Below are 264,696 nucleotides of genomic sequence, written 5' to 3'. Positions count from 1 at the left end.
TAAAGTCTTCTTAAAAGACCTTATAGGTATTACCACTTCTGCTCCCCTGCACCTTTCATGGCAACTAAAATGTCTGGTGGCCACTAGAAGTTGTTTCTTAGCCACAGAAAGAAGTAGTAGACCTATAACCAACTGTATAATAACCAGTAGGCCTCAGCAAAGCATGGGAACATCATCTTTAGACTCTGATTTTACTCTTCCATGGAATGCCAACAAGTTGTAAATTTAAAGAAACCATGTACATCCTGTTAAAAATATTTTCCTAACCTAACTTTTAGTTACTATCAAATTACTTACCAGAATTAAAAATCAGGAATTCCAGTTTATAAATCATAGCTTTGCCAAAAACTACCTTTGTGACCACTTGGGCAAGTTACTTATTTCTTAGTTTCCCCTGTTACTGCCCTGTCTGCCACACTGAGACTTGTTTGAAAAGTGCTATTGTAGTAGGTGGCATTATTTTCATATCTGGTTTCAGATATTTCCTCTTATTCTCTTGGAGTACATGCATGTAATTCCATTATTGGGTCTAATTAAATTTAGAAAGAACATATTAAGGTGATGTTTCCAACTGCTATGCATTTAATTTTTTGTTCCTGATGAGAATAGGACCTTTTTCATATCTCCAGAAGTTCAGGTGAATATTTCACAACATTAGAATTCAAAAAATGCTTTTAATAGATGTTAGGCTAAGTTGTTGTGTGTATCCGTGTGAAATTTTTAAAAAATTTGTTTGAACCAATTAAACTATGTTCTTACCGAAGTGGCATCCTAATGAAATTATTCCTTTCCAAGAGAAAGAATTTGCCGAGCTACCACAGTAATGGAGAGGATTAGCCAGTGTCCAGGCTTAGCAAGGCCTTGCCCTTCATGAACTCCTGTCAACTGCAGACTGTAATGGGGCATGCTCTGGTACATAGGATATATCTAATGGGACTTTGCTCTGTTCCTGGGAGTAATGATCATCAGAGATAGTAAGAAGTTTTTGGAGCAGTAACCAGCCAATGTGAACTGTGACAGTTTTAAAATACTCTCTCTGATTTACAAATGAATGTTTCTTTTATTTATTTTGCGTTTCTTATTAATAACTTCCTGGCTTGGCTTGTTTGGATTTCCATCTTGAAAACACCACCTTGGTCTCATTTAGGATGGACCTGCAATTCACATTAATCTTTGAGCCACCATTCAATACTACTATTATATGGCAAGACTACTTTAGTGGTACTGTTAAGTCTCCAAAGACAGCAGAACTATCTCTACTGGTAATCAGTGAGCCATACGTCACTGCTATTGCTTCCAACTTAAATAAGAAATTTGGTTCCAGAAGGCTCTGACCTTGAGTTGACTCTTTCAAGGTCTGAATTCTTATAAAAGTACTGGAGAAAACCATGAGAGATTTCAGAGTGAGAAGGCCTTCCTAACTATGACATAAAAACCAGAAGCCATGAAAAAAGAAAACATTGATACATTCAATACAGAAAAGTATCTACATGACAAAATACCATAATCAAACTCAAAATAATAGGGGAAAAAAGTATTTGTAACTCCTGTAACAAACAGAATTTCATTTACATATAAAGAGCTCCCACAAATCAATAAGAACATAAGCCCAAAAGTAAAATTGTGACAGAAACTGACAATTGCCTCCATTATAATATTCATTTTCCTATTCTCCCTTACGAACTGATATCTGGGCAATGTCCTCAGTTAACTGCATCCAGTTTTTCTTGGGTGCATCTCTGTTACTAAGCTGTTGTTGAGAAAACAGCTTAAGTGTTAAAAGAGACTTCTGGTAAGTTTTCTTAAAAAGGCACACTTCCTTTGACCATTTTGCTTTTCCTTCTTCCAGCCTGCAATGTAGACTTGATGGCTGATACTCTAGTAACTGTTGAACCATAAGATAACTCAAGAGAGAAGCCACATTTTAATGTGATAGAGAAGAAAAAAAGAGCCTGAGATGTTGATACACTTATGGCCTTCAAGTCAGCTTGCACTACTCAGCCTTAGAGATGATTTATGTGAGAGTAAGTCCCTTGATTTTAAGCCACTGGAGTCTAATCTCTTACCCTTAACTGCCCTGCCTGATACCAATGTAAATCGACAGTTCAGGGATGCCTGGCTGGCTCAGGCAATGGAGTATGTGGCTTTTGATCTCAGGTCTCCCACTGGGCATAGAACTCACTTAAAAAATAAATAAGGGGCTCCTTGGTGGCTCAGTCAGTTAAACGTCTGACTCTTGATTTTGGCTCAGGTGAGGTCATATCTCAGGGTTATGAAATCAAGCCCCACGTCATACTCCATACTTGTCTGCTGGAGATTCTCTCCCTATGCCCCTCTCCTTACTCTCTTTCTCTAAAAAATAATTAAATTGATGGTTCATCAAACGAAATTCAAACATATTAAAAGATGTTCTACTTTGTCCCCAATATAAATGGCACATTAACAACAGTGAAATACTTTTCATCTGTAACATTGGAAACTAAAAAATTAGAAATCACTGTGTTGGCAAAATGAGGAACACTTAATACTTTGCTAATGAGAATGGAATTTGATAAAATATCTAGGGAGAGCAATCTAGAAAATACCAAAATTGCAGATGTACTTACCCATTCTACTTTTAAGAATTTGTCCTCCAAGTATATTTATTTATCAAGTGTAAAATGACAGTTGCCATATTTGTTGCAGCATTTATACATTGATTTTTTGCTGTGTGGGGCACCAGTGCCCCAACCCCTATGTTGTCCAAGGGTCAAGTGTATTTAGAAGAGAGAATGAGAGAGGAGACAAACATTAAAAATTTTTTAGGAAAGTGAGATCTTTCAAATTAAGTAGAAAGCAAGGGATTTCTCACTTTAGTGAGAATGATTCATCATTTTACTATTGAGTTCAAGAACAGATAGAAAAATGATATCATTTAGAGAGGGTGATCCCACACTTCCACTTCTTTGTTCAGAGCACATTATCTACAAGAGCGCAGGAGAGCCCAGAGGTTGACTTTCCACAAAGGATTGACTTTTATTCCTCTGCCATTACTTTGGGAAATTGAGAGACTTGTTTTAGAGTACAATGGATCCCACAAATAAGACCTTACGAAATAAATTGGATACACAACAAGGTCAATAATGAGATTCTACTGGGGCCTCTGCAGGTAGTCCCAAGATGCAGAACTCCTAGATTTGCCATGGTACAAAATGAAGGAAAAGTATCAACAAAAGATGAATGTTAGGGTGCAGGCTTCCAGCCTTGGATCTTGTCTAAGGACAAGTCTGAAACAAGGCAGGACTTCTATCCGTGGTCGTCCCTCCCATAAACACTGCTACAGGAGTACTACCTAAATACCCACAGAAAGGGATTCGGATATTCACCACTCGGCTCACAACCAGGTAGTCGAAAGTGAGACAGCAAGAGCAATGGTGATCTGCTTGGCAAACGTGAACTCACAGGCCTCACCCAGTCCTGTTGATTTGTGCAGAACCACGAGGCCTTCAGCCTTAATCCTCTCGGAGGAGCTGCTGGAGGCAAGAGGATGAGCAGCAAAAAACAAACAAACCCCACCAAGGCCTCCCTCCCAGAGCAGAAAGATTTGATCAAGTAAGATGTAAAATTCAGAGTCCTATCTGGCACTATCACTATCCTCTCTTTCTCCAGGTCTTTCTGCAGCTTTTCAAGCTGACCTTCCAAGGCATTCAATTTCGGAAGCTGGAGCTTCCAAAAGACCCATCATTGAAAGAGATCAGTGTGCCACACCCTGCTAGCCATTACATGGCAAAACCTAATTGGCGGTTGAGGCGGTCTAATGGCAGCTTATGAAAATTACATTTGAGCTGCTAATTAAGTGTTTGGCTATTTGGCTATTCTGAATATACGTATATATATATGTGTGTGTATGTGTGTGTGTGTGTGTGTGTGTGTATACATGTATATATGCATAGGTGAGAAATAAACTTCATCACTATTTATTTTCTAGATCAGCACTGTCTCATAGAACTTGTGCTCCAAGAAGTGGTGGAAAGCTTTACAGTTGTTTATCTGTGCTGCCCAGTATGGTAGCTACTAGCCACGTGTGGCTCTTGAACCCTTCAAATGTGGCTCCTGTGAAGTGAATCTCTAATCTGATTTAATTTTCATGAGTTAAATTTTAAAGTAGCCCCATGTGGCTAATGGCTACCATAGTAGGCAGTGCAGTTTTAGAAAATAGCTATTTTCAAATGATCAGACCAAAAAAAAATGTAAATACCAAAATGTGGCCTTATCCAAAACATACCATATGCAGCTTCTCATTTGGAGGCACCTACTTAGCAGTTAAGGATCACAGAACTGGATTCTAACAAAGAACCCCCTCAAGATAGGTGAAAACATCTTAACTGGGCAATGGAGATTCTTTCATTTTGAGTGGTTTTTCCCTCCCACTGCCCACCAAAAACTAGACAAAGCAAGAAGTTAAAGAAGAGAATTTGGGGATCCTACTGAAGCTTTTTGGTGTGGCTGAGAGGACCAGGACCCTTCCATGAAAGCAGAGATCCCAGCATCCTTCAAAGGGCAGGCCTCTTCTCGTTCCTTGATTCTAGCATTTACCTTGATCTTCAGCCAACTAAGGATCGCCAGACTGAGCACATGACTCTCAAAGCCATTAAGATGACGATCAGATGATCTACCCACTGGGAACTTAATGAACATTTTCTCCACAAACTGAGGTTGGGGTTTACAGAGGGAAAGAAATGGAACCGTAGCCCTCTAATTAAGCATGAAGTGACACCTGTGGAAGAACGGCCATGCTTCTTATTCCCCAAGCCCTGGAGCAAGGTCAGCTCAAGCGAAGGCTGGTACCTTATCTTTCCAATCACATCTAGTTCATTTATTTTGCCAGAGAAAATTGAAAGCTTAATGGAATTACCTTTTCCCTTTAAGCACTCAAGGGTACTACATGGCATAAAGCAAAAACGTCCTTTTGAGTAAAACCAATTTCCTTATAAATTATATCACAAAAGCACATTCAATAAACTCCCTAAAGGCAGAAACAAAGTGAAGACTGAGGCCTCACTGCCAGCTCACTCCTGAACACAAGCCAGTTCAGCCCTTGAGGGCCTCCTCATCGGTAGCCCCTCTTCCTTTTTCCCTTTCTTACAAAAGCTTAGTAGGAGACTCTGTTAGGAACTGATTAGGGTCAAGAACCTTAGCTTTGCAGAGGAGGGAAGATTCTGTGGGTAAAAACCTTTATGTTTTAGAGGACACCAGATGACAGGGCACCTGGGTGGCTCAGCGGTTGAGCGGCTGCCTTCGGCCCAGGGCATGATCCTGGAGTCCGGGGATCGAGTCCCTCATCGGGCTCCCTGCATGGAGCCTGCTTCTCCCTCTGCCTGTGTCTCTGCCTCTATGTGTGTGTGTGTGTGTGTGTGTGTCTCATGAATGAATAAATAAAATCTTTGAAAAAACAAAAAAGACACCAGATGACAGCACCACCACGTCTCCTGGGTCCTATGTGTGGAACAACTGCCGGCTGTAAACTCTTCCATATTCAGTGAGACCACCTTGGTTGTTGAAACCCTCTGTGCGTCAGCGAGCCCTCTTCCTCCCTATAAGCCACAATGGTTAAAACCAGAAGCAGACAAGACCGCTGACCCCATGCGCTGTGACCCATTGTGCTTATTTCTCACCGCACTTTCTTGAGGCATCGATGAAGGTGTTTTGTAATGACCAGAACATTCTAACTGCCAGGCTAGAAAAGCCCTCCATTAACAACAGAAGGCCTGTAAGACCACAGCCCCGCATCCCCAACCCTGCCCAGGATCGCGCTGAGCACGTGCCGACCCTGCCCCTGAGCTCCAGCCCTGCGCCTGCTGCGCTGCAGGTTCCCCTCACCCCCAGGCTCTCCTCCTAAAACTCTAGGTTTCCCATCTTGTGAGCAGAGAGGTGGCTTGTTCAGGCTTGAGCCTGCCCCCGCCCCCGGCTGCTGGAGCCCGAGATAATTGTCTCCCTTTCTCTTTTCCAAAGACTCCATTCTCGAGTCCTTGACTTCTCTTGTGATGGATTTCTCGGAGCTGGTTGGGCAGAGTGTGGGCAGATCCAACCGGGAGCCGCGCTCTGCGTCCGCCCAAGCCCCGGGATGCCCGGGAGGGAACAGGCGGCCCCAGCAGCACACCAGGGCTCCCCGGGCTTCCTGAGGTAAGGGCTGTGACACAGCCGCACATGTGGACAGCAACCATGGACACAGAGGACAGTTCAAGCGACACGGCGCTCCAAGGAGGCCCTATACTGGCCCCGAGGTGCTCAAGCAGCCAAGTCTACACAAACAGCCACCTGCAAGGACCCAAGCCTCAGGTGAGGAGTAAGGCATCCTGCCTCTATTCCTGACTGCAAAGGAAGAGCTGGGCTCATGAAGATCGGAGGAAGTATGACAAGCTGCCCGCCCCCAGTCCTGCCCCGGCCACCGCAGCAGTAGGGCAGCCTCCGTGTAGGGCCGGCACTGCTCGTTCCGCTGGGGTAGCAATTGTGGGATTGCTCTGATGTGGTGACGGCGGCAGAAATCAAAGCTGAGCTTGAATTTCTACCCCTTATGCTAAACTGTTCTTTCCTGTGATTTCTTTGCCCACTGAGACAGATGTGTGGGATTGGCATGTTCTCAGTCAGCCCCTGTAATAAAACTGAAATGGGTGAAGCTTTCAGGAGGGTATCTCAAAAGAAATGCTTCACATACGCAAAGCTGCAATAATCTCCTCCACCATCTAAATTCACCCAGTGGCTTAGGCCTGAAGAACACAGACTCAAAACTTTAAAAATCAAAATCTTACCCTTTGATCCTGAACCATGCCTTATGACAGAGAATACATTTTTTTCTTTTCTTAAAAAAAAGTCCTACAGTTTGAATGATTCCTCTCTTATCTCACTGTCTCCATCTCTGCCTCTCTCTCTCCCTCTGCCTCTAGCTCCCACTCTCACCCTCTGTTTAGTATAGGTGTTGGGTGATGGAGTTGGTGTCCGCTGGAACGTTCCATAAACGAGTGTCCTCATCTAAAAATGCTTTTATCATTAACTACTCCTGTTACATTTGCATCTGAAAATCCATTGAGGGTTTTTGTTGTTTTGTTTTCCCTTCTCTCTCTCAGTTTTATTTTTTTTTTAATTTTTTTTAATTTTTATTTATTTATGATAGTCACACAGAGAGAGAGAGAGGCAGAGACACAGGCAGAAGGAGAAGCAGGCTCCATGCACCGGGAGCCTGATGTGGGATTCGATCCCGCGTCTCCAGGATCGTGCCCTGGGCCAAAGGCAGGCGCCAAACCGCTGCGCCACCCAGGGATCCCACTCTCTCAGTTTTAATTGTATTAAGTTATTTTCAAGGTACTAGAATATAATAAAAGACAACACAGCTGAATCAGAGGAGGAAGAAGACTTAAATGATTCCATTTAAATTCCAACTTTTAAAGAACTGATATGTATTTTCTGTTTGCCTGAAATTCATACACATATGCCTCACTATATTTCAAAACCAATTATATTATTTTATTGAGTGGGTTCCCACGCTCCACTGTGTCTTTAGCTAGCATAATCACAGTTACTGTGACAGAAACAGAAGAAATACTTTCTTATACTGCAAATGTTTGGAGGTAGCTTATGAAATCATATAAAATAAAAAAGACAAAGGTAAAAATAGGTATAATGTATGATCAGGGCAAACAGGAGATGGAGAGGAAGGGATAATCAGAAGAAATAAAAGACACTGTCCTTGTCCTCAAGGAGATTACAGTCTGGGGAGAAAACACCACCCAAAAACTGTACGAAATAGAAGACATGGCATCATCATAATAATTCTGAGGTAAGATGACAAATACAATGTAAGCTCAGAGAAGAGAGAGGCCACAGAAGGCAGGAGCAAGGGTTAGATAAAAGGGTGATAGGACTTGGACAAAGAAGAATGGAGAGATTTTGAATAGATATCAGGGAAAGAAAGGACGTGCAGGGGACCAGACTCGAAGCAGAATAGCTCAGCAGCAGACATCAGGCAGGCATGTTTGTGTGGAGATGGAAAACCCACAATGAATACAGAAAATGTATAGTCTGTAGTCTGCTTATGGCCAAATGCTGACAAGTCATGAAAGCAAAGCAGAAGTGTTACCTTGATGCTGCTGAAGGTTTCCCAATTCAGGAGATGTGGCCTGCAACTGTCTGTCAGGCCAGGGTAATGGAGATAAGCAGGGGGGCAGGGAGTCAGGGAGAACATGGGGAGTCAGGAAGCTCGATCTCTACCTCGACGGGGGACGGCGGACAGCAGGAAGAGGAAGGAAAACCAGGAGAGACATTTTGAAAAAAAATAGCCAAACACCAAAGATTTGTATCACAGTGACTGTAGTGGTGGCCTTCGGAAGGGACGCAGAGGTTGGAAAGGAAGAGCATTTCCAAGTAAAAAATGTTAAGAAATGTTAAGTTTTGTTTGGGGGAATGTTGAGTTGAAGTAATGTCAAGAGTTTAAACTGTAGGGATCCCTGGGTGGTGCAGCGGTTTAGCGCCTGCCTTTGGCCCAGGGCGCGATCCTGGAGACCCGGGATCGAATCCCACGTCGGGCTCCGGTGCATGGAGCCTGCTTCTCCCTCTGCCTGTGTCTCTGCCTCTCTCTCTCTCTCCCTCCCTCTCTGTCGATCATGAATAAATAAATAAAAATAAAAAAAAATAAAAAATAAAGAGTTTAAACTGTAAATGTCATGTAGGCCTCTAAAAACATGAAATTTAAGTTCATATGAGGTGAGAGTGAGAAAAATGCCAATGGAGTGATTTCAAACTCCTTCAGGGAAAAGCAGTGTGAGCCATGGACAAGCCCAGGACCAAGGGTGGCCGTTTGGAAAGGCACACAGGGAGGTAACTGCATGAAGAAGAACATTGCACAGTGTTTCCTTCTGGTAGCAAGGTCAGGATAAGTCCCGCATCACAGAAGCCAGGAGAGTAGTTTCCAGAAGTAGAGGTCAACAGGGTCTCTTGCAGCAGAGACAGGAGTGAGAAAGAACTTTCTATTTCCCAGTCTCTTCTCACGTCACTGACAATCCAACTGAATCCCTGAATGGGATGTGACATTTGACATTCTGAGGGATTTTGCCCAGAATGCTTTGGAACCAACCCAAGAAGCTCTTGGCAGCTGTCCTGACCCTTTTCCCTCCTCTGTTAAAAAACAAAACAAAACAAAACAATACAAAAGAACAAAACTTTTTTTTCAAAGCTATTGCTCTTAAGGAAAAGAATGCAAAGATCTTGTAGACCCAATCAGAGTTGAAATACCATCTCGGTGTTCTCGCTATAATGTAATTGTGCAATGATGTATAAATCCTGCTGGCAGATCATATAAGGATTGACATACAAAATGGACGTCTTTAAAACCATATAAAAGTCTCATTGTACACAGCATGATATTTGATGTATAAATATGACCGTGTTTTCCTTACATTGATTTTTCTTATATAAAATAAGAACAGATCATTTATGAGAAGTCACATATCCCCCTGGCCTACTGCGCTATTCGTGTAATAGTGTGCAGAGAACCCACTTGCCTGGTATGAGTAACAACTTTGGCAAGTGCTCGCTGCTGAGAACACTTACAAGCTTTCCCATTTGCTATTTGGATTCACATCTTGACTGGTCGTTCCCTTTATGTGATTTTTTTCCCCATCTCTAATCATTTTCTCTGCTTCTTATGTTACACTGCTCGCTCCGGGCGTTCGGCCACAGAGAGGGAAGAAACACACGTCGTTGTTGGTTCTGCGGTGCTTGTGATGTCTGTTAAGTCTGCTGGTGATTTCTCAAGATCAAGAGCATGGGGCGACTTTAAAAACTGTTCCCTTCGTGATAGGACAAAATGGAGAAGTCTCCAGAACTGTTTGTTCCCTCCTGGCAGAAAGGAACCGTCGTGGGAGCCGGACGACTCTTGGCTGATCCTCAAAGACAGCTCGTCCAGACCGTGGATTCCGGTTCCTCAAATTGCAAAGTGCGTTCTCCCCACTGCAGCTGTGGGACCCAGGCTGCCCCCCCGGGACCGGCTTGGGCTCGGGTGGGAGACCTGGAGCAGGTGTCATCTGCTAGGACTCCGGATCCCACCAGCGCCCCGTGCCGGTACCTGCTCGCCTCGATCCTTCTGTCTGCATCGGCAGGTTGACACACAACCCTGAAGGACAAAGGGCCTGGCGGGTGTCCCGGGTTCCAGCCGCTGGGGTCCCAGGCAGCTCGGGAGTAGGGCCCTTCCGGGCTCGGCTCTGGGCTCGGCCCCGCCGTAACCCGCTGCCCTGTCGGTGTGGAGCAGCCGAGGGAGGCCTGACGTCCTGATTTACAATCGCACGTATATATTTGGTGTTCATCCCGGTTCTGGCACAGAGCTCTTAAAACACTTGGAATTTCCTGAGGTGTCTGTTATGTTAATGAAGTAACTTCTGACAGCACTGGAGGTTGGGAGCCCCCGGGTCAGGGGAGCCAGGTTGGAACTTCCAACCTCTTCAGAGAGAGGAGGGGGCCCAGAGGTCGAATCGTCACTAACGGCCAAGGAGTTAATTAATCTTGTAATGAAGGCTCCATAAAAACCCAAAAGGACAGGGTCAGGAGAACTTCTGGATGCCTGGGTGGTTCAGAGGTTGAGCATCTGCCTTTGGCTCAGGTTGTAATCCCAGAGTCCTGGGATCGAGTCCCACATTGGGCTCCCTGCATGGAGCCTTTTTCTCTTCCCTCTGCCTGTGTCTCTGCCTCTCTCTCTGTCTCTCACGAATAATTAAATAAAATCTTTAAAAGAAAAATAAAAAAATTAAAAATACAAGTTAAATATTCTCTAAGCATTTCTCCTGTTTCTTGCAATATTCTTTGAGAGGGGCTATTTGGTTTGGTATCAGGTTGGTCTCCTCTGCAGTGTGCAATCTTTTCATATGTCCGGTGATTTTTTTTTTTTTCAGTTGCGGTTTTGTTGATCCTTAAGGAGAGGAGTCTCCATGTATCTGGTAATGGAAATTAAGATGTGTTCTTTTAGGATAGTGTGGATTCACTGCAAATCTTTGGGAGGGAGAAATGTTTAGATTTATTGTAGTTTTTCTTTATCTTACAGATAAGGGTGGGTGAGAGGTTGTGGGTACCAAAGGCAATATTTTTTGGTCCTAAAGATTTCTTGGAGAAATAACATGACCCATTCTATCCCAAGAGAGCAAGCATTCAAGAGCTTCTGTAATGGCAAAGAATCTAGATGCCAGTCTTCCTGAAATGCACCAACCCCTTCCTTCATATCTGTGTATGAGTTTTCTGGTAGTAGCTTGGATGTGGAGGTCGGTCCAAATGGGCTGGACCTCATGTCGGTAAGTGATTAGGATGGAGGGGAACCGATGGCTGAATAGAGCCTCATGTTGGCAGGTTATAGCCAGAGCCCAGAGCTGGACAAAGCCCTGAACTCACCTAGTGGCCAAGGGTATTTAGTATCTCCTATAGAAATTGATTCTCGGGGATCCCTGGGTGGCTCAGCGGTTTGGCCCCTGCCTTTGGCCCAGGGCGCGATCCTGAAGTCCCGGGATCGAGTTCCGCGTCGGGCTCCCTGCATAGAGCCTGCTTCTCCCTCTGCCTGTGTCTCTGCCTCTCTCTCTCTCTCTCTCTCTCTCTCTCTATCGTGAATAAATAAATAAAATCTTAAAAAAAATAAAAATAAAAACTTGTTAAAAAAAAAAAAGAAAAGAAATTGATTCTCAACTTTGTACCCTATCTCTTCCTTTCCTGGCCAAGTATCTTCAGGTTAAAGATATTCTACTTTACCTTCATCACCATATAGGAGGATCTGAGTCAAACCCCTTTAATTCCTCATCAGCTCGTGAATATAGGGTGGCAGAAGGTAGTGGTGGACAGAGCAGCTAAGGAGTTGGGAATGGTTGGCTTTACTCATTTGAAGGGGGTGGAGTAGGGATTGAATCTGTTCCTGAATTTTGTGTCCTGTGCCCCTGCCATTCCATCTGGGCTGCAGCAAAACCCTTTTGTAGCAGTTCTGGAAACTAACTCCTTAGAACTGGGCTTGGTTGTAAGGAACTCATTCCCTCCTAGGCCAAAGGCCAAAGTGTTACAGCCCTTAACGACCAACTCTTTCCTCATAAGCACATTCAGCCCGGGAACATAAACCCACCCCCAGGAGGTGGGCCCCAGCTTTGCACAACTGCAGAGAGCACCATTGTTGTGTCCTGTGTGAATGATGCCTTCTGGAGCAATGCAGTAGTTCTGCTGGAAGCCCTGGGTTGGGTGATTTCTAGCTCACCATTCTGTGGCCCCAGATGTTCTTCAGGCATCTGCTCTCCAAGAGATGGTACAGATTTCAACTGAAAACCTCAAAGCACAAAGTATCTTGTGAGTTTGACTCTTTCTTCCAGGTAATGCGGGTCCTTGATGCATTCTTACTGTCCTGAAGGTTGGTCTCCTCTTTCTCTCTCACCAAATAAGGGAAATAACACAAAGTTAATTTCTGGCAAGGCATTGCTTTAAACTGGCACCAACCACACATGTGTCTCATGGCTATCTGAAGTTATCCAGGGTGGTGACCTTCTTCAAATACACATCATATCTGCCCTCTTAGGAACCATGGTTGAGAGGGACCTGACTGGTTCATCATCCTATTTGTGCTAAATATAAGTGCCAAGCACTACAGGAAGATGTCCCTGGTGTGGAATCCAGCATCTGATAACTTCTAAAAGACATCCATGGAACAAGTTGGTCCTGTCCCAACTGCCCAGTGGCTTCACTTCAGGCCTTACTCTATCCTCATCCAAACCAGAGAGGTTGGTGGCTTCCCAGTGGCAATGTCTTTCCTTCTCTCAGGCAGGACTTTTCCCTTCAATGCAATGGTGTTTGGTTGATCGTCCTTTTTCTCTTGTCTTGTAACCACAATCCATGATAAAAAAAAATTTCTCTTAAGTTTTTGGCATGTGATGGTACTGTCCTTACCTACCAGGAGTTGTGTCGCTGTATTACTGTCCTGTTTTCTTGAAGAATAGGAGGCATTTCAGGTAGAATGCATCGAGAATTCTTCTGGAATGCTCTATGGAACCCAGCTTCTACCGCAGAAGAAACATCTCCATTTGTCCAAGGAGCCCCGGTTGCTGCATGCTGCTTTGAATTCCTTAAAACAGTCTGCCCATATTTGAAGCATATACCATTTCCAGGACACATTTACCATTTTTAGAACATTTCCAGAGCTGTCGCCTGACAACCCTGATGACTTAATTCTCAGAAAGCCTTTATGTGAGGGTGCTGCTCCTCTGAGAGGGAAGTGGATTGAGTGAGGACATGCCCTCTAGCAAGTGGTAAGCATAGAGAAATGGGTTTGAGGACACAAAAAAACAAAACACAGAGTTAAAGCAATCAAGTGAACATACACATATTTTTAAAGATTTATTTATTTTAGAGAAAGAGAATGAGCAGGGGGAGGGGCAGAGGGAGAGGGAGAATTTCCAGCAGACTCCCTGATGAGTGTAGAGTGGGATGCGGGGCTCAATCTCACCACCACGACCTGAGCCAAAAACCAAGCGCCTGACACTCAACCAACTGAGCCACCCAGGTGCCCCCTGAGTGTCTATGTTTTATTATTTATTTATTTATTTATTTATTTATTTATTTATAGATTTTATTTATTTATGAGAGACACAGAGAGAGAAAGAGAGAGAGAGAGAGGCAGAGAGAGAAGCAGGCTCCATGCAGGGAGCCCGACGTGGGACTCGATTCCGGGTCCCCAGGATCAGGCCCCAGGCCAAAGGTGGTGCTAAACCGCTGAGCCACCCGGGCTGCCCCTGTGTTTTAAAACTAAAAAAAAGAAACTATTTTCTATCATAGGGTGTCAGGAGGAGGCCAGGAGATGGGTGGCGGATTGTGGGTTTCTCTCCTGCATCTTTTCTCCCCTCCCCCTGCCCTTCCTCTCCTGGCTCCGCCTCCTCCTTTTTCCTGTCTCTCTCTCTCTTCCATCTCCTGCCCGTTTCTCCGCCACCTCTCTACTAATATTCTTTCAGCTTACTTTCCTCAATCCGTCTGGGAGTTTTATTCTTTAGGAATTAAATAGGAGCCTGGAAGTTTTGCGTTCAAATTGCTAGTTTGCAGCTTAAACATATTTTGCAGGAATTACAGAGGATATAGAAAAATTTAGAGAAATTTGAGGTATAGAATCATATTACCCTGGATATAATCATTCTCCTTGAGAACCATTTCTCTCCCAACTCTTATCTAACCCTACTTATTGTCCTCTTCCTTTTCTGGAACTTTTGCTTTCTCACTTCCCACCCCATTTCTAATGGTCTGAATATCTCATTAACCAAATAGTGGATATTTGCACTCAAATTCACTGAACTTAATATGATGATTTTAAGACCCATAATTCTAAGAACCAATTTGAAATAATCTTGCATTGCTTTTGTTGGCCAAAACAACATTAAGTGAGCCTGAAAGGCGACATTTAATGAGGTTAATTAAGGCCTGGTTAATATAAACTTTTACATGATCATTTATATTTTTCTGTGGTAGACTCTTTATACAATGATAGCTGTGAAGTTCAAAGGGCAAGAAGGTATGCCCGGGAGATGTTGCAGGTCATTTGTTAGCTTTGTTCCTCTACCAACTGTAAGGCACTTACTATGTATGAAGATGATGTATACAGACTTGAGTTCTGACACTTGACATGGCAGACAGACAGACAGACAGACACCTTGCCTTGGTCTTCAGTGATATAGAAACGCTTTGAGGAAGTTCTGTAGTCAAAACTAGATGGTATGGTATTTAAAAAATAACAGAATTTTCCTAGTAAGGAAAATAGGATCCCAGGGTGTTGAGAGAATTTGGAGATGTGACTGAGAAATCTTTTGAAGAATCTTTGAGGAATCACAAAAAAAAACAAAACAAAACAAAAAAAAGAAAACAGAGCCACAAGAGATGGGGTTGTGGAATTATAATTCTCAGAAAGAGAAAGAAGGCAAATATAAACTATAGATGAGTGAGCTCGATATTGATTCTTGGTAAGAATCTTAAAGAGAATACTATAAAATGGTTTCTGAGCTCTTAGAAAGGGAATGAGTAGGGATCCCTGGGTGGCTCAGCGGTTTGGCGCCTGCCTTTGTCCCAGGGCGCGATCCTGGAGTCCCGGGATCGAGTCCCACGTCGGGCTCCCGGCATGGAGCCTGCTTCTCCCTCCTCCTGTGTCTCTGCCTCTCTCTCTCCCTATGTCTATTATGAATAAATAAATAAATCTAAAAAAAAAAAAAAAGAAAGAGAATGAGTAATGAGTAAGAGAAAGAGAATCAGTGAGTATGAAAAAACAGCACAGGGTCACTAAAAACACGTTGTGTCTGAATGTTTTCATCTCCTTTTCTGACAGGCTTATCTGACTGGCAAGCTTATAAATGAGATTGATACAAAGAATTGTACATTCCAGGAAGGAATCTGACATGGTCACTCCAGTTCTCTTGGCCTAAGGGCTAAAGCCGGGTGTCATTTCCTGTTTTTAGGTCATAAACAACGGAAACAAATTCTAACTAGTTTAAGGGAAAAAGAAATTTTATTTGAGGATATGGAGCAGCTCTCCTGAAGGGCTAGACAATCAGGTTTGGATGTCACAAATCAGAACCATATCCAAAAATCACAGAGGTGGTCTTGTGAGCATGTGACAGCTTGTCAACACTGGCATGAACACCACCATTTACACTGCTGACACCGCTGACCCTGGTGTCCCAAAAAAGGGTGTAAAGCTGTCCTTACCCTCTGCCAGAATAGAATCCTTCAAGTCCCAAATTATTTGCACCTCCAACTCCTAGGTCTACCGCTCAGCACGATGCCTCTGATTGTAGAGTGTAGATCATGTGGTGAACCCCAGGTGCAAAGGAAGCTGAGCCAGCCGGGAGCCAACATGTTTCTTCTTTCATCCAGAAAGGCAGTCTCTGGTTTCTGAAAGACGCATAAGGTAGGTAATTGCCCCAAACAGAAAAGTTTCAGATGATGGCTACCATGAAGATCGGTTAATGTCCTCCTCATAGGGGCTGAGGGATAGGGTAATTGGGTGTTTATAAATAGCAGAAGGACCCTAGCTAAAGCTTGTTCATTAATCATTCCTTTTTAATCTTAAAGTTTTTATTGGCGTACCACAGAACTCTGCATTTTTGTGCTAGACAAGATATTTTTTAATGAGTGGCTGGGCTGAAGACAGAAAAGAAGCTTATTTTATTTGCAGGTGACACACAGCTAGACTGGAATGCTAATGCATGCAAGGGCAAAATCAGAATTGCAAAAGATCTCTAAAAGTGTGAACCAATCAGCCTGTGTTACAAGACAAAGTCTATCAGTAGTAAATGGCAGGCTTTGTTTTAGGGTTTTAAAAATCCAGCTACTCAAATATGTAGTGGCTGCTAAGAAACAGGACATAGTTTAATTGGTTGCCAAGAAAGCTAATTAAACCTTAGGCTGCATGAATAGATGCATAGTACTTAGAACAAAGCCTTCCTCACTCTGCGCTAAATGGACCATAGCTGAGCACTGTGCCAAGTTATGAGCACCGTAGTTTACCAGGAACCAACAAGTTGGAGGATGGTCAGGGAGGAGCACCGGTATGGTGAGCAATCTCAGACTGTTCGGATAGGAAGGATGGCAACTACAGAAACGGAAGGAGCTTGGTCTGTGAAGAGAGGCCTTGAAGAAAGTGGCCACCAATTACTCAGAGCTGGCACGTGGAAGCAGGGCCAGGTTTATCCTAAAGGGTGTGAAGAGGTGAAAGTAGGGCCAAACTGCAAATTGTAGACAGTCTTTTATGGAAGGAAGACAGACTTTCCACCTGAGTAATCCAAAGGTGAAGAGCCTTGTGCTGGAAGGTATAAATTACCTGGAGATACTGGATGAGAGATTGGTTGCCAGCATTTAGAGGTGCTGTTGAGGGGCCTCAAGCTATGTTTAGATCAAGTCAACTTTCAACTTTTATTTTTAGTTTCAACATTTAAGAAATTGATTAAAATAGAATAGACATAACATCATACTAGTTTTATTTTTTTATTTTTTAAAATATTTTATTTATTTATTCATGAGAGACACACACAGAGAGAGGCAGAGACACAGGCAGAGGGAGAAGCAGGCTCCATGCAGGGAGCCCGACGCGGGACTCGATCCCAGGACTCCAGGATCATGCCCTGGGTTGAAGGCAGGCGCTAAACCGCTGAGCCACCCAGAGATCCCATCATACTAGTTTTAGCTGTACAACATAATGATTTGATATATATATATACACACAAATATCAAGTCATTATGTTGACATATATATGTATATATATATATATAGTGAGATGATCACCATAATAAATATAGTTAACATCTCTCACCCTACATGATTACAAAATTTTTTTCTTGTGATGAGAACTTTCAAGATCTACTCTTTCAGCAGTTTTCTTTATCTATGAGCTCATTTGTGTGTGTGTGTGTGTGTGTGAGTGTGTGCACACACATGTGTAAGATTCTACATATAAGTGAGATCATCAGTATTTGTCTTTCTGTTTGGCCTTTTACTTAGCAGAATGCCCTCAAGCCCTATTTATACTATCTCAAATGGCAGGACTTACTTCCTTCTTTTTTAAAGCTCAATAATATTCCACTATACATACAACAGTTTCCTTATTGATTCATCCATCAGTGGACACTTAGGTTGTTTCCATCCCTTGGCTACCGTAAATAGTGCTACAATGAACATGGAGGTCACATAGCTTTCAGGTTAGCATTTTTTGGTTTTTAAAGTAAATACCTAAAAGTGGAATTGCTAGATCATATGGTAGTTCTACTTTATAAATTGTTTGAGGAAACTCCATACTGTTTTCCATAGTGGCCACACCAATTTACAATGCCACCAACAGTGCACAAGGGTTTCCTTTTTTCCACATTTATGCCAGCATTTGTTATATGCCTTTTTGATAATAACCACTCTAACAGGTATGACATGATAAATCATTATTTTGATTCATTTGCATTTCCCTGATGATCAGTGATGTTGAGTATATTTTCATGTACCTATTGGCAATCTGTATATCTTCTTTGGAAAAATGTGTTCCAATCTTCTGTCCTTTTTGTTTTTAATTGAAGGATAGTTGACACAATGTTACATTAATTTCGGGTGTACAACATAGTGATTCCACAACTCTGTACATTATGCTGTGTTCACCATAAGTGTAGCCATCATCTGTCACCAGGCGATGCTATTACCATACTGTTGACTGTATTCCCTTTGCTGTACCTTTCATCCCTGTTGCTTACTCTTTTCAAAACTGAAAGCTTGTACCTCCCATGCCCCTCACTCCTTTTTGCCCATCTCTCCACCTCCTCCCCTCTGGCAACCATCCATTTGTTCTCTGCACTTGTGGGTCTATTTCAGCTTTTTTTTTGTTTGCTCGTTTGTTTAGTTTCTTAGGTTCCACATATAAGTGAAATTATACAGCATTTATCTTTCTCTAACTTATTTCACTTTAGCATAATACCCTCTAAGTGCATCCATGTTGTCACCAATGACAAGACTCCATGGGTTTTTATGGCTTAGTAATATTCCAGTGCATATATAATATCATATCTTCTTTATCCTTTCATTTATTTTTTTAGAGGGGGGAGAGGCAGAGAGAGAGGGAGGTAGAGAATCTTAAGTAGGCTCCATGCGCAGCGTGGGGCTTGATCTCACCACCCTGGGATCATGACGAGCCAAAATCAAGAGCTGGAGGCTTTTCATTTTGTTGATAGTTTCCTTTGCTGTGCAGTCTGATGTACTCCCATTTGTTTAATTTTGTTCAGACTTCAAGATTCTATTGTTTATGAAAATGTAAGGCATTACAAAGGTAATATAACAAGTTCTAATGTACATGTGAGCATTTTATAAGATTTTTCAATATAAAAATGCACAAAGATGTTTTGTGGATGACCTGAGGCTGATGGAGTTTGCTTAAGAAGCCCCAAGGACAGAGAGGAGAAATGCTGCATGGTAGGGCTCGTTAATGTCCAATGGCAAAAATCTTCCTGGGCTTGCTTGGTTTGGGCTTTGTGCATGTGAACCACACTAGCAGAAATAAATCGCCAGGAATTCAATTCAATCAATTCAATCCAATCAATTCAATTCAATCGCTTGAGGAAGGTTTCAGAACAGTGCCAAGACTGCAATCCCAGGGAGCTCCCCATGTTCAGGCAACAAGCTGTTCCCTTAGGACAACCAAAGCAGACGACCAGTAATCTCTGATTTTTGTCTCCATTGAATGCTTGGGCTTCACCCCATTTAGAGTGGAACTTAGAGAATGTCCTTATTTTTTCTATAGGGCGTGTAATGCTTCTATTTCAATTACTCATGAATCCTTACAGGCACATAGGCCTGTGAGCCACAGCTTCCTTGTACAGAGGGGAGCGGGGATTGAGTGAAATTACTCCAGAGAAAGCAAACAAGGACCTTTAGCTCTAGGGTACTTGGAGAACTACAGCCTGAGCCTTTCACCCACATATAAGGAGAGAAATCATTCAGAGGCCTAACAAAGGGAAATGTAGTCATACTGGTTGAACAACTGGTAGATTGCACCCAGCTAGACAGGAGTGCTGTCTTCAAGGTATTCCTAATCATTGTGGATACCACTTAGAGAGAAAAGTTGTAGCAAATGTTTTACATTATAATTCTCTGCTTCCAAGATAATAGGTTAAAGGGGGGTAGAAATAGTAGACACTATGTTTCTTATATTATCTTAGATTAGGATGTCGTGATAGTAATTAATGATTGTTAGGATGACACTGGGGCTACCCATGTTCATGTCTTTGCGACCTATGTGAGATGGAACCAGTTGTTTCTGTCTCTCAAATACTTTCCCAAATTAGATTTATTTTATTTAATTTTATTTATTTTATTTTATTTTATTTTATTTTATTTTATTTATTCATGAGAGACACACAGAGAGAGGCAGAAACACAGGCAGAAGGAGAAGCAGGCTCCATGCAGGGAGCCTGATGTGGGACTCGATCCCCGGTCTCCAGGATCAGGCCCTGGGCTGAAGGCGGCGCTAAACCGCTGAGCCACCTGGGCTGCCCCCAAATTAGATTTCTGAAAACTCATAGAAGTGCTTTGATAGTAGTAGATTTCTGGAAGTTCAAAGTATCCCTGGATGTCTGGTTCAGGTCCTGTTAATCACACCACAAAACATAGGCAAATTCTCACCATACAAGGCTGCCTTTGTGATTGGAATATTTTGGGGCATAGAGAGGGAAGGCAGGGATTTCAAATGCATGTAGAGGGCTTCAAATTTATAGTGACATCTCAGACGTGCAAAAATGAAACTTTATTTCTCTATAACTGCACTCAATTTGCTTATGAGGTAGTGGAAAACTCAATCTTGCCACTTTAGGATAATTGACCCCATTCTGGCTTAAAAGCCTCTTTTGGGTAATTCCTCTGTCAATTCAGGATTTCAGCTCCAGCCAGGCAAGATGTTTTCCCTCATCTTCTCCTCCTGAATAAGTCCTGGGTCTAAGTTCCTCACTTTCTGTTCTCTGTTCCTAGTTGGCCTCCTTGGACACACCTTGCTACCTTGGTCATGGGTGTCTACCTTGGTCCCTATTGACTTTACCATTGACCCTCCTTGTCAAGTCTGTCAGGCGGCACGTGGAGGCTGCTCCGTGCTCTACAGGGGCTGATGCTGCTCTCACCAACTCTCCATTCTCTTCTGCCTTCCTTACCCCTCCTAAGGAGCTATGGGATCCTTTCTTACTCTCCACACACAGGAAGAAGTGAGGGAGACTCAAGGAGGGTGGGTGGTTGAGGTCCACCATCAGTCCAAGTCTGCCCTGCTGACCTTCTTCCCCTCTCCTGCCCCCCTCCACAGTATGCACTCTCATAACTTTCTCTCTCCTCCCCCGATCTGCCCAGGCTCTGCCCCCACCCCTCTGTTCTCAGTCAGGAAATACTTTCATTGCTTGTGTGCATGTGTGTGTGATGGAGAAATGACCTTGTACCATTACCTGCATCCTTTAGAGGGTAACACCTGTAAACTCTATGCTCTGGTCCTCCAAGCCTTTACTGTTATCTTCAAGTTGAGCCCTTTTGGAATTCAAAATAAGACCACTTCTCCCTCACACAGGACTAGCTCTTTCAAGTGTCTTCAACTTCAGATATTGTGAATTATGAATCCACTCAGCACCTCCATTGACTGCTTTATTCTGGCTGTTGCCACTTTCTCCTTAAGTAGTGAATGCCATTGAACCAATGGGTAGAGGACCAATAACTTTGAGAAGGAAAAGAACCTCAATTAAAAAAAATTTTTTTTAAGATTTTATTTATTTATTTATTTGAGAGAGGGAAAGAGAGCAGGAGCAGAGGGAGAAGTAGACTCCCCACTGAGCAGGGAGCCCAGGACCCTGGGAGCAGGACCTGAGCCAAATGCAGACACTTAACTGACTGAGCCAACCAGGCATCCCTTCATTTAAATTTTAATAGTGTTGTTTTAATCTTTGTTAACCTACATGCCTCCATTTCAAATCAATGAAGATTAAATATGTGAATAAAAGTCGAGATGACATCTAGTTTTCTTCCACTCCTGGTGCAGCTTGAGGAAAGAAAGGCTCGTCTCCCCTAGTATTATTAGCTCAAAGCAACTCGCCAAGTTTGTCAGGATTTCTGTTTTCAAACCATCCCCCCTCCACATACACGAATCACACGTAAGTCACACTACCTTTACTAGTGGAGGCTTATACCATCTGGATTCCTGTTTTCATCTATAAAAAACTGATTTTTAAATAAGCACTGTGGTGATGATTTGTTCTGTAGCTTATTGTCATAAAGACTTTTAGAGGAAAACTACATTTTTGTTTTTTACATCTGCCTTGGGCCAGTTCTTTGTTGCCTCTGATGTATTTTTTGTAAATGTCTCTTGTGGAAAATATGGTGCTGTGCAGGGCCACAAGTGGTGATTACCAGAGTAGCTGCTCAGTCTCCCGAGGCCTTTCATGGAAGTGTTGCTGCCAATGCAAGCATCACCAGCACTCCCCTCACGTCCAGAGATCATCCTCTCCTCCACTATGTCCAGTCCATCTGCAGTTTCCTGGATCTTGTAAGTGTTGGTGTGCATCTCAGCAGAGTTGTTGAGCTTTTGATGGATGATCTTGATGGCAGGTGGAGAAAGTGGTCAAGAGGCAGCTCTCAGGGACCCAGAGAGATGTGTGAGCTTGATGTAGCTGAGGCTGGGCTTGCTGGCTATGCAGGGGGAGAACTTAAAAAGCAGAGGAAATGATTTAACATTAGCATTTAACACAGTGAACATTTAGAGTATACTTCTTCCAACATTTTACCCAACAGTTTTCTACATGCTGTGAAGAATCCTGGCTATGTGAAAATGATCTATACAAAATTCGTTATGACATAATGAGTAAAGAAATCACAACAAATTACATATTTTAAAAAGTTAACAAATAGTACAAAACACAAAATCCAGAAAAATAATACAATATTTTTATTAATTGATTGCCTGCTATACTTCTATAATACTTTTCCTCTCTATATTTTTTAGTTACCTTTTTAAAGAAAACGATTATATAATTTAATTTCCTCTAGAGAGCATAGAATCATTCAATCTTTGCTCTGGCATGGTTGATTGAAATTTGTTTATTGATAATTTAAAAATAAAGATTATTGGTAATGTCATTTAAAAGTCTAGGGTTAGGGGCACCTGGTGGCTCAGTATTTGAGCATCTGCCTTCAGCTCAGGTCATGATCGGGGGTCTTGGGATCGAGTCCCACATCAGGCTCCCCGCTGGAAGCCTGCTTCTCCCTCTGCCTACGTTTCTGCCTCTCTGTATCTCTCATGAATAAATAAATAAAATATTTTTTAAAACTTCTAGGGCTATGTTAAATTTGGGATAACGTCTATCAAGTTCCCTTTATATAGAGGCTGTGAAATCTGGAAGAGTTTTCCCAGACTGGCTTCTGGCTCCATGTGTTTCAAGCTATGTTTTAGGTTCACAATCCACAGACTAGTGGGTGCCAGAAGCCACAAAACACATCTAGACTGTGATGCAAGCTCTGGCCCCCCCATGTTCTTGTCATGATGCTGGGTGAGTTGACACAATGGGTGGCAGTTTTCCTGGAAGCCATGCCTACATCAGGATGACTATAATTGTAACTATACACAGATACGTCTATGAACCAGATGAATGTATCCCACCAAGTCCAACTGACTGTCCAACTAAATGTATTTCTCTAACTCAACTTCTCCTTAGCTGGATTCCCAAACACTCCTGCCCACTTCTGTGCCATCTAAAACAAGGGGGCGTAGGGTGGAATGCGAATGGTCTTAACCATCTGAGGCTCAGATATTTCACATCTGTACATTTATTAAAAAGCTGACAAACACACTGTGAGGGGTCCCTCCAAGGACATCGGAGAGAGGCAGTGCAGGTGAGGGATTTGAAGGCTTCCATTTCATTTGTTTCACAGAAGAGCCATAGCTGATGAGGTGGAGAATGCTGGACAAGGACAGAACTCAGATTCTTGCTGAGAAGATCAGTACAAAAGACCATGAAACCACACTGCCCAGTTCAGTGACTTGCTGACCATGTCATTTTGAAGGAGAGGTGGAGGGTGGGGGATAAATAAAGCATCAAGTGGCCCCTCAGAGTGAAGGCGGATGTCCTGTGGGCTCCTGAGCATTTGCTCACCCCGTGTCCCCTAGCAGGGTCCAACCACCTGCTCCCCGACCTGGACAGCCCTCCTGTGATGAGTTTCAGGAAGGACTTAAGCCATGCCTTTGCTACCTTAACTTTGTAGACATTCAAGTGATGCGACTTTTGCCATCACTGTTTCTCTTCCGTGCTGTGTTAGTGCTGCAAATGGCTGGTGGAACTTGGGGTTTGGTGACAGAGCTGGGAACAAAGGGCATGTTTCGATCCATCTGGAAGGCAGTGACTCTTCCACTGTAGTGTGCTGGGGTTTGGTGGTGGAGGGCATGGACATAGAGGCCCCAAAGGCAGCATTTAGCCAAGGAATCACCGTTGTTACCCACTGGGGTATATTTTGCTCTGCCTGGAAAAGTTCCCATGTTTCCTGGCTGCTACCAGGGAAGGATGGAAGTCCTGGGAGATCTTGGTTCAACAGTGGCTGCCTGTGTAACAGGTCATTCACTTTATGACCACCTTAGGAACCACTAGTGAACATAATAAATACACAGAACTGGTTGTGGGTCTGCCTTTTCTGCCTTTGATTCAGGAGGGAAAAGATAAAGCTACATGGCCGTGGGGACCTCTTCCTTCAGAAATGTCTTTGTTTAATCACTGATGACAACAGAGTCAGTATTGAACAGTGAACATATGCAGTATCCTACAGGATGGTTACACTCCCTGTTTTATTTATTCATCCTTCCTTCTCCCATAGATAGTTGGGTCATTTACTAAAATAAAAAACCTTCAAGAAGAATCCCCTCTGTGAATATTAAAAAAGAAAACCATAGCTGGGGGCATCACAATGCCAGATTTCAGGTTGTACTACAAAGCTGTGGTCATCAAGACAGTGTGGTACTGGCACAAAAACAGACACATAAATCAATGGAACAGAACAGAGAATCCAGAAGTGGACCCTCAACTTTGTGGTCAACTAATATTCAACAAAGGAGGAAAGACTACCCATTGGAAGAAAGACAGTCTCTTCAATAAATGGTGCTGGGAAAATTGGACATCCACATGCAGAAGAATGAAATTAGACCACTCTCTTGCACCATACACAAAGATAAACTCAAAATGGATGAAAGATCTAAATGTGAGACAAGATTCCATCAAAATCCTAGAGGAGAACACAGGCAACACCCTTTTTTAACTCAGCCACAGTAACTTCTTGTAAGATACATCCACGAAGGCAAGAGAAACAAAAGCAAAATTGAACTATTGGGACTTCATCAAGATAAGAAGCTGTTTCACAGCAAAGGATACAGTCAACAAAACTAAAAGACAACCTACAGAATGGGAGAAGATAGTTGCAAATGACATATCAGATAAAGGGCTAGTTTCCAAGATCTATAAAGAACTTATTAAACTCAACAGCAAAGAAACAAACAATCCAATCATGAAATGGGCAGAAGACATGAAGAGAAATCTCACAGAGGAAGACACAGACATGGCCAACAAGCACATGAGAAAATGCTCCGCATCACTGGCCATCAGGGAAATACAAATCAAAACCACAATGAGATACCACCTCACACCAGTGAGAATGGGGAAAATTAACAAGGCAGGAAACCACAAATGCTGGAGAAGATGTGGAGAAAGGGGAACTCTTTTGCCCTGTTGGTGGGAATGTGAACTGGTGCAGCCACTCTGGAAAATTGTGTGGAGGTTCCTCAAAGAGTTAACAATAGACCTGCCCTACGACCCAGCAATTGCACTGCTGGGGATTTACTCTGAAGATACAGATTCAGTGAAATGCCGGGACACCTGCACCCCGATGTTTATAGCAGCAATGTCCACAATAGCCAAACTGTGGAAGGAGCCTTGGTATCCATTGAAAGATGAATGGATGAAGAAGATGTGGTCTATGTATACAATGGAATATTCCTCAGCCATCAGAAACGACAAATACCCACCATTTGCTTGGACGTGGATGGAACTGGAGGGTATTATGCTGAGTGAAATAAGTCATTTGGAGAAGGACAACCATTATATGGTCTCATTCATTTGGGGAATATAAAAAATAGTGAAAGGGAATAAAGGGGAAAGGAGAAAAAATGAGTGGGAAATATCAGAAAGGGAGACAGAACATGAGAGACTCCTAACTCTGGGAAACGAACTAGGGGTGGTAGAAAGGGAGGTGGGCTGGGGGGTGGGGGTGACTGGGTGATGGGCACTGAGGGGGGCACTTGATGGAATGAGCACTGGGTGTTATTCTGTATGTTGGCAAATTGAACACCAATAAAAAATAAATTTATAAAAAAAATAAAGATATTTTTCTACAAACTAACGATAAATTACCTACACAAAATTTTTTTTAAAAAAAGAATCCCCTCTGTGATATCTGTACCATAGTCTTTTCATGCATTTAAAAAAATATTTTATTTATTTATTCATGAGAGAGAGAGAGAGACAGAGAGAGAGGCAGAGACATAGGCAGAGGGAAAAGCAAGCTCCCTGCAGGGAGCCCGATGCGGGACTCTATCCCAAGACCCTGGGATCACGACCTGAGCCAAAGGCAGACACTCAACCACTGAGCCACCCAAGTGTCCCTCATGCATTTTTTAATAAAAGTTTTTTTTTTTTTTAAGACCTGTCCTTTTCTCAACCTTGTTCCACAAAAAATAACTTTCGCTTTCTTATTTATTACCAGTTAGAGGGCTACCTTGATTTTTCCCAAGAACATTTTAAAAAAATTAATCAACTTGATTTTTGAAAGTAGATTCAGATTTATAGAAAAATTCTGTCAAATGTAGAAAAATTCTCATATATTCTTTCTCCGCACTTCCCACAATTTCCCCTACATACTTCGCACTGGTGTGGTACATTTGTTACAGTTCAGTAACCAATGCCAATACATTATTATGAAATTAAATCTGTAGTTTACATTAGGGCTCACTCTTTGTGTCACACATGACATTATGCATTTGCAAATGCATAATGTCATGTATCCACCATTATAGTACAGATGTCCCAGAGGATATCTTTTTGCAGATTTTTCATCTTAGTAAATGGCTCAATTGTCTGGTTGTACAAACTAGACAACTAAAGGTCATTTTGACAGCAACACAGAGCCCCCTCTTGGTTGATGACCAAGTCCCTAGGTGTCTTAGTCCATTCAGGCTGCTATAAAAAAAGAGACTGAGTCACCTGAACCACAGACATTTATTTGTCACAGTTCGAGAGGCAGGAAGGTCTAAGACCAAGCCCCAGCAGATTCGGTGTCTGTTGAAGACCTGCTTCCTGTTCACAGATGGCATATTCTCACTGTGTCTTCACATGGTAGAAAGGGTGCAGGAACTCTCTGGTGTTCCTACTGGGCACAGTTCCCATTCTTGAGGGCTCCACCTTCATGACCTCCCAAGGACCACACCTCCTTATACCATTGCATATGAATTTTGGGGAGGGTGGGCACAAAGTCTCTATCACCATCCAGGACTGAAGTATGGCAGTGTTGGCAGTGTACCGCCCAGCACCAGGAGACATGGCTGACAGACCACAATCTCGGGGGACTTGTCTTTTGCCATGACACCACTGTACAACAAGTTGTCATCACATGTGGCCTCTTAATTGGTCTTCTGCCCAGCCCATTCTTGGCTCTTTTCTCTCTGTCACTGCCTGGATCCAGAGCAATCTTTCAAAAGCACAAATCTGATTGATTCTCTCTTTTGAAACTCTTCATAGCTTGCTTATTGTCTGTCATCTGTCTCCAGATGATTAGACTCCAGGCAGCCTCTGCAGGCTCAGCCATACTCGTTTCCCACTAATCTTTTAGTTCCACAAGAGCATCATGCCTTCTCCCATCCAAGGCCTTTGGCAGTGCTGGGAATGCTTTTTCTTTCTGCTTTGCTCACCCTTTGGATCTCTGTTTAAAAATAACTTCTTTAGAGAAGTCATACCTGACCTCTTGACTAGACTAAGTCCTGCTGCCATTAAACTCTTTCTTAGTCCCTTATATTTTTATAATTCTATGTGACTGATGACTGCTTCATGCCCAGCAGACTATGAGCTCTTAGGGAGCAGGGCCTGTGTCTCTTTCATGTGGCATTTCCCCTTCAGTGCCCATCACAATGCTTAGTCCATAGTAGGCATGTATTAAATACCTGTTGAATGAATGGATAAATGATCTGGAAAAAAAAAAACTGGACTTACATTGGGCAGTGTGGGTGATATTGAAAGCACCAATAACCAATGTGTGACATTGAACAGAGTAAAGAATCTTTATTGACTTCAGTTTCTTCCATTGAAGATGAAGAGATTGAAGATTATCTTTACTTTCTCCTTTAATTATGAAGCTCTTTGATTATATGGATGGCCATCTGTTTCCTGATTTTTTCAAGAAGTATGTATTAGGTTGTAGTATACTCCGATAAATTCTTTGTACCTGTAAAATGCCACATTGCAATGTATAGTATTGCTTAGCACGGGATATATATATTAAGGATATATATATTTAAAGGTAGTTTAGAAAATCTTAAAATGTGGGACTGAAAATTCAGTGGAAAACATCATAAAAGAAACTTCAGTTTAAGCTGAAGCATCAGCAATAACTGGCCAGGACAGTGTTCTTAGGAGATATATCCAAGGTAGGCTTGAGCCCAGCAAACTTGGCAAGGTGTAAATCTCAGCTTGATACATGCCTAATGCACAGTTTTTAAAAGAGTGTTTTTTAAAATAAATTATTTTTTCTGTGTGGTGAAATCTGATAGTTTCATAAAGCAAAAAAAAAAATCTCTTTCACGGTCCCCCCTTCTTTTAAACAGTGTCTGTATATTTTATACTTCAGGGGCCATTAAGATTTAAGATATTTCCTAGGCAGTCAGTATGTGTCCTCTAGATGGCAGAACAGGATTTCATTTTGCGCTGTTGAATCCTTTTGGTCATTTAATTGAAGATTTCCTATTGCAGAAAGTTCTTAGTGATCTTGCAACCGAAAGACTCAATATATGTCTAAGAATTTCTTTTGTACAGATATCACTTGACCAATCCAAAGTCACAGACAGAAGAAGCAAGGTGCATTAGGAGAAAATCTGAACAATGAATTAAAAAAAATCCAAAATTTTTGATGTTCTTAAGCTACTGAATTATTTTGAGTCAATTGCTTATTATTTTGCCAAAATGTAGATCCTGCTAGACTGGCTTTAATGGGGCAGCCACGGTGGCCCAGTGGTTTGGTGGCGCCTTCAGCCCAGGGTGTGATCCTTTTGAACTGGGATGGAGCCCCACATTGGGCTCCCTGCATGGTGCCTGCTTCTCCCTCTGCCTGTGTCTCTGCCTCTCTCTCTCCTCTGTGTCTCTCAGGAATAAATAAATAAAATCTTAAAAAAAAAAAAAAGACTGGCTTTAATGGACAGATAAGACTTGTTGTCAAGTTGTTGACCTTTATTGTCGCTACTTAACAAATGTTGCTGGAGTCCCTGGAAATTATTCTCTTACCTAGATTAAAACTGCTGTTACATTTGCCCGTATATTGCAAATTTGCTGAGTAACATATTTTCTTCTCAAAGAAATTTCAAGAATAAATTTTAGAATAGATTTACCTGTTATTAGGAATTTTGGATTGGTCACGTAAGCAATCCTAAGAGTTTATGATATTATGAAATGTCATCTCTGAATACAGTTGCCATGGAGGATCTATTAGCTTTTTTCCATCTGTTAATAACCAATTCCTACCAGGGAATACATTTTCCAGAGAGCAGAGATGCAGTAAATATTTATGAATTTGAATGGACTTGAATACAGGTCACATTCAAAGCTTGGATGTGAAACATCTCGAGAGATACACTCAAGAGCTGAAGTTTAATCTTTCTGAGAGAGATCAGGTTTCCTCCACAGAAAACTTGGATCTCATGTTTCCAAAATGAAGGTCACTCTATCCACTAATATAGATAAAGTAATGAATACTAATATGTGGGTTTTAGGTTTGTTTACATTGAGGTCCAAGTTCTCTATTCCTTCTTTTAGGTAGCAGACAAAAGTAACAAAATCTGTGCTTTCTCAGTCTCTGATAATTTTGCCTACAACTGATGAATGCACGCAACAGTGAGAAATAAACATTGTCTGGAGTATATGCAGTTATGGCCTGTAAGAGAGCCTTGCTGGGCATTCTTTTTTTTAAATTTTTTTTTACTTATTTATGATAGTCACAGAGAGAGAGAGAGAGAGAGAGAGAGAGAGAGAGAGAGAGATTGAGGCAGAGACACAGGCAGAGGGAGAAGCAGGCTCCATGCTGGGAGCCTGACACGGGACTCATCCCGGGTCTCCAGGATCGCGCCCTGGGCCAAAGGCAGGCGCCAAACCGCTGCGCCACCAGGGATCCCCCTTGCTGGGCATTCTGAGGCAAGTCTGCATTCAGAAGGAAAGATGAGGTGATCCATGAGCCTTTGCTGTCAGGGGTACCCGCCGCCTCGGCCGCCCGGCGGGCCCGCGCCGCAGGTGGCATCCGGGGCGGGGCCTGCGCGCCGGCGGGGGCCTGGCCCCTCCCCAGGTGCCTCGGCGCGCAGGCCGCCCCCCGCGCGCCGGGCCTCCGGGTCGCCCAGTGCGCAGGCGCCGGCCGGGAGCTCCGAGCGAGCGGCGGCGGCCCCGCGGACGGACTGACGGTCGGGCGGGCGGACCGACGGGCCGCGCGCCATGCCGCCCTGCGCCTGTGAACTCCGAGCGCCCGAGGATGTCTGCGCTGAGGAAGGTGCGCGTCGCGGGGGCCGCGGGCGGGGCGCGGGCAGGGACCCCGAGCCGCCGGGGCGCACGGTCTTGGGCTGCGCGCGGCGGCCTCGTCCCTCGCCGGGGCTGTGCGCCTCGCGGGCGGGGCCTCCCGGACCCTGCGCTCCCGGGACGTGGGTGCGGCGCGGGCGGGCTGCGGGAGCCGCGGGGACCGAGGAGGGGGCGGGTCCGGCTCCCGCGGGGCGGCCGCGAGGGGACAGGGGCGCAGGCGGAGGCGGCTCGGGTTCAGCGCAGCGCCGGCGCCGGGACGGACGGTCCCGGGACGGCTCGGGAGCCTCCGGCCACGCCGCCCGCCGCAGCTGGTGCCGGGTCGGTCCTCCGGGTGCGGGGCGCCGCCCCCGGGCGCTGAGGCACGTGGGGAGCCGCGCGCTAACTTCGCGGCGCCCTGGCACCGGCCGCGCGGGCGGCGTGCGGCACGCGCCCCGGGGTACCCGCCGCCTCGGGCGCCCGGCGGGCTCGCGCCGCAGGTGGCATCCGGGGCGGGCGTGCGGGCTTGGGGAGCTGCGGGGACGGAGGAGGGCGCGGCGTCCGGCTGCGGCGCGGGGCAGTCGCGAGTGGACAGGGGCGCAGGCGGGCCGAGGGCCGGGAGGGAGGGCGGGGCGGGGCGGCGGGGCCACTGGTGCGTTATTTCTTATACCCCACTGATGAGTGATACCGTACGTTAATTGTCTTTCTTTGATTGAGTTATTTTACTCAGCATAATACCCTGCACTCCCATCCATGTCGATGTAAATGGTGGGTATTCATCCTTTCTGGTGGCTGAGTAATATTCCATTGTATGTGGACCACATCTTCTTCATTCATCTGTCCATGGACATCGTGGCTCCTCCCACAGTTTGGCTACTGGGGACACTGCTGCTATAAACATTGAGGTGTAGGTGTCCTGGCGTTTCACTGCATCTGTGTCTTTGGGGTAAATAACCAGTAATGCAATTGCTGGGTCATAAGGTAGCTCTATTTTTAACTTCTTGAAGAACTTCTTTACTGTTTTCCAGAGTGGCTGCACCTGCCGTGTTCCCACCAACAGTGCCAGAAGATTCCCCCTTCTCCACATCCTTGCCAACATCTGTTGTTTCCTGTCTTGTTCATTTTCCCCATTCTCACTGGCGTGAGGTGGTATCTCATTGTGGTTTTGATTTGTATTTCTCTGATGGCCAGTGATGTAGCAGGTGAAGAACCATTTATCATGCAGATGGACCTCAAAAGAAAGCAAGGTAGCAATCCTCATATCAGATAAATTAGATTTTATTTTTATTTTTTCCAGTTTTTTTTTATCGGAGTTCAATTTGCCAACATATAGCATGACACCCAGTGCTCATCCCATCAAGTGCCCCTCTCAGTGCCCATCACCCAGTCATCCCCACCCCCCGCCCACCTCCCCTTCCACCACCCCTTGTTCCTTTCCCAGAGTTAGGAGTCTCTCATGTTCTGTCTCCCTCTCTGATATTTCCCACTCAGATAAATTAGATTTTAAACCAAAGACTATGTAGTAAGAGATGAAGAGAGACACTATATCACACTTAGAGTCTATCCATTAAGAAGTTCTAACAATTATAAATATTTATACTCCTAATTTGGGAGCAGCCAATTATATCATTTATTATTTCTAACAGTTGTAATCTTTAGGACTTTCTAAATATAGTATCATGTCATCTGCAAATAGTAACTTTTCCTTACCAATTTGGATGCCTTTTATGTCTTTTTCTTGTCTGAATGCTGTGACTGGAACTTCAGTACAGTGTTGAATAAAAGTGATGAGAATAGGAATTCTTTTCCTGTTCCTGATCTTAGAGGAAAAGCTTTCATGTTTCACCACTGAGATGTTGTTGGCTCTGGGTTTGTCATATATGGCCTTTATTACGTTCTGGATGTTTTCTCTAAACCAACTGGAAGAGGTTTTTTTTTTTTTTTTTATCATAGATGTTGAATTTTGACAATTTTTTTTTCTGCATCTATTGAGGTGATCATGTGATTTTTATCCTTTATTAATGTGTTCTATCATACTGATCGATTCAAGGATATTGAACCATTCTTGCAGCCCCAGAATAACCTCACTTGATTGTGGTGAATGATCCTTTTAATGTATTGTTGGATTTGAGTCTCAGGGTTTTTTAGTGTTTTTTCTGGGTGAGTATGACCACAATTTATTTATATTGAAGCTTTGTATGGGGGGCACTCAAATCAGTAGGAAGAATCAAGTTTATTTAAATCATAAGTTTACTCAGTAAACATTTCCTTCTAGGAAAAAGAACTGAAAGAATCTCTGTGAGATAGGAGGCATCACTGAAAGTCTTCAGAAATTATGGGCAGATCCGTGAGGAGTTGAGGCCACCCCAGAGGGATTGGGGGGGGTGGGTGACTGCGAGATTGCAGAGAGTTACAGAGAGAGAACAGAAGAAATAACCAGGAGGTGCAAGTCAGTATTTAAGCCCTGAAGCTTCTTTGAATTCTTTATTCATCTTTTCAAATCTCATAGGCATAAAGAATTTATCAATGCACCAGATGGAGATTTACCAATTTTTAAACAAAACGCGTGTCTTCTAAGATGATCCAACATAATAAAATGAGATAAATAATAATTATTTTCCTTGAGGTATTTAAAAATAAATGTACAGAGAAAGCACGGTTACGTTTTACAGTCTGCCAAAACTTAGGGATAATGGCCCTCTCTGTCTCTGTAATTGCAACAGGATGGGCATTTCAAGGCCCCTGAGAGTCAGAGCTGTGGAAACGGTGCAGTATAGATTTCGGTTCCCTCTAAAGCGATGCCTTGGTAACACCGTCATTGCTTCCAGCCCCTTTTCTGAGGGGAGGGCTTCTTGAGCCTATGAGCTGCTCATTAGTTTCTCCTGCCGAGTGGAAATGGTCCAGCAGGTGGGCTGTTCCCACAGGAATTCCTGAGCCAGCTCTTGGCCCCTGCAGCTGTGTCTGCACGACACATCTGACCTTCCCTAGGCGGCCGGGTTGCCGGGTCCCCGATGGGTGTCTGGCACATCCAGTTGCCAGCTCCATCTACAAACACTTCTGGGGTTTACCAAGTTGTAGCTCCACTGGACTTTGACAACTTCCACTGTATCTTAAACAGTGGGACAGATCTCTCCTTAAATAGCAGGAAATCACAGGTTCAGTAGGATGGTGCTCGCACACCAGAAAAACTTCAAGTGTGGATTTCTGTGTGTCTCATCTTTTTTTCTGTGTGTGAAGCCTTTCAAGGAAGGCCGAGTGAACGCAGGTTAGAAACAAGGGCTGCAGGATTAGCATCCTCTGTTCCCATAGAAAGGCATGTTCGACACTTGGATGTCTGGCCACGAGTGGAAAATCAGAGAGGGGTAGATGCCTTTGTCACCAGGATATGTATTTTTAATCCATCTGGTAAATCTTCCTAGCAATTTGTTCTTAAAGACTTTTATTTATGAGAGATGGAGAGAGTACAGAGGGAGAAGTGAAGGGAGAGGGACAAGCAGACTCTATGTGGACTGTGTAGCCAATGCAGGGCTCCATCCCAGGACCCTGAGATCATGACTTGGGCCAAAACCAAGAGTCAGACACTTTTCCAACTGAGCCGCCCAGGTGCCCCCTTCCTAGCATTTGTAATAATCTGGATAACTTTGGCTGAATTTCTAGATACGTGGTGATTATATGATTCTTTAGAAGATACTTTTCTGTGCGTGTCTGGTGGATACAAGAGAGAAGATTCCCGTGTTTTCACTCATTTAATGTTTCCCAATGGGCCAAGCTCTGTGCTCAGCATTCCATGTATTTTTAGTAAACAAGAAGGCCCTTGCTGGAGTCTGTGGAGGGAGATAAATATTAAGTAACTACATAACAATTTCTAGAAGTGTCTTCACGATTATAATTACGAGTCTGCTGTGGGGGCCACCCTGAAGGAGGGGCATTAGTCGTATGATGAGAGGCAGCCTGGAGCGTGGGGGCAGGCGTGGCATCTCAGGTGAGTTCTGAAGGCTTCCATCAGGAGTCGGGAGCAATGTGGGGGGTGGTGAAGGGAATCGTCTTCAGGCCCAAGGAAAGGGTGTTCAGGGGAGCCTCAGGGACCCTCCAGGGCTCTTGCCTGGGCCAGTGGAGGATGGTGCCATCCTGGGCAGTGTCAAGGGTCTGGTAAGGTTGGAACCACTAACCCACTACTTGGGGATATTCTTTAATCTGCTTCTAGGTGGTATGGACACAATTGCATATTTAGGAGGATTTTAGGAGAATACTAAGTGCTGGAACTATAGTTTGCAAAGCCCGGTCTCCTTGTTTAGGTGTGGTTTGGGATTTGCTTTTCCTTCTCCAGATCTCCAATCTCTATTTGTATCCAGCCCACCTGGAGATCTTATCCATCGTCTTTTGGATCATCTAGAATCTGTTAGATCCCAAAGTCCTCAAGGCGAAGTGTCTGGTCAAGCCTCGCATTTCACAGATGAGGAAACTGAGGATGGCTTGCAGCTGCTCCTTCCCATAGGAGTGCTCTTTCTCTCCACCAGGCTGTGTACCCCGACCACACCCTCCCCCCGCTGTGCTTGAATTAGTAGAATATTCTCTTAGCAGGTCTCTGCCTCCAGTCTCCCTGGGCTTGAAACCATCCTACACACAGCTGCTGGGATAATCTTTCTAAGGCCATTTTTATCATGTCACTTCTCTGCATGCTGTTTTCTGTTGCCTTTTGTCAAATCCAGATTTCTCCTTTCTGGCTTTCAAAGCTTGCTGCAAAATATCCTCTTTCCTGGGGTACTCCACATGAAGCTTTGTGGAGCAAACACTGCTCCTGTGGGATTGCTGTTCATGGTTTCCTGTTGCCTGCCACTGGGCCTTTGCACAAGCCATATCACCCACCTGGGAAATTCTCTATCAACCTGTTTCTTTGTTCCATTTCTCCCTCAATCTGTGTCCATTTCTCTTTCCTATCTAACTCTGAAGCCCTTTTTATCCTGGAACGTCTATGCTTCCTCCAACTCTGGCCGTTCCTTTACTCTGTGGTTCCTTTTAGCAGTTGTTTGTTCAGCGTAGATGATTCAGAAGATGTCCTATGCAAGTGATCTTAAAGTGCAAATGAGTCATCCTGGTGTGGCTACAGAGAGACTTACAAATAAATACTGGAAGTACCCCACGCTGAGCTTTCTTGAAAAGAAGGTTCCCCAATATGTGTTGACAGTGATGCAGTTACATGAGGTTGGCGTATTTCACACTAGGTTTTAAGCGATGTGACCCCCATGCCTGACTGGCAGACAGGATGCCACAGCATGCTTCTCAGAATGAGGCCGTGGCTCCCACGGGCCCAGGAGGTTCTTCAGTGTCCTGTGCCTGCCCGTGGGGCAGAGGGTGCTGGCTGCCGGGCTGTGTGCTCCCCGGGCCTGGGTGTGGAGTTAGAATCCGACTCTGAATCTAGGATCATATGTCTTCGATTTGGAGACTGTGTATCTTTGATTTTCCCATTTTAGAGTCCTGTTTTAGCAGAACCCAGATCCTGTTGAAAGTGGTAGAAGCTGAATGCTCTTCCCTAGAAAACTCGGTGTCAGATTTGCTGTGGAATCAGAGGCTGAGCCTGTTCTCCTTGTGGATTGAAAAGCCAGCAGAGCGTTTATACCGGATGTATGCCCCTCGGCTGCGGGATGCGCGATCTTGGGGTGACCCTGGGGCACGATAGCGAACGAGTGGGTGAGGGCTGGGTGGCTCTGCCCCTCCTGACCTCCAGGCTGTGTGCACTTGGCTGTGACAGCGTCTGTGAGCATCAGTCCTCTTCTCCGTGGAATGGGGGTAGTGATGGTGCCGTCCCCTCTGCACCCGTGCAAGGAGGCTGTGTGAAACTGAGGATCCCAAGATGTAGGGAGCCCGTGGGACCAGCCAGAGGTGAGGCCTGGACTGATGTTTGGGTTCCCTTCCTAGGGCCGTGCGCTTCCCTGAACTCTGCTGTGTCGCTAAGCAGATGGCATCCTGGCGAGAGCTCCGTGTGCACACATGTAGTGAATGTGCTTTGACCATAGAAAGGACTATACTCAGAAGGTAAGATTGCATCTCCCATATTTATGAGAAAGCACTTTTAAATTACTTCTCAGCTGTTTTTTACAATCCAGCAATCATTAGGAGAGACTGTGTCTTTTATTTTCACTGATTAAAACTTTGAATATTTTTATGGAATTAGAAGTGGCCCAACAACTCGTCATGGGACACATTCGAAGTATGACTACACAGGTGTTTCTGGAAACTCTTCAAAAGTACGCACTTCCATGGTCTGTTCCGCTTTCTGATCTTGATGGCTTGGCCTCAAGTTGGTCACCCCCAGTGCTGTGTGTCTGGTATAACCTCGTCCTCTGCATGCCGGGAGCCCTTGGACAGAGTGGGGCTGGCTTAGCTTTTCCACACTAACCTCCCATCATGTCTGCTGCTTTCTGCAGACCTGTTGTCATGGGGTCTTCTTTTCCAGATGCATCCCCAGCCATACCTCATCACAGGTCTGCATCTTTCTCCCATGTCCATTGCGCAGAGCATCCACACTCTTCCCCCAGAGTCTCTCTGAGTCATAGTGGGGTCCTGGGGGTGTCCTCTGAGACCTGAGTACTCAGTGTTTGTCCCTGATGGTCATGGCTCTTTTTCACTGATAGGTTATCTAACTATAATGCATCCGTTGGTTCATCCATTGGCTGAGAGCTGACTTGGGCAGCAGATCGCCGTTTCCTTTGCTATTGCCCCTTCCCCCAAACAGCTGTGATTTTGTGCACCTCACCCTTAGCTCTGGGGCCCCATCTCTAAGGGCATGGAACCAGATTAGATAATTTCTACAGTTATTATGAGTTGTAAACACCAGTTTCTCTACTTTTGTATTTTTGGGGGGGGGTTTACCTGTTCGGCAAGATCTAATTTGCATATTTACCTTTGCACAATATAGGTTCGAGCTGCGTTTTATTTTATTTTTTTACAAAACCAAATGTATTTTCGAGATCCCCAGGTGGCTCAGTGGTTTAGCACCTGCCTTCGGCCCGGGGGATATGATCCTGGGGTCCTGGGATCAAGTCCCACGTCGGGCTCCCTGCAGGGAGCCTGCTTCTTCTCCCTCTGACTCTGTCTCTCATAAATAAAGAAATAAAATATTTAAAAAAAAACTTTCTCATGTGCTTGTTGGCCATGTCTGTGTCTTCCTCTGTGTGATTTCTGTTCATGTCTTTTGCCCATTTCATGATTGGATTGTTTGTTTCTTTGCTGTTGAATTTAATAAGTTCTTTATAGATCTTGGATACTAGCTAGCCCTTTATCTGATACGTCATTTGCAAATATCTTCTCCCATTCTGTAGGTTGTCCTTTAGTTTTGTTGACTGTATCTTTTGCTGTGCAAAAGCTTCTTATCTTGATGAAGTCCCAATGGTTCATTTTTGCTTTTGTTTCTCTTGCCTTCATGGATGCATCTTGCAAGAAGTTACTGTGGCCAAGTTCAAAAAGGGTGTTGCCTGTGTTCTCCTCTAGGATTTTGATGGAATCTTGTCCCACATTTAGATCTTTCATCCATTTTGAGTTTATCTTTGTGTATGGTGAAAGAGAGTGGTCTAGTTTCATTCTTCTGCATGTGGATGTCCAATTTTCCCAGCACCATTTATTGCAGAGACTGTCTTTCTTCCAGTGGATAGTCTTTCCTGCTTTGTTGAATATTAGTTGACCATAAAGTTGTGGGTCCACTTCTGGATTCTCTATTCTGTTCCATTGATCTATGTGTCTGTTTTTGTGCTAGTACCACACTGTCTTGATGATCACAGCTTTGTAGTACAACCTGAAATCTGGCATTGTAATGCCCCCAGCTCTGGTTTTCTTTTTTAAAATTCCCCTGGCTATTCGGGGTCTTTTCTGATTCCACACAAATCTTAAAATAATTTGTTCCAACTCTCTGAAAAAAGTCCATGGTATTTTGATAGGGATTGCATTAAACGTGTAAATTGCCCTGGGTAACATCGACATTTTCACAGTATTAATTTTTCCAATCCATGAGCATGGAGTATTTTTGCATCTCTTTGTGTCTTCCTCAATTTCTTTCAGAAGTGTTCTGTAGCTTTTAGGGTATAGATCCTTTACCTCTTTGGTGAGGTTTATTCCTAGGTATCTTATGCTTTTGGGTGCAATTGTCAATGGGATTGACGCCTTAATTTCTCTTTCTTCAGTCTCATTGTTAGTGTATAGAAATGCCATTGCCATCAGAGAAATACAAATCAAAACGACAATGAGATGCCACCTCACACCAGTGAGAATGGGGAAAATTAACGAGGCAGGAAACCACAAATGTTGGAGAAGATGTGGAGAAAGGGGGAACCCTCCTGCACTGTTGGTGGGAATGTGAATTGGTGCAGCCACTCTGGAAAACTGTGTGGAGGTTCCTCAAAGAGTTAAAAATAGATCTGCCCTACATACGACCCAGCAATTGCACTGCTGGGGATTTACCCCAAAGATACAGATGCAATGAAATGCCAGGACCCCTGCACCCCGATGTTTATAGCAGCAATGTCCACAATGGCCAAACTGTGGAAGGAGCCTCGGTGTCCATCGAAAGATGAATGGATAAAGAAGATGTGGTCTATGTATACAATGGAATATTACTCAGCCTTTAGAAACGACAAATACCTACCATTTGCTTCGACGTGGATGAAACTGGAGGATATTATGCTGAGTGAAATAAGCCAATCGGAGAAGGACAAACATTATATGGTCTCAGTCATTTGCGGAATATAAAAATTAGTGAAAGGGAATAAAGGGGAAAGGAGAAAAAACGAGTGGGAGATATCAGAAAGGGAGACAGACCATGAGAGACTCCAAACTCTGGGAAACAAACAAGGGGTGGTGGAAGGGGAGGTGGGTGGGGGGTGGGGGTGACTGGGTGACGGGCACTGAGGGGGGCACTTGATGGGATGAGCACTGGGTGTTATTGTATATGTTGGCAAACTGAACACCACTAAAAAATAAATTTATTGAAAAAATGAAAAAAAAATGTTCGGCCAACCTTCACATTGTTTATACCATAGGCTCTAAGAAAGGCTTTAAGGAATCTAGTTAACCTTTATTTCCAACATCAAAAGCATGAAGTTCCATTCTTAAAGCCATAGATTCGAATGAAGAAAGGTTTTGACTGTGTCACTGCAATATGCCACTTGCAGAAGCCCTTTGAAGTAACCAGAATGGACTTTATTGGCCTTGCCGATGTCCTACAAATGTTTTGTTCTCATCTTTCATTTAAAACATGAATTATTTTTCCCTTTTGATTATCGAGTATATTTCATCATGGAAAATCAGGGTCTTCAACTTGGTGCTCTTTTTTCTTCAAATTGCTTCCAAAATGAGGTATACTCTGGAGTTTTGAATGGATCATGTTTTTATTTTTACAGTTCTCTTCCATAGCAAATCAAGCTCATTAGGCATGTGGCTGACCGCAAGCTGTTCTGTGTGAACAGGAAGCAGCGTGTGAATTGGCATTTGGATACAACTTTTGTTGGGGGGGATCAGTACATAGAGCTTCCATTCCTTAAATTAAACCAGGCCACGTGTTCTTGTCCTTGTTACTGCTCTTCAGGTACTTATGAATGAAGCAAAAAGTCTTCTTCATGTAATAATGGGTTTTAATTTTTGTTTAATTTTTAATATTTTATTTATTAATTCATGAGAGAGACACGGACAGAGAGAGGCAGAGACACAGGCAGAGGGAGAAGCAGGCTCCAAGCAGGGAGCCAGGTGTCGGACTTGATCCCTGGTCCCCAGGATCAGGCCCTGGACCGAAGGTGGCGCTAAACTGCTGAGCCACCCGGGCTGCCCTGGATTTTTCATTTTTAAACAGGAAAATCACTTAGTGGCATTTCTCACAGTAGCTCTTACAGGTGGGGTTTCACTTCTGTTCTATTAATAGTTTTCTTATAAGGTAAATATCTGCTAGCATACTACATGTTAGCAATGACTCTGCTACATTGCGTGCTCTTGCTATTACAAAAAGCCCAACAGTCATTTCTCCTTTTGTTGAGTTTTTCAAATGAATGGCTTTATTTATTACAGTGGGTAATAGCAGTAGACTTTCCTGCAGTACAGTCACCTTTAATAAATACTGTTAATTGGTGACAGTTAAAAGTTTATACACAAAAGAAGCAGGTGAATCAGACTAGACCAGATCTAGAGGGAGATACAGAAGCAAATTCTCTACTTGTTACACTGTGGTCTGTTAGATTTAATATATTATTCTGAGTGAAATAAGTCAGTCGGAGAGGGACAAACATCATATGGTCTCATTCATTCGGGGAATATAAAAACTAGTGAAAGGGATTCAAGGGGAAAGGAAAGAAAATGAGTGGGAAATATCAGTGAGGGTGGCAGCACGTAAGAGACACCTAACTCTGGGAAACGAACAAGGGGTGGTGGAAGGGCAGGTGGGTGGGGGTTGATGTTGATTGGGTGACGGGCACTTGACGGGATGAGCACTGAGTGTTGTATATGTTCACAAATCGAACTCCAATAAAAAAAATACCAAAAAAAAGGGGAAAGAGAATAGATAAAAATAAACTTCATTTGAAAAGATTTAATATATCATCTTACTGTGATTATATCTTAGTCTTTACACAAATGCTGTGTCAACAAGTTGCTGAATATGTTGTGTCTCATGGCATTGTACAGAACTTTGTGCAATAGTCATTTCATACAGGAATTCTGCCAATAATTTTCTTTCATTATGTAGTTTTTGTCTTTCATTTTGAGACTCATAATAATGGCAGTAGTGTGATTTCCCTTTTAGCTGTAAGGAGTACAATGTTTCATAATGTACGTGTAGTTGGCTTTTATTTTTCAGTTTTTCTTTAAGGTAAGATACATGTATAAAATTTGCCATTTTTACCATGTTAATGTACAATGTGGTGGCATTAGGTATATTCAGAATGTTGCGCAAACATCACCACTCTCTATTTCCAAAACCTTCTCATCACTCTACACAGAAACTCTGTGGCTGTTAAGCGCTAACTTCCCTTGTTGCCCACCCCCAGCTCCCGGCAACCACCATTCTACCCTTTGTCTCTAGATTTTAACTGTTTTACATAGTTCACATAAGTGGAACTATACAGTACTTCCCCTTTTGTAACTATACCATTTCATGCAATGCTTTCAAGGTTCGTCCATGTTGTAGCATGTATCAGAATCTCCTTCTCTTTCATGGTTGAATAACATTGCACTATGTGTGTCCACTGCATGTTGTTTGTCCATTTATCTGTTGATGGACACTTGCGTGTGTCCACCTTTTGGCTATTGTGAATGGTGCTGCAATGGACATTGCTGTGCAACTATCTGTTTTGAGTCCCGGCTGCAGTTCTTTTGGGTAGACACTTAGCGGCTGAAATGCCTGCTTATATAGTAATTCTGTTTAGGTTTGTGAGGAGGAACCATCAAAGTGTTTTCCGTGGAGTCTGCACCATTTTACATTCCTACCAGCATTATATGAAGGTTCCAATTTCTCCATATCCTCATCACTACCTGTTACACTCTGTAATTTTTGATTATAGCCATTCTAGTGGGCATGAAGTGGTAGTTCATTGTGGTTTTGATTTGCATTTCCCTAATGACTAATGATGTTGAGCATGTTTTCAGGTAGTCTGGCGATCTGATTGCCTTTTTGTTGTTGAGTTTGGCATTTTTTTATATATTTTAGATATTAAACCCTTATCATGTTTTCACCTTGCAAATATTTTTCCCATTGTGTAGGCTATCATTTCACTTGTCTTATAGTATCCTTTGTACAAAAGTTCTAATTTCTATAAAGATCAGTATCCATTTTATCTTGTGCTGCTTATGCTCTTGGTAACATATTTAAGAATCTATTTGCAAACCCAAGGTTATGAGGATTTACCCCTTGATTTAAAATTTGAGCTAATTTTTCTGTATGGTGTGAGATAGGGATCTAAGTTAATTCTTGTGCATGTAGGAATCCAGTTGTCCTGTATAGTCTATTTTGTTTTCATCTCTATTTTTTTTAAATTTTTATTTATTTATGATAGTCACAGAGAGAGAGAGAGAGAGAGAGAGAGAGAGGCAGAGACACAGGCAGAGGGAGAAGCAGGCTCCATGCACCGGGAGCCCGACGTGGGATTCGATCCCGGGTCTCCGGGATCGCGCCCTGGGCCAAAGGCAGGCGCCAAACCGCTGCGCCACCCAGGGATCCCTCATCTCTATTTTTAGTGGCTATCAGTTTTTATCTGAGAAAGCATTAATTTGTGCTTTCTCTGGAAACAATTTATTGGCAAAAGGTCAATATCCTTAGTTTAAAAATTATTGGAAAAATTTGGTGGCTTCATGACATTGTATAACAGAATTTCTTAAACGACAAAGCCCTGGCGGTGGGGGAAATTAGCTCTCAGGATAAAGAAAACCTAATTCTTATTATTGTGCTTTGTATTCTGACTCTGTTTTGGCGGCTTATATTTTTGGTTGTTTTTGTGAAATAAATGCATTTTCAGTTCCACTTCTAGCATAGCTAGATTCACTATCAGTTAAGGTTGGAACCCTGTTAACTTTCTTTGTTGATGTTATTAGTCTGTGGTCCATTTATCTAGTAATAATACATAGTAGGAAAAGGCCAGTTGCAATTAATCCACATTAAACAGGGTATGAAAAGAGCAAGAAAATGGTGGGGGAAGTGAACAGAACTTTATCTAGGAACAGGAAATCTAAAATGTGACCACATTTGAAATGTAATTAAGAACATTGTAGGTTACAGTTGTAACTGCTAATTCTTAGCATGGATGCAATGCATCCTGCTGAATTTTCCTTTGTTGGCATAATATTGCTACCAACATTTTATAAGAGCACTTTGACTTTTCCAGTTAAAAGGGCATTTTAACAAAAATATTTGAAGGCTTTAGTTTCTGCAGTAGTATTTGGTTTTTGTTCATTTTTGAAGTTCAGATTGTTCCCTTTCGAAGTGGGGAGTATTGTCAGATATGTTACATTTTTCTCAGTTGTTGACTAGCAGACCTCTTTCAGAGGCTTGTTTACCACCAGCATCACTTCATCATCATTTTCGTCAGCCCTGTGAAGTCCTGTATTTTTGCAGTCATGTTTATGGTGTCCAAGATAAAAACCAATGACAGTGTAGAGGGCATGTGTTAGGTGGGAAGAAGTGTTTAAATGAGGGCTGGTATGAACATTGTCAGTTTATTGGTGAATATCATAATGTCTATATTCCTGTAATATAGACGTTAATTCCTTGTTTGGGAATTAGATCCTAAATATTCAGAAGATAGGAACCTCTATGTTTGTATCAGTATTTTCTTTATTTTCCCAACATTTGTTTTAGAGAGAGAGAGAGAGAGAGAGAGAGAGGAGAGGGGCAGAAGAAGGAGAGAGAATCTCAAGCAGATTCCACAGTGAGTCCAGAGCCCAACATGGGGCTCAATCTCATGACCCAGAGACCATGACCTGAGCCAAGATCAAGAGTTGGATGCTTAATCAACTCAGCCACCCAGGCACCTCTGTATTACTATATTCAATGACTAGGCTTCTATGAACTAATTTTAAGTCTTTTACCTATCTTAGTTAATTGAATATATGACTTGAGATAATTATAGTTGTGTAGTAGAAATTTTCCAAACATGATGGCGATAAGCAAATGCTGCGAAGGTTAATAGCAAAGCTCTGACAAGCTCTGCAGCCCTGGCACAGCCTTATGAAAACAATTATGCGAAAATAATAATCCTGTCGCAGATTCAAATCCAGGCGCATAAAAATCTTAATTGATTTTTTTTCTTTCAGTAGTGCTAAGTTGCCAGTGGAAACTGCCCATGGGCCACATGAGAGACCACGGATCCTGCAATGCTCGGGATGCATAAAGCTGGCACAGAAGTGCTGCAGAGAGGCTGTCACCAGTTAGAGGGAAGGAGCTAGAGAAGCAAGAAGTGCGGCAACAGCCAACGGTCTTCAAAGGTAGATGGGCTGTGCACCCCCTTCCTGAATGGGAGACCAGCACAGAGACCTGGAGGGGGTGTGTGTGTGTGTCACGCCCCGCCCCGCCCCGGCTCCGCCCCAGGCCACGGCCTTCCGCTGGCTCACGTGACCACGCAGCAGGCATGCAGAGAGGCTGGCTGAGCTCTGCCAGGCCAGCAGGGTCTGTGCCAGGCCTGGGAGACTGCGAGGACAAGCAGCAGGTGACGGCCTTTCTGGAGAACATGGAGGTGGAGAGCAAGTACCAGTGCTACTGTGAGAAGGACCCGGACGGTGAGTGCTGGCAGAGCAGCATGTGGGAACACGGGGAGACGCATGGGGATGGCCGGGGGCTGCAGGGGTCACGAGCCACCTCTGAGGAGATCCAGAAGGGGTCTCTGGTCTAGGTAAGTTGGTGGGGCCAGGTGCTTGAGGACCCCTAATCCTCTGCCATCTGCCCCATTCCCCAACTGAGTCAGATTCATTTAATCTTTTATTATTTTTTTTAATTTTTATTTATTTATGATAGTCACACAGAGAGAGAGAGAGTGAGAGGCAGAGACACAGGCAGAGGGAGAAGCAGGCTCCATGCACCGGGAGCCCGACGTGGGATTCGATCCCGGGTCTCCAGGATCGCCCCTGGGCCAAAGGCAGGCGCCAAACCGCTGCGCCACCCAGGGATCCCCATTTAATTTTTTAAGGCCAGAGAAAAATGAATAATTTTGCAGGACATGGTGTTTACTGTAACTGACAAAGGAAGAGATAGAAAACCTAAATGGAGAAATTTCCAGACACCACCCACAAGAAATAAAGTTGGGGGATGAAGCTGCCCTCCATAATGTATCCGATCCACCTGGTTTCCCATGGGAACGCCATAAAACACTTAAAGAAGAGATTACTTTAGTGGCGTTGAGATGATTTGAGAGCATATAAAAAGATTGAAACTTTCCACAGTGTAAAAAAGAGCGGAAGGAGTGTAACACTGATACTATGACCCAATAAAGACAGGACCAGGAGAAAAAAAAACAACTTCAGAGAACTAATGAGGAAAGTCTCAGTAAGATATCATCAGTGGATTCCACGGCACATTGAGTGACCAAAATATCTAGCCAAGTGAGGCCCCTTTTGGGAAAGCCACGATGAGATGGGTAGTATTTGGAAATTTATAAATAAATTCTGTGACTAGAATTCCCATATTACCTAGTCACACCAGGAAAACACTATTGGTATATATGGTAGAAAATATTTTGTGAGATTGAACATTAATTACTTGCAGTAATTTTCACTTTCATATGAACTTAATATTTAAAATTATGTCCTGGAGTAAAACACATATCATCATAGGGTTACCAGCATTTGGAAATTCTGGGAGAGCATTTAAAAATTCCTGATACAATACAAAGTCCCAGGGTGGACAGGGTAGGGGTACGCACTCAACTCACTTGGGTGAAGAGGGAAAGATGATGTGGAAAGAGGGGCTCCTTGTTTATAAAAGCCCCTCAGAAGAAGGAAATGAAGTGGAGAAAGAATGTATTTATTTGGGGCATATAATGTTTAAGTTGTAGTTATGGTACAGTATCAATACAAATTTAATCTGGAAAAATTAAGAATTGTCGGAAAGAAGAAAGACAGGGAGGGGTGAAGAGAAGCCATCCCTAATCCTGTAGTCCCTGGAAACAGCCGGTATTAGTTGTCACATATCCGCGAGCCTCTCTCTATCTGTTCATCCAGCCATGATAGAGCTCCGTGAAAAAGGCAGACAAGATGTTAGTCTGAGAGGCAGGCATGTGGAGTGACGACAAGCTCTGATACTGAGCCAGGTGGCCTGAGTTTTAAGTCCCAACTCATTTGTTTCTATGTGTGGGACCATTGCAAGTTATTATTTAAAGAGTAGATGAGGGGATCCCTGGGTGGCTCAGCGGTTTGGCGCCTGCCTTTGGCCCAGGGCGCGATCCTGGAGTCCCGGGTTCGAGTCCCACGTCGGGCTCCCGGCATGGAGCCTGCTTCTCCCTCCTCCTGTGTCTCTGCCTCTTTCTCTCTCTCTCAGTGTCTATCATAAATAAAAATAAATAAATAAATCTTTAAAAAAAATAAAGAGTAGATGACCTGATCCCTACGAGTGTATTACTTGATACCTATTAAAAACTGGAAATTCTGCGGTGCAACTGTTTTATATATATAGTGCAGGGGGGTAATTTCTTCAACTGTAAATAAGAAGAGGCTCAAGTAAGTTTTCAAGTATAACATTTTAAAGGCACCTGTGTAAGAGCTGAAGTAGATAAAACGTAAAAGCCAACAGTTTTGCATTTGTTAAAGCAGATTTTTTAAGGAACTCCATGTGTCTTCTAGTGCACTAAAATACAATCTCACCTTTGTTGTTTCTTGGGTAATGTTGGGAAAAAAAGGACCCAATTTTTCCCTGATAGTATAATTTTCCTTGTTATACAGGATAGAAAGTTATCTAAGCTCAATGGTTCTGAGAAATGTCTTCATCTAGGAGCAGTCCTTCTGTTTCTTAGAAGTTTGAATTTGGGAGGAAGGTTGACAATCTGGGGGAAAAAAAGACTAAGTGAAAGGAACCGCATGCTCAGGAGGGCACACACCACGCCAGCTCCCTTGCCTCTAGTGGTTATCGTGTACCAACCCAAGTGGCTGCTGCCTTATCACTTGGCTTTAATCATCATGTGTATTTTTAGCAGAGATATGAACTACAACTGATACTTCAAGTACTGAAGCAATATGTTTTAGGAGTTACAGATTTTAGAAAACTATCATAATTATTCAAGGGAAAAAGGTTTAGCTTTTATGTGGGCTCTATTTGATAACGATTTTTACCCCCATTTGACATCATATGTAACAATGTATGGTGATAGTAACTAAATTTACTGTGGTAATCATTTTGCAATATATAGATACAGCAAATCATTATGGTGTACATATAAAAGTATTACAATGGTACATGTCAATGATGTCACAATTAGAAAAACTTTGATTAAAAAAATAAACATTCACATGAGAATCTTAAAAAAAAAAAGACAGACTAAACCATAGAAATAAGCCCACTTATTTATTCTCTATAGATTTATAGAAACGTTTAATTTTTTTTTGAGGTTTAGTGGATCCGTTTCTATTTGCAGTGCTGAAAACCCTTCAACTATCTCACCATTCACTAGCAGATGAACTTGTTGTATACTCTTGTTTTTCTTCTAGATTCATGAAAAGCTCCACTACTATGAGAAGCAGAACCCCGTGCCCATCCTCCATGGCACAGCAGTCTTGGCCGATGATGTAAGTGTGCCTTTCGGAGCTCCCTGCCACCCAGCTTCCTCGGGCCCGGTCCTGAGCAGAGCTCTTCTTGGCACAGACACAAGTGTGAGATCCTAGGGGTGAAAACCAGAAAAAGCTGCAAATGTTTCCAAAAGTCCTGTCACCGAGGACCTTATGTGGATACTGTGCTGATTTGCATTCACTCTCCTCAAAAAATTGTGTGTGGGGATGCCCTCTGTTCTACCTGGGTAGCTACGGTAGCAGAAGTTTGAGGCTAGAACTGTCTGGGCAGAGAGAAACTGTCAGCTACTAGTGTTCTGAGAAAGTCACAGGCAGGAGGAATGCTTTGGAGAAATAAAGACAAATGAGCTAGGTCTGTTGCTGACAGTGCTAAAAAATTGACAGGTACGCTAGTGTCAGAACGAGGCCTGATGAAATACATAAAAAGACAGGATTGTTTTCAAAATGGAGTATAAAGCATCGTAATGATTTATGGATATTAGACCTTTCCAGATTACCTTCATAACCAAAGAATAAGTTTAAGAAGCAGTTGGCATTGATGGAGTAATTTCCTGTAGCTATCATTTTATTTTCCGTCTGGGGGAGGGAATTACCTTGCTGTTTCTTGTCATTCACTTTCAAACTCGGATGAATTGAAAGCACACCTGGATAAACTGTAAAGGACACTAAGCCAGACGCGAAATAGGTCTCGTGTGAAGGCTGGTTTTCATGATCTCCTAGGGCTTATCTGTTGCTTTTTAAACCTTTTCCTTGTTTATGATTTTAAAAAGCCATAGTTTAAATATCGGGGCCATATGATTAAAAAAAAAATCGATCATCTTCAGAAGTTGATTTTCTTATATGTGTTTTCTATTTTATTTGTAAAAGATTTTACTTATTGATTTGTGAGAGACACAGAGAGAGGCAGAGACACAGGCAGAGGGAGAAGCAGGCTCCCCATAGGAAGCCCAACGTGGTACTGGATCCTGGGCCGGAATCACGTCCTGAGCCAAAGTTAGATGCTCAGCTTCTCAATCACCCAGGTGTCCCTGTGTTTTCTATTTTAATTTAGATAATAAGGCATATGTCATCAATGTCTAAGTGATTTGCTATTTGGTTAATCCCCCAGACTCCTTTCAGGTTTTATCCACAGATTAGAAATTATAGGGATCTTTCACTTGATGTGTTTTATGCAGACGCTTATTCCTCTGCTCCTCTTGGTTCTTCATTAGAGAACCAAACTTTTTGAAGTGAAGTTGAGTAAAGGTATAGACATAATTCTAGTAAGGGGCAGTTGCCACTTGAGGAAGTCTAAAGTAATCACTTTATTTTTTTTTAAACTTTTTTTTTTTTAAAGATTTTATTTATTCATAAGAGACACACACAGAGAGAGAGAGAGAGAGAGAGAGAGTCAGAGACCCAGGCAGAGGGAGAAGCAGGCTCCATGCAGGGAGCCCACAGTGGGACTTGATCCTGGGTCTCCAGGATCAAGCCCTGGCCCAAAGGCAGTGCTAAACTGCTGAGCCACCAGGCTGCCCAATTTTTAAAAACTTTTTATCAGGGACGCCTGTGTGGCTCAGTGCTTAAGTGTCAGCCTTCAGCCCAGGGTGTGATCCTGGAGTCCCGGGATCGAGTCCCACATTGGGCTGCCTGCATGGAGCCTGCTTCTCCTTCTGCCTATGTCTCTGCCTCTCTCTCTCTCTCTCTGTCTGTCTCGTGAATAAATAAAATCTTTAAAAAATTCATCAAATGCCTCTTTTGTGCCAACCACAGGACTACGTGCCTTGTTCCCTTGCATTCTTATAACAATCATATTTACCACCACTTCTTCTCTTGCTTTAACTGTACTTTGAGATAACTGTGGATTCATGTGTTGGAAGACATAATACAGATCCCACGTACCCTTGACCCTGCTTCCTCCAGTGGTGACATCTCGCATAGTTATGGTGACCACAGTGGGTACATCATCACTGATGTAGTCCCTTAGGCTTTTTCAGATTTTACCTGTATTATATGCACACACTTGTGTATGTGCATACGTTTGTGAATTTTTTCCTGTCCAGTTTATTATATGTGTAGATTACTGTTTCTTTTGAACATATGATGGAAAGAAGGCTGAGGTAAATTATGGGAGATAAATGAAGTATAGACCTGGTTTGAATCTAGGTCTGTTTGACTCAGAGTTTTGATTTTTCAATAGCAGTAGTGATGGGCATTCCTGGGTGGTGCAGTGGGTTGAGTGTCTGACTCTTGGTCTCAGCTCCGGCCATGATCAGGGTCATGATTTGGAGCTTCGTGTCAAGATCCATGCTGAACGTGGAGTTTGCTTACGATTCTATCTCCCTCTGCCCCTGTCCCCTGCCTCTCTGTAAAATAAATTAATCTTAAAAAAAATAATAGTCATGAATAACAGTAATAATAATAACAATAGCTGAAGCTCCCTGAGTTACATATGAAACAGACTATTTAGCATGTGCCGGGGCTGTTCTAATATATTACCTCATTTAACCTCCCCCCACCCCCAAGAACTATACCTCATTGAACTAGTATCATTAATTAAACTAATCATATTTCCAAGGAACAAGGAATTCCTTTTACTGCTCCTGAAATCAATAATAAAATAGTGAAATTCTACCTCCTTTTTATATAATTTTCAATTTGAACCTCTGACCTTAACCTGATCTGATCTTGGCAATTGTCATGTTTTTAAAGGTGTGTATATCTGTGTATGTGTAAAGTGAGACCTGTATTATTATCCATCGAATTATGTTGGGACACCTTACATATATTGTCATGAAATCATAAAGAAGAGCTAGCTTAGGCATGAAGCCAGGTTTTTAAGGGAATAAGTGTAAATCATCAAGAATACTTAAGAGTGTAATAGGGAGACATTTTTTTCCCCCTAAAGTAGGATAGATCTTTTTGGCCACATGCAGTCCCAGGAATGTTTGAGTTTAACGTCTCAAGTTACAGATCCAGCTTTCCAAGGGAAAGTGAATACATTTGGTGAATGATCACTGATTATCAAAATATGATAATACTTTAGGAAGATAATAGATATACTAATCAGCAGGCCATAATTTATGATTCTTTGCTAGTTACATATCTCGTGAAGCTCTCCCTGTGATAAACAGCAGCACTTCTTCAGAGCAGGAATAACAACACGTTCCTGTGTTGTAGATCCCAGGAGGTTTCGGTGCTCCTGTAGACAGCAGACAGAAATAAAAGGAAGTTTCTCCTTTTTACCTCGTATAATCCCACTGGAAAGTGAAACGTGTGCTGAGAGTTGATACTGACTTCTTCTAGGTCACCTCCCTGAAGAGGCCCCGGGGCAGGCACTGTCGTAACAGTTCTTGGACAGGAGTCTGACGGCCCCCAAAGGAGGTGGAGGGTTTCTGCAACAGGCTACTGGTGGAACAGGGCGCTACTGTCTAGCCCCAGGAGACTAGTGAGGAGGGCCCCGAGGAACCTGCATCCTTTTCCTTAACTCTTTCAGAGGGTACGGCATACACCCAGATTGGAGTTAAAGGTAAACTCAGTGCTGTGTAGCTTGTGGTTGTTTTTGAAAAATGATCAGCTACAAGAAAGCAACACCACGTATGGCTTAATAGGCCTTAGCTTTTTGGAACTTGAATTTGGATGTAGATAACGTGAATGGTTTTGAAGCTGTATATCATTAGGAACTCTTTGGAAACCGCAAAACCTTTTTAATGGTCCACTCTATCAATTTTCTGCTCTTCTAAGGAAGTTTTTCTTATTCATGACTCATTTTGCTCTTTGGCTAACACTGAGGCAAATGTAGTGACAATTTAGTTTTCTTCTTCCTCTGAAAACTTGTACATGTTTTCTGCCTCGGGTTGTGTCCACTTGGATGCCTGGAGAATGTTGACAAATGAAAGGTTAGGCTAGCCTGTTGATGCATATTTGCTTGGGCTTTAAAAATCAAAAAGGTTCCTTGGCTTCCTCGGAGAAGCGTTCTGCTTGATGGCCCAGAATTCTGATCCAGTAAAAACGACATGTTCCAGCCATCCTTCACACAGACCTTAAGTGAAATTAATGAGATCACTCTACAATTACGCTTTGTGTTTTATTTTCACTTTCTAGGTCTGTATGAGCTGTGGGCTGTTGTGCGAGGCCAGCTGGGGCCACATGTGGACAGCCAGGAAGACCTGACCTTTCTCTGGGATATGTTTGGTGAGAAAAGCCTGCATTCACTGGTAAAGGTAAAACCATGCTGATGTCAGATTCTCTTGGTGGGAAAACATACAGAAAAATATTTTGAGCGCCGTCTCATAAACCAGAGATCAAATTGTTGCCTTCTGCAAGGCAGAACAAAACAGCCTTGTTCCACTTCCCTGACGGGCATGGAAGTTGTTAAAGATTCTACCAAAAATACCTAGATGATTTCCTTTCATGGTAGTGATCTGGCTGTGTGCACTAATGAAGCCAACGTGTGCCTGCCCTTGTTTAGAAGAAGAATATGAAATAATAGCAGGAAGGTTTAGGCTCCTTATGGACAACATTCATGAGCTGGAATTTAACTTGAGTAAATGAATGGCCACAAAAAAATTAGAAAGAATATATTTTCTGAGGTTAAGGATGGCAGCAGTTCGTAGCCACATTAATTTAAAATAATTGCCTTTCCACACAAATCTTAAGATAATTTGCTCCAACTCTCTGAAGAAAGTCCATGGTATTTTGATAGGGATTGCATTAAATGTGTAAATTGCCCTAGGTAGCATTGATATTTTCACTATATTAATTCTTCCAATCCATGACCATGGAGTATTTTTCCATCTCTTTGTGTCTTCCTCAATTTCTTTCAGAAGTGTTCTGTAGTTTTCAGGGTATAGATCCTTCAACTCTTTGGTTAGGTTTATTCCTAGGTATCTTATGCTTTTGGGTGCAATTGTCAATGGGATTGACTCCTTAATTTCTCTTTCTTCAGTCTCATTGTTAGTGTATAGAAATGCCACTGACTTCTGGGCATTGATTTTGTATCCTGCCACACTGCCAAATTGCTGTATGAGTTCCAGCAATCTTGGGGTGGAGTCTTTTGGGTTTTCTATGTAGAGTATCATGTCATCTGCGAAGAGGGAGAGTTTGACTTCTTCTTTGCCAATGTGAATGCCTTTTATTTCTTTTTGTTGCTTGATTGCTGAGGCTGGGACTTCTAGTACTATGTTGAATAGCAGTGGTGAGAGCGGACATCCCTGTCTTGTTCTTGATCTTAGGGGAAAGGCTCCCAGTGTTTCCCCATTGAGAATGATATTTGCTGTGGACTTTTCGTAGGTGGCTTTTAAAATGCTGAGGCATGTTCTCTCTATCCCTACACTCTGAAGAGTTTTGATCAGGAATGGATGCTGTATTTTGTCAAATGCTTTCTCTGCATGTATTGAGAGGATCATATGGTTCTTGGTTTTTCCTTGCTGATATGATCAATCACATTGATTGCTTTACGAGTGTTGAACCAGCCTTACATCCAGGGGATGAATCCCACTTGGTCATGGTGAATCATCTTCTTAATGTATTGTTGGATCCTAGTGGCTAATATCTTGTTGAGAATTTTTGCATCTGTGTTCATCAGGGATATTGGTCTATAATTCTCCTTTTTGGTGGGGTCTTTGTCTGGTTTTGGAATTAAGGTGATGCAGGCCTCATAGAACGAGTTTGGAAGTACTGCATCTCTTTCTATCTTTCCGAACAGCTTTAGTAGAATAGGTGTGGTTTCTTCTTTAAACATTTGATAGAATTCCCCTGGGAAGCCATCTGGCCCTGGACTTTTGTGTCTTGGGAGGTTTTTGATGACTGCTTCAATTTACTCCCTGGTTATTGGCCTGTTCAGGAAACAACAAATGCTGAAGAGGATGTGGAGAAAGGGGAACCCTCTTGCACTATTGGTGGGAATGTCAATTGGGGCAGCCACTCTGGAAAACTGTGTGGAGGTTTCTCAAATAGTTAAAAATAGATCTGCCCTACATACGACCCAGCAATTGCACTGCTGGGGATTTACTCTGAAGATACAGATTCAGTGAAATGCAGGACACCTGCACCCCGATGTTTATAGCAGCAATGTCCACAATAGCCAAACTGTGGAAGGAGCCTCGGTGTCCATCGAAAGATGAATGGATAAAGAAGATGTGGTCTATGTATACAATGGAATATTACTCAGCCATTAGAAATGACAAGTACCCACCATTTGCTTCTATGTGGATGAAATTGGAGGGTATTATGCTGAGTGAAATAAGTCAGTCGGAGAAGGACAACCATTATGTGGTCTCATTCATTTGGGGAATGTAAAAAATAGTGAAAGGGAATAAAGGGGAAAGGAGAAAAAATGAGTGGGAAATATCAGAAAGGGAGACAGACCATCAGAGACTCCTAACTCTGGGAAACGAACAAGGGGTGGGTGTGACTGGGTGATGGGCACTGAGAGGGGCACCTGATGGGATGAGCATTGGGTGTTATGCTATATGGTGGCAAATTGAACTCCAATAAAAAATAATAAAGAAAAAAAAGAAAACAAAATTACCGTTGACAAGGTCAACTGAAATTTGACAAGTTCCCTTTTTTTTTTTTGCACACAATGCCATTGAAATGATATTTTGTGTATAAATACATGCAAGCTCAAAACGAAGAAAAAGAGTCTGGAGCTGGTTCTTGGTAAATGGTCGGCCACCAGAGATGAGATCTTGCCACACAGCAATGCTGGGAGTGATCAGAACTCTTAAAATAGTAAAATGAGATCAAGAAGCTTAGTTTTGCTTCTGGAAATATGAATTGCATTTTTTTTTCATTTAACTCAAGCTGAAAAAAAAATTGTGAGTCTTACTTGAGTCTGTAGGAAATTGATACCTGTGGTGCCTTAGCCCTATCTGCACCAAAACCAAACTCAGGTGAATAGGTTATGGTTGTCTTGTCATGAGAGAAGGATGTTACTGATGTATATATAGTATTTGAAAATCAGCCACTTCCGATGTGCTTTTGCTTCACAGGATAGAAGAAATCTTAGTCCATTTTTTTTCCCGTCAAATTTGCTGAAATTTGCCTGCCTCAAGCAGTAGCAACTCTCAAGAAATGAAAAAGTTGAGATGTGGCATTTTCCTAACAATACATGTAAAGAGTAGAGTGCTTGCTTTAGTTTTTATGGAATTGCCACAATATCTTTGTGTATCGTTGTGTTCATCAGCACCCCCTTAATCATTAAACAGACATGCCCAAAACAGTGCATGCACGTGTGTCTCTATTTAGTTGTAATGTGGCCACTGTCTGTTTCCTTCCTATAAAATGGAAATTATAATGTTTGTTAACAAGGTGGTTTTGAGTTTCAAATACAATAGTGAAGAACTCCTTTCTTTGATAGTTACATAGGTTAGGCAAATACAGGCAGGCATTTAGTATTAAATTATAGCACGTGAAAGGCCAAAAAGTAGTGACAGGTGGTTGTTATTTCTACTGAAAAAAAAAAAAAAAACACACCAATTTTTTTTTTTTTTAAAGTCTTAGTTACACTAGCTCATGAGTTTTAAGCTTGGTGATTTTTCAAAGTAAATGTGACTAGTAAGTGGTGATGAAGCAAAGTTACTAATAACCTGGTTTTAGAAAAACAGTGAATAAACAAATTGATGTTGCTAGCATTTAAGTGGCACAGTAGCATGTGTACTATTACAAGGATCTTTCTGTAATTGCTATAAAATGTTCTTTTAAAGTAAAGTTTACTGTGCCCCTCTAGTCCATTCTCTGTTTCTTACTAGCTGCCCCCACTCCCAGCCTCTATCACACGCAAACCTCAAGTGTGTCTTTGGACCCATTGTGTTCATTTTCAAGTATGTCAACAAGAGAGAGAAAGAGAGCCACACGTGAGCATACGCGAGAATGTGCACAAGTGCTAGAAGGGGCAGAGGGAGATGGAGAGAGAAACTTTAGCAGACTCCCCACAGAGTGGGAGTCCCCACTGACTCTGAGATCAGGACCTGAGCCCAAACCAGGAGTCAGAGCGTAACCAACTGAGCCACCCAGGGGCCCAGGCAGAGCCCTCTTCTTGATTGGCTTTGACTTTATTTGAACATGGTAGGAGCCACTATATTGAAAGGGTTAAAGCAGCAGAATGACGACATCAGACTGTTTTTTGTTGTTGTTGTTTTAGAAGTAAAATTTAGTTGCTACGGAGATGGGATGGGCCTGGAGATTTCCAGGTCAAGACGATGGCAATGAAGCCGTGGTGAGGGAAGGAAGGTGATTTTTGTTTTGAGAAAGGGAGTTGGATGCTCAGCCTACCCTCACCAGCAGGGTGATGTTTCTCAACTTCTTGAAACTCCTCCCCCGTGTTGGTTAAACCTCAGCTCCTAGAACCACACCCACTAATCCAACCACCAGATTGTTGATGCCAGGCCATCCGGGGTTGAGAGAGGGCTCCAGAGACCTGCACAAGCCCTGACATAACACTTCTTACATATTTGAATATCTTCTCATAAGAAAGGTGATTTTAGTTTTATGTTCATTTGCTATTTGGCAGTTAACCAAGTAGAACTTGCTACTGTGTAGTTGGATGCCTGGATCTTGAATTGAGGATAATTAGTAAGTTGTAGGGTGGAGGTAATAGACTTGGGAGTCAGGTTGCCAGATAAAATACAAGGCATCCAGTTTTTTTTGTTTTTGTTTTTGTTTTTTTCAAGGCATCCAGTTTAATTTGAACTTAAGAGAAACTAATTTATTCATTTTTTAGTGGACGTATGAACTGTGCTGTTTTTTTTATATTTCCTTTTGTGAAGTCTTGCAACTCTGATTGGGGTGTCATCAACATTTAGATAGTAAGACTCTTTGTAACACTTTATTGAGACATATATCAGACAGTTTACCCATTTCAAGTATATATGCAAGGATGTGAAGTATATGCACAAAGTGATGCAGCCACCTCCACGATTCTAGAATAATTTCATCTCCTCCCCCAAAACCCCTGTCTCCCTGTCTCATGTAGCTGTCTACCCCTAACCCTTCATCCTCTGACCCTTCCTCACTCCATCCAGCCCTATGCAACCACTAATCTACTTTCTGTTTCTATTTACCTGTTCTGGACAATTCATGTAAATGGAATCATATGGTGGGTAGATTTGTTTGCGATCGGCTCCTGTCACTTAGCTTAACCCACACGATAACACGTAGCAATACTTCATACCTTTTTATGGCCCAGTAGTATTTATGGATATACCAGCTTTGTTAATCTCTTTATCTAGCTTTGGACATTTGGGTCGTTTCTACCTATTGCCTATGATGAATAATGCTGCTAAGAATCTTCACATAGAGGGGCTGCACCTGGCCTTATGGGCTGAGAAGAAAAGCCAAGGTGATCACAGTAATGAATGCTGTGGAAGAAAACCAGGGGTCTCAGAAGGTGGAGGAGGCCAGCCCTCCTGCAGTGCAGCAGCCCACCAAACCTGCATCCCCCACTGTGGCCACCACACCTGAGCCCGTGGGGTCAGATGCTGGGGACAAGAGCACCACCAAAGCAGCCAACGATGAGCCGGAGTAGGAGGACGGCCAGGGCTTTGGCATTGGGGAGCTGGTGTCTGGTGTGGGGGAAACTTCAGGGCTTCTCCTGGTGGCCAGGCCGCATTGTGTATTGGTGGATGATGGGCCGGAGCCGAGCAGCTGAAGGCACCCGCTGGGTCATGTGGTTTGGAGATGGCAAGTTCTTGGTGGTGTGTGTTGAGAAGTTGATGTCGCTGAGCTCCTTCTGCAGTGCTTTCCACCAGGCCACCTACAACAAGCAGCCCATGTACCGCAAAGCCATCTGTGAAGTCCTGCAGGTGGCCAGTAGCCGCCCGGGGAAGTTGTTCCCGGTGTGCCACGACAGTGATGAGAGTGACACTGCCAAGGCCATGCAGGTGCAGAACAAACAGATGATCTAGTGGGCTCTCGGAGGGTTCCAGCCTTCTGGTCCCAAGGGCCTGGAGCCACCCGAAGAAGAGAAGGACCCCTACAAAGAAGTTTACACAGACATGTGGGTCAAACCTGAGGCAGCTGCCTATGCACCACCCCCACCAGCCAAAAAGCCCCGAAAGAGCACAACTGCGAAGCTTAAGGTCAAGGAGATCGTTGATGAACACACAAGAGAGCAGCTGGTGTACGAAGTGCGGCTGAAGTGCCGGAACATCGAGGACATTTGCATCTCTTGAGGGAGCCTCAACGTTACCCTGGAACACCCTCTCTTTGTTGGAGAAATGTGCCAAAACTGTAAGAACTGCTTCCTGGAGTGTGCACACCAGCACGGTGATGACAGCTACCAGTCCTACCACACCATTTGCTGTGGCGGGGGGCGGGAGGCGGGTGCGAGGTGCTCACGTGTGTGGGAACAATAACTGCTGCAGGTGCTTTTGTGTGGAGTGTGTGGATCTCTTAGTGGGCCCCGGGGGCTGCCCAGGCAGCCATCAAAGAGGACCCCTGGAACTGCTACATGTGTGGGCACAAGGGCACCTACGGGCTACTGCGGCGGCGGGACGACTGCCCCTCACGGCTCCAGATGTTCTTCGCCAATAACCATGACCAGGAATTTGACCCTCCGAAGGTTTACCTACCTGTCCCAGCTGAGAAGAGGAAGCCCATCCGGGTGCTGTCTCTATTTGATGGAATTGCTACAGGGCTCCTGGTGCTGAAGGACTTGGGGATTCAGGTGGACTGCTACATCGCCTCCTAGGTGTGCGAGGACTTCACCACGGTGGGCATGGTATGGCACCAGGGGAAGATCATGTATTTCGGGGATGTCTGCAGCGTCACGCAGAAGCATATCCAGGAGAGGGGCCCGTTCGGTCTGGTGATTGGGGGCAGTCCTTGCAACGATCTCTCCATTGTCAATCCTGCCTGTAAAGGACTCTACGAGGGCACTGGCTGGCTCTTCTTTGAGTTCTACGTCCTGTTGCATGACGCGCAGCCCAAGGAGGGAGATGACCGCCCCTTCTTCCGGCTCTTTGAGAATGTGGTGGCCATGGGTATTAGTGACAAGAGGGACATCTCGTGATTTCTCGAGTCCAACCCTGTGATGATTAATGCCAAAGAAGTGTCAGCTGCACACAGGGCCCACTACTTCTGGAGGAACCTTCCTGATATGAACAGGAGGCCATTGGCATCCACTGTGAATGATAAGCTGGAGCTGCAGGAGTGTCTGGAGCACGGCAGGATAGCCAAGTTCAGCAAAGTGAGGACCATTACTACTAGGTCGAACTCCATAAAGCAGGGCAAAGACCAGCATTTCCCCGTCTTCATGAATGAGAAAGAGGACATCTTATGGTGCACTGAAATGGAAAGGGTGTTTGGCTTCCCTGTCCACTATACCGATGTCTCCAAAATGAGCCGCTTGGCGACACGGAGACTGCTGGGCTGGTCGTGGAGCGTGCCGGTCATCCGCCACCTCTTCGCTCCGCTGAAGGAATATTTTGCTTGTGTGTAAGGGACATGAGGGCAGACTGAGGTAGTGACACAAAGTTAAACAAACAAACAAAAAAACCACAAAACACAACAACATAAGGATGGAGAGAAGTATCCGCACCCAGAAGAGAAAAAGGGAATTTAAAATAAAAACCAGAGGCGGCAGAAGTACCAGAGGGCTTTGCCTTGCACAAAGGGTTGGACGTCATCTCCTGATTTTTCAGTGTTAATTTTCAGTCCTATTTAAAACCGAATCCAAGCTCCCTCCCATCTCCCCCCCTCCCTTTTTTTGGTCAAACCTTTTGTTTTCTACCCTTTTCAGAGGGGTTTTCTCTTCGTTTGGGTTTTTGTTTCTTACTGTGATTGAAATAAGAGGGTTTATTGCAGCAAAAACCAGTAACAGGAAATAATAATACTTTGCAGAGGAAGGACAGGAGGAAAAAAAAAAAAGGAAATTCTACAGAAATCTATATATTGGAGGTTTTTTTTCTAACTATATATCTTTTTTTGTTGTCTTTAGCCTGATCAGATAGGAGCACAAGCAGGGGGCGGAAAATAGTGAATCTCAGTGGCAGAATTTCCTTCCAGCTGCTGAGCTGTCTTGCCAGCACTATTCCTGGTCATGCAGAACAGAGCCCAAAGAGCAGCAGGGAGACAGATCACACAAGACCCTTTTATACAGTATTTCAGGTGCCTACCACACAGGAAACCTTGAAGAAGATCAGTTTCTAGAAGCCACTGTTACCTCTACCAGTTTACATATATATGACAGATATGATGTATATATATAGTACTGTTAACTACTGTACAACCTGACTCCATAATGGTGCTTTAAAACAGTGAGATGAGTAAAAACATCAGCTTCCACGTTGCCTTATGTGCAAAGGGTTTTAACTTGGATGGGGAAGGGAGGCAGCTTGAAGGTGAATCGTTGCCATGGCAGGCTTTCCCCCTGGTGTTTAACAAGGTGAAGGAGGAGAATTTGGGACCCACGTACTCCCACTTCTCCCTGCCAAAAACGGGTGAGAGGTGAGACGGGGTGGGTCGGACCGTGGAGGGCTGAGAGTGAGATTCATCCAGGCTCATGCAATAACCTTTCGATTTTTTTTTTTTTTCCAATAAAAGGAGACTCCCTCGGCAAGATGGCAGGATAAAGGGGTCTTCATTCCCAATTTCTCACATTAGCCGATTCAAGGGCTCCTTGTGGTGGGATCAGAAATTATCCAGAGTGTGGGAAAGTGACCGTTAAAAACCCAACCTGGAGGGATCCCTGGGTGGCGCAGCAGTTTGGCGCCTGCCTTTGGCCCAGGGCGCGATCCTGGAGACCCGGGATCGAATCCCACGTCGGGTTCCCGGGGCATGGAGCCTGCTTCTCCCTCTGCCTATGTCTCTGCCTCTCTCTCTCTCTCTGTGACTATCATAAATAAATAAAAATTAAAAAAAAAAAAAACAAAACCCAACCTGGAGCAAAAAAAAAAAAAAAAAAAAAAAAAAGAATCTTCACATACAGGTATTTATGTGGGCATATTTTCATTTTTCGGGGCTATGTATGTAGGAGTGGAATTGCTGGGTTAAATGCTAAGTCTGAAAAAAAAAATGCTAAGTCTGTGTTTAACATTTAAAAGAACCAGCAGTTTCCCAAGGTGGCTCCACTATTTTGTATTCTCACCAGCAGTGTGTGAGGCTTCTGATTTCTGTATGCTTGCCAACCCTATTTTTTTTAAAAAAGATTTTATTTATTTGAGAGAGCAAGAGAGCAAGCAGGGAGGTGGGCAGTGGTGAGGGAGAGGGGCAGAGAGGAAATCTCAGGCCGACTCCTTGTGAACACAGACCCTGATTTGGGGCTCAGTCTTACACGATACCATGACTTGAGTCAAAATCAAGAGTCGGCTGTTTAACCAACTGAGCCACTGAAGTGCCCCACCAACACTTGTTTTAGCTAACACTTGCTTTTATTTGACTTGTTGATTCTCACCTTTCTAGAAGGTGGGATATGATACCTCCTTGTTGCTGTGGTTTGCATTTCCCTGATGACTGATGAAGTTCAATATCTTTTTGTGTGTTTATTGGCTATTTTTGTATCATCTTTGCAGAAATGTCTATTTGGATTCTTTGCACAGTTTTTTTTTTTCTCATTAGATACCTTTGAAATAGTAGACTTCTTTTTAGAACAGTCTTAGATTTACAGAAGTGTCTTTCCCATTTTTTGCCTATTTTTAACGGAGTTGTGTTTTTCCCTCATCACTGAGTATTAACAGTTGTCTTTTTTGGATACGCGTCTTTTATTAGATACGTGTTCTGCAAATGTTTTTTTTTTCCAGTCTGTGGCTTGTTTCTTCATTCTCTGAATGGTTTCTTTCACAAAACAGAAGTTTTTAATTTTAATAATGTCCAACCTCACAATTTCTCTTTCATACATTGGGCTTTTGGAATTGCATGGAAAAACTCATTGCCATGCTCAAAGTCACCCAGATTTTCTCCTCCATTGTCTTCTAGGAATTGTACAGATTTGTCTTTATATTTAGTTCTGTGATCTAATTTGAGTTCATTTTTGTGAAAAGGGTTAAGTTCTATGCCTAGATTCAAAGATTTCTGCATGTGAATATCCAGTTGTCTAGCATCAGTATTTGAAAAGACTGGCCTTTCTTCACTGAATCGTCTTTGCTCCTCTGCCAAAGACCAGTTGACTGTATTTGTGTGGGTTTTATTCTGGGCTCTGTTAAGTTCTACAGATCTGTTTATCTGTTCTTTGACCAATACTGCTGTGTCTTTATTACTGAAGCTTTATAGGAAATCTTGAAATTGGTTGGTGTCAGTCCTTTGACTTTGTTTTTCTCAATATTGTGTCAGCTATTCTGGGTTTTTTGCCTACTCATATAAAATTGAGAATGAGTTTGTCATATGTACGTGATAACTTGCTAGGATTTGGGTTGGGGTTGTGTTGTATATATAAATCAAGTTGGGAAGAACTGACATCTTAATCATATTATGTATTCTTGTCCATAAACATTGAATTTATTTATAGAGATCACCTTTGATTTCTTTCAACTGAGTTTTTAAAAATATTTATTCATGAGAGAGACAGCACAGAGAGAGAGAGAGAGAGAGAGAGAGAGGCAGAGACACAGGCAGAAGGAGAAGCAGGGAGCCTGATGTGCGACTTGATCCCGGGTCTCGAGTATCAGACCCTGGGCTGAAGGCAGCGCTAAACCACTGAGCCACCCGGGCTCCTTATCATCTGAGTTTTATAGAATTGAGATTCTGTACACTTTTTGTTAGGTTTATACCTGGGTTTTGTTTTGGGCACTAATGTAAATGGTATTTTGTTTTGATTTCAAATTCCCATTGTTCAATGGCAGTGTGAACAATGCTGTCTTGGGCAGACCCACCATGCTGATAGCTCTCTGTGGCCTGAAGCCTTCTGGAGCACAGGTCCCTCTCATATTCTTTCTTTTTGCCTGGTCACACCCTTAAGTACACCCATGAATGTCCCTCATCTGCTCTAGAGATAGGATTATGATTTTCAAGCATTTCCTCCTGGGTGGGCTCCCAGCAGTTACCCGCCAGCTTCTTGGGCCCCAAAACAGGTCTTACTGGAGGTGGGGTTGTGGAGATCTACCAATCTTTCAGCCTCCCAAGACATACTTCTGTCCATAAGTCCCCTTAAGGAGCCATTTCTCATCAAGCTGGTCTTGTCAGCCTTTCTCTCCTCTCTTTCATAGAACACAGGTATATAGGAAAGTAATTGATGTTTGTACATGAAGTTTGCATCCTGAATCATTGCTATAATCACTTACTAGTTCCCAGAGTTTTTTTGTTGTTTCTTTAGGATTTTCTACATACATAGTCTTGTTGTCTGTGAACAAAGGCAGTTTTACCTCTTCCTTCCCCATATGTAAAGCTTTTCTTTTTCCGTCTTAGGCGATTAGCTAGGATTTCTTCTTAAATACTGAATATTTACTAGTGGTAAGAGGGGAACATCCTTGCCTTGTTAACTGATCTTGGAAAGGATCTAGTTTTTCACCATTAAGTAGGTTTGCTCTAGGTATTTTATACATATTGCTTATCAAGTTGAAGTCCCCTCTATTCCCAGTTTGGTGATAACTTTTATCATGAATACATGTTGGATTTTTCTTAATAATTGTTTTGCATCTGTTGATATCAAATAGATATTTTTTATCTTGTTGGAGTGATGGTTTACACTAATACTTCTGCATATTATACCAGGCTGTGCATTCCTGGAAAAAAAAAATGGTTTTGGTATAGCATCCATATTAAGAAGTACAGCCTCTGTTTTATTTTCTCTGAAAGAGTTTGAGAATTGGTATAATTTTTTTTCTTATTTTTGCCAGTGAAGCCGTCAGGGCTCAGTGCTTACTGTTTAGGAAGGTTACTAATTATTGATTTAATTTCTCTTTTAGGTATAGGCCTATTTAGATCACCTGTCTCTCTTTGTGTAGGAGTTTTTGTTACTTGTGTCTTTTATGGAATTGGTGCATGTCATGTTAAGTCCTCAAATTTGAGGGCATAGGATTATTGTTACCTTTAATTTTTAATCTCCATGGGATCCATAGCGACAACTCTTCTTTCATTTCTGATATTAGTAATTTGTCTCTTTTCTCATTTTTTCTTGGCTAGCCTGGCTGTAGGTTTACCAATTTTATGAATCATTTTAAAGAACCAGCTTTTGGTTTCGTTGTTTTTTCCCAATTGTTTTCCTCTCTCTCTCTCCTTCCTTCCTTCCTTCCTTCCTTCCTTCCTTCCTTCCTTCCTTCCTTCCTTCCTTCCTTCCTTCCTTCCTTTTCTTCCTTTTCTTCCTTTTCTTCCTTTTCTTCCTTCCTTTTCTTCCTTCCCTCTTGATTTTATGTATTTATTCATGAGAGACACAGAGAGTGAGAGGCAGAGACATAGGCAGAGAGAGAAGCAGGCTCCATGCAGGGAGCTGGATGTGGGACTGGATTCCAGGAATCCAAGATATCGTGCACCCAACTGCTGAGCCATCTGGGTGTCTTGGTGTGTGTTTGTTTGTTTGTTTGTTTGTTTGTTTGTTTCTTTCTTCTTTCTTTTTCTTTCTCTCTCTCTCTTTTTCTCTTTCTTTCTCTCTCTCTTTCTCTTTCTTTCTCTCTCTCTCCTTTCTCTTTCTCTCTTTCTCTTCTTTTCTCCCCTTCCCTTCCCTCCCCTTTCCCCTTCCCTTCCCTCCCCTTCCCCCTTCCCTTCCCCCTTCCCTCTCAGAAAGAGAGAGAGAATGAGCAGAGGAGGAGGAGAGGAAGAGAGAGAGAGAGAGAGAGAATCTCAAGCAGACTCACCTGCTGAGTGTAGAGCCTGACTCAGGGCTCAATCTTTGACCCTGAGATTATGACCTGAGCCAAATCCAAGAGTCAGATGCTTATCCGATTGAGCCACCTAGGTGCCATGTTTGCCTGTTTCAATTCCACAGATTTCTATTTTATTCTTCCTTTTCTTCTCCTGGCTCTTCTTGCTCTTGTTTCCTAAGGTAGAAGCTTAAGTTACTGATTTTAGTTCTCTCTCTCTCTCTCTTTTTAACATATGCCTTCAATGCTGAAATTTTCCTCTAACCACTCCTTTGCAGCATTCCACAGATTTGGATAAGTTGTATTTTCATTTAGTTCAGAATATTTAAAAATTTCTCTCAATACCTCCGCTTGAACTCATTTATTTAATTTCCAAATGTATAGAGATTCTCCTGCTGTATTTCTCTTGCTGACTTAACTCCATGTGGTCTAAGCTAATGGTGTGTGATTTCCATTCTTTTAGATAGTTACGGTGTGTTTTATGGCCCAGAATGTGGTCTGTCTGGTTCTGTGTGAGTTTGCGAAGACTGTGTGTACTGCTATGTTAGATGAAGTGTTAGAACAGTTGGTGCTGTTGTGTTCAACTGTATCCGCACTGATTTTCTGCCTAGTGGTCTGTCAATTATTGCGTAGAAGGCTATAGAAGTTTCTAAGGGTGCTAGTGTGTTTCTCCATGACTCCTTGGACGTTATCAGTTCTGCCTCACGTATTTTGACCCTCTCCTGTTAGGCACATACATACACAGTAAGGAGTGTTCTGTGTTCTCAGAGAATTGATCCCTTTTTCACTATGTAATACTTTCTTTTATCCCTGAGTATTTTCCTCATTCTGCCATTGCCTTGTCTGAAATTGATAATGGGTTCTTCAGCTTTCTTTGGGGGTGGTGTAGGCCTGGTTTCTTTCTCCCTTCCTTTACTTCTCTTCTACCTGTGTGCTTATATTTAAAGTAGGTATCTTGTAGACAGCATATAGTTGGATCTTCTTTTTATCTGCTCTCGCAGTCTCTGGTTTGATTGCTTGCTTGATTTTATTTATTTGGTCATGAAAGACACAGAAGGAGAGACAGAGACCTAGGCAGAGGGGAACCAAGCTCCCACTGAGCAGGGGGCCTGATGCGGGATTCGATCCCAAAACCCCAGGATTACGACCTGAGTGGAAGGCAGATGTTCAACCACTGAGACATCCAGGCACTTCCAGTCTCTAGTTTTAATTGGCATATTTAGACCATCCACATTTTAGGTAATTGTTGATGTAGTTGGGTTAATATTCACCATGTTTGCAACTGATTTCCACTCATTACAGTTGTTCTTTTTTATATTTTTTTATCACCTCTTTCTCTTCCGTCTCTGCTTTTAGTTTAACATTTTATGGGATTCCATTCTTTCTTAGCATATCCGTATACTTTTTTCTTTTTAAAGATTTTAGTTTTGAGAGAGAAAGAGAGAGAAGGAGCAGGGGGAGGGGCAGAGAGAGAAGGAGAATCAGACTTCCCACTGAGCCCAATGCAGGGCTCTATTGCAGGATGTAGGGGTCGTGACGTGAGCTGAAGGTAGACGCTTGAACCAACCAAAGCCCCAGACAACCCTGTCCATATTCTTCTTTAAAAGAATTTTTTTTTGTGCTTGCCCTACAGTTTGTTATATTCATTTATAACTAATCCAGGTCCACTCTGAAATAACAGTACACTTTGTAATGCAGGTAGTGCAGGTGCTTTATAGGAGAATATATTCAATTCAATGCACCTGCAGGTAATGCAGATGCCTTATAAGAGAATATATTCAATTCCTTTTTTCCCCATCCTTTATAACATTGCTTTAATTGATTTCACTTCCTCATATTCCTTGAGAACTCAGCACACTTCTTTTAATACTTTTGGCCAGACAAGTCTGCTGAGCGGTAAATTCCTTGGTTTTTTTTTTTTAGTGTTTTGTTTTTATTTCTTTTCACTTTTGAAGTACAATTTCACCAGCTACAGAATTCTTAGGTGGTGGGTTTTTCTTTTTAACCTTTTTTACCCGCACCCTCTCTGTTCTTGCTTGCATGATCTCTGATGAGGTGTCTGATGTATTTCTTATCCTTGTCCTCTGTAGATAAGGTGCTTTTTTTCTCCCGTCTGGCCCTTTTCAGTATCTTCATCCTTGGTTTTTGCTGTTTGAGTATTAGTGCAAGATGTAGATCTTTTTGGCATTTATTCTGTTTGGTGTTCTCTGAGCTTCCTGGGTATGTGGTCTGGTGTTTTATCATTAATATTGGAGAATTTTCAGCTATTATTACTTTGAATATTTCTTCTCCTTCCTCTCTTTGTTCTCCTTCTGGTGTTTTAAAACATCATGTGTTTACAACAATACTTTTTGTATTGTTCCACAGTTATTGGATATTTTGTTCCTTTTTGCATGTCACTTTTGGGAATTTCCATGAACATATTTTTGATCTTACTGATTTTTCCCTTGGCCACGTCCAATCCACTGATGAGCACATCAAAGGCAGCCTTCATTTCTGTTACACTGTTCTTGGTTTCTCTCATTTCACCTTCATTCTCTCTGAGTTTCCATCTCTCGTTAGCATATTAATCCACTAAGGCATTAGCGTATTCATCATACTTATTTTAATCTCCGTATTTCTCCTGCTTCCATAAATCTGTGTCATATCTGAGTCTGATTCTTATGATTGCTTTATCTCTTCAAACTGTGCTTCTTTCTTATCATGTCTTGTAATTATTTTTGTTGAAAGTTGGATATAGTTATTGGGTAATAGGAACTGATATAATCTGGCTTTTAGTGTGAGCTTTTATGTTAAGCCAGCTAGAGGTTAGGTTGTGTTGAATGTTTGCTATAGCTGTCAATTGTCAGAGGCTTCAGAAATCTTCACGTCTCTCCCGTTCCCTGCCTCCTTCTCTGGCTCTTTAAGGAACTCTCTTGAGGTCTTTGATGTGCATCTCTCAGCTATGACCACTGTGGTTTCACTGGTGCCCCGCCCCGTTGGTGGGGAGTTGTTCTGTAATCTTGATGGTTAAGTGTCCGTTATTTAGTGGGCCTGAGTCTTAGGCTCTGCTGACTCCTATAAGCATTTCTTAGCCTCCTTTTTCCCCCTTCCTTCCTTAGTTGGTCAGGAAGACTAGCAGGGGCTGGAGTTAACCTCACTGCTCTTTCCCCAGGTCCAATAGGGCTCTATTTAAAGCTGCTTCTCTCAGAGGGCAGGCCTCGGTTTTGGAAAAAGCTCATGTATTTCAAAATGGTTGTTTCTCTATTCTCCTATTGCAAACCCAAGGGGATTTTTCTCCCGTCTTCACTATGAGAATTTGGTGCGAGGAACGTGCAGGGGCCTCCTCTAGGACTGGGGCTCAGGAGGTTTTTGACTCTCAGACTTCCACATTCAGTCACCATCAATTCATCAGAGTTACCATTTTTGTTTTCCTACAAGCTTCTGGCTTCACCGGCTTCTGCTTTCCTAAGCTGATCTTGGCCATGCATCTCTCTATTCCTCTGTTTTTTCTGATTTCCAAGTGGCAGTTTGCTCTGTGACTTTCATTCTCCCTAATGATCTGAGCTGAAACCAAAAGTCTCCCTTTACCTAGTTTTATCTTTTGGTTCTTTTTTTTTTTTTAAGATTTATTTATTTATTTATTTATTTATTTATTTATTTATTTATTTATTTATTTATTTATGATAGACACAGAGAGTGTGAGAGAGAGAGAGAGAGAGAGGCAGAGACACAGGAGGAGGGAGAAGCAGGCTCCATGGCGGGAGCCCAGTGTGGGACTCGATCCTGGGACTCCCGGATCGCTCCCTGGGCCAAAAGCAGGCACCGAACCGCTGAACCACCCAGGCATCCCCTTATCATTTGGTTCTTATTTTTATTGCTGATTCATAAAGAGTTCGTTGTGTATTTTGAATACCAACTCCCTGCCAAATTATATTTGTAATTGGAAATACTCAGTTTCTCCTTTGGAAAAGATAGCCTGGAATCTTGTTTTTAATGAAACACACGAAGCTGTGGACAGGGTAGTTGACCAGTGGGAGGAAGATACGATGGATAATTAGTTTATTTTAAATCTCGATATTCATGTGAATTTGTGAAGATTTTAATACTTGTGATTTAGGTAGAATTTTAAAAGTGGAAGTCTTCTTTGTCTGAGTCTACAAGTAAGTCTTGAACAGATGCTCAGAAGGTAACTTATTAACAAGAATATATTTATATTTATATTTCCAAGCTGGAAACATTAGAAAATGAAAGACCAATTTGAAGTTTATGTGTGATCTTCATCTTTCAGTAATTCCAATTTTCTTAGTAATTAGCACCATGAGTCTTGCTTGGAAAGGAGTTATTTCCAAGATAATTGATACAGTCAAGCTATTAAAGAGTGAGAGAGAGAGAGAGAGAGAGAGGGAGAGAGAAAGAGAGATCATGTTTTGAGCAGTGGTTTTATAAACTTATTTTCTGCGCAAGCCTTTGGTTTCCTCTTTTATTTGAATCTAGAAGCAACAAGAAGCAAAGTAGTGGTGGAGGGAAGGTGAGATTTACATTAGTGGTAAGTCAGATTCAAAGCTGAAAGAATATTTTATGATTCTTGGGGGGGTACAGGGCTTGTTAGGAACAAATTGTACTGTTCGAGAGGAGAGAGGTGGTGTTAGGTTCAGAGAGTAACCCCGTGCGGGTGGTTATGTTACTTGCCTCTGCAGTCCTGTTTGCCTTGGTGAGAGGAAAGGGAAAAGATAGCCAGATGTTGCGAATGATCCATGGCCACCTGGTCTGACAGAGTGGAGACCTGGGCATCAGCAGCTGGTAATGCTCCTTGGCCAATCCAGGGTAATTGTTGAGCCAGCTCTGTTGTAGGAAGTAGACAACGTTATTTCTTACATTATAGTTGACATTTTTTTCCGGCACAGAAACAGGTAAAGTCTGCCGAAGATAGGAATTCCTGAGACCCTGAGTGAACAGTTGCCTTTGTAATTCACACTCTCAAGACAGAGGCCATATGTAGCCCTTCTTAAAGATCTGCGTGGGACTGGGGCTGAGTGATTAGGAGCCAGGTTGTCATTGAAAATGCTTAGTTTCTCTTCTTACAGATGTCCCGAAATGGTTGCTTGATGGGGCTGTCTCCTACCGAGGTAGTCTGTGTTCAGCGTAACGCATCAGCTACCTTCTGAAAGTTAGTGTGAGATTTAAGTGGTTATTCAACTATGCTTCGTTGTAGAACAGTCACCTTACATTTGGATTGATTCCTAATTTAATAACAGGGAGTCTATTTGCTCTACAAAAATGCACGTGGGATGTTTCCTCCCGAGCATCACATAAGAGCAGGTAGTTGATTGCCTGGAATGAGTGGAGGCAGGAAGGCAGTTCTCACTTCCCTTGCGGAGGTGATTCCTGTTCTTCTCCATCTCCAGAGACTAGGAATTCTAGTAGGGAAATATCCAGCTCCTGAGCTATTCTACCTAACAGTGGGTTTGTTGGGGCACGAAGATGTGTGTCTCCCACTGTATTCGGCTTTGCCAAATCATCCTACAGGTGATTGTACGTGACCGGAAGTGACTGGCTTGCCGAGCCATGTGTTGGCATTAGCAGTACCCCACTTCATCTCCCCTTATCACCTCAGTCTCTGGACTGTGTGGTTTTCGGAACCCTTTATTGCCAGGGCAGGCGGTAGTTCATGTCCTGTTGCCGGGAAGGTGTTTGGCCATGAGCGTGGGCCTGACATTCTGAATTGGTTCTCGGAGTACATTGACCATAATTCATTGTGGACCCAGATGGGAAAAGGGAATGGCCTATTCCTCAGGGCCGAGATGGAACGGGATGTGGCGGTTGTGCAGAGGCTAGGTCCACGCTTCTCTGAGTTGTGTGAAAAGGGCTAGAGAAACACAAGTTCTGTTGGAAGAAAAGTCAAGGTTGGGGTAGAATCTCACAGGGTAGATTTTTTTCTTAAAACAGTTTATTTATTTATGAGAGAGAGAAAGAGATAGAATGAGCAGGTAAGAAGTGGCAGAGGGAGAGAGAGAAGGCGACTCCCTGCTGAGCACCTAATGGGGGGGTCCTTCCCGGGGCTCTGAGATCATGACTTGAGCTGAAGGCAGATGCTTAACTCCCTGAGTCCCCCAGACGCCCCTCATAGGATGGATTGAAACCTGCTTTTATGGGCTGACTTGGAGACATCACCACCATATTCACAGTATCTCAGGAATATGTGTCCCAAAACCTAGGATAGAATTACAAGTGAACTTTTGGCACCAACTCCATTTGATTTGGGTGGAGGAAGGACTGATTAGTACTCCTTGAAGTTTCGTTTGGTACCTTAGGCACTCAGCTACCACTCATTGAATGAGTGAAGGCACCTCTAGAAGGAGAGACTCTAGGGATCCCTGGGTGGCGCAGCAGTTTAGCGCCTGCCTTTGGCCCGGGGCGCGATCCTGGAGACCCGGGATTGAATCCCACGTCGGGCTCCCGGTGCATGGAGCCTGCTTCTCCCTCTGCCTATGTCTCTGCCTCTCTCTCTCTCTCTCTCTCTCTCTGTGACTATCATAAATAAATAAAAAACAAAAAAAAAACAAAAAAAAAAAACAAAAAAAAATACAAGGAGAGACTCTAGTGTGTGGCTCAAGGCACTAAAGGTAATTTCTAGAGGGAGGGATCCTGTAACCTCCAGGACACCTTTCATTATTCATCCAGGTCAAGTTGGGACCTTTCGCTACCTCTTTTCTCTTTCCTTTTGTTCCTTTTTCTTTCATTCTTGAGGTCATTTCATGGTCATTGTGTTTGTCTAGTCACCTCTCTTGGAGTGCCTTAGCTATGGTCGATTGGGTGTAGTAAGGAGTATTGCGTGTGTGCAGACCCCCGGGCTCCATTCTGGTGCACACACATCTGCGGTGGTAGTTCAGGGCTGGGGCTATGGAGCTACATTGCTTGGACTTGGATTCTGGCTGTGCCAAGAATATCATGCCAACAGTGTGATGATAATACCTCATTGCCTGACCTAGTGGCACCTCTTGTTCCTTATATGTGAATGATGATAATAGTGGTAGCTACCTTGCATGCTAGAAGTGAAATCATAGGCTTTTGTGTGTATAACCTAAAATTTCTTTCAGACGATTCACTTGGAATCAAAAAAGAATTTTGTATATTGTAAGCATCCATCCGTCCTGCCATATACTGTCTGATATTTGCTGTTCACAGGCACATATATGGTTATGTTACTTATGGTCATGTGACTTGTTAGTCAATGAAATGTGAACAGAAGTGAAGTGTGTCACTGCAAGGGAGATGTGTTTGAGGGCTAGCGCACTGTTTGCTACATTTATCCACCTGTGCACTCCCCGTTGGTCACAGGTGCTGTTCCAAATGGTAGAAGCTCTCACACGGGGGCCCAGGAGTGCAGAAATGGGGAGCAGAGTTCCCAGAGGACATGTGTCCACAGAGTAGGAGTGAGGTAATCAATCTTCAGTGTCACATGCCACTAACATTTGCGAGTTGTTTATGACCATTGTTCCCCTATTTAATTCTGATGAGTGCCTTCACCATCTTATATTTTAAATCTGTTTTTCTGACAGTATAGCTTAGTGATGTAGAGGGTAAAGCAGATGTAATTAACTTTCCATGTAGTTCCTTTTTTTTTTTATTTTTTTTATTTTTTTATTTTTTTCATGTAGTTCTTTTTAAGTGGCTGCTATTGGTCTGGGAGTTGCACTGTAAAAAGTTAATATTTATATTCTTGTCAAAACTATGTATCTTTTATTAGGTCTTTCCTGATAGACATGTACTCCTCTCCTAACTGCTGGGGTGAGGCCTGAGAAAGGCTGGCATGAACTAAAAGATCTCACTGGTTTTTAATTTTTTTTTTTTAAGATTTTACTTATTTCTTTTTTATTTATTTATTTATTTTTTTTATTTATTATTTTTTATTTTTTTATTTTACTTATTTCTTTATGAGAGAGATAGATAGATAGAGGCAGAAACACAAGCAGAGGGAGAAGCAGGCTCCACGCAGGGAGCCCGATGTGGGGACTCGATCCCGGGACTCCCAAGATCACGCCCTGGGCCAAAGGCAGGCACCAAATCGCTGAGCCACCCAGGGATCCCCAGATCTCACGGTTTGATGTGATTTTTCTGGAGTAATATAATAGCAGGATAGTGTGCCATCTTGGGTCAGACCTTGTCCATTTCGTGTTCTTTCTCAGCACTAATAAGACAGAAGGCCAGTATCTCTATGTTACTTTCCGATTCCTTTGTTTTCTTAATGAATTTCATGAGCTTATTTTTACTTAACAAGCAAGGGCTTTCAGTATCAAAGTATAACATGTATGTCACCCCCTCCCCGCCATATCTTCTGATTCATAGCTTTTTTTAGCCAAAAGAAGTGGCCTGTCATGTATCAAACAGTGTATTCCATATGCAGTTAGCATTTCATTTTTTTTGCAATGAGCATTTCAATTGTGACTTCAGTTTCTTTTGCACATTGCAGGATTTCTTTTCTTTTGTAGTATTGCAGCCACAATTGCTTTTTTTCTCCTTGTCATTTCTGTGTTTAGTTCAGCCAAATGCTAATAAATTAAATGGTCTTCACTGACAACCTTAAGAATAAATTTTAGTTATAAATTTCATTTAAATTGGTATGTTCCAAATTATACAGAAGACAACAATTTGAGTGTCACTAGTTAACAAAATTGATAATGCATCTTTGGTTTCTAATTTGAATAAATATTTGATAAGTCACTAGCACACTATTGTGTGCTTAGTGAATTTAGAGAATTGACTTTTAAATCTTGTATTCTTCCACTAGATGGTGCGCATTCCTTTAGGAAATCTGAGACTTCCTTCAAGGAACTTGTCAGTTATTCCACTGATGGCTTAAAAATAAAAAAGAAACAAATTCAGGTTGGAGCAATATAAAAAACTTGCGAAATATCCTTATGTCATGTAAAGAGCCACAGAACTTTGTGGCAGAGGCACCCCATAAGTGTGAAAATGCACTGTATTTCCAAGGAATCAGTGATTTTATTATAAAGCCCATTTGTATAAAAAGTACTTAACTGCATATCGTACTATGTATTCAGTGAAGGGCAAACGATGGCAAAAAGCAGGCATGGTGGTCCTCAGCCATGCAACTCTTGAAATCAATACTCAGATAATACTTAAATAAGTGTTAAATTACAACCGAGATAAAAATCAGGTTATTGCTTCTTAGAGCGTATTATAGGGGGTGTGGGTTGGAAGCCTTTGCTTACATTCTAGGGATGGCTCATTTAAGAAGTGATTACACAGCTAGTTCAATGAGATATGAAGGTTGTTTAAGGAAATCAGTCAGGCAAACATGGGTTGAGGCAGGAATTGCACAGTAAGTGTCAGTGTTGGGGGTGGTCTATACACATCTGTTATTGTTGTGTTCATTGCGGTGCGTAGATGCCCTGGGCCTTTTCCATTTGGACACTTGTGTTCTTCAGTTCTTATTTCCTCAGTGATTTTATTCCCTCTGCTCTTTCTGGAAGTTCTTTTAGGTGCAAGTTGATCATTCTAGTTTAGTAGGCCTTATTTTTTTGTTCTTTTCTCAGATTTTGCTTTCTGAGATGGATCCTCAACTTTTATTTTTATTTCTCTATTTAATTTTTAAAGAATTTCCTGCCATAATTTTAATTCAATTATTATTATTTTTTTGTGTGTGTGCGGTATGTGGGCTAGAGTGTATCTGTTCCTTTTCCGTAGCATCCCAGTGTTACTTCATGGATACAGTACCAAATGTTTTTAAGAATAATTAAAACAAACCAAAGAAATCCCTTATTTATTGATTCTTCACTATGGTTCCATGTGCTTGTCAAAGTCCTAAATCCCTTGTTTAATTCTTCCAGCAGCCCTAAGAGTTACATACTAATCTTCATCGCTTCAAAATGGGGATGAAGATTAGAAGAATAAGGCACGGATTTGACTCCAGTTACACAGCTGGTTAGGTGGTGGAGCTTGCCTTGAACCCCTGTGGTCTGACTCTGGTGGATTCTGTGCTGTTAACCTGAAGCTATTTCTGCTGGTTGATGGCTTCTCAGTAGAGTGGTTTTGTTCTTACTTTAAATCTTGTTTCATTCACAATGTGTATTTACTCTGGAACTTTGTTTCTGTTTGCTTGGTGTTGATTTTGTCCGAGGTCTGTTAACTCTTGGTTATCTGCCTGTATCTGATAGTGAGGTGTTAAAAGGCTGATTGAAAGCTCTTTGTGTCTGGACAGGGCTTGGTGACTGCTGAGCTTCTCTATAGAACATGGTTTTCAGATGTTGTGGAAGAGGGGGTGTTGGGGGAAAAGTGATTTTGCAGCACTTGGGGTCCTCAGGGGCACTGTTACACATCCTATAATGGACAGGACAGGCCCCCCCATAACAAATCATCCAGCCTAAAGTGTCAGTAATGTCAACCAAGATTGAGAAAAAACTCCGCTTTTGAGTGAAGGGGTTGAAAAAGCAGTTACTCTTGGTCATGGGAGCAGAGGTTGTGGATTACAGAGTACAGTGGCTTTCTTTCCTGGGGGCTCCTTGGGGTCTGCTGTCCCAGGGGATAAAGGAAAAGAGCCCCTCTCAGTGTTGAGGTGTTCGGCATCCTCCTGCCTGGCATCTCTGAGCCCGGAGCATCACAGTGTTCTCCCCGCCAAATCACCCAGGAGACTTTCCTACACAGTCTTCCAGCATCTTCTAATAACTTTTTCTAGAAATTCATTCTAGAAATTACTTTTCTGCTTGTCTTCTTTCCACAATTATGATTTTTGATGAAGTTATCATGATACATCTTAGGATGGAGAAAAGATTCATATTTGATATTAATCATTAAACTATTGAAGCCTGTTTTTTAGTGGGATTAGTGTAATTCATCAGCTGCTTATAGTCTCATTTTTAATCACTTCTTATAGTTAGAATTATTCCTTCTCAATTCTTTGAAGTTCCTTTGAGATACATTTTTTTTCAAGATTATATTTATTTTCAAATGAGAGATACAGAGAGAGGCAGAGACATAGACAGAGGGAGAAGCAGGCTCCCTGTGGGGTGTGCGATGCAAGACTTGATCCCAGGACCCCCCGGATCATGACCGAAGCCAAAGGCAGACAGACGCTCAACCACTGAGCCACTCAGGGGCCCGGAAGACTACTTTTCCACACCCCAGAGGCTTTTGCAAATGTCCCCAAACGCTCAGCCTTCCCACCAACGTCTGAAGGGAAGCCAGCCCAGCTCACAGGGGATCGCAGAGATTTGAGAGGCTTGGGCCTCCTCGCGCATATGGTTTGGGCACCCTTGGCCAGTGACCTCTGTGCGCATGCGCAGGAATGCCTCTTCTGAGGTGCGCAGGCGCATTGGCGGTTAGCGTTGCTAGGTTACGGTGGTTCTGCGTAGGAAGATTCTAAGTCGTTGGGCTTAGTCCCTGGGACGTTGAGGCGAGGCCCACTTGCCTTATTGCTGGCGCGGGAGTGTATCGCACTAGAGGCGGTGAAACCTGTGTCACTGAAGCCTGTTGGCTTCGTTCTGCAAAAGAGATTTACAATGTGGTTGGGGGGGGGCACGGTGCCCTTCGGCATCAGGCCTCGGAAGGCCAGTTTGCCACCTGTGACTCATTCCGGCCCCAGGTACCACATCGAGAGTCAAGATCTTAGAAAAATCCACAAAGCTGCGATCACGGGGAATGTAAAAAAAGTGGAGCGGGTACTGTATTTTGGTTTAAACGGCTCAAATGAAAGGGACAAGAGGAACAGGTAACAGGGCTTTTGAGGCAGGCGGGCGGGAGGAGGCGGGGCGGGCGGCAGAGGGGCTCATGACATTAAAAGCAAAAATTCTGGAGGTTGATTCAGCCACATAAAAAAACCCCTCTGTATCAGAAAGTAATACTAACAAAGTAAAAGAGAATGTACTTGCAAAATATTTACAACATAGGTTTATCAGAAAAAGAACATATATCTTCGTTTTACAGGGAAGTTATTAAAGGAATGAGATAGGGGCCCCTGGATGGCTGAGTCAGTTGGCCTCTTCTGACCTCCTCTCAGGGTCATGATCTCTGGGTCGTGGGACTTAGCCCCTGGTGAGGCTCCCTGCTCAGTGGGGAGTCTGCTTTTTCTCTTTCCCCCTCCCTCTGCTGGTGTTCTTAATTTCAAATAAATGAAATAAAATATAAAGAAAAAGGAATAAAATCCCATTTTCCATCTCAAGCTTTGTGAAGATAAGGAATGATGTTACCTATACTACTGCTTAAAATTTAAGTTGTTTTGGACTTTTCGGATAGTTTGGTGGTTAAGCACCACACCACATTGAAAAATAAGCTTTAGCCATGAAGTTTATTGATGTAAAATATCTTTAGGAAATAATTAGAAATAAATAATATACAATATGCTATTCTCAGCACTATTTACAATAGCAGTGTATTAAGAAGTCACTTAATGGCCACTTACTGGCCATAAATAAATGGCAGTGTATCCATAGGCTGGACTACTATGTGACCACTGAATGTGGCAAAGATAATTGATACACATTAACATGCAAAGCTGTACTTTAGTGGATCATTAAATGAGAGAAAAATTGTTTTGATGATGCAAACACAAAAGCAGACAATGGTTTTGTGTTAGCCAAAAAGATGAGCAAAATATGAAATTAGTTATCTTCGAACATTTGGATTCTAAGTGAATTTTTTCATTTTCTTAAATCTGTGATTTCTATAGGAAAGATACATAAAAATTCCAACAAAGATTTATTATCAATGAAGTAATCCAGGAGAACAGTAAGAATATGAATCTTGTGTAGACAAAAAATAGTTTCTACTTATTTACTTTTAAGAGATTTTATTGATTCATTTGAGAGAGAGACCAGGCACACAAGCAGCAGTGAGGGGCAGGGGAACAAGCAGAAACCCCGTGGAACAGGGAGCCTGATGATGTAGGGCTCGATCCCAGGACTCCAGGTCCATGACTTGAGCCGAAGGCATATGCCTAACTGATTGAATCACATAGGTGCCCCTCTTTCTATTTAAAAAAATTTGATGGCCGAGGATTGGTATTTTCTGACAACTTTTAGCCTTTTCAGAAGTAAGGGGAATATTTTTATCTGTATTGTTAACTTTTATTATGCATACATTAAATATATACATATGGTATTATGTGCAGCTTTATAACATGTAATAAGTAAATGATTAACAATAATTTCGTTTTAGTTAAATCCTTATGAAAATAAAAAATATAAATGATATTGTGAAAGCGTATAGAATTTTTGTTGTATCCCTCTTCTGAAAAAAAATTTAAAAATAGCAAACATAAATTTTTATTGTTATTTCAAAAGTATTAGTTTACTTTACAAAAGTTTTCTTTAAAAGTACTGAACTCTCCTGGTGCCTTGGTGGCTGTTTGTTGAGCATCAGACTCTTGATTTTGGCTCTGGTCATGATCTTAGGATTGTGGGGTTGAGCCCCCTGTCGGGATCCATGTTCAATGGGGAGACTGCTTGAGATTGTCTCCCTCTCCCTCTGCCCTTCACCACACTCATGCATTCTCTCTTTCTCAAAGAAATAGATAAATCTTTAAAAACTATTGAGCTCTCCAAATGTATTTATGTATTCTTTCAGTCCATTTATTTCTCAAACAGAACCTGAACACAGGATATGTAGCAGACATAGTCTACTCAGGATCTTTTCAATCTTAAGAAGACTTCATGTTGTCCTGTATGAGCAAGATGAGAAATTTTATGTATTTAGGTTTTAAAGCTTTGATTCTTTTTTGTTTTAATTTATTTTTTATTGGTGTTCAATTTACTAACATACAGAATAACCCCCAGTGCCCGTCACCCATTCACTCCCACCCCCCGCCCTACTCCCCTTCTACCACCCCTAGTTCGTTTCCCAGAGTTAGCAGTCTTTACGTTCTGTCTCCCTTTCTGATATTTCCCACACATTTCTTCTCCCTTCCCTTATATTCCCTTTCACTATTATTTATATTCCCCAAATGAATGAGAACATATAATGTTTGTCTTTCTCCGACTGACTTACTTCACTCAGCATAATACCCTCCAGTTCCATCCACGTTGAAGCAAATGGTGGGTATTTGTCATTTCTAATGGCTGAGTAATATTCCATTGTATACATAAACCACATCTTCTTTATCCATTCATCTTTCGTTGGACACCGAGGCTCCTTCCACAGTTTGGCTATCGTGGCCATTGCTGCTAGAAACATCGGGGTGCAGGTGTCCCGGCGTTTCATTGCATTTGTATCTTTGGGGTAAATCCCCAACAGTGCAATTGCTGGGTCGTAGGGCAGGTCTATTTTTAACTCTTTGAGGAACCTCCGCACAGTTTTCCAGAGTGGCTGCACCAGTTCACATTCCCACCAACAGTATAAGAGGGTTCCCTTTTCTCCGCATCCTCTCCAACATTTGTTGTTTCCTGCCTTGTTAATTTTCCCCATTCTCACTGGTGGGAGGTGGTATCTCATTGTGGTTTTGATTTGTATTTCCCTGATGGCAAGTGACGCAAAGCATTTTCTCATATGCATGTTGGCCATGTCTATGTCTTCCTCTGTGAGATTTCTGTTCATGTCTTTTGCCCATTTCATGATTGGATTGTTTGTTTCTTTGGTGTTGAGTTTAATAAGTTCTTTTTTTTTTTTTTTTTTACCATTTTAAAAAATCAATTTAATGCTATCAAAAGGTGATGTTCAACTTAATCCTGTTTGCCTTCACGCCACTGTCGTGAGCCTTCATTCCAGGCCACATAAACAAAGAGGGCCAACACCACGTAGACGGCGACCACCGCAACAATAGCAGCATAAAAATAGCTGTCCCTATTGGACATCCCAAAGGCGCCTTCAAAAACATAAGACTTAGTCGTGAAATATAACCCAATAGGTACAGTGATCATTAAAGCTGTGAAGAACAGGAGCGTCTTCAGGGTAGATGCTAATGAACTTTCATTTCTGAAGTCGGGCGGCTGCAGCGCATTCAGCGCCGCTTTATCGAGGCGTTCCATGGTGCAGCCGCGCCCACAGCAGGGGCTGGGAGGCGGGCTGGGTTCGGGACCGCACTCCGTCCGCTCGGCAGGCGACCGGTAGAGGCGTGCCACGCCGGAAGTGCCAATAAGTTCTTTATAGATCTTGGAAACTAGCCCTTTATCTGATATGTCATTTGCAAATATCTTCTCCCATTCTGTAGGTTGTCTTTTAGTTTTGTTGACTGTATCCTTTGCTGTGCAAAAGCTTCTTATCTTGATGAAGTCCCAATAGTTCATTTTTGTTTTTGTTTCTTTTGCCTTCGTGGATGTATCTTGCAAGAAGTTACTGTGGCCGAGTTCAAAAAGGGTGTTGCCTGTGTTCTCCTCTAGGATTTTGATGGAATCTTGTCTCACATTTAGATCTTTCATCCATTTTGAGTTTATCTTTGTGTATGGTGCAAGAGAGTGGTCTAGTTTCATTCTTCTGCATGTGGCTGTCCAATTTTCCCAGCACCATTTATTGAAGAGGCTGTCTTTCTTCCAGTGGATAGTCTTTCCTCCTTTATCGAATATTAGTTGACCATAAAGTTCAGGGTCCACTTCTGGATTCTCTATTCTGTTCCACTGATCTATGTGTCTGTTTTTGTGCCAGTACCACATTGTCTTGATGACCACAGCTTTGTAGTACAACCTGAAATCTGGCATTGTGATGCCCCCAGATATGGTTTTCTTTTTTAAAATTCCCCTGGCTATTCAGGGTCTTTTCTGATTCCACACAAATCTTAAAATAATTTGTTCTAACTGTCTGAAGAAAGTCCATGGTATTTTGATAGGGATTGCATTAAATGTGTATGTTGCCCTGGGTAACATTGACATTTTCATAATATTAATTCTGCCAATCCACGAACATGGAATATTTTTCCATCTCTTTGTGTCTTCCTCAATTTCTTTCAGAAGTGTTCTATAGTTTTGAGGGTATAGATCCTTTACATCTTTGGTTAGGTTTATTCCTAGGTATCTTATGCTTTTGGGTGCAATTGTCAATGGGATTGACTCCTTAATTTCTCTTTCTTCAGTCTCATTGTTAGTGTAGAGAAATGCCACTGATTTCTGGGCATTGATTTTGTATCCTGCCACGCTACGGAATTGCTGTATGAGTTCTAGCAATCTTGGGGTGGAGACTTTTGGGTTTTCTATGTAGAGTATCATGTCATCGGCGAAGAGGGAGAGTTTGACTTCTTCTTTGCCGATTTGAATGCCTTTAATGTCTTTTTGTTGTCTGATTCCTGAGGCTAGGACTTCCAGTACTATGTTGAATAGCAGTGGTGAGAGTGGACATCCCTGTCATGTTCCTGATCTTAGGGGAAAGCCTCCCAGTGCTTTCCCATTGAGAATGATATTTGCTGTGGGCTTTTCATAGATGGCTTTTAAGATGTCGAGGAATGTTCCCTCTATCCCTACACTCTGAAGAGTTTTGATCAGGAATGGATGCTGTATTTTGTCAAATGCTTTCTCTGCATGTATTGAGAGGATCATATGGTTCTTGGTTTTTCTCTTGCTGATATGATGAATCACATTGATTGTTTTACGGGTGTTGAACCAGCCTTGTGTCCCAGGGATAAATCCTACTTTGGTCATGGTGAATAATTTTCTTAATGTACTGTTGGATCCTATTGGCCAGTATCTTGTTGAGAATTTTTGCATCCGTGTTCATCAGGGATATTGGTCTGTAATTCTCCTTTTTGGTGGGGTCTTTGTCTGGTTTTGGAATTAAGGTGATGCTGGCCTCATAGAACGAATTTGGAAGTACTCCATCTCTTTCTATCTTTCCAAACAGCTTTAGGAGAATAGGTATGGTTTCTTCTTTAAACGTTTGATAAAATTCCCCTGGGAAGCCATCTGGCCGTGGACTCTTGTGTCTTGGGAGGTTTTTGATGACTGCTTCAATTTCCTCCCTGCTTATTGGCCTGTTAAGGTTTTCTATTTCTTCCTGTTCCAGTTTTGGTAGTTTGTGGCTTTCCAGGAATGCGTCCATTTCTCCTAGATTGCCTAATTTATTGGCGTATAGCTGTTCATAATATGTTTTTAAAATCGTTTGTATTTCCTTGGTGTTGGTAGTGATCTCTCCTTTCTCATTCATGATTTTATTAATTTGAGTCTTCTGTCTCTTCTTTTTAGTAAGGCTGGCTAATGGTTTATCTATCTTATTAATTCTTTCAAAGAACCAACTCCTGGTTCTGTTGATCTGTTCCACAGTTCTTCTGGTCTCGATTTCGTTGAGTTCTGCTCGAATCTTTATTAACTCCCTTCTTCTCTTGGGTGTAGGATCTATTTGCTGTATTTTCTCTAGCTCCTTTATGTGTAAGGTTAGCTTTTGTATTTGAGTTCTTTCCAGTTTTTGAATGGATGCTTGTATTGCGATGTATTTCCCCATTAGGACTGCTTTTGCTGCATCCCAAAGATTTTGGATGGTTGTATCTTCATTCTCATTTGTTTCCATGAATCTTTTTAATTCTTCCTTAATTTCCTGGTTTACCCTTTCATCTTTTAGCAGGATGGTCCTTAACCTCCACGTGTTTGAGGTCCTTCCAAACTTCTTGTTGTGATTTAGTTCTAATTTCAAGGCATTATGATCTGAGAATATGCAGGGGACGATCCCAATCTTTTGCTATCGGTTCAGACCCGATTTGTGACCCAATATGTGGTCTATTATGGAGAAAGTTCCATGTGCACTTTAGAAGAATGTGTTTTCAGTTGAGTTCGGATGTAAAGTTCTGTAGATATCTGTGAAATCCATCTGGTCCAGTGTATCATTTAAAGCTCTCGTTTCTTTGGAGATGTTGTGCTTAGAAGACCTATCGAGTATAGAAAGAGCTAGATTGAAGTCACCAAGTATAAGTGTATTATTATCTAAGTATTTCTTCACTTTGGTTAATAATTGATTTATATATTTGGCAGCTCCCACATTCGAGGCATATATATTGAGGATTGTTAAGTCCTCTTGTTGAATAGATCCTTTAAGTATGATATAGTGTCCCTCTTCATCTCTCACTACAGTCTTTGGGGTAAATTTTAGTTTATCTGATATAAGGATGGCTACCCCTGCTTTCTTTTGAGGACCATTCGAATGGTAAATGGTTCTCCAACCTTTTATTTTCAGGCTGTAGGTGTCCTTCTGTCTAAAATGAGTCTCTTGTAGACAGCAAATAGATGGGTCCTGCTTTTTTATCCAGTCTGAAACCCTGCGCCTTTTGATGGGGTCATTAAGCCCGTTCACATTCAGAGTTACTATTGAGAGATATGAGTTGTCATCATGATAACTATTCAGTCCTTGTTTTTGTGGAATGTTCCACTGAACTTCTTCTTAAAGGGGAATTTTAAGAGTCCCCCTTAAAATTTCTTGCAGAGCTGGTTTGGAGGTCACATATTCTTTCAGTTGCTGCCTGTCTTGGAAGCTCTTTATCTCTCCTTCCATTTTGAATGAGAGCCTTGCTGGATAAAGTATTCTTAGTTGCATGTTCTTCTCATTTAGGACCCTGAATATATCCTGCCAGCCCTTTCTGGCCTGCCAGGTCTCTGTAGAGAGGTCTGCTGTTACCCTAATACTCCTCCCCATAAAAGTCAGGGATTTCTTGTCTCTTGCTGCTTTAAGGATCTTCTCTTTATCTTTGGAATTTGCAAGCTTCACTATTAAATGTCGAGGTGTTGAACGGTTTTTATTGATTTTAGGGGGGGGATCTCTCTATTTCCTGGATCTGAATGCCTGTTTCCCTTCCCAGATTAGGAAAGTTTTCAGCTAGAATTTGTTCAAATACATATTCTGGCCCTCTGTCCCTTTCGGCACCCTCGGGAACCCCAATTAAACGTAGGTTTTTCTTCCTCAGGCTGTCGTTTATTTCCCTTAATCTATCTTCATGGTCTTTTAATTGTTTGTCTCTTTTTTCCTCAGTTTCCCTCTTTGCTATCAACTTGTCTTCTATGTTATTCACTCGTTCTTCCACCTCATTAACCCTCGTCGTTAGGACTTCTAGTTTGGATTGCATCTCATTCAATTGATTTTTAATTTCTGCCTGATTAGCTCTAAATTCTGCAGTCATGAAGTCTCTTGAGTCCTTATGCTTTTTTCTAGAGCCACCAGTAGCTGTATAATAGTGCTTCTGAATTGGCTTTCTGACATTGAATTGTAATCCAGATTTTGTAACTCTGTGGGAGAGAGGACTGTTTCTGATTCTTTCTTTTGAGGTGAGGTTTTCCTTCTAGTCATTTTGCTCAGTGCAGAGTGGCCAAAAGCAAGTTGTATTGGGAAAAGGAGAAAAAGAGAGGAGAGAAAGAAGGAAAGAAAAGAGAAAGAAAAAAAAGGAAGAAAAAAAACGAAAAAAAAAGAAGAAAAAGAGAAAGAAAAAGAAAGGAGAAAAAAAGGGGGTGGGGGAAGGAAACAAATCAAAAAGCAAAACAAAAAAAAAAACAAAAAAAAAAAACAAAAAAAAAAAAAAGAAAAGAACCACGGGGGAGTATCTTCTGATTCTGTGTACTTTAAGTCCCTTGGCTTCCTCTGGAAGTTGTCAATCAGTCCAGCTGGTCTTCTGGGGGAGGGGCCTGTTGTGCTGATTTTCAGGTGTTAGCAGTTGGGGGAGCTGCTGTGCCCCTGCCTGGTGCAGGGCTCAGTGGGGGTTGTTTACCCCGTGAGGCCGCAGGAGGAACAGCCCCAGTGGCGGGGCAGCTCTGGAAACCTGGATTCAGCCCCCGCAGGAACTCCGGAGCTCTCCGTCTGCAGGGCCTGGAGGCACGGGGCGGGGCCGCTGATCTGCTTAGCTCCGGGCAGGAGCGTCCTCGCTGTCCTGGGCCCTCCCGGCCTCTGCCTGTCCCGGGGGAGGCGGGATCCTGGGCTGTGTCCCGGCGCCCTGTGCTCCGGGGCCTGCGCTGGTGGATTCACGCTCCCGGGCCGCGCAACCCCCTCCGCGGAGCCGCCGCCCGAGCCCCCCGGAGCTGCTCCTGGAACCGCGCAGCCCCCTCCGCACGGAGCCTCTTCCTCTGCCCGAGCCCCTCCGAGCTGCTCCGGGTCCCGCGGGTCCCGCCGTGCGCGCTGCAGCCCTTAGGGAGCTCGGCGCACTCTCCTGGGCGCGCAGTTCCTCTGTTACTGTCCCCGGGAGCCCGAGGGCATCCCCGCCCTCCTGGGTCCTGCTCCAACTCCCTGCGAGCCCCTTTCCGCCCGGGAAGGTCGGTGCAGCTCCTGCGTCTCCGGGACGGGGCTCTCCTGTCCTGGGGACACTCGCCCCGGCCTCAGCCCGGCTCCTCCTGGGCCCCTCCCCCTTGGAGGCCTTTGTTTATTTCTTTTTTCCCGTCTTCCTACCTTGATAGAAGCGCAAACTCTTCTCACTGTAGCATTCCAGGTGTTCTCTCTTTAATTCTCAGGCTGAATATATAGATTTTCAGGATAATTTGAAGGTTTTCTAGGTAATTTGGTGGAGACAGGTGATTTGGGGACCCTCCTCTTCCGCCCTCTTGCCCCTCCTCTACTCAACATGGGCTCGATATTTAAGGACATATGCTCTACTGACTGAGCCAGCCAGGCAATCTTAAGATGAGAAATTTTATTTTATTTTGTAAATATTAAAAGATGTGTTTATTTTAAAAGGAGAGAGAAGGTCATGGGAGAGGGAAGGGACAGAGGGAGAGAGAGGAACCCAAGCAAACTCCACCCTGAGCATGGAGCCTAATGTGGGGCTCCATCTTACGACCTTGAGATCATCCTGAGCCAAAACCAAAAGTTGGGCACTCAATCAACTGAGCCACTCGGGTGCCCCTAAGGTGAGAAATTTTAAATGGAAGTATTAGGACTTAATCTCACATGAAGCTTTTCCTTGGAACTTCCTGTCAAAGGAAAACATTTCTGAAATTGTAAAAGATTTCCCGCCCTTTTGACATTTCAGTAATATTAAATACTAATATTGGTAATTGGAAATACTTGATTTCTATGAATCTAAACATTTTCTATTAATTAAAATGAGCTTCCCCACCCCCCCCAAATGTAATGAGCTGTTCCCATTTCTTTGAATCCTGAGTTCTTTTGGCTTAAAATTCCTTGAAAATCAAAGTAAGGGTTACTTTAAATAAATTCTTGTGTTCTTTTAGTCCTCTATTCCCGTAATGCTTTCAACTAAAAATTATTTTAGTTCTTGAACAATATAATTCCAAGCATATGACTAGAAGTGTAACAGACCTGCTGTATATGTCATTATTTCATTTAAGGCACACCGTAGATTGTATGATGCCCCACTATTTATGTGCCAAGAAGAAATGTGTGTGTGTGTGTGTGTGTGTGTGTGTGTTTCTTGATACAAAGGTACTTTTATTGACAGAAGAAATTTAAGAAAATGTTAACATTCATTTGGGGAAGAGGGACTCTGAGGAAGGGAATTCCTTAGGAAAAGCCTGTGGGTTTTTTTTAATGTAAATTTATTTTTTATTGGTGTTCAATTTGCGAACATACAGAATAACAGTGCTCATCACATCAAGTGCCCCCCTCATGCCCGTCACCCAGTCACACCCCCCCCGCCCACCTCCCCTTCCACACCCCGTAGTTCATTTCCAAGAATTAGGAGTCTCTTATGTTTTGTCTCCCTTTCTGATATTTCCCACTCATTTTTTCTCTTTTCCTTTTATTCCCTTTCCCTATTTTTATATTCCCCAAATGAATGAGACCATATAATGTTTGTCCTTCTCCGATTGACTTATTTTACTCAGCATAATACCCTCCAGTTCCATCCACGTCTACGCAAATAAATGGTGGGTATTTCTTGTGCCTAATGGCTGAGCAATATTCCATTGTATACATAAACCACATCTTCTTTATCCATTCATCTTTCGATGGGCACTGAGGCTCCTTCCTCAGTTTGGCTATTGTGGACATAACTATAAACATCGGGGTGCAAGTGTCCCTGCATTTCATTGCATCTGTATCTTTGAGGTAAATCCCCAGCAGTGCAATTGCTGGGTCATAGGGCAGATCTATTTTTAACTCCAAGAAGAAATTTTTAAAAATCATTCCAGTTATAGTTTTAAGACATTTTGAATTAGAAATTGGATTCCAATGTCAGAATATTAAAAGGTGACAAAATGAGCATCTTGGAATCATTGAAATAGAGTATTCTTGCTCATCCTTAAACGTAGCTGCAAAGTAGGCATAATTGGATCATTTTACCTAATTGTAGTGGGTCTTTGTAAGTTGTAGTAATAGTTATAATAGGAACTAGTATTCTAAACACTTTGCATGGATCCTCGCTTAAGGATCACGACAAGAGGTCTTGTGAGATAACTACCTTTTATTTTATTTATTATTACTATTGTTTGGTAACCTCTATAACCAACAGTGTCCTCGAAGCCCTGGCTCCTGAGATCGAGTCCCATGCTCTTCAGAGTGAGTCAGACAGGTGACCCGAGATGACTATTTTTATGCTCATTTTGTGGATGAGGAAATTGCGATAAGGCTAAGTGGTCACTGTTAAGTGACAGAGTAAAAGTAGGAATCAAACCCAGGTTGAGCTGCCTCCTGAGATCATGCTCTTCCTAAACAGATAGGCTGTTCTTTTAATAGAGTGGTGAATAATCACTAATAAATATTGTACTTTCTTCCAAAGAAAACTAAATCTTTGTTTTGGAGTCATGAGAATAACATACTATTTAACATTTACAATTATATGAATTAATTTGCATGTTTTGAGAAGGTACACTGTAATTTCCTGACAAGTCCTTTCACAATCATAGGACTGCTCTCCACTTGGCCTGTTCCTGTGGCCATGTAGGTGTGGTGTCTCTCCTGGTAGACCGGAAATGCCAGCTCAACCTCCGTGATGATGAAAACAGGACACCTCTAATGAAGGTGCGTGGTCACAGCTATATCTGCCTGAGATGGATTGGATTGAAGTACTTGGAATGAACATTTGTTGCATTTAAACATAACTCATTGGTGAAACTTGTGGCATGTTTCCTTTAAATTCCCAGAATTTACATTCTGTTTCTTGGTGTAATGCTGACAGGCTGTACAATGCCAAGAAGAGGAATGTGCAACTATTCTGCTCAAACACGGTAGTGATACAAGTATTACGGACAACGAGGGCAACACCGCTCTCCATTATGCGGTCTCTGAAGAGAACGTCTCCATAGCAAAGAAGCTGGTTTTACACAAAGCAGATATAGAGGCCAAAAACAAGGTACACATCAACTTTTTTTTTTTACAATGTATTTGACTTTATATATATATATATATATATATATATATATATATAGCTTCAAAAGGTTTTTTTTATATATATGTATATGTACATGTATATGTAGATAGGCACATATATATGAACACATGGACACGGAATTTTATACATCAGGTCCTGTCATCATGGAAACAACTCCAAAACCAAGCCAGGGGGAGGGAAAGAGAAAAGTAATACATATAGAAAGGCAACTTTCTGTCTGCTAGCCACCCTTCCACCCCAGAAAGAAAATCTTCCCATTAGTGCCTGAGAGTAGATGGTGCTCTCAGAGCCCAGAAAGGATTGAAGGCCTAGAGGGGAGTGTGGTGATGATGGAGGCCGAATGCTGTGCGGGGGCTTAGGAGATGAATGCTTCTGGGGATAAGTAGGAGACCATGACCCAGAGAGTAGCTTGGGTGAGTGTAAACGAGAGGAGAAAGCAGCAAGTTGTAATAGGCCGTGGGCGCTCTAGGCCCTAAGGTTCAGAAGATGAGAGCAAGGGGATCAGGTCATGACATCCTACAGGGGGTATCTACTTGTGCTGGTAGCCACTCTGCCAGCCATGTGCCACGGTGAGGTCTCCCATTCTGGAGAGTAGCTCCTGCTCAGCCTGTGTAGTTCCTCAGTGGGGTGGTAGGTGTCTATGGGGAGCTGGTGATGACCACACTCGCCAGTCTCCCTGTGCTTTCTTTGACGTGCATTACCTTCAGTGGCTGCCCTTGCAGAAACACTGTTGCGTGCCATAGATAGAGTCGATTTTTCATATTTGGAAGTTCAAGCATTTCCTGAATGAAAATATTTTGAAATAATTGTCTAAGCTTCTGCTTTAAATAACAATACTTTTTATTTTTGAAGATTTTATTTATTTGAGAGAAAGAGAGCATGAGAGAGAGCACACATGAGTAGGGAGGAAAGGCAGAGGTAGGGGAAGAAGAGGCCTTCCCACTGAGCCAGGTAGCCTGATGCATGGGGCTTGATGTCAGGAGTGGGATCATGACCATAACCAGAGGGAGATGCTTGACCCACTGAGCCACCCAGGCTCACCATAATATTCCTTCCTTCCTTCCTTCCTTCCTTCCTTCCTTCCTTCCTTCCTTCCTTCCTTCCTTCCTTCCTTCCTTTTTTAAAAATATTTTTCTTTTCTTTTCTTTTCTTTTCTTTTCTTTTCTTTTCTTTTCTTCTTTTCTTTTCTTTTCTTTTCTTTTCTTTTCTTTTCTTTTCTTTTCTTTTCTTTTCTTTTCTTTTTTTCTTTCCAGCTCACATTCCAGGGTTTATTTATTTATTTTATTTTTTTTTTCTTTTAAAAATTTTTTTTAGTTGGAGTTCAGTTTGCCAACGTACAGCACAGCACTCAGTGCTTGTCCCGTCAAGTGCCCCACCCCTTGGTGCCCGTCACCCATTCACCACAACCCCCCACCCACCTCCCTTTCCACCACCCCTTGTTTGGTTCCCAGAGTTAGGAGTCTCTCATGTTCTGTCGCCCTCACTGATATTTCCCACTCGTTTTCTCTGCTTTCTCCTTTATTTCCCTTTCACTTTTTTATATTCCCCAAATGAATGAGACCATATAATGTGTGTCCTTCTCTGATTGACTTACTTCACTCAGCATAATACCCTCCAGTTCCATCCATGTTGAAGCAGATGGTGGGTATTTTTTGTTTCTAATTGCTGAGTAATCCATGGTATATGTACGCAATGGAATATTATTCAGCCATGAGATTTTATTTATTTTAGAGGAAGTGAGCGAACATGTGCAAGCAGGGGGTGGTATGGGTGCAGAGGGAAAGAAAGAGGGTGAGAATCTGAAGTAGACTTTGCGCTGAGCCTGGCTGAGGGCTGGATCTTATGACTCTGATCATCACCTGAGTTTAGACCAAGAGTCAGATGCTGAACGGACTGAGCCACTCAGTTGCCCCTAAAGAATGGTACCTCTGAAGAAGCATTAGAGAATGCAGCTTTCTTTTATGTATTTATGGCAAATATTTATGAGAACACAGAATGTGTTCTGAAGCTTTATTTTCAAAAGTTTTTTCTGACCCAGTTTGTTTTATTATTTAGTGTCAACAGAGGAAAGCAAAATTTGCGTTGGAAACACGCTTTGTCTTAAAACACAAAACAAATGTGTTTTACAGTATCAAATCTTGCTGCCGTTGAGAAGTTCCTTTTTGATCAAAAAGCGATTTATTAACAGGGTCGGAGTTATCTTTTATCAGCCTTGACTTAAGAGGGACAAAAGAGGGGAAAAGGAGAAAGGAGTCAGAAATATGCCGAGCAATTTGGAAAATCGGCAAATGAGGGGAAATCACTAGAAGAGGTTTTTTTTTTCATTGTGTTTGTCTTTCTTCAGTTTTTATGTTTAGGTAAGGTTTCTTCAATTTGCAGGGATAATAATTTTTACTTTAGGAACCAGTGAGTGTGTTGTAAACTTGTCTAGAGATGGATTCTAGGAGGACTCTGAGGAAATCAGATTGGCAGTGAACAGATGGTTGATTATGTGGGCAAGAAGAGGGTCACCTGGGCGGCTCAGCGATTGAGCATATGCCTTCAGCTCAGGGCATGATCCCGTGGTCCCAGGATCGAGTCCCACATCAGGCTACTGGAGTGGAGCCCGCTTTTCCCTCTGCCTGTGTCTCTGCCTCTCTCTCTCTCTCTCTTTCTCTCTCTCTCTCGGTCTCTCATGAAGGAGTAAATAAAAATATTTATTAAAAAAGTGGCCAAGAAGAGGAAAGAACAAATAATCAACTGACATAGTATCGTATTTGGCAGCAATAGCCACTTTGACAAAACTCTAAACTCTGCTTGCAAATCTAGAATGTCTTGATGGGAAGTGAGGAGTGTGTAAATAATGGAATCAAGTTGCATTTTTGAGTTTACTGTTCCTTGTTATAACCTCTAGCCATGGAAATTGAATGCAGGTTTGATAAATGACTCATTTCTGTTTTTGGCGGAATCCTCAAGTGATAGGGAGAATTGGCCACATAGGTGAAAGAGGAGACTGACATGGTTGTATACTGCACTGGTTCTCAGCTAGAATTGTGCTGGTGAATCACAGTCAACTAGGGAACTTTAAAAGAATATACAAGCCAAAACTGTCCCGTGAAGCTTTCGACGGAGTAAATCCAATAACATGTGTACACAGAGATTTGGAAATAGTTTTTTGAGATTCTGATACAACTCTTGGCTAAGAACTACTGAATGGGTAAGTATACATATACAAATTTAGAGATGTAAAAATATTAAATCTTTGCAAGAGCTGACGTTTGATACTGGCTACTTCCTTCCACTCTTTCATCTGTCTGTATCTCTATGAGAATTAGAGATGAAATTATTGGGCATCTGTGTTGGCTTGAAAAATAGTTACCTTTTCTCCAACTATCATTCCCTGGCACCCAGATGGGAAGTCTTTATGAGTAGTCTTTTAATAAGTAGCATCTGACCCTTTAAAGATTTTACATGTTTTGCTACCATTCTGATTAGTACAAGCAGGGTTTTTCCAATAGCAGCAGTAGAAATCCATGAACCTTCCTTTTTAGTTGAAGCTGTGCAAAAGACTATCTTAGGATGTCTTTCAAATTCACAGGGCCCTGGCATAATCAGGGCAGTAGTGTTTAACATTCAGCATGTAGTTAGTGACAATACAGATGGTAATTGTTTTAATAACTTTGCTTCAGCATTCCTCTGAACTCATTGTCTGTTCGGTTAGCAATCTGAGGGAAGTAAATACAAATAGATTGTAGTTGAAACAAGCATTGGAAAATTCTGACAGTAGGTGTTATGAGTCTTCATAGCAATTTTCATTAGAAGGTGGGGCCTAATTTGTTGGTAAAACGTGATCCTGATGCTTTAGGAAAGGATTGATGTCCAAGTATTTGTTTTATGCACAGCCGTTGGAAACAGTCACAGCGAATAGAAAAACACAAGTAGGCTATAGACTAAATGTGGCTCCCAGATATATTTAGTTTCCACTGTCAGTTGAGCTAAGATTTAAAATTATGACACACATGTAGAACTCTGGATTTTGAGCTTTTCTTACAGATGACTTCTCGTACCTTGAGTCCATGCTGCTGTTTGGTATGCTGTGCAGAGGCTGTCCCTTTATATGAGGCATGTGTCTCTAGTTTGCTCGTGTCCCCGACTAGGTTCTTCACTGACTCGTGTCACCTGCTTTGCCTCCATAAGCATTGAGATTACAATTACTGTTTTATGGTGTATGTTGATAAAGATTTCAAGATTTTCAAGACAATCCCTGTTAATTGATAATATATTTTTTGTATTTTATGTTAATTTCCTAGGATTCAGATTGACTTTTCAGTTTGTCTCCTAATTTTTTTTCATTTCTTTATTCAGTAATCATGGGAGACCCAGAGACAGAGAGGCAGAGAGCTAGGCACAGGGGGAAGCAGACTCTTATGGGGATCCTGATGTGGGCTCGATCCCAGGACCCTGGGATAATGATGTTCAACCTCTGAGTCACCCAGGTGCCTCGGAATGAATTTTCTAAGTTAGGAATTGAAAGTCGGTTTTTTCACAAACATTTTTTCTTTATATGTACAGTAATCATGTTCCTTTTGGAATATCTGCAAGCCATATGAGGTTAATCCTGGTTCTACTTGGATAGATTATGCATATTTCAGACAATATTATCTTTCTCCTTGGTATTATTCCCTAAATATGCAATTAATTTAGTAGCTTATATTATACTAAAAAAATCCGTATAAAGCAGTATTAGAATTTTTGAATAATATTTTTTACTTAAACTCAGTTTCCCAACATGTAAACACCCAGTGCTCATCTAGTATTAGAATTTTTATTGATAAGTCATGACATTTTTATTTCTGATTTACACTTTGTCTAAATTATAAAATAATCATAAATAGCAATGATAGTAGAAACTAGAATACAAACAGGTTTCTTTAGAAGTAGATGTGCATTAGGTTCCCAGAATTAGTATAATTGAGAATAAAATGTCATATTGACTTAATTCACTTAGCGTAATACCCTAAGTCAGTCAGAGAAAGACAATTCTCATATGATCTCATTCATATGTGGAATATAAGAAACAAGACAGAGGATCATAGGGGAAGAAGAGAAAAACTTAAACCAGAGAGACTGAGGGAGACAAAGCATAAGAGACTCTTAATCATAGGAGCCAAACTGAAGGTCACTGGAGGGGTGGAGTGGGAGGATGGGATAACTGGGTGGTGGACGTTAAGGAGGGCACATGATGGAATGAGTCCTGGCTGTTACATAAGACTGAGGAATCACTGACTTCTACCTCTGAAACTAATAATACACTATATGGTAATGAATTAAATAAACGGGTAAAAATGAAAAAAAAATCTCATACTGCGCTTTCTAACAGTTAAGATAAAACTTTATCATGGTATAATAGGGGAAAGTCCAAGGACTATTTATGTAGTTACTTATTTTTAATATTTTATTGTTTTTATTTTTTAAAATTTTTTAAAGCTTTATTTTTTTAAAATTTTTATTTATTTATTTATGATAGAGAGAGAGAGAGAGAGAGAGAGAGAGGCAAAGACACAGGCAGAGGGAGAAGCAGGCTCCATGCACTGGGAGCCCGACATGGGATTTGATCCTGGGTCTCCAGGATCGCGCCCTGGGCCAAAGGCAGGCGCTAAACCGCTGCGCCACCCAGGGATCCCTATTTTATTAATTAAAAAAAAATTTTTTTTTATTGGAGTTCAATTGGCCCACATAAAGAATAACACCAAGTGCTCATCTCATTGTGTGCCCTCCTTAACCAAAGATTAGTATTAAGCCGTCAAAATTCATTTGAAGCTTGTTTCTTTTATTTTTATTTATTTTTCTTTTTAATTTTTAAAAGAATTTATGTGTTTTAGAGAGACAGCACATATGCACAGGCTTGTGGGGGTAGGGGAGGTGGAGAGGGAGAGGGAGAGAGAGAGTGTCTTAAACAGACTTGGTGCTGAGTGCCAGGGGAGCCCCGAATCCAACGTGGGGCTGGATCCCACGACCCTGAGATCACACCTGAGACAAAATCAAGAGTCACTCAACTGTCTACGCAGCCAGCTGCCCTGAAACCTAGCTCTTTTCATTCAGAGTCCATCTCCTTAGTGACTCATTTGGAGCAGGAGTGTTTTATGTTGACATCTGGGATCCCCATACCATTGATAGAAGAGAATCAAGCAAGTTTGTACAACCTGGAGGAAACCTTTACCTTTTTATTGGAAAGTTCTTAAAACTATATCCCTGGGAACTCTTATTTCTCAAGTATTAATGTTTGCTACAAAAAAAGGAATTGTCAAATGGGGATAAGCAAATGTAAATGGAGTTCATTTGTGCAAGATGTATAGTGCGGTTTTGTCATATTTCACAAACATAGATGATCATTGAATCTTTCTTTTGGGGCACAGTATCTCTTGGAAATTATGTGTTCTTTGGACTGTAAGAGAAGAAACAGTACTCCAGAGATATCCATTAAAATCAATAACAATACTTTAAATATTTACTACTATGGTTTAGAGAGTGGAGATACAGAGATAAAAAATAACCCTCCCCTCTAGAAGCTGTTGGTTTAGATGGTGTGGAATAAAATAACTAGAGTATATCATAATCTATATTGTGAGAGCAGCAAAGATCCTTGGAGCCAGGCAATGTTTAAAGCGAGTTTGTGGAATGACTGCAGGTAATCTGTTGAAGAGGAAGAGGAGGTCTATTTTATTATTTTTATTTTACGTTTTAAAAAGATTTTATGTTTTTGAGAGAGACAGCGAGCGAGCGAGCAGGAGAGCGAGCACGAGTGGAGGGGAGGGGCAGAGAAAGAGGGAGAAGCTGACTCCTTGCTGCAGAGGGAGCAAAGAGGGACTCCATCCTGAGACCCTGGGATCATGACCTGAGCTCATGAGCTGAAGGCAGATGCTTGGGCAACTGAGCCACCCACACTCCCTGAGAAAGCAGAATTTTAAAAAGAAGGAACAGCTGGTGAAACCATGGAGGGTTGAGAACGAAGGGGCTAATTTTATTTAAGGTCTCTGTTACATGTTTAAGTTACAGGATGGTTTAGAATTTTTACGATTCATTATCCAAATATGTAATTTTGTAAATTACAAATTTTGTTTGCACTTTTACAGGATGGCTTCACACCGCTTTTACTTGCTGTAAAAAACGACAAAAGGAAAATGGTGGCATTTTTAGTGGAAGAAGGAGCAAATGTCAATGCAGTTGACAATGCTAAAAGGTAAAGTTTTTTTTTGTATGTGTGAATCTTAGTATTTGGTCAAGAGTGGTAACAATTTCTGAAGGCAGAAAGTTTAACTTAATAAGAAGAGTATTAACTTACAGGTATAGTGAAAAATGTCAGCATGTGATCGATTCGGTAGAAGACAATTATTCTGACAGGACAACGTGAAGAACATTGTATCGTATAATTCAGGATCCTTTGTAATATAGATTGATGTCATTTGCAATAGTTTTTTTGCTGTATGATTTTACAGTAGCTAAAAGTGTTTCTTGTCAAAATTGTTAGTTTTTTAGCTCAGAGCATGATGCCAGAGTCCGGGAATTGAGCCCCACATCGGGCTCCCAGCAGGGAGCCTGCTTCTCCCTCTGCCTATGTCTCTGCCTTTCTTTCTGTGTCTCTCCTGAATAAGGAAATATAATTGATAAAAAAAAAAATTTAAAGAGTCCAAGCAGAAACCTCTGAAATGGTCTCCAAGCCTTCATTTGGTAGGGTAAACCAAAAACAACCCTGCATCCTCTCCTAGGAGAGATGCAGAGGGATAGTGCTAGGAGAGCTAGGCAGTGGGATAGTGCTAAAGGATGAAAAGCTGGTGAGCTCTATCACATTTCTGCTTGATTCACTAGTCTGGCCCATTCAGAGACTGGATAGATTGTGGCAAATATCTGTAGTTACTGTCACCTTAAACAAAGAGTCGTTCCGCAGTTATTGTGCGCCTCTTATTGCTTCCAGAACAGATTAATAAGACGTCAGGTACATGGTATGTCACCACTGATACGGCAAATGCATTCTTTTCTATTCCGCTAGTGAATCAGAAATAGTTCATATTCATAGAGTATAGACAAAGTGTCCATTCATTTCATTTGCCTCGGTGTTTTATTAACTCATGAAGCTAGGCCATTTGAACATCCCCAGAATATCTCATTGGGCCTATCATACTGACACCATGCTAATTTGACATGAGGAGCAGTAAGAGGCTATAACGCTTTGGGCCCTTGGTAAGACCACATGAATTGACATATCCGTGAAGTTTTGAGGCATCTAGTGGGCATGCCAGGATATTCTCGCAGGAGTGAAATAAAAACTGCCACATTTTGAATACCTTTTCACAAAGACAGAAACTGGGAGACCTCTTTGGGTTCTGGAGGTAGCATATTTTACACCACTAATTCTCAATGTGTTGGGGGTGGGGTGGTGGGAGAATAATTCTCCTCGGGGAGCATTTGGCAGTGTCTGGAGACCTGTTTTTTGACATGTCAAAAGCTGTACATACTTATGTATCGAATTCGGTGAGTTTGTGCATAAGTGTAGACCTCTGTGAAATCATCACTGCCTTAAAGCCATAGTCCTACCCATCACCTCCCAAAGTTTCTTCCTGCTCTTATTAATTAGTTAATTAATTAATTGGTAAGAACACTTGACACAAGATCTACCCTCTTAGCAAATTTTAAGTATGCAATGCAGTATTATTAGCTATAGACACTGCTAACAATAGATTTGTCCGGAGACATTTTCGAGCCTCACAACTGAGGACGTTGCTGGCATCTAGTGGGTCGATGTCAGGAGTGCTGGTAAACATACCCAAGAGAGGCCTCCACAACAACCCACCATGTCCATGGTACAAGGTTGGGAAACCTTGTCCTACATTGAGTACTCCTTTCATCCATACACCTTGGTGAAACTAAAGAATGCAAGACTTCAGTGGTCTCAGAGCAGATGAATTGTGCAGCAGGTGCAGGCTGTGCTTAGGAGTCCCCACTGCTTTGGTCACAGGATCCAGTAGACCCTATGCTATTCATGGTGTCAGTGGTTGGGAAAAGTTGTACCGTGGATCTTAGGGCAAGCCCCTGTTGGAGAATCAGAGCGCAGGCCCTTGGGGTTTTCTGATCTTGAGTCCCCATCAGAAGCTTGCCTGTAGAGGAGTCCTATGGGAGACAGAAATGACTTGGTTTTAGTATTCCTTCTGTGCTAAGTCATTGGCTGGACAGCCTAGCAGAGACCCAAGGCCCTGGTGTGAGTGCTACGATGGATATGAAAATGTAGCAGCTGTGTCTACATTTTGAGCTACAGTTCAACTGTGCTCTCTATGGTAGATCCTCTAGAAGACTAATCCGAAGAGTGCAACTCCCTGGCCTCTATATTAGTCTGGGTCCAATCAGAAGATGGATATGACATAGTATTTTAAACCGTGGAAGTAAATATAAAGAATTACTAAATGATGATGAGATAGTAATGAAAAGATGGGACAGAGAAGTCTGAAGACAGTACCACAGAAGAGCTAACTTGGGAGGGGGGTCCAAAGTTGCTAAAGAAGGTGTGATTGCAGCACGATGGATGGCAGAGAAGTTTGAGTCCTGTATGTCTGACTTCCTCTGTGCATCCAATTACCAGCCTCAACTCATTTGTGTCCCAGAGGGTTGTTCCTGTTTGCCTGGAGATTGAGCAACTGGCCCTGGCCCATGTTCTGGTTTGCTTCCCTTCTTCTTCTTCATCTTCTTTCATCTTCATCTTCGTCTTCTTTGTGTTCTCCTTCTCCTCCTCCTTTCCTTCTTCTTCTCTTCTTCCTATCCCCTACTTTATTCTCCCTTGTCCCCCCCCAACCCCCCTTGACCAGCATCAGAAGTACTCTTTCCAGCTGTGCACTCCAGAGCATGCAGTGACCTGCCTATAATGGATACCATGCACCCAGCAAATGCTCTTGACACCCTACTCACTCTGTGCATCCAGTCCTTAGTCTTAACTCTGCTGTATCCCTAAGGGGTTTGTTGCATCCTTCTGCATGTGCATATGATACACTGGAGGCCTTGCACTGCTCTGCTGGTCCGTGGGCTCATTGTGCCCTGACACTCTCTATACATCCATTTATCAGACAGGACTCCCTGCACTCCTGAAGGATAGTTCCTGTTCGCATGATGAGTAGCATGGACTAGCTTTGGCCAGGCAACTCTGACTGTAGTTCAGACATCTCCTTCAATGAGATCTGAATCCCAGCCTTGGGATTTACCCATTCGGGTAATCTTTCTTGGGTAATCTTGCACCTTAGTATTTGGATTTCTTTTCTCATCTTTATAGTTGATCTACTGTTACAGTTCATCATTTTTTTATATTAAACGTTCCCTGTTCAAATTACTAAGTGGTTTGTCTCCTGTTTGGACCCTCACTGATACACTATCCCTTCTTTTTGGAATGTGCTTCTCTCCCTCTCACTGGCTAACCCCTTTTCATTCTTTAATTTTAGCTTTGATACTGCTTCTTCCTGTGCATCCATCCCTGACTCACTACCCTTATTTTTACATGACTCCATAGGCCCTTTGAGCTCACCTGAGATGTGGCATTAAACTCGCCTCTACTCCGTGAACACCGCAATGTCATGTTTGTTGTTCCCTCACTGACTCCCACAATGCCAGAATACAGGTTTTCAGTACACGTTTCTGATTTAACTTTGGGTCCCTTTGAGGTGGTTCTCCCAGGTCAGGGATCTCCAGTAGACTATGGCCCAGGTCATCCTCAACACACTGGAGCCCTCAAATTCTCATCATGGTTTAATTACGACATAGTTTCAGTTTTCCTCAGTAGATAGAGTGGACTGCAAGGGGAGAGATGTCCAAAAGAATAAATAACCAGTTATGAAAAACTGTTGGTTGTTTTTTTTTAAATTTTTATTTATTTATGATAGTCACACACACACACACACAGAGAGAGAGAGAGAGAGAGAGAGAGAGGCAGAGACATAGGCAGAGGAAGAAGCAGGCTCCATGCACCGGGAGCCCAACGTGGGATTTGATCCCAGGTCTCCAGGATCGCACCCTGGGCCAAAGGCAGGCGCTAAACCGCTGCGCCACCCAGGGATCCCCGTTGGTTGTTTTTTAAAGATTTTTATATTTTTGAGTGTGAGAGGACACAAATGGGGGTGGAGACAGAGGAAGGGGGAGAAGTAGACTCCCTGCTGAGCAGAGAACTCGAGGCAGGGCAACCCCAAGGCCCCTGAGTCCTGACCTGAGCTAAAGAAGCCTTATTTAAAAAAAAAAAAAAAAAAAAAAAACTTATTTTTTTTATTTTTTATTTTATTTATGATAGTCACAGAGAGAGAGAGGGAGGCAGAGACATAGGCAGAGGGAGAAGCAGGCTCCATGCACCGGGAGCCCGATGTGGGATTCGATCCCGGGTCTCCAGGATCACGCCCTGGGCCAAAGGCAGGCGCCAAACCGCTGCGCCACCCAGGGATCCCAGAAGCCTTATTTTTTTTAAGATTTTATTTATTCATTCATGAAAGACACAGAGGAGAGAGAGAGGCAGAGACACAGGCAGAGAGAGAAGCAGGCTCCATGCAGGGAGCCTGATGTGGAACTCGATCCCAGGACTCCAGGATCTCGCCCTGTGCCAAAGGCAGGCACTAAACCACTGAGCCACCGAGGGATTCCCTTAACGAAGCCTTTTAATGGACTGAGCCACCCAGGTGCCCCAATGGAAAGTGTGTGGTGAATTTCTTGGCAACTCTTAAAAGGAGAAGACATTCATGACAGCCCTGAAGTAGAATTGGAAAACCTGAGCTAAGGGATTTGGTAAAGCATTTATATCTCAGTTGTTTTTCGTCATAAAACCTATATTACCCTAACACTTTGTTATTTTCATTAGTATAACTACCAGATGAGTATGCGGCAATGTTGAACCAGGACATATATGAGACTCAGATGGGGATGGGAGTTCTAATCAGGAACTTTCTAGAGGATGTCTGTTCTAGATCCAAAATTGTTTTCCACAGAAGTCTGGGAATTGGAAATCTTAGGTTTCAGGTGATTGTGAGAAAGTCTTTGGGGGATCCACATAGCATTTGACCAAGGAACAAAGAAGCTCAGAGTTGGACTACCATATACTCTTTGAGTATCTCTGATCTATAGAAAAACACTACAGTCAACCAAATTCTTTAACGTACCTGGAGTCCTGGTGTGGAGTTCCTATCTCCTTATAGCCTGGTAATGCCGTTGCCTCTCATCGCAGGTTGCATTAGGAAATGTCAGTCTTCTCTTCAGTTGTCACTACAGAGAGCCTCTACTGGTCTCATAAGTCACCCTGGGGGATTCTAAGGGGACAAAAGATAATTTTCTAGCTGGCACCTGTAAGAGACAAATGCTTGATGCTCATAGTTGCAATCATTCACACGCACCAAAACCATTTGGTCTAGCTAAGCTGAATAGGGCCAAGAAATGGTTTCTTGTTGTTGTTACCCCTTTGTTTTTGTTCATTGCTCTTCCACCAATGAACATATCTGCCCTGGAACTAGCCACTCTCTCAGAAGGGACCCTAGTGGTCTCCAGAGTTCTGTAGGTCATTCCAGCAGCAATTTCTGAAGACGCAGACCCCCTTAGTTTCTAGGTTGCTCATTCCAAACAACTTCTTGTCAAATCATGCAACCTACACACACAAAATGGCATTAAATGGCCTCTGAAATAAGTGCCTACACTTCTATCTATGCATTTGTCTTGCTGTAAAAATAGACAACAAACTTCCCAATTTTGCTGGTGCATCTTGTGCAACAGTAGTTTCTGTTAGGTTTTGTTGGTCAATTTCTTTTCTCTTTTCTTTTCTTTTCTTTTCTTTTCTTTTCTTTTCTTTTCTTTTCTTTTCTTTTCTTTTCTTTTCTTTTCTTTTTTGTTTTCCTTTCCTTTCCTTTCCTTTCCTTTCCTTTCCTTTCCTTTCCTTTCCTTTCCTTTCCTTTCCTTTCCTTTCTCTTCTCTTCTCTTCTTTTCCTTTTCTTCCTTCCTTTCTTTCTCTTTTCTTTTCTTTTCTTTTCTTTTCTTTTCTTTTCTTTTCTTTTCTTTTCTTTTCTTTCTTTTTTGTTGTTCTATTTGACAGAGAAAAAACAAGGATAAGGAGCAACAAAGGGAGAGGGAGAGGCAGGTTCCCCACCGACCAGGTAGCCTGATATGGGGCTTGATCCCAGGACCCTCAGATCGTGATCTGAGCTTCTGAAGGCAGATGCCTGACTAAGCCCCCACTCCTCCCCTTTTCTAAGCAGGCTATAGTCCCAATATGAGGCTTAAACTCACAACCCCAAGACCAAGAGTTGCATATTCTATCAACTAAGCCAGTCAGGGGCTCCTACTTTGCTTAATCCTTAAAATCATTAACAAATGTAATAGGAATCTGGTGAGTGAGTTTGGGGGTAGCTAGTTTTGTATTAGCTGTTGTCATGGGTTTGCTCCTGCTTTTTTCTATCTGCCTCACCCACAATATCGCGTGTAGTCCAGTTGTAATTAATTAATGGATCAATTACCACCACATTAAAGAAGTTTCTGTAGACATTCGTATACAGCCTCGGGGTGTGTGTGTGTGTATCACATACACATAAATATGAACAGACTATCCTGTTTGTATTTTACTTGATTTTTTTTTTTCAACCGCATCATACCATTCTTCATATAGATCTTTCTGGTGAAATCTTTCCCATCCAATCCGTGCCTTCCCTGAGTACCTACGAGAAACTGCCAACTTTTGTTAACAAACATGCAGTTTAAAAAGTGCTTTACTTTCATTACCAAATAAATACACAGATATCAAAAGAGTGACCACTTACAAGTTATAATGGGAAAATATTTCATTAGAAAAAAGAAAAAGCCAGGATATAAACACATCACGAGGTGTATGCAGGATTTACATAAGGGGAAAAAACCTCCTGGAAGCTAAGGAGGGATGTCAAATTAGACTTAAGCGCAAAGGCATAACGTGCATCTAAATACACTGATTCAAGTTGATTGATTCTGTTACCATTAATTCTCTTAACCTAATTAGAAATTCTCTCCATGAATTCTTTAAATTTGGCATAGTGATTAAAAATTCATCTCAAGTAACGTAGAGGTAAATATTGCCAAGAGAATATTAAAAAAGAGAAGATTAAGAAGGGGAACTATGGACCTGTATTGGATACTAAAACATATGTATAAAGAAGTTAAAATACTAGAGTACTGATTCAAGGTCAGTTGAATCCAGTGTAAAACCCAGAAACAGAAAAACATAACAGAATGTATGATAAAGTGGCATTTTAAGCTAGGTGAGAAAAGATGGATCATTTTTTAAAAATTTTTATTTATTTATGATAGTCACAGAGACAGAGAGAGAGAGAGAGAGAGAGAGAGAGGCAGAGAGACAGGCAGAGGGAGAAGCAGGCTCCATGCACCGGGAGCCCGACGTGGGACTCGATCCCGGGTCTCCAGCATCGCGCCCTGGGCCAAAGGCAGGCGCCAAACCGCTGCGCCACCCAGGGATCCTGAGATGGATTATTTAGAAGAAGCAAATAACTATTTTTAAAAACAGTTCTTAAGTGTTGGGGCGCCTGTGTGTGGCTCGGTTGGTTAAGCCTCTGTTTATTTTTATTTTTTGTGTTTGTTGATTTCAGCTCATATTCCTCCGTGTCTCTCTCTCTCTCTCTCTCTCTCTCTCTCAGAAAAAAAAAATTCTTTAATGTTGTACCACACTGCAAACTAAATCTTGGATTGATTAAAGATTAAATTGGGGAATAACAGCAAAAAATAAAAATAAAGAAAATGTAAACGTAAGGCTGGGCCAAATCGGAGGATTATGAGGCATGCAGAATTGCGTTTTCATTTCATCTAGGGAATATGAATTGTTCTCCCCTTGTGAGCTTGCACTTGATGATACACATTGCCAAGTCTGACCATGAGAACAGTTTTCTGTTGGCTGCATCTGCTCCATTCCATGGAGACTGACAGGGGTCCCTAGGGATGTGGAAGAGGAATCAACTGAGGGAGAGCATTCGTTAGGGAAGTATTCTGGGGGAACATGCTTTCATGCACTCTAGCCCTAGTCATATATAAATACTACTTTTTTTATCTTAAGATTTCATTTATTTATTCACGAGAAACTCAGGAAGAGGGAGAAGCAGGCTCCCTGCGGGGAGTCTCGTGCGGGACTCGATCCCAAAATCCAGGATCAGGACTTGATGAAAGCAGATGCTCAACCACTGAGCCACTCAGGGGCCCGGAAGACTACTTTTCCTCACCCCAGAGTCTTTTGCAAATGTCCCGTAATGCTCAGCCGTCCCGGCAACATTTGAGGGGAAGCCAGCCCAGGTCAAGGGGATCGCGGAGATTTGAGAGGCTTGGGCCTCCTGGGCCATGCGCTTTGGGCACCCTTGGCCATGGGCTCCTTGTGAGCAGGCGAGGGACGCCAGTTTCTGAGGTGCACAGGCGCATTTGTGTTTAGCTGCATTGCTGGGTTACATTTGTTCTGCAGAGAGAGATTTTGAACCCCGGCGCTTGGTCGCTGGGACGTTGCTGCGAGGCCGGCTTGGCTTATCTCCAGCACTAAGTGTTGAGCTCTAGAGGCGGCGAAAAGCTGTGTCTGTGAAGCCTGAAAGCTTTGCGATGAAGACCGTGTTTAGCTTCGGGGGTAACGGGCGAGCTGCCCTTGGGCTTCAAGATCAGCCCGCGGAGGGCCGGCTCTGGCGGCGTCTGAATGGTACCAAACTCGCCAGCCGGGCCCTGGGTACCACATCCCAGACAGAGGTCTCAGAAAGATCCACAAAGCTGCCAGCGGGGGCAATGCAGCGAAAGTGCAGCAGATTCTGTTGCTGGGGATAAATGACTTGAATGATAGAGACCACATGAACAGGTGATAGGGACTTTGCAGCGGCGGGGAGGAGGCAGGGTGGACGGGGAGAGGCGCTCACCTTGCCGGCCTGAGTCTGGAGAGCTGAGCCCTGGCTGACCACCAGGGCGCTTGGCCATCTTTCTTCTGGTGGCCCCGCAGCAGTAGTTGGTGGAAGCTTACCTGGGGTCCACTCCGGCCCACTGAGCAACAAAATGTCTTCAGCTGCCTTTGGGCCCGTTCATAATTCTCCGTAGGGAGCACTTTACAGACAGTTTTGACGTGATTTAATGGATTTTCAATAGTAGTAGAAACGAAATTAAGGGGACGCCTGGGTGGCTGAGTGGGTGAGCATCTGCCTTTGGTTCAGGTCGTGATCCTGGGTCCTGGGAGCCCCAGTCGGGTTCCTAGCAGGGAGCCTGCATGTCCCTCTGCCTATGTCTCTGCCTCTCTCTCTGTCTGTCTCTCATGAATAAATAAAATCTTAAAAGAAAAACAAATGAAATTAAGTATATATGGTATTTTATTTTTAATGGACATCTTATACGAGTGTTATTAAAGAGTGCATGCTGAGAGAAGTAATTCCCAGAATTACTTTGGATACAGGGCAGTATCTGACTTCTGTGTACAGTTTGTACCTATGTCATTTACTGAGGGACCTTGGAAGGAGATTTGGAATTGGGAAGATGGTTCTGTCTGTGAATAGGAAGTCTCATTTTTCTGAAAATGTGTACTCTTCCCATGTTTATCAGTATTCCACAACGCAATAGAAACGTTGTGGTTTTAGAAATTTTGAGCTTTTATGTACGGTCTCTGTTCTTTTCATTGTGATAAAATTAAGAAAAATTTTGCAATCACTCCCTATATTGTACACCTGCACCTAATATAATACAATGCTGTATGTTAACAAACTGGAACTAGAATAAAAACTTAAAAAAATTTTTTTTATAGAATACCTTCTAGTTATTAAAATGTACCTCAAATTTCTGCAAATTATTCCTTGACTAACAGCTGAAAAGACGGATAAATGAATGGAACACGTAAGAAAATGCCAAACACCTAAGTGTATGTTAAGACTTTATAACTTGATGCTGGTGACATTTCATATTAGTAGGAAAAGGTGAATCATTCATAATGTTGATGACATATCTGCTATTTGGAGAAAACTAGCTAGAATTGTATCTCATAAACATAAGTTCCAGATGGAATACAGATTAAAAATGTTAAATCTGCAAAATACAGTACAAAAGAAGAAAACACGAATGCTTCTGTGCCCGTTTTTTTATGTTGACAAAGACCATTCTAAGAATGACTTTAAAAGCAAGAGTTCGGGCAGCCCAGGTAGCTCAGGGGTATAGCGCCGCCTTCAGCCCAGGGCCTGATCCTGGAGAACCCAGGATTGAGTCCCACGTTGGGCTCCCTACATGGAACCTGCTTCTCCCTCTGCCTGTGTCTCTGCCTCCCTCTCTCCCCCTGTGTCTCTCACAAATAAAGAAAATCTTTAAAAAAATAAATAAATAAAAGCAAGAGTTCTGGAGGTTGATTCAGCCACATAAAAAATTAAAACTCTCTGTATATCAGAAAATAATATAAGAAAAGAATGTCCTTGCAAAATATTTACAACATATGTGTATCAGATAAAAAAAAATGTCTTTGTTTTACAGGGAAGGTATTAAAGGAATGAAATAGGGGGGCCTCTGGGTGGCTCAGTCAGTTGGCTGCTTCCGACTTCCTCTCAGGGTCATGATCTCTGGGTCCTGGGATTCAGCCCCTGGTGAGGCTCCCTAGTCAGTGGGGAGTCTGCTTTTCCCTCGGCCCCTCCCCTCTGCTGGTGCTCTCTCTCTGTCAAATAAATTAAAAAAAAAATCTAAAATATAAAAGGAATAAAATCCCATTTTCCATGTGTAAGCTTTGTGAAGATAAAGAATGATGGTACTTATACTCCTGGTTAAAGTTGTTTTTGACTTTTCGGATAGTTCGTTGGTTAAGTCCCAATTGAAAAATATGTATTCCTTTTACCCATGAATTTTATTGATGTAAAGTACGCTTAGTAAATAATTAAAGATAAACAATATGCAATATGCTTTTCTCAGCACTATTTACAATAGCAATGTATTAAGAACTCATCTAATGGCCTGTATAAATTATAGGCAGTGTATCCATAGGCTGGACTACTATGTGACCACTGAATGTGGCAAAGATAATTGATACACATTAACATGCAAAGCTGTACTTTAGTAGATCATTAAATGAGGGGAAAAAATTGTTTTGATGATACAAACACATAAGCAGACAGACAATGGTTTTGTTATAGCCAAAAAGATGTGCAAAATATAAAACTAGTTTTCTTGTTTCTTAAAAAAGAAGTCTCTGATTTCTACAGGAAAAGGTATATAAAAATTCCAACAAAGGTTTATTATCAATGAAGTAATCCAGGAGAACAGCAAGAATATGAATCTTGTTGTAGAGACAAAAAGAATTTCTATTTACTTTTAAGAGGCTTCATTGATTTATTTGAGAGGGAGAAATCAGGCACACAAGCGGCAGGGAGGGGCAGGGGGACAAGCAGAAACCCCGTGGAGCAGGGAGCCTGATGACGTAGGACTTGATCGCAGGACCCCCGAGGTTCATGACTTGAGCCAAAGGCAGATGCCTAACTGAGTCACCCAGGTGCCCCTCTTTCTATTTAAAAAAATTTGATGGGCCAGGATTGGTATTTTCTGACAACCTTTATTTAGCCTCTTCAGAAGTAAGGGGAATATTTTTATGTGTATTGTAGATTTTATTATGCATACATTAAATATATACATACGATTTTGTTATGTATGGCTTTATAACGTGTAATAAGTAAATGATTAATAATTTGTTTTAGTTATTAAATCCTTATGAAAATAAAAAATACAAATGATACTGCCATAGCTTATAGAATTTTTGTTTCCCTCTTCTGAAAAAAAAGTAGCAAATATAAATTTTCATTGCTATTTCAAAAGTATTAGTTTACTTTACAAAAGTTTTCTTTAAAAGTACTGAACTTTCCTGTTGTCTTGGTGGCTGTTTGTTGAGCATCAGACTCTTGATTTTGGCTCTGGTCATGATCTTAGGATTGTGGGGTTGAGCCCCCTGTCGGGCTCCATGTTCAATGGGGAGGCTGCTTGAGATTGTCTCCCTCTCCGTCTGCCCTTCACCACATTCATGCATTCTCTCTTTCTCAAAGAAATAGATAAATCTAATATATCTTTAAATAGATATATTAAATATAGTATATATATTAATAGATAAAAAATCTAATATATCTTTAAGTAGATATATTAAATATAGTATACATATTAATAGATAAAAAAAACTATTGAACTCTCCAAATGTATTTATTCTTCAGTCCATGTATTTCCCAAACAGAACCTGAACACAGGATATGTAGCAGACATAGTCTACTCAGGATCTTTTTCATTCTTAAAAAGACTTCATGTTGCCCCGTATGAGCAAGATGAGAAATCTTATGCATTTAGTTTTTAATGCTTTCATTTTTAAGTAATCTCTTTACCAACGTGGGGCTCGACGTTTAAGGACACATGCTCTACTGACTGAGCCAGCCAGGCAATCTTAAGATGAGAGATTTTATTTTATTTTGTAAATGTTAAAAGATGTATTTATTTTAAAAGGAGAGAGAAGGTCATGGGAGAGGGAAGGGACAGAGGGAGAGAGAGGAACCCAAGCAAACTCCACCCTGAGCATGGAGCCTAATGTGGGGCTCCATCTTACGACCTTGAGATCATCCTGAGCCAAAACCAAAAGTTGGACACTCAATCAACTGAGCCACCCGGGTGCCCCTAAAGTGAGAAATTTTAAATGGAAGTATTAGGACTTAATCTCACGTGAAGCTTTTCCTTGGAACTTCCTGTCAAAGGAAAACATTTCTGAAGATCGGAAATTGTAAAAGATTACCTTTACCTGCCCTTTTGACATTTCGATAATATTAAATACTAATATTGGTAATTGGAAATACTTGATTTCTATGAATCTAAACATTTTCTATTAATTAAAATGCTTAATAAAATGAGCTTCCCCACCGCCCCCCCCGCCCCCGAAAAATAAAATGAGCTGTCCCCGTTTATTTGAATCCTGAGTTTCTTTTGGCTTAAACTTCCTTGTAAACCGAAGTAAGAATTACTTAAAAATATCCCTTTGTTATTTTAGTCTCTTTTACCCATAATGCTTTCAACTACTGAAAATTATTTTAGTTCTTGAACAGTGTAATTCCAAGTATATGACTAGAAGTGTAACAGACCTGTTGAATATGTCATTATTTCATTTAAGGCACCGTAGAGTGTATGATGCCCCACTAGTTATGTACCAAGAAGAAATTTTTAAAAATCATGCCAGCTATAGTTTTAAGACATGTTGAATTAGAAATTGGATTCCAGTGTCAGAGATATTAAAAGGTGACAAAAATGAGCACCTTAGAATCATTGAAATAGAGTATTCTTGCTCATCCTTAAACGTAGCTGCAAAGTAGGCATAATTGGATAATTTTACCTAATTGTAGTGGGTCTTTGTAAGTTGTATTAATAGTTATAATAATACTTGTGCTAGGAACTAGTATTCTAAACACTTTGCATGGATCCTCGCTTAAGGATCACGACAAGAGGTCTTGTGAGATAACTACCTTTTATTTTATTTATTATTACTATTATTTGGTAACCTCTATAACCAACAGGGGGCTCGAACCCCTGGCTCCCGGGATCGAGTCACATGCTCTTCAGAGTGAGCCAGACAGGTGACCCGAGATAACTATTTTTATGCTCCTTTTGTGGATGAGGAAATTGCGATAATTATAAGTGATAACAATTATGTGACAGAGTGCAAATAGGAATCATACTCAGCTTGAGCTGCCTCCTGAGGTCATGCTCTTCCTAAACAGATAGGCTGCTCTTTCAATAGAGTGGTGAATAATCACTAATAAATACTGTACTTTCTTTAAACGAATAATAATTCTTTGTTTTGGAGTCATGAGAAAAACATGGCTCCTTAAATTATGTGAATTAATTTCGTGTTTTGAAATAGTACAGTGTAATTTCCTGACAATTCCTTTCACTTTCATAGGTCTGCTCTCCACTTGGCCTGTGTCCATGGTTATGTAAATATGGTGAATCTCCTGGTAGACCAGAAATGCCAGGTCAACCTCTGTGATGAAGAAAACAGGACAGCTCTAATGAAGGTGCGTGGTCACAGCTATGTCTGCCTGAGATGGATTGGATTGAAGTAGTTGGAATGAACATTTTTTTTTTTCTTTTACCTAGAGTATCGAGAGTAACCACTACTTTTCAGAAACTAGGATCACTGAAATGTGTAACACAGGCTCATTCTATGAGGTTTTTCTACCTAGGAAAAAAAACAAATAGATATCCTAATGTTCCATTTTAGGTATTAAGCCTGAATCATTTATAAGAGAAGGAGAAATCTGCTGTAACTACATATTAAATAACAATCAAATGTTTCCAATGCTATGTTAATACTTAACACTCATCTTAAAAATTGACTTTTGTGACAAGACTTTTGCATTTAAACATAACTCATTGGTGAAACTTGTGGCATGTTTCGTTCAAATTCCCAGAATTTACATTCTGTTTCTTGGTGTAATGCTTACAGGCTATAGAGTACGATGAAGTGGAATGTGCAAGATTTTTGCTGGAACATGGTGCTGATCCAAATATTATGGACAACGAGGGCAACACTGCTCTCCATTATGCGACCTTAATGGAAAACCTCCCAATGGCAGAGAAGCTGCTGTTACACAAAGCAGATATAGAGGCCAAAAACAAGGTACACATCAACTTTTTTTTTTTTTTTTTTACAAAGTATTTGACGTTCTAAATATATATATATATTCAAAAAGTTTTTTAATATATATGTATATGTATATATATATGTACATAGGCACATATATATGAACACATGGACACGGAATTTTATACATCAGGTCCTGTCATCATGGAAACAACTCCAAAACCAAGCCAGGGGGAGGGAAAGAGAAAAGTAATGCATATAGAAAGGCAACTTTCTGTCTGCTAGCCACCCTTCCACCCCAGAAAGAAAATCTTCCCATTAGTGCCTGAGAGTAGATGGTGCTCTCAGAGCCCAGAAAGGATTGAAGGCCTAGAGGGGAGTGTGGTGATGATGGAGGCCGAATGCTGTGCGGGGGCTTAGGAGATGAATGCTTCTGGGGATAAGTAGGAGACCATGACCCAGAGAGTAGCTTGGGTGAGTGTAAATGAGAGGAGAAAGCAGCAAGTTGTAATAGGCCGTGGGCGCTCTAGGCCCTAAGGTTCAGAAGATGAGAGTAAGGGGATCAGGTCATGACATCCTACAGGGGGTATCTACTTGTGCTGGTAGCCACTCTGCCAGCCATGTGCCACGGTGAGGTCTCCCATTCTGGAGAGTAGCTCCTGCTCAGCCTGTGTAGTTCCTCAGTGGGGTGGTAGGTGTCTATGGGGAGCTGGTGATGACCACACTCGCCAGTCTCCCTGTGCTTTCTTTGACGTGCATTACCTTCAGTGGCTGCCCTTGCAGAAACACTGTTGCGTGCCATAGATAGAGTCGATTTTTCATATTTGGAAGTTCAAGCATTTCCTGAATGAAAATATTTTGAAATAATTGTCTAAGCTTCTGCTTTAAATAACAATACTTTTTATTTTTGAAGATTTTATTTATTTGAGAGAAAGAGAGCATGAGAGAGAGCACACATGAGTAGGGAGGAAAGGCAGAGGTAGGGGAAGAAGAGGCCTTCCCACTGAGCCAGGTAGCCTGATGCATGGGGCTTGATGTCAGGAGTGGGATCATGACCATAACCAGAGGGAGATGCTTGACCCACTGAGCCACCCAGGCTCACCATAATAATCCATTCTCCCTCCCTCCCTCCCTCCCTTCCTTCCTTCCTTCCTTCCTTCCTTTTTTTAAAAATATTTTTCTTTTCTTTTCTTTTCTTTTCTTTTCTCTTCTCTTCTCTTCTCTTCTCTTCTCTTCTCTTCTCTTCTCTTCTCTTTCCTTTTCTTTTCTTTTCTCTTTTCTCTTCTTTTCTTTTTTTTCTTTTCTTTTCTTTTCTTTTCTTTTCTTTTCTTTTCTTTTCTTTCTTTCTTTTCTTTTCTTTTCTTTCTTTTTTTCTTTCCAGCTCACATTCCAGGGTTTATTTATTTATTTTATCCTTTTTTTCTTTTTAAAATTTTTTTTAGTTGGAGTTCAGTTTGCCAACGTACAGCACAGCACTCAGTGCTTGTCCTGTCAAGTGCCCCACCCCTTGGTGCCCGTCACCCGTTCACCACAACCCCCCACCCACCTCCCTTTCCACCACCCCTTGTTTGGTTCCCAGAGTTAGGAGTCTCTCATGTTCTGTCGCCCTCACTGATATTTCCCACTCGTTTTCTCTGCTTTCCCCTTTATTTCCCTTTCACTTTTTTATATTCCCCAAATGAATGAGACCATATAATGTGTGTCCTTCTCTGATTGACTTACTTCACTCAGCATAATACCCTCCAGTTCCATCCATGTTGAAGCAGATGGTGGGTATTTTTTGTTTCTAATTGCTGAGTAATCCATGGTATATGTACGCAATGGAATATTATTCAGCCATGAGATTTTATTTATCATAGAGGAAGTGAGCAAGCATGTGCAAGCAGGGGGTGGTGTGGGTGCAGAGGGAAAGAAAGAGGGTGAGAATCTGAAGTAGACTTTGCGCTGAGCCTGGCTGAGGGCTGGATCTTATGACTCTGATCATCACCTGAGTTTAGACCAAGAGTCAGATGCTGAACGGACTGAGCCACTCAGTTGCCCCTAAAGAATGGTACCTCTGAAGAAGCATTAGAGAATGCAGCTTTCTTTTATGTATTTATGGCAAATATTTATGAGAACACAGAATGTGTTCTGAAGCTTTATTTTCAAAAGTTTTTTCTGACCCAGTTTGTTTTATTATTTAGTGTCAACAGAGGAAAGCAAAATTTGCGTTGGAAACACGCTTTGTCTTAAAACACAAAACAAATGTGTTTTACAGTATCAAATCTTGCTGCCGTTGAGAAGTTCCTTTTTGATCAAAAAGCGATTTATTAACAGGGTCGGAGTTATCTTTTATCAGCCTTGACTTAAGAGGGACAAAAGAGGGGAAAAGGAGAAAGGAGTCAGAAATATGCCGAGCAATTTGGAAAATCGGCAAATGAGGGGAAATCACTAGAAGAGGTTTTTTTTTTTTATTGTGTTTGTCTTTCTTCAGTTTTTATGTTTAGGCAAGGTGTCTTCAATTTGCAGGGATAATAATTTTTACTTTAGGAACCAGTGAGTATGTTGTAAACTTATCTAGAGATGAATCCTAGGAGGGCTCTGAGGAAATCAGATTGGCAGTGAACAGATGGTTGATTATGTGGGCAAGAAGAGGGTCACCTGGGCGGCTCAGCGATTGAGCATATGCCTTCAGCTCAGGGCATAATCCCGTGGTCCCAGGATCGAGTCCCACATCAGGCTACTGGAGTGGAGCCCGCTTTTCCCTCTGCCTGTGTCTCTGCCTCTCTCTCTCTCTCTCTCTCTCTCAGTCTCTCATGAATGAGTAAATAAAAATATTTATTAAAAAAGTGGCCAAGAAGAGGAAAGAACAAATAATCAACTGACATAGTATCGTATTTGGCAGCAATAGCCACTTAGACAAAACTCTAAACTCTGCTTGCAAATCTAGAATGTCTTGATGGGAAGTGAGGAGTGTGTAAATAATGGAATCAAGTTGCATTTTTGAGTTTACTGTTCCTTGTTATAACCTCTAGCCATGGAAATTGAATGCAGGTTTGATAAATGACTCATTTCTGTTTTTGGCGGAATCCTCAAGTGATAGGGAGAATTGGCCACATAGGTGAAAGAGGAGACTGACATGGTTGTATACTGCACTGGTTCTCAGCTAGAATTGTGCTGGTGAATCACAGTCAACTAGGGAACTTTAAAAGAATATACAAGCCAAAACTGTCCCGTGAAGCTTTCGACGGAGTAAATCCAATAACATGTGTACACAGAGATTTGGAAATAGTTTTTTGAGATTCTGATACAACTCTTGGCTAAGAACTACTGAAGAACTACATATACAAATTTAGAGATGTAAAAATATTAAATCTCTGCTAGAGCTGACGTTTGATATTGGCTACTTCCTTCCATCCTGAGACCGTGGGATCATGACCTGAGCTCATGAGCTGAAGGCAGATGCTTGACCAACTGAGCCACCCACACTCCCTGAGAAAGCAGTATTTTAAAAAGAAGGAGCAGCTGGTGAAACCATGGAGGGTTGAGAACAATGGGGCTAATTTTATTTACTTTCTATGTTACATGTTTAAGTTACAGGATGGTTTAGAATTTTTACGATTCATTATCCAAATATGTAATTTTGTAAATTATAAATTTGTTTGCACTTTCACAGGATGGCTTCACACCGCTTTTACTTGCTGCAAATGAGAACAAAGAGGACATGGCGACAATTTTAATGGAAGAAGGAGCAAATGTCAATGCAGTTGACAACGCTAAAAGGTAAAGTTTTTTTTTGTGTGTGTGAATCTTAGTATTTGGTCAAGAGTGGTAACAATTTCTGAAGGCAGAAAGTTTAACTTAATAAGAAGAGTATTAACTTACAGGTATAGTGAAAAATGTCAGCATGTGATCGATTCGGTAGAAGACAATTATTCTGACAGGACAACGTGAAGAACATTGTATCGTATAATTCAGGATCCTTTGTAATATAGATTGATGTCATTTGCAATAGTTTTTTTGCTGTATGATTTTACAGTAGCTAAAAGTGTTTCTTGTCAAAATTGTTAGTTTTTTAGCTCAGAGCATGATGCCAGAGTCCGGGAATTGAGCCCCACATCGGGCTCCCAGCAGGGAGCCTGCTTCTCCCTCTGCCTATGTCTCTGCCTTTCTTTCTGTGTCTCTCCTGAATAAGGAAATATAATTGATAAAAAAAAAAATTTAAAGAGTCCAAGCAGAAACCTCTGAAATGGTCTCCAAGCCTTCATTTGGTAGGGTAAACCAAAAACAACCCTGCATCCTCTCCTAGGAGAGATGCAGAGGGATAGTGCTAGGAGAGCTAGGCAGTGGGATAGTGCTAAAGGATGAAAAGCTGGTGAGCTCTATCACATTTCTGCTTGATTCACTAGTCTGGCCCATTCAGAGACTGGATAGATTGTGGCAAATATCTGTAGTTACTGTCACCTTAAACAAAGAGTCGTTCCGCAGTTATTGTGCGCCTCTTATTGCTTCCAGAACAGATTAATAAGACGTCAGGTACATGGTATGTCACCACTGATACGGCAAATGCATTCTTTTCTATTCCGCTAGTGAATCAGAAATAGTTCATATTCATAGAGTATAGACAAAGTGTCCATTCATTTCATTTGCCTCGGTGTTTTATTAACTCATGAAGCTAGGCCATTTGAACATCCCCAGAATATCTCATTGGGCCTATCATACTGACACCATGCTAATTTGACATGAGGAGCAGTAAGAGGCTATAACGCTTTGGGCCCTTGGTAAGACCACATGAATTGACATATCCGTGAAGTTTTGAGGCATCTAGTGGGCATGCCAGGATATTCTCGCAGGAGTGAAATAAAAACTGCCACATTTTGAATACCTTTTCACAAAGACAGAAACTGGGAGACCTCTTTGGGTTCTGGAGGTAGCATATTTTACACCACTAATTCTCAATGTGTTGGGGGTGGGGTGGTGGGAGAATAATTCTCCTCGGGGAGCATTTGGCAGTGTCTGGAGACCTGTTTTTTGACATGTCAAAAGCTGTACATACTTATGTATCGAATTCGGTGAGTTTGTGCATAAGTGTAGACCTCTGTGAAATCATCACTGCCTTAAAGCCATAGTCCTACCCATCACCTCCCAAAGTTTCTTCCTGCTCTTATTAATTAGTTAATTAATTAATTGGTAAGAACACTTGACACAAGATCTACCCTCTTAGCAAATTTTAAGTATGCAATGCAGTATTATTAGCTATAGACACTGCTAACAATAGATTTGTCCGGAGACATTTTCGAGCCTCACAACTGAGGACGTTGCTGGCATCTAGTGGGTCGATGTCAGGAGTGCTGGTAAACATACCCAAGAGAGGCCTCCACAACAACCCACCATGTCCATGGTACAAGGTTGGGAAACCTTGTCCTACATTGAGTACTCCTTTCATCCATACACCTTGGTGAAACTAAAGAATGCAAGACTTCAGTGGTCTCAGAGCAGATGAATTGTGCAGCAGGTGCAGGCTGTGCTTAGGAGTCCCCACTGCTTTGGTCACAGGATCCAGTAGACCCTATGCTATTCATGGTGTCAGTGGTTGGGAAAAGTTGTACCGTGGATCTTAGGGCAAGCCCCTGTTGGAGAATCAGAGCGCAGGCCCTTGGGGTTTTCTGATCTTGAGTCCCCATCAGAAGCTTGCCTGTAGAGGAGTCCTATGGGAGACAGAAATGACTTGGTTTTAGTATTCCTTCTGTGCTAAGTCATTGGCTGGACAGCCTAGCAGAGACCCAAGGCCCTGGTGTGAGTGCTACGATGGATATGAAAATGTAGCAGCTGTGTCTACATTTTGAGCTACAGTTCAACTGTGCTCTCTATGGTAGATCCTCTAGAAGACTAATCCGAAGAGTGCAACTCCCTGGCCTCTATATTAGTCTGGGTCCAATCAGAAGATGGATATGACATAGTATTTTAAACCGTGGAAGTAAATATAAAGAATTACTAAATGATGATGAGATAGTAATGAAAAGATGGGACAGAGAAGTCTGAAGACAGTACCACAGAAGAGCTAACTTGGGAGGGGGGTCCAAAGTTGCTAAAGAAGGTGTGATTGCAGCACGATGGATGGCAGAGAAGTTTGAGTCCTGTATGTCTGACTTCCTCTGTGCATCCAATTACCAGCCTCAACTCATTTGTGTCCCAGAGGGTTGTTCCTGTTTGCCTGGAGATTGAGCAACTGGCCCTGGCCCATGTTCTGGTTTGCTTCCCTTCTTCTTCTTCATCTTCTTTCATCTTCATCTTCGTCTTCTTTGTGTTCTCCTTCTCCTCCTCCTTTCCTTCTTCTTCTCTTCTTCCTATCCCCTACTTTATTCTCCCTTGTCCCCCCCCAACCCCCCTTGACCAGCATCAGAAGTACTCTTTCCAGCTGTGCACTCCAGAGCATGCAGTGACCTGCCTATAATGGATACCATGCACCCAGCAAATGCTCTTGACACCCTACTCACTCTGTGCATCCAGTCCTTAGTCTTAACTCTGCTGTATCCCTAAGGGGTTTGTTGCATCCTTCTGCATGTGCATATGATACACTGGAGGCCTTGCACTGCTCTGCTGGTCCGTGGGCTCATTGTGCCCTGACACTCTCTATACATCCATTTATCAGACAGGACTCCCTGCACTCCTGAAGGATAGTTCCTGTTCGCATGATGAGTAGCATGGACTAGCTTTGGCCAGGCAACTCTGACTGTAGTTCAGACATCTCCTTCAATGAGATCTGAATCCCAGCCTTGGGATTTACCCATTCGGGTAATCTTTCTTGGGTAATCTTGCACCTTAGTATTTGGATTTCTTTTCTCATCTTTATAGTTGATCTACTGTTACAGTTCATCATTTTTTTATATTAAACGTTCCCTGTTCAAATTACTAAGTGGTTTGTCTCCTGTTTGGACCCTCACTGATACACTATCCCTTCTTTTTGGAATGTGCTTCTCTCCCTCTCACTGGCTAACCCCTTTTCATTCTTTAATTTTAGCTTTGATACTGCTTCTTCCTGTGCATCCATCCCTGACTCACTACCCTTATTTTTACATGACTCCATAGGCCCTTTGAGCTCACCTGAGATGTGGCATTAAACTCGCCTCTACTCCGTGAACACCGCAATGTCATGTTTGTTGTTCCCTCACTGACTCCCACAATGCCAGAATACAGGTTTTCAGTACACGTTTCTGATTTAACTTTGGGTCCCTTTGAGGTGGTTCTCCCAGGTCAGGGATCTCCAGTAGACTATGGCCCAGGTCATCCTCAACACACTGGAGCCCTCAAATTCTCATCATGGTTTAATTACGACATAGTTTCAGTTTTCCTCAGTAGATAGAGTGGACTGCAAGGGGAGAGATGTCCAAAAGAATAAATAACCAGTTATGAAAAACTGTTGGTTGTTTTTTTTAAATTTTTATTTATTTATGATAGTCACACACACACACACACAGAGAGAGAGAGAGAGAGAGAGAGAGAGAGGCAGAGACATAGGCAGAGGAAGAAGCAGGCTCCATGCACCGGGAGCCCAACGTGGGATTTGATCCCAGGTCTCCAGGATCGCACCCTGGGCCAAAGGCAGGCGCTAAACCGCTGCGCCACCCAGGGATCCCCGTTGGTTGTTTTTTAAAGATTTTTATATTTTTGAGTGTGAGAGGACACAAATGGGGGTGGAGACAGAGGAAGGGGGAGAAGTAGACTCCCTGCTGAGCAGAGAACTCGAGGCAGGGCAACCCCAAGGCCCCTGAGTCCTGACCTGAGCTAAAGAAGCCTTATTTAAAAAAAAAAAAAAAAAAAAAAACTTATTTTTTTTATTTTTTATTTTATTTATGATAGTCACAGAGAGAGAGAGGGAGGCAGAGACATAGGCAGAGGGAGAAGCAGGCTCCATGCACCGGGAGCCCGATGTGGGATTCGATCCCGGGTCTCCAGGATCACGCCCTGGGCCAAAGGCAGGCGCCAAACCGCTGCGCCACCCAGGGATCCCAGAAGCCTTATTTTTTTTAAGATTTTATTTATTCATTCATGAAAGACACAGAGGAGAGAGAGAGGCAGAGACACAGGCAGAGAGAGAAGCAGGCTCCATGCAGGGAGCCTGATGTGGAACTCGATCCCAGGACTCCAGGATCTCGCCCTGTGCCAAAGGCAGGCACTAAACCACTAAGCCACCGAGGGATTCCCTTAACGAAGCCTTTTAATGGACTGAGCCACCCAGGTGCCCCAATGGAAAGTGTGTGGTGAATTTCTTGGCAACTCTTAAAAGGAGAAGACATTCATGACAGCCCTGAAGTAGAATTGGAAAACCTGAGCTAAGGGATTTGGTAAAGCATTTATATCTCAGTTGTTTTTCGTCATAAAACCTATATTACCCTAACACTTTGTTATTTTCATTAGTATAACTACCAGATGAGTATGCGGCAATGTTGAACCAGGACATATATGAGACTCAGATGGGGATGGGAGTTCTAATCAGGAACTTTCTAGAGGATGTCTGTTCTAGATCCAAAATTGTTTTCCACAGAAGTCTGGGAATTGGAAATCTTAGGTTTCAGGTGATTGTGAGAAAGTCTTTGGGGGATCCACATAGCATTTGACCAAGGAACAAAGAAGCTCAGAGTTGGACTACCATATACTCTTTGAGTATCTCTGATCTATAGAAAAACACTACAGTCAACCAAATTCTTTAACGTACCTGGAGTCCTGGTGTGGAGTTCCTATCTCCTTATAGCCTGGTAATGCCGTTGCCTCTCATCGCAGGTTGCATTAGGAAATGTCAGTCTTCTCTTCAGTTGTCACTACAGAGAGCCTCTACTGGTCTCATAAGTCACCCTGGGGGATTCTAAGGGGACAAAAGATAATTTTCTAGCTGGCACCTGTAAGAGACAAATGCTTGATGCTCATAGTTGCAATCATTCACACGCACCAAAACCATTTGGTCTAGCTAAGCTGAATAGGGCCAAGAAATGGTTTCTTGTTGTTGTTACCCCTTTGTTTTTGTTCATTGCTCTTCCACCAATGAACATATCTGCCCTGGAACTAGCCACTCTCTCAGAAGGGACCCTAGTGGTCTCCAGAGTTCTGTAGGTCATTCCAGCAGCAATTTCTGAAGACGCAGACCCCCTTAGTTTCTAGGTTGCTCATTCCAAACAAACTTCTTGTCAAATCATGCAACCTACACACACAAAATGGCATTAAATGGCCTCTGAAATAAGTGCCTACACTTCTATCTATGCATTTGTCTTGCTGTAAAAATAGACAACAAACTTCCCAATTTTGCTGGTGCATCTTGTGCAACAGTAGTTTCTGTTAGGTTTGTTGGTCAATTTCTTTTATCTTTTCTTTTCTTTTCTTTCTTTTCTTTTCTTTTCTTTTCTTTTATTTTCTTTCTTTTATTTTTGTTTTCACTTTCCTTTCCTTTCCTTTCCTTTTCCTTTCCTTTCCTTTCCTTTCCCTTCCTTTCCTTTCTCTTCTCTTCTCTTCTTTTCCTTTTCTTCCTTCCTTTCTTTCTCTTTTCTTTTCTTTTCTTTTCTTTTCTTTTCTTTTCTTTTCTTTCCTTTTTTGTTGTTCTATTTGACAGAGAAAAAACAAGGATAAGGAGCAACAAAGGGAGAGGGAGAGGCAGGTTCCCCACCGACCAGGTAGCCTGATATGGGGCTTGATCCCAGGACCCTCAGATCGTGATCTGAGCTTCTGAAGGCAGATGCCTGACTAAGCCCCCACTCCTCCCCTTTTCTAAGCAGGCTATAGTCCCAATATGAGGCTTAAACTCACAACCCCAAGACCAAGAGTTGCATATTCTATCAACTAAGCCAGTCAGGGGCTCCTACTTTGCTTAATCCTTAAAATCATTAACAAATGTAATAGGAATCTGGTGAGTGAGTTTGGGGGTAGCTAGTTTTGTATTAGCTGTTGTCATGGGTTTGCTCCTGCTTTTTTCTATCTGCCTCACCCACAATATCGCGTGTAGTCCAGTTGTAATTAATTAATGGATCAATTACCACCACATTAAAAGAAGTTTCTGTAGACATTCGTATACAGCCTCGGGGTGTGTGTGTGTGTATCACATACACATAAATATGAACAGACTATCCTGTTTGTATTTTACTTGATTTTTTTTTTTTCAACCGCATCATACCATTCTTCATATAGATCTTTCTGGTGAAATCTTTCCCATCCAATCCGTGCCTTCCCTGAGTACCTACGAGAAACTGCCAACTTTTGTTAACAAACATGCAGTTTAAAAAGTGCTTTACTTTCATTACCAAATAAATACACAGATATCAAAAGAGTGACCACTTACAAGTTATAATGGGAAAATATTTCATTAGAAAAAAGAAAAAGCCAGGATATAAACACATCACGAGGTGTATGCAGGATTTACATAAGGGGAAAAAACCTCCTGGAAGCTAAGGAGGGATGTCAAATTAGACTTAAGCGCAAAGGCATAACGTGCATCTAAATACACTGATTCAAGTTGATTGATTCTGTTACCATTAATTCTCTTAACCTAATTAGAAATTCTCTCCATGAATTCTTTAAATTTGGCCATAGTGATTAAAAATTCATCTCAAGTAACGTAGAGGTAAATATTGCCAAGAGAATATTAAAAAAGAGAAGATTAAGAAGGGGAACTATGGACCTGTATTGGATACTAAAACATATGTATAAAGAAGTTAAAATACTAGAGTACTGATTCAAGGTCAGTTGAATCCAGTGTAAAACCCAGAAACAGAAAAACATAACAGAATGTATGATAAAGTGGCATTTTAAGCTAGGTGAGAAAAGATGGATCATTTTTTAAAAATTTTTATTTATTTATGATAGTCACAGAGACAGAGAGAGAGAGAGAGAGAGAGAGAGAGGCAGAGAGACAGGCAGAGGAGAAGAAGCAGGCTCCATGCACCGGGAGCCCGACGTGGGACTCGATCCCGGGTCTCCAGCATCGCGCCCTGGGCCAAAGGCAGGCGCCAAACCGCTGCGCCACCCAGGGATCCTGAGATGGATTATTTAGAAGAAGCAAATAACTATTTTTAAAAACAGTTCTTAAGTGTTGGGGCGCCTGTGTGTGGCTCGGTTGGTTAAGCCTCTGTTTATTTTTATTTTTTGTGTTTGTTGATTTCAGCTCATATTCCTCCGTGTCTCTCTCTCTCTCTCTCTCTCTCTCTCTCTCAGAAAAAAAAAATTCTTTAATGTTGTACCACACTGCAAACTAAATCTTGGATTGATTAAAGATTAAATTGGGGAATAACAGCAAAAAATAAAAATAAAGAAAATGTAAACGTAAGGCTGGGCCAAATCGGAGGATTATGAGGCATGCAGAATTGCGTTTTCATTTCATCTAGGGAATATGAATTGTTCTCCCCTTGTGAGCTTGCACTTGATGATACACATTGCCAAGTCTGACCATGAGAACAGTTTTCTGTTGGCTGCATCTGCTCCATTCCATGGAGACTGACAGGGGTCCCTAGGGATGTGGAAGAGGAATCAACTGAGGGAGAGCATTCGTTAGGGAAGTATTCTGGGGGAACATGCTTTCATGCACTCTAGCCCTAGTCATATATAAATACTACTTTTTTTTTTCTTAAGATTTCATTTATTTATTCACGAGAAACTCAGGAAGAGGGAGAAGCAGGCTCCCTGCGGGGAGTCTCGTGCGGGACTCGATCCCAAAATCCAGGATCAGGACTTGATGAAAGCAGATGCTCAACCACTGAGCCACTCAGGGGCCCGGAAGACTACTTTTCCTCACCCCAGAGTCTTTTGCAAATGTCCCGTAATGCTCAGCCGTCCCGGCAACATTTGAGGGGAAGCCAGCCCAGGTCAAGGGGATCGCGGAGATTTGAGAGGCTTGGGCCTCCTGGGCCATGCGCTTTGGGCACCCTTGGCCATGGGCTCCTTGTGAGCAGGCGAGGGACGCCAGTTTCTGAGGTGCACAGGCGCATTTGTGTTTAGCTGCATTGCTGGGTTACATTTGTTCTGCAGAGAGAGATTTTGAACCCCGGCGCTTGGTCGCTGGGACGTTGCTGCGAGGCCGGCTTGGCTTATCTCCAGCACTAAGTGTTGAGCTCTAGAGGCGGCGAAAAGCTGTGTCTGTGAAGCCTGAAAGCTTTGCGATGAAGACCGTGTTTAGCTTCGGGGGGTAACGGGCGAGCTGCCCTTGGGCTTCAAGATCAGCCCGCGGAGGGCCGGCTCTGGCGGCGTCTGAATGGTACCAAACTCGCCAGCCGGGCCCTGGGTACCACATCCCAGACAGAGGTCTCAGAAAGATCCACAAAGCTGCCAGCGGGGGCAATGCAGCGAAAGTGCAGCAGATTCTGTTGCTGGGGATAAATGACTTGAATGATAGAGACCACATGAACAGGTGATAGGGACTTTGCAGCGGCGGGGAGGAGGCAGGGTGGACGGGGAGAGGCGCTCACCTTGCCGGCCTGAGTCTGGAGAGCTGAGCCCTGGCTGACCACCAGGGCGCTTGGCCATCTTTCTTCTGGTGGCCCCGCAGCAGTAGTTGGTGGAAGCTTACCTGGGGTCCACTCCGGCCCACTGAGCAACAAAATGTCTTCAGCTGCCTTTGGGCCCGTTCATAATTCTCCGTAGGGAGCACTTTACAGACAGTTTTGACGTGATTTAATGGATTTTCAATAGTAGTAGAAACGAAATTAAGGGGACGCCTGGGTGGCTGAGTGGGTGAGCATCTGCCTTTGGTTCAGGTCGTGATCCTGGGTCCTGGGAGCCCCAGTCGGGTTCCTAGCAGGGAGCCTGCATGTCCCTCTGCCTATGTCTCTGCCTCTCTCTCTGTCTGTCTCTCATGAATAAATAAAATCTTAAAAGAAAAACAAATGAAATTAAGTATATATGGTATTTTATTTTTAATGGACATCTTATACGAGTGTTATTAAAGAGTGCATGCTGAGAGAAGTAATTCCCAGAATTACTTTGGATACAGGGCAGTATCTGACTTCTGTGTACAGTTTGTACCTATGTCATTTACTGAGGGACCTTGGAAGGAGATTTGGAATTGGGAAGATGGTTCTGTCTGTGAATAGGAAGTCTCATTTTTCTGAAAATGTGTACTCTTCCCGTGTTTATCAGTATTCCACAACGCAATAGAAACGTTGTGGTTTTAGAAATTTTGAGCTTTTATGTACGGTCTCTGTTCTTTTCATTGTGATAAAATTAAGAAAAATTTTGCAATCACTCCCTATATTGTACACCTGCACCTAATATAATACAATGCTGTATGTTAACAAACTGGAACTAGAATAAAAACTTAAAAAAATTTTTTTATAGAATACCTTCTAGTTATTAAAATGTACCTCAAATTTCTGCAAATTATTCCTTGACTAACAGCTGAAAAGACGGATAAATGAATGGAACACGTAAGAAAATGCCAAACACCTAAGTGTATGTTAAGACTTTATAACTTGATGCTGGTGACATTTCATATTAGTAGGAAAAGGTGAATCATTCATAATGTTGATGACATATCTGCTATTTGGAGAAAACTAGCTAGAATTGTATCTCATAAACATAAGTTCCAGATGGAATACAGATTAAAAATGTTAAATCTGCAAAATACAGTACAAAAGAAGAAAACACGAATGCTTCTGTGCCCGTTTTTTTATGTTGACAAAGACCATTCTAAGAATGACTTTAAAAGCAAGAGTTCGGGCAGCCCAGGTAGCTCAGGGGTATAGCGCCGCCTTCAGCCCAGGGCCTGATCCTGGAGAACCCAGGATTGAGTCCCACGTTGGGCTCCCTACATGGAACCTGCTTCTCCCTCTGCCTGTGTCTCTGCCTCCCTCTCTCCCCCTGTGTCTCTCACAAATAAAGAAAATCTTTAAAAAAATAAATAAATAAAAGCAAGAGTTCTGGAGGTTGATTCAGCCACATAAAAAATTAAAACTCTCTGTATATCAGAAAATAATATAAGAAAAGAATGTCCTTGCAAAATATTTACAACATATGTGTATCAGATAAAAAAAAATGTCTTTGTTTTACAGGGAAGGTATTAAAGGAATGAAATAGGGGGGCCTCTGGGTGGCTCAGTCAGTTGGCTGCTTCCGACTTCCTCTCAGGGTCATGATCTCTGGGTCCTGGGATTCAGCCCCTGGTGAGGCTCCCTAGTCAGTGGGGAGTCTGCTTTTCCCTCGGCCCCTCCCCTCTGCTGGTGCTCTCTCTCTCTGTCAAATAAATTAAAAAAAAAATCTAAAATATAAAAGGAATAAAATCCCATTTTCCATGTGTAAGCTTTGTGAAGATAAAGAATGATGGTACTTATACTCCTGGTTAAAGTTGTTTTTGACTTTTCGGATAGTTCGTTGGTTAAGTCCCAATTGAAAAATATGTATTCCTTTTACCCATGAATTTTATTGATGTAAAGTACGCTTAGTAAATAATTAAAGATAAACAATATGCAATATGCTTTTCTCAGCACTATTTACAATAGCAATGTATTAAGAACTCATCTAATGGCCTGTATAAATTATAGGCAGTGTATCCATAGGCTGGACTACTATGTGACCACTGAATGTGGCAAAGATAATTGATACACATTAACATGCAAAGCTGTACTTTAGTAGATCATTAAATGAGGGGAAAAAATTGTTTTGATGATACAAACACATAAGCAGACAGACAATGGTTTTGTTATAGCCAAAAAGATGTGCAAAATATAAAACTAGTTTTCTTGTTTCTTAAAAAAGAAGTCTCTGATTTCTACAGGAAAAGGTATATAAAAATTCCAACAAAGGTTTATTATCAATGAAGTAATCCAGGAGAACAGCAAGAATATGAATCTTGTTGTAGAGACAAAAAGAATTTCTATTTACTTTTAAGAGGCTTCATTGATTTATTTGAGAGGGAGAAATCAGGCACACAAGCGGCAGGGAGGGGCAGGGGGACAAGCAGAAACCCCGTGGAGCAGGGAGCCTGATGACGTAGGACTTGATCGCAGGACCCCCGAGGTTCATGACTTGAGCCAAAGGCAGATGCCTAACTGAGTCACCCAGGTGCCCCTCTTTCTATTTAAAAAAATTTGATGGGCCAGGATTGGTATTTTCTGACAACCTTTATTTAGCCTCTTCAGAAGTAAGGGGAATATTTTTATGTGTATTGTAGATTTTATTATGCATACATTAAATATATACATACGATTTTGTTATGTATGGCTTTATAACGTGTAATAAGTAAATGATTAATAATTTGTTTTAGTTATTAAATCCTTATGAAAATAAAAAATACAAATGATACTGCCATAGCTTATAGAATTTTTGTTTCCCTCTTCTGAAAAAAAAGTAGCAAATATAAATTTTCATTGCTATTTCAAAAGTATTAGTTTACTTTACAAAAGTTTTCTTTAAAAGTACTGAACTTTCCTGTTGTCTTGGTGGCTGTTTGTTGAGCATCAGACTCTTGATTTTGGCTCTGGTCATGATCTTAGGATTGTGGGGTTGAGCCCCCTGTCGGGCTCCATGTTCAATGGGGAGGCTGCTTGAGATTGTCTCCCTCTCCGTCTGCCCTTCACCACATTCATGCATTCTCTCTTTCTCAAAGAAATAGATAAATCTAATATATCTTTAAATAGATATATTAAATATAGTATATATATTAATAGATAAAAAATCTAATATATCTTTAAGTAGATATATTAAATATAGTATACATATTAATAGATAAAAAAAACTATTGAACTCTCCAAATGTATTTATTCTTCAGTCCATGTATTTCCCAAACAGAACCTGAACACAGGATATGTAGCAGACATAGTCTACTCAGGATCTTTTTCATTCTTAAAAAGACTTCATGTTGCCCCGTATGAGCAAGATGAGAAATCTTATGCATTTAGTTTTTAATGCTTTCATTTTTAAGTAATCTCTTTACCAACGTGGGGCTCGACGTTTAAGGACACATGCTCTACTGACTGAGCCAGCCAGGCAATCTTAAGATGAGAGATTTTATTTTATTTTGTAAATGTTAAAAGATGTATTTATTTTAAAAGGAGAGAGAAGGTCATGGGAGAGGGAAGGGACAGAGGGAGAGAGAGGAACCCAAGCAAACTCCACCCTGAGCATGGAGCCTAATGTGGGGCTCCATCTTACGACCTTGAGATCATCCTGAGCCAAAACCAAAAGTTGGACACTCAATCAACTGAGCCACCCGGGTGCCCCTAAGGTGAGAAATTTTAAATGGAAGTATTAGGACTTAATCTCACGTGAAGCTTTTCCTTGGAACGTCCTGTCAAAGGAAAACATTTCTGAAGATCGGAAATTGTAAAAGATTACCTTTACCTGCCCTTTTGACATTTCGATAATATTAAATACTAATATTGGTAATTGGAAATACTTGATTTCTATGAATCTAAACATTTTCTGTTAATTAAAATGCTTAATAAAATGAGCTTCCCCACCGCCCCCCCCCGCCCCTGAAAAATAAAATGAGCTGTCCCCGTTTATTTGAATCCTGAGTTTCTTTTGGCTTAAACTTCCTTGTAAACTGAAGTAAGAATTACTTAAAAATATCCTTTTGTTATTTTAGTCTCTTTTACCCGTAATGCTTTCAACTACTGAAAATTATTTTAGTTCTTGAACAGTGTAATTCCAAGCATATGACTAGAAGTGCAACAGACCTGTTGAATATGTCATTATTTCATTTAAGGCACCGTAGAGTGTATGATGCCCCACTAGTTATGTACCAAGAAGAAATTTTTAAAAATCATGCCAGCTATAGTTTTAAGACATGTTGAATTAGAAATTGGATTCCAGTGTCAGAGATATTAAAAGGTGACAAAAATGAGCATCTTAGAATCATTGAAATAGAGTATTCTTGCTCATCCTTAAACGTAGCTGCAAAGTAGGCATAATTGGATAATTTTACCTAATTGTAGTGGGTCTTTGTAAGTTGTATTAATAGTTATAATAATACTTGTGCTAGGAACTAGTATTCTAAACACTTTGCATGGATCCTCGCTTAAGGATCACGACAAGAGGTCTTGTGAGATAACTACCTTTTATTTTATTTATTATTACTATTGTTTGGTAACCTCTATAACCAACAGGGGGCTCGAACCCCTGGCTCCCGAGATCGAGTCACATGCTCTTCAGAGTGAGCCAGACAGGTGACCCGAGATAACTATTTTTATGCTCCTTTTGTGGATGAGGAAATTGCGATAATTATAAGTGATAACAATTATGTGACAGAGTGCAAATAGGAATCATACTCAGCTTGAGCTGCCTCCTGAGGTCATGCTCTTCCTAAACAGATAGGCTGCTCTTTCAATAGAGTGGTGAATAATCACTAATAAATACTGTACTTTCTTTAAACGAATAATAATTCTTTGTTTTGGAGTCATGAGAAAAACATGGCTCCTTAAATTATGTGAATTAATTTCGTGTTTTGAAATAGTACAGTGTAATTTCCTGACAATTCCTTTCACTTTCATAGGTCTGCTCTCCACTTGGCCTGTGCCAAAGGCCATGTATATATTGTGCATATCCTGATGTATTTGGAATGTGAGCTCAACCTCCGTGATGAAGAAAACAGGACAGCTCTAATGAAGGTGCGTGGTCACAGCTAAGTCTGCCTGAGATGGATTGGATTGAAGTACTTGGAATGAACATTTGTTGCATTTAAACATAACTCTTTGGTGAAGCCTGTGGCATGTTTACTTCAAATTCCCAGAAATTACATTCTGTTTCTTGGTGTAATGCTTACAGGCTGCACAATTCCAACATGTAGAATGTGCAACTATTGTGCTGGGACAGGGTGCTGATCCAAATATTAAGGACGACGAGGGCAACACCGCTCTCCATTATTCGGTGTTCGAGGAGAACATCTCAATAGCCAAGCAGCTGCTTTTACACAAAGCAGACATAGAGGTCAAAAACAAGGTACAGATCAACTTTTTTTTACAATGTATTTGACATTAGATATGTATCTGTATTTGCAAAAGATTTTATTACGTATTTTCATATATACATACACACACAGAGACCCTGAATTTTATACCTCAGGTCCTGTCATCATGGAAATAACTCCAAAACCAAGGCAGGGGGAGGGCTAGAGAAAATAAGGAGTATGTAAAATCTAAGATCCATCTCCCAGGCCCCCTTCCTCCCCAGTAATAATATTGTCGTATGAGTGCCTGGAAGTAGATGGTGCGCTCAGAGCCCACAAAGGATTGAAGGCCTAAAGGGGAGTGTGGTGATGATGGAGGGTGAGTGCTGTGCAGGGTCTTAGGAAATGGATGCTTCTGGGAATGAATAGGAGACTGTGACCCAGAGGAGTAGCTTGGGTGAGTGTAAATGGGAGGAGAAAGCAGCAGGTTGTAATAGGCCATGGGCGTTCTAGGCCCTAAGGTTCAGAAGCAAGGGATCAGGTCATGACATCCTACAGGGGCATCTACTTGTGCTGGTAGCCAATCTGCCAGCCATGTACCATGGTGAGGTCTCCCATTCCAGAGAGTAGCTCCTGCTCAGCCTATGTAGTTCCTCAGTGGGGTGGTGGGTGTCCATGGGGAGCTGGTGATGACCACATTTGCCAGTCTCCCTGCTCTTTCTTTGATGTGCATTACCTTCAGTGGCTGCTCTTGCAGAAACACTGTTGTGTGCCATAGTTAGGGTTGATTTTTCATATTTGGAAGCTCAAGCATTTCCTGAATGAAAATATTTTGATTTAATTGTCTAAGTTTTCACTTTAAATAATGATACTTTGTATTTTTGAGTATTTCATTTATTTGAGAAAAAGAGAGGATGAGAGAGAGCAAACGCAATTTGGGCTTAAAGGCAGAGGGATGGGAAGAACAGGCCTTCCCACTGAGCCAGGTAGCCTGATGTATGGGTCTTAGATGGTGTGGAATAGTGTATACCATGGTATATATTGTGAGAGAAGCAAAGATTCTTGGTGCCAGACAATGTTTGAAGCGAGTTTGTAGAATGACTGCAGGTAATCTGTTGAAGAGGTAGCGGAGGTCTATTTTTTAATTTTATTTTACTTTTTAAAGAGATTTTATGTTTTTGAGAGAGGCAGCGAGCAAGCAGGAGAGAGAGCACCAGTGGAGGGGAGGGGCAGAGGGAGAGGGAGAAGCTGACTTCTTGCTGCAGAGGGAGCTCAAGGTAGGGCTCCATCCTGAGACCCTGGGATCATGACCTGAGCTCATGAGCTGAAGGCAGATGCTTGACCAACTGAGCCACCCACACTCCCTGAGAAAGCAGTCTTTTAAAAAGAAGGAGCAGGTGGTAAAAACACAGAGGTATGAGAAGGAAGGGGCTAATTTTATTTACTTTCTACAGTATATGTTTTAAGTTTTGAGGAATGTATAGTAATTTTAAAATTTAGCATGCAAATATGTAAATTTATAAATTATAAGTTTTTTTTGCACTTTTACAGGATGGCCTCACACCAGTTTTAATTGCTCTAAAAGCAAACAAAGAGCAAATGGTGAATTTTTTAGTAGGAAAAGGAGCAAGTCTACCTGCAGGGGATAAGGTTAAAAGGTACAATATTTTTTTGTTTTGTTTTATTTTTTAAACCTTAGTATTTTGTCTCGAGTGATAACAATTTCTCATGTCATAAACTTTATCTTAATAAGAGAATTAAGTTATAGTCATATAGTGAAAAATGTCAGGATGTCATCTCTTAGGTAGAAAGCAATTATTCTGACAGGCCAACATGAACAGTGTATAGCAGAATTCATATTTCTTTGTAATACTGATTGATGTCATTTGCAATAGTTTTTTTTGCCATAGGATTTTATATTAGCCAAAAGGGTTTCATATTAATATTATTAGTTTTATAACGGGGACTTCTAACTTGTAGTTTACTTTAAGACACAATTCTGGATATCTGAACTCTTTTATTAATATTTTTTAAGATTCTATTTCATACTTTTCTTTAAAAGATGCATAATAAGCATAAGTAGGAGTTGTTTTTTTTTTGGATGACTCTTTGCTTTATTACTTTTTGTTGAAGAATACTGATGTTGTTAGATGATCCCGAAGTGGTTAATTACCATTACCAGATACTCTGGGTTCATCAGTTTTTATTCTTTTTTATCATTTTCATTTTTAATTGGAATGGATTGAAGGATGAAAGAGAAACATAGGTAAATAGACTCTTCCTTTAATGAGGAGAAATCATAGGTGAGTGATAAAGAGAAAAGATATGGACTTTAGCTTCACAGAAGACTAGGTTTAATTCTTAGCTTGCCTCCTTGCAGGGTATGTGACCTTGGAAACATTACTTACCATCACCAGATACCTTTCCTGATATGAAAAGGAGGATAATAATATATCCTTCAAGAGTGGTTGTGTGTAAATAATATTTTTATATATATATGTGTGTGTATATACGTATATATATATGTGTATATATATATATATATAAAATGTGTGTGTGTATATATATAATGTAATTTAGTGCCTACCACATGCTTAACTTAGCATCATTAATTGCAACTATGACTGTTTTCTTTTCATTAGTGTGAATATTATTACTGTTTTAAGCCTATAGATAGCTTTTATACCGACCTGGCCTCCAGGTGGCTTGGAGGTACAGTGTACCAGTTTAAGGAAAAAATGGGGAATTTTTAAAATGATTTTATTTATTTATTCATGAGAGACACACAGAGAGAGGCAGAGACACAGGCAGAGGGAGAAGCAGGATCTGGAGCTCCAGGATCACGCCCTGAGCCAAAGGCAGACGCTCAACCACTCTGCCACCCAGATGTCGCAGACTGGGGAATTTTTAAAAAAAATCCTTCACCTATTCAGATCAGTGACCTCAGCATAGTTTCTTGCTCATCAAAGGGTTTTACAATAGCAACTTCTACTATAATACCCAAGTGGAACCAGAGGCTTCTTTTTTTGTCCCTTCATTTTAGCCGTGGGGTTAATTTACAAAGATGAACACTTGGACATGTTAGTGGTCAATTCTGTAGCATCATGTGAGATATTACCTTGATGAAGTATATCAGATTAGGTGCTTAAATACTCTTGAGTTCTTAAGGATGAAGTTATCTCTCTGTTATTTTAGAATAGCCCTTATGCTTGCTGTAAAATATGCTGTAAAAGATGAACCATGAAATATAGTCAGTCTTCTCTTTAGGGAGGTTTTCCTAAGATGTATATGGATGGACTGCAGAAGAATATGCTATTATTAATAGTATTAATATGTACGTGTTTACATTAAAATGCTAGTTATTACTGGGATACCTGGGTGGCTCAGCGGTTGAGCATCTGCCTTGGGCACAGGGCATGATCCCGGGGTCTGGGGATCGAGTCCCACATCTGGCTCCCTGTGAGGAGTCTGGTTCTCCCTCTGCTGATGTCTTTGCCTCCTCTCTCTCTCTGTGTGTGTCTCTCATGAATAAATAAATAAAATCTTTTTTAAAAAGTGAAAATAAAACATGCTAGTTATTTCTCAACTGAGGTTTAAAATGTAGTAAAATAGTGTTACTTCCTATGTAACAGCTGAGAAGGTATAATTTGATTCAGGCACTTTAGGATGGCAGTGAGTTAGGGCCTATCATCACCCAGAAATCAAGCAAAAGGCTAGACTAGTTAGAAGTAGCAATGGGTGCAGGATTCTTTATGTCAGTTCTCTTGAGACCTTTATCCTTAGGGATCCTCACTGTATCTGTTTCATTCCAACTATAACCCTTCTGCATGGGGTTCACATAATGTTATAGCTGGGTGCTTCTTTAAAGATATTTATTTATTTATTTATTTATTTATTTATTTATTTATTGAGAGAGAGTGAGCATAAGTGAGGAGGAGGGGTGGAGGGAGAAGGAGAATCCAACACTCTGCTGAGCTGGGAGCCCAACACAGGGCTGGATCCTGAGACCATGACCTGAGCCAAAGGCAGATGCTTAACTGACTGAACTACCCAGGCACCTCAACGTCTGTTTTTACTAACTAGTTACTTGTGTCCTAAGATGTTCAGTTTCACAGAAAACTCTATACTCTTCCTTGTGGGTTATCACCTATACTTTCCCCCTTGAATTTTCCAAGAACCTAAGGATTTCCCTAAGACCAGAGAGGCAGTCCTCTTTTATAAGCCATTTGGATGGAAAAAGGGACATGCTCATCATTCTGTGGTTTCCTTTGATTCTGTTCCTGCAGCATTGCTATTGAAACTGGTTCTGCAGTCCAGTCATGATTGACTTTTGCTAATAGGATGCCCTTACTGATCCTCATTCCTCAGTCCTCATGGTGATCCACACTTAGAATTCAAACGTAAACTTTTTTTTGTTTATTACGTATGCTTATATGCTCAGCTGCTCTTCCAAAGCCACTGGCGTGCTGTTCCGACAGCTGGACCTCCTGGCTTTAGCCCCATACACCCTTCCCTTCACATTCAAAAACTTTACGTGGAAACCATATATTAGCCCAGACCTTCATGATGAATTAACCTTCAAGGATTTTGTTTGTCTTTTCTGCTAGCAGATTTTAGTTGGGACCATTCTAAACTATTAAAGAAGTTCAAATACTACAGGAAGAGACTGGACTTTCCTTTCCCCTTTGTTCCTACATCTGTACTCGAAGCCTGCTTTATTTTTTTTTTAATTTTTTTAAAAGATTTTATTTTTATTTATTCATGGGAATACACAGAGAGGAGGGAGAGAGAGAGAGGCAGAGAAGCAGGCTCCATGCAGGGAGCCTGACGTGGGACTCGATCCTGGGTCTCCAGGATCACATCCTGGGCTGAAGGCAGCGCTAAACCACTGAGCAACCCGGGCTGCCCCCCAAGCCTGCTTTAAATCCTGTGGAATACCTTTTCTTATTAGGTCATGGAAGGTCTCATATTGCCCTTCCCAGAGTTGTGGGCATCACCTTGCCTGAGAGGCCACGTTTTGGGTATAATACCTCATTAAATCCTCCTAACGGCCTTGTAATATAAGATGGTAAGATTCCTGTTTTATAGAGGAAGACTTTGAGTGGAAGAGAAGTGGCTGGTCCAAGAACAAAAAGCTGCTGGTTTTAGAGCTAGGACTTTGGGATTTGAGACACTTTCCATTATGGCAAGCTAACTCTTAGTTTACTGAGCTATAATGCCCTCAATTCATGACTGGTTCACCTTACTTTTGTTTCTCCTTTAATTATAATTAGATACTTAATAAAAAAAGTTTTTAGAACTAACAAATTTGAAGTACCTATGGGGTAATTTAAGTTTTGATGTTAACCCTGATATTGTTTGAAAAATCTTAAGAATTTGATATATCTGGTAAATGTTTTTCATATCAGTATTAAAAAAGTCACATTGTCACTCTTTCTTACACGTAGCAATGACCAACTAATTTCTGAACATGAAGAAGAAATGAAACCTGAAAATTCTTCAGAGAATCATGATCTAGGTACGATTTTTTAGAGTGAATTACTTATGGTGGTCCTAACATAGATGAAGTCAGAGTGAGGCAGTTTTGATAATGAAAGAGCAATGAAAAAACAAAACAAATCCAATGTGTAAATTGCATGGGTATTTGTTTTGTTTCTTAATTTCTTTCTTAATAGTCTAGGATTCAGAATTTGAGAAGTTCTTTTTGGTAATTTAAAATGTGAGGCAGTATTGTCTGAAAAGAAATTCGTTATCTTAGTATTTTTTAGATTTTGTTTCTTTATTCCTAAGAGAGACAGAGAGAGAGGCAGAGGGAGAAGCAGGCTCCATGAGGAAGCCTGATGTGGGACTCAATCCCAGAACCCTGGGATCACAACCTCAACCAGTGAGCCATCCAGGTGCCCTCATTATTAGTTATGATACTTAAAATATCATGTGATATCTTTGTGTAAATAAGAAAAAAAAATATTTAAGTTGGTATGTTTTATGTTTCCTTTATCAACATGTTATAAAAGTTATACTGGTTATACAAATGGATATTTTAACTTTTACAAGTGGATTTCATTTAGTAAATATTATTATAGCGTGATTTGTCTCATTATCCTTAAAACTGGAACTCTGCAATACCTTGCTGGTACTTTACACAAATGGCAAACAATAAGAACTGCAAAACTTAGCTAGTGTGCAGCAATACCAATGAGATTGCTTGATTTTTAAGGTGATTACCTATCCTACAGAAGCCTGTTGAGGAGCACAGGTTATTTTAGATGCTGTTGCATCAACGCAGTCTCACTATTTGTGACTTCACTTCTCTTAAGTCAGAATGTGATATGTTGACTTCATTAGGACAATGTTCTCTCCTGTTCGTTGCATAATACTGTAGTTTTTTGGAAATAAGACACTCTGTTACCATTAGTCAAAAGATGATCATAATAAATATTCGAAAAGGGCAACTTGGGCTCAACAAATTATAAAAGCACAAAAATATTTTTTTTATTAAAAATTTTATTAAAAGCAGTAACAAAGATGTTACCGTTGCTCCCCAGAGGTGGCACCTAGTGCACTGCATGGTCTGAAATGTAGGAAGAAACCTTTAACTTAGTGGATCTCTATCACAGAAATCTTTAGGTTGGCTTTGGTTTTGCAAGTTATAGGAAGCAAAGATGAAATAGAGTTTTGGTCTTTCAAGGTGCTCATAATAGAGCTGTCTTTGTGTTGTGTTTTTTTTAAGATTTTAATTTATTTATTCATGAGAGACAGAGAGAGGCAGAGATACAGGCAGAGGGAGAAGCAGGCTCCATGCAGGGAGCCTGACATGGGACTCAATCCAGAAAGTCGGGGATGAGGGCCTCAGCCAAAGGCAGACACTCAACCGCTGAGTCACCCAGGGGTCCCTGTCTCCTTTCCTGCTTGGCTAATTAGCAACAGCTTCAGGCATATTTTCACATGCCAATATCCACTGACCAGAAGAACTGTGTTTGTCTCTGTGTTTCTTTTATATAGGAAGAAAACTCAGAGGCTTGCAGTAAACTTCCCCTAACATTTTATAGGCTAGGTAACATGACTTGCTTGTTCCTAAACCAGTCACTGGTAAATCATGTACTATGATTAGCTTAGAATAATCATTTCTCCTTTTGCAGGTGGGGTGAGACCACATTCTTTGTATATTGGGACAATAAATATCCAAATAAAGCTGTGGTTCTCCAGCAAGAATAAAGAATATGGAATGGCTGTTGGGGAGGGAGCCAGCAGGGATTGATTGGAGAATTTGAAACAGAAGAGTTATCAGATTAGATTTGAATTAGGGCCCTTTGGCTATGGCATAAAATGGGGCTCACCAAGCTTTTCTTAAAAGGGCCAGATAGTGAATATTTTAGGCCCTGGGGTCTCACACTCTACCATTGTAGTGTGAAAGTAGCCATAGCAATATGTATTGAGATAGATGTGACTGTGCTCCATTAAAACTTTATTTACAGAAACAGATGGCAGGTTGGATTTGGCCTGTGGCCATAGTTTGCAGGCGTCTCGTGTGGAGGATAGATTGAAGAATACCAAGTTAAAGATACTGGAAGACAAAGGAAGCTTTTATTTCCTTAGCCAAGTATCAGTCCATTTTGAAATTTTCGGCCCTCTCTACTGAACAAGTCAGGAGGCTCAATTCATTCCATTTAAAATGTTCTTTTTTTCTAGGCCTTATGTCTTTCTCTAGAAAAGATTTTAAGAAGAGTTTATTTATTTGAGAGACAGACAGCACAAGCGAGGTGGAAGGGCAGAGGGAGAGAGAAAAGCAGACTCCCTGAGGGTCTCCACCCAGGACCCCGAGATTGTGACCGGAGCCGAGCCAAACTTTGTGATGAGGTGTTTCATCCTGAACTTAGCAGTCTCTACTGAGGAGCTGAAGAAGTTCCGTTGTGCTACAGCCAAATATGTGTAGTCTGTTTTAACTGCTCCTACTAGTGGAAGTCCAGGAAAATCATGCTATTTAAGTTTGCCATTGTCACTTTATGATAATGATTCTGCTAATGATACCATTTCCTGTCAGTCTCATAGGGTTTGGTTACAATAATGGTAACCATTAGAAACATCCACTTGTATGTACCACATTCTGATAACTAGAATTCTTTTCTTGCATTTGGTAAATAAAGAGAAAATGAGATTTCTTAATGCATTAACTGCCTACCAATAGTACAGTTAATATCCACTGTAGTGTGGTTTCTAGGTGTGGTCCCAAAGGAATACTTTTTAACCAATCATCATCGGTCTTACACTTTTAATATTCTGTATTTTTCTATTGTTGACTTAAAATGTATTTTGCTGCTTTCTTTACTAGTGGCTGAGAAGTCTGAAGAAGACTCCATAAGCAGGTAGGACTTTTATGGATTTTTAAAAACGATGTGGTAACTAAGGGAGTGAAGAGGAAAGGATTTGTTGAGTGTTGTCTTCTGGGCTAGACACTATATTATGTGCTTAATACGTATTACTTACATAGTCATTGCAATAGTTTCACCAAGGAGCTGTGCTGTTATAGCCTACTTTTTATTAACTAGTCAGCTGTAGTTCAGGGAGGTGGATTAATTGACCCAGGATTCCATAGTTAATGAGTAGCAGACCCATGATTTGAATGGTAGCTCTGTGTGGCTCCCACATACATTTTTTGCCCCTCAGCAGCACTGGAATTAAGATACAGATCTTAGATCATCCCAGAATGTCAAATTTCATGTTAACTCTGAAATAGAGTTTTCTTAAGAACCAGGCAAGTCCAAGAATTCTCCTAATACATTTGACACAACTAGTGATAGCTAGAGGTAATTATTGCGGTGGGAACTAGTTTCTGGTTTTTACTGTCAAAGATTTTGAAGTGGATCTCAGTTACCTATGGCCACAGTACCATAGCTTTTTACATAAGCAAGCCCTAATCTGGTAAGCTCTTACATATAGTGACATCTGCTCTCCTTGAGATGAATGATTTTTCTGAAAGTGAAGGATATGTAATCTAGGTATAGACCATGTTACGTTAATTAAATTTATCATCTATTTAGAGGATATTTCTAACAATTGTCTATTTACTGACTTCTCAGTCTAATTTTCCCTTTAGGCTGGCACCCTTGATAAGTTCTGTGAAGCTTTTTCTATTTTTGTAGACTTTTTTGCTTTTCTCCATGTCCTTTCTATACTCTTTTCTTGATTTTTTTTTAACTTCTCCAATTTTTCTTGCTGTTTCTTTTATTCCATTACTTTTTTTATCATTTCTGCCAGCTAAGGATTCTCCATTTTTCTACAAAATGAAAAGCAGATAGAATTTCAGGGTTTTAAAGAATCTTAGAGATGTGTTAATCAAAATACTCTCTGATGCTGTAACCCATGTTTAACATCCTTACCAAGTGGTGGTTGAAGTGGAGAATCTGAAACTCAAAAGGGATTAAAGTGACTTAAAGAACCACACTGGGTTGAATAGGAAAGAGTTTTTGAAATGATGTCAGAATATTTGGGTTTATGACAAGATAGACAAAGATCAATTACAAAAAGAAAGAACACAAGATATTGGGTGTTGTTTAGAAAAGCGTATTAAAATAGAGCGTTCTGTGGTCATCAAGACAGTGTGGTACTGGCACAAAAACAGACACATAGATCAATGGAACAGAATAGAGAACCGAGAAGTGGACCCTCAACTTTATGGTCAACTAATATTCGATAAAGGAGGAAAGACTACCCATTGGAAGAAAGACAGTCTCTTCAATAAATGGTGCTGGGAAAATTGGACAGCCACATGCAGAAGAATGAAACTAGACCACTCTCTTTCACCATACACAAAGATAAACTCAAAATGGATGAAAGATCTAAATGTGAGACAAGATTCCATCAAAATCCTAGCGGAGAACACAGGCAACACCCTTTTTGAACTCGGCCACAGTAACTTCTTGCAAGATACATCCACGAAGGCAAAAGAAACAAAAGCAAAAATGAACTATTGGGACTTCATCAAGATAAGAAGCTTTTGCACAGCAAAGGATACAGTCAACAAAACTAAAAGACAACCTACAGAATGGGAGAAGATATTTGCAAATGACGTATCAGATAAAGGGCTAGTTTCCAAGATCTATAAAGAACTTATTAAACTCAACACCAAAGAAACAAACAATCCAATCATGAAATGGGCAAAAGACATGAACAGAAATCTCACAGAGGAAGACATAGACATGGCCAACATGAACACGAGAAAATGCTCTGCGTCACTTGCCATCAGGAAAATACAAATCAAAACCACAATGAGATACCACCTCCCACCAGTGAGAATGGGGCAAATTAACAAGGCAGGAAACCACAAATGTTGGAAAGAATGCGGAGAAAAGGGAACCCTCTTACACTGTTGGTGGGAATGTGAAATGGTGCAGCCACTCTGGAGAACTGTGTGGAGGTTCCTCAAAGAGTTAAAAATAGACCTGCCCTACGACCCAGCAATTGCACTGTCGGGGATTTACCCCAAAGATACAGATGCGCTGAAACGCCGGGACACCTGCACCCCGATGTTTATAGCAGCAATGGCCACAATAGCCAAACTGTGGAAGGAGCCTTCGTGTCCATCGATAGATGAATGGATAAAGAAGATGTGGTTTATGTATACAATGGAATATTACTCAGCCATTAGAAACGACAAATACCCACCATTTGCTTCAATGTGGATGGAACTGGAGGGTATTATGCTGAGTGAAATAAGTCAATCGGAGAAGGACAAACATTATATGTTCTCATTCATTTGGGGAATATAAATAATAGTGAAAGGGAATATAAGGGAAGGGAGAAGAAATGTGTGGGAAATATCAGAAAGGGAGACAGAACATAAAGACTCCTAACTCTGGGAAACGAACTAGGGTTGGTGGAAGGGGAGGAGGGCAGGAGGTGGGGGTGAATGGGGAGGGCACTTGGGGAGGGCACTTGACAGGATGAGCACTGGGTGTTATTCTGTATGTTGGTAAATTGAACACCAATAAAAAATAAATTTATTTAAAAAATAAAAAAAATAATAAAATAAAGCATTCAAGAGAGTCCGGAGCAGCATTTCTTTTTGTTGGTTTAATTGAAGGAACTAGCATACTTCAGGGTTTCTTTCCTTTTTTAAGATTTTATTTATTTATTCATGAGAGACGGGGGGGGGGGGGGGGCGGGGGAGGCAGAGATACAGGCAGAGGGAGAAGCAGGCTCCATGCAGGGAGCCTGACTTGGGACTTGAACCTGGGTCTCCAGGATCATGCCCTGGGCTGAAGGTGGCACTAAACCGCCGGGCTACCCGGCTGCCCTACTTCAGGGTTTCTGTTTAGAAACACTAAAATCAGTTGAGCCACTGGCAAGAGTGTTTACAGCAAATTAGGAATGGGGATATCATCGACTTCTACCCCACCTTACAGAAGGTGGCTTAGATCCTCTCAAATAATGGGGGGAATGGAGATTCTGAACTATATAGATGTATGGCCCAAGGTAGTGGTCTTGTGATCTCTCCACCTCCTTTCGTAATTCTCTGATGCCCTTCCCGTGTATGCGTAGGGTTTGGTGGGGTAGGACTAGCTGTCAGATCAATAACGAAGCTTCATCTGGGTAGTTGGTAACATGCCTACATTGAGATGACTGCGTGGATGACTCAGACTCCATTTAGCTGGTTCTCCAGGAGCAGGAAATGGCTCCTATTCTTGGTCATTTGAGCCTTTCCTTGTTTTGGGAATCTGTGCCTTGGCAGCCTAAAGACTTAAACGTTGGAGAGTGCCACTGAGCCCTGCAGAGGAGTAATCCAGGAGTGGGAGCTCACAAAAAGAAAATATTAGGCAGTGTGTGGGGAAATAGAGGTACAGATATCGGGACTATTTTTATAGCAGTCCCTCTTCTTGGGTATCTGAGTGCACTTGATGATTTTTAAGGTCTTGCTAATTTATGTGGATGTAAATAAGGCAGGACTTGTGAAACTTGTATTTTATAATTTTTAATCTTTTAATGTCTTCGGGAATAATATTCCCACTAATAACATATAAATTTGTTCTTTAACATTTGTAGATCTTTTTAAAAATTTAAGTGTAGTTGACACAATGTTATGTTGGTTTCATGTGTACAACATAGTGATTCAGCAGGTCTATATTGTTACCCCATGCTTACCACAAGTGTAGCTACCATGTTTTACTGCATAATGCTATTATAATACTATTGACTATATTCCCTATACTGTACTTTTATCCCTGTGACTTACTATAACTGGAATGCTGAACCTCCCACTTCCCTTCACCCATTTTGTCTGCCCCCCACCCACTTCCCTTCTGGCAGTACAGAATTCTCTGTACTTATGAGTCTGGTTCTGCTTTTTGGTTGTTTGTTCATTTGTTCTGCTTTTTCTTTCTTTTTTTTTTTTAATTTTTATTTATTTATGATAGTCACACAGAGAGAGAGAGAGAGAGAGAGAGAGGCAGAGACACAGGCAGAGGGAGAGAAGCAGGCTCCATGCACCGGGAGCCCAATGTGGGATTCGGTCCCGGGTCTCCAGGATCGCGCCCTGGGCCAAAGGCAGGCGCCTAACCGCTGCGCCACCCAGGGATCCCTGTTCTGCTTTTTCGATTCTACATATAATTGAAATCGTACAGTATTTGTCTATTTAGCTCTGACTTATTTCACTTAGCTTAATACCCTCCAGGTAATCCACATTGTTGCAAATGGTAAGGTTTCATTCTTTTTTGTGGCTGAGTAATATTGCTCTGTGTGTGTGTGTGTGTGTGTGTGTGTGTGTGTGTGTGTTATGCATCTTTTGATGGACACGGGTTGCTTTCGTATCTTGGCTGTTGTAAATAATGCTGCAATAAACATTGGGGTACATATGTCTTTTCAAATTAGTGTTTTCTTTTTCCTTGGGTAAGTAAGTACCCAGTAGTGGATTACTGGATCATGTGGTATTTCTCTTTGTACTTCTTCAAGGAAACTCCATTTTGTTTTTTTACAGTGGCTGCACCAATTTCTGTCCCCATCACCAGCGCACGGGTGTTCCTTTTCCTCTGCATCCTCACCAATATTTATTTTTTTGGGTGTGGTTTTGATTCTAGCCATTCTGACAGGTGGAAGGTGATAATTGTGGTTAACTTTTGTCCAGTTAGCTGTCAAACATTTCAGAGAATTCCTTACCTGTCACACTTAGTTATGGGAACTAAAACTGGGGCTTTACTGGGTATTTCACAGGTTAGGAGAGGTGAAAGCAAAATAGATAACTAAACCCTTTTTAAAAACAGAGGCCAAGAGGCACCTGGCTGGCTCAGTCGGTTAAGCGTCTGCCTTTGGCTTGGGTCATGATCTCAGGGTTCTGGGATAGAGGCAAGTATGGGGCTCTCTGCTCAGCGGGGGGCCTGCTTCTTTCCCTCCCTCTGCCTGCCTCTCTGCCTACTTGTGCACTCTTTCTCTTTCTCTCTCTCTCAAATAAATAAATAAACAACATCTTAAAAAAATAACACAGAGCCCAAATTTTGAAAGACCTGTACTCTGAAAACATTGGTGAAAGCAATTGAGGATGACACAAAGACATGGAAAGAATTCCATCTCATAGATTGGAAGAACACCTATTGTTAAAATGTGTATAGGACCCAAAGGAATCTACAAATTTAGTGCAAAGCCTATTAAAATCCATTGACATGTTTCACAGAACTAGAGCAAACAACCCTAAATTTATATGGAACCACTGAAGACCTCAAATAGCCAAAGCAATATTGGAAAAAGAAAAACATAACTGGAGATATCTCTATGCTAGATTTCAAGTTATATTACAAAGCTGTAGTAATCAAAACAGCATAGTATTGGCATTAAATAGATACAAAAAATCAGTAGAATAGTATAGAAAATCCAGAAATAAACCTATAGTGATATGGTTAATTAATCTTTGACAAAGCAAGAAAGAATATCCAGTGGTTTGAAAAGGCAGTCTCTTCAATAAATGATGCTGGGAAAACTGAATGGGTATATAAAAGATTGAAACAGGACCACTTTCTTTCGCCATTTACAAAAATAAATTCAAAATGGTTTAAAGATATAAATATATCACATGAAACCATTTTATCCTTGAAGAGAGCACAGACAATGATCTCTCTGGTATTAGCTGTAGCCACATTTTTTTGGTTATGTCTCCTGAGGCAAGAGCAATAAAAGCAAAATAAACTGTTGGGGCTACATCAAAATCAAAAGCTTTTGCAGTGAAGGAATCAATCCACAAAACTAAAAGGCAACCTACGGAATGGGAGAAGACATTTGCATATGACATATCTGATAAAGGGTTAGTATAAGAATATAAAGAACTGATACATCTCAACACCCGAAACACAACCCCGGTCAAGAATGACCAGAAGACATCAGACATTTTCCCAAAGAAGATGTCCAGATGGCCAACAGACATATAAAAAGATGATCAGCATCACACGTCATCAGGGAAATGCAAATCAAAGCTACAATGAGATAGCACTGCACGCCTGTCAGAATGGCTAAAATCAAAACCACAAGAAACAAGTGTAGGTGAGGATGTGGAGAAAAAGGAACCCTGTTGCACTTTTGGTGGAAGTGCAAACTGGGACAGCCACTGTGGGAAACCGTATGGAGGTTCCTCAAAAAGTTAAAAACAGAACTACTGACAATCCAGTAATTGCACTCCTGTGTATTTACCCAGAAACGACAAACACACCAATTCAAAGGGATACATGCACCTCATGTTTTTACTACAGCATTATTTGCAATCATCAGCCTAAGTGTGCATGCTGATGGATTAGTGAATAAAGAAGTGTGTGTGTGTATATATATATACATATATGTATATATATACATGGAATATGGAATATTGTTCAGCCATCGAAAAGAATGACATCTTGTCATTTGCAATGACATGGTGAAGCTAGAGCATATTATGCTAAGCAATGTAAGTCAGAGAAAGACAAATATCATATGATTTCACGCCTAAGTAAAATGTAAGAAACAAAATAAAAATAAGTGAAGGAGACAGAAAAGAGATTAACCAAGAAGAAGACTACTATAGAGAACAAACTGATGGTTACCAGGGGGGAGGTTGGTAGGGGAGTGGGTGAAATAGGAGATGGGAATTAAGGAATGCACTTGTCACCATGAGCACTGGGTGATGTATGGAATTACCAAATCATTATATTGTATGTATGAAACTAATGTAACACTGTGTGTTAAGGGTACTGGAATTTAAAAAAAAAAAAAGCTTAACAAGAATGAGGCTAAATTTTCGTATTTCAAGAAACTTCATTTAATAAACAGCTGACCTTTTACTCGATTTTTCTTTTAAAAGAAATGAACTTGTCTTTGTTTTATATTTTTGCTCTAAAGTCTTTCTGATAAAGCTGATATTGATAATTCATGGCCTTCATCAATTGAAGACTTAGGTCCTCCTACCAAGGTAAAGTACTCTCTTGTAAAATTAATTTTGCTGCTCTGAATTTAGTGTTACGTATTATGGCTTGCTTCTTGTCATTTTATGTTTTTTTTTTTTAATTTTCTTTATTGGAGTTCAATTTGCCAACATTCAGCATAACACCCAGTGCTCACTCCCCCAAATGCCCCCCTCAGTGCCCATCACCCAGTCACCTCAACCCCCCGCCCACCTCCCTTTCCACTACCCCTTGTTCGTTTCCCAGAGTTAGATGTCTCTCATGCTTCTGTGTTAGTGTCTGTTCTTTCAGTCCATCTCTATGTTCATTGTCAATATTTTTGGTTATGGCTTTTTGTTGTCTGTGTCTGTGGTTTTCATTCCTGAATCATTACCCCACAAGGCTTGTTATTTCTCTCACTTTCCTGGAAGGAGCTGATGTTAAACAATCATTTGTCCTTAGCATTTTGACAAACAAAAGCAACTTAAACTGTTTGTAATGCCAACTTGCCTAAATAAATACTACTATAAACTAAATTTTAATATTTTCTCTTATAAGAGATAGTCATGCAATTATAAATCATGCAAACACATTTAAAAATTTTTAAAGCTAATAAAATAATTAATTTTTTAAAATATTGTATTCATTTATTCATGAGAGAGGCAGAGACAGAGGCAGAGGGAGGAGAAGCAGGCTCCGTGCAGGGAGCCTGATATGGGACTCCGGGATCACACCCTGAGCCGAAGGCAGATGCTCAACCACTGAGCCACACAGGCATCCCAATAATGATATTTCTTATTGTTAGTTTTTTGAATTTAAATTACTTAGGGATAAATTTTTATTTTAAGTTATTTTGGTAAATAAAGTATTTAAATTTTTTTTTAATTCAAATTAATTAACATATAGCGTATTATTAGTTTCAGAGGTAGAATTTAGTGATCCATCAGTTGCCTACAATACCCAGTGCTTATTACTTCAAGGGCCGTCCTTAATGCCAATCACCCAATTACCCCATTGCCCCAACCCTCTCCCCTCCAACAACCCTCAGTTTATTTCCTATGATTAAGAATCGCTTATGGTTTGTCTCTCTCTCTCTGATTTTTATCGTATTTTTCCCTCCCTCCCCTATGCACCTCTGTTTTGTTTCTTAAATTCCACATAGGATTGAAATCATATGCTATTTGTCTTTCTCTAACTAACTTATTTCACTTAGTATAATACTCTTTAGTCCCATCCATGTTGTTGCAAATGGCAAGATTTCGTTCTTTTTGATTCCATTGTATTTATACACACCGTATCTTCTTTATCCATTCATCTGTCAATGGGCACCTGGGCTTTTTCCGTAGTTTGGCTATTGTGGTCATTGCTGCTTTAAACATTGGGGTGCTGGTGGGCTTTCAGATCACTATGTTTGTATCCTTTGGATAAATACTGAGTACTGCAATTGCTGGGTGATAGGATAGCTCTATTTTTAACTTTTTGAGGAAGACTTTGTATAATAATCAGTTAGGGGTAGGAAAAGTAACATTTTGGGACTATTAAATCTCTTATAATCTTCACTCCATGAGAAAATGTAGGTTAGTAAATGGCAGAACTGAGTTTTCAATCTCTATTTGAATGACCTCCAAAACCTGTGTTCTTTTTGTAATGGTGTTCATCTGGTAATGGTGAATATTACAATTATTTTTACGAAATGTGATGCTTGTAATCCTGAAAACTACCAATTTTTTTCTAGACTGTCCCGGAGCTAAACTTAAGAGAGCTAATGGCTGCTTTTCTGCAAGCCAGGGGTAAGCTATTTGAAGATTTGTGTTATTCACTGAGTTTTGTCCATTTTTGTGTTATTTAGTAATTTGAAGTTACAGATATCTTCATGTACTCTTTACTTTTTCACTAAATAGGAGCAGACTATGGCATTTTGAGCAAAGAATGTAGACTTATATTTGCTGACAATTTTGCAAGTGAAGATAAGACTGAAACTCTTTTGAAACCATCAGTCAATTTCTCTGACTATTCTCCTCTTGCTTTTGTATCACCTGAAACTCCTCAAACATCTTTAGCAATGCGTGATGTTACAAAGGTAAGTTGTTTTGAACTTTTCCCCCCATGTTTTTTCACCTACCATCCTCTTGATATCCTTATAATGAAAAGAATCTTAGGGAGAAATGGAAGCCCTCAAGAATATAAGAGAAAACAGTGTAATAACAACAGAGAAGTACTGGGTTGAGATTTATAACTGTTGGTGGGAATAAACAAACCTTAGGTATGCCATCATGGAAAGAAAGAATTAGAAAGCAACTGGAAAGAATAGCTAGATGGATGTGAAGATGAGGGAGGGGTTGTGGGGTAAGAATTCATTTAAGAAGGATGAGATGAATGTAAAGGTAGAGTTTAGAGAGATTATTATTAAAAAGACAGCGGTAGTGAGGCTAAGGGAAAACAGATGCTGTATATTATAAAATATGGTAGAAATTATTTTAAATGCAAATTAATAAAGTCTGGCAAAACAAAAAATGCTCAGATTCTTCTGAATAACAGCTGGTTTTTATGAAGAACTGGAAGGAAATTTTATCCTTTTAAGTTTAATAAAGTATGATAGCCTATATTGAATTTAGCAAAAATTGTGTTTATACATAGTACAAAGTAAAGTCTGTTTTAAGCCGTGATCAGATTTATTATGAATTTTGAATTTTGGCCGTTGTCTTTCTTGTGGTTTCTAATTAAACTTACTGTGTGGTATAATCTTGGTTGATTTTAGATCTTTTGAGAATAAAGAGAGGACATAAATAAACATTTTAGTTAGTCTTTTCATTAATTAAACTTGAAATTTTTTCTTAGGTAAGTGAGGTTCTCAATCTCTATCCATTAAATGAAAAAAAATTTTTTTTAAGCTACAGGACTCTTAAAAAATATAAAAACTTTTTTCTGGATTCTGATGCATTTTTTTAAAAAAGTATAAGCATAGACTAGAGACACATGCCAAATGAATAGACTCATAATTTGTCATTTTTTTTGTAAGATGATTTGTCATTAGAGAATCATAAGGAAGGAAAAGTTGCCCGTAGAGTATACAAAGTTATTTCCAGAAGGATGATCTTTACTTTTTCAAATACTTCCAACAGTGGATACATTTTATGTTATCTCAGGAAACTTTAGTGTTCATAGTTGTTATATTTTGTATTTTGTATTTTTTTATTTCGTATTTATTTTATTTTATTTGTAATTTTTTTTATTGGAGTTCAATTTGCCAACATTAGCATAACACCCAGTGCTCATCCCGCCAAGTGTCCCCCTCAGTGCCCATCATCCAGTCACCCCAACCCCCTGCCCACTTCCCCTTCCACTACCCCTTGGTCATTTCTCAGGGTTAAGTGTCATGTTTTGTCACCCTCACTGATATTTTCACTCATTTTCTCTCCTTTCCCTTTATTCCCTTTCACTAATTTTTATATTCCCCAAATGAATGAGACCATATAATGTTTGTCCTTCTCTGATAGACACGTTTCACTCAGCATAATACCCTCCAGGTCCCTCCACGTCGAAGCAAATGGTGGGTATTTGTCGTTTCTAATGGCTGAGTAATATTCCATTGTATACGGGGACCACATCTTCTTTATCCATTCATCTATCGATGGACACCAAGGCTCCTTCCAGTTTGGCTATTGTGGACATTGCTGCAATAAACATTGGGGGGCAGGTGTCCCGGCGTTTCGCTGGATCTGTATCTTTGGGGTAAATCCCCAGCAGTGCAATTGCTGGGTGGTAGGGCAGATCTATTGTTAACTCTTTGAGGAACCTCCAAACAGTTCTCCAGAGCGGCTGTACCAGTTCACATTCCCAGCAACAGTGCAAGAGGGTTCCCCTTTCTCCACATCCTCTCCAACATTTGTTGTTTCCTGTCTTGTTAATTTTCCCCATTCTCACTGGTGTGAGGTGGTATCTCATTGTGGTTTTGATTTGTATTTCCCTGATGGCCAGTGATGCGGAGCATTTTCTCATGTGCTTGTTGGCCATGTCTATGTCTTCCTCTGTGAAATTTCTGTTCCTCTCTTTTGCCCAATTCATGATTGGATTGTTTCTTTGCTGTTGAGTTTACTAAGTTCTTTATAGATCTTGGATACTAGCCCTTAATCTGATAGGTCTTTTGCAAATATCTTCTCCCATTGTGTAGGTTGCCTTTTAGTTTTGTTGACTGTTTCTTTTGCTGTGCAGAAGCTTCTTATCTTGATGAAGTCCCAATAATTCATTTTTGCTTTGGTTTCTCTTGCCTTATGGATGTATGTTGCAAGAAGTTGCTGTGGCCAAGTTCAAAAAGAGTATTGCCTGTGTTCTCCGCTAGGATGCTCATGGATTCCTGTCTCACATTTAGATCTTTCATCCATTTTGAGTTTTTCTTTGTGTATGGTGTTAAAAAGTGGTCCAGTTTCATTCCTCTGCATGTGGCTGTCCAATTTTCCCAGCACCATTTATTGAAGAGACTGTCTTTCTTCCAGTGGATAGTCTTTCCTGCTTTGTCGAATATTAGTTGACCATAGAGTTGAAGGTCCACTTCTTGATTCACCATTCTGTTCCATTGATCTATGTGTCTGTTTTTGTGCCAGTACCACACTGTCCTGATGACCACAGCTTTGTAGTACAACCTGAAATCTGGCATTGTGATGCCCCCAGCTCTGGTTTTCTTTTTTAATATTCCCCTGGCTATTTGGGGTCTTTTCTGAATCCACACAAGTCTTAAGATGATTTGTTCCTACTCTCTGAAGAAAGTCCATAGTATGTTGATAGGGATTGGATTAAATGTGTAAATTGCCCTGGGTAGCATTGACATTTTCCCAATATTCATTCTTCCAATCCATGAGCATAGAATATTTTTCTATCTCTTTGTGTCCTCCTCAATTTCCTTCAGAAGTGTTCTGTAGTTTTGAGGGTAGAAACCCTTTACCTCCTAGGTTAGGTGTATTCCCAGGTATCTCATGCTTTTGGGTGCAATTGTCAGTGGGATTGACTCCTTAATTTCTCTTTCTTCAGTCTCATTGTTAATGTATAGAAATGCCACTGATTTCTGGGCATTGATTTTGTATCCTGCCACACTGCTGAATTGCTGTATGAGTTTTAGCAATCTTGGGGTGGAGTCTTTTGGGTTTTCTAGGTACAGTATCATGTCAGCTGCAAAGAGGGAGAGTTTGACTCTTCTTCTTTGCCTGTTTGAATGCCTTTTATTTCTTTTTGTTGCCTGATTGCCGAGGCTTGGATTTCTAGTACTGTGGTGAATAGCGGTGGTGAGAGTGGACATCCCTGTCTTGTTCCTGATCTTAGGGGAAAGGCTCCCAGTGTTTCCCCATTGAGAGTCATATTTGCTGTGGGCTTTTGTAGGTGGCTCTTAAAATGCTGAGGCATGTTCTCTCTATCCCTACACTCTGAAGAGTTTTGATCAGGAATGGATGCTGTAGTTTGTCAAATGCTTTCTCTGCATCTATTGACAGGATCATGTGACTCTTGTTTTTTTTCTCTTGCTGATATGATCAATCACATTGATTGCTTTACGAGTGTTGAACCAGTCTTGCATTCCGGGGATAAATCCCACTGGGTCATGGTCAATCATCTTAATGTATTGTTGGATCCTATTGGCTAGTATCTTGTTGAGAATTTTTGCGTCCGTGTTCATCGGGGATATTGGTCTATAGTTCTCCTTTTTGATGGGGTCTTTGTCTGGTTTTGCAATTAAGGTGATGCTGGCCCCATATAACGAGTTTGGAAGTACTCCATCCCTTTCTATCTTTCAGAACAGCTTTAGTAGAATAGGTATGATTTCTTTAAAGGTTTGATAGAATTCCCCTGGGAAGCTATCTGGCCCTGGACTTTTGTGTCTTGAGAGGTTTTTGATGACTGCTTCAATTTCCTCCCTGGTTATTGGCCTGTCCAGATTTTCTGTTTCTTCCAGTTCCAGTTTTGGTAGTTTGTGGTTTTCCAGACATGCACCCATTTCTTCTCGATTGCCTAATTTATTGGCGTAAAGCTGCTCATACTAGGTTTTTAAAATCGTTTGTATTTCCTTGGTATTGGTGGTGATCTCTCCTCTCTCGTTTATGATTTTATTAATTTGAGTCTTTTCTCTCTTCTTTTAATAAGGCTGGTTAATGGTTTTATCTATCTTATTAATTCTTTCAAAGAACCAACTCCTGGTTTTGTTGATCTGCTCCACAGTTCTTTGGTTTCTATCTCATTGAGTTCCGCTCGAATCTTTATTAGTTGTCTTCTTCTGCTGGGTGAAGGTTTCGTTTGCTGTTCCTTCTCCAGCTCCTTTAGGTGCAAGGTTAGCTTTTGTACTTGAGTTCTTTCCAGTTTTGGGACGGATGCTTGTATTACGATGTATTTCCCCCTCAGGACTGCTTTTGCTGTATCCCAAAGATTTTGAACGGTTGTATCTTCATTCTTATTAGTTTCCTTGAATCTTTTTAATTCTTCTCTAATTTCCTGGTTGACCCTTTCATCGTTTAGCAGGATGGTCATTTGAAATCCTTCCAAACTTCTTCTTGTGATTTAGCTCTAATTTCAAGGCATTACGATCTGAGAATATGCAGGGGAGGATCCCAATCTTTTGGTATCGATTAAGACCTGATTTGTGACCCAGTATGTGACCTATTCTGGAGAAAGTTCCATGTGCACTTGAGAAGAACGTGTATTCAGTTGCGTCTGGATGTAAAGTTCTGTAAATATCTGTGAAATCCATTTGGTCCAGTGTATCATTTAAAGCGCTTGTTTCTTTGGAGATGCTGTGCTGAGAAGATCTGTCGATTGCAGAAAGCGCTATAGTCAAGTCTCCACATATAAGTGTATTATTATCTAAGTATGTCTGAACTTTGGTTATTAATTGAGTGATATACTTGGCAGCTCCCGCATTCGGGGCATAAATATTCATGATTGTTAGGTCCTCTTGTTGGAGAGATCCTTTAGTGTGATATAGTGTCCCTCTTCATCTCTTACTACAGTCTTTGGGATAAACTTTAATTTAGCTTATATAAGGATAGCTACCCCTGCTTTCTTTTGAGGACCATTTGAATGGTAAATGGTTCTTCAACCTTTTATTTTCAGTCTGTAGCTGTCCTTAGGTCTAAAATTAGTCTCTTGTAGACAGCAAACAGATGGGTCTTGCTCTTTTATCCAGTCTGAAACCCTGCGCCTTTTGATGGGGTCATTAAGCCCATTCACGTTCAGAGTTACTATTGAAAGATAGGAGTTTAGTGTCATCATGACACCTGTTCAGTCTCTGCTTTTGTGGATTGTTTCTTTAGACTTCCTCTTTCTTTTACAGAGTCCCCCTTCATATTTTTTGCAGAGCTGCTTTCGTGGTCACATATTCTTTCAGTTTCTGCCTATCTTGGAAGCTCTTTATCTCTCCTTCTATTGTGAACGGGAGCCTTGATGGATAGAGTATTCTTGGCTGCATGTTCTTCTCATTTAGGACCATGACTATCCTGCCAGCCCTTTCTAGCCTGCTAGGTCTCTGTGGAGAGGTCGCTGTTATCCTAATACTTCTCCCCATAAAAGTTAGGGATCTCTTGTCTCTTGCTGCTTTTAGGATCTTCTATTTATCTTTGGAATGCAAGTTTCACTATTAAATGTCGAGGTGTTGAGCGGTTTTTATTGATTTTACGTGGGGATCTCTCTTATCTCCTGGATCCGGATGCCTGTTTCCCTCCCCAAGTTAGGGAACTTCTCAGCTATGTTTTGTTCAAATACAGTGTCTGGACCTCTGTCCCTTTTGGCACCGTCTGGAACCCCAACTAAACATAGATTTTTCCTTCTGAGGCTGTCCTTTATTTTCCTTAACCTATGCTCATGATCTTTTAATTGTTTTTCTTTTTTCCTTAGTTTCCTTCCTTGGCATCAACTTGTCTTCTATGTCACTCACTCATTCTTCTACCTCATTAACCCTTGTCATTAGGACCTCCAGTTTGGATTGCATCTCATTTAGTTGATTTTTAATTTTGGCCTGATGAGATGGAAATTCTGCAGTCATGAAGTCTCTTGAATCCTTTATGCTTTTTTTCTAGAGCCACCAGTAGCTTTATAATTGTGCTTCTTTATTGGCTTTCTGACATTGAATTGTAATCCAAATTTTGTAACTCTATGGGAGAGAGGACTGTCTCTGATTCTTTCTTTTGTGGTGCGTTTTTTTGTCTAGTCATTCTGTTCAGTGCACAGTGGCCAAAACCAAGTTGTACTTGATAGAAGCGCAGAGTTTTCTCACTGTGTCACTTCAGCAGTTCTCTCTTCAAATCTGAGACCGAATTTTGGTAGGTTTTCAGGATGATTTGAAAGTTATCTCTTCTGGGGTGATAACACGGGTTTCTTTAAATTTCATTCCTTGAGGACCTGGGTCAGGTACTCAACCACTTCCAGTGCCTTTCCCTTCACTGTGTTCATCACATTCTGCGTCCTGGGGCCGGGGTGGCAGCCGGCCCCCAGACAGGGCAGGAGGGGCACCCGGGGAAGGGGAGTCACAAGAGATCCCTGCCGCCGCTGCTGCCACTGCCGCCGCACGTGGGCCCCGGCCGGGACGAGGGGGAGGGCGCGCGCTCCTGCCAGGCCCCCAGGCAGGTGCGCAGCGGACGGGGCCCAGGTGTCACCGGCCGCGAGGGAGGGCGGCGGGGAGAGGCGGGCGCACGCACACCCCTCGCCTTCTCGGGAGCTGTCGGCTCCCCTCGGCTTCACTCGCCGTTTTGCGTTTTCTAGATTAAAAACTTTTAAGTAATCTCTATACCCAGTGCTGGGCTTAAACTCAGATGCTGAGATTTCGAATCACACACTCTTGTGAGTGAGCCAGCCAGGTGCCGCCGAAAGTTGTTAAATTTAACTTGTGAATTCTTTCATATCTGAAACTCAGAAATACAGGTGATTTGATTGTTTTAGGCCTTTTCTTCTCTCTTGTGAATATGGAATATTGTTTCCTGCTTGATAATCATACATGACTTTGGAGACTTTAAATTTTAATTTGGATGATCATGATTATAATATTTTAATACTAGATTGTTTCTCCAGCCTTTAAGTACCATCCTATATGTGTAGATAGGAAATTAAAGCTATTAGTATGCTATTCACAGTGGAATAAAAAACCATGTGAATTTTAAAATGGGGTTTTAAATTTTTCTCATAAAGTGCCTTAAAATTCTGTAATCCCTAAAATATTTCTCTTCTACAACTTAAATCTTAGCTTTAAGATTCATTTTTAAAAAGGAATATTGTGGCAGCCTGGGTGGCTCAGTGGTTTAGCGCCGCCTTCAGCCCAGGACCTGATCCTGGAGACCTGGGATCGATTCCCACGTCGGGTTCCCTGCAGGAGCTTGCTTCTCCCTCTGCCTGTGTCTCTGCCTCTCTCTCTCTCTCTGCGTCTCTCATGAATAAGTAAACAAAATCTTTAAAAACGATAAAATAAAAAGGAATATTCTCACAAAATCTTCAATTGGTGTTTTGCAATTAAATCTTTCTATTTATCTTAAAAATGCTATTCGTTACAGAAATGAATACATGCCCACATATATATGCATTTTTCTAAGGATTTATTTATTTCAGAAGTGGGGGGAGAGGGGCAGAGAGAAGGAGAGAAGCAGAATCCCTGCTGAGCATGGAGTCTGATGTAAAGTTCAATGTCACAATCCTGACATCATGACCTGAGCCGAAATCAAGAGTTGGATGCTTAGCCAACTGAGCCATCCAGGTGTTCATTACTTGCCTATATTAATAAAAGCATATTTTCTGTTCTAGAAAGTAATGTTGAAATATATAAGTGAAGTACTGAATCCCATGGTTTTTCCCCCCTTCTTTTATTTTTATTTTGAAAATTTCAGAGGTTTGTGCAGGCTGACATTAATTATATCAGGTTAGTATGTTTTATGGATGACTTTTGAACATCATGTGGTTTTCCTGAGTATTGTCATTTTTTTTCCTACTCCAAATGTATTTATCTAAAACTTTCTTAATAAGTCCCCTGGGTGCTTCAGATTTGATGAAGTCCCAGACTGAAGACATTATTTCTGACTCTGCTCTTCCTGACTTTGTAATCTGCTTTGTCATTTGTTTTCCCCACCCTAGTATAAAGCACCATTGGAACACTGAAGCAGAAAAAAATCCTGGACTCTAAACTTCCCTAAAATTAGGTGACATCACATCCAGGTGATTGGGGTGGCTCCCTTGGTTAAGCATCTGACTCTTAATGTTGGCTCAGGTCATGATCTCATGGTCCCAGTATTGAGCCCTGTGTTGGGCTCTGTGCAGAGTGGAGAGGCTGCTTGAGGATTCTCTTCCTCTTCCTCTGTCCCTCCCTCTGCATAGACACACACTCTCTCATTCTCTCCAAAAGTAAATAAATAAATCTTTTAAAAAACCAAAAAAACAAAACAACAACAACAAAAAACATATCCAGTCACTCCACCACATGCAGTATCTTTACCTGTTTACAGTTTTTCACATCTTATTACTGTAATTCACTTTCTCATCTATAATTTTGAAATACTCTTCTATTTTGGTTCCTTTATGTTCATCTTTACATTGATCCTAGAGTAACGTTTCTAAAATATATTTGTGATGATGCTTATTTAGTGGATTCCCCAATACCTGAAGGAGGAAGTTCATATCCTAGCATGACCCCTGCCTTTCTCAGTTCAGTCCTGATTTTCCAATTATATCTCTTTTTCCCATTCCCAATAATTGTGTCCTAGTTTTGCCACATTCTGAGCTATTGTCACTTACTATGCTATTTCCTACTTCATCCTTTTGATCATTCTACCTTTGCTAGAATGCCCTTCACACACTCCTTGTGTACTTTGTCTTTCAAGATACAGCCTTACCGTTGCAGCATTTCCTGAGCTTCCCATATACAACTTTTTTCTCCTTGTGCCTTCACTGAACTTTATTCACTTCACTTGTAGAACTAGAGAATGATCCTCTTCTGTTCTTATTTGTTTTTGTCCATCTGTCCCCCTAGTAGCATATAGGGCAGACTCCCTCTTTTATTTCTATTTCCAGCTTCTCCCAGGATAGTGCCTATGACTTGACAGATATGGTATGTATTTGTCTTTCTGAGGAGTGTGAGAGTAAGTGAATTAATGTGATGTTTTCTGAAGCCTTTTTTTTTTTTTTTTTTTTGTGGTGGTGTTCTTATAGGAAGGAGCAATGAAGCCGGCAATTGGAAAAAAGGACAATGGTATTGATATTATTGAAAGTGCTTCACAAGAGCAAGCAGTTAATGACAATTTGACTTCTGCTGATAGAGCACACAAAAATAATACGAGTGGTAAGTTAGTGAACCTCTATGAGTTGTTTTTCTATGCTTACAGGCTAGTATAAAACAATATGAAAGTATGTAGATCCAAATTTGTTATCCATTTCATTTCACGAAGTTATTTTTCTTTTGCTTTCTTTCTATGTATCGCTACTACTGTGAACTTTTTCTTCCTGAAAATGCTTCATCCCTCTGAAAATCTTATCTCCTATTACTTTTATTGAAATATTTGTGAATGTGGATAAGCTTGTATATGTGTTTAGAATTCATAGTAATACATGTTCTCATTAATGTATTTGTGACTATATTTTACAGATAGGATGTCAGCTTTAGGAGAAGAAGATAGTTCACCTTGGGATTCTGAGGTATTGTCTTCTTATTATGTTAAAATATAAGCAATGAGTGATATTGTAACATAAAAGCGATGCTTAGACTTCATGCTCTTATGTCTGTATTTGCCCATAAAAACAAATTCCTTATACTTTTTACGTGTAATTGATAATTATGTGCTAAATATGTTAATAGAGTTCTGCTCATTTGCAAGCTTAACTTAGTGAAAAGTGTGTGGTAGTATGGCAGAAAACTGAGCTTAGAAGTGTTAAGGAATCAGGACGCCTGGGTGGCTCAGTGGTTGAGCATCTGCTTTCTGCTCCGGGCACGGTCCCAGGCTCCAGGGATTGAGTCCCACATTGGGGTCCCTGTGGGGAGCCTGCTTCTACCTCTGCCTGTGTCTCTGCCTCTCTCTCTCTGTCTCTGTCTCTGTCTCTCTCTCTGTGTTTCTCATGAATAAATAAAATCTTTTAAAAAAATGTGTTGAGTCTTTTTTTTTTCTATATTTCATCCATTTACTCATGAGAGACACACACACAGAGAGGCAGAGATATCCCGAGTTTGGATTTTAAAGTTATCTAAAAATCTAAAGAATAACTCTAGGTCAACCTATGGTGAAATGTATGATTCTGTGGTGTGTATGGATGTGGAAAACTTCTAATGTGATCTAGACAGAGTTTGGATTATAGTTTTTTAGAAGTATAAATCATATGCATTATGTTTATATATATTAAATTTATTAACATGTGTATCATATAATTTCCATATTCTATTTTTATATATAAAGCATATATAGTTTGTGTATTATGCATAATGTATATTATATCATAATTTATATATTAACTATATATTTAAAGATTTATTAAAAGATTTTATGTATTTATTTATTGAGAGAGTGAGTGGGAGGGAGAAGGAGACAGAAGGAGACACAATCTGAAGCAGACTCCATTCTGAGCGCAGAGCCCATCACAGGGCTTAATTCCATGACCACGAGATCATGACCTGAGCTGATACCAAGTATTGGATGCTCAACCAACGGAGACATCCAGGCTGCCTAAAAGTGTTATATTTGGATTGTCAGGTAGATCTACAAGGAGCATTGGGAGTATAATTAACAATGTGGTTTAGTGGTACTTTATTCATTTATTTTTGTAAAGATTAATTAATTAATTAATTAATTTATTTATTTATTTATGAGAGCGAGCGTGTGCATGAGCGGGGGAAGGGGCAAAGGGAGAGGAAGAAGCAGGCTCCCCACTGAGCAGGGAGGCTGATGACTTGGGGCTTGATCTCAGAACTGACTCAGCCATCAAGGCCCCCATGATTTAGTGGTACTTTAAAAGGTAAAAACATTTTGGATAGTTAAAATAGCATGCATTGAGTACCTTTGTGGCAGCCCTACTTATAGTAACATAAGTATAAATAATGATGACTTATTCTAAGGTGACAACTATGGAAGAAGGTAAAAAGGGCCCATGTCTTAATAGAGGCAGCTGCTCTACAATGCTGTGAGCACTGTATTTGAAGTCAAAAGATGTGCTGCCATCCTGATTCTGTCACTTACTTGCTGTGGGATCTCAGAAAAACTTGCTTAACCATTTTTTGTTTGAATGTCAGTGACCTCATTCATAAAAATGATACTAATACGTACCTCTTAGGTATGTGTCATGACCAAATGTGGTAACAAAGGTGAAAGCACTTTGTAAGGAGTAAAGAATGCTTTAGAAATAGACAAAAATGATCACAGCAGTATTTTAGTGATTTACTAAATATAGAGGGCATGGTTTTTAAATGTGAAGATTTCTGAAGGACAGTAAAATGGCAAGTGTTAAGAAAAGAATGGGAAAGTTAGAGTAGACAGGTGGATTTCTAATTTGGGGTATGTTAAGTTTCAGTAGCCTGTGATTAGAGACATTGTGTAGGTGTACAGTTGGCCCTTGAGCAAGATGGGCTTGAATTGCGTGTCTATTTACAGATGCTTTTCGATACAGTATTTTCTTAATGTAGTTTCCCTTCCTTATGATTTTCTTGATAACCTTTTCTTTATATTTTAAGGATATAGTGTATAGTACATATAATATACAAAGTTTTTTCATTGCCTTTATGTCATTGGTAAGGTCAACATCAGGTTATAATTTACTTGACCTTCCATGCTCAGTTTACAGTCAGTGGCCAAATGAGGGTTAAGATCTAGCTTAGATCTAGAGAGCATATATGTGAGTCTTTTATTGAAATGTTTTGGTTTTTCATATACATTTCCTATTTTTAAGTCTAATTGCTCTTAAAGTAGGAAATTCAATAAGAGATGAGTAGTTAAGTTTTGGGGGCATCAAAAGTCATTTGTGGATATTTGACTGTAGTTAGGTTTTGGGGGCATCAAAAGTCATTTGTGGATATTTGACTTGCATTCTTCAGGGGCTGACAGTATAGTGATTTGGTACTTAGACCCTCTCAGTGAGATGAGGATGATGATTATGTTTTAGAGAGAGAGAGAGCACGCACGTTGTGAGCAGGCGGGGAGGAGCAGAGGGAGAGAGAGAATCCTAACTTTGCTTCATGCTCAACACAGAGCCCATTGTGAGGTTCGATCTCACGACCCTGAGACCATGACCTGAGTTGAAATCAAGATTTGGATGCTCAACTGACTGAGCCACCCAGGCACCCCCTCAGTGAGATGATTTTCAGTGTTTCGACCTTAAATACATTTCTGTTACTGAATACTGACTGTGACCAGGCTGTACAGGTTGTAGTGGTAGGAGCAGAAAAATAAGGAAACTGATCCATTATAAATCACTGTAAGTGTTTCATGTAAAAAGAAAAAATGGAAACGTTAATTTAGGGAATATTGGAGGTGTTTGTAGTTAGGGTGGAGATGAGAACGGGAGTGGAATTTTGGTAGTGAGAAAAGATCTCTCTGAGTGTGGCCAGAGCTGCCAAGTGAAGGGTGGGAAGGACCAGTCGCAAGAATATCTTGGAGAAGGACATTCTGGACAGAGAGACCATGGAGCACATCTGTTCATTTTACTCCAATATCTTAGAATGACCAGGAAGCAGGAAGTCCCACTCCATTGTTATAATCATTGTTATTTTTGTGTGTAGAAAAGAAGCTGAGCGTACTAAAACAAATGCCTGGTACCTTTTAGGTGATTAATCAATAATCATGCTGTTTTTGCATGAGTGAGTAAAATGAAAGAAGTTTATTCAGTAAAGATACAGAGAAAGCTCTTTGAAGTGAGAGGGGTCCCGACAGGGTTGCCCTCAATAAATGTTCTTATTCTTCCCTTCTGAAAGCTTACTATACTTTTTGAAGCATTTCATACCTGTATCTAAAATATTTTGCTATTATTTAAACATAATTTCAGGAAAAGTTTTTCTTCCTGCTTTGCCATTTCATTCAACCATTTTTTCCTACCAATAAAAATTCCAAGCTTTTGTTTAAGTGAAGCAGCAGCTACCACAGTGTTCTGTTTATACTCAACATGATGTACTCCAAGGTTTCTTATCATGCCAAGTATCTTATTTTAAGACTAAAAAACTTTCTGGCATTAGGAACAGTTTAAATTTATAGCAAATATACTTATTAAAGAATTTTTTTCAATACATAGTTTTACTGTCCTTTTATCCTGGTGGAAAATACAAAGTAGAGTCAGGTGTTTTGTTATTTCCTTGATGAAATGTACGTATAAGTCAGTCTTCTTGTCTGTGAAAATATTTACTCTGGCCTTCCATGTTCAGTGTAGAGTTAATGACCAAATGAAGATAAAAAGGTGCACTTAATTGAGAGAGCATAGATGAGGTTTTTAAATGTGTTGGTTTTCAATACATGCTTTTCTTATTTGTATGTCTGATTGTGATTAAAGTAGAACATTCTAATATTTTCTTAGAAAAGGATTTGGAAATCTTTATGCAACTCACTATTGATGTTAATTTTAACAGAGTATTTCTGTAAGACTTCCAAAGAAATCTGTTGATTGTTTACCTGGAGCTGCAGATCAACAAGGGCAAAGTATATTCAATGAACAAGTAGAAGGTAAGAATTGTATTTTATAAAAAGTCATTTGACAGAATGTTGATTTAAAACACATTCTCACGTATCCTAATTTCCAAAGAAAATCACCTATTAAATGCATAGAAAGAAAGATGTGAAAAGGAGGTAAGTTCTATATTTTATCAGGTGTCAGCTGCAGATTAAATTGGGAGTACCACTAAAGGAGCTAAATTACTGGTTCCATTTCCAGGTATTCCAAGGCCTAAGGAATGCCTGGAAATAGTTGGAAAAGAGCAAAGAGGGAATGATGAGAACGGCTGAGAGTACAGGGAGTAAATGGAGGAAAATTAAGCAATGCTTTATAGTGGAAGGTGGTAAAATAAAAGAATTCTTTTAAAAGGAAGAGCAGGGTAGCTCCCTGGGTAGCTCAGTGGTTTGGTGCCTACCTTCAGCCCAGGGCATGATCCTGGAGTTCCGAGATCAAGTCCCACATCAGGTTCCGTGCATGGAGCCTGCTTCTCCCTCTGCCTGTGTCTCTGCCTCTCTCTGTCTCTTCTCTCTGTCTCTCTCTGTGTCTCTCATGAATAAATAAATAAAATCTTTAAAAAAAAAAATAAAAGGAGGAGCAAATTACTTGAAATGTGGGGATAATATCAGGTGAGCTTCCAGTACCAAAACTTGTCGGAGTAGTATACCAAAATTTTCCCACTCTTAAGAGTTTTTCTCACTGTTGGGAAGACATTATGGATTGACCTAGCTGATTATGCAGAGCTATGTCCTAGTCAGCTATAAATGTATATATGTTAGGGGTGCCTGGGTGGCTCAGTCAATTGAAGGTCTGCTTTTGGCTTGGGCCATGATCCCCGGGACCTGGGATGGAGCCGTGCTGAGCTGGGAGCCTGCTTTTCCCTCTCCCTTTGTCTGCTGCTCTGCCTGCTTGTGCATGCTCTCTCTGTGTCAAATAAATGAAAACATCTTTTAAATAAATAAATATGTATACCTCAATGTCATATAACATGGTGGTACTTTGTAAGTATCATTTCGTGCAAAAAAGAGAATTGGAAGGAAAAAGAGAGCAGGGTCAATTAGGGGGAGATCAAGGAAGCTTTAGCCCTGATAAAAATTCCATTAGAACATTTATGACTTTTAATACGTCTTCACATTCAGAATTGATAGTGATGAACTTGAGGCTTGATCATAGAAGGTTAAGGTAAAGGAATTTGGCGGCAGGGTTCAGTATGACCCAGGATTTCTCAAATTATAGTCAATCGCCCGAGACCTTGTTTAAAATGCACACTGTGAACAGCAGGTCTGGAATTCTGCATTTTGACCTCTCAGGTGATGCCAGTGGCGGTGGTCCTTGGGTCATGTGCTCAATAGCATGGGTATAGACTTCCCTGTAGAGAAATCTGGAAGAGCTGTTGGATAGTTCAAGACATAACCGCGTCAAGAAAAAGCATTATTTTGTTTTTATTTCTGAACATGTTTATAACCAGAAGGGAGCAAGGAGATACAGAAATAGAAGGTATAGATGTAAGATACTATTGCTAAACAAAGAGGAAAGAAGTGGTGGAAAAAATCCATAAAAAGGTTGTAAAAGCAAAAAAAAAAAAAAAAATATCAAGACCATAGATCACAAATTAGTTTTTAAAAAGATTTATTTATTTATGTTAGAGAGAGAGTGAGCGAGCAGGGAGGGGGGCAAAGGGAGAGGAAGAGAGAGAGAGTCCTTAAGCAGACTCCCTGCCGATTGAGGAACCCACCATGGGACTTAATCCCAGGACCCCGACTTCATGACCTGAGCTGAAATCAAGAGCTAAGACCCCCCACTGACTGGACCACCCAGGTGCCCCCAGAAATTACTTTTGAAGACAGGGGATAGTGAAGGGAAAGAGGGAAAAATGAAAGACGTCTTAGCTAGGAAATTTTGGAGTTGGTGAGGAAACTCTAGAGAATTCACTTTTTTTTTTTATGACAGACCTAGAGAGAGGCAGAGACACAGGCAGAGGGAGAAGCAGGCTCCACGCAGGGATCCTGGCATGGGACCGGATCCTGGGTCTCCAGCATCACACCCTGGGCTGATGGTGGCACCAATCCTTTGTCCACCGGGGCTGCCCGAGAGCTCACTTTTTAGATTTTTAGATAGCTTGAGTTTATTTGTACTGGAACAGATTAGATCACAGCAGCTCCACAAAGAATACTGAGAGCAAATGGAGTGCTAGACTTGGGATAAAACATAGCCACCATTCATCTTCGTCAAATCTATTGGACCTCAAAGATATATGTTGCTTTGATATTCGTTATTCAAATGAGATTAATTTGAATATGGAAGCATGGGGTGTCTGTTTTTCAGATAGCTCATTTTGAGGGATGATAGCTGTTTCAAACAAACCTTTTCAAGACTGACATAGTTTACCAAATCAAACTAATTTTGGAAACAAAAGAAATCATAGGGTCCATTCCTTAAATGCTAAAATTGTTACTATCGATAAATATGACACTGATTTTGAAATACAAAAGATTTTTAGTATCTAAAAATTCGGTGGCAATTAAATTGATTTTTTTCATTTTGGTAGTCATAGTTCCATATTGAAAGCTTATTATACGTTATTTCTTAGATGTGTTTTATATACCTTCCTGCATGCGTGGGCCAAGAAACTTTAACATGGCTAAACTAGAGGATACAAGAAATGTAGGCATACCAGTGGCCCACATGGGTATAGACAAAAATGAATACTTTTATTGACTATTATCCTACAAGTATATCCAGGCTGATCAATTCATAACACTGTTTTCGGTGAAAAATAAATTACGCATTCAATAAATTATGCATTCATCATAACTGCGTACTGCCTAAATTACGGGACAAATTGAAGAACATGGCAAATACTTGTAGTAGAATGGTATCAATGATTCTGCTGTACTGCAATCAGGATGTGCTGTTGCATTCTACCATCAGCTTTCACATTTATCTTCTCAGAGTCATCATTTGTTCCTCTGATTAAAGATTGCTTTTCTCCCCCATCAATCAGCATGTTCATGTTGGTATATGTGCAACATTTAATGATTTCTGTTTTAGTTATTTCATTTGAAACATCATCTTACTTTTGGAATCCTAACTGCATGTTAATGTTGAACATATATTTCTATTTTTTTCTAGTATTTATAATGGGTTCCTATTTCTGTCTTGTTGCTGTCTTTTTTTTTTTTTATGATAGTCACAGAGAGAGAGAGAGAGAGAGAGAGAGAGAGGCAGAGACATAGGCAGAGGGAGAAGCAGGCTCCATGCACCGGGAGCCTGACGTGGGATTCGATCCCAGGTCTCCAGGATCACGCCCTGGGCCAAAGGCAGGCGCTAAACTGCTGCGCCACCCAGGGATCCCTTGTCGCTGTCTTAATCCACCTTCCTGTTTGGAGAATCAAGACCAAAACCTAATGTAATCACTTTCAAAGCCAAGCATGAGGATTCAGCTTAATCCTAACTGCATGAATGTATAGTTGGCTTTCATATTTATGTATGATTAACTACATGTCCCTTTTGTGTTTTAGATTCTCCTGGAAAAGATCTTCACTGGGAGGTAAAGCTTTTGTATTTTTATTTTGAATTTTTAACTACAGATTGTATGAAATGTACATGGTCTTAATCATATTGTTTCAATACCCATCCAGTCGACCACTAAAGTGAAAGATTCTGTTCCTAATGAAGGAGTAGCAACGAGTGATAAGCAAACATCCATATCAGGTAAATTTTACAGTACAAATATACCTGTGGAAAGGTGTACACTAAAATATTGAAATGCCCATCGTCTTCTTCTACCAAATTCTTCTTTGTGTGTGTGTATGTGAGACAAATTTAATTGAAGGATTTGACATAAATAAGGTAGATTTATTTCATTGCTGACATCCATGTTTGAACAAAAGATATTTACAAGCATAAGAAAAAGAGATTTTAAAAATGTAAGCTTTAGTTCAAGTTTCTACTTTTAAGTTTTGAAATCCTAATGTTCCCGGTTTGGAATTCCTTTACTTCTAAGGGATTCCCAGAAGTTAATTATTAGACTCTAAGATTTTTCCGGTGTTCACCATACTTATTTGAATTCTGACTTTTACCTAGAGTAAAGCTTCCCTTGCTAACATATCAGTTGTGTTTTAACTTCATTTCATCTTTGTATTGTTATATTGATCATTTTAAGCCAAACACTTGTTCTGATTGTATGTGTGTGTATGGTGACTTTGATGATTAGAAATGTGGGAAAGAATTAGTTGTATCTTAATATGTGGTAGACACAATCTTTTAAAAAAGTAATTCTGAACCTTTTCGGCCTAGGGTCCTTTTCTACTATTTAAAAATTATTGAGAATTCCAAAGGACGTCTGCTTAAGTGGGTTATATCTGTTGATATTTACAATCTTAGAAATTAAAACAAACATTTAAAACACAAAGATATAAAAAAAAACCCACAAGGATACACAATCTCATGTTGCTAGCCATTAGAGCTGTGATCCACTAATCATGTGAGTTGTGATGCTATCACACATTTTATCTTTAGAAAACTTTATTGTACACTTAATAAGAGAATGAGAGTGAAAATGTCAAATAACATTTAGTACGATTGTGAAGATAGTTTTCACCTCTTGGATTTTGTGAATCAATGGATCTTGGGACTCTGGGGATTCTCAGATGACAAGGGAGAACTGATTTAAACCATGTACAGGGTTCATGGATACAAAATGATAAAGGGGCCCTTGTGATGAAATGGGCATTAAAGTTCCATTTCTGCATTTCTTGCTTTTTTCTTTCCCTTGACTTAAGAGGTTTAAATCAGACCTATCTTGTTTATAAAGGGACAATAGTTTTGTTATATATTCATTTTCTGTTTCATGGCGCTGTAGTTTTTGGATCTCAGTGTGGACTGAGACTTTGTTTTTACACGGAAAGGATTATATTACCCAAGTCTTTCATTTCTCATATAAATATGATATTTGTCTAAAAATTAAATTCTGAGGATGTTGGTGCATTGAGGAAAGACCCATCTCATTATTATTAAAGTAGTACCATTCATTACAAGTTTTTAAAACCTCCCGTCTTTAGAACACAAAATGCATATTTAAACATAAAATAAATGATTAGACATCAGTTTTGTTACTAAAAACATTCAGACCTTGAAGACTCGTAATTATCAATGAACAGAGCTTTTATGGAGTATAGAATATGTAATAGAGCTTGGTGAGTGAATTAAACTATATAATACTAGAGAATAAAAAAGAGAAAATGAGAGAGAGTTAAATACATCTGTGTGAATGCCAAGTATAGGACATGTAAAATATAATTAGCTACGAATGAGTAGTAAGTAGTGTGTCTGGGAGAAGAGCAGGACTTGTGGCTGTTTCTCTAACAAAAGAATTTGTACAAATTCATTAAGTTTGTATTGTTTACATTCTAATAAAGGAAACTTTGTTTTCAGATTCTTCTGATTGGGATTCTAGTGTGTCCCTCAGTAATGAGACTTGTCAAAGAACTGGGGATTTGAAAGTTGATAATAAATGCCCATTTGTATCACAACCAATGATCAAAAATGAGTCAACATCCACAGAATTTGGACAGACAACCTTAATAGATAAAATATTAATATTGGAGCTGTGTTTCAGTTAGAGAATTCTACGCTCCATGGCCTGTGTGAATCACTGCTACCAGAAAACAGAGAGAGAGAGAAAAAAAAAAAAAAAAAAGAATCAGAGAGAGTTCTGCATCCTCATGATTTCACCATAGTTCTGATTTTTCAGAAATAATTTTGTGGTAAAATTTGTGGTTACTCCTTTCATACAACCTACCACCAAACAGAGCATCTTTTAGCAAGACATTTTTGCATTCTTCCTCTAACCAAAGCCACATATAAATAAAGAGAATTAGGAGAAAATAATTTCTTTTAGGCTCGTATTCATCATTCACTTGAGAGTGGGTAGCAGGATTAGATTTAGAATTTGGGGACCAGTTGGGAAAACTAGGTAGAGATGTAAAGATTGTTAACTCACAACATCGTTTCTTAGCTTTATTTTTATAGCTCTAAATTCATAAGTATTGGTCATACTATATTTACTGTAACAAAAAAAAAGCACCTTCCCAAACAGAATATTAAAATATTTCGTATATTCTCTATGACTTTATTTTGGAGTTGACTTTCCCAGCAGTAATGGTAATCATTGAGAATTTACTACATAGTATCCTCTTCTCAGCTATGTAGGCATAGTCCATCTCCTTGTTTGATTATTTTTATTTTACTTTTTTAGAGAGTGTCAGAAAGTAAGGAGGGAGGGATGGGCAGAAGGAGAAAGAGAATCCCAAGCAGGCTCCACACTCAGCATGGAGCCCAATGTGGGACTCAGTCTCACAACCCTGAGATCATGACCTGAGCTGAAATCAAGAGTTGGATACTTAACTGGCTGAACAACCCAGGTGCTGTTTTATTATTTTAAATGAGTAAAGAGTTCCCAAGGAATATTGGTTTTAAGTATTGAATATCATTTAAAAATAATATATGGAAAGTCAGTTCTATTTCTACTAAGATTTTCAGTTGATTAAGCACATCTAACGTGTGTTCTACTTAATGTATCAGTTAATCCAGTGTCCTTTATCAGTCATATGATCACGTGTGTACTAACATATCGTATAATATTTTTTCACTCCTGTAGTTTTATGTTATTTTCTTTTCTTCTTCTTTAATGAGAATGAACTCATTTTCTAAAGATTTCCAGTTATCTCCAGGAGTAGTGAGTATAGACTGTAAATCCAAATTTATTGATCTATACAAGTGACTTGTTTGCTGTTACTTCTTCATGAGCTTGGTAGAGCCAAGAAGCAAGACTTTAAAAAGAAAACACCTTGTAGGCTCCTGTACCACAGGAAAATGTGAAACAAAAAAATTACAAAGTACATGCAAGCAACATAAAACAGTTGATGTAAATTATATCTCTTTTCCCTTGATGCCAGGATTATTGTTGATTCACTTAGTACATATTTATTCTGTACTGAGCCCTGATAATTTTATATTCTGAATATTTCTGGAACCATTCTGTCAGTTCAGGTGTGTATCATCTTTGTTTTGCATTACTACCTTCTAATTCATCTCCTATCTTTGATCACAGTGCCCCTCACACTCATCCTCCCCACAGTATTTAGAGTGATCTGTCTCAAATACATATACGATCGTGACCAACTGTTGAAAACATATTTATGTCCAGGCATCTTAAAATTACATACAAAGCTTTCATAATCTTGACTTGACTTCTTGACTTCTGCCTAAGTCTTCCATCTTTAGCCCTTTATACCGTCTGCCCTTATCTCTGGTATCCTGAACTGCTAGTGATGTCTTCCTCTTTGATCCCTCTATTTTAGACAAATATTTACCCTGTTGTGTGCTTCTCTCCCGTCTTACTACAGCCTTGCATGCTCTCCCCATTTTCTGCCCTCTGATCCCTTTGAATCTGTCTGACGTCACTGTTGCAGTCTCAGTTTAGGCATTATGTCTAAGGAAAGCTATTCCTGACACCTTATATCCACATGCTTCTTTAAACCCGGTCCCCTATCTATCACTTAGTGGGAACTCAGTAAGTAAGTACTAAGTAACATAAAGACTGTTTACACAAAGATGATTTAAGAGATTGTCCCCTACAGGGATGCCTGGGCGGTTCATTCGGTTGAGTGTCCAGCTCTTGATTTCAGTTCAGGTCATATCTCAGACTTGTGAGATGGAGCCCCAGGTGGGGCTCAGCACTAGGGGTGGAGCCCGCTCAAGATTTTCTCTCTCCCTCTGCTCCTCCCTCCTCCCCCCCACCCCCAGATTGTCAAGATTGTCCCCTACAGTGTAGGAGCAAAAGAACTAGATATATAAGGAAGTAGTTTACAGTTCAGGTGGTGAAGGTACACTAGAAAACCTGTAAGGTATTAAGGTAACCCCAAAGAAAGAGATACATCTTTATCTGGGAAAGGATAGCTATAATCAAGGATGACTTTACACAGCAGTCTGAGTCCTAAAGGATGCAAGGAAATTTGTCAAGTAGTAGAGGAAAATAATTTCAGAAACGTTTACTCATCGGGGACATACACCCATAGGGAGGATATACACTGATAAAGACATGAAAAGTACTAATGATTTTGGAAATGATGAATAACGTTGTGGTTGAAGCTTAGGGTGTTGTTTAAGAGGTACTGTTACAAAGTAGAGAATAATCTCGTGATTTTATATGTTTCTACTGTATTTTAAACTTTTGTTTCTTATTGTTTTGTTCATGGATATTAAGTCGATGAATTTGTGAATGAATCTTGGAGATGTTTGTGTGCCTTTAACCTGGTGACATTTAGTATTTCTCAAATTTTAGATAATTAAAAGTATTTCTTAAATATTCAGCTAAAGATGAATTTAAACTCTTAAGTGATAAATGATATTTTCTATTTTTATAGAGGTAATAGCTTTTATCTAACCATTCTAAGTAGTCCATTTTAACTAAATATATAGATTTGTCATCAGAACCAGACTTAGAAGTGGCATCAGAGCAAGAGCAAGAGCAAGAAAGGCCTGATGAAAGTGAAAATAACCACCCCCAGGTATGTAAAATTTTAAATTTAAATTTCTGATTTTATATTGTTTTCCCTGCTTTTCTAATATTACATGGTTCAAGTGAAATTATCTTTGAGTGGCTATATTGAAGTCAATAGAGTATAATTTCATATTTAGTTTTTATAAAAGTTTACGAGTTACAAAACTCAAAATGTTGTAATTTTTAGTAACTAAGTTTAGCTAAACTTCATCCTTGGAATTTAGGCAAAAAAAAATTTCTTTTGAGGCAAAAATAATTCTAAATATTCTTTGCTTCTTCCATTTTTGTAACTTCTTTACATGATAAAGAAGGTAGCATCAAATATTGAGTCATGTATAAGCAGTTGAAATTATGAGCAGTATAACAATGATGACTACTGACTTAGACTCATGTACAAGGAGTGATTATTCTCAGTGGTTCAAAGTGCCTAGTTCTCTATTTCCAGTTACAAATGCCAAGATTAAAGATTTATTCTGCTTTGTGATCTCTGTGTAGTTGACTTCAGAGAATGGGGTCATGAAATCAGTACGATCATCGCCTGTTGTAGAATCGCACCTTCCAGGATGGGAGCTTTGTAATTGGATTATAAACAATAACTCTTTCAGTTATTTTATTTCAGCACAGGAAATCCATATTATTAATATTTTTCTTATCCACTCTCAGTGGACATTACAATATATTAGAGCTGGATACAAGCAGATAATCTATAGCAGTGTCTAACACTATCATAGTATATAATTATTTTTTCATAGTATATAAATTAAAATATAGGAATTTGTTTTTCTTTGATTGATGTTAATTGATATTTGCCCCCCAAAAAATGTAGTTTGCCTATTATCTAGGTTTTAAACTTGTAAAAACTCCTGAAATGCATTGTAGGAGCTCACTGTTTAAGATACAAGGGGATAAAATGTTTTTAAGTTTGTAACATTAAAAATCATCTGATTCATTTTTTGGTAGATGTAAGTGTATTGAATTGTTTAGTGAAGAGAAACCTGACAAAATATAAGTGAATGGATTTATGCTTTTCTTCTGTCCTCACTTCTTAGTTATAATCAGTGTCTTAGGAGCAGCTAATAACTAAATTTTAATTATTTTCTAATTTTTCTTTGTCCGCATTTGATTACCTAAGGATAAAGTTATTTCACAAACATGTATGCTGGCTGAAAAGACATCTGAAAGCCAAACCAAGCAAATTAACGTTCCACTTGTGCAACTGCAAGATATGGCTCGAGAACCAGAAATGCATATGGAATGTGATAGACAGGATGGTAGATCTGTACATTCAGAACATCTTCGTGCACACAAGAAGTATGAGGAGATATGGATGAAACAAGGCAAATTAGATTGGAAAAATAATGTAAAGCTCATGAGCAGAGAGTTAACTCAGGAGATTGGTAAAACTTGTGAAAAGTACCAAATTATTACTCATCCTAAGGTAGAGCCACTACATGGTAATTCTAAAGAAGCAGACTTAAAGGAAATACCTCCAAAATTGACAAAAGTTACACTTGATTATGAGGAAAAAGATGAATTTGGAGTGTCTGTCTCTGTAGTACCTCAGGCCTTTCCTGAACGAAAAGAGCCTAGTCTCGAAAATGCTGTTCTCTCTCATTCATACTCTGGGTCTCCAGACTATGCTTGCCAGTCATCTTCTAAGCTTTCTTTCCATGAAAATGATAACCAACCAGGTGAGCATGTTTTTAACAAAAATGAGAGTCTTGATAACGATACAGAAGATAAAAAAGTAAGGAACCCACTTGTTACATTTGAAGTGAAAGAAGACCAAGAGTTTGACCTGCAGATGGCCAAAAGTTTGAACCAAAATACCACTAATAGTAAATTAGACACTGGATATATCCCTCCATATAGTGACCCAGAAAGCCTTTTTGATTTGCAGCTTGCCCACTCCAATGTGGTGAAACAAATGATTCAGAAGAAAAGGCATGATACTTCTGCTATTACAAACACTTACAAGAAAACAAAACCAATACGAGACTCTTTCCAGAAGCCATTATATGCAGATAATGACAGTACTAATAACTATAAAAGTACGGAACCTGCATTAGAAGTTGTGAGTTCTTCACCACGTCCTTTCAGAACATCAGAAGTACATCAAAAAGAAGAATTACAGCAAGATAAGCAAGATCTGCAAAGGTTTAGGAATGAGAAAGGCATGTTACAAGTAGAACTCCTGGCTTCGGAAAAAGAGAAAGTTGAACTTCAAAAAGAGGTAGATTCACTTTGCTGTTGCTCTTTTGTTTTTTGTCTTTGTCAATTATGTGAGCCATTTTGATTTTCCACTTATGAAAAAAGCTCGTGTATAAAATGGGGTTGTCTCAATATATAATTGTGTTCGGAAATAGATTATTTCTGCAATCTAAATGATAGGAATGCAGGAAAACATATGATTTGTGTTCCTTAAGTTTCTTTCAGTTTCCCAAGTGGCGTGTGAACTGGGAAGCTCTTTTCACTATGCACCCTGTGACCTCATGAAGCAGAATAACTGTAGAGAAAATTGCTTTAAAAATGCGATTATCTTGGGGTGCCTGGGGGGCACGGCCAGTTGAGAATCCTAGTCTTGTTTCTGGCTTGGGTTGTGTTGTCAGGGTTGTGAAGAGGAGCCCCACGTCGGGAATCTGTGCTCAGCATGGAGTCTGCTTGAGTTTCTCTCTCCCGCTGTGCCTCTCTCATGCTATCAGTCTTGTTCTCTAAAATACATAGATCTTTAAAATATATATCATGATATCTAGGGTTTTTATCTATTGGCTTAAATATAAGTTGCACTTCCAAACAATAAAATGGAAAAGAAGTTGGGATGCCTGGGTGGCTCACCTGTTGAGCGTCTGCCTTTGGCTCAGGGTATGATCCCGGGATCTGGGATTAATTAAGTCCCACATCAGGTTCCCTGCATGGAGCCTGCTTCTCCCTCTGCCTGTGTCTCTGCTTCTCTCTGTGTGTGTCCCTGATGAATAAATAAATAAAATCTTTAAAATAAATAAATACATAAAATGGAAAAGAAGCAATAACTAAGAGAAGGGATATAAACAAATATTTCATCTAAACCAATCTATTTATTGCTACAGTATGTGTAGTCTTCTCTGCTTTCCTCAAACTCTTGGAACTTCAAATTCCAACACGACCACTTTGAGATATTTTTAATAACAAATATTTGCATCATCACCAGTTTTTTTGTCCCATGTTTTTAAAAACAGACTCTTTTTTTCTTTTAGGATTTATTTATTTTATTTATTTATTTATTTATTTAGAGGGTGTGAGCAGGGTGAAGGGTAGAGGGAGAGAGAGAAAGGGAGAGAAGCAAACTCCCCAGTGAGCATGTAGCCTGAGGCGGGGCTCGATCCCATGACCTTGAGATCATGACCTGAACTGCAATCAAGAGCTGGAGGCCCAACTAACTGTGCCACTCAGGCATCTCCTCCACATTATTTAAAAAAAAAAAAAAAAAAAAAAAAATTTTAAGATTTTATTTGACAGAGAGAGAGAGAAAGAGAGAGAAAACACAAACCGAGGAGCAGATGTCGGAGGGAAAGGGAGAAGCACGCTTTCGGCGGAGCAGGAAGCCTGATACACGGGTCTTGATCCCAGAACCCGTGGATCAAGACCTGAGCCAAAGGCAGATGCTTAGCTTACTGAGCCACCCAGGTGCCCACGTGTGTGTGTGTATGTGTGTGTGTGTGTGTGTATACACACATGTGTTTGTTTAATCACCATTCTCAGGTGTTTCTGTTGAGTCAAACCTTTACATTATGTTTAATAAAGTATGATATATTTTGACACATACGACTTTTATCATGTAGGTAGCATAGATTTTCAGCAAACCTTCAGTATTTGACTCTAAGGGAGAAAACTGATGTTTGAGGTGAAAAATAAACAAAATCTAGAGATATCCTCCTTTAAAATAAAAATTAGCTAAGCGCCTCATCCCCAATTAAGGTATTAAATTACTGTGCCAAAGTCACACTTTTAGCATAGCTGATAAATAAACTTGTTGGGTCATTTATTTGATTCAGCATTAAGGAATTGTATCATCTCTTTTGATGCTAGGTAATGCCACTTTAGGAACTTTGGACAAATCATGTAACCTTTTTTGGTTTTATTCCCATTATCAATAGAAAATGGGATTAAAGTTGATAATTACTTTTATACCCTCTAGCTATAAAATTTTATGGTTATGGAATGTGAAATTTGGGGAGCATTATTCATTTCCCCAAATTCTACACTAATGCCAGTTTTGCTCTGCTCCTTTTACGTTGTGGTGAACTTTGGTTCCCATATTTTAATGAACACTGTGACTTTTTTGATAGCCCTGGGATCCAAATGAAAAAAGAGTTATAAAAGGCAGTTGGGGAAAGAATAGCTCAGTGCAGAAATGGAAAGCTTCCTATTTGTTCCTGGAGCATCACAACGTCACATCCTTTAAATCTGTCTGTGTAAGCAAAATCCAGATGGTAAAGACAGAAGAGGACAGATTTTTGTGTCTCTTTATTTCTTTGGACCTGCTGGTCAGATGGGGTGAAGTTGGGAATGTTAGGTGGCAAAGTGTAGATATGAACACAAAATTAAAGTCATTTTTGAAATTCTGGAAAATTATGTTGTTCTATTCAAACAGAAATGAAGCAGAATTTCCAAAAATTGCAATTACATGCAATGATAAAGTTAAGCGCAAGATAGTTTTATTGATTAAAATTATGACAAACTGATGTCATATGTATGTCAAATGATACAATTAATGAAAAAGTTCTTTTTAATGAATAAAGTTGTAAGAGTTCTTCTCAGTATCAAATTTCCATTCAAGAGTGGAAAAGAAAGGAAGAAGCACAAGAGTAGTAAAATGGAAGGAGCAGAAAAGATATATGCTGCTGCTGCTGCTCCTGCTCCTGCTGCTGCTCCTGCTGCTGCTCCTGCTGCTGCTGCTTCTCCTCCTGTTGCTCCTGCTGCTCCTCCTGCTGCTCCTCCTGCTGCTGCTGCTTCTCCTCCTGTTGCTCCTGCTGCTCCTCCTGCTGCTCCTCCTGCTGCTGCTCCTGCTGCTGCTGCTCCTCCTGTTGCTCCTCCTGCTCCTGCTGCTCCTCCTGTGGCTCCTCCTGCTGCTCTTGCTGCTCCTCGTGCTCCTGCTGCTCCTCGTGCTGCTCCTGCTCCTCATGCTGCTCCTGCTCCTGCTGCTGCTCCTCCTCCTGCTGCTCCTCGTGCTGCTGCTGCTCCTCCTGCTGCTCCTGCTGCTGCTCCTGCTGCTCGTCCTCCTGCTGCACCTCGTGCTGCTGCTGCTCCTCCTGCTGCTGCTCTTGCTCCTGCTGCTGCTCCTCCTGCTGCTCCTCGTGCTGTTGCTGCTTCTCGTGCTGCTCCAGCTGCTCCTCGTGCTACTCCTGCTGCTCCTCCTGCTGTTCCTTGTGCTGCTGCTGCTCCTCCTGCTGCTCCTGCTGCTGCTGCTCCTCCTGCTGCTGCTCCTGCTGCTCCTTGTGCTGCTGCTGCTCCTCGTGCTGCTCCTGCTGCTGCTCCTCTTGCTGCTGCTCATCCTGCTGCTGTTGCTCCTCCTGCTGCTGCTGCTTCTCCTGCTGCTCCTGCTGCTCTTGCTACTGCTGCTGCTGCTGCTCCTCCGGCTGCTCCTCCTCCTCCTCCTGTTGCTGCTCCTGCAGCTGGACTAATTCAACAAAGAAAGAGTGGAAAAACTGATAACCACCTGTTTCCTACTATGCAGAATGAAGATTCTGATAGGTAAGCCTATAGCAATATTTAAACAGTAGATAATTATTATTTTTCCATAAAACAAATTCTATTTGGAGCTAATGTTCATGATTAACACATTTTATTTTTTTAGTAGAGGTATTCCACCCAGGGTGCTAAACAGAAAAAGGCAAAGACCGGTATGGTATCAATTTTTTTTGCAGGCATAGAGATAAATATTTAATTAAAGAAAAATAATGTAGGTTAGCAAATGTGAGGAAGAAGTCATTCTTACACACTGTTGTTAGGTGAAAATTGTCAAATCCGTTGCACCTGAGTGGCTCAGTGGTTGAACGTCTGCCTTTGGCTCAGATTGTGATCTCGGGGTCGTGGGATCGAGTCCTGCATCAGGCTTCCCATGAGGAGCCTGCTTCTCCATCTGCCCATGTCTCTGCCTCACTCTGTGTCTCTCATGAATAAATAAATAAATAAAAATCTTTAAAAGAGAGAGAGAGGGATCCCTGGGTGGCGCAGCGGTTTAGTGCCTGCCTTTGGCCCAGGGCGCGATCCTGGAGACCCGGGATCGAATCCCACGTCCGGCTCCTGGTGCATGGAGCCTGCTTCTCCCTCTGCCTATGTCTCTGCCTCTCTCTCTCTCTGTGTGTAACTATCATAAATAAATTTAAAAAATTAAAAGAGAGAGAGAGAAAGAAAATTGACAAATCATTTCTGAAGGGTGATGTAGTAGTGCATTTGAAATTTCACATATGCTGTCCCTATATCCCAACGGCTTCATTGCCAGGAGTAGATTCTATAGGAGAACATGACTTGGGTCAACACTTAGACACACATATTCTAAGAACATTTATTATGTATTATTATACATATAAAATATGACAGATATATTAAGAGTACTTACATAAACATGTTACCTATGTAAGTTAAGATTATTTATTACAGCATTCCCTTATCAAAAACTTGGAGGGAGTCTAACCATCCATAAGGAAGTAAGTTTTCACACCTATAAAATAATGCAGCGTGTGACTATTTGAGAAAATGAATTTAGGTCTGCAGGGTTTTGATTGTTTAACAAAGTATATATATATTTTTTAAATTTTATTTTTATTTATTCATGAGAGACACAGAAAGAGAGAGAGAGAGAGAGAGGCAGATACACAGGCAGAGGGAGAAGCAGGCTCCATGCAGGGGACTGATGTCCCACTGATGTGGGACTTGATCCTGGGACTCCAGGATCACACCCTGGGCTGGAGGCAGGCACTAAACTGCTGAGCCACCCAGGGATCCCCCAAAGTATATTTAAAGTGTTTGGTTTGATGTCTTACAGAAACTTTAGAATACTTTTAATATCTGCTGAGTTGCAAAAGGAAGTTACCTGCTACACTGGCACTCTATTACCAACAAAACTGCTCATTATTAGGTTTTTGGTTTTGGTTCCCAATGCACGAGTGCTCAAATGTTGGACTCTCAAATTGATCTGAATATTATTACAAAGAGATTTCACATGGCAACTTGTCCCATATTCTGTATAAACATTTGATCCCTATGCTATAAACCAAGAGGTTGTTAATGTAAGGAATCTTCTTTTTCAGGCACTTTGCATACATGCTATTATTTTTTCTTTAAAAATGTTTTTAAGATTATTTATTTGAGAGAGATAGAGTGTGAGTGCAGGGAGCGGCAGAGGCAGAGGGGGAAGCGGGGAGCCTGAAGCGGGGCTTGATCCCGGGACTCCAGGATCATGACCTAAGCCGAAGGCAGACGCTTTAACCGACTGAGCCAACCAGATGCCCCTTATTCTTCCTTTTTAAAGACCATATATTTCAACATGCACCACACCAAATTTTTCAATAGTGACTTCATATTGTATAATCTACGAAAATTCACTTTCCATTAATTCTAAACACAGTGGATCTATTAAAACATAAGTCAGATTATGTCCTCCTCTGCTCAAAACCTGATGGCCTCCCATTCACTCAGAGTACATGCTCAAGTTCTTTCTAATACCTACAAGGCCTTATGTGACTTGTTCATCTCAGGTCCCTCCCTATCCTTTCTTCCCTCGGTCTCTCTGATTTGAACTACTTTCTATCCCTTTCCTTCTGTTCAGCCACACTTGAATTTCTCACTATTCTTACCCCCACCCTCATTATAAACATTTCAGGCATACCTCTGTACTTGCTATAAACTCTCTGTGGAGTGTTTCTCTCAGGTATCCTCGTGGCTTACTCCTTGCTCCCTCTTTTTCTCCCTGGTTTTTGCTTCAAGGTCACTTTCTCAGCAAGGCCCTTCTTGGTTTATCCTGACTAGTATTTCGACCACCCCTTTCGCTACGACACATCGAAATTTGATTTCTCTGCTTTAGTTTTTCTCCTCTCATACTGTGTAGTTTGCCTAGGTACTTTATTGTTACTATGTTTACTTTCCTCGTGAGTAGGATTTTTTCTGTTCATGGCCATGTCCTCAGTGCTTAGAGAACATTCTAGCATATATAGTGCTATTCAATAAATGTTGGTTGAGTGAACGGAGTTTAACCCGTGTGTATTGTTTTTAACATAATACCAATTCTCACTTAAACAGAAAGAAAGGTTGGCATGGGTCCATTCTGACCATTTAACCTGTCAGTTATCTGCATTTTGTGGATTATTTGGGCCTAATATTGTGGTTACTTGCTACTTATTCTTTTACTGGTATTTATGTTAGTTTTAATTATAGTAGAATGGAACAAAGGAAGAGCAAACTTCATTTAGGTTTCATTAAGGAAAATGAAATGTGGTAAATTATTATAGGACTTTAAACATTTTTGCCAAAGGATATGAGCCCTCAATATCTGAAATACAAAGGTGAAGTTGGAATTTACTGCTTACTAATAAGAGGGAGCTATGCTGGCCACTTACAGTCTTTTCTGACAGAGTAGTCTTCACTTTCTATATACAGTTTCAGGAAAAGTGGAGTTTAAGACTTGGGAGACTTTCAGAGAATTAAATGGTTTGTCATCATCTGAAGCACCATGGTAATTTGGGTAAGACTGTTGTTGATTGGTTGGCACTCGAGGCATGCGTATTGGAGTGATTTTGTCCCACATTGGCTATACTTCAGGAGGGAGAAGCTGACATTGGTTGGCTGGTGAGTGGGGACAGATGGCATTGATCATTACAAACATTTAAAACTGGTTCTAATGGCTTCTCGTTACCATGGCTGCGTGTTAGCATTCCCCCGCCAGCATCACTTTGAGGTATCTTTAACCAGTTGTTTTCTATTTAAAAGTTGCTTCTATTAACTGTGTTCAAAATGAAAGCTATTTCATATCCATAATTACAGATTTACGTCTGAAATTTGGGTCGAGAAGAATTGTTTAATAATTGCTTTCAGGAAGATCCATCTTTTTTGGATGTTTAATTTAACTAGAAGAGTTATCTGTATGGCAATTTTAAAACAGTAATTGCTGGTTTTGTTTTTGTTTTCAGTGCCCTAAAGTTACTCAGTTAATCTCCTGTGGGAAAATTCAGTCTTTTTGTAAATTTACATAGCTGTATGCTCATAATATTTTCTTGCATGCATTTAGTCCATGAAAATATATATATAATTTTCTGTTGGTAAATCTAGCTTTTGTATTAGAATTAGATACTAGGCTAAAAGTATGCACAAGTTACCAAAACATTTTCTTTTTCTTTGTCCCTTTAAAATTATTTTTAAAAATTTATTTATTTGAGAGAGAAAGAAAGAAAGAGAAAGAGAAAGAAAGAAAGAAAGAAAGAAAGAAAGAAAGAAAGAAAGAAAGAGAAAAGAAAAGAAAAGAAAAGAAAAGAAAAGAAAGAAAGGAGAGAGAGATGGAGAGAGGATCTCAAGCAGACCTGAGGGTGATTCCACAACCTTGAGATCATGACCTGAGCCAAAGCCAAGCCAGACACTTAACTGACTAAGCCCTTCCAGCTGTTCATTAAACTTCTCATTTTGTTTATGTAGTATATTCCTCATTTTATTGAATTAACTGTTTTTTAAAGCTTTTATGCATTTATTTTAGCGAGAGAAAGAGTGTGTGAGTTGGGGGGGGAGTAGCAGAGGGAGAGCGACACTGTGCTGAGTGTAAGCCTGATGCAGGGCTCAATCTCATGACCCTGAGATCATAGCCTGAGATGAAATCAAGCGTCAGACACTTAATTGCCTGACCCACCCAGGCACCCCTGAATTGGCTTTTTGTGTTTCCTGGCAGCTCCTTGAATTTCTTTAAGACTGAGATTTTGAAATCTTTCTTGGATAAATTACAGATCTCCACGTGTCTGAGATGGATTACTGGAAGATTATTGTAATCCTTTGTTGGTGTCATATTTCCTTGATTTTGTCATATCCTTTTGCATTGCTGTCTTTGCGTTTGAAGTAGCAGTCACCTCCTCCAGTCTATAATGACTACTGCTCCCATGTGTCCAAACCTGATTGTTTTGCTCTGGTGGTGTGCTAGAACTTCTCTGCAGGAAAGCTGGTTTTCCACGAAGACTCTCTACCCCCATGGGTGATTATCTAAGTGTTTTCCAGGGGCTCCCAGATGGAGGCTGTGAGGGTGAGGGTGGCGCCAATTTATGGGCTTTTGCCGGGTCCATAGCTGGGAGTGTAGTGCATATCCCTGTTACCTGATGCACGGGCAGATGAGACTTTTCCTCGGTCCCTTGGTGAATGGCCAATGGTCCCCTTGATTCCACAGGTCCTACATAGGCAGTTTTGTCCCCACAAATGACATTGTATCATAATTGTATATGTGTATTTCCTTGCATATGGTTGTACTTCATAACTGTTCTGTGAATTAATAAATGAATTCAGATGGGTAACAGATGTTTACAAAAAAAATTTTTTTAATTCCTTACCAGTAAAATTATTAGAAAATATTGGCTTTCTAATGCATATTTTAACTGGATTTTTTTTTTTTTTTTAAGTAATGATCCTGGTTTGTCTATCATGGAAATAAAGAAAGATAAAAATGTAAAGTGGACATCAAAAGCTTCTATGATTACACCAGGCTTTGAGAAGGCCGATTTCCTAACTGGTAGTCTACTACGAGTGAGTAATGACAACAATCTAAGTGAAATGGATCAGGATGAAAGAAGGTAAAATCTACAAATTCTTTATTTCCTCTGAGGGAATGTTACTAGCTATGATTATTGTTATGTAAGTAAAACACTGTAATATAGTGTCGTACAGGCTGAGGGAAGAAATACTCAAGTATATCAAAAACACCACTTGAAAGGTTAGGATGAGGAGGAGTGACCTTTTTTTTAAGATTTCATTTATTTACTCATGAGAGACACAGAGAGAGAGGCAGAGACATAGGCAGAGGGAGAAGCAGGTTCTCTGTGGGGAGCCCAAAGCAGAACTCGATCCCAGGACCCCCAGATCAGAATATGAGTTTCGTGGTAAGAGGTTGTTAATTTAGAATTGGTTCCACCATGCAGTATTCATTCTCATATAATTGAATATGCAGATACTATCCTTCATTGATTGAAAATATATATATATAATAGTAAATATACAGACACATAGGCGATTGTGATTAGAACCAATCATTCCCTGATAGGTTAAGGTATTCAGTACCTTTGACAGTATCATGAATAGCTATGATTTTGTGAGGGGCTTTGGAGTATCTGATTATATTAACTTAATATTTGTTTAAGTTCTGGGGAAAGGGGAATGGTTTTGTTTATTTACAATATGTTTATTTACAATTGAAAAACTATTCATCTATCGTAGATTATTACTTTTGGATTATAAAGTTCTAAGTTACAAGAGCCACGGTTACTGTACTAGCAGCGTCATTGACACATATTGTGTGCTTAATGAGTAATTGTTGAATCCATGAATAAACATTTGAATGAGTAAAGGAATGCCCATTAATGAACTTCTTTAGAAGAATTAAATCTTTAGTTTATTGAAAGTAGATTTTCAATACTGCCTAGGTATGAAGTATTTTAATTAAAAAAAAAAAGTGTGTGGGATGCCAGGGTGGCACAGCAGTTGAGTGTCTTGCCTTGGGCTCAGGGTGTGATCCTGGGGTCCCGCATCAGGCTCCTTGTGGGGGAGCCTGTTTCTCTCTCTGCATGTGTCTCTGCCTGTCTCTCTCTGTGTGTCTCTCTAGTGAATAAATAAATAAAATCTTTTTTAAAAATAAAAAATTAAAAATGTATGTAAGATTCAGAAATTATTTCTAGAATAATTATAGCTAGAAATGGAATAATACTATAGATTCAATTGCTATCACATTACTTAGAAAACTTACTTTTACCACATATTGTAAAACACATGTTGGGAAGGGACATTTCCTGGACTTGAGTTCTGGGTGGTCTGCTCCTGCCAGCTGTATGGGCTTGGGGAAGTTCCTTAGAATTTCTGTGCCTCATTTGCTTCCTGTGCAATATACGCAGTATAATTGCCTACTTCATATGGTTTGTGTAAGGCCTAAAAACCCTTTAGGATATGTAAACTGGGATCCCTGGGTGGCGCAGCGGTTTGGCGCCTGCCTTTGGCCCAGGGCGCGATCCCGGAGACCCGGGATCGAGTCCCACATCGGGTTCCCGGTGCATGGAGCCTGCTTCTCCCTCTGCCTGTGTCTCTGCTTCTCTCTCTGTCTCTGTGACTATCATAAATAAATAAAAATTAAAAAAAAAAATTAAAAAAAAAAAAGGATATGTAAACTGTCCCAATTAATGCAGTAGTTGCACAGTAAAACCTCAAAACACTAATATCATGATTATTTAAAAAGGGCTTGTGTCATAAAAAAAACTTAGTTTGCACTTTCCAAATTGATTTAGTGAAAACTTGTTTTTATTGAAAATGACAACAAAAAATGTATATTTACCCCTATCAAATAATGTGAGTAACATTATGATTTTCCTTTACTTTTGCAATTTTGATCTAAATTTAATACTTTGTTAATATTACTATTAATATTGCTTAGATATGCTTTAAATATTCTTTGTATTCTTAAAATACATATTATATTTATTATATTTATTATATTTAATATTTTCCTGAAAAGAATCCTTTCTCTTTTTAGACCTGCAAAGAAAACATCTAAGGAAAAGAACAAGGTAGACAAACAAACAAAATATATAATTCTATTTCATTTATGATATATTTTTATTATATTATTTTGATATTTCATATTTATCAGAAATGTTATTCCATGGAAAAAAATTACTTTATGAAACGCATAGTGAAAAAATGAAAATTTTCCTTTGTTGTGTAGACATCTGCTGTGAAAAAATTATTCAGAAACACTAATTATTGATAAAGGTTTTTTTTTTTAATTTTTATTTATTTATGATAGTCACACAGAGAGAGAGAGAGGCAGAGACATAGGCAGAGGGAGAAGCAGGCTCCATGCACCGGGAGCCCGACGTGGGATTCGATCCCGGGTCTCCAGGATCGCGCCCTGGGCCAAAGGCAGGTGCCAAACCACTGCGCCACCCAGGGATCCCTGATAAAGGTATTTTTGATAAAAATCAGTTCTTTTAAAAAGTACCTATGTTTTTGCTTTTATAAAAAGATGGATATTTATCATCTCTCTACACTTAGTATATTTTATAAATATTTGGATGACATTTTGAAATAGTATTATTTATTTGTAGGTCAAAAAGCAAGTGAATTCTGTGGAACACCTTGATGACTTAACTCAGTCATCTGAAGCAGCTTCAGAGCATTGCAAGTTGCAATACTCCGATTATAAGAGTTCCCTGTTGCCCATTGGACAACTTGGCATGGATTGTAAAGGTAGGGCCGTTGTATAAATATAAAGCCTTTTTCTGTATGTATGATTGTAGTAATATGTGCACATCTCGTCTAGCGGGGCGCCACACAACACTGATGTGTTATAGAGCTACTCATCTCAGAAATATGTTTTATATTAAAATAGAGAACTATTGAATACTCTCAGCCAAAGAACTATAATTTCCATTGTGGTTGTCTACGTGGGAATGGCACACTTGATGTGTTTGTGAACTCTGCTTCTCTTCTGTGCTTTCACCCAAGGTCAGGTTACCATTATTTTTCTCCTAGATTACTGAACTAACCTCAGGACCGTTTTCCCTGCCATTCCACCTCTTGGGATCTTGGTCTACACTGCAACCATAATTACTATACATTTTTAAAAGTTTACATTTCATCACATTACCCCCTTGCTTAAAGCTTAGCTATTACTTCTTCATGCTATGAGGTAAAAGACCATAGTCCACAGGCCTCATCTTGTATGGTTTCATATCCATCCTTCCATCCATGTCTCAGCCACTGTCTTAGATGTTTTTTCATATAATAGAGGCTTTCTTTCTCCAACAGCTTTAGTTAGGTAAACTGCACATGTATGAAGTGTATAATTTGATAGTTTTGTCATATATATACACATATGAAACCATAACTGTAATTTAGACAGTTAACATATCCATCACTCTTAAGTTTCCTGTCTCTTCATATTGCCTTATTATGAAACTGCCAAATTGTTTTCTAAAATAATTGTACTATTTTCTAAACCCACCAGTAGTGTATGAGGGTTTCTAACTCCTCCATATATATCTGTGAGTACTTAGTATTATCAGTTTTTTAATCGTAGCCATTGATGGGTATTTAATATAAACACACACACACACGCATATATGTGTATAAATATATACATTTATGGTTGTAATACACATTTCCCTAATAACTGATAATGTTGAGCTTATTTAACATCTGTATATCTTCATTGAGCTGCCAAAATGTTTGTCATTTAAAAAATTAGGTTTATTATTTGTCGAGTGTTGATAAGTCTTTGTTTTTGTTTTTGATATCTTCTTATTATTTTTTAAATTGGAGTTCAATTTGCCAACAGATAGCATAACACCCAGTGCTCATCCCATCAAGTGCCCCCCTCAGTGCCCATCACCCAGTCACCCCAACCCCTCGCCAACCTCCCTTTCCACCACCCCTTGTTCGTTTCCCAGAGTTAGGAGTCTCTCATGTTCTGTCACCCTCCCTGATATTTTCATTCATTTTTTCTCCTTTCCACTTTATTCCCTTTCACTATTTTTTATATTCCCCAATGAATGAGACCATATAATGTTTGTCCTTCTCCGATTGACTTACTTCACTCAGCATAATACACCGCAGTTCCATCCATGTTGAAGTAAATGGTCGGTATTTCTCGTTTCTTTTTGTAATTTTTATTTATTATTTATGATAGTCACACACACAGAGAGAGAGAGAGAGAGAGAGAGAGAGAGAGGCAGAGACACAGGCAGAGGGAGAAGCAGGCTCCATGCACCGGGAGCCCGATGTGGGATTCGATCCCGGGTCTCCAGGATCGCGCCCTGGGCCAAAGGCAGGCGCCAAACCGCTGCGCCACCCAGGGATCCCGTATTTCTCGTTTCTAATGGCTGAGTAATATTCCATTGTATACATAGACCACATCTTCTTTATCCTTTCGTCTCTTGAAGGACACCGAGGCTCCTTCCACAGTTTGGCTACTGTAGACATTGCTGCTATAAACATCGGGGTGCAGGTGGCCCGGTGTTTCACTGCATCTGTATCTTTGGCTAAATCCCCTGGAGTGCAATTGCTGGGTCATAGGGCAGTTCTATTGTTAACTCTTTGAGGAATCTTCACACGGTTCTCCAGAGTGGCTGTGCCAGTTCACATTGCCACCAACAGTGCAAGAAGGTTCCCCTTTCTCTGCATCCACTCCAACATTTGTTGTTTCCTGTCTTGTTAATTTTCCCCATTCTCACTGGTGGGAGGTGGTATCTCATTGTGGTTTTGATTTGTATTTCCCTGATGGCCAGTGATGCAGAGCATTTTCTCATGTGCTTGTTGCCATGTCTATGTCTTCCTCTGTGAGATTTCTGTTCATGTCTTTTGCCCATTTCATGATTGGATTGTTTGTTTCTTTGCTGTTGATTTTAAAGAGTTCTTTATAGATCTTGGATACTAGCCCTTTATCTGATAGGTCATTTGCCAATGTCTTCTCCATTCTGGAAGCTGTCTTTTAGTGTTGTTGACTGTTTCTTTTGCTGTGCAGAAGCTTTTTATCTCAATGAAGTCCCAATAATTCATTTTTGCTTTGGTTTCTCTTGCCTTATGGATGTATCTTGCAAGAAGTTGCTGTGGCCAAGTTCAAAAAGGCTGTTGCCTGTGTTCTCCTCTAGGATTCTGATGGACTCCTGTATCACATTTAGATCTTTCATCCATTTTGAGTTTTTCTTTGTGTATAGTTTAAGAGAATGGTGTAGTTTCATTCTTCTGCACGTGACTGTCCAGTTTTCCCAGCACCATTTATTGAAGAGACTGTCTTTCTTCCAGTGGATAGTCTTTCCTGCTTTGTCTAATATTACTTGACTATAGAGTTGTCAAATATAACTTGACCATAGAGTCGAGGGCCCATTTCTGGATTCTCTCTTCTTTTTCATTGACCTTATGTGTCTGTTTTTGTGCCAGTACCACACTGTCCTGATGATCACAGCTTTGGTAGTACAACCTGAAATCTGGCACTTTGATGCCCCCAGCTCTGGTTTTCTTTTTTAAAATTCCCCTGGCTATTTGGCGTCTTTTCTGATTCCACACAACTCTTCCGATGATTTGTTTCAACTCTCTGAAGAAAGTCCATGGTATTTTGATAGGGATTGCATTAAATGTATAAATTGCCCTGGGTACCATTGACATTTTCCCAAAATTCATTCTTCCAATCCATGAGCATGGAATATTTTTCCATCTCTTTGCATCTTCCTCAATTTCTTTCAGAAGTGTTCTGTACTTTTGAGCGTATAGATCCTTTACCTCTTTGGTTAGGTTTATTCCTAGGTATCTCATGGTTTCGTGTGTAATTGTCGATTGGATTGACTCCTTAATTTCTTTTTCTTCAGTCTCATTGTTAGTGTATAGAAATGCCCCTGATTTCTGGGCATTGATTTTGTATCCTGCCACACTGCCGAATTGCTGTATGAGTTCTAGCAATCTTGGGGTGGAGTCTTTTGGGTTTTCTATGTACACTGTCATGTGAACCGCAAAGAGGGAGTGTTTGACTTCTTCTTTGCCAGTGTGAATGCCTTTTATTTCTTTTTGTTGTCTGATTGCTGAGGCTAGGACTTCTAGTACTATGTTAAGAGCAGTGGTGAGAGTGGACATCCCTGTCTTGTTCCTGATCTTAGGGGAAAGGCTCCCAGTGTTTCCCCATTGAGAATCATATTTGCTGTGGGATTTTCATAGATGGCTTTTAAGATGCTAAGGAATGTTCCCTCTATCCCTACACCCTGAAGAGGTTTGATCAGGAATGGATGCTGTAGTTTGTCAAATGCTTTCTCTGGCTCTATTGAGAGGGTCATATGGTTCTTGTTTTTTCTCTTCTTGATATGATCTATAACATTGATTGCTTTACGAGTGTTAAACCAGCCTTGCATCCCGGGAATAAATTCCACTGGGTCATGCATGGTGAATCATCTTCTTAATGTATTGTTGGATCCTATTGGCTGCTATCTTGTTGAGCATTTTTGCATCTGTGTTCATCAGGGTTATTCTCTCTACCTCTCGTTTTTGGCGGGGTCTTGGGTTTTGGAATTAAGGGGATGCTGGCCTCATAGAATGAGTTTGGCAGTACTCCATCTCTTTCTATCTTTTGGAGCAGCTTTAGTAGAGTAGGTGTTGTTTCTTCTACAAACGTTTGATAGAATTCCCCTGGGAAGCCATCTGGCCCTGGACTTTTGTGTCTTGGGAGGTTTTTGATGATATCTTCAATTTCCTCCCTGGTGGTTGGCCTTTTTGGACTTTCTATTTCTTCCTGTTCCAGTTTTGCTAGTTTGTCGTTTTCCAGAAATGAGTCCATTTCTTCTAGATTGCCTAATTTATTGGCGTATAGCTGCTCATACTAAGTTTTTAAAATCGTTTGTATTTCCTTGGTATTGGTGGTGATCTCTCCATTTTCATTTGTGACTAATTTGAGTCTTTTTTGTTTTTAATAAGGCTGGCTAATGGTTCATCTATCTTATTGATTCCTTCAAAGAACCAACTCCTGGTTTTGTTGATCTGTTTCACAGTTCTTCTACTCTCTATTTCATTGAGTTCTGCTCGAATCTTTATTAATTGTCTTTTTCTGCTGGGTGTAGATTTTATTTGCTGTTCTTTCTCCAGCAACTTTAGGCGCAAGATTAGCTTTTACATATGAGTTTTTTCCAGTTTTTTGAGGGATGCTTATATTGCGATATATTTCCCCCTCAGGACTCCTATTGCTGTATCCCAAGATTTTGAACAACCGTATCTTCATTCTCATTAGTTTCCGTGACTCTGTTTAATTCTTCTCTAATTTCCTGGTTGACCCTTTCATCTTTTACCAGGATGGTATTTAACCTCCACATGTTTCAATTTCTTCCAATATTATTCTTGTGATTTAGTCCTGTTTCACAGCATTATGGTCTGAAAATATGCTGGGGACAATCTCAAATTTTTGTTATCGGTTGAGACCTGATTTGTGACCCAGTATGTGTTCTATTCTGGAGAAAGTTCCTTGTGCACTTGAGAAGAATGTGTATTCAGTTGCATTTGGCTGTAAAGTTCTATAAATATCCGTGAAATCCATCTGGTGCAGTGCATCATTTAAAGCTCTTGTTTCTTTGGAGATATTGGGCTTAGAAGATGTGTCATTTACAGAAAGTGACGTGTTAAAAGCTCCCAGTTTTAGTGTACTATTATCTAAGTATGTCTTAATTTTGGTTATTAATTGATTGTTATACCTTGCAGCTCCCGCATTCGGGGCATAAATATTCATGATTGTTAGGTCCTCTCGTTGGAGAGATCCTTTAAGTATGATATAGTGTCCCTCTTCATCTCTTACTATAGTCTTGGGGATAAACTTTAATTTAGCTGATATAAGGATGGCTACCCCTGCTTTCTTTTGAGGACCATTTGAATGGTACATGGTTCTCCAACCTTTAATTTTCAGGCTGTAGGTGTCCTTATGTCTAAAATGAGTCTCTTGTAGACAGTAAATAGATGGGTCTTGCTCTTTTTATCCAATCTGAAACCCTGCACCCTTTGATGGGGTCATTAAGCCCATTCACGTTCAGATTTACTCTTGAAAGATAGGAATTTAGTGCCATCATGATACCTATTCAGTCCCTGTTTTTGTGGATTGTTGCCTTGGACTTCCTCTTTGTTTTACAGAGTCCCCCTTCATATTTCTTGCAGAGCTGGTTTGGTGGTCACATGTTCTTTCAGTTTCTGCCTATCTTGGAAGCTCTTTATCTCTCCTTCTATTGTGAATGAGAACCTTGCTGGACAAAGTATTCTTGGCTGCAGGTTCTTCTCATTTAGGACCCTGACTATATCCTGCAAGCCCTTTCTAGCCTGCTAGGTCTCTGTGGAGAGGTCTGCTGTTATCCTAATACTTCTCCCCATAAAGGTTAGAAATCTCTTGTCTCTTGCTGCTTTAAGGATCTTTTCTTTACCTTTGGAATTTGCAAGTTTCACTATTAAATGTCGAGATGTTGAGTGGTTTTTATTGATTTCAGGGGGCGATCTCTCTATCTCCTGGATCTGAATGACTGTTTCCCTTCCCATGTTAGAGAAGTTCTCAGCTATGATTTGTTCACATACGCTTTCTGGCCCTCTGTCTCTTTCGGCGCCCTCTGGAACCCCAATTAAACGTAGATTTTTCCTTCTGAGGCTGTCATTTGTTTCCCTTAACCTTTCCTCATGATCTTTTAATTGTTTTTCTCTTTTTTCCTCAGCTTCCTTCCTTGCCATCAACTTGTCTTGTATGTCATACACTAGTTATATGTCACTCTTCTACCTTGTTAACCCTCATCATTAGGACCTCCAGTTTGCATTGCATCTCATTTAATTGATTTTTAATTTCTGCCTGATGAGATCTAAATTCTGCAGTCATGAAGTCTCTTGAATCCTTTATGCTTTTTTTTCTAGAGCCACCAGTAGCTTTATAATTGTGTTTCTGAATTGGCTTTCTGACATTGAATTGTAATCCAAATTCTGTAACTCTGTGGAGAGAGGACTGTTTCTGATTCTTTCTTTTGAGGTGAGTTTTTCCTTCTAGTCATTTTGCTCAATGCAGAGTGGCCAAAAACAAGTTGTACTGGAAAAAGGAGAAAAAGAGAGAAAAAGGGAGGGGGGACAAACAGAAAACAAGAAACAAGAGGGGGTATCCTCTGATTCTATATACTGTAAATCCCTCGACTTCCCCTGGAACTTTCCAGTGCTGCTTGGTCAGTGACTTGCTTTTCCCCTGTCCTTCCAGCTGGTCTTCTGGGGGAGGGGCCTGCTGTGTTGATTCGCAGGTATGTGCGCCTGGAGGAGCTGCCAGCCCCTTGCCAGGTGCAGGGCTCAGTGCAAGCTGTTTATCCAGTGAAGCTCCTGCTCATTCCCAGGTACAAGGTGACAGCAGGAGGAACAACAGTGGCGGCAGCCAGCTCTCCATCTCTGGAGTCTGCTCCCGCAGTAACTACAGCAGCTCCTAGTCCCCAGGGGCCTGAATGGTCCGGGGGCAGGGGGTGTTGATCTGCACAGCTCAGGTCCGCCTGGCAGCAGGAGCGTCCTTGCTGCCCTGTGTCCTCCCAGCCTCCACCTGTCCCGGGGGGAGTGCCGGATCCTGGGCTGTGTCCCTGGCACCCTGGGCTCTGGGGCCTGCACCGCTGGAATCACACTCCCGGGGCTGCACAGTGGCTGCCACCTGAGCTGCTCCCGGGGCCCCGCTGGGCGCAGCATCCAGCCCTTTAGGGAGCTCGGCCTGCAGTGTGTGGAGGGCTCTCCCCCAGAGTGCAGTTGCTCTTTTAGTGCCCCTGGGAGCCTGAGGGCATCCGTACCCCTCCTGCGATCCTGCCCGAGCTCCCTGCGAGCGAGCGCCTTTCCTTCCAGGAAGATTGGTAAAGTTTCTGCTTCTCCAGGACTGGGCTTTCCTGTCCTGGGGGCACTAGCTGCGTGGCCTTTGCCTGGCTCCTCGCGGGGACTCCTCCCCCTTGGATGCTTTTTTATTTCTTTATGTTTTTCCGTCTTCCTACCTTGATAGAAGCATGAACTCTTCTCACTGTAGCGTTCCAGCTGTTCTCTCTTTAAATCTCAGGCCGAATTCATAGGTTTTCAGGATGATTTGAAAGTTATCTAGGTAAGTTGGTGGGGACTGGTGACTTGGGGACCCTACTCTTCTGCCATCTTGCCCCACCTCCTTCTCTTTTTAATATATACCTCAGTGCTATAAATGGTGAGATGAGTGCTACTCTAGGAGGATTCCAGAAATTTTTAACATACTATGTTTTTATTTTCATTCAGTACGTGATACTTTGTAATTTCTTTTTTCTTGACTTCTTTATTCCAAGGGTTGTTTAAAGATTTTATGTATTTGAGAGAGAGAGAAAGCATAGGCGAGGGGAGGTCCAGAGGGGTAAGCGTCCTTCCCTCTGAGTGGGAAGCCCAACGTGGGGCTCAATCCCAGGACCCTGAGATCATGACCTGAGCTAAAGGCAGACACTTAATCAATTGAGCCACCTAGGTCCCCCGACCCAGGGGTTCTTTAGATGTGCATTATTAATTAGTTTGCAAGTATTTGAGTATTTTCCAGAGGTAGGTTTGTTCTTCATTTCTAATTTGATCACTTTATGGTCACAGAACACACTTTCATGACTTCAATCCTTTTGACTTAACTCCTTTTATTAAGGTTTATTTTATGACCCAGAATATAATCTCTTTTGGTAAATGCTCCATGGATACTTGAGACAGGTGGTGGCGGTCAAGTCTTCTATATCCTTGATGATTTTCTGCCTATTGAAATCTCAGACTAAAATTGTGAATTTGCCTGTCTCTTTGCAGTTGTGTTGATTTTTTGCCTTATGTATTTTGATCTTATTAATAGATTCATAAGCATTTAGGTTTGTTATGCTTATTTATCGACCCTTTCATCATTAACAAATGACCTTATACATTACTGAGAATATATATTGCTTTGAAATCTATTTTGCCTGGTATTAATATTGCTACTACTCAAGCTCAGCCTTCTTTTAATTGAGGCTTTTAGACCATTTTCTTTCTTTCTTTCTTTTATTTTTTGATAATTTTCATTTACTGATTATTGATATAGTTGATATAAATCTCTCATCCTGTTTGCTTTCCATTTGACCTGCTTTGTTCCCATTTTCTTTGCTTTCTGCTTTCTTTTAGATTAATCAACTAATTTTTATAAGTTAGTTTAATTTATATATATATAAACATACACATATAGTGTATGTATGTGCTTTGCTTATTACTATAACTCTTAAGTTTTGCTATTTTAGTGATTGCTTTAGGGTTTAAAGCATATGACTCAAACATCACAGTCCACCTTCTTGTAGTGATATACCACATCATATGTAGTTAAAGAAAATTACAGTAGGGAACACGTGAGTAGCTTAGTGGTTGAGAGTCTACCTTTGGCTCAGGGTGTGATCCCAGGGTCCCTGTATCGAGTCCCGCATCAGGGTATCTCAGGGAACCTGCTTCTCCCTCTGCCTCTCTCTCTCCGTGTGTCTCATGAATGAATGAATGAATGAATGAATGAATAAATAAATAAATAAGTAAATAAATAAATAAATAAATAAATAAATAAAATCTTTTTTTTTAATTACAATAGTTTACTTTCATTTCTTCTCTCCTAGCCAGATCCTCTGTGGGTCTGTGGGATTATAGTTTTCATTAAGTTTAGAAAGGTTTTGGTCATGTTTTCTTTTCTTTTTAAAAGATTTTAAAGTTCTATTGATAATAAGATTTTATTCATTTATTTGAGAGAGAGAGCATGAGCAGGGAGAGAGGCAGAGGGAGAGGGAGAAGCAGACTCCCTACTAAGCAGGGATCCCACCATGTGGCTTGATCCCAGGACGCCAAGATCATGACCTGAGCCAAAGGCAGACACCCACTGACTGAGCCACCCAGGCGCCTGGTATAATATCTTTACGTTGAAGTTACTCAATATTTATTTAATGTATGAATGAGTGAATGTGAACATGCTCGGTCCTTTATATGCAAAAAGTACTCATGTTATTTTATTTTGCCTTTTTAAAGAACAAATTTGTGAGAGAGCAGGAGCAGGAGATGGGGAGAGGAACAGAGAGGGAGGGAACAAAGGGGTAAAGAAACTTAAGCAGACTCTGCTGAGTGCAGCACCCAATGCCAGGTTCAATCCCACAACTGTGAGATCATGACCTCAGCCAAAACCAATAGTTGGATGCTTTACCAAATGACTCACCCTGATGCCTCCTGTATTTTATTTCTGTTTTTGTTTTTCCTCTGGTGTAGATTCTGTTAGTGTATTGACAACCCAGGATGCAATTTTTAAATACAAAAGATTAATAGAATTAAAAACTAAGGACTGTGAACAACTTACAAGAAAAATTTTAAAAATGGAATATAAGGTCAATGTACTACAAGAGGAACTATCAGAAGCAAAAGAAATGAAATCTCAGGTAGAGCGTCAAAAAGTGGAATTGGAACGAGAACTCTACAGTTTAAGGTATGACATCTTGGTTTTAAGGAAATATTTCAACTATTTCCTTTTTTTTTTTTTTTTTTTTTTTTTAATAGACTCCACACACAGCATGGGGCTTGAACTCACAGCTGTGAGATCAAGAGTCACATGCTCTATCAACTGAGCCGGCCAGGAACCCCTTGAAATACTTACTTTTATACTACAGATGTGTAGGAGAAGTTTTGTAATTGCTAATTTGCCTTCTGGGATTTTATAGGGAAGAAAACTCTTTTAGAAATGTGAAGTATCAAAAGACGAATGGGTAAAGAAGCAGTGGTCTATGTATACAATGGAATATTGCTCAGCCATTAGAAATGACAAATATCCACCGTTTGCTTCCACATGGGTGGAACTGGAGGGTATTATGCTGAGTGAAATAAGTCCATCGGAGAAGGACAAACATTATATGGTCTCATTCATTTGGGGAATATAAAAATTAATGAAAGGGAATAAAGGGGAAAGGAGAGAAAATGAGAGGGAAATATCAGTGAGGGTGACAGAACATGAGAGACACCTAACTCTGGGAAACGAACAAGGTGTGGTGGAAAGGGAGGTGAGTGGAGGGTTGGGGTGACTGGGTGATGGGCCCTGAGGGGGGCACTTGACGGGGTGAGCACTGGGTGATATGCTGTATGTTGGCAAATTGAACTCCAATAATAAAAAAAAAAAATGTGAAGTGTGAGATTCTTTGAAATAATACAGCAAGTTTTTAACAGTGAATACTTCTAATAATTTAATGTATATTCTAAAGCATAATTTTAATGACCATGTAGAAGTCCATCATATGTAAACCTCATTATTTAACAAATTGAATTTTGGTTGTTTTCCATTTTCCTATATTTTAATTAATACTATAAGGAATGTCTTTTATTTAATTCTGTTTCTGCATTCTTGGTTAATTGGAATAAATTCTTTAATGTTAGCATTGTGTTAACGTATAAAAATATTTAGTGGAGGTCTCTGATCCATATTTTTAAATTGTTCTCAGGAAATTTTATATTATATGCCCACCAACAGAGTGTGAAATGGCCAATTTTTCTCAAGACAGAAAAATTTTTACACTTTTGTTTATTCTTAACATATGCAGGGGTTAAAAAGTCAAATGGAAAAATGATTCATGGTTAAGTTTTTTCAACATTTCTTGCATATGTAAAGAAAATTAATTCAAAAGTCTATGCTGAAAGCACATCTTACTCTTTATTCTTTACTTAATTAATATGGAGCCTGTGGTGTTTTCAAAGGAGTTTTCAAGTGATTTATAAAATACATAATAATCAAGATTGAGAATAATACAGAATAAGAAACATAAAAAGCATGGGCAATAGATATTAGACTCCCTAGTCTAGTACTGGATCACAGTCATCTGCAGGTGTATGTTGTGTAAACGACATCTGCTGATGCTGTCTTACACTGAAGATCATTTTTAGAGGTACCTGTGAGGTTGTGTGAAATAAAAATTTATTTCTAGTGAATTTATAAAGTTGATAAACAGCAACTTCTCTTTTTAATTAGTAATGAAATGATTTGTCCTAATTGAAGTGTAATTATCACTCTGTGGGGAAAAATGATAATTTTCAACTCTAACTTTCCTGAATAATTTCAGAATTCCTTTCCTTATAACATCTACCAGAGTTATTACTGAGTAAAACTTACTAAGTTGCAAAATGCTTTCTCATTGCTTCTTTTAAACTATGTCTCTTTTTGAAGAGATTGAAGTGATAAATTAAAAACATGAGCCCTAGAAAGGAAAAAAATTGAGAACAGAAAAATTTCATTTGGGTAATGTACCAGCATATGTGGAACCAGATCATAAAATAAAATTTTTATTGCTGACAAAACAAATTTTAAAATGAACACATGCATTTGCAGATTGACCTTAAAGCAAAAGAAAAAAGTGCTGATATGTTCTATATAATTATTAGGGAGCAATTAAGAAGTAAAGAAGAGCAACATAGTAAAGAAGTTGAAATGAAACAACAACTTAATCTTAGAAGAGGAAACTTGGAATTGAAGAGTGTAAAAAGTAATTTGAGTCAGGTAAATTTTTGGCAGTAATTGTATATTTCCATCAATATTATTTCTAGTATCCCTTTGATATAATACATATTATTAGGCTTCAAATAGATTAAACATTTCATTTTAACCTAATAGCAACCATGATATTTATAGCCACAATTACTACCTTATTGGAATTCTTGGCCTCTCACATATGCTCTATGTATATATTTTGAATGAAGGGATGGAAGGTAAAATGAGATAAATGTGATATTGATTTATTGATTTATGGACTTGTATTTATTCTTACACAGAGCATGGGCTGGGGGGAAAGTAGTAGAGGGAGAGGGAGGGAAATGAATCTCCAGCAGACTCTGGTCTGAGCACAGAGCCTCACCTGGGGCTGAATCTCGTGATCATGAGATCATGACCTGAGCTGTAAAAAGAGTCAGACACTTAACCCACTGAGCCCCCAGGTGTCCCAGTTTTGGATTTTTTAATGTTGAAATATGAGCTAGATTTCCTTGAGATGCTGATGAAACTAGTTAAATGTTTTATACAGAAATTTTATTTCACAATACTATGTCTACTTGTATTTTTACTCTATGGCACATTTTGCTGTCATTTAATTTAAAATTTGAGTTACTCGTTGAGGATGAAAAGCCTTGTTATAAAAAAGACTACTTTGAACATTTTTTTAAGTTCTCTTAAGCCTTTTGACTTTTTTTTAACGATAGGATCCAAAATCCTAATGAAAATGTGTCTCTAGGTTATAGAAGAGCAAAATGATGTTCAGAGGCAACTTTCTCGAGAACAGAATGCCCAGAGTATTACATGATGGAATACTTTTTTTTTTTCGTATATTTTTTATTGGAGTTCCATTTGCCAACATATAGCATAACACCCAGTGCTCACCTGTCAAATGCCCCCTCAGTGCCTGTCACCCAGTCTCCCCGCCCACCTCCCCTTCCACTATCCCTTGTTCGTTTCTCAGAGTTAGGAGTCTGTCATGTGTTGTCACCCTCTCTAATTTTTCCCACTGATTTTCTTTCCTTTCCTCTATAATCCTTTTCAGTATTTTTATATTCCCCATAGAGTGAAACCATATGATGTTTGTCCATCTATGATTGACTTACTTCACTCAGCATAGTACCCTCAGTTCCATGCACATTGAAGCAAATGCTGGTTATTTGTCATTTCTAGGGGCTGAGTAATATTCCATTATATATATAGACCACATCTTCTATATCCATTCATCATTTGATGGCTACTCAGGCTGCATCCACAGTCTGGCTATTCTGAAAAATGCTGCTGTAAACATTGGGGTGCAGGTGTCTCGGTTTTTCACTGCATCTCTATCTTTGGGGTAAATCCTGAGTAGTGCTATTGCTGGGTCGTAGGGTAGTTCTATTTTTAACTCTCTGAGGAACCTCCACACAGTTTTCCAGAGTGGCTGTACCAGTTCACATTCCCACGAATAGTGCAAGAGTGTTCCCCTTTCTCCACCTCCTCTCCAACATTTGTTGTTTCCTGTCTTGTTAATTTTCCCCATTCTCACTGGTGTGAGCTGGTATCTCATTGTGGTTTTGATTTGTATTTCCCTGATGGCCAGTGATGTGGAGGAGCGTTTTCTCATGTGCTCGTTGGCTATTTGTATGTCTTTTTTGGTGAAATGTCTGCTCGTGTCTTTTGCCCGTTTCATGATTGGATTGTTTCTTTGCTGTTGAGTTTACTAAGTTCTTTATAGATCTTGGATACTAGCCCTTTATCTGATATGTCATTTGCAAATAACTTTTCCCATTCTGTAGGTTATCTTTTAGTTTTGTTGACTGTTTGTTTTGCTGTGCAGAAGGTTTTTATCTTGATGAGGTCCCAGTGGTTTATTATTGCTATTGTTTCCCTTGCCTTCATAGATGTATCTTGCAAGGAGTTGCAGTGGCCGAGTTCACAAAGGCTGTTGCCTGTGTTCTCCTCTAGGATTCTGATGGATTCCTGTCTCACATTTAGATCTTTCATCCATTTTGAGTTTATCTTTGTGTATGGTGCAAGAGAATGGTCTAGTCTCATTCTTCTGCACGTGGCTGTCCAATTTTCCCAGCACCATTTATTGAAGAGAGTGTCCTTTTTGCAGTGGATAGTCTTTCCTGCTTTGTCGAATATAACTTGACTATAGAGTTGAGGGCCCACTTATTGATTCTCTATTCTGTTCTATTGATCTGTGTGTCTGTTTTTGTGCCAGTACCACACTGTCTTGATGATCACAGCTTTGAATACAACTTGAAATCCAGCATTGTGATGCCCCCAGCTCTGGTTTTCTTTTTCAATATTCCCCTGTTTTGGGTTTTTTTCTGATTCCACACAAATCTTAAGGTTATTTATTCCAGCTCTCTGAAGAAAGTGAAGAAAGTCCATGGTATGTGGATAGGAATGCATTGAATGTGTAAATCGCCCTGGGTTAGCATAGACATTTTGACAATATTAATTCTTCCAATCCATGAGCATGGAATATTTTTCCATCTCTTTGTGTCTTCCTGGATTTCTTTCAGAAGTGTTTTGTAGTTGTTAGGGTATAAATCCTTTATTTCTTTGGTTAGGTTTTCCTTGGTATTGGTGGTGATCTCTCCTTTTTCATTCGTGATTTTATTAATTAGAGTCTTTTCTCCTTTGTTTTTTATAAGGCTGGCTAATGGTTTCTGTATCTTATTCTTTCTTTCAAAGAACCCACTCCTGGTTTTGTTGATCTGTTCCACAGTTCTTCTGGTCTTTATTTCATTGAGTTCTGCTCAAATCTTCACTCTCTCTGTTCTTCTGCTTGGTGTAGGTTTTATTTACTGTTCTTTCTCCAATTCCTTTAGGTGCAAGGTTAGCTTGTGTCTTTGAGGTTTTATCCCAATCTTTTGAGGGATGCTTGTATTGCGATGTATTTCCCGCTTAGGATTGCTTTGGCTGTATCCCAAGGATTTTGAATGGTTGTATCTTCATTTTCATTAGTTTCCATGAATCTTTTTATTTCTTCTCTAATTTTCTGGTTGACCCATTCATCTTTCAGCAGGATGCTCTTTCTCCTCCACCTGTCTGAGTTTCTTCCAAATTTCTTCTTGTGATTGAGTTCTAGTTTCAAAGCATCGTGGTCTGAAAATATGCAGGGGACAATCCCAGTGTTTTGGTATCGGGTGGTCTATTCTGAGAGAGTTCCGTGTGTACTTGAGAAGACTGTGTATTCAGGTGCGTTTGGATGTAAAGTTCTGTAAATATCTGTGAAATCCATGTGGTGCAGTGTATCGTTTAAAGCTCTTGTTTCTTTGGAGGTGTTGTGCTTAGAAGATCTGTCATTTGCAGAACGTGCCATGTTTAAGTCTCCTACTACTAGTGTATTATTATCTAAGTATGCCTCTACTTTGGTTATTAATTCACTGATATACTTGGCAGCTCCCACATTAGAAGCACAAATATTCGTGATTGTTAGATCTCCTTGTTGGATAGACCCTTCAAGTATGATATAGTGTCCCTCTTCATCTCTTACTATAGTCTTTGGGATAATCTTTAATTTATCTGATATAAGGATGGCTACCCCTGCTTTCTTTTGAAGACCATTTGAATGGTAAGTGGTTCTCCAACCTTTTATTTTCAGGCTGTAGGTGTCCTTCTGTCTAAAATGAGTCTCTTGTAGACAGCAAATAGATGGGTCTTGATTTTTTTATCCAGTCTGAAACCCTGCGTCTTTTGATGGGATCATTTAGCCCATTCACATTCAGAGCACCTATTGAAAGATATTAATTTACTATCATTGTAATGCCTATTCAGTCCCTGTTTTTGTGGATTATTTCTTTGGGCTTCCTCTTTCTTTTACAGGGTCCTCATTAATATTACTTGCAGAGCTGGTTTGGTGGTCACATATTCTTTCAGCTTCTGCCTATCTTAGAAGCTCTTTATCCTATTCTGAATGAAAGGCTCGCTGGATAGAGTATTCTTGGCTACATGTTCTTCTCATGTAGAACCCTGAATATTTCCTGCCAGCTGTGTCTGGCCTGCCAGATATCTGTGGAGAGGTCTGCTGTTAATCTAATATTTCTCCCCATATAAGTGAGAAATCTCTTGTCTCTCGCTGTTTTAAGGACTTTCTTCCCCCCCCCTCCCCTTGGTGGGGGACCTCTCTATCTTCTGGACCTGAATGCCTTTTTCCCTCCCCAAATTAGGGAAGTTCACAGGTATGATTTGTTCAAATATCCTTTCTGGCCCTCTGGCCCTCTCGACCTCCTGTGGAACCGCAATCATGCGTTTTTTCCTTCTGAGGCTCTCAGTTATTTCCCTTAACCTTTCCTCATGGTCTTTTAATTGTTTTTCTGTTTTCTCTTCAGCTTTCCTCTTTGCCATCAACTTGTCTTCTGTGGCACTCACTCTTTCTCCTAACTCATTAACCCTCATTGTTAGGACCTACCTTCAGTTTGGAATTGCATCGCATTTAATTAATTTTTAATTTTGGACAAATTAGATCAAAATTCTGCAGTCATGAAGTTTCTTTAATACTCTATGCCTTTTTACAGAGCCACCACTAGCTTTATAATTGTGCTTCTGAATTGGCTCTCTGACATCAAATTGTAATTCAAATTCTGTAACTCTGTGGAAGAGAGTACTGTTTCTGATCTTTCTTTTGTGGTGAGATCTTCCTTCTAGTCATTTTGCTCCCTGCAGAGTAGCTGTATGAACGGGCTGAGTCTAGAATATCAACCACAATCTAAGTAAATTTCACCTTAGGTGATTATTTTTTTAAACATTTCGTTTATTTATTCAGGAGAGACCCAGAGAGAGGGGCAGAGACACAGGCAGAGGGAGAAGCAGGCTCCATGCAGGGAGCCTGATGTGGGACTTGATCCTGGGACTCCAGGATCATGCCCTGAGCTGAAGGCAGGCAGGCACTAAACCACTGAGCCACCCAAGGTTTCTTATCCTTAGATGATTCTGACGAGGTCCATGACATGAAATTGAAAACGAAGGGAAGAACAAAATAACACAAAACGACCACTAAAGTGAAAAACAAATTTTAAAACAAAGTAGTAGAAAATAGAATGCCAAGAATGCCAAGGAAGAAAAAAAAAGAAAAGAGGGGGAAAAAAGGAAAGGTAAAGAGGGGAAAAAGAAAAAAAGAAGAAGAAAAATAAAATGTCGGGGGGACTGGGACATGGTGGTGAGGAAGTTGTAGTGGAGGGAGAATGTAGTCTACCTGAGGGGTCCCTGGGGGGTGATCCTCTTGTTCCTGAGTGTATTAAGTTCTGTATGTTAGAAGATACTGAGTCCCAAATTTCTACAAACCAGAAATACTTGTAGAGAGCCCCAACATTGTTCCCCAAAACATAAATGAGATAAAACGGGGGGCAGAATGGGAATGAAGAGAGAATATAGTCTCACAGAATGAACCAGCAGGGTATACCACTTGGTTCTGGGTGCATGCTGGTCCTGTTTTAGAAGGTATTGTGCCATTGTAGAACAAAAGGAGGTAGAGAAAACAAAAAAGCACACACACACACAAAAACCTATCTCGCCTAGCTCCCAAAATTAAGTTGAGTATGTTGAAGGGAATCTAGAAGTGGAAAATATATCTAAGACGTGTAATTGTAAAAATATGAGAGTCAAAAAGGAAGAAACTTAAAAACGAAGAGGTGTCAAAATATTGTAGTTAAGGTGGGAAAAGAGAAAGAAAATTGGAAACTTACAGTCTGAAATAAAAATGAATTGTACTGGAAAAAAGGGGGGTAAAAGAGGGGTACCCTCTAGTTCTAGATATTGTAGATCCCTCGACTTCCCCTGGAGCTTTCCAGCACTGCTGGGTCAGGAACTTGCTCTTCCCCTGTCCTTCCAGCTGGTCTTCTGGGGGAGGGGCGGGCTGTGCCGATTCTCAGGTGTGTGCACCTGGGGGAGCTGCCCCGCCCCCTGCTGGGTGCAGGGTCAGGGGGAGCCGACTTCCCGTGAGGCCCGTGTCCTCTGGCACCCCGGCTCTCCCAGGCACAGGGTGACACCAGGAGGGACAACAACACCGGTGGCAGCCAGGTCTCCCTGGCCCTGGAGGGCGGCCCCTCGCAGTGACTCCCACCATCTCCCAATCCGCCGGGGCCTGGATGCTCCCGGGGCGGGGGGCACCGATCTGCACAGGTCGGGGTGCCGGGGCAGGAGCGTCCTCGCTGTCCTGGGTCCTGCCCGGCCTCGGCCTGTCCCCGGGGGGGAGCGCAGGATCCTGGCTCTGTCAGTGACCCTGGGACCTGGAGGTTCCCCCCACCCCCCAATCCTGCCTGACTTCCCTGCTGAGCGCCTTTCCATTTAAAGCTCCTGCTTCTCCAGGGCTGGGCTTTCCCGCCCGGGAGGCTTTCCCCGCAGGCCTTAGCCGGCTCTTCCGGTGCCCCTCCCCACTTGATTCTTTTTTAGTTTTTAGTTCTTTTCCGCCTTCCTACCTCGTTAGAAGCAAAAACCCTTCTTTCTGTAGCGTTCTGACTGTTCTCTCTTTAAATCTCAGGTCGGGCACTTGGTGGGGAGGGGGGCACTTGACGGGATGAGCACTGGGTGGTGTTATACCATATGTTGGGAAATCGAACTCCAGTAAAAAAATAAATAAAAATCAATCATCAATCAATCAATCTCAGGTCAAATTCATAGGTGTTCTGGATGATTTGAAAGTTATCTAGGTAAGTTGGTGGGGCCAGGTGCTTGAGGATCCCTACTCCTCCAGGTGTTTGAGGATCCCTACTCCTCCCTCACCTTGCCTCCGTCCCGCCCAAGATGGAATTCTAAACAATCACCTTTGCAAATGAAATGAGATAGAAATGTCTCATTCTAAAATGAATTCTGAGGTATTTTCTTTAATTATTTTGAAGTACATGTGTGTATGTATTTGTACGTATGTATATTTTATTTTTTGGAATTATTATTTTTCTCCATGTATGTGTATATTTCTAAAAAACCAGCCCTGTACATTATGGAAAGTACAGAGGATTTTAAAAGAATACATATCTATGTGTGAGTGTGTATATATATACACATACATACATACATACACATATGGGTCTGTGTAGGGGGGAGTGTCGTTTTTAGTTTATTCGTTAATTTAAATGCATTTGTCTGCAGGGGTCAAATAGTGACATTCATAATGTCCTTATCTGAAGGAGAAGTTTTTATTATTTTGGAAAATAGTATGGAATTTCTGAGCTTTCCATAAGCACAAAACTCTTGATACTAACAACATATGTTTTAGTTTTTGGCAATTCCTTCACCACCTCTATATTCATAGAGAGGTTAGTTTCACACTTCCACTGATGAACAGGAGGAAAAGCGTAGTCTGTTCAAAGACCTTACTTAGATGTTAGTCTCCTACTTTAGAGAAGAGTAACAATTTGCTCCAAGTAGTATCCGATTTCATTACAAGGAGCTTTTGAAATAATCATATGCTGTAGTATATACTTACTCATAATTTATTGATAAGCTTTTTGTTCTTAATAAAATAGCTCAGTGTATTTTCCCCTTTTTTGCATTTATTGCCATTTTAATCATCTGAAGAGGAAATAAAATTAGTTGCAGCCACAGATAATCTCATGATTTTTCTAGGAGCTACATAAATTTTACCTTAGTTAGTATTGGTATTTTGAAATAGAAGGCTTTATTTTTTCTTTTTAAAAGACTTTATGGATTCATTTGACAGAGAGAACACAAGCAGGGCGGGTGGAGGCAGAGGGAGAGGGAAAAGCAGGCTTTCTGCGGAGCAGGCAGCCCGACACGGGACTTGCTCCCAGGACCCGGGGACCATGACCCTAGCCGAAGGCGGAGGCTTAACTGACTGAGCCACCCCAGCCACTCCTGAAATACAAGGCTTCTTTTGTATTTAAGATTCACACTAGAGAAGTAGCTGCAGTTTGGTGCCAGAACAGTGGTAGTGGGTACAAAGACCTGGGGAATGTCCTGCAGCTCACTTAGTATTTTTAATCTCTCCATTCTGGAATTGTGATAACTGAAAGAGATAATTAATGTATGCAGACATGTTTGTAGTACAATGCCTAGATTTATTAGTTATCAGTAGATACAATTCTTATAACTGAGTATAGAAATGTTAGAAAAGTAGAATGTGTATGGAATATTCTCAGGACAAAGTAAGGTTAGGAAATTGAATCTGTCCAAATGTATGCAGAGCTAAGGGTTTTCCTGTGGACTGTATTAGATATGAGACTGTAAACTGCATTTTAGTGTAGTCGGATGTATTAGTCTTTTCTTTCAGGCCTTCTGCGTTTGTTGTAAACCGAGAAAGACCTTTCCAATTCTGAGATTCTTAGGATTTTGTCATGATTTCTTTTTCCTTTCATGCATTCATTGTTTTCAATTAAATTTTTGAACTTTGGGGAATTTATGCTTGTATAAAAGATTTGGGCTTGGATCCAACTTTGTGTTTTTCCAGTTGGATATCCACTTAACTGCAACCTCTTCTTTGTATAAACATAGGATATTCTTTGATTTCAGAGAAAATCATGATAATGTCATTTTATTGAGTTCCAGCTAAAAGACTCTTGTTTTACTTAGGTTTCTCCTCCTCATGAAAAAGAAAAAGGTCTGTTACATGAAAACCGCAGATTGCAAGATGAAATTGCCACGCTAAGACTGGAAATAGACACAATAAGGAATCAGAAGCAGGAAAAGGAAAAGAAATATTGTGAAGACACTGAAATTGAAAAAGAAAAGAATGACAGTCTTCAAATCGTCATAAAATTGAATGGGGTAACATTAACAAATACAGTATTCCAATCTAGTGGGCAGCTGAATGTTGTGACAACTGAGAATACCATGCTGAACTCTAAACTGCAGAATGAAAAGCTAAACAGAGAAAGACCGGAAGCAAAACTTCAATCATACCGAGCTAGACTCACTACAGCTGTACAGGATCATGATCAAAGTCAGGCATCAAAAAGAGACCTAGAACTTGCTTTCCAGAGAACAAAAGATGAGTGGTGTCATTTACAGGGCAAAATGAACTTTGAGATGTCTAACCTAAAAGATAACAATGAGGTGCTTTCTCAGCAATTTTCTGAAGCCAAAAGTAAATTCAATACCCTAGAAATTGAGCTCCAGTATAAAAGAGATGCTCTCAGAGAAAAGACTTTGGCTTTAGAACATGTACAAAGAAACCTAAAACAAACACAGGACCAGAAGATGGAAATTGAGCAGAAATCTCAAAATGAACAAGATAAAGTGAATAAATACATGGGAAAGCATGAATCCTTAGAAGAGAGATTATCTCAACCACAAAGTGAAAATACGTTGCTCCGAGAGCAACTAGATGATGGCTACAGCAGAGTGGAGTGTAAAGAAAAGACTAGAATTGATCTCGAAGACCAGGTTCATGTTACTGTAAGAAATCTTCAAGCTGAACTTGAAAACCAAGGTCTTATCCAGCAAGGAGATACGGAGTTCATCGATGAGTGGGAACATTTAATAGAAAGAAGATATACGTATAAAAAAGAGAAAGAGGGAAGAGAAGTAAGTATTCAGAAAGACAAATATTTTTCAAGCTTCCTGCTAGAAAATTCAAAGTAATGTTTGGTTATGGCTTATTAGTACTGTTTTTTGTTTTGGTTTGGTTTTTTTTTTTTTTTTTTTTTTTTTTTTGAAGAGAAAGAGTGCACCTGCAACTAAGTGGGAGTGGGGCAGATGCAGATGGAGAGGGAGAAAGAATCCAAAGTGGGCTCTATGCCCAGTGCAGAGCTCCACTTCATGACCCCGAGATCACGACCTGAATGATTATGGGTCAATTTTGAATCTAGTTGAATATAAAAAAAAAAATAGACACTATCAGCATAACTTTTATCCAGCAAATAAAAATTAGACCTGAGAGGTGCTTTAATTTGAATGAAAATGCTGCGTCATCTATGAGAAACCTCAAGAGATTAAGTTATACATTGTTAAAGGAGTCTGATATTAATAATTTATTGTTAATACTACTAAAATAATTTTAATTCTTGTCATGACATTTTAATACCATGATGAACAGATAAGTGGAAATGCTCATACCTGAGTGTTTTGACATTGAGGTTCAAATAAGTGGATTAACTTGACAACTAACTCCAGATTTGTCACATGAACTGAAGTGTAGGTGCTGTATCTCAGTACTTTTTTTTTTTTTGATCGCTTTTTAAACATTTTCAGTTAGCATACTTTTATTTTTATTTATGCAAATTTAAATGTTTAGTCTCAAATCATCTATTCTTGTGACCTTTTAACTCTTTGAAGGCATCTACTTTTCACTAAATCATAATTTGGGATAACTGGTGACTTAGCAAAACTGTGTTTGATTTCATCTTCCCACTACAGTTTATAATTTAAGCATTTTTCAAATAATTTGCTCATTTCAAAACTCAAGTAACTACCATTTGGGATTAAAATTTTCCAATAGAATTGTACCTTTGTGATTTATTAATTTGGCACTGGATCTCCATTTTCAGGCTACTGAGGGAGGGGTTGCAGGATTCTTGTATAGCAGGAGTGGAGTGAGCATGAACAGGGGAGAGAGCTCTAGGAGCTCTGAGGCCAGGAGGGAGGCAGAAGCCAGGTTATCTAGGGGGCTTGAGGGCCATTAGTATGACTTCACTTTTGTTCTGAGATAGTAACCTATTGGAAGGATTTGAGCAGAGGATTGAGTATGTGAAGAACTTGGAAGTTAATTTTAGCCTCTAATAAAAAAAAAAGAGAGAAAACGTTTCATTAATGTAGAATTTACCACTGCTAGTCTCACCTGTATAATACCCATTTCTTTTTGAGACTTCAGCAGGCTGGGAAGCTTTGCAAATTCATCAACAAGGAATGGAGAGTGGGGCTGAAATAATTATCTAAGTAACATAATACTGACTAGGCAGGAGGATAACACTTTTTGTGTCTTTAAGTGAATTCAGTTAACAGCAGTGTGTACATTCTAGGAATAGAAGGTGAGTTGAGCTATTAGAAATGACAAATACCCACCATTTGCTTCAACGTGGGTGGAACTGGAGGGTATTATGCTGAGTGAAATAAGTCAGTCGGAGAAGGACAAACATTATATGTTCTCATTCATTTGGGGAATATAAATAATAGTGAAAGGGAATATAAGGGAAGGGAGAAGAAATGTGTGGGAAATATCAGAAAGGGAGACAGAACGTAAAGACTGCTAACTCTGGGAAACCAACTAGGGGTGGTAGAAGGGGAGGAGGGCGGGGGGTGGGAGTGAATGGGTGACGGGCACTGGGGGTTATTCTGTATGTTAGTAAATTGAACACCAATAAAAAATAAATTTAAAAAAAAAGGTGAGTTGATGTATGTGGTGGTAAAGTACATATGTTAGAATTCTATATTATTAACATAATAATAGGATGATTTCTAAAATCAGTAACAGAAGGTCTTCTTAGGTCGTTATGAGAGAACAACAAGAACTTTCCAATACCCTAAAAGAGCAATCAATGTCACAGGCTTCATTGGAGTTACCACATTATTATACTAAGTTAGAAGATGAGATACAGGATTTAAAGAAAACAGGCAATCAAATCAAAAGTCAGGTATGTATTACATATAACATGTCAACAGTTCATCTGTAGCTGGTTAAATAATACAAAGTGTTTTAGGATGCTGATTTCCATGGACCACTTTCTTTTGTATTTGCATTTCAATTTATCATAATTTTAGTGTCTTCATCATGCACCTATTTATTAAATTCTGACTTTTCATTCTGCCATCTGTGTTACATGTTTTTTCTTATAGCATTTACCCATTCACAGAAATGGAGGGATTTTTTCCTGCTATACAATTTTATTTAAAGATTTATTTATTTATTTGAGAGACAGAGAGAGAATGCATGTCCATGCACACTCATGAGTAGGGGGAGGGGCACAGGGAGAGAGAGAGAATTTCCAGGAGATTCCCTGCTGAGTACAGAGCCCAGCCCCATGCCAGCTTAATCCCACCACCAATGAGATCATGACCTGAGCTGAAATCATGAGTTGGACGCTTCAACCAGCTGAGCCACCCAAATGCCCTAAACAATGTTTTTTAATGAGATCTCTATTACCATGATGAGGTGAGTTAGATAAAATCAGAAGATACGGTTTAGTAGAATGTTTCAGAAAATTGTCTTATTTCTCATCCTCACTTTTATTGATGGATATAGACTCTGTACTGATTTCAGGAAAACTTGTAAAGAAAGGTTACGACTAGTGGAACTGAGGCGTTTCCTTTATTTTCTTTTCCTTTTATATATTTATTTATAAATATTATAAAATATTTACATTTTTAATATTTTTTAAAGATTTATTTATTTATTTATTCAGAGAGAGAGAGGCAGAGACACAGGCAGAGGGAGAAGCAGGCTCCATGCAGGCAGCCGGACGTGGGACTCAATCCCGGGTCCCCAGGATCACACCCCGGACAGCAGGCGGTGCCAAACCGCTGCGCCACTGGGGCTGCCCCATTTTTAATTCTTATATATTAAAAATGCATGGAAATATTCAGATGATGTATATACAGCCAAAAGAGAGAATTAAGAAAATAATCTAGGTCCTGCCATTGGCTCTTTTTAAAAGGTTTATTGAGCTATAAATACACCTACCGTACAGTTGACCCATTTAACATGTGTAGTTGTCGCTGAATCTATTTATAGGGTTTTGCAACTATCACTGCCATCAGATAGAACATTTTTATCACCCTGAAAAAAAACCCTTAGCTGTTGCCCCTGATCTCCAGCAACCAGGAATCGACTTCTAGTCTCCATAGAGTTGCCTATTGTGAATGTTTCATATAAAGGGAGTCACACAGTGTGTGGTCCTTTGTGACTCGCTTCTTTCACTTCCTGTTTCCAGGGTTCACCTGTGTTCTAGCATATGTCAGTGCTTCATTTCTTTTTCTGGTCAGACAGCCCTCCATTGTGGGCTAAAGCCCTTTTCATTCATCATTTAATGCACCTTCGGGTTATTTCCACTTTGTGGCCCATAATAATGCTGCTGTGTACATTGATTTAGTTGTTGTCTGGACATCTGTTTGTATTTCCCTGCCATCAGATTTTATCCTTTAAGTTAATTGGGGTGATTTTACCATCTCTCAGCCTTTTTTTTTTTTTTTTTTTTTTTACTCATTCTACCCTTTCTTTTTAGTTTCCCTTCCTCTTGCCTAATCCTACACTATTGAGACCTGGCTCATTGTCTCTCATTCTCCATGAGGCTTTCTCTGATTATTCTAAGTCCCCCTGAACTTACTTTCTTCACCCGTATCCTCTGGTCTTTGCAGACCAGTTTAGTCCTTTATTTTACATTGTTTTTATTTTTTTCATGAGCGATAATTCTGTCTTCCTATGTACAAATGTATCTAAGAGGGAATATACTTTATGTGTATGGTACCTATCCTTGCATAAATTTGAGAATATCTTAACAGTTTTTAGGATAAAATTAAGTACTTTGTACCATAGCAGTAATTTCTGATCGAAACACATTGACATAACAAAGCTGTATTCTAAATGTATTTTAAGCAGTTAAGTGTAAAACTGAAAGCATTTAAGCTGATCGGGCAAAGTGTTCAATCGGATGCTGGTTTTTCTGATTATGGCAAAACAGTCTAAATATGCCTGCCTTCATTGTGCAACCAGAACTGAGATTTACAGAGTTCCAGCTCTTTACCAATTATAAAGCTCTGAGGACAGGTTTTTAATTTTTTTTTTAAGTTTATTTATTTATATAATCATTACGTCTATTGTGGGGCTTGAACAGGACCTGAAGGTTAACAGCTGGATGTTCTTTTAACTGAGCCAGCCAGGTGCCCCTGGGGGCAGCTTTTCTGATATGCCACACCACAGAGCCTTACTTAATCTCTACTCATCAGAGTGCTTGCTAAAGCCCTCTAACAAAAACAGTTGCTAAGATGAACAATATGAACGTGAAATGATTTGGGAACATTGGTTTAGCAAGAGTCCATTATTTCCACGTCAGTGGCTTTACCTTGCCTCTGATGGTCATGTAAGTTATCACTCAGTGTAGGAGTTACTGTTTGCACTGTAGTCCATGAGCATTGTCCACTGAGTAGTATAGAGAGGAGGTAAATTAAAATTATCATAAGTGGAGGAAAGTACCATTGGCTAGTGGAATTTGTGAAACTTTTTTCTTAAGATTTAAAAAAAAATTTTTTTAACTTTTGTTTATTTACTCATGAGAGACAGAGAGAGAGAGAGGCAGAGACATGAGCAGAGAGAGAAGTAGGCTCCATGCAGGAAGCCTGATGCAGGACTTGATCCCAGGACTCTAGGATCAAGCCCTGAGCCAAAGGCAGATGCCCAACCGCTGAGCCACCCAGGCATCCCTTCTTTTAATATTTTATTTGCGAGAGAGGAGAGGAGAGGAGAGGAGAGGAGAGGAGAGGAGAAAGAACATGAGTGCACAAGCAGGGGGAGGGGCAGAGAGAAAGGGAGAAGCAGGCTCCCTGCTGAGCAGGGAACCTGATATTGGGGGTCTCAATCCCAGGACCCCAAAATCATGATCTGAGCCCACAGCAGATGCCTAACTGACTGAGACACTGAGGCACCTGTAGTGAAAGTGTTTTGAAGTCCTGAGGCTATATCCTGGGCCTTATGCTCCCCATTTGCTACCGCTTTCAGTGGTATGAAGAATGGTTTCAATATAACTTGTATAAGAGATCACTTCCATTGGCCTGCCGTCTGCCTAAAATATCAAATATCATTAGAACATAAAACACAGCAACAATAATAATTCTAATTGCAGACACTTAGAATTTGGTATATGCCACATACTCTTCTAAGTAGTTTATGTATATTCCCTAATTTAAACTTCCGGCTATCACAGTGAGGTAGATACTATTATTAACTTCATTTTACACATGAAGAAACTGAGACTCAGAAATTTGAAGTAATTTTTCAAGGTCAAACAGCTAATGCCCAGGGGAGTTGGGAATTCAGATCCAGGCATTCTGGTTCCTACAGAGATCCTGCCTCTGAAGCTGTTACTTGAAATATCTGATTGTCCCTGAAAGCAGCATGTTGACTTGTATAATCACTGGAATGCCCATGGTGATTTGTAAATGTGAATATTTAAAATTATAATTGATGTGGTGCTTGGAATAGAAAACTAGAAAAGTTTACCATAAGGTAATTTCCCGTTTTTCCTCCTTTGAACAATATGTAAATTTGTATGTGTACCTGATAAAATATAATTTAAAAACGTTAGAATGTTGTTTTTTTAATACTAGAACAGTGGTCAGAAAGCTTTTCTGTCAGGGGATTGTAAATATTTTGGACTTTGCAAGTCATAGGTCACTATTGTAACAGTATAATTCTGGGGTAGCCTTAAATCAGTATGTAGAGGAAAATGTGGCTGTGTCCAGTGACATTGTATTTACAAAAACAGATGGTGGTGGTTTTGTACTAGATTGTCAGTAGTTAAAAGTATTCCTTTTCCATTTTAGGTACAAGAAGTAGAGGATCAACATGCAAAGATTTTAAGATGTACTGAGAAGTCGGGAGATCACCAGAAAAAGTACAATTTTTTTTAAGATTTTATTTATTCGTGAGAGACACAGAGAGAGGCAGAGACATAGGCAGAGGGAGAAGCAGCCTCTCTACAGGAAGCCTGATGCAGAACTCGATTCTGGGACTCCAGAATCATGCCTTGATCCAAAGGGAGACGCTCAACCACTGAGTCACCCAGGCGTTCTGCAACAGTACAATTGAAAGCAGCACAGAAAATAACTTGAGTATTTATAAAGCAGATAAGTAGTATAGTATGAGAAATATATCCATTATGATAAATACATCATTGTTTAGCTGGGTAAAAATATCAGCTTTGTGGGATTTTGAAATGCATAATTTTTGCTTACGATCTTTAAATTTTGTACATTAACCCCAAAACACAACCAGAAAAATGGCACAGTTGCCAAATCTACTTTTTAAATTTTTAAGAATTTATGCAAGACCTTTAGATGTTTGATTAGAAATTATGTGGTATGGTTAAAATTTGTGTCTGAGAATAAATATTTTAAAATATGCATTTTAGGATTGAAGTTGAAAATGCCACGTTAAAAGTTACAATCAAGGAGCAAGCAGGCCAAATTGAACAGCTTCAGAAAGACCCGTTACGTTCAAGTTCGGTAAGTCAGTCTCTTAATTTCTGTCCTAAGAAGAAGGAATTTTTATATCTCTAGTAGTACTGTATAGGAACATTTTGGATAATATGAAAATTCTCACTCATAAAAATATTTATTATATTCATATGGTTGCTATTTAACTACTCTTGGTATAATTCCTCTTTATAGATAAAGTTGACTGAATGCATAAATTAATCATTTTTGTAGTAAGATTTTAATAAAAAGGATTGTGATAGCCTAAGCAAAGCACTATTTTATATATATCACATTTTGTGTATCTGTCAATGATCATTTGGGTTTTTCTACCTCTTAGCTGTTGTTGGTAATATTGGTATACTAATGTCTGAATCCCTGCTAATATTTTTCAATATGTTTAAAATTCCCCAAACTTTGAGTAATAATTTGATCTTGAATGCTGACTTTCTCTTGTAATCTAAACCCTTCACTGAGATTTTGAGAATGAATTACTTTACTAATAATTTGTAGTGATTTGTAATTACAAATTGGTAATGTGTTGTCTTCGTTAAGAATGACTACGAGGTGGATCCCTGGGTGGCTCAGTGGTTTGGTGCCTGCCTTGGGCCCAGGGCATGATCCTGCAGTCCCCTGATTGAGTCTCACATGGGGCTCCCTGCATGGAGCCTGCTCCTCCTCTGCATGTGTCTCTGCCTGTGTGTGTGTGTGTGTGTGTGTGTGTGTGTGTGTGTCTCATAAATAAATAAATACAATCTTAGAAAAAAGTAGAATGACTACTAGGTAATTATGCAAACATTTTTCTCAAAGGGATGTAGTTTTCTCCTTGTTGGATTTTGTAAAGAAAAAGAGATGCCAGTGAAAAAGTAGAAATGACTGCTCTGTCAGGGCCTTATAGAGTAACCTAGTGCTCGTAGCATTCATTGCAAGTTCAGAAACGAATGTTTTTCTATTACCTTGAGTTAATCATACTTTCAGAGATTTAACAGTCCAATCTCAGAAAAGATTAATGTGCAATCCAGGACTCCAGTTTATTGATGGGTAGTGAAAACTATATAACCATTTACAAGCAGTACAGGATTATCATGCCATTCATACCGTCCTTTGTAGGAGTGGCTACCAATGATTTAAGATGAGAAGATTGCTTTGGGACTTCTAAGTTGGAACTATGAGGTAGATGGACCTACAACTAGTTTCTTTCAGTGACAAAAGTTAGGTACATGCAAATTTCATTAAACAATCATACCTATCTGGGGAACTAGCACATTCTGTTGACTGGTCCTTTCTGTGGCCAAAGAAACATCGAAAAAAACTTTTTTTCCTGACTTCATATAAAACTGCTCAAGTTGTTTTACTGTACTTTTCATGCAGTTAACTTGACAACATGTTGATAAGGAGTCTTATCGCTGACTGAGAGTGCCATGAGTTGTCCCCCTACAATATCACACAGGAATCTATTAGGGAAGCCATCACATATTACAGAGTTTGTAAGAATATCCATAGATATTCTGTAGATTCCTACAGAGATGAATTAGGGTTATGGTATAAAATTATTAGCCACTTTAAGCTTACCCTATAAAATAAAAACTTAAATAGCTTTCCAGCAACTTAGTTCATAGCCCTAATTTCTCTAGAAGGTTCTCACCTCATGAATCCCCAGGACAGAGACTACGTCTGTGTAAGATATTTCATGGACACCATTTTGAGGTGAAGAAATCTGGATTGGGAAGGAGAGTTAGCTCTAGCTGACTTAAGCCTCTGAACAAAATAGTCAAGTGTGTGTCTGAAAAGGACTTAGAAGAAGACTTCTGTAAGTTCACATCTCTATGGAATAGGAAAGTACTCAAAAGGAAACAAAGGCAAACCATCCATAATCCAACCCTTGGGAAGAACTTTTGCATTATAAAAGAAAAGCAAGACAAAGTACAGTGGTCAGCATCCTGAGGGTAAGGGTGCCCCCCCACCCCCCGAGATTAAAAAATAATACACTTGGGACGCCCGGGTGGCTCTTGCATTAAGCGTCTGCCTTCAGCTCAGGGCATGATCCTGGAGTCCTGGGATTGAATCCTCCATGAGGCTCCCTGCATGGAGCCTGCTTCTCCCTCTACTTGTCGCTTTGCCTTTCTCTCTCTCTGCCTCTCCCCCCCCCCCCCCCACCCTCTGTACCTCTCATGAATAAATAAATGAATAAATAAAATCTTTAAAAAATAATACACTCAAAGTAATACCAAAAAGAGTCAAGATAAAATGTACAAGATTAGCTGTGTGAGGTGCCTGTGTGGCTTAGTGGGTTAAACGTCTACCTTCGCCTCAGGTCATCATCTCAGGGTCCCAGAATCGACTCCTGCATCAGGCTCCCTCCGCAGCAGGGAGTCTGCTTCTCCCTCTGTCTCTGCTCCTCTCCCCACTCGTGCTCTCTCTCTCAAATACATAAATTAAAAAATATAAAAATAACAGATTAGCTAACTAGAAAGGTAATGCACGTCAGGTAACAGGTACTGAATGTGTGGTTAAAAATATTGTCTGTGAGGAACTAGAAGGAAGATGGAAGCATATACATGACCTCAGTAAACGGGTCAAGGCTGAAAATGTAGAGCATCTGGTTTTGAAGCCTTGGGATTTGGAGAACTCTGAGAGGATGTGAAAAAGAGGAATAGCAAGGGTCCAAGGACTGAATGTCAGCGTTTGCTGTCATTTAGAAATGAAATGGGATTAGAAGAGCAGAGGAAAGATGTGGTCATTGTTTTCAGCTGCTGCTGAGAAATAAAGCAGGATCGGGACTTGTAAAAAAAAAAAAAAAAAAGATCCTTGGTGATCGTCAAAATTTTTTAGTGGAATTCCAGGATTGAAAGTCAGATTTTAGTGTAAAAAAAAGCGATGAAACAATGAATCTGTGGCTGAGATGACACATTAAAGAATGTTCGAGTCCAGTGAAAGGGGAAAAGCAAGATGATCGAAAATGCTGCAAGAGTAAGGAAACGTTTTTATATAATATTGGGAGGCTTAAATTTTATTTAGAGAGAAAAGTGGTTAATAGAAAAGAAGAAATTGAAATCTTGCAGAGAAGGAGAGTATCTCATCCTAAAGTCAGATGATCATCAAAATTATAATGGGGACAGTATGGGAATTTTTCAGACTATCTTAATAAGGTGTGATCTCACAAAACCCAGAGTATCTTAAGATGTTGGTGAGACTGCTTCTAGGACATCTCTAGAAACTCAAATGTAAGTATAGCCACTTTAAAGATTTTTTTCATTAATGCTTGTATTAATGTGGATTAAAACCCTCTGTATTTCCCATAAATTTTGGCAATTTAAATTCTAGAAACAAAAATGATGAAAATATACTCAGTTGAAGCTGTTTTAACAAACATCCTTATTTTTGAGATTTCTTGTCATTGACATTTGGCTCATAATCTACATTTTATATGTATTTTATAAACCTGTCTAAACACATATTACTCATGGATTCATGAGAAATAGCATTTTATAAAAGAAGAAGGAGTCTTTCGATTTTTGAAACTAATGTTCTTAAAAAATTGTTTCCAAAGTGTGGTGATGAAAAGGAAAACCTAAAGAAATGTATGGAGTTGAAACAGTCTTTGCCGTTCAGGTTGGATCAAGAAGCGAAGAAAAATGAGGAATTAGAAAAAGAGAATACTGGGTAAGACTAATATTTCACATAACTTTAACCATTAATTAGCTAATTTACCTGTAATTGTACTTTATAAAAACCTAAATAGAAATTCTTGCCAAAATACTACATTTACTCTTCAGTGATTCCTTAAATAATAACAACAATGCCTTTGACATATGTTGTCAACTGCGCTTTTCATTGTCCACCTTGAATTATGTCTGCAAGATATCTTTGTTCTTAGGTAATCTTTCCTTTTAATAGTGTTCTTTTCTTAGAGCAGATATCCTAATCTCTATAAATGTATCTGTGTCATTATGTAATAACATTAAAAGTTACCTTGGTTTTGCATGTATTTCTTTTTATTTATATTATTTACTTGAAATTCAAATTAACTTATAGTGTAATATTAGTTTCAGAGGTCGAGTTCAGTGATTCATCACTCTTATGCAACACCCAGTGCTCATGCCACCACGTGCCCTCCTTAATCCTCATCAGCCAGTTACCCCATCCCCCACAATCCCTTCTCCTCCAGCAACCCAGTTTGTTTTCTAGTATTGAGTGACTTATGGTTTGTGTCCCTTTCTGATTTCGTCTTGTTTTACTTTTCCTTCCCTTCCCCTATGCTACTCTGTTTTGTTTCTTAAATTCCACATATGCGTGAAATCATATGATAATTTTCTTTCTCCAATTGACATATTTTGCTTAACATTATCCCCTCTGGTTCCATCACATCATTGCAAATGGCAAGATTTCATTTTTCTTTTTTATAAATATTATTTATTTATTCATGAGGGGCACGCGTGCGCACACGCGCGCACACACACACACACACACACACACACACACAGTGAGAGATAGAGAGGCAGAGACCTAGGCAAGAGGGAGGAGAAGCAGGCTCAATGCAGAGGGCCCGATGTGGAACTCGATCCCGGGATCATGCCCTGAGCCAAAGGCCAACTCTCAGCCACTGAGCCACCCAGGGGTCCCAAGATTTCACTGTTTATTGGCTGAGTAATATTCTGTTCTCTCTCCCCCTCCCTCGCTCTCTATCTAATAAATAAATATGATTATTTATATCTATATCATGTCTTCTTTATACATACCTCTTTCAAAGAACATTGTATCTCCTAGTTTGGCTATTGAGGATATTACTGCTATAAACATACAGGTGCAGGTGCCCCTTTGGATGCCGACCAAAATGATCTTTGGGATTCATACCTTCTAGTGCAATTGCTGGGTTTTACATAGGTAGCTCCTTTTTCAACTCTTTGAGGAACTCTGGTACTGATTTCCAGAGTGGGTGCACCAGGTTGCATTCCCACCAACATCATAAGAGGATCCCCCTTTCTCTGCATTCCCGCCAACATCTGTCATTTTCAGACTTGATAATTTTAGCCATCATGAAAGGCGTGAGGGGGAAAAACTCAATGTGATTTTGACTTGTGTTTCTCTGATGCCAACTGATGTTGAGCATGTTTTCCTATGTCTGCTGGCCATCTGTATGTCTTCTTTGGAGACATGTCCTTTCATTTCTTCTGCCCACTTCTTCATTGGATTATCTTTCTTTGGGTGTTGACTTTGATTAGCTCTTTATAGACTTTGCATACCAGCCTTTTATCTGATAAGGCATTTGCAAATACCTTCTCCCATCCTGTCAGTTGTCTTTTGGTTTTGTCAACTGTTTCCTTGCTGTGCAAAAGCATTTTATCTTGATGAAGTCCCAGTAGGTCATTTTGGCATCTGGTGACATGTCTAGCAAGAAGTTGCGGCAGCCGAGGTCACAGAGGTTGCTGGCTGTGTTCTCCTCTAGGATTTTGATGGATTCCTGTCTCACCTTTGGGTGTTTCATCCATTGTGAGTCTATTTTTGTATATGGTGTAAGAAAATGGTCCAGTTTTATTCTTCTACATGTGGTGGTCTGATTTTCCCACGCCATTTGTTGAAGAGACTGTTTTCTCTCCATTAGATATTCTTTTGAGTATTGTTGAAGATGAGTGGACCATAGAGTTGAGGGTCCAAATCCACTTCTGGGTTTTGTCTTCTGGTCCATTGATTGACATGCCTGCTTTTGTGCCAGGACCATACTGTCCTGTTGATCACAGCTTTGCAATAGAGCTTGAAGACCGGCTTGTAATGCCACCAGCTTTGGCTACCTTTTTCAACATACCTTTGGCTCTTCGGGGTCTTCTATGGTTCCAAACAAATTTTAGTATTATTTACTCCAGCTGTGTGAAAAGAAGTTGGGGGCAGCCCAGGTGGCTCAGCGGTATAGCACTGCCTTCAGCCCAGGGCGTGATCCTGGAGACCTGGGATCGAGTGCCACGTTGGGCTCCCTGCATGGAGCCTGCTTCTCCCTCTACCTGTGTCTCTGCCTCTGTGTGTGTGTGTGTGTGTGTGTGTGTGTGTGTTTCTAATGAATAAATAAATTAAAACTCTTTTTAAAAAAAAAAGAGAAGAAAAGAAGTTGGTAGTATTTTGATAGAGATTGCATTGAATGTAGAGATTGCTCGAGCTAGCATAGACATTTTAACAATATTTGTTCTTCAACCACAAACATGGAATGATGTCAGTTCTTTATGTCTTTCTCAATTTCTTTCCAGAATGTCCTATCGTCTGCAGATCCCTTGTCTCTTTGCATAGGTTTATTCCGAGGTATCTTATGGAGTTTGGTGCAACGGTACATGGAATGGACTCCTCAGTTTCTCTTTCTTCCGTCTCATTGTTAGTGTATAGAAATGCAACTGATTACTGTGCATGGATTTCATATCCTGCTGCTTTGCGCAATTCCTCTATGAGTCCTAGCAATGTTGGGGTGGAGTCTTTGGGGTTTTCCACATACGATATCATGTCCTCTGCGAAAAGTGAGGGTTTGGCTTCTTTCTTGATTCAGATGGCTTTTTATTTCTTTTTGTTGTCTAATTGCTGAGGCTATGTCGAACAACACGGGTGAGAGTGGACCTCCCTGTCGTGTTCCTGACCTTAGCGGCAAAGCTCTCAGTTTTTCCCCATTAAGAATGAGACTGGGTGTGGGCTTATCATAGAGGCTTTTATGATTTTGAGATGTGTTCCCTTCCTCCCTGCACTGCGAAGGGTATTGACCAAGAAAGGATGCTGCGCTTTGTCAAGTGCTTTTTCTGCCATCTGCTAAGAGGATCCTGTGGTTCTTGTCCTTTCTTTGATTACTGTAGTGTATCACATTGATTCATCTGCAGATGTTGAATGACCCTCACAGCCCAGGCATAAATCCCACTTGGACATGGTGAATAATCCTTTAATGTATTGTTGAATCCTCCCAGCTAGGGTCTTGGTGAGAATTTTGGCATCCATGTTCATCAGGGATATTGGACTGTAATTCTCCTTTTGGGTGGGGTCTTGGTCTGGTTTGGGGATCAGGGTAATGCTGGCCTCACAGAGAAAGTTGGAAAGTTTCCCTTCCATTTCTATTGCTTATAAACTGCTTCAGAAGAATAGGTGAATTCTTCCTGGAATGTGTGGTGGAGTTCTCCTGGGAAGCCACCCGGTCCTGGACTCTTGTTTGTTGGCAGATTTTTGATGACTGCTTCCATTTCCTTGCTGGTTATGGGTCTGTTCAAGTTTTCTGTGTCTTCCCGTTTCAGTTTTGATAGGAAGGGATCCATTTCTTCCAGATTGCCTAGTTTGTTGGCATGTAGTTGCTCAGAATGTGTTCTTATAGTTGTTTGTATTTCTCTGGTGCTGGTCGTGATCTGTCTTCTTTCATTCACGATCTTATTTCTTTGGGTCCGTTCTCTTCTTGAAAAGTCTGGCCAGCGGTTTATCGATCTCATTAATTCTGTCAGAGAACCAGCTCCTGATTTCATTGATCTGTTCTACTGTTCCTTTGGTTTCTATTTCATTGATTTCTGCTCTGATCTTTAGGAATTCTCTTCTCCTGCTGGTTTTAGGCTTTAATCTTCTGTTCTTTTCCAGCTCCTTTAGGTGTAGGGTTAGGTTGTGTACTTAGGACCTTTCTCGTTTCTTGAGAAAGGCTTGTATTGCTATATACTTCCCTCTTCCCATATATATACTTCGATGACCTTTGCTGCATCCCAGATGTTTTGAGCAGTTGTGTTTCCGTTTTCGTTTGTTTCTATGAGGTTTTTAAGATTGTGCTTTAATTCCCTGGTTTGATTCTTTAACCTCCGTGTATTTGAATTCTTTCCAAATTTCCTCTTGTGATCAAGTTCCAGTTTCAAAGCATTGTGGTCTGAAAGTATGCAGGGAATGATCCCAATCTTTTGGTATCAGTTGAGACCTCACTTATGACCCAGTACGTGATCTAGTGTGGAACATGTTCCATGTGCACCCGAGAAGAATGTGTATTCTGTTGTCGTAGGATGGAATGCTCTGAAGATATCTGTGAAGTCCATTTTGTGCAGTGTGTCATTCAAAGCCCTTGTGCCCTCGTGGATCTTCTGCTTAGAGGATCTGGCCGTTACAGTTATGGTTGGTGTGTTAAAGTGCCTACTATTATTGTATGACTATCAATGTGTTCCTTTAATTTTGTTATTAATTGGTTTATAAGGTGGCCTGTGTGGCTCAGTCGGTTAAGCCCTTGCCTTCGGTCAGGTTATGATCTCAGGGTCCTGGGATCAAGCCCTGATCAGGCTCCCTTTTCAGTGGGGAGTCTGCTGCTCCCTCTCCTGCTTCCCCTGCTTCTGTTCTCTCTCTCTGTCAAATAAATAAATAAATGAAATCTTTTTTTTTTTTAATTTTTTAAATTTATTTGTGATAGTCACAGAGAGAGAGAGAGAGAGAATGAGAGAGGCAGAGGGAGAAGCAGGCTTTATGCACCGGGAGCCCGACGTGGGACTCAATCCCAGGTCTCCAGGATCGCGCCCTGGGCCAAAGGCAGGCGCCAAACCGCTGCGCCACCCAGGGATCCCCAAATAAATGAAATCTTAACAAAAAATTGGTTTATGTAGTTGGCTGCTCCCACTTTAGAGGCATTAAAGCTTATAATTGTTCAATTTTCTCTTTGGATAGACCCTTTAATTATGGCATAGTATGTTTCTTCATCTCTTAATGCAGTCTTTGGTTTAAAATCCAACTTGTGTGATATCAAGATTGCCACTCCAGTTTTTTTTAATGTCCTTTAATATGATAAATGGTTTTCCACCCCCTCACCTTCAATCTGGAGTTGTCTTTGTGTCTAAAATCAATCTCTTGCAGGTAGCATATCGATGGATCTTGCTTTTTTTTTTTTTTTTTCCTTTTTTTTTTTGTAATCCACTGTGATACCCTGCGTGTTTTGATTGGGGCATTTGGCTTGTTTACATTCAGAGTAACAATTGAATGATATGAAGGTAGTGCCATTGTATTACGTGTAAAGTCCGTGTTTGGGTGTACTGTGTCTGTTCCTTTCTGGTCTGTGTTATTTTTGGGCTCTCTGTTTGCTTAAAGGTTCCCCTTTACCACTTCCTGCAGGGCTGGTTTAGTGATCACAAATTCTTTTAGTTTCTGTTTGTCCTGGAAGCTTTTTATCTCCCCTTCTATTTTGAATGAGAGCCTTGCTGGATAAAATTCTTGGCTGTAGATTCTTCTCATTGAGCACCCTGAGTATATCATGCCAGCTCTCTCTGGCCTGCTCGGTCTCTTTGGATAGATCTGCTGCCAGTCGAGTATTTCTCTCCTTCTTGGTTCAGGGCCTCTTGTTCCAAGCTGCTTTCAGGATTTTCTCTTTGTGTCTGAAATTTGCAAGCTTTGCTATTCTATGTTGAGATATTGACCTGTTTCTTATTGATTTTGAGGAAGGTTCTCTGTGCCTCCTGGCACTTGAGTGCCTGTTTCTTTCCCCAGATGAGGGAAGATCTCTGCTATAATTTGCTCAAATATGCCTTCTGCCCCCTCCTTCCCCTCTTCCTCTGGGATCCCCATTATTCTAACATTGTTTTGCTGTGTGGTACGACTCATCTCTCAAATCCTCCTGTCATAGTCCAGTGGTTGTTTTTCTCGCTTTTCCTCAGCTTCTTTATTCTCCATTGTTTTGTCTTCTATATCACTACTTGTCTGTTATGCCCCATTTATCCTAGCAGTTAGAACCTTCAATTTTTATTGCATCTCACTAAGATTAGCCTTTTTTAGCTCAACTTGATTAGATATCAGTTGTTTTGTTTCTCCAGAAAGGCATTCTCTCGTGTCCTCTGTGTGTTTTTTAAGCCCAGCTGTTATCTTGATGGTCATTATTCTGAACTCTCGCTCCAGCCTCTTACTTATATCCATGCTGATTAGGTTCCAGGCAGTCAGCACTACCTCTCGTTCTCTTTGTGGCGGTGAGTTTTTCCATCTTGTCATTCTGTCCAGAGAAGAAGAGATGAGTGAGAGAACAGAATAGAAAAATATCGAGAATGACCCCAGAGAAATATATGCTAAACAAATCAGAAGAGACCCGAAACCAAAAAAGGTTTAAAAAGGTGATAATAGAATTAGAGAGCTGAGCAGAGCAGTACACTGGATCCTATGTGTATTTTGGTCTGTTTGATAGGAAATTGCATCTCCAAATTGTTAAGAGGAAACCTCGTATATACACAAAAATAAAATTAAATACAACGAAAGGCTAGAATGTAAGTGTAAAAATGGAAATTAAAAGTCAAAATATAAGAAGGATACTATCAGGCAGTTGAACAGAACCGAGCAATATACCATATCCTAAGTATGTTTTGGTTTGTTAGAGAAATATATCCAAAGGAAAAACAAGCAGGACTTACGTGTATATAGAAATAAATTAAGTATGGTGAAAGAATAGAATGTAACTCTGAAGGTGAAAGTTAAAAAAGACTTGCAGAAAGTGGTCACTTTTCTATTTGTAGAAATGCTGCAATTCTTTCCTTAGATCTCTGGTTGATTTCACAGGTGTTCAGAATGATTTGAAAGCTCTCTGGCTGACTTTCTGGGATCAGACAAAACTATGTTCTCCTCTTGCTCTGCCATCTCTGACTCAAGTGGCTTCACTTTCTTCCTGCAGTTTCTAGTTATAAAATATATCATTCATACAAAAATATATGTCTGACTTAATGAAGAATAAAATGAACAATTTCACTACTCAGATTTTTTAAAAAGTCTTTCCCATGTCTCTGAAGCTCCCACCTGGCTTCCTTTCTGCTTATTTGCTGAGTATTTAAGTTTTGTTCTGATTCGTCAAAACTTTTCTGTCGTTTAACTTTTTTTCTCTCCATTGTTTTGCATCCTTCACTTTCCTAAGAGTGTGCTAGCCAAGGTATTAGATTTTTGTTTAAAACAGTCTCATAGGCCATCACCATACATTATCTCTCTGCTGGTTTCCTTTCTTCTAAAGCTCTGCCTCTTCCTTCTTCCTCTGAACTCAAACTTTAAATATTTTTCTTTCCTGTTTCTCTTTCTGTTTTGAATGGTCTCCTTTGATGTGTTTTGTCTGTATTTTCTTTTCTTCTTGTAAACTGTGGTAGGTGGGTACCAAAATGTATTTTTGCGCCTTTTTAAAACATTAATAGATGGGGATGCTTTTCTTCCTCACCGTGGATTACTAGTCTCTACTACCTAATAATAGATTAATTTTTATATTCACATACTGAAAATAGATATTAATAATAACTTACAAGAACTCTTAATATAGTTCCCCTGATAACTCTTTAACTGCCGTATGTGTCATAAAAATCTTTTTCATATTTTTTTACTTAGCAATATAATTTAGTTGGTATTCTCTCAAACAATGTGAGATTGGAACAAATGAGATATCATAATTATAGATTTGTTTATATGATAGAACATATTATCTATTTAAATAAGTATTAAATATTTCTTCCTAAAGGTCCTGACTTACTCATTCTATACCTTCTGCAGACTTAAGAACATGATGAGGAGGTTAAGTAAATATGAAAATGGAGAGCCTCCTTTCTGTGGAGATATAAAAACCAGTCAAACGGACATGGATACTCAGATTAATATGCTAAAACAGAAGGTAATTTTTAATTACTTTTGGGACTCTAAAATCATTGGGAAATAAATTCCTCTGTGCTTTGAGCAGTAAAATACAGATTTTTCTATTAATCTTACATACTTGATATATATTTTTGGTATTAACTTTATTGAGATATAATGAACATAAGATGCATATTCAAAGACTACCACAATCGATATTAGAGTGTTTTGTCACCGTAAAAATAAACCCTATGCCCTTTAACTGTCACCTCATGCTAGTTTCCCCCTCCCTATTCTTCTTAGCCATAGGTAGTCACTATTCTACTCTCTGTCTCTATTGATTTGCTGCTGATTTTGGACATGTCATCTCAATGGAATCACCAAATATTTTATCCTTTGTGACTGCCTTCTTTGGTTTAGCATGTTTTTAGATTTATTTTGTGCCATGTGTCAGAACTTTATTATTTTTTTATTTCTCAATACTGTCCCACCGTACGGACAGCCCACATTTTATTTATGTATTTATCATTTGGTGGACGTTTGGGCTGTTACACTTTTTGGCTATTGTTAATAATGCTGTTGTGAATACACATGTACAAGCTTTTGCGTGAACATTTTGTTTCTCTTGGGTATATACTTATAAATGGAATTGTTAGTTCATATTGTTAAAGGACCTTTAACATTTTTGGTTTAAACCTTTTGAGGAACTGCCAGACTATTTTCCAAACTGGCTGCACCATTTTACATTTACGTCACCAGTGTTTGAGGATTCTCATTTTCCCTGATTCTTGTCAATGTTTGTCATTATCTGTTGTTTTTGTTATAGCTATCCTATTGGGTGTAAAATGACATGTTGTAGGGGTATTTTCATTTGCTTCAAATTTTTATTTGAATTCTCGTTAGTTGACATATCATGTAATATTGGTGTCAGGAGTAGAATTTAGTGATTCCTCACTTAAATACCCAGTGCTCATCAGTACAAGTGCCTTCCTTAATACCGATCACTCTTCTAGCCCCCCACCCCCCCCCCCGCCCACATCGACAGCAACACTTAGTTTATTCTCTATGGTTGAGAGTCTCTTACAGTTTGCTTCTCTTTCTCTCCTTTTTCCCCCCTTCCCCTATGTTCATCTGTTGTTTTGTTTTTGTTTTTTAATCCCACATAGGAGTGAAATCATATGGTATTTGTCTTTCTCTGACTTATTTCACTTAGCATAATACACTTGTTGAGTTCCATCTGTCTTGTGGTTTTAATTTGCATATTTCTTGGAACTGGTGATGTTGAGCATCTCACCTTTATATGTGGTCATTATTCATTTCTATATCTTGCTTAAAGAACTAATCATTTCTTTTATCCATTTTTATATTGGATTGTCTTTTTATTATTTTAAGAGTTCTATCTATATCCTAACTACAGACCCCTTATCAGGGATATGATTTTCAAATATTTTATTCATCACCTTGCCATTTCACTTTTTCTTGATGGTTACATTTGAAGCAAAGAAGTTTTTATTTTTTAAATTTTGATGAAATACTTAATCTGTTTCTGTCTTTTGATGCCATATTTAAGAAACTGTTGCCAAAAGCAATCACAAACATACACACCTGTTTTTTCTGAGTTTTATAATTTTAGTTCTTAATATTTCATGTTAAGTTTGTACATATGTTATGAGGTAGAGGTCTAATTTTTTCACTTTGTGTGTGGATATCCATTTGTCTCAGTACCATTTGTTAAAAAGACTATTCTTATCCTACTTAAGTGTCTTGACACCTTTGTTGAAAATCAATCCACCATAATTTGAGAGTTTATTTTTAGATTCTCAATTCTAATACATTGACCTATATATGTCTATCCTTACGTCACTACCAAATCAAATTTTATGAGAATGCTTTCCTAGTCCTCTTGCAAATTACCACTCATTTATGTAATAATAAAAAGTCCATGTAGTAGTACCTAACTTTACTCCTGTAAAGACTTATACTTTTTGAAGGAGCCTTTTGCCAGCTTATGCCTTGCTGACTACCTGACACAATGAGAAGCCAGGCTCAGAAAGATAGAGTCCCGTTTGTCTCCTCCAGTAATACCAGTAGTTTCTCACTCAGTGCCTCCCGCATCCATTTCCATCAAATCTTGGTTGTAGGATCCACTGTCTACTATTTACTTCATTGTGTTTTATTAACTTGTTATAATGCATAGACCCATCCATAGATTTCACCATCTAGGATATAAAAGATTAATAACTCTGGGCTATCAGCCTTCCTGTTTGTAAGTCTTGCTAATCCATCATCTTAAAATTCACAATTAGATACTCTTTTGACCTGGTTCTTGTGCATACAACACTGGTGCCGATCCCGTTCTTGGCACAGATCCTACATTCTTGGAAAACACAGTTGCCTGTATCCATCTTCTTTTACTGAAATAGAAAGATATGCATAGCTGTACTTTGATAGGTCAATACATAATTAATGGAATAAACATTTCATTACATTATGTCAATACACCTGTAAAATATCCTGTTGCATTTAACTGAATTATCAGGGAAGCCCGGGTGCCTCAGTGGTTTAGCGCTGCCTTCAGCCTGGGGCGTGATCCTGGAGACCCAGGATTGAGTCCCACGTCAGGCTCCTTTCATGGAGCCTGCTTCTCTCACTGCCTGTGTCTCTGCCTCTGTCTCTCTCTGTGTCTCTCATGAATAAATAAATTAAATATTTTTTAAAATAATCAAATTATCAGAGACCAATAGTAGGCGAGCAATTTGAATCACAAAAAAATTTTCAAAGTGAACCTGTATGATATGGAGAAGCATTCTAGTACGATATATAAAGATGAGATAGTCTTACTTACCTCCCCTGAAAAATAAGCTTGCAGTAAGATAAAGGAGAAATTATATTTCAGTGTGCCAAAGGACAATACATTTGTTTCGCTAACGAAAAGATTAGAAATTATTCCATAATGTTCTCCTTATTTCATCACTGATGAAGGGAGAATGAAGATTATTGATTTAAAAGCACTCAGTGCTGCCTCTTTCTTTTAGAATTGCAGTTAATTGAAATCAGATAAAAGGTTCCGTTTTGCTTATTAAACTTTTACTAGTTGTTCAGCTGTTATACTTCAAATCATATGTCTCTCTGCTTGCCAGTCTTTTTTCTCCCCTAACTTGAGGGGAAATTTAAAAGAGGAGTTCTTGCCTAGTTTTAATAATTTGTAATTGAAGGGATTCTTTAGAAAAACGTCTTAGAGAAAGGAAGATGGTGGCAGGGTAGGAGGAGCCTAGACTCACCTCGTCCCACTAATACAACTAGATACCTATCAACTCATCCTACATACCCCAGAAATCTACCTGAATACTGACAGAACAAAGGCCACAACTAAAGAGAGAGAAGAGGCCACTTCGGAGAAAGTCGGAGGTACAGAGACCTAGTTTAGAAGAGAAAGAGATCCTATCTGCAGCAGATGGGAGGGAGTAGTGGTCCCAGGGAAGGGCAGGAGAGAAGAACACCTGGGAATGCACATAGCCACTGGCTTGGAAAAGGAGAGTGGCTGAATTTCCTCAGTTCTTGCAACTACAGGGGGCTTAAAGCCTGGAATTTTAAAGGTTATTCTACCCCAGCTTGGCTGGGGTAGAATCTGTAGGGCACTATGCTTGGAGAGAGGCACACAGCATGGAACCAGCTGGCTGATGCCATTTCCCTCCCCTGGCCCTGAGCACAAACACAGAGCCACCTGTGGGAATCAGTGCCACCTGACACCAGCTGCCTAACTTGCTTACACCAACCACCACCCGTTTGTACTCCAGGGGAACTGCCCTTTTCGATCATGCTTGCCTCAGTTCCAGCACAGCAAGCCCTTCCCCCAGAAGACCAGTACAAACTCCTGCCTGACACCATGTGTCCCGACCAGTTTTGCAGGGTCTCAGTTCCAGTGGAGTGTGACAGGTCTCATTTCGCAAGCTAGTTAAAACCTGCTAGATTCAGGCCAAGTACCAAACACTGCCCGCAGCAGATACTGAGAGCCTATCTCTCAGATGACTGGCCTGAGGGATAGAGGAGCCAGAACCAAGTAGCACAGTGCATGCCGCACACCCTGGAGACCCCCCTGAAGCACCAAGCCCTGGGCACTACGGGACCATTTTCAGTGGTCCATTACTTTCAGGAACAAGTGACATAACTGGCTTTTCTAACCCAGAGAAACTGGCAGAGACCTAGACAAAATGAGAAGACAGAGGAATTTATCTCAAATGAAAGAACAGGATAATGCCACAGGGCCAGAGATCTAAGTGAGAGAAATAGAAGTAACGTGCCTGGTGGAGGATTTAAAGCAGTGACCATAAGGATGTTCAGTGGACTTGAGTAAAGAATGGTGGAAGACATCAGTGAGACCCTTACAACAGAGATAAAAGAGTTAAAAAAGAATCTGAGATGAAGAGTGCAATAAATGAAATTAGATTACAGATCTGGAATATTCTCTAGACTAGATCATATATTAGGCCACAAACAGGCCTTGGGAAGTACAAAAAGATTGAAGTCCTACCATGCACCTTTCCTGACCACAATACTATGAAACTAGTAGTGGACTACAAAAAAAAAAAAAAAGGTCTGAAAAGACCACAAATACATGGAGGTGAAATAACATCCTACTATCAATGTGTGGGCCAACCAGGAAATAAATGAAGAAATTTCAAAATACATGGAAACAAATGAAAATGAAAACACAATTGTCCAAAACCTTTGAGATGCAGCCAAAGTGATTTTAAGAGGGAAGTATATATAGCAATACAGGCCTACCTCAAGAAGCAAAAAAAAAAAAAAAAAAAAAATCTCAAAACAACCTAACCTTGCACCTAAAGAAGCTAGAAAAAGAACAACAAATGAACCTAAAGCCAGCAGAAGGAAGAAGATAATAAAAATTAGAGGAAAAATAGGGGTCCTGGGTGGCTGAGTTGGTTAACTGGCCAACTCTTGATTTTGGCTAAGGTCACGTTCTCAGGATCCTGGGATTGAGGCCTGCTTCAGCCTCCAACCTCAGTTTACTGGAGGATTCTCTCTCTCCCTTTTCCTTTGCCGCTGCCCCCCTCCGCCCCAATAAATAAATCTTTAAAAAATATTAGAGTGGAAATAAATGATACAGAAACTAAACACAAATAAAAATAGAACAGATCAACAGTAGCTAGTTCTTTGAAAAATTTTAAAAAATTGATAAGGCTCTAGCCATAGTTCTCAAAAAGAAAAGGGAAAGGACCCCAATAAAATCACAAATGACAGAGGAGAATAACCAACACTGCAGAAATCCAAGTAATTAGAATATTATGAAAAATATATGTCAACAAATTGGACAACCTAGAAGAAATGGGTAAGTTCCTAGAAACATATAAATTACCAAAACTGAAGCAGGAAGAAAGTAGAACAGGACGCTAACCAGCCAAGAAATTGAATCACTCATCCAAAAACTTGGAACAAACATAAGTCCAGGACCAGATGGTTTCAGAGGCAAATTCTACCAAGCATTTAAAGAAAGAGTTAGTATGCATTCTTCTCAAACTGTCCCAAAAAACAGAAGAGGAAGGAAAACTTCCAATTTCATTTGATGAGGCCAGCATTACCCTGATACCAAGACCAGATAAAGACACCACAAAGAGAATTACAGGCCAATTTTCTACTGCAAAAATCCTTATCAAAATAGTAGCAAACTGCATCTAACAATACATTAAGAAAATCACCGCCATGATCAAATGGGATTTATTCCTGGGTTACACGGGTGATTCAGTATCTGCCAATCAATCAGTGTGATGCACCCTATTAATAAAAGAAAGGAGAAGAATCATCATCATTTCCATAGATGTAGGAAAAGCATTTGATGAAGTACAATATCCATGCATGATAAAAACCCTCCACAAAGTAGGTTTAAGAGGGAACATACCTCAACATAATAAAGGGAATATATGAAAAAATGCACAGATAATGTCCTCCTAAATGGGGAAAAACCAAGAGAAAAAGTTCATGTCTGGTGGTGTTGATGCTGGCTGTTGCCTAGACTTATCGTTAGGGCAGGCAGCCAAAATGCTTACACTGGCACACCTGGACTCTCTTTGTGGCCTGAGCCTCCTCACAAGAGGAGGGGCTAAATTCTAAGTAAGCAGGCTGAGATACAGAACAGGGCAGAAGCTGTGTTGCCTTTCATAGCCTAGCCTTGGAATACACATAACATCACATTCACCATATTCTGTTCGTTAGTAGCAAGTCACTAAGGTTAGCCCACAGTCTTTTTGTTTTGTTTTGTTTTAATGGAATACTGGAACACCTATGAACACATGAAGAACGCAATTTTTAGTGTAATTTACCCACCGGCCACAGAGTTCTGTATTCCTTTCACATGAAAAATACACTCACCTCCTCCTAGTACCTCCCACAAATCTGTTATCATGGCATCGGGTTCAGGAGGGAGTCCAAGATCTTGCCATCTTAATCAGGTGCAGGGGGGTAAGGTGCCAGGGTTATGTTGTCTAAATTTTAGTCCCTTGAGTGCAGGTTCTCTCAATAGGAATGAAGACTTGAGAATTAAAGAGAACAGTTCTCTACTATTTAAAACACAACATTCTGGTGACTTGCTAAAGACTCTTCCATTCAGAAAGAAGATGGAAATCAAATTAGTCCATAGCAGGTTTGAAATGCAGCCTGATGCATGCTGTCCGTTTTTCAGTCAGACTTAGTCTGAACCATGGAAATTTTTCTCCATGGCTCTTTGCTCTCTATCTTCTCAGAGCTCTTGGTTCTGTACTTAAAGAAATGACCTGTGTTTGCAGCTGTGTTTTCAGCCTGCTGCTTCCCTGTGGGGACTTCTAAGACCCAAAGGCCTATTTTCAGTCTGTGCTATCTAGGTCTCTTTTAGTCCAAGCTCACAAACAGTGTTTTTGATGCTATAATTTTCTTAACTTCTTGAGTTTTTCTGTGAAAATCAATGGATTGATTTTATGTCAGTAGAAAAGCCACTCTCCCGGGTCTTTTTGAGATAAACTTTTCAACTGGGCTCTCCTGTGAAGCTCATACTCTTAAGATCCTTAAAGAAATTTGAGGCATACCTGAAATCCTTCTGAGGTCTTAAAAGGTTTTATAATCTTGGCTTCATCCATAGGCCATGTTTTCCGGGATTTGCTCTTGACCCAGAATGCATTTCTTTATTTTAGCATTATTTGACAATTCAGCGTATGGAAAGGCTATAAATGTGGAAAAAATATTTGAACCCAGTTGGTCTGGGTCTTTCATACTGCATAGACCTTGTTTAGTTTATCTTTTGTGTCCGTTTTACTTTCAAGTGGTTTGTGGCGCGAGTTCCTTTTCCTCTAGTGTCATTTTCTTCACTTGCCTGGAACCTTTGCTGTCCGCCTCTTCGAGGGCCATCAGGTTTCCATTAACAGTCTGTTGGAAGCCCTTTTGGTTTTCATTCTTACTCTTCCCTACATCCTTTCAGTTTCTACCTACCTCTCGGTTCAAAGGAGGTGCAGGTTTAAATTTCTTAATGGCAGCACCCCAAGTTTAATATCAGTATCTGTGCCAGTTATGTATTGCGGCATAATAAACCACCTCAAAACCTAGTTGCTCAAAACAGCATTTATTTGGTTCACAAGTGTTTAGTTTAGGCAAAGCTGAGTAAGGCCAACTCATTTCTTCATTTGGTGTCAGCTGAGATGACTGGAGGCTGGGGACTAGAATCATCTAAAATCATGTTCATGCAAATGTTTGGCTGTTGAGGCTGGCTTTTGGCAAGGACGTTAGCTGTGTCAGTCTCAGCTGAAATGTCTACATGAAGACACACCAGGTGGCTTGAGCTTCCCCACAGCAGCTAGATTCTAAGGGTTGGTTTCCCTAGAAGAATGTCAATGGAAGCTGTATCACATTCTTTAACCTAGCCTTAAAAATCGCACAGCAGTTCTGCCGAATTCTATTCACTGGAAACCAGTTACTAAGGTCAGCACATTTTAAGGGGAGGGATTATCATGGGAGAAGTGTCAAAGAATTTATAAAACCACCACATCCACTCACCCTGTCTCATCAATCATATCCAGAAGAAAGAAGTTCTTCCCGACTCAGCATCACTGAAACTCTGTCAGGTTTTTTGGTGGTGGTTTTTGGTGCTTAGTATGTCCCCTTGTTTTGTGGGAAGTAACAGAGGATTATAAGATAGTACTATTCAATTAGGTGGGGGGTGTTTGTCCAAAAGTATATGGTTCATCTCACTAAGTTTTTATACTGAGAGGTGTGGTTTCTTAATTCTGAGAATCATTTCTCCTGGGAATGCAATTCAAATTAATGTAAATCATTTGTAATTCAGAAAAAGGCTTGTGGCATTAAAAGCAGTATTTATAGATTCAATAATTAGAGTCTTATTTTTAAAGTCTTCTCTTAGGAAGCATTTATTGGTTCAGACCTACATAAGTCAATATGACATTACTAAAACTTCTTAAAAATTAATGGGAGTATTCATTGGGACACCCGAGTGGCTCAGTGGTTTGAGTATCTGTCTTTGGTTCGGGGCATGATCCTAGGGTCTCGGGATCGAGTCCTTCATCGGGCTCCCTGTGGAGTTTGTCCCTCTGCCTATATCTCTGCCTCTCTCTCTGTGTCTCATGAATAAATAATTTTTAAAAATTATGGTGTGTTAGGATGGGGGAAGGGGCAAGAGACTTCTTTTTTAATATTTTATTTGAATTCAATTTGCCTATATAAGAGACTTTACACTAAGAGGTGACTTACAGTTATTTTATGGAGGAAAGATCTGAAGCAGTCATAGCAAAATAAAAGCATAAAATGAAGTACAAATGTTGTGTGGCAAAGACAATGATAGCAGAGATCTTTTTAAGTAACTCCTAGTGGTTTTAACTTTGTTCTTAATTTTCTAAGTGCTTCAGGGTTCCACATTCTAAGACTCTACTACAAAATAGATTATATTTTATTGCAAATGAATTCATTTTAAAATGGGAGCACCTGGCTGACCCAGTCAGTAGAGCATATTACTCTTGATCTTGGCGTTACGAATTCGAGCCTACGGTTCAGTGCAGAGACTTAAAAATAAAATGTTTTTTAAAATGTTGGTTATTGTTTTGAGTTAAACTAATTTCACTCCATTTCCAAACTGTATTGTTCTATTCATGCAGATTGGTGATCTTAGAGCAAGACTGGAAACTGAATCTTCAAGATGTCTACAGCTGGATGCAAAAAATCAAGTTCTTCAACAGGAGCTATTATCTGTGAAAGCAACAGAGAAGAAATGTGAAAAACTAGAACAGATGAACAAGAAGTTGGAACAAAGAGTAATAAACCTCAGAAGTGTTGCAGAAGTCAATGTGGTAGAACGCAGTCAAGTAGAAAAGTATAAACGGGAGATTAAACAGGAGGTTGACCAGCGAGTAAGACTAATTTTAGAAAAAAGATTAAAAGAAGTCAATCGATTTTTACAGGTAAATTTACTGATCTGTGATATGGTTTCATTTATTTCACTACAAATTACACTTTGGTTATATGCGTTGTGTATGTTTCCTCTGCTTCCTTTACAGCAATCTGTTTGGTAGATTTCTGGAGGCATTCGTTCCTCCCTGTAAAGATTTCAGTTTTCATCATTATTCTCACTTAACTGATCTTTCAGAATGATTCTCAGGAGAGAATCATTTTATTTTTATGACCAGTTTGTATGAAACAGGACTATTTTTTTTTTTAAGATTTTATGTATGTATTCAGGAGATACACAGAGAGAGGGAGAGAGAAGCAGAGACACAGGCAGAGGGAGAAGCAGGCTCCATGCAGGGAGCCTGATGTGGGACTTGATCCCGGGACTCCAGGATCACGTCCTGGGCTTATGGCAGTGCTGGCACCCTGGGCCGCAGGCAGGTGTTAAACCGCTGAGCCACCCCGGGATCCCCTGAAACAAGACTATTAAGAGGAAAAGAAAAAAATTGTGATTTAAAACTTTTACCAAATAAATAAATAAATAAATAAATAAATAAATAAATAAAACTTTTACCATGGAGTGTCTGGGTGGCTCAGTTGGTTAAGCAGCAGACTCTTGATCTCAGCTCAGGTCTTGGTCTCAGGTTTGTGAAATCAAGCCCTGCATTGGGCTCCATGTTCCATTCCTGGGTTATTCTTCCTTTTTGAGGATTTCATTTATTTCCTTATTTATTTATTGAGCATGAGCAGGGGGATCGGCACGGGGGGGGGGGGAGAGAGAGAGACAGAGAATCCGGGGTAGACTCCATACTGGGTGCGACACAGGGCTTGGCCTCAGGACCCCTGACTGAGAACATGCTCTGAGCAGAAATCAAGAAACGGGTTATTCTCAAGTTGTATTATGCACTTTTTAAATTTTTTAATTGATTCTCTTGTTCTTTGAAGTATCAGATTGCATGAGTACTAATATAAGAATGATTAAACTTTATCATTCAGATTTAATTCAGGTGACATTGATGATAAATATTTTACACTTCAGCTTTTTTTTTCACATTTAAAATTGCTCTCTGAATCATTGACTCCCAACTAAAGGAAAGAAATATACTATAATTACTCAAGTTTTAGCTGTTTTAAAACTGTGCTTTTAATTTTCTTTAGACACAAGCAGCATATCAAGAAAAGTTAGAACAGTTTAGAGAAAGTCATCATGCTTCAATAAAAAGTCAAATGGCACTCAGAATTGAAGAGCTGGAATCTGAACTTCGATCCAAAGTAACAAATTCTCAGGAACTTGAAACTGAATTGGAAAAGTACAGGAAACTCTACTTACAAGAATCAAAAATGCGAATGTCATTGACAGAAGAACTAAGCAAGTAAGTTAAAACAGAATCAATGAAAATAGATTTAGCTTATCAATTTGCCTCTAAAGCATAATTTTTATGGAGATGGTTTCATGAGATGAGTAGGAAGTGAAAGCCAACTGGATAGTATAGTTTTGGAAAATAACGTTTGTAAATAAACTTACCATTTTATGTTCATCCAGGATAGTTTGCCTCTCTCCTCCTTTTTCTTTTTTTCTTTTTTTTTTCTGGTTTTATATGACTTTATTTTTCCCGTTAATATTTTCAGTTACTCTATCTTGTTGTCTTTACAAACTAATTGTTTAAAACTTTATAATTTAGACAGCGTATTATTTTTTAAAAGTTGATGATATATTTTATTTAACACAACGCATCAAAAAATATCCTTTCAACTTGTGATCAATATAAAATTATTACTGAGATATTTCAGATTTTTTTTCATTTGAAGTCTTAGAAATCCAGCATGTATTTTACAATTATGGTGTATTTCAATTAGAACACTAAATTTTCATTGGGAATACATATCTATATTTAAACTTCATAAAATTTATAGTGGAAAAAGCAGATTCACATACCTGCATGTTTCCAACCCTACTTAAACGTTTGTTTTTTTTTTAATTTTTTTATTGGAGTTCAATTTGCCAACATTTAGCATAACACCCAGTGCTCATCCCGCCAAGTGCCCCCCTCAGTGCCCATCACCCAGTCACCCCAACCCCCCGCCCACCTCCCCTTCCACTACCCCTTGTTCGTTTCCCAGAGTTAGGTGTCTCTCATGTTTTGTCACCCTCACTGGTATTTTCACTTATTTTCTCTCCTTTCCCTTTATTCCCTTTCACTAATTTTTATATTCCCCAAATGAATGAGACCACATAATGTTTTTGTCCTTCTCCGATTGACACGTTTCACTCAGCATAATACCCTCCAGTTCCATCCACGTTGAAGCAAATGGTGGGTATTTGTCGTTTCTAATGGCTGAGTAATATTCCATTGTATACATAAACCACATCTTCTCTATCCAGTCATCTTTCATTGGACACCGAGGCTCCTTCCACAGTTTGGCTACTGTGGACATTGCTGCTATACACTTCGAGGTGCAGGTGTCCTGGCGTTTCACTGCATCTGTATCTTTGGGGTAAATCCCCAGTAGTGCAATTGCTGGGTCGTAGGGCAGATCTATTTTTAACTCTTTGAGGAACCTCCACGCAGTTTTCCAGAGTGCATGCCACAATTTCTGCTGAAAAACCCACTGATATCCCTGTAGTGGTTCGCTTTTATGTAACTAATTGCTTTTCTTTTCTTTTTTTTTCTGCTTTTAAGATTCTCCTTTTCTCTTTAATTTTTGACTTGTTATTATGTGTCTTGGTGTGAAACTCTTTGGGTTCTTTTCATTTGGGACTGTCAATGCTTCCTGAGCCTGGAAGTCTGTTTTCTTCCCCAGGTTAGGGAAGTTTTTAGGTATTCTTTCTTCAAATAAGTTCTTCGCCCTTTTCTCTCTTCTTTTTCTGAGACCTCTCTAATGTGAGTTTTATTACACTTGATGCTGTTCCAGAGGTCCCTTTATCTTAATTTTTCAAATTCTTCTTTTTGCTTTTCAGATTGGATGATTTTTACTACCCTGTCTTGCAGATTGCTGATCTGTTCTTCACATCTTTTAATCTGCTGTCGATTGTGTCTGGTGTATTTGTCATTTCAGTTATTGTATTCTTCAGCCCTAATTGGTTCTTTTATATATTTTCTCTTTGTTGAAGTTCTCACTGAATCTGTCCATTCTTCCAAGTTTGCTGAGCATCTCTGTGACCATTACTTTGAACTCTGTATCAGGTAGACTCCTCATCTCTGTTTCATTTCGTTCTTTTTCTGAGGTTTTGTCTCGTGGCCTTGTTCTTTCATTTGGAACATACTCCTCTGTGTCCTCGTTTTGTCTGACTTTCTCTGCTTGTTTCTAAAACTGTTCTTTCCAACTTTTCTCTCTTCAAAATATGTTGCTTTGAACAATGAATGTTAGTTATAAAGTCAAGCAAGAAGAAACATTTTTTGAAATATTGTCTGGTCATTTCTCTCATTGGAGCTGTGGTGGGGTAGGTGGCAGATGACAGTGTTCTTCTTTTTCTGAGTTCAGAGCACAGGAGTCAGGCAGATGGAGATAAAAACTTAGTAGCTTTGTTACTAATACATGCTAACGGATTGGAGGATGTGGTTTGGGTGGGTATGTAGCCACAGTGAGCTTCCCAATTCTTTATCCCAAATTAGGCACTTAGGCACTTCCCCAACACAGTAGTAAGTGGAGGAAACAAATGTTTGATGCCCATCCCGCGAAGATGAGAGCAGACCTGAATTCATGTTACCATAAGCAAGCACATCTTTTCAAAAAAGAGATTTGGAATCTCATAAGCACTGCCTAGTGCCTTCTCCCCAATTCGCTCATTAGGTAAATCTCCCTTCCTGCTGTGAGGAAGGTAGAGATAAGTCCACGCGTGGGTAATGATGGTTTACCTCTAATTTCTGACTGGATTTAAATTAAAGTTAGTCATGTCTTTTGTACATACCAACTCTCATAATGATGAGAGGTTGGACAGAGCATACTAGGTGGTAAAGAGAAATCTGTTTTGTGTTTAATAATCCACAACATAGATAACTCATCTGTTGATTGACTTTGGTAAACCAAGTTTTATCTGGAGGAAAAGAATAATTCTTTCCAGGAAGAGTTTCCTCCATTTCAGCCTCTTTGGTTCAACTAAAGATTTTCTCCTTCAAGTTCCGTGTCTTGTGGTTTAAAAAATGTGTGCTTATAAATGCAGTCTATTTAAACTGTTCCTAATAGGAGTTAAGATCATTTCCATTGCTGTGTTTTTATTCATAAAACTTTAAAATTTATCATTTTAAATTATAATTTAAAATTTATAATTTAAATTAGACTTCAGACTTTAGACTTTAAAACTTATAATTTAATTAGAAAGCTGTTTTGTGCCTCATGCCTAGACATTATTGAGCCACATGACAAACTTTTAGGTGTTCATTTTCAGTCGGTTATAGTTAAAAATGTAGGTATTTTTTCCTGAAGATGATGAAGTAACTGGCATAAAAACCCTCGGCTCAGGAGGACCTAAAGCACATTCCTGGCCTGCAACTCTTTGGTCTTTTGACCTGAGGCAAACTGCAATCTTTCTGAGGCCTTCTTGTCTCTTATGTAAAATTAGGGACTTTGACTGAATTAGTGACTTTGATAACTTTGGGGAAAAATTTTTTTCAAAGAATAGAACTTAATTTGCTATTTGTTTTGTTTTGTTTTGGGTTTTTTGTTTTTGTTTTTGTTTTGTTTTGTTTGCATTAAACTGTATTATACAAAACAGAGACAAGTGGAGCTGTGTAGCTAAAAGAGAGATGAGACTACAGCTGTAGACTTTTGTCCCTCAATCCTACAGTATCCCCAATGGATTAGATTAGATTTCTATGATTGGTAGTTCGGAAACAAACTGTTATGAGAAAACCCTTTGAATTAAAATTTGCTGATACGTTGTTTTTGTGTGTATAATTTTCTTACCCTCCTATGTTTTTGATAAATGGAAAAGTATAAATAAAATTGCAAATATGTTCTCTTTATTAATGGATTTCAAGCTATTTCTACCATCTAACTCAGTTCTCACCTGGAAATAAACCAGGGTCACAGAAGCAAGTATTTAGGAAAAGAGCTTTTGGGGAAAAGATAATTACATTACGTTGATCGTTCCTTAAGGAAATGAAGGCAGGCACTTGAGTGACTGAGCCACCTAGGCACCACTTAGTACCTTATTTAGACCCTATTTTGGGAATTCAATGAGAGGATACCTTTTAAAAGAAAAGTCTAAGTAAGAGCATTCTAGATGGGAATATTTGCAATACACATTTGATCCTTGACCAACATGGAATTGAAGCTGCAGGTCTAGCTAGCCTACACATGGACTTTCTTGGCTGTTGGGTTGTACTGTATTTTCTCTTATGTTTTTCTCAATAACCTTTTTTTCCTCTAGCTTACTTTATTTTAAGAATATATAATACATGTAATGTACATGGACTGTGTTATTGGTAAGGCTTCCCATCACCAGTAGGCTATTAGTAATTAAATTTTGGGAGAATCAGAAATTATACAGAGTTTTGACTGCACGGGGGTAAGCGCACCTAACCACTGTATTGCTCAAAGGTCAACTGTAGTTTGAAATATTCCCAAATATTTCATAATTAAGTAGATAACTAGGTAAGTCAGGTGTTTGAAAAATTAGTCCTAATTCATAGAAAGGAAACAAAGTTACAGTTAAAATTTCTTGTTTCTAATTCTAGAAACTTATCAATGAGAAACTAAGTTGGAAAACCGGTGCTAGCTTCTATTTTTTCCTTTCCTCAAACAGATTTTCTGAAATCTCTGTATTCACATGAAAAGAAGTATATCAGTCTTCATATAGATAACAAAATAGTTTTACTCAATATTGCCAGCAGAATTTCCACATGACTTTATGTAGTCCCACTTTCTTTGTTTTATGTATTTAAGAGTCTGTGCTGACAAGTAGAGCATAAAGCATATACCTTAAGATTCTGTTTTTCTGAAAGTGCAAAAGTGGAAAGCTCATTCTGAAGAATAATTAAAGAGCTGATTAAACTCTCATAAAGGGCACTTTTTCTGAAAATCACAAAGTATTACTTGAAGTGTAAAATGACTCTTGTTTGCACTTTTTGTAACAAGATCAAACAGGATCCTTCAGAAGTTCTGTATATTCTTTTATTTGACATTCCTAGTTCCATTGGTTTCTTTACTATTTTTTATTTAAATTCAGTTAATTAGCTTATAATGTTATTCTTAGTTTCAGAGGTAGAGATTCATCAGTCTTATATAATACCCAGTGCTCATTCCATCAGGTGCCTTCCTTAATGCCCATCACCCACTTACCCCACCCACCCTTCACCTACAGCAACCCACGATTTGTTTCCCATGATTAAGAGTATCTTATGATTTCTTTCCCTCTCTGATTTCATCCTGTTTTATTTTTCCTTTCCTTCCCCTATGCTACTCTGTTTTCTTAAATACCACATATGAGTGAAATCATATGATAATTGTCATTTTCCCATGGACTCAATCTGTTTACCATCAACCCCTCTAGTTGCATCACATCATTGCAAATGGCAAGATTTCATTTTTCTTTTTTAAAGATTTTACTTATTTATTTACAAGACACACACACACGCAAAGACAGAGGCAAGAGGGAAGAGGAAAGGCTCAATGCAGAGAGCCCAATGTGGGACTCGATCCTGGGATTCCGGGAGCCTGCTTCTCCCTCTACCTGTGTCTCTGCCTCTGTGTGTGTGTGTGTGTGTGTGTGTGTGTGTGTGTGTGTTTCTAATGAATAAATAAATTAAAACTCTTTTTAAAAAAAAAAAGAGAAGAAAAGAAGTTGGTAGTATTTTGATAGAGATTGCATTGAATGTAGAGATTGCTCGAGCTAGCATAGACATTTTAACAATATTTGTTCTTCAACCACAAACATGGAATGATGTCAGTTCTTTATGTCTTTCTCAATTTCTTTCCAGAATGTCCTATCGTCTGCAGATCCCTTGTCTCTTTGCATAGGTTTATTCCGAGGTATCTTATGGAGTTTGGTGCAACGGTACATGGAATGGACTCCTCAGTTTCTCTTTCTTCCGTCTCATTGTTAGTGTATAGAAATGCAACTGATTACTGTGCATGGATTTCATATCCTGCTGCTTTGCGCAATTCCTCTATGAGTCCTAGCAATGTTGGGGTGGAGTCTTTGGGGTTTTCCACATACGATATCATGTCCTCTGCGAAAAGTGAGGGTTTGGCTTCTTTCTTGATTCAGATGGCTTTTTATTTCTTTTTGTTGTCTAATTGCTGAGGCTATGTCGAACAACACGGGTGAGAGTGGACCTCCCTGTCGTGTTCCTGACCTTAGCGGCAAAGCTCTCAGTTTTTCCCCATTAAGAATGAGACTGGGTGTGGGCTTATCATAGAGGCTTTTATGATTTTGAGATGTGTTCCCTTCCTCCCTGCACTGCGAAGGGTATTGACCAAGAAAGGATGCTGCGCTTTGTCAAGTGCTTTTTCTGCCATCTGCTAAGAGGATCCTGTGGTTCTTGTCCTTTCTTTGATTACTGTAGTGTATCACATTGATTCATCTGCAGATGTTGAATGACCCTCACAGCCCAGGCATAAATCCCACTTGGACATGGTGAATAATCCTTTAATGTATTGTTGAATCCTCCCAGCTAGGGTCTTGGTGAGAATTTTGGCATCCATGTTCATCAGGGATATTGGACTGTAATTCTCCTTTTGGGTGGGGTCTTGGTCTGGTTTGGGGATCAGGGTAATGCTGGCCTCACAGAGAAAGTTGGAAAGTTTCCCTTCCATTTCTATTGCTTATAAACTGCTTCAGAAGAATAGGTGAATTCTTCCTGGAATGTGTGGTGGAGTTCTCCTGGGAAGCCACCCGGTCCTGGACTCTTGTTTGTTGGCAGATTTTTGATGACTGCTTCCATTTCCTTGCTGGTTATGGGTCTGTTCAAGTTTTCTGTGTCTTCCCGTTTCAGTTTTGATAGGAAGGGATCCATTTCTTCCAGATTGCCTAGTTTGTTGGCATGTAGTTGCTCAGAATGTGTTCTTATAGTTGTTTGTATTTCTCTGGTGCTGGTCGTGATCTGTCTTCTTTCATTCACGATCTTATTTCTTTGGGTCCGTTCTCTTCTTGAAAAGTCTGGCCAGCGGTTTATCGATCTCATTAATTCTGTCAGAGAACCAGCTCCTGATTTCATTGATCTGTTCTACTGTTCCTTTGGTTTCTATTTCATTGATTTCTGCTCTGATCTTTAGGAATTCTCTTCTCCTGCTGGTTTTAGGCTTTAATCTTCTGTTCTTTTCCAGCTCCTTTAGGTGTAGGGTTAGGTTGTGTACTTAGGACCTTTCTCGTTTCTTGAGAAAGGCTTGTATTGCTATATACTTCCCTCTTCCCATATATATACTTCGATGACCTTTGCTGCATCCCAGATGTTTTGAGCAGTTGTGTTTCCGTTTTCGTTTGTTTCTATGAGGTTTTTAAGATTGTGCTTTAATTCCCTGGTTTGATTCTTTAACCTCCGTGTATTTGAATTCTTTCCAAATTTCCTCTTGTGATCAAGTTCCAGTTTCAAAGCATTGTGGTCTGAAAGTATGCAGGGAATGATCCCAATCTTTTGGTATCAGTTGAGACCTCACTTATGACCCAGTACGTGATCTAGTGTGGAACATGTTCCATGTGCACCCGAGAAGAATGTGTATTCTGTTGTCGTAGGATGGAATGCTCTGAAGATATCTGTGAAGTCCATTTTGTGCAGTGTGTCATTCAAAGCCCTTGTGCCCTCGTGGATCTTCTGCTTAGAGGATCTGGCCGTTACAGTTATGGTTGGTGTGTTAAAGTGCCTACTATTATTGTATGACTATCAATGTGTTCCTTTAATTTTGTTATTAATTGGTTTATAAGGTGGCCTGTGTGGCTCAGTCGGTTAAGCCCTTGCCTTCGGTCAGGTCATGATCTCAGGGTCCTGGGATCAAGCCCTGATCAGGCTCCCTTTTCAGTGGGGAATCTGCTGCTCCCTCTCCTGCTTCCCCTGCTTCTGTTCTCTCTCTCTGTCAAATAAATAAATAAATGAAATCTTTTTTTTTTTTATTTTTTTTAATTTGTGATAGTCACAGAGAGAGAGAGAGAGAGAATGAGAGAGGCAGAGGGAGAAGCAGGCTTTATGCACCGGGAGCCCGACGTGGGACTCAATCCCAGGTCTCCAGGATCGCGCCCTGGGCCAAAGGCAGGCGCCAAACCGCTGCGCCACCCAGGGATCCCCAAATAAATGAAATCTTAACAAAAAATTGGTTTATGTAGTTGGCTGCTCCCACTTTAGAGGCATTAAAGCTTATAATTGTTCAATTTTCTCTTTGGATAGACCCTTTAATTATGGCATAGTATGTTTCTTCATCTCTTAATGCAGTCTTTGGTTTAAAATCCAACTTGTGTGATATCAAGATTGCCACTCCAGTTTTTTTTAATGTCCTTTAATATGATAAATGGTTTTCCACCCCCTCACCTTCAATCTGGAGTTGTCTTTGTGTCTAAAATCAATCTCTTGCAGGTAGCATATCGATGGATCTTGCTTTTTTTTTTTTTTTTTTCCTTTTTTTTTTTGTAATCCACTGTGATACCCTGCGTGTTTTGATTGGGGCATTTGGCTTGTTTACATTCAGAGTAACAATTGAATGATATGAAGGTAGTGCCATTGTATTACGTGTAAAGTCCGTGTTTGGGTGTACTGTGTCTGTTCCTTTCTGGTCTGTGTTATTTTTGGGCTCTCTGTTTGCTTAAAGGTTCCCCTTTACCACTTCCTGCAGGGCTGGTTTAGTGATCACAAATTCTTTTAGTTTCTGTTTGTCCTGGAAGCTTTTTATCTCCCCTTCTATTTTGAATGAGAGCCTTGCTGGATAAAATTCTTGGCTGTAGATTCTTCTCATTGAGCACCCTGAGTATATCATGCCAGCTCTCTCTGGCCTGCTCGGTCTCTTTGGATAGATCTGCTGCCAGTCGAGTATTTCTCTCCTTCTTGGTTCAGGGCCTCTTGTTCCAAGCTGCTTTCAGGATTTTCTCTTTGTGTCTGAAATTTGCAAGCTTTGCTATTCTATGTTGAGATATTGACCTGTTTCTTATTGATTTTGAGGAAGGTTCTCTGTGCCTCCTGGCACTTGAGTGCCTGTTTCTTTCCCCAGATGAGGGAAGGTCTCTGCTATAATTTGCTCAAATATGCCTTCTGCCCCCTCCTTCCCCTCTTCCTCTGGGATCCCCATTATTCTAACATTGTTTTGCTGTGTGGTACGACTCATCTCTCAAATCCTCCTGTCATAGTCCAGTGGTTGTTTTTCTCGCTTTTCCTCAGCTTCTTTATTCTCCATCGTTTTGTCTTCTATATCACTACTTGTCTGTTATGCCCCATTTATCCTAGCAGTTAGAACCTTCAATTTTTATTGCATCTCACTAAGATTAGCCTTTTTTAGCTCAACTTGATTAGATATCAGTTGTTTTGTTTCTCCAGAAAGGCATTCTCTCGTGTCCTCTGTGTGTTTTTTAAGCCCAGCTGTTATCTTGATGGTCATTATTCTGAACTCTCGCTCCAGCCTCTTACTTATATCCATGCTGATTAGGTTCCAGGCAGTCAGCACTACCTCTCGTTCTCTTTGTGGCGGTGAGTTTTTCCATCTTGTCATTCTGTCCAGAGAAGAAGAGATGAGTGAGAGAACAGAATAGAAAAATATCGAGAATGACCCCAGAGAAATATATGCTAAACAAATCAGAAGAGACCCGAAACCAAAAAAGGTTTAAAAAGGTGATAATAGAATTAGAGAGCTGAGCAGAGCAGTACACTGGATCCTATGTGTATTTTGGTCTGTTTGATAGGAAATTGCATCTCCAAATCGTTAAGAGGAAACCTCGTATATACACAAAAATAAAATTAAATACAACGAAAGGCTAGAATATAAGTGTAAAAATGGAAATTAAAAGTCAAAATATAAAAAGGATACTATCAGGCAGTTGAACAGAACCGAGCAATATACCATATCCTATGTATATTTTGGTCTCTTTGTTATAAGAAATTACATCCCAAAATTGTAAAGAATGAAAAGCTTCATTACATCCAAAAATAAAATTAAATGCAATGAAAGGATAGAATTTAACTGTAAATATGAAAATTAAGATAGATTTTAAAAATAATATAATCAGACAAATGAAGAGAATAGAGCAGTATAGTAGATTCTGGTTGTATTTTAGTCTATTTCTTAGAAGGAACTACTTCCCGAAATGGTACAGAGAGAAAAACTTCCGTGTATACAAGAATACTACTAAATGCAGTAAAAGGATTGAATGTAAGTGTAAAAAGGTAAATTGTAAAAGAGTTGATAAACGAAGAAATTGGTTGAAAAGGAAAAAGAAAATTAAAATAGAAAGACTAAGGAGTCATGAGAAATAGCCATGAATTCTATATACTGTTTGCCCCTAGCACTGGAGTTCTGCAGCTCACTATGATGAGTAAAGCTGGGGGAGAGGCCTGTTGGGAGGATTCTTAGGTGTCTTTGCTTAGGGTGGGATTGCACCACCCTTGCCGGGGGCCAGGCCAGGTAAGCAGCTCCAGATCGCTCTCTGTGGCTTTTGTTCCCTGACGGCTTTCTGGGCAGCTTTAGAGGATGAGAATGAAAATGATGGCCTCCTAATCTCCAGCCCTGGAATTGAAAGATCTCACTCCCTACTGTGTCTCCCTGGTTTCTGTCTTTACTCTGTATTCACCCAGCCTGTGACCAAGCATTTTTATCTCAACCACACGACCCCCTTTCGGTTTTCCAAACTTTGCAGACCCCTGTAGCCCCCATTCACGCTGCGCCTCCAGGGGGAAGGAGGAGGTCTTGCCCAGTTTTGCCACTTGCTGGACCCCTGCTTGGAGAGTGGTCACCTGACTGATCCTCGGTTTGGGGTTTATGGCAACACAGAGCTGAATGCCCACTCCTGGGCTCACTGATTGCAACTGGCTTCCCTGCTCAAATGCCTTGGCAACTGCCATACTCAGGCGCCCCCAATCTTTCTGTGACCCCCAGGGATCCTGAGACCACACTGTCCATCCCACCTAGGATACTGCCACCCACCCCCTCCCCCCGTTGCCACCTGAGCACCTTTCAGACAGGGATGTCCTCACTGAAACAGACTTCTTAAAAGTTCTGGTTGTGCACTCTGCTGCTATATCACTTTCCAGGACTTGCCTTCTGGCTTCCAGAGGCTCCCTGCCCCCATGGTTTATCTTCTGATATATGCCTGGGATTCATTTCTCCACACCTCCTCCCTTGCAGAAAGTGGTCACTGTTCTGTTTGTAGAATTGCAACAATTCTTTTCTTGGCTCTCTGAGTTCACAGGTGTTCAGATGAGTTGATAGCTATGTAGCTGAATTCCAGACACCAGACAAAACTAGGGTCTCCTACTCCTCCACCATCGTCCTCTTCTTCCAGAAATTCTGTATCTTCAATCGATCAATATTAATTGTACTTTTTATTAGACTCCTGAACAGCAATATAGGTTTCTTCTCAGTTATCCAGATTTAACTAAGTAGGGATTTATTTATGTGATTATCTTTCTATTTAAGCAATCCGTAACTTTTACTCTCTAAAAGTATCATTTTCAGACCATGTTTCATAAGCAAAATAAAATTCCTACAATAATATCTCTTGTTTAACTTGAACATTATAAGTAACGTTTGATTTATTTCAGATGCAGGAGTTGGAAGAAAATATAACTAGAGAACTAAAAGAAGGTATGTTGCCAAATGTATGAATTTAGATGGTCATTAATTTCCGAAATAAACCACAAATAGTAACTGGCATCCCTTCCCCTTGTTAAAATTTTGTCTAGATATATCTAATAAAAATGTAAAACATAAACATAATGAATAACAGACTTATTCCTCATTTGGTCATCGTGTTTCATACCTTTTTTAAAAATCTGCTTTTTGTGCGCCTGTTACCACTTTTCACTAGTGCCATCGCTATTCAACTGTCAATCTGAAAATGTGGGCGTTCTCAAATTCTTGTTTCTGCTAGTGGTAGGAGACCAAAAAGACCAGACTTGTCTTAGTAATACTTAATTAAGCAATTATATAGTTCATATAGCTGTCCCTTGACAGGTGACATTTCAACCTCCAGCCACTGGTTTTGCCATTGGGTAAAATTCCAGGTTCCTTAGCGTGGAATACAAACAGCCAAATCAATTTGATTCTTGCCACGTTGTTGACGTGGCAAGTTAGTAAACTTCTCTGTCGCTATTACCCTACTCTGCTGCTTTGCAGAGAGTAATCTTTCAAGTATCAGCCTACCTATTCCCTCCACCGAAAAGCAGACAATATTGATAGAAAACCAGGATGTCCCTTCTGTGTGTTCTTAGAGTGTCTTGTTTTATTTATTTATTTATTTTTTTTTTTTTTGAGTGTCTTGTTTTAAATCTGTCGTGGTATATTTGACTCTAGAAATTGCCTGTTTGATTTTTCAGTTGATAGCATATGATTGTTCAGGGGTGGACTGTGCCATCAGCTTGCAATCTCATCTTGTAATGAGAAAACCAGAAGCTCTAGTATTTATCCACAGTAGTAATTAATTCAATGGGCAATCGTGAGCAAACTTGATTTAATAGTAAACTTGTATTTTATATTGTAGTTATATGTAGATATTTTTCATTCTTAACACTCAGAAGATTCCAACTTTTTTTACTAACTTCTAGTTAACTATAAAGTATTTCAGATAAAGACTATTGTTATTCTTTCTCTTTTTCAGCTGCTCGTGAATTAGAATCAGGATTCTGTAGATCCTCTCCTTTAGGACCTACTGATGAATCAAATGTAAATCAAGATCTAGTACTGCAAGCATGACGAGAATATGTAGAGATTTTGAATAAAAAGTATATGATCTGAAAGATACATAGTAAAAGTTTATCACCTAGATGTTTAATAAAACATTTTAATTGTTTCCCAGTAAATGTCTGTTGCACAAAAAATCTTTATTAAAGGAAATTTTGCTATATCGTGTGTAATGAAAGTTTATATACTATTTTAAGCTATGTTTCTTGGCGTCTGATGAACTTTTAAGCAGTGGAAACTAGCATGCTTCAGTCTGCCCAAGTACCAGCCTTTTAAACAGCATCCAAACAACCAAGTTGTCAATATTTCAGTGGTGTTAACTGATAGCTTTTTTTGTATTTTAGTTTCTATTACTGGACCTATGGATTTAGACAGACATCATTTTGATATACTGCTGCTAAGGCTATCTACCAGTGGTACATGTAATACAATTTTTATAGTGCCATAAAACCCGTGTATAATTTTAATTTTAAATACTTATTCATAGCTCTTTCCTCATGGTGAAATAAGATTTGCCTAAGGCTTTTTACCTTTTCTGTTTATTTTTTTATTTACTTTTTGAGAACAGTCTTAAAATTAGAGAAAAGTAAAAATAAAGAAAAAGAACTTTCCCCCCCCAGGACTTTGGAAGTAAATTGTTAAATTATGCCCAATTCCTGTAGCATTTTTATCCTGCAAGTCAGTACATTCCACATAGCTACCGTACAACCCTGCCAGTCAGAAAATCAACACACTAATGCAATTGACCCTTGAATACTGTGGAGCTTAGGGGCACTGATACTCTGTAGTGAAAATCTGTGAACCTTTGACTCCCCCAGGCACTTAACTACTAATAATCTGATGTTGACCAGAATATTTATTGTACCAAAACAGTCAGTTAACCTATGTTTTGTGTGTTACATGTATTCCATACTATATTCTCCCTACAAAGTAAGCTAGAGAAAAGAAAATTACGAAAAATCAGAAGGAAGAGAAAATACATTTACAGTACTGTATTTTTTAAAATCGACATATAAGTACACCCAAACTATGTTAAGTGTACATTCTTTTTTTTTTTTTTTCATTTAAATTCAATTTGCCAACATTTACAAGGGTCATCGGTTTCAGATAAAGTTTTCAATAATTCATCAGTTGTGTATAGCACCCAGCGTTCATCATGTCACATGCCCTCCTCCTTCATGACCATCACTGAGTTAGCTCATCCCCCCATTCACTTCCCTTTCAGCAACCTTTAGTATGTTTTCCAGAGTTGAGTCTCTCATGGTTTGTCTTCCTCTCTGATTTTTCCCCATTCAGTTTCCCCTCCTTGCAATATTTCTTATATTCCACCTATGAGGGAGAGCATATGATCATTGTCTTTCTCCAATTGACTTGTTTCACTCAGCCTGATACCCTCTAGTTCCATCCACATTGATGTAAGTGGTAGGTATTCATCCCTTCTGATGTCTGAGTAATATTCCATTTTGTAAGTATACCACATCTTTTTCTTAAAAGAATTCTTCATCTATTTACTCATGAGACAGAGAGAGAGAGAAAGGCAGAGACACAGGCAGGGGGAGAAGCAGACTCCATGCAGGGAGCTGGACATGGGACTCTTCCCGGATCCCAGGATCATGCCCTGAGCCAAAGGCAGATGCTCAACTGCTGAGCCACCCAGGCATCCCATACCACATCTTTATCCATCCCTCTGTTGAAGGACATCTTGGCTCCTTCTACAGAATGGCTATTGTGGACATTACTACTATAAACATTGGGGTGCAGGTGCCCCTTCGTTTCACTACATTTGTATCTTTGGGATAAATACCCAGTTGTGCAATTGCTATATCAACTATACCCTCTGTCATTTAAACCTCATATTCTTTTAAAGCTTTGACAGTTGTCTGTAGTATCCTTTATAGCTAAAAGGAAGTATCCTTTATAATAAAAGGAAGTATCCTAGTATACTATAAAAGGATATCCTAGTATCCTTTATAATAAAAGGAAGATTTTATTTATTAGAGATGCAGAGAGAGAGAGAGAGAGAGAGAGAGAGAGGCAGAGACAGAGGGAGAAGCAGGCTCCATACTGGGAACCTGATGTGGGACTCGTTTCTTGGTCCCCAGGATCACGCCCTGGGCCAAAGGCAGGGCTAAACCACTGAGCCACCTGGGCTGCCCTAGAATGTCTTTCAGTGTGGGTTTTTCTTATATTTCCTTATGATCAAATTCAGATCATATATTTTAGCAAGAGCACAACTGAACTGGTCCTCTTCTATTGCATCATATCATGTGACCTACAATGTTCATTTGTCCCATTGTTGGTGGTGTTGATTGCTGGAGTAGTATCTTCAGTTTTCTCCTCCAGAATGTTAACTTTGTACTTTACAATTAATTAGCATTTTATGGGGAAGTATTTTGAGGCATCTAAATACCTCCTTTCTGAGACACCCTGTGCCAGGCCACTTCTGCAGATGATGTGCCACACTCACAGGCTCTGAAAAACCCATGCTGGTCTATTCTTTCCCTGTGTGGATGCCTCCTGACCCTGTGAAGTCTGTGATACTTCATTCGAAGTTACTCACCTTTCAGGGATGCTGTGTCTTGAGCTCTTAACACTGTGCAGGGTGACACTCCTACATTTATACTTTCCCCATTCTATGCCAGGCTCCAACACCTCACTCTGGGACACCACTGTTCCCTGTTTCTGTTTCTATGCTTTTGAACTGAAATCTTTGGGAAGAGAAAGAATAAAGGGGAAAGGGCTCCATGGGTCTTTTATAATCAACTTATCAAGCTTTACAACACAAAGATTTGGATTGGAATTGCATTGAATCTATAAATAGTTTGTAGGGAAGAAACATAACACTGAGTTTTCCAAACGATATTTTAATTGATTAACTCAGTATTTTAAAAAATTTCCTATAAAGGTCCTGCAAGATATATATTAGATTGATTTCCAGTTATTTGATACTTTTGATCTATTTTAAATGTTATTTTTAAAAATCAATTTCATTTCCTGTTTATAGCTTATAGAAATAAAATTATTTTGCATATTGAGCTTAGCATCAGCTATCTTGATAAACCGTCTTACTGTTTCTCATAGTTCTGGAGTCTGGGAAGTCCAAAGTCAAGGCACTGGCAGATTCAGTGTCCAGTTAGGGCCTGGTTCATGAGTGCCTATCTTCCTCCTGTGTCTTCATAAGGCACAGGGCCAAGGGAGCTCCCTCCAGCCTCCTTTATAAGGGCACTAATCTCAATCATGAGAGCTCCACCTTCATGACTTAATCACTTACCAAGGCCACCACCTCCAAATAGTATCACATTGAACACTAAGACTTAAGTCATGAGTGTGGAGGCCAAGAAAATTCGGGCCATTCAAGTTTAACATTGGCACAAGTACAGCCATTGTAGCTTCAGCAGCCATCTCAGGCCACTGTGACCAGGAACTGAACTGAACTCTACCCTAACCCGGCTTATTCCTTATCGGAATAAGGAAGCAAGAGCTTGTGAGACCTCTTTACTTGAGATTCTCACACCCCCATCCTTACTGAAAAACCCCACCTTACCCCTAGACCAGCCCATAAAAACCCAGCTGTAACTCACCTCAGGGTCCAAGTCCCTGGTCTGCTGTGTTGGGTATACATGGACCCAAGCTCGAGCTTGCTAATAATACCCAGCTGTAACTCATCCCGGGGTCCAAGTCCCTGCTCCACTGTGTCGGGTATACTTGGACCCAAGCTCGAGCTTGTTAATAAACCCTCATGTACTTGCATCGGTGTCGGCTCCTTGGTGGTTTTCTCGGATTCGCAATCTTAGGCACAGCAATGAGTTTGGGAGTGCGGGTACAGAAATATTCAGTCTAGAGCAAGGCTGTTCCTTGTTCTTGGCCATGTAGGCTTCCTCACTATGACTGCTTGCTTCATGAAGCTAAAAAGGAGGATTTCACTGCACAGAAGCCTCAGTCCTCTTTTAAGGATCAGGATTTCACCTGATTAAATCAGGCTTACTTAGAATAAGTAGATTAACTCAAATTTAACTGAATTATATCTGTAAAATTCCTTTACATTCGCCATGTTGTAATGGCTAGAATCAAATCACAGATCTTGCCTACACTTAGAAAAGGTGAGAACACCAAAGGGCATTTATTATGGGGCCACCTAGGATCTTTACATTACAATTATATTGAAAAAGTTTTCTTATAATACTAGTTTTTTCTGTTTTATCATGAGTGAATGTTGAATAATAATAATGTTTATTTTGCATATATTGAGATAATTTTTAAAAAATGTGTCAATGTGGTGAATTATATTTGCTCATGTTAAACCAAACTTGCATTCCTCAGGTAAACTGAATTTAGTTGTAATTTCATTTGTTTAATACAGTGTTACTCATGATCTGCTAATATCTTGGTGAGGATTTTTTTCCTCTCTATTCATGGATAATGATAATGCAAGGAATTTTGAATATTTTAACTCAACTTACATGTCTCCAAACTTATGTGTATCGTTGCTTTGTTTTAACTGTCTTGTATCTCTAAAAAATACATGATATCTTTGCAACCTTTTTTTCCCTAAGATTTTATTTATTCAGGAGGGACACAGAGAGGGAGGCAGAGACATAAGCAGAGGAAGAAGCAGGCTCCCTGCCAAAAGCTGGATGTGGGACTTGATCCCACAATTCCTGGGATCATACCCTGAGCTGAAGGAAGATGCTCAACCACTGGGCCACCCAGGTGTCCTGACATTTTTGTAATTTTTATAATGTATTGTCAATGTTCATTTAAAGTGATCTGCATGTTTAATTTTCTTTTTCCCTATTGCATCTCAGAACTTCTATCTGGGACTATTTTTCTTCTGTTTGTTTATGTACATGTTTTAAAATTTTCATGAGTGATACAGGCCTGGTAATCAATCTCTGTTTTAAAATGTCTTTATTTCCTCTCACTCTTGATGTACATTTTAACTGCATCTAGAGAGTCCTAGGTGAGTTGTTTTTTTTTTTTTGATCATACAGAAAATGTCATTCCACTACCCTTTGTCTTTCAGAATTACTATTTAAAAATTAGCTGTCTACTTTTTCTCCTTTGAACATAACCTATTCCCCACCATGTCCCTTTCCTGCACAATCTTTGGTTATTTTTAAGATTTTACTCTTGGGGGTAAAAAAACGGGATTTATTCCTTGTTTTTATGCTATTATGTGTCTAGATTTGGATGTCCTATTTATCTTGATGTTCCATAATTGGAATTCATTTGGCTTTTTGAATCTGTGATTTGATGTCTCAGATTAAACATATTTAGTTAGATCTTATGTAAACTCCATATTTCTTAACCTCTCTTTGCACGTTTCCATGGCTGTTTTTGGTCTCTTTCCTATATTCTCAATTATTTATTCATTTTCCTAGCCGCTATTCAGCCTGCTATCTGACCTATCCATAGAAATTTAAATCTGGGTTGTTGCATTTTGAAATAAGTTTTCTTCGGGTCTTTAAAAAAATCTATTAAAATAATATTTTTAGCTTTTTATTCTTTGAAGTATATGGTGTTTTTTTTAAATGATTAGGTGAGGACCTACTTTTAATGAGAAATAAAGGACAAGGGTAGGGACCACTAATCAGAAAATGGGAATTAGGAACACCTGAGTGGTTCAGTGGTTGAACATATGTCTTCAGCTCAGGGTGTTATCCCAGGTCCAGGATTGAGTCCTACATCGGGCTCCCTACGAGGACCCTGCTTCTTCTTCTGTCTATGTCTCTGCTTCTCTCTCTGTGTCTCTCATGAATGAATAAAGTCTTTAAATAAAAGAAAATGGGGATGACTACACTTTTGTGTTTTTTTTAATTCTCTAACTTTAAAATGCATAATGTGAAAACCAGACAAAGACCCCCACTAAAAAGAACTACAGGCCAATATCTCTGATAAACATGGATGCAAAAAATTCTCAATAAGATACTAGCAAATCAAATCAAACAATACATTAAAAGAATCAAGTGGGATTTATTCCTGAGTTGCAGTGGTTCAGTATTCACAAATCAGTCAATGTGATACACTACATTCATAAAAGAGAATAAGAGCCATGTGATCCTCTCCATAGATGCAGAAAAAGCACTTGACAAAATACAGCATTTGTTCTTGATAAAAACCCTCAACAAAGTAGGGATAGATGGAATGCACCTCTACATCATAAAGGCCATATTGGAAAGACTCACAGCTAATATTATCCTCAGTGGGGAAAAACTGAGCTTTTTCCTACAGTCAGGAAGAAGACAGTGATGCCCACTCTCACTGTTACCATTTAACGTAGTCCCGGAAGACCTAGCCTCAACAATCAGACAACAAAAAGAAATAAAAGATATCCAAATCAGCGAGGAAGAAGTCAAAACTTTGACTATATGCAGAACAACATGATACTCTATGTAGAAAACCTGAAAGGCTCCACCAAAAAATTGCTAGAAATAATACATGAATTCAGAAAAGTTGTAGGATATAAAGTCAACATACAAAAATTTGTTGAATGTCTATACACCAATAATGAAGCAGCAGAAAAAGAAGGAATTGATACCATTTGATGCAACTGCACCAACAATAATAAGATACTTAGGAATAAGCCTAACCAAAGAGGTAAAAGATCTGTACGCTGAAAACTACAGAACACTTATGAAAGAAATTGAAGATGACATAAAGAAATGGAAAAACATTCTATGCTCATAGATTGGAACAAACTGTTAACGACAGAGAACTAAGTGGTGATGGAGGGAGGCAAGTGGGGTTGGGCTAGGTGGGTGATGGGTATTAAAGAGGGCACTTGTTGGGACACCTGGGTGGCTCAGCAGTTGAGCATCTGCCTCGGCTTGGGGAGTGATGCTGAGGTCCCGGGATTGAGTCCCACGTCGGGATCCCTGCCTCTCCCTCTCTCTTTCTGTGTCTCTCATGAATAAATAAATCTTTAAAAAGATAGTAAAGAGGGCACTTGTTATGACAAGCACTGGGTGTTATATGTAAGTGATAAGTCACTGAATTCTCGTGAAATCAATATTGCATTGTATGTTAACTAGAATTTAAATAAAAAAGTAAAAAATAAAAAGCGCAGTGTGATGAGTTGATATGGATTCTCACATTCTAGTTAATTAATGCATTCTGTCCCTTACATATTTACTCGTTTTGGGTGAGAACAGTTGTTTTAGTTTCTTAGTAAATTTCAATCGTACAACACAGAATTATCAACTATAGCCACCACGTTTTGCATTAGATCTTCAAACCTCATTCATGTTATAACTAAATGCTTGTGTACTTCTATCCGTCTCTACCCATTTTCCCCACTCACCAGCCCCTGGCAACCACCATTTTACTGTCTGTTTATATAAGTTCAACTTCAAAAAAAATTTTTTGAATTCCACATATACATGGTATCATGAAGTATTTTTTTCTCTTGCTTACTTAGCGTAATGCCTTTCAAGTCTATTCATGTTCTTGAAAATGGTAGGATTTCCTTAAAGTCTAATATTTGCACTTACTTTACTTTATTCATCCACTTACCATCCATCCATCCATCAATGGAAACATGCTTTTTCCCATACCTTGGCTGTTGTGAATACTGCTGTGAACAGATATCTTTTAGAGATATTTTAGTTTCCTTTGGATAAGTATACCCAGAGCTGGGACTGATAGATCATATGGTATTCTATTTTTAGTTTCTTGAGTAATCTCCATACTGTTTTCAGTGGTAGCTGTACCAATTTACATTCCAACCAACAGTGTGTGAAGGTTTCCTTTCGTCCACATTCTCAGCTACATGTGGTACCTCTTGTTTGTTTTGTTTTGTTTCTTTGATAATAGACATTCTAACAAGTATAAATTTATATCTCATTGTAATTTTGATTTGCATTTCTCCAGTGATTAGTGATGTTGAACACTTTTTCATGTATGTGTTGGAATTTTTCTTTCTTGGAAAAATGTTCAGGTCTTTTGAACATATCTCAATTGGGTTATCTAGCATTGGATGAATTCCTTGTATATTTTAGGTATTAACCATTTATTGGTTATGGTTTGGAAATGGTTTCTCCTCATTTCATAGGTTGCCTTTTTTAAAAAGTTTTTACTTTAATCACCCAGTGCTTATCACAAGCGCTCTCTTTAATCCCTATCACTTATTCATTCACCCATCCCCCTAGCTTCCCTCTGGTAACTAGCTTGTTTTCTGTAGTTAAGAATTTGTTTCTTGGTTTGTCTGTCTCTCTTTTTTTCCTCGTTGCTCATTTGTTTCTTAAGTTCCAAATATGAATAAAATCATATGGCATTTGTCTTTCTCTAACTTATTTCACTTAGCATTACACTCTCTGGTTTTATCCATTTTTCTGCAAATGGCAAGGTTTTGTTCTTTTTTATGGCTGAAAAATATTCCATTGTATATATGCCATGTAACTTATCAGTGCACACTTGTGATGTTTCCATATCTTGGCTATTGTAAATAATTCTGCAATAAATATAGGGGTGCATGTATCCTGTGGAATTTGTGTTTTTGTAATCTTTGGTTAAAAACCAGTAGTGCCAATTACTAGATTGCAGGTAGTTCTATTTTTAACTTTTTGAGGAACCTCCATAATTTTTCCACAGTGGCTGTACCAGTTTGTATTCCCACCAACAGTACATAAGGGTTCCCTTTTCTCCACATCCTCACCAACTCCTATTATTTCTTGTGTTTTGATTTTAGCTACTCTGACAGGTGTGAGGTGGTATCTCATTTTAGTTTTGATTTGCATTTCCCTGATGATACATGATAATGAGCATCTTTTCAAATATGTGTGGTGGCCATCTGTATGTCTCCTTTGGAAAAATGTCTTTGTCTTCTGCACATTTTTAAATTGGATTATTTCTTTTTTGGTGTTGAGTTTTATACATTCTTTATAGATTCTGGATTCTAACCCTTATTGGGTATGTCAGCCCTTTATCGGGTATGTCATTTGCAAATATCTTTTCCTATTCCATAGGTTACCATTTAGTTTTGTTGATTGTTTTCTGCACTGCACAGAGGTTTTTATTTTGAGGTAGTCCCCATAGTTTATTTTTGCTGTTGTTTCCTTTGTTTCAGGGGACCTATGTAGAAAAAACTGCTATAGCTCATGTCAGAGAAATTACTTTGCTGTTTTCTAGGATTTTTATCCTCACATATGGGTCTTTAATCCATTTTGAATTTATTTTTTGTGTATGGTGAAAGAATGTAGTCTAATTTCATTCTTTTTCATGTTGCTGTTCTGTTTTCCCAACACCATTTATTGAATAGACTGTCCTTTTCCCCATTGGATACTCTTTCCTACTTTGTCAAATATTAATTGACTATATAATTGTGGGTCTTTACATTTATGTGGGTCTCACATTTAGGTCTTTAATCCATTTTGAATTTATTTTTTGTGTATGGTGAAAGAATGTAGTCTAATTTCATTCTTTTTCATGTTGCTGTTCTGTTTTCCCAACACCATTTATTGAATAGACTGTCCTTTTCCCCATTGGATACTCTTTCCTACTTTGTCAAATATTAATTGACTATATAATTGTGGGTTTATTTCTGTGTTTTCTGTTCCATTGATCTTTTTGTCTATTTTTGTGCCAGAACCATACTGTCTTGATCACTACAGCTTTGAAATATAGCTTGAGTTTCAGAATTGTGATGCCTCCAACTTTTCTTTTTCAAGAGTGCTTTGACTATTTAGGGTCCTTTGTGTTCCATACACATTTTTAAATTGCTTTATTTCTGTGAAAAATAGTATTGATATTTTGATAGATTGTGTTAAATGTGTAGATTGCTTTGGGTCATTTAGGCATTTCAACAATATTTGTTCTTCTAATCCATGAGCATGGAATATCTTTCCATTTCTTTACATCATCTGCAGTTTCTTTTGTCAGTGTTTTATGGTCTTCAGAGTCCAGATCTTTCACCTCTTTTGTTAGATGTGTTCCTAGGTATTGTATTATTTTTGATACAGTTGTAAATAGGATTGTCTTCTTAATTTCTCTCTCTGCTGCTTCATTGTTGGTGTATAGAAATGCAACAGATTTCTGTACATTGATTTTGTAACCTGAGACTTTATTGAATTTGTTTATCAGTTCTAGCAGTTTTGTGGGAAGTCTTTCAGGTTTTGTATCTACAGTATCTTGTCATCTCCAAATAGTAAATATTTTACTTCTTCCTTACCAATTTTGATACCTTTTATTTCTTTTTGTTGTCTGATTGCTGTGGCTAGAAATTCTAGTATTATGTGGAATAAAATTGGTGAGAGTGGACATCCTTGTCTTGTTTCATATGTTGCCTTTTGATTTTGTTAGATGGTTTTCCCTGCTGCATAGAGCTTTTTTATTAAATTTTTTTAAAAAAAGATTTTATTTTTAAGTAATCTCTATACCCAACATGGGACTTGAATCTACAACTCCGAGATCATGAGTTGCATGCTCTACTGACAGAGCCAGCCAGGCACCCCTGCACAGAGCTTTTTAGTATGATGCAGTCCCTCTTTTTTTTTTTTTTTTTTTTTCATTTGTTGCCTTCACTTTTGGTGTCAAAAATAAAATCATTGCCAAGACCAATGTTAAAGAGCTTACTTCTTATATTATCTTCTAAAAGTTTTGCTGTTCCATGTCTTACCATCAAGGCTTTAATATATTTTGAGTTGATTTTTGTGTATAGTAAAAGGAGTCCCATTTCATTCTTTTGTGTGTGGATATCTAGTTTTCCCAGTACCGTTTATTGAAGAGACTATTTTTTCCCATTGCACATTATTGATGTTTTATCAAAAATCAATTGTAAGTATGTGGGTTTATTTCTGGGATCTCTATTCTGTTCCATTTAAGTGCCTATTTTTATAAAAATACTATCCTCTTTGCTCTATTATTACATATAGTTTGAGATAAGAAAGTATTATACCTCCAGCATTGTTCTTTTTCAGCTTTGGCTATTCACAATCTTTTCACTTGGTTAAATATATTTCTAAGTATTTTATTGTGTTTAATGCTCTTGTAAATGTGATTATTTTATTTCTTTTACAGTTAATTTGTTGTTATTGAATAGAGACACTCTTGATATTGGTATATTGATATTATATCCTGCAACTTTTCTGAATTCATTAATTAGATCTAACAGTTTTTGGTGGAATGTTTAAGATTTTCTACACATAAAGTCATGTCATCTGCAAATAGATAGAACTTAGTTTTTCCTTTCTGATTTAGATGACACTTAATTTTTTTTTCTTGCCTAATTGCACTGAGTAGTAGGTGTGGTGATAGTGGGCATCCTTGTCTAGTTTCTAATCTTAGAGGAAAAGCTTTCAAGCTTTCATCATTATGATATATGTGGGCTTGTCCTATATGCCTTTTATTGTGTTGCAATATGTTTCTTTCTCTCCCTAATTTGTTGAAGTTCTGAGAATGAATGGATTTTGAATTCTGTCAATTGCTTTTTATGCATTCACTAGGGTTATCATATTATTTTAATCCCTTATTCTATTAAATATGTTATCTATTATTATTATTTTTTGTTTATTTGCATTTATTGAACCATGGACAAATAATGTATGATACTTTTATTGTGTTGTTGATTTTGGTTTGCTAATATTTATTGAGAATTTTTGCATCTATTGATCTGTGGTTTTGGGTTTGTTTTTGTTTTTTGTTTTTTTCTCCCTGTAATGTCCTTATCTGCCTTTGATATCAGGATAATGCTGGCCATGTAAAGTGAATTCAGGAGTGTTCCTTCCTCTCCATTTTGTTGGAAGAGTTTAATAAGGATTGTTGCTAATACTTCTTTCATGTTTGATAAAATTCAACCAATGTAACCATCTGATCCTGGTCTTTTCATTGTTGAGAGATTATTTTATTTTATTTTATTTTATTTTATTTTATTTTATTTAATCTATTTATGAGAGAGACAGAGACATAGGCAGAGGGAAAAGCAGACTCCCTGCAGGGAGCCTGAGGCAGAACTCGATCCCAGGACCCCAGGACCAGGACCTAAGCCAAAGGCAGATGCTGAACAACTGAGCCACCCAGGCGCCCCTGTTGAGAGGTTTTTGATTACTGATTCAATGTCTTGTCTCATTATTGGTCTGTTCATATTTTCTATTTCTTCATGATTCAGTCTTTATAGGTTATATGTTTCTATGAATCTATCTATTTTTTTAGGTTTCCAATTATTGCCATATAATTGTTCACAGTAATCTCTTGTGATACTTGTATGCCTGTGGCGTCAGTTATAATATCTCTTTTTTTCATTTTTTATTTTATGGAGTTAAAAGTTTTTTCTATTTGAGTATAGTTAACACATTACATTAATTTCAGGTATACAACATAGGCATTCAATTTCTCTATGCATTATACTATGCTCACCACAAATGTAGCTACCATGTTTTTTTAAAGCCACTTTTAAAAAAAAAGAATTTTACTTATTTAAGAGACCATGAGCTGAGCATGGAGCCTGATCGAGAATCTGATCCCATGACTCTGAGATCATGACCTGAGCCAACGACAGATGCTTAGGCAACTGAGCCACAGAGGCACTCCTGTGGCTACCACATTTCACTATACAATACAATTACAATAACACTGACTATATTCCCTATGCTGTGCCTTTTATTTCCATGACTTATTTATTCTATAACTAGAAGTCTATATCTTCCACTCTCCATGTTTTTGCCCATCCCTTCACCCCTACTTCTCACACAACCATCAGTTTATTCTCTGTATTTTTTTAATATTTTTTTCTTTATTTATTTATGATAGTCACACAGAGAGAGAGAGAGGTAGAGACACAGGCAGAGGGAGAAGCAGGCTCCATGCACCGGGAGCCCGATGTGGGATTCAATCCCAGGTCTCCAGGATCACTCCCTGGGCCAAAGGCAGGCGCCAAACCACTGTGCCACCCAGGGATCCCCTATTCTCTGTATTTATAGGACTGATTCTGCATTTTCTATTTTTATTCATTTGAGGTTTTTGGATTCCACATTTCTATTTCTCAGTATGACAATTCACTTAGCATAATACCCACTAGGTCCATCCATATTGTTGCAAATGACATAATCTTATTCTTCTTAAGGCTGAATAAAATTCCATTGCCTATTTCTTACTGAACCATTTGTCTATTGATATACATGTAGGTTGCTTCCATATCTTGGCTATTGTCAATAGTGCTGCAATAAATATAGGGGTGTATATATCTTTTCAAATTAGTGTTTTCATTTTCTTGGGTAAATACTCAATAGTGGAATTACTGGTCCACATGGTATTTCTACTTTTAATTTTTTTAGGAAACTCCATATTTTTTTCAACTGTGGCTGTAACAATGCACACTCCCAGCAACAGTACACAAGGGTTCCTTTTTCTTCTAGACCTTCTTGCCAATACTTGTTACTTCTGATGTTTTTATTGTAGCCATTCTCACAAGTATAAGGTGATATGTCATTATGGTTTTGATTTACATTTCCCTGATGATAAGTGGTCTTGGCATCTTACGTGGGTCTTTAGTCATCTGTATTCTTTTTTTTTTTTTAAGATTTATTTATATATGATGGACATAGAGAGAGAGGCAGAGACACAGGAGGAGGCAGAAGCAGGCCCATGCCAGGAGCCTGACGTGGGACTCGATCCCGGGACTCCAGGATCGCGCCCTGGGCCAAAGGCAGACGCTAAACCGCTGAGCCACCCAGAGATCCCCTAGTCATCTGTATTCTTCTTTAGAAAATATTCCTTTACAGATCCTCTGCCCATTTTTTAATTGTATTTTTTTCTTTTGGAAGGGATGTTGACTTGTATAAATTGTCTATAATTTTAGGTATTAAAAAATTATTGGATATATCTCTTGGAAATATCTTCTCTTATTTCATAGGTTGTCTTTTTGTTTTGTTTATGATTTACTGTGCTGTGCAAAAGTTTTTCTTTTGATGTAACCCCAATAGTTGATTTTTGCTTTTGTTTCCCTTGCCCTAGGAGATGTATCTTAAAAAATGTTGATATGACTTGTATCAGAAATTATTGCCTATGTTTTTTCTAGGATTTTTATGGTTTCAGGCCTCATATTTAGGTCTTTAACCCAATCTGAGTTTATTTTTGTATATGGTTTTGGAAGTGGCCCAGTTTTTTTCTTTTTTTTTTTTTAAAGATTTTATTTATTTATTCATGAGACACACACAGAGACAGAGAGAGAGAGAGAGAGAGAGAGAGAGAGAGAGGAAGAGACACAGGCAGAGGGAGAAGCAGGATCTGTGCAGGGAGCCCGACGTGGGACTCAATTCCAGGTCTCCAGGATCAGGCCTTGGGTGGAAGGTGGCACTAAACCGCTGAGCCACCTGGGGCTGCCCATACACAAACAATTTTATTGAAAATCAAGATACATAAACTTCAAAAATATTCAAAGATTTTTAACCCATAGCAAATTGTTTCCTGCTTCGATATTAGTAATATTTACTTGTAATTAAGTTAATTAGCCCCATTTATGTCTACAGCACAGCTTCTCAGATTATCTGTGGTAAAGGACTGATGTTTTATTTATTATTATTTTTTTTAAAGATTTTATTTTTTTAATTTATTTATGATAGTCACAGAGAGAGAGAGAGAGGCAGAGACACAGGCAGAGGGAGAAGCAGGCTCCATGCACTGGAGCCCGACGTGGGATTTGATCCCGGGTCTCCAGGATCGTGCCCTGGGCCAAAGGCAGGCGCCAAACCGCTGCGCCACCCAGGGATCCCAGGACTGATGTTTTAAATTCTAGTCCATTACAGATCTACCTGTGGCCCTACTGTGAACTGAACTGCATACCACCCAAATTCATATGTTGTTTTCTTTTACATATAGCTGTCCTGTTTTCTTAATACCATTTATTGAAGAAATTGTTCTCCATTTTGTATTCTTGCCTCTTTTATCATAGATTAGTTGACCTAATTAGCATAGTTTTTTTTTTCTGAGCTCTCTTCTGTTCCATTGATTTATGTGTCTGTTTTTGTGCCAGTACCATAATGTTTTCATCACTACAGTTTTATAGTATATCTTGAAAACCGAACTTGTGATACCTCCAGCTTTGTCTTTCTCCAGGTTGCTTTGTCTGTTTGCGGTATTTTGTGACCAAGAAAAGAAGACAAAGTGCCCAAATAAATAAAATCAGAAATGAAAGAGAAAAAGTAGCATGTGACATCACAGAAATACAAAATATTATAAGAGACTGCTGTGAACAATTATATGCCAACACATGGGACAACCTAGAAGAAATGGATAACCCTAGAAACACAATCTTCCAAAACTGAATCAGGAAGAAATACAAAATTATTCCTGATTTTATTTATTTGAGTTTTCTTCTCTTTTCTTCTTAGTGTAGCCAAAGTTTTGTTTAGTTTTGTTATTTCTTTCTATTATTTTTCTGGTCTCTGTTTTATTTATTTCTGTTCTGATCTTTATTATTTCCCTTTTCCCCCAATATTTACTTATTGATTTTCTGTCTAGACGATCTATCCATTGTTGAAAGTAGGGTATCGAAGCCTTCCACTATTATAGTATTTTTTTTTCTCCTTCAGATCTTTAAAAAATTATATATTTATTTTAGAGAGAGTGTGTGTGGGGGAGGGGGAGTAGGGAGGAGCAAAGGCAAAGGGAAAGACTTAAGCAACTCTGGAGCTTAAGGAACTGTCACAGAGCAAGGAAATGTCGTGGAGATTGATCTTATGACCAAACTGAAATCAAGAGCTGGATGCTTTACCAACTGTGCCAGCCAGGTGCCCCTGATTCAGACCTCTTAGTATTTGCTTAATATATTTAGGTGCTCTCATGTTGGGCACATGTGTATATATTGATGATTATTAGTTCTTCTTGATCAAGTGACTCTTGTATCATTATATAATGAACTTCTTTGTCTTTTGTTACTATTTTTGGCTTAAAGCCGATTTTATCTAATGTAAGTATAGCTACCTCTGCTCTCTCTTGGTTTCAACTTGTATAGAATATCTTTTTTATCTGTTCACTTTTAGCCTATGTATACTAAAGCTGAAGTGAGTCTCCTATAGGAAGCATATATTTGAGTCTTACATATTTTTTTTGAGTCTTACATATTTTATCCATTCAGTCACTCTATGTCTTTCCATAGGAGAAATCAATGCATTTTCATTTTGAGTAATTACTGATAGATAAGGACATATTTACACCATCTTATTGTTTCCTGGATGCTTTTTATAGTTCCCTTAAACCTTTCCTCTTTTGCTGCATTCCTTTCTGAATTGGTGATTTTCTCTAGTTGTATGCTTTGATTCTCTTCAGTTTATCATTCATGAGTCTATTGTAGGTTTCTACTTTTTGGTTACCATGAGGCTTACATGAAACACCTTATATGTATAATAGTCTGTTTCAAACTCATAACAAACTACAGTCACAAATTAAAACTCTACACTTTTCTCCCCTTTTATATTTTTGATGTCACAGTATGCCTCTTTTTATGTTAATAAATCATTGTAGCTGTAACCATTTTTAAACAGTTTTCTCCTTTAACTGTTGAACTAGAGTTAAGTGGTTAACATAACACCATATTGGAGTAGGAGTATTCTGAATCTGAGAGTATCTTTTAATAATAAATTTATTTTTTATTGGTGTTCAATTTGCCAACATACAGAATAACACCAAGTGCTCATCCCGTCAAGTGCCCACCTCAGTGCCCGCCACCCAGTCACCCTCACCCCCCGCCCTTCTCCCCTTCCACCACCCCTAGTTCGTTTCCCAGAGTTAGGAGTCTTCCATGTTCTGTCTCCCTTTCTGATATTTCCCACTTATTTTTTCTCTTTTCCCCTTTATTCCCTTTCACTATTATTTATATTCCCCAAATGAACGAGACCATACAATGTTTGTCCTCCAATTGACTTATTTCACTCAGCATAATACCCTCCAGTTCCATTCACGTCGAAGCAAATGGTGGGTATTTGTCATTACTAATGGCTGAGTAATATTCCATTGTATACATAGACCACATCTTCTTTATCCATTCATCTTTCGATGGACACCAAGGCTCCTTCCACAGTTTGGCTATTGTGGAAATACAGCAATTTGGCAGTGTAGCAGGATACAAAATCAATGCCCAGAAGTCAGTGGCATTTCTATACACTAACAATGAGACTGAAGAAAGAGAAATTAGGAGTCAATCCCATTGACAATTGCACCCAAAAGCATAAGATACCTAGGAATAAACCTAACCAAAGAGGTAAAGGATCTATACCCTAAAAACTACGGAACACTTCTGAAAGAAATTGAGGAAGACACAAAGAGATGCAAAAATATTCCATGCTCATGGATAGGAAAAATTAATATTGTGAAAATGTCAATGTTACCCAGGGCAATTTACATGATTAATGCAATCCCTATCAAAATACCATGGACTTTCTTCAGAGAGTTGGAACAAATTATTTTAAGATTTGTGTGGAATTGGGAAAGACCCCGAATAGCCAAGGGAATATTAAAAAAGAAAACCATAGCTGGGGGCATCACAATGCCAGATTTCAGGTTGTACTACAAAGCTGTGGTCATCAAGACAGTGTGGTACTGGCACAAAAACAGACACATAGATCAGTGGAACAGAATAGAGAATCCAGAAGAGGACCCTCAACTTTATGGTCAACTAATATTCGACAAAGGAGGAAAGACTATCCATTGGAAGAAAGACAGTCTCTTCAATAAATGGTGCTGGGAAAATTGGACATCCACATGCACAAGAATGAATCTAGACCACTCTCTTACACCATACACAAAGATACAAAGTGAATGAAAGATCTAAATGTGAGACAAGATTCCATCAAAATCCTAGAGGAGAACACAGGCAACACCCTTTTTGAACTCGGCCACAGTAACTTCTTGCAAGATGCACTCACGAAGGCAAGAGAAACAAAAGCAAAAATGAACTATTGGGACTTCATCAAGATAAGAAGCTGTTTCACAGCAAAGGATACAGTCAACAAAACTAAAAGACAACCTACAGAATGTGAGAAGATATTTGCAAATGACATATCAGATAAAGGGCTAGTTTCCAAGATCTATAAAGAACTTATTAAACTCAACACCAAAGAAACAAACAATCCAATCATGAAATGGGCAAAAGACATGAACAGAAATCTCACAGAGGAAGACATACATAGACATGGCCAACAAGCACATGAGAAAACGCTCTGCATCACTTGCCATCAGGGAAATACAAATCAAAACCACAATGAGATACCACCTCCCACCAGTGAGAATGGGGAAAATTAACAAGGCAGGAAACCACAAATGTTGGAGAGGATGTGGAGAAAAGGGAACCCTCTTGCCCTGTTGGTGGGAATGTGAATTGGTGCAGCCACTCTGGAGAACTGTGTGGAGGTTCCTCAAAGAGTTAACAATAGATCTGCCGTAAGACCCAGCAATTGCACTGCTGGGGATTTACCCCAAAGATACAGATGCAGTGAAAAGCCGGGACACCTGCACCCCGATGTTTGAGAGTACGTTTATCTTTACCAACGTGTTGTATATTTTCAGGTGTTCTCATATGACTAATTATCAACCTTTCAATTCAGCTTCAAGCACTCCTTTCAGCATTTCTTGTAAGGCAGCTCTAGTGATGGTAACTTCCCTCAGTTTTTGTTTGTTAGAAGAAGTCTTTATTTTGCCTTCATTTCTGAAGACAGCTTTGGCAAGTTAAGTATTCCTGGTTGGCAGGGTTTTTTGTTTGTTTGTTTGTTTGTTTGTTTGTTTGTTTGTTTTTGCAGGATTTTGAATATATCATTCTATTATCTCCTGGCCTGCAAGATCTCTGCTTAAAAATCTGCTTTAGCCTAATGGGACTTACCTTGAATGAGAGATTTTTTTTTTCTTGTTGCTTTTGAAATTCCTTCCTTGTCTTTGATTTAGTCAGCTTCATTATAATATGTCTTGTAGAAGATCATTTTGGGTTGAAATTTCGTGGTGACTTATTAGTTTCATGAACTTGGATATCCACATCTCTCCCCAGATTTGGGAAGTTCTCAGCCATTATTTATTTAAACTAAACTCTTCACCCCCTTTTCTCTCTTCCTTCTGTGACTCCAGTGATACTTCCATTGTTTTTTGTTTTGTTTATCATGGTGTCCCATAATTTTCATAGGTTTTCTTTATTCCCTTTCATTCTTTTTCCTTTTGGCTCCCCTATTTGGATACTTTAAGTTGACCTTATTCTTTATTCTGCTTTGTCAAGTCTGATATTTAAGGTCTCTAGTGAACTATTCAGTTACTGTATTCTTTAGGTCCAAAATTTCTGTTTAGTGTTTAAAAAAAAAAATGTCTTCTATCTCTTTGTTGGACTTCTCATTTTCTTCTTGTATTGTCTTCCTGATATTGTTCAATTGTTTATACGTGTTTTCTTATAGCTTCTTGAGCATCTTTAGAAGAACTGTTTTGAATTATTTGTTGAGCAATTCTTGGATCTCCATTTCTTTGGGGCCAGTTACCAGAGACTTACTCTATTCCTTTGGTGGAATCGTTTCCCTAATTTTTTGTGATTCCAATAGCCTTTGGTAGATCTGTGCACTTGAAGAAGTCACCTCTTTTGAACTTTATAACCTGACTTTGGTAAGGTAAGATTTTTACTTCAGAGTAGGTGCATGCTGATGCAGGGTACCAAGTGTAGGGGTATGAGTGGCAATGGGTGTCTTTGGCTCTGGCCACTGAGGTCCACAGAATCAACATCTCTGTGGTCCTTGGTGAGCGTTCAAAGGGTCCATAGTGTCTTCAAGGGCAGTTGGGGTCCTCAGTGGACCTCCAGGTACAATGGCTAGGGAGCAGGCAAGTCGTGGTGCTAGCCAGAGCTTGTGGTGACATATTTGGCTGCAGGGTCTAGCTGCAGGTGCCTGTGTAGTGTCATGTGCCAGCTGGGCACATAGTGTTGTGGTGGAGTCCGGACAGCAGCAAAGCACAGGCCCAAACACAGGCTCATTTGCCTGCACTACTGTGGCTGCTGGGTATTGCCATGGGTGCAAGGCAGTGTCAACTGTTGTCAGGAGTCAGACCTGGGGTGTGTGGGTACACACCTGAAGGAGCTAGCTCTGGCATAGGCCAGTGACAGAAAACAGGGCCTTATCTGGGCCCAAAAACAATTTCAGAAGCCCTGGCTGTTGGTGCCCTTTCCTATGCTTTCACAATCTTACTCCAAGGCATGAACACTGCAGTGGAGCCCAGTTATCAGGCTGGCAGTGGGCAAGTGCACAGCTAGATGGGTAAGTCCCAAGCACACACATGGTGGTGGGGTCAGCAGTGGGGGTCTAGGCTGGCATTTTACACTTTACACTTGTGCACCTGCAGAGGCCTGAGCTGGCTGCTGGTGCGTTTCCAGGCTCTTCTGAGAGCCAGAGAGGGGAAGTAGTGGGAGGAGACTCAGTCAACTGACATCAGCAGATATCAATACCTGTGGGGTACAAGCTAGTGAAAACTACAGAGGTTGCATGGAGGCTAAGTTGGCCACTGATTTCTTCAGTGGCAAAATGTGCTGCATGTCTCTGAAACAGGTTGTGCTACATGGCTGCTCTTAGTGACTCTTGTGTTTCTTTTGCTTCTAACCATCTCTTTATATCTCACCTTTGTTGGTCTCTGGGTGGGATGAAACTGAAGTGGGACCTATGTGTGGTACTCTGAATGGCTGGGGAAGCTGGTCACTCATTCTGCTTTTCCTTTTCTATTAAGTGGAATTCTTTCTGGCCTGGGAGTTCCCTCTTGGAACTGAGCAGTTGGCACATCTCATTCTTTGTGAATTTCTTTGCAGAAATTTTCAGGGATGAAGGTTTGAAACAACACATATAGTACACAGGGGGCATTGATATGACCAAAGGCTCACAATATCCCTCCTATGAGAAACTATAAAGTACGGGGCTGTGAAAACATCTTCACCACCAGTGTCAAATGAATATATTCCATTTTCTTAAAAAAAAAAAAAGAAAGAAAGAAAGAAAATAGGGCTACTTTTCTTTCATTTTTCATTAATTTTTATTTTGCTCACATAACTCACCTGAGTACCTTCCATTATACTTGCAGAATGGCTCTATCTATTGGCCCACTATGGACTCTCAAAGATGAAGATAAATCTTACCAAAATAGGTAGGTAGCTAAGCCAATGGGAAAGATCCTGTGCTTTTGTCATCTGTCTCAAAGGGAGTGAGACAGATTCCTTTCCAGATCTGTCAAAACAATAATAACTATAGTTGTGTCACTATAGATGTTTCTGGGGTGTGTGTGTATGTGTGTGTGTGTGTGCATGTGTACACGCACGAGTGTATGTTTTGAACCTGGAATTTGGGACACAGTTTATTACAGAAATTCTGCTAATGAGAACTAGGGTTTGAACCCTGGCTCTCTAATGCACTCTGCTTCCAAGCACTGACATTACAATGCTGGCTTTGGAGATGTGCAAAGAAACTCACTATCTTAAATAAGGAATAACGAGTAATACCTAATTCACTTGGGGTCCTTGTGGGACAAGACAATCTTAAAAGAGGGCACTTTTAATTCTTGGTCAGCGGTCAAGTAAAATAAGTGCAAGGCATTACAGACACCAAAGTCTTATAATTACTATGTCCCTGGATAATTACTCCAGGGTTAGAGAATATTTAAAAGCTTATACACGTTGCAGAGTATAAGAAAGAAATACATTTTATCATTGCAAATTTGACCAAATGCAGCAGTGATTAATTGCTGCTTTAGTTAACATATCCTGTATATCCTCTCAAATTAATATGGTTAGAAATATCACTGTTTTTTCTTCCCAGTCTCAGAGCGTTGGCTTGTCAGTAATACATAAAGAAGATTTTTATATTCATCGTATCCCTCCCAGTCTTCAAAAGCAGACTGTTATTACATCTTCTTTTCTTTCTTTTAAAGCAGGACAGGGTTAAAACCCTCAACTTGAAAGACATGTAGAAAGTTTGGCTTAGTTACAGGGATTTCAAAGACCAGAGCCAAAGTTATTATGTTTGTGCCAAGAAGAAGAATGGAAGGAGCATATGACTGGACCCATCTGTAGCAAATTGCCTTTGATGATGCAACAAAAAATAATTAAAACAGAACAAAGAACAGTGAATGATCCCAGTAGTGAACAAAATCCTCTGGAAGGCTGATAAAAATGCTGGTGCAG

General features: G+C 40.1%; 2 protein-coding genes and 1 pseudogene across 12 annotated transcripts; 2 read left to right on the top strand and 1 right to left on the bottom strand.

The window, feature by feature from the left end:
- Positions 1-30,211: 30,211 nt before the first annotated feature.
- LOC112670194 (ankyrin repeat domain-containing protein 26-like) lies at positions 30,212-242,746 on the top strand. 11 transcript variants are annotated; one of them, XM_049101118.1, is made up of 44 exons: positions 30,212-30,343; positions 36,262-36,378; positions 44,125-44,586; positions 47,503-47,580; positions 51,664-51,782; positions 75,877-76,002; positions 86,978-87,092; positions 87,250-87,423; positions 94,575-94,681; positions 108,386-108,500; positions 108,932-109,105; positions 112,725-112,831; positions 126,512-126,626; positions 126,784-126,957; positions 128,456-128,562; positions 132,352-132,422; positions 135,234-135,267; positions 142,253-142,322; positions 144,029-144,083; positions 144,195-144,373; positions 153,454-153,583; positions 153,887-153,936; positions 157,838-157,931; positions 161,439-161,467; positions 161,559-161,631; positions 166,402-166,490; positions 167,616-168,716; positions 171,300-172,213; positions 177,109-177,279; positions 179,223-179,256; positions 179,496-179,654; positions 179,797-179,938; positions 189,458-189,671; positions 191,609-191,723; positions 200,235-201,188; positions 203,087-203,233; positions 207,135-207,205; positions 207,722-207,815; positions 211,336-211,448; positions 219,258-219,375; positions 228,485-228,787; positions 229,932-230,146; positions 241,448-241,490; positions 242,503-242,746. In XM_049101118.1, exons 7-43 carry the CDS (start codon positions 87,087-87,089, stop codon positions 241,470-241,472), a joined length of 6,843 nt encoding a protein of 2,280 aa, XP_048957075.1. In that variant the 5' UTR covers positions 30,212-30,343; positions 36,262-36,378; positions 44,125-44,586; positions 47,503-47,580; positions 51,664-51,782; positions 75,877-76,002; positions 86,978-87,086; the 3' UTR covers positions 241,473-241,490; positions 242,503-242,746. The 11 variants fall into 11 exon arrangements, 9 of the variants coding, with proteins under 9 accessions (XP_048957075.1, XP_048957074.1, XP_048957081.1 ...); XM_049101117.1 differs by lacking the exons at positions 30,212-30,343; positions 75,877-76,002 and adding an exon at positions 35,803-35,967; XM_049101116.1 differs by lacking the exons at positions 30,212-30,343; positions 36,262-36,378; positions 44,125-44,586; positions 47,503-47,580; positions 51,664-51,782 and having other exon boundaries at positions 75,704-76,002.
- On the top strand, positions 56,897-59,424 carry LOC118354736 (DNA (cytosine-5)-methyltransferase 3A-like; annotated as a pseudogene).
- On the bottom strand, positions 78,897-79,354 carry LOC112665228 (vacuolar ATPase assembly integral membrane protein VMA21-like). The gene has a single exon (XM_025454878.3). The coding sequence runs from the start codon at positions 79,250-79,252 to the stop codon at positions 78,947-78,949; it is 306 nt and encodes a 101-aa protein (XP_025310663.1). The 5' UTR covers positions 79,253-79,354; the 3' UTR covers positions 78,897-78,946.
- Positions 242,747-264,696: the final 21,950 nt, after the last annotated feature.

The sequence above is a fragment of the Canis lupus genome, chromosome 25, assembly GCF_003254725.2.
Source record: "Canis lupus dingo isolate Sandy chromosome 25, ASM325472v2, whole genome shotgun sequence".
NCBI lineage: Eukaryota > Metazoa > Chordata > Mammalia > Carnivora > Canidae > Canis > Canis lupus.
Note: the sequence above shows the minus strand (reverse complement) of the source record. Positions and strands in the feature narration are given on the sequence as shown.

Excerpts from the sequence above, each read along its gene's own strand:
- LOC112670194 (XM_049101116.1), top strand. The coding sequence starts at position 75,794 with ATGTGGTTGGGGGGGGGCACGGTGCCCTTCGGCATCAGGCCTCGGAAG. Across the intron at positions 126,958-128,455 it reads ACATAGAGGTCAAAAACAAG|GATGGCCTCACACCAGTTTT; the intron begins GTACAGATCAAC and ends GCACTTTTACAG. Across the intron at positions 219,376-228,484 it reads TTAATATGCTAAAACAGAAG|ATTGGTGATCTTAGAGCAAG; the intron begins GTAATTTTTAAT and ends CTATTCATGCAG.
- LOC112665228 (XM_025454878.3), bottom strand. The coding sequence starts at position 79,252 with ATGGAACGCCTCGATAAAGCGGCGCTGAATGCGCTGCAGCCGCCCGAC.